The sequence below is a fragment of the Triturus cristatus genome, chromosome 9 (assembly GCF_964204655.1).
Source record: "Triturus cristatus chromosome 9, aTriCri1.1, whole genome shotgun sequence".
Classification (NCBI taxonomy): domain Eukaryota; kingdom Metazoa; phylum Chordata; class Amphibia; order Caudata; family Salamandridae; genus Triturus; species Triturus cristatus.
This window is the reverse complement of record NC_140592.1, coordinates 389,712,173-390,000,530: the sequence shown is the minus strand read 5'-3', so window position 1 is coordinate 390,000,530 and position 288,358 is coordinate 389,712,173. Positions and strand designations below refer to the sequence as shown.

At 45.4% G+C, this 288,358-nt stretch overlaps 1 protein-coding gene and 1 non-coding gene across 4 annotated transcripts; one reads left to right on the top strand and one right to left on the bottom strand.

Annotated features, from left to right (window-relative positions):
• Positions 1–48,840: 48,840 nt before the first annotated feature.
• Positions 48,841–48,965, bottom strand: LOC146798011 (U6atac minor spliceosomal RNA). The gene has a single exon (XR_014969336.1). It is a non-coding gene; the product is annotated as a U6atac minor spliceosomal RNA (small nuclear RNA).
• A 2,069-nt stretch (positions 48,966–51,034) lies between these two features.
• On the top strand, positions 51,035–185,413 carry LOC146798010 (N-acetyllactosaminide beta-1,3-N-acetylglucosaminyltransferase 2-like). Of its 3 annotated transcripts, none has more exons than XM_085625243.1 (4): positions 51,035–51,289; positions 98,168–98,275; positions 107,412–107,573; positions 180,050–185,413. In XM_085625243.1, exon 4 carries the CDS (start codon positions 180,084–180,086, stop codon positions 181,323–181,325), a length of 1,242 nt encoding a protein of 413 aa, XP_085481369.1. In that variant the 5' UTR covers positions 51,035–51,289; positions 98,168–98,275; positions 107,412–107,573; positions 180,050–180,083; the 3' UTR covers positions 181,326–185,413. The 3 variants fall into 3 exon arrangements, with proteins under 3 accessions (XP_085481369.1, XP_085481368.1, XP_085481367.1); XM_085625242.1 differs by lacking the exon at positions 107,412–107,573 and adding an exon at positions 98,855–98,995; XM_085625241.1 differs by lacking the exon at positions 107,412–107,573 and having other exon boundaries at positions 51,037–51,289.
• The last annotated feature ends 102,945 nt before the right edge of the window (positions 185,414–288,358 follow it).

Genomic DNA, 288,358 nt, shown 5'->3' with positions numbered 1-288,358 from the left:
CCAATAGGTAGGTGGGGATTGGTGCTATGGCCCACTGAAGGCACTGAACTTTGTCAAGTAGCAACATGTTTTATATGCCACCTCGACAAACTCTTCTGTGTTTTGAAAAAAAATTGCAAAACCACAATTTTGTATCAGAAAACAATAACATGAGGGCTCTGACTCACAAGGACTTTTTTTATATGTGCATGGGGCCATTCTGCATTTTCTCTACTTGGAACCGCCATGCTTTGCATGACATTCACCGGGAAGGAAAACAAGTGATGGTCACCATTCCATGAATAGGGTTTGGTGATCATCACTGTGACCTCTCGGCCCGGTGTCAGTAGGGCTGTCAGGGCCAAAGATTTCCAACGGTAGACCTAGTGAGGCTCCTCCATCTGAAACTCTGCAGCCCCCCCACCTCTGGAGGAGGTGGGGGAATAGCACATTTGGCAGAAACTACATATGCCAGTGCAAGTGGATGCACTGTTCCATTCAGCTCTAAATGACTCCTTCCGTCTTATTTTGCAAGGTAGACATAGGATTGAAACTTTCTCATTTAATCCTCTTGAGATCTAGCATTCCCAAAGACATGCCCCGGCCACCTGAAGTAATAGCTGTTCAATGAATCAAGTAAGATTAAGCACAGTGCAAAGTGCCTAGAACATCCTTGATGCATTTCAGTGGATGGGCGGACAGGCATGGACCGCCACTGGGGTGGTATCATCACCACTGAAGCATTGACATCCCTGAATTTCCAGCCAACTAACCAATTCAGACATCCTGGTTTGAAAACAAGGGCAAGTGTTCTAGTTTGCAACTATCCAGTGCCTGGCCATGGACAACATCTTGTACTTGGCTCTGATGTCCTTTACTAATGTACTTGAACAGCTTGCCTAAAGTCTGGGTAAAGCAGCACAGTTGCAATTTCTTGGGAAATTGGGTCCCCACCCATGGTTGCTTAAAAAATGGTGCCAGAGTTACAATAATTAAGGAACCTAGGTATGTCGGCCCTTGGTGTGGCGCCTGGAAGGGGAGGCCGAGGAAATGCTGGGAATCAAATGAGCTCTCTCAAAAGAGTAGTAGGTAGAAAAACCTTTGGGTTTTGAAACAGTCATGACACAGTCCTCCATAAAACAGTTCCAAAGTGGGACACTCGGCCCACTACCGAACTCCCATGAAGCAGATATTGTTTCTGCGAGAGTGCCCCTTCGTGTCCTCAGCCCGTTACAGTAAGTATTGAGGGTCGTTTGTTAGAGACTGTACAGCAGCCGTAAATTGTTTCACTTCCCCACAGCCTCGTTCAAGACAGTATCAGTGGCACCCACCTGGTCGTCTTAGGATAGTTGGGTGCAAGAATGATCCACCCCTGGAGATCCCTCTTTAAGTCTTTCGCCATCTACTCTTCCTCTCGGGTGTGCCAAAGGTGTTCTGTCTGCTGGTATTTTATTTCCCTGTCCCTACTGTCATAGCCTGAGGGTGGGAAACTCTGCAAATAGGGGGGTATCTTAGTGAGATTCACGGATGTGAGTCTGAGATTATTCAACAAGCACTAAAGTGTACTTATCTAAAAAAAAAAGGGGGTGCACAACGAAGGGAGGATGAGGGGTGTAAGATGGTTGAAAAGCTGAAGAGATCTTGGGATGCCGGGGGGGATGGGTGAATGATATTCTGAAAAGTAAACACATTTTTAAAATCTATCCAAGAACTTAGGTCTCTGTGTGCCTAATAAAAAGAATTTGAGAAAACCTGTCAGGAAAAAAACAATCCAACCCCAGTGAGATAGCCGTGTATTTAGACTACAGTGTATACGCTGTAGGTTACAGATTCCAATGACAGTGTGGCAGCTAGATGGTTCAATATTCCTGCTGCACACGTGTGAGTATGTCCTCAAGTTTTTTTGTATTTTTTGTTAATTATGTTATATAACATGAACCTAACTCTATTGAACAACAAGGTGCTTTACTGAGAACGTCTTTCTGTCATCAGAAACTTCTACAATTTGATGTTCTGTTCATAGAACAGTAGTGCGTACAATGGAACTGAGCGATGGGTGCCCTCCATTAGGCCAGCTTTAATAACTTTCAGCTGCATTTTATGCCTTTAAAAACCCTTCCTCAGTTCTAATCTTTTGTTAAATTGTGGACCGAGTAATTCTATAATTTCACAGTCATCCCCTACATCCAAATTGCCTTGTCTGAATTTTTCCTATTAATTTCCAATTCATATGTCAGCTTCTATTTCCCCCCATCAAGAGTCTAACTCCTAAATCTGGATCATCCAGTAAAAACCTGTCACCACATGTAAATACACTACCCTCCCCCTATAGTGGAGAGAAAAAGGTAGAACCAGTCAACATGGTTTCCTGGAGCAATTCATGATGAAGTCTGATCAGAAGCACTAAAATCAGGTTGGCTATAAACATAGTTCTCCTATTCTTCAAAAAGAGAAAATAATATGAATAAACAATTTTAGCTGACAAGTGCAACTACATCCATGAACATCTGTGGAATTCCGACATTTCTTTATGGAGAAAATATCCTCCAGAAATGCAATCAAATCTGGTTCTCAAAAAAACAATTCCCTCCACTGAGTACTATAAGGTCTTTTTAAGAACCCAAAACGAAAGCCAAGCCCCAAGTCTTGCAAATCTGTGCAATTCTTTTTGATACTACTTGCAGCTAAGCAAAGTGCCTTGCTAGTTGCAACTAAAAACAAGCATTTGCAATGCAATTGGTCTTGCCTTTGGGACCTTACATGTATTTAGCTATGCAGCACATTATTGATTGATTTAAGCTTTATTCGACAAAAATGTCATAAAAGCTAAAGAGAAAAAAATGAAATTCATTGTTTCTCTCATAAATAGAGGATGCATATATACAAAATTTTCAATCTTCATAAACATGATACAATAAAATGATCGGTTGAGCCCTCAAACCAGTAGAACATGTGTTGTATGTAAAATGTTAAAAAGCAATATACCAACTGCAAATACATAATTTCATTTGTAAAAAACGTGTCTATAATAAAACCAAGTTAAAAAGTCAGTGCTTCATAGTGACGATAGATCATAATGGGAAGCTATTAGATTATCCTGGACATAGCAACGAAGGTTTAAAAAGTAAAGTGCTTGTGCTTAAGGATAAAAACACATTTGATATTATATCATTAAATTATCACTATCCGGATTTCAACAAAGGCTATGCCAATGTAGGGGGAACTTTCCGCCTAATGAACCATGCTTGTCCCAAAAACTTTGCTACACAACATGCAAAGAATGGCCTAGGGTCGGACCTAAGGATACGCAATGCTGTGTGATAATCCCGTGTGCCCAGCTGCTGACAAAGCAATTTCAACATTTAGCCCGTGATGTTTTGTAAGCTGGGCAAGCGAACATTAGATGGGCAATGCTTTCTGTCTGGGCCTTGCAGTATGGGCAGTTTTTCCCATTGCTTGTGGACCACTTTGCTGTCACTCACGAACGGGAAGAGTGCCAAGCTTGAAGTGTATATACAGAATTCTATCTCTCGGTACCTGAACTGTATCAAGAAAGGGCTCGAGGTGCCTAGTTTGTTTATTAGAGTAGAATTCTGTTGTTAATTTGCCCACATTATGCTTGGAATTCTCCAGTTGATCCACCCATTCCCAATATGTGCGTTTCAGCTCTTCTCTCCGAGGGGGTTCCTGCCTAGTAACAATAAAAAACGTTTTTCCCTTGGATTGACTCACCAACTCTGATCAGCATTCAACCATCTGTCATACAAGCTTCTTCTCTAAATTGTATACTATCGATAACCCCACATATAATTTTAAAAATACACAAATTATTTTAAAAAATTACAATTTTTATTCAATGTACATTAATGTCGGCCAATAGTTCAAAAAGTTATGTTAAAAAAAACAGAAAAACACTGTTCACAATTCATAAAAACATTTCATATCATAAATTCATTAAAGACACAAAGAGACAATAACAAGTGACATAGTAGAAATCATCAAAAATCTCGTTAATTTGATAGAATCTATATTGTAGTCATATCACATGGACTATCTTTATACTCAGTAGTTCCTCAAATTTAACACCCCAGAAGCGTCGACGCGTTTCGGTGTGCAAACAGCTTTTGCACCACCTTCATCAGGACTTTATAATGATTGTCTCTTTGTCGGAAGTAGCACTAAAATCATGTGTGCCTGAATCAATGGGTCATAACCATCCTGATACCGTACGTAATGGGATGGGCCAACCTGGACCATACGGGGACCTATATTTTCATAAGGACCTTGCCGTATTTCTCCATAGACACAATATATTTTATTCAATAATAGGTTTCCTGCGATTGCTGATAGTTCGGTATGTATTCTCTTAGGCTTTACTAAAAATCTCTACATAATATTCATGCAGAAGAAGAAGAACGTCTTCTATTCGGAGTCAGGTATACGTCCTTCACCCTTCTATAAGACTTCTATTTGAGCCGAAATCTCTTTATGTCATCTCTGGTCCGACACTGCTCCACGATCGGAAAATCCGATTAAGCTTCCTGACTAGCCCAACATGCTTGGAGTCCTATGGCTATCAGCATTTTTTTGATGTTAGCAATCCAACCTATTTTATAGCCCGTGTCTAGGCGGATGACCTCGGTGAGGGCTTTGGCGTAGGAGGAAAGCTCGGGAGTCTGCCTAATGCGTGCCCAGAAAACCAGAGGGAGCAACCTAGCTATATCACCTATCGATCGCCTGCCCACATCCAGCAATAAGGGAGTGAGGGGAACATATTTAGGTGCTGTGACCAGATCTCTTAGGAATTTATGTTCCGATCTACAGAGCTCATCGAGTTTGTCGAAACCTCAAACTTCTACAGGGCAGAACTAATGACCTTGGCTTCGTATACCTGTAGGGCAGGTGCTACAGGCCTAGTGTGTGAAAGGCGGTGTTCTTTCGCTATTACTCCAGCCACTCTCTTGTGTCCCATCAGCATCTTTGCTAAGTGGGGTCTTCAAGACATATTGTCGGTAAGTCTTACAACTAGGTAGTCAAAGGTGTCCACCTTTTCGAGGGGTACCTCACCCAGCAAAGGGCCATTCTGGTATGACCTCTGGCAGTTAAATGCCATGAATTTGGTTTTCAAGCTATTTATAACCAGTTCCCTTGTGTCACAAAAGAATTGAAATCTATCAATAAGGCATTGTAGTCCCACTGGGGTCTTTGATATCAGCAAGGTGTCGCCAACAAACAACAAGGTTGGTATCTTGCTGCCCCCCAAGGTAGGCGAGTCTGCGGGCTCCTCCAAGAGGAAGTGAAGTACCCCATGCATGTATAGGGAGAACAGGGTTGGGGCCAGAACACAGCCTGTTGAACCCCTCTGGTGACAGGGATGCGCTCTGTTAGTTGTCCCTGCTCGCCCCACCTAACCTGAGCGAAGTTCCCCGCGTGGAGCCGAATTAATAAATTAAGGATGAGAGGGGGAATTCCCATTTCACCGAGCGTCGTCCACAGCCTGGATCTAGGGACCAGGTCAAAGGCAGTCTTCAAGTCGATAAATGAGAGGTAAAGACTGCCCTTGCCTATCACCACCACCTTCCAATAAATGAGGAGGAGCCTGAACACTTGGTCCATTTTCCCAGTCTTTGATCTAAAGCCGGCCTGATACTGGCACAAGATAGCTTCATCCTCAGCCCATGATTAAATCCTATGCAGAAGCATCCGGCCAAAGACCTTCTGCATGGTATCAATCAAACTGATTGCTTTGTAGTTGGCAGGATCGTCTCTCGCTCCCTTTTGTAGATAGGGACTACTACAGCAGCCTTCCATGGTGCTGGGACTGGTGTTCCGTTGGCTATTGCATTAGCTAATATTGAGATATAGCGTGCCCAGTGACATGGATGAGCCAAAAATAGCTCTCTGGGCAAGCCATCTGGGCCCGCGGCATTAGAGGAGACAATTTTATTTATGGCAGCCTCTGCCTCCTGTAAAGTGAAACACTCCTCTTCTGCCATAGGCCCATCAAACCCATCGGATTCCCCTTCTACACTGGCCTCTGCTGTTGAGTAGAGGCCTTTAAAGTGATCATACCAGATCTGGCCGGTGATGTAATTTGGGGGTGAACATGAATCTGTCTTGCTTCCCCAGATAACCAGTTTCCAAAATAGATTGGTGTTTTTGGATGAGCATGCTTCTTTGAGTTGTTCCCAGCGTGATTCATCCCACTTAATCGTTGCCTCCCGCTGGGCTACTTTATAGGAATTTCTGGCCGATTTTATGAGCAGCTGGTTTTTCTCTTTAATAGCTTTGGCCAGAATTGATCTTTTTTCCCTGCAGTCTTTATTGTACCATGAGTGTGGATCCTTAGTGGTGCAACTAGATTTTTTGCTCAAATTTGGGGCTAAAAAATATGTACTAATTCAGGTGACAGTGTGTATGTGGGCCTTAGGAACATCAACTATTCTTGTTGTACTGTTGGCCGCAGCTTGAAGCTTAGCCGTGCCCACGATTAGTTTGTGATTGATGCCAGAAGTCTTTGCCTCACTCAAGGCTACCTTCTACCATTTCAGGTAATTTTTGCAATTGGGTGGGACTATATCCCAAGTGACTGTGAGTGCTTGATTGTTCTGCTCATGGTAATGCGTCTCCCAAAGGGGCTTCAAGGTTAGACACAAGGGGTTGTGGTCACTCTCTGTGGTCGAACCTACTTTCATATCTTTTAGGTTCCCCCAAAGTTTTACATTAAGGAGGATGTAATCAATCCACGATGGACAGCTTGCTCTGTTATAGGTGTTGGCACCTTGCTTGTCAGATAATGACCTACCATTGGTTACCCTTAGCCCAAACTCCATAGTGGTGGTGTTAAGTTGAAGTATCTGTTGTGTCCATCTTTTGACTAAAGGGAGGTCATGTTGGGGGACTGCCCATCTACTATCTTGACACAAACACTGGGGTAACAGTTCCTAAGAGAGACAGTGCCGGTTATGGTCTACTGCCTGAGAGGTAAGGGAAAGAGTAACTGGGAATCAGAGGTAAAGGTTCGTAAGTGTGAATGTGGTGTAGGCCAGATACTCCTGGATGGTGTTCAAAGTGCCCTCACACACCCTTGCGGGTGCAAAGCATCATCATAGGGCGAAGCTCCTCGTGGGGGTGGCACTGCAGTCCCTCACGGGCCCTACAAGAGGGCTCTCTGTCGGAGATCTTTTATTGGAGTAGCCGTAGTTGTGCATGCGGGTGTGTGGGGATGGTTAGTGATGAGGTGAGGCTAAAAAGACTCTTAGGTACCCCAAAATAATTTATTAGTGAGTCCTTCGGGTCTGGGTAAAATCTAACGGGGAATAGTGCCTAAAAGAGTAGGGGAAAATGTAGGCAATCCCACTGCTCTCAACCCGTGTGTGAGGCTTAGAGTGAGAGTGAGGATGTGGAGAGGGTGGTCAACATGTTTCGCGCTGCCCGTGGTCCCTAGAGGATCCAGGGTTGACCGGCGACCCTGGAGGCACCCTAGGTTTACGGACCAGTATTCCCCGGGGCTCATCTGTTGCCCCCGCCCCAGATGGTCTAAGTCCGGTATAGCCTGGACCTACTAATTGCGGGTTCGACATGTGGGACACGAACAATACGTGTTTCCCTCTTTTTGAGATGGGATTATAGGTTTTTTTCCTGTTCCTGAATCCCGATTATTATTTTTCCTTTACTTCACCAAGGTCCTGACGAAGCGCTAAGGATCCTCTAGGGACCACGGGCAGCGCGAAACATGTTGACCACCCTCTCCACATCCTCACTCTCACTCTAAGCCTCACACACGGGTTGAGAGCAGTGGGATTGCCTAAATTTTCCCCTACTCTTTTAAGTGCTCACTAGGCACTATTCCCCGTTAGATTTTACCCAGACCCGAAGGACTCACTAATAAATTATTTTGGGGTACCTAAGAGTCTTTTTAGCCTCACCTCATCACTAACCATCCCCACACACCCGCATGCACAACTACGGCTACTCCAATAAAAGATCTCTGACAGAGAGCCCTCTTGTAGGGCCCGTGAGGGACTGCAGCGCCACCCCCACGAGGAGCTTCGCCCTATGATGATGCTTTGCACCCGCAAGGGTGTGTGAGGGCACTTTGAACACCATCCAGGAGTATCTGGCCTACACCACATTCACACTTACGAACCTTCACCTCTGATTCCCAGTTACTCTTTCCCTTACCTCTCAGGCAGTAGACCATAACCGGCACTGTCTCTCTTAGGAACTGTTACCCCAGTGTTTGTGTAGTTACCTTAGGAGCATCGGTACAGGACCTACTCTTTAATTCTGGCTCCTTGTCCCCCCTCAGTGTGTTTACATCTACTATCTTGACCTTCCATTCCCGTTAATTCTTCTAAGGCCAAGGGTTCATAGTTACAGTTAAAGTCTCCTGCAACAATCACTCTTGCATGGGGTGAGCAATTAGCTAGGCATTCGTCCAGTGCTTTGATGGTAGCTGAGGACCTCCCTCCTTTTGTCCCTCTTGCATAGACACTAAAAAGTTCAATTGTGAGGCCGCTCCAAGGCCCCCTGATTCTTAACCATAGGATGTCTGGACTTGAATTTGTCTGAAGCGTAATTCAACAATCGAGTGCGATACTTGTCCAGACAATCAGGGCCCCAGACGGGTGCCCTCTCCCAATGGAGGTTGCAGGTGAATAAAAGCAGGTATAACTAGCTTTATATAATGGGACCAGGCTCAACGTCTCCTGGAAAAAACATATATCAAAGCCTTCCACAAATTGATTCCAGTGAGGAAGTGGAATTTTGCTATTTAAACCCGCCACATTCCATGACACAATTTTCAGCTGTTTATAGAGTGTGGAGCCGGTAGCAACGATTTGTGTTGGGATATGGGCATTAGCCGGCGGGTAAATTGATGCTTGCAAGGCTGAGTGGGCAGGAGTGCCGAAAGCTTGCTCTTCTCAAGCCAAGATGGAAGGTCTCCTTGTACTGGTCCGGCTCTGAATACTAGCCCGGATATGATTTGTAGAGTCAGGAGGAGTCGGGATGGCAAGGGTACTAGCTAAGCAGTTGGGGATAAATGCTACGCTTGATGGATCAACGTGATAGGGAGCCATGTCCTGTAGTCAGTCATTAGCCTCTAACGAGGATATACCTGTCAAGGATGATAGTGGCTTTAAAACTGGTACACTATCTTGCTCATGTGTAAGAGAGTGCCTAAATTGGATGGGAGTCCTGTCAGGGGCGCAAGTGCGAAATTCAAGGGCAAGGAGGTTTTCTGCCAACTCAGATCCCTTTAAAGTAATTGCAATGCTATCAAGTTGGCGAGTTGAGGAAGAACACCTCCGTGCTCTAAGAATATCGTGTCTAATTACTGATCGGCAATCCCTAACATAGCGAATCCAGTGACTCACCTTGTTAATTAAGGAGTCTTTGCTCTCATAGACATTCTAGGTATTGATTCTCGGAACATTGGTCATGTAAATTTTTGGGTTGGTAGTAAGTTAGTGCTGGCTGGAATAATTGGAGGATACAACTGTTCTCGGTTTCCATGAATAGGAGTGTGAGTTTGCCGTGGCTGTGCGGCTCTGAGGCTATATGAAGGATTCTGTGAGGCTGCTATCCTCTTGAGCTTATATTGAATAGTGGTATCTGAAATGTTAATTTCCCCAGCTAGAGGATCATTCAGTCCTTGTTTACAGATGGAGGTGACAGGAGAGGCCTGATGGTCTGGGTTGGGACCGAAAGAAATACGGCTTTTGCTACAGGGTATTATATTAGTTCTTGGGACGCCATATCATTACAGGTAAGATATGAATAGTGGCTATCTGCAGGAGTGTCGTACTGTGTACAGGGCGGGTCCCCCTTCAGTAATGTTTTAACTGAGATGGTAAGGCCTTCAATCATGGATTTCATTACACCAATCTCAACTCTAAGTGCATTTATAATAGAGTGAGTATCCAAGGACTCTATTCTATTTTCTATGCTAGTCATCGCAGTATTTAGCTCCAGCCCAGGCGGAAGTGGTGCAGGCGTATCTTTATGATGTTCGTCACTAAGACCCTGAAGAGGTAGGAATCTATTTTCACAATGGATTGCAGGTACTAGTTGGGAAGTGCTTGTATCAGTACTGGGAATGGGGGTAATAGGGGGTTGGGATGTGTCCCGGGTAGACGTGGCTAGCTTATCTGATTCTATAAATGCCTTCTTTAGAGGAAGTTTTTGAAACATTGTTGGAATCACAAGGGGGCAGTTTGTTCTTGGGCTTGGGGAAGGTCTATCAACAAGATCTCCTGGGGTTAAAGGCACAGTCTGGTTACCCTCTAGAATCCTCTCGCACTCATTAATCAAGGTGTCTATCCGGTCAAGAACACAATTGCTGCCCGGATGTTTGAGCATCTTTCTAGCCTTTTTCCCTTTTGCTACTCGACTTCCTCCACTTCCTCCAGCACCTTCCATGGTTTTCCTCTTCCCCATTATGTGCCCTCGAAAAACTGCTAAAGTTTGGGAAGGCCAATGTACTGACAGTAAGTAAACATACCCTTCAACAAAAGGTCACAGATGAGCTAAGCAAAAAAAAAAAAAATAAAATAAATAGTCCCCAAATAGCCAGTTATTTGTGGCAAGCGAAGTGAAAACGATACAAGAATCCCAATACTTCGCAGAGCAGTGTTCAATAGCCAACATGAACCTGGATGCAAATGTTAAGGGGGGTCGCCCTGCCCAACCTCTTCCTGGCAATGATTGGCCCGCCCTTGGCACGCGCTTCACCCGGGCTCGTCCCCCGAGCGTCTCTCGCGCCGCTGGGTGTGAGGCAGCGTTCTAAGCGCGATGGTGACGTCTCTCCCTCGTGTGCGGCGGTGGGAAAGGAACTAGTTGCATCCTGGGACTTGTGGTCCCACCAGGGTGAGGGGCGCGCTCAGGGAAAGCGGGCAGTGGAGGAGGGGTGCTTCCTGGGACTACGGTCCCACCAGGGTGATTGCAGGATTCCAAAAATGCCCCCCATGACAGCCTGACGTAGGTCCCAGCAACCAGATGGTCATAGCAGCGTCCATCGCCGCGGGGTGCGAGACAGCGCTTTAAGTGCGATGGTGACATCTCCCCTGATTTACAAAGGTGTCATACAACGCTGCGTAGAAACCAAAGTTGCTGTTCTGTGTGGCGCTGCTTTGTGAGAGAGGGAGAGAGCAGGAAAGTGCCAAACCTACTAATATATGGCACTGCCCTGACCTCTCGCTAGTGCTGGTGCACAATCAGGCTGCATAGCACCATGCACACACATTTGCAGCATAGTGTGTGTCATGTCTAGCATAGTTTTGTAGTCGAAGGGTACCCTTCCAGTACAAAATACTATGCTAAGACTATAGAACTTTTCCCACTCCGGAGTGGGCTGTACAGTGCAACACACATAGAAAACAGGAAAAGTAAGGAGAAATAAAGCATTTCTCCTTTTGAAAGCCATTTTAAAAGTGGCAACATTTTTGGGTGCTAAACCCTGTCTACTATTGTTAGTAGATAGGGTTATGAGATACAGACCATGGGTGGCTTCATGGGATGAGCCCATGTACCAGCCATGGAACGCCACCTTTGTGTTGCTTTATGTTACATTGAAGCACTGCAAAGTAAAACCAAACAAACATTTTGTGCAGGTTTATATCACTTTTGTGAAGCGAACCCAGCACAAAATGTAAATTTGGACCTATGTTTGTTTGAAATTTCTATTTTTCACTAAATATACTTCCATAATTTTCATTACACACAGCCCTAGTAGATATGCTACCGGTTTCACTTCTTTCCTCTATCCAACCAGCGAAAGGGGTCCTTTTCACTATTTAGCAGAATGGATTTTTTAACCCCTTTACCGCGGCGCAAATTCCGCCACGGTGCGGGGCGTTCCATTGAGTGGGTGGGGCCGCGCAGGCCAACAGACGTGTGCAGCACTACCGAGGTAGTGCTCGCGACTGCCGTTGGCTGATGGGCGCATTTAACGGGTTAAAAGAAAAGCTCTGTAAAATTTATAGAGATTTGCCCAGCGCAGGTTTGAAAGACAGGATTGTCTTGAAAAGGAGGAGCACCTTGGAAGGAGAATCGATTAGGATCATCAGGTGACTCATGTCAGCAAGGATGCACAGCTCTCGCCCTGAACTTTTCTTTTACAGGCCATTGTCTTCAGGCATTAGTTCTCATGATCAACTGAAGGGGACAGGGGGTATAATTCCCTGAACACATCTGGTAAACAACGAAAACTCTCAACAGAAGCACTAACCCTAATGACACGGAATGATCCGATCACCTTAATGCTATTTAAATTAAGGGTGTGTCCTGTCCCTTTCTACCATCCTACCTTCTGGCGAATATAATGAAAAACTGCAAAACAGAGGACCATTGACTTATCTCATCCTTCCCTTTCCCATCACAGATTTATTTTTTTGACTTTGTGCATTTCAGTCCCCATTCTCAGCAACTCATCTCTGTACAGAAAAGGTGATGTGAAGTACTTTTAAAATGTGCTGTGTCATGGGCATCAGTTTAATTGCCACCTTTGCTCCCCGGCCCTTGGGTGTGGGAGGGTTGGCTCTAAACACGCTCTTGAAAGGTTCAGATTGGCACATGTTTATGTTGTGCTGATGATGGAAGGCCCATAACTAAAAAACAAAGAGTGTGGTTCACGCCTCCACCTTAAAGACACACCCTTGCCTGCAGGATCCTACCCTTTCCACAAATCCTATTCGCAACTTTTTAGAGGCTCTGGCATTAATTACATACATTTAAAAAAAAAAAAGTAAAAACAAGGACCCCCTGAACAGCAAATAGTTCAATTCCTAGGACAGGGTAATTTTAGTGTGGTGAAATATATTCCTAGGCAATCTTCGTACAATATATGGAATTCTAACGTATTACTTTATAGGGAAACAAGAAAGAATTTGTTCAAGAAAAAATTATAAATATAAAAGATTTATTTTTTCATTATTCATTTTATGAAAAAAGGAATCATATAGCACATTACATTCAATTTTAGTTAAAAGTGATGATTCAACAATTGTAAAAAACAATATAACATAAATATAAAAAGTGGCAGTATTTGAATAATTACATACATGCCAACAATGGGGAACAGAAAAAATAAATATTCAGAAAAAATAGGAAGAAATTATCATTGACTTGAATCGAAGTGAAGATTGTTAAAGAAAGATAAAGCTGAATTAAAACCATTTATAACTTGAAACTCGAGAGTCTCTGTGGCTAAATTGGCAACTATGGCCTACATGTTGTTCACGCCAAGACTCCCAGTGTTTCACTGAACGCTGTCACGTCGCTTTCTGCTGTCCCTGTTTCCATTGCAGGCTTCTCCCGCCCCCACACAATCCACTTTGTCTTCTTGTAGCACGTGCCACAAACCAGATGGGCTAGATTGGGGAACCAATAGCAGCCCTGCAAACATGCTCAAACTAGCCCGACTCCCTGTCCTCGCTCTATTTCTCTTTCCAACCATCCATTTTCCCTCTCTCCTTCTCTTCGCTCTCGTTATAGCTACACCCTTCTTTCTTGTTCTTTCTCTTGAAGCTTCCCTATACCTGCTCCAATTAACCTCAGGGAGCTGGTGAAAGTGACCAGAACCAGCAGGGGCCCTGGACATTCAAAACCGGTCTCCAATGACACTGTTATCCTGCCTTTGAAATTACCTCTATCCAAAAACACGAGAACCGCTGCAGCTACCTTTCCTGATAAGGAAAAGTAAATTTGAATATGTTTACATTTCAAATATCTTCCAGGCTGAATTCCAGACATGGCCTTTGTGTAGTGGTGCCCGTCACAGCAGGGCTGTCTCCGGCCTGGAGTGCCCGCATTGGAGGCATAAAAGAGCTGTGAGGGCTCTGCACTGAAGTCTGATTATGGTAGACAAATGCTTGGCCTCACCTAAAGGGTCCCCTTCAACCTGCAGCTCCACCCCTACTCACTCTTAGCGTCTACAGAAAGGGCAGAGCTTCAGAAAGTCTAATCAGCATTCCTAGAGCACAGCAGAGTCTCATAGAGTAATATGGGAAACAGTCTGAACACCACGGTCTCAACCACGGGTGTTCCGACTACACAAGCTCAACCCCACTTGCCTTTGTTTTGTTTCATATAGTTACCCCAATATAGGCTCAGGCAGCAACCAAACCTTTCACCTATATTTCCCCTGCCATTACACTACATAACGGTTCTTGGGAATGACCTTTTACCTAGTTACGGTACTGGTTACAGGACGTGGGGTTTTCCCTGAAAACTAGCCTCATTCATTATGCATGAGGACTCTTGAAATCTCAGCAGGGCTACCATCTCCTGCATAATAACTATGAATAGGGTCATTCCTTCCGTCATCCTAAGTTGACATGACACAGCAAGGTAGATACTCTGAGGGTACCACTTTGGGTATATAAACACCATATCTTTGCTGAGGCAGAGAGAGGAGAAAAAGGACTTCCATGCTGACACACTGATGCAAGATGCTAAGGTTCCTGGACGCATACACTCCAGCTCGCAGTGGTCTGACATCCCTCACGGGGTGTCCCTCTCGAGACCAAGACGGGGTCCCACAGTCTCTAACTTATGTAATGGGGTCGACTTTATCCTAGAGGGATTATTGGCTCTACATCTACATACATGCTAGGTACACTTAGGTACATCTAGTTAGGGTCGCATCGTAGGAGTACGCATTATTACTATCATCTATTTTTATACTTGCCTGTCTTCAATGTTTTAGCACTATGGTAGAAATCTACCATTCTTTTACTCTGTTGGTGCTTATAATCATTTATGATAAGCAAAAGATCCCACAGCCGACTAATGTTGTGCACATCTATGTCAAAGTCCCATAAGTTTGATGCTCCTGTGCCAAACGTCTCCAAGACCTGCTGCAGAAAGATCTCACTGGGAAACCCAAGAGCAAACTTTTGAAGAAAAATGGAGGCGGCACCAGGAAAGAAGTCACGAATCCACAGACATAAACTTATTCAAACATAATCCTTTTAATTCTTCTTCATATAAAATATGGGAACACACAGGACAACAGCCGACGCGTTTCGTTCCTTTTAATGGAACTTCATCAGGGCATAATGAAGTATCGATTTCAATAAGGTTTTACTAATAATATCTAGAATGAAGGTCATCCAATAGTAACCAAGGAAAGATGAGTATAATGTAATATATAATTTGAAAGGCACGGTAGCCAGGAATAGTTGTCTCTGCAACCATTTCAGAAATGTGGAAACTGAGCACTGCCCCTTTTAATCATTTATATCTGTTTCTGTCTAATGTTTGTTTCAGCACACCTACTTTACACTAGAATGAAGCTGGTTCAATAAATGCTTATTGAAAACGTCCCTACAGTTTATTCTGTGTATCTCTCTGAGACAAAGTGACCATGAGTGACCGAGCAAAAAGTATTGCACTGTTTCCACGATCCCTGATGGGACAGAGTTGTCATGTTCGATAGTTGCCAAGAACTATTCTCTCCTTGGTAAGAGGGGTTTCTAGTGGCACTGTGAACTAGCTGGTATACAGGCAAACGTACCCGCTCGGGGTGTCTGGAATCAGCCTGGACACCAATCCCACAGTCTATGTTGTCTAAACATGCAGATCCTATATAGTTTTATAGGAACTATACAACACCTTAATCATGCATATGCCTTAACCCCTTCCATGCTCAGGACGGCTCCCGGCCGTCATGAGTCACGGTAGTCGTCTGCTCATGACGGCCGGGAGCCGTCCGACCGTTGCCGCTCCGCCCACGCGCGGCAAATTCCCCGCCTGTGCGGGTGAATTAATCAGTGGGCGGAGTTCGGACGGCTCCTGGCCGTCATGAGCACATGCCCACCGTGATTTATGACGGCCGGGAGCCGTCCTGAGCACCTGAGCGCCACGCCCAGCCCCGACCCCCCTCGCACCGCGGCGGAATTTGCCCCGCATGGAAGGGGTTAACCAAGCATATGCGTGGTTAAGGCAGTGCACAGTCTAGCTGCTGGCTGTTGCTGCTGTGGTGAAAGTGGAACCAGGAAGATGCCAGGAAAAGATGCAGTGTGGTAAGTGGGGCAGTGGGGGTAGTTTTCAGGGCTGAGGGTGCTGGAGGGCGGGGTTGTTTTAGGGACAGCGCGGGGTGGGGGTGACTCATGGTAGTGTATGTAAAGGGGCAGGGTTTTAGGCCTTAGGGCAGGGGGAGGGGAATGGGTAGTCAGGTAGTTTTTAGACCTGGGGGTTGGGGTAGGTCTCAGGGCAGTGGAAGGGGCTGGTATATATAAGGGACAGTGCGGGTGGTGGAGTTGGAGTAGTATAAGTAAAGGAGCAGGGTTTTAGGCTTTAGGGCGGGGGAGGGGAATGGTTAGACACTGTAGTTTTAGGGGCAGCGTGGGGAATGAGGGGTTAGGATAGTGCTTGTAGTAAAGAGACAGGGTTTTAGGGACAGCATGAGGGAGGTCAGGTAACTGGCAACCTTAGCCACACATACCACTTTACCATACATGCCTATACCACGAAATTGCGGGGTAAAGGAATGCGTGCTTAAGACGCATTTGTGGTTTGGGCTGCATGATAGCGGCATGTGTAGTTTAACCATGCATGCCTCTATCATACAAGTGAGGAATATACCAGTTTTATGACCTCCCTGGATTTGCTTGTTATTGAGTCCAAATCATATGTTTTAATCACAGGCTCAAACCAAAGAAGTGCCCGGCCTTTTATCTTGCCCAGCGTAGAGTGGGGGTAGTTGACTCTTTTATGTATCAGAGGGTCTTATTTGATAGGAATTTCTCATGGAAGGATATGGTGAACAATAGAGCCCTTCACATGGAGAGAGGTGTTGAAGCTTTTTAAAAAAAATTCAAACAAGGTGGGGAATAAACCTATCCCCGAAATGGTACATATTTATTCTCCAAAAGCACAAGAAGCAGCCACTTACAGGGCGGCAGTGTGGGGCATAGTAAATATAAATTCTTTACAACGTATTTTAAGATGCTTTTGCTAAAAGGCTGCTCTCTTTGCCTTAAAGCTGCTCAAATTACATATGCCATAATGAGTTGGGATTCCCATATATTACTGATGCAGTTAGATTGGCCCCTCTGATAATGTTTTATTTGGAAGAGAGAGACAATGGCCCTAAATCAAGCAGTATTAAGTGATTGCCTGAAACTGGATCATGTTAAACAGATTCCCTGGCTGAAATATGTAGGGTCCACACTGGCAAGACTGTACCTGTGTGAATTATTTGATTCCCATCAGCCTGTTCTCCTTTCCCTAAAGCTAAATTGAAGCAGATATTTTAAGAAAACGCTGCTGATATTAGATGGGAGACAAACAAAAACCAATCTAGTTTTGATCTCTATCACAGGTCATTTGCACTGAGATGTGATGTTCAAACATACCTGACTTTTGTCCTTAACCTGCACTATTGCTTAATCTGACGTGTTTCCGGTTACATTTTATCCCACTTATGCTGGGCTTTCCAACAAACACTTACGCACATAAAAATGTGTCCTGGTGTCCATATGATGGTATTTCTGAACAGACAGCCCATCACATACTGTTCTTTTGTTTATTTTATTTCCAACAGAGAAAAACAATACTGGCACCGTATTTGCGTACTACAAATTTTAGACAATATATGAAAGCACTGACCCACTTTCAACGGTTTGAAAACTTTTTAGTCTGCTGGTTTTGGCCTCTTACCTTTGGGCTATTGCAAAATGTAGGATAACACTTTAGATTTCTGAAAGAAGAATGCACTGATAAGAGAGGACACTGCTATTGGTTAGAGGGTGTGGTGTCCGGCTTAGTGGATATTGATTTTAGTCCCTGAATGTCATATTCATTTGATGGGAGGTGTAATTAATTATTCATGAAATTCGTAGCCATGAGTTAAGAATGTTTAGCTTATATAATTTATTTGATATGGTTTATAGTAATGCTTTTTAGATAATTTAATACTGCATTGTATTTATTGATTGTGCTGTATATTCTCTTATGCAATGAAACATTGTGAATAATGTTCTTTGACTGACTGACTAATCAGCAGCCATTTGCTAACAAAAGTGTTCATTGAATTAGTAAAGGGGGCCCTTTCATCACAAGCTCACAACCATCTGCTCCATTCGTGAAGGTCATTTGGCTGTTCTTGTCACCTTGAACCTGTGCTCAATGCACAGAAGGCAGAAAGTAAGGTGGGGAGAAAAAGAATTAAAAATATAAGGGGTGGGCTGAAACAGGAACAAGGATGGGGGGAAAAGTGAAAGATCAAGCAATTAAAAAGAGCGACAATGGTGGGGCAAACTTAACAAAAACACATGGAATAGAACAGAGTAAAAAAGAGGGGGAGAGAAGAATTAAGAGAAATAACGGAGCAGAAAAACAGACAGGGTGGGATGCGATAAAGAATTAATATCGAACACAGGGGACAATGCTAAATGGGTGGAAAAGAATATATCACAGTTTAAGGGAAAAATGAGAGCAATCAGAAAAAGATACCAACCAAGGGGAAAGGTGAAAGCAGAGCCTGCCGACAGAGGAAAGCTTCTTGAAACAAAGGGCAGAAAAGGAGAAAAAATGTAAAGTAATGAAAATAAAGAGAAAGCAGAGAAAAAATACATAAGCCTTGTGTGCTACAGATATAATATGAGTGAGATACAAGCAGAGGGGATGCACCTAATGCAGAGTAGTAGGTGTAATCTACCGCCGTCCGACTCTAACCCCGGTAAAATAGTTCAGTGGGTAATATACTGACTGCAGCCATAAATGTGTACGCTGCAGGTCATCGGTCCTAAAACCATTCACAAAGCTCAATATATAAAATGCACATACTGTTGAGATGTATGTTTCCCACCTCTATTACAGGCTGCAATCATAGCTCATCATGTTTAATGTCCCTGCTGCAGCAAGGTGTATGTTGCGGGTTTGGGTCCTAGTGACAGGCCTCCCTCATGGGTATGGCACTTTCAGTATGAGCCATGTATTAGAAGAGTCCAAGGGTTAAAAAGAAGTGGATAAAAAAAGAAAGAAAAGGTGCATTATTGCAATGCTCTAGGAACTAAGAAAATGTGTGCCTTATGGTGCCCCCTAAACACTAAATAGTAGCGTGCATAATTTCATCATTGTGTGTTGGACAAATCTGTGGATTGCTGCATGCCAGCGTTTGGGGAGATTTGCAGAATTGTAGCAGGTCAGAGTATGAGGACTATCGTAGACATGAAGAAAAATGTGCATTGCTGTCACTGTGCGAGTCTGGCACAGGTGCATGTGTGTGCAAATTATAAATCTGCTTTGAATATCAGGCCCAAACACCCAATCTGCATTAAAACTAATGCTATTTGAAAGGTGTCTTCGGTTAAATGAGCTTTGAAAGTTCCTCTCTGTTAGTAACTTTAAAAAAATCGAGGTGAGGAGCAATTAGATTTAAATTGTATCAATAATACAAACAATATTGACGTAATGTAAATGTGATTCACTTACAATAGCCATTCTTTAACATGGCTCAGATTAGCAATAATTTTGCACAGGGTTCAATCTTTACTGTACTTAAAAAATGTCCCACTTACTACAAAATTTCATTAAAAAGCATATTACTATGTTAGTTAAAAGAGGCATAGCGCAACATCTGCCGCTGTATATTTTTGTTGAGTGGCCCTTACTCCATGTTGTTATATTTGCTAGTCATTGTATGTTGTGCTGTTTGTCTTTGACTGTGGTGCAGTTGTTGTAGCCTGCGGCATCTTCCTTGCTGTGTGTGCTAATAGATGTGTGTCACGCTGGTGCTGCAGTTGTGTTTTGTTTTTCTGCATGTTGCAGTCCTGCGGTGTGGTTGCGCATGTGTGTCTGATCCAGTAGCGGTCCGTGGAGGGAGTTCCGTGGGGTGGTGAGGCGGGCCGGGGGAGGGGCAGGGTGGGGAAATGTAAACACTGGAATATGGATGAACGGAGGTAAGTACACATTTAAATAAATAAAACGAATTTTGTTGCGCACGCTGCATCGCATTTTGCGATGCAGCGCGCGCAAAGGAATTTGTTTTATTTATTTAAATGTGTACTTACCTCCGTTCATCCATATTCCGGTATTTACATTCCCCCACCCTGCCCCTCCCCGCCCCGCCTCACCGCCCCACGGAACTCCCTCCACGGACCGCTACTGGTCTGATCTATGCCCATCTCTAATTGATGCTGCTGTTACCAGCACTTGTGCCTTGCTGCCCCTTTGCTTATACACGAGGCATGCCCCTATGCAAAGAACATTTTTCAAAACAAATCACTCTCTCCAATGCACTACTCTGTCTCACCCTATACCTCTCTCAATATATCCTCTACTTCCACTCTGACTCATCCTAAACCTCATTCTACGACTATCATCTCCAAAATAACCCTTTCTAGACTTTCCTCTATACCTCCTGGCTCACCCCAAATCTCATTCTAAAACACTTTCTAAATTCTTCCCTCATGTACCCATCCTTTGACTCATCCCAAAGGTCTTTACCTACTATGATCTCCCTAATCCCTTTCTAGAGACTCTCCCGTAATCCATCTTTCATTTTTACTCATCCCAAACCCCATCTTTCTACTATGAGCTCCCAAATAACATTAAATAGACTCTTCCCTCTTCTATCCCTCCATTACCCTATTCAATCCAACTGACAGAGTCACTTGTCCACACCTCAACTTAACTCATATTTGCCTATACTAATCCACCACTGATCCTTTTGGGTTCCGGAGTAGCGTGCAGCTCGCCAAAAAGCACTTCGACGCCTCATCAGGGGTAGCAAGCGCTATATAAATATAATTACATTACAGGAAACTTTTGATGGAATAAAAGGACAGCCTGACCCTGAACCCAGACCGGGCATCTAGTCTTTCCTTTTCTATGAGTCGTAGGGACGCTGTGCGAGGGAGCTCACTTCCCGACCCATGAACCAGTGCTATTATTAAATAAACAAATACAAGGGCAGGTGCCCAAACATTTTCTATGCAGACCACCACGGGCTCTATCGAATGCAAGATGTCACTGGCTAGTCTTGATTCTCCTTCCACTGCCTACACTTACTGTTTTTTTAGTTCAGTATTTGCAGTTTCTTTTTTCATCCCTGCTTTCTCCCTGTACTGTTTTTCTATCTTTCACCCTGCCACATCCCACTTCCTCAATTGTCTGCCTTTCTTCCTTTGAGTCAAAGTAGGAAGATGGAAAATAAATCCCTGCCTCCAAAAATTAGTGCCGGTGCCTACCATCAGAACCACCAGCTGAAACTAAGCTCTGCGCTGAACACATTTGGCCAGCTCTATAAATCTTAACTGTTTTTCTGTAATCCTATGACAGGGGCTGGCAGTATATGAACCCATAATGCTGGTGTTATGTGACATTATTTTTCACCCACCATCCAAGCACAATGTTGCGCTGAGAAAATCATTTCTCCGTAGCCCCTTGCGTAAATGATTAGCAGCACAGTGACGTGCTGCATATCGGTCAATCATAGATTGATGAATTTCGACTGGAAAAATCAATAATAGATGGTAGCACCTTGTGATAACCTCCCAGCTGGAATGCATGGCTGCAGCTTGTGATAATTTCCCAGCTGGAATGCATAACCTGTGTGGGTAAATCTGTAATTGCAGCCTCTTGAACAGCCTTTTATTTACATGCACTTTAGGGAAGCTTATTTAACCACTTAAGAACATGCTGTTTGGATTATTGCCTGTTGTGAAACTGGACAACAAAACTTAAATGTTCCTTATTTTTGCATAATGACTGAAATCTCCCCCAGTTATGCATGAAATGCTGCCTATTGGGAATCTGGTGGAGTAGCCTCTCATTTCATAGTCACTTCTGGGGGTGGAGCGTCTCATAATGCCTTGCGAGGGCTTATGAAACACATTTTTGGTTCCCCGTCGAACCCCAAGAAGAGGAAGGAGCACCGCAAACTATTTTTTTATTAGAAAAGACACACAGCAAGTCTTCTGGGTCATTCAAGGTATGACCCCATGAGACCTTACCATATTTTAAAGCATTCCAAACTAGAGCTGTATGCTCTTCAGCTGGAGGGCTGGGATCTCTTGTGGTTGGTTCTGTGGCTGCATTTTGTGGTTTGTAGAGTGTGAAAAAGACTCTCCACATGTGTATGATTGCATTGAATAAAAATGCTTTATTTAGAATTTTTTTGTGACAGCAATTGTTATTAATCACAGTAAAAGCACGTTGGTTGAAGCCCAGCCTTTATATTGTTACTTTACATTAAATAAAAACTCAGAAATTCACTGAAAAGAACAAAGGTTAAAGTGACCTTATGGTTAGCTCTGGTAATAATATCATACTTTACTTTTTTTTTAAAACTCAGATATTCACTTGAAGAAACACAAAGGTTAAAGTAAAGTTATAGTTAAACTTTAAAAACCGCTGAAATGTAACAGTTATAATTAACTGAAGTATAACTGGTAAATTGGAGAATTTCAGTGGTATTTACGGTTTAAAATGTTATGTTTCACTGAACTATAACATCACTTTAACTGGACTGGGTTATACCTATTCAGGACCATCCCAATCGAGTTCCCTCGGCAGCTTATTTTTAGTGCAGAAAGGGCGTGTCTAAGATTTTTCTGGGTGTATCATAAAGCCAGAAGGGCCTCTAAATGGCTAATACTCCCCAGACCAAGGGGTGGGTGGGGCTTACCCTCCTTAATGTTATATCATTGGTCCGCACTTTTACAGCTAATGGGACCATTAATATCTGGGGGTAAATCAACGGTGCCTGAATTTGCTAGACCTACAATCTTTGAAATGCTACTTGGGGAAGATGCACGTAATTGTCTAGCTAAGAAAATCGAGCCAAGGTACTATAAGAAAATTTAATTCAAAGTTATACAATCAATGTATTCCGTTTGGAAAAAGATTTGACGTCGGTCTGACATATCTAATATTAATGCATATACCCCCCTCCTTTCTCACGGTCTATTGCCCCCAATCTTCTTGGATGCAGTTACTTTTAGCTGGGCTAATTTAGGGATTAATGTATTGGGCGATCTCTTCCCTGATGGTCAACTTGCTTCCTTCTCTGATCTTCAAGACAAATATGGGCTTCCAACTAGGCATTTCTTTAAGTTCTTACAAATTAGGAGCTATCTGTTGAAGATGGTAACCTTAGGAGCTGCAATATTTGAGAAAATCCCTCTTGTAGGGCTTATTGAAAGAAGATCAAGGATTGGGCTGATCTATCAAACACTCATCTCTGACCTGCCCGACGATTTGAGCACCCAAAACGACAAGTGGGACCGGAAATTTGGACTAGTAGACACCGATCTGGCAGCCTCTCTGGAGGTGGCTAGCCAGGTCTTAATAACCGGCAGCCTCAGAGCTCAACAATACATGTCAATATTTGATCTATATTACACTCCTGGGAAAAGCTCCAAATGGTCTAGTAATCGAGGGAATATGTGCAGTAGATGTGGCTCTCCTGCTGCAGATACAATCCACGTTTTATTCCTGCACTAAATTGGCTCAATATATTCTAGATGTTGAATCCTTTCTTGTCCAGATTACCGGTAAACCTTTGACTATAACATCTACATTAGTGATTTTGGGGGTCGATCAGCTGCAAAGCTTGGTACGGCGGAGTAAAGCTGAAGAATGTTTTCTGCTTATCGCCATGTCTGTTTTCAGAGGGGTTATTACATCTCAATGGATTAGTTCTGATCCACCCACTTTTACTAATTGGAGGGCTCGATTACTAGCTACATATAATATGGAAATAGCAGTATACAGATTAAAAGGCAGAAGAAGACTTGAGATGGGTCAGAAAATCTGGGCCCCTATCACGGACTGGATAGGCTGAATCTGTAGTAATATGGTTTTGTTCATGGGGAAAAGCTTTGTCAAACTTTGTCGCTTTCCCTGTTAATCACAGTATGTAATAATTTGTTTTTCTTCTTTTTTCTCTTTCTTAGTTTGTTTCTCTGTTTCTTTTGTTGTCTGTAAGTAAATTATGGGGAAAAATAAAATTAAAAATATTTAAAAAAAATAAAATGTAACTGGACTGGGTTTCCATTGGAAATGGATGTTTTGGTTCACAGATAACTTTGGCGCCATTTGACGAATCTTCACAAAACTTTCCACAGAAAAATATTAAGCAACACAGTTCCTTCCTGGAAAGTTTCCGGGTGACCCATTAAGTGCTGGCGGAGAAAAAGGGGTGGTTCCAAAAGCGTGGAATGGAACAGCGCTTCAGCCAAAACAGCTGAACAGAATTACACCAAATTTGTCAGAAAGCTAGATCTTAACCCAGAAAGTGTGCTTTTTTAGGTCTCGCGAGCCAAAGGCTCGAAGAGACATTTTATATCTGGGCTTTTCAAAGTGCTGCCGTGGCCTAAAGCTACAGTGCACGTGAACGTGCACGCGCGCAGCGCCATGTGTCTTAACTCCGTAGTGATCGTAATCACGATCACTTTCACTTTCGCGGGCTCCTCTGTTTGCTGGCATTCCCCCCTCCCTTCTCGTTTTTTTTTTAATTGCGATTGTTGTCCGACATGCATTTGTCCCTGGCTGCACCCGCCCACTTCCGCCCTGCTCGTACTTACTGATAAACAAGTAACATGTAAAAGCATTCCCCTCCAGGAATACAAAATGCTGTGTGTGCATTTCCCTGCCATAAGCGCTTACGCAGTGCATTTGGATTCCCTTTAGTAGACCTGACATCCATTCATAATAAGCGCCACGATCACTATTCTAATCCTTCCCTGTACTTGTTTCTGTTCACCCATCTTCCTCAGGTACATCCCTGCAGCTTGTTCTCCGCATCCTCACGGTTCTGCTGTTGCCGCAATCTGTGCCTTTATTTTCCCTGAGGACGGCATCACTTTTCTGCTGATCGCTATCACTGCACATCAATCCACTTCCATTGGCACTTCTCTGTCCGTGGCCCACCCCTTCATCCTCTTTCTCGCCGTCTGCCTCACTTACTCTGTATAGGCACGCACCCCCTGTCACTCATTGTTACCCCATCCCTCCTGTGTGCGCCATCTCTTTCGGTGTCCGTGATTTGATCCTTCTCTTCCCTGTCCTCTTGAAGCTGTCTGCATATCCCCCCCTTTGTGCCGAAAGCGATCGTGTCAATTTATGCTGCAGATAGACCCTTCAACCCGGCAGCACATTAACACACTTACGAGATTATCGCGTGGAGTGTGTGTGTTTGTACCCGTTTGTGTGGGGTCCGTTTTCTGTGTTTGTGGTTGTATATATGGGCGTCTCTGATTTTCTACATCAGTGATCTGTGCGCGTCTGTATGCGTGGGAGTGCGTATGTTCCTTTGTGCATGTGTAGGTGATCCGTGTGTCTGTGCGTGCTTGTTCTTTGTGTGTCTGTTGCACATGTGTGATTATGTGTGGTTTGAGGCGTCAGAGCTGCCTCACAGGCCCGGAGCAGCAGCTGGGTGTTGATGTATGTGATTGGGTTATATAGCAGCGGCTTCACAGTGCATTCTGAGGCTGATCTATAGCTGGTCTGAACTGTATCTGTATCGATTTCTACCCAGGCTTCATCTCCTCTCCTCCTAAACCGCCATTCCCTCCCCTCCCCCTGATCTTCAAACCACCACAGCCACACGCTCAACTGTGATCAAAAAGGCTGCAGTCCCTGACCACCTCTTGTAAACTTTATTACACAGCCAGCTAGGGATATGCAATACATCAAACTAAATGCAGGCCGGAAATATTTATCGCCCTGTCCGGCTCCCTCATTACAATGTATGGTATTCATGTGACTTAGGAGGGATTGGGAAAATGAGAAATGAAACAGTGATGTAGCTTGATAGACATACAAAGCTATGCCCTGGGAGATGCACCACCTCAGCCTCTTACTCTGGCCCCGAGCAAGAGAGAGAAAGGCGGAAAAGAAAGCGCATGTTTGAAGCTGTTCTGTTTTCTGAACGAGCATCTCTTGAATTGAACAAAGGCTTTTACGAGTCTCTGCGCATCTTTTCTGCCAGTGACGTGTAAGTGAGGTAGAGTAGATGTGTGCATTACCGCCTCACTTCTGTGAATGCGTACATTACATTTATACATGTGTAAACTAAGCTGAGTATGTATATATTATGACCTATTTACTTTCATATAGGAAGCAATGACATGATGTGTGCATTACACAGTTTATTTTTGTAAGGAAGCTCAGCTGGGAATGATGTGTACATTACAGGTGTACTTGTGGAAAGAGAGCAGGAGATGTCCACATTAAAATTGTACTTTTATAGAGCAAGCAGAAGTCATGGCAAGAAAGCTGGTGTAACATGTATGAACAAAATGTCACTATTGTCGAGTAAGCAGGTAAAAGGTGTGTACATCACAGTTTTACTAGTGGAAGGTAAGGGGAGTGATATGATATGTACATTACAGTTTTACTTTTATAACAACTCAAGAACACAATGTGCACATTGCAGCTTTCTCTTTAGAAAGTAAGCAGAGAATGTGTAATTTATATTTTCACTTGGGTACGTTGTGCAGGAATATGAGCTCTACACTACAGTCTACCTAAGTGAAGTAACAGAGGACGGGGTACCCCTGTACCTGTTGCTTCTTCCCCCCTTCTCCCCAATGGTCTTGATTTCTTCTTCCCCTCCCAACCACCCCACCCCCCACTTTGTCGCTTCTTCCCCTCCCACTCCCCAATTGTCTTGATTTCTTCCTCCCCTCCAGCCCCTGCTTGTCAGTGATGCTTCTTACCCTTCCACCACCCCCCCTTGTCCGTGTTACTCCTTCCCTTCCACCCCCATCCTTCTGTTGACCCTCCTACTTCTTCCACACCACCCATCACCTTCCAATTGTCTGTGCTGTCACCACCCTCCATAAGCGAAACAAGCATTGGCATAGCCTTTGGGACCTGATGCATAGCTAAATACTTATAAGTGTTTAGTTATCCAGCACAATATCCTTGGTGCAACAACATCAAGTGTTGCATGGTTAAACACTTATAAGGTCCCAAATGCGCGACCTATTGGCTATGCCGATGCTTGTTTGTTTACATACCAAGCCTAGTGCCCTAAAAACGTTCATTCAATCCTGTTGTTTAATCTTGAATGGACTACATACAAAATAGTAGGCTAGAGAAGCTTCTCTAAATGTAGATGGCGCCCTTTCTCACTATATCCATTAGCCATTGCCAACCAGGGATTTGAGGCAGAAACATCAACCAAACATCATGAATGCAATACAGTACATTGACTGTAGCGTCTGCCAGAACAAACTTCAACAAGCATTTGCAATTCAATAGGTCTTACACGAGTTTGAGCTATTGGCATTGTAAATGACAATGCCGTTTATTTTTGTTTTCGTTTTAAAACAAATAAAAGGCATTGTCATTTATAATGCCAATAGCTTAAACTTGCGTAAATGCGAGACCTATTGCATTGCAAATGCTTGTCTGATTTGGTGTAAATCTGTTCAACGGTTTTTGAGAAATTAAGGTTCAAAATGTATGCATATATAGAGACGGTGAAGTACCGCAGGACCGGAAGATCAAAAGATAAGTCTCTCACTGGCTGCTATCAGCATCTACAAAGATGTTCCAGCAGTCATTTTAGGACCCAGGGACTCAGTCCCAGTGTGCTAAAAACAAATTATGATATAGGAGTGCAGAACAATGATACACTGGTGGTACGCCTGGTGATGGGATCCAAGAGAGAAGTCCAAAAGAGATCCCCTAGATTTTTCTTTTGTTTTAGCAGTACTGATTTTCATTTTTAACTGAAGTAATTGTAAGTCGAACCCTCACCATGCACTGTTTATGGCCTCACATTATACATCACTCATGATATATTTTATGATATCATGGATAACATCGCAAATGACTCATTCATGACAACACTGTGCATGGCAAGGGCGCAGGTTATAGCTATTTCAGTTAACTATAACTGGTGAATTTCAGTTGGTTTTTTTGTTTAAAATGTTAAAAACACTACTTAATACCTCAAAGAATCCATGCTGCTACTGTTTTACACCCACTTCACCGAAAAAATGGTCCATATTCTCATGGCTTAGTTATTGTATTTCTATTTTACAGCACTGATATCACCCCTTGCACGTTGGGCATGGTGAAATATCATAATCTGAAACTACTTCAAATTAAACGTGCACAGACAAAACCAATCAATTTCACCTCCCCGATGCTTGTTTGTTGCCGGTATTGGTTTTGACATTTCCTGTGAAAGCTAGCAAGTGTTGCCACAGCCAATAGTGGCACCTGGCCATCTTGGAAGCATATTTGGTATGCTTGAAAGATAAAGAAACACATAGCATGGTGGTTGTAAGAAATTGGATAACTGATTGAAGGGGGTGAGTACCCACTCCATATACTAATACAAATCCTTATCAAGATGAGTCACAAAAGTTACTAAGTAAACCTGTGCTTAGCACTCCGATAGCTTGGCACAAAAGCAGTCAGGTTTAACATAGATACAATGGGTAAAATATGTTTGCAGCACTCAAACAGTAATAAAGTGAAAACATAAAACAAGACAAATTTCAAACCAATTATGAAAAAATTGAAGCTATTTTGGTAAGTAAAATGACAAAAATCCAACCAGTAGTACTGCAGTTATGAGTTTCAAACATTTTAGTTAAGAAGAGCACCAAAAGGTGCAAATCGCCAACTGTAGGTGTTTTGTAGCACTGCACTAGGACAAAGTCACAGTTCAGGCCAACCCTGATGGAGTGCAGATGGCTACAAGACCAGGTTCATCCCGCTGTAAGTGTTATCTTCTGACTTTGATGAGAAGACGGGGCAGTGTAACTCTTCCAGTGTCGCACTGTGTTGGCTCAGATGAGGCTTTCAATCAGGACCTGCCCAGCTCTGCGTCACACTTTATCAAATATGGTGAAGCTGCTGGTCAGGAGCTATGCAGTGCTGGGAAGCGAGGATCTGAGATACTCTACATCAGATTCAGTGGAGCCGCTAATCAGGAGCTTCATGGTGGTGAGATGCAAGGTTCTGCGTAACTCTGATCAGATCCAGTGAAACCTTCAGTTATGCAGGAAAAAGTATACTCTGGCTCCAGCCAAGAGTCCAAAACATTGAGGACAACACTTTGAGGTCAGGACTTACTCTCACAGCAGTCAGCATAGGGGACCAGGTCAGGTCCAGTTGAATCTTGTCAGCTAGAAAGTAGGAAAGACCTCTAGAAGCTTGTTGTGTCCCCGTAGCTCAAACAGGAGGGAAGCCTACTAACCCCTGGATTTACTTCTTGGGTCCTGGGTTCAAGGCAAGCAGGTCCAGTATTCCTTCTTCAGACAGCAGGGCAATCCTCCTTCAAAATCTTCTTAGGTCCAGGAGTATTCGGAGTTTAGGTTCTGGGGGTGCCACTTTTATGCTCAGTGCCAGTATGCTGGTGGGGGACACTCCTTTGTCTAACTCTAAAACTGGTTCTGGTCAGTTCTTCCTCTTCCCCTGGGTCTGGTTCCGCTCTGTCTAGCAAACCCCTCCCCCACACTCAAGGCCCTCTGTCAGCTGCCTCTGAGGGACACACATCACACCATAGGAGAGCCATTAACAGTCAGGTTAATGGATACTAGCAGAAAGCCACATTTAGCTCATGAAGGAAAATACCAACTTTATAAAGGGGCATTCTCAAAATAGTTATTTAAAATCTAGCTTTATTTTTTAAAATAATTTAAAAATACAATTAAAATGAGTTGAAGGAGTATTTTCTAGCTGATCCCTTACTGAATGTATCACTAAATGCAATAAGGTAAACCAGTAGCCTATGGGAGGTCATCCGTGCCACTGTGAAAAGCAACTTTGGGTTTTTTCACTGCCAGGACATGTCAAAAAATAAATATACATGTCCTAGTTTGTAAATACCATGCACCCTGCCCTATGAGAATGTGGGGCCTACCGGAGCGGTGACTTATAAGCATTGCCAGCAGTGGCTATCCTGAAAGTATAGAAATAACATTTGGCCTTTTTCGAACATTACATTTTTATGCTTCCAAGATGGCTGCTGTGTTGCATCATACTATGTTGCACCATGTAATATGGCAGCAAACTTGGAGACATAAAGAATATACATTCCAGACAAGCACAATGTTGCAGCACACCAACTTTTGTAACGTTTCATCTTGCATTATGGTGCTCATCATGGAAGCATGTTGCATGTGGTAATATGATGCTCATCATGGAAGTATACAAAATTACACTTGCAAGATGGATGGCACTTTGCGTCGGACCACTTTGGTCAAGATGCCTCAAGTATAAAAAATCCACTTCAAAGATGGATATCCTCAGCTATAGGCTTTGGCAATGCCGACACACTTTTAAAAGCCATTGACAAATCAATAGCGATGAGAAGCAGTAGAACAACTGGGGCAGGTGAAGGGTTGCAGGACAGCTTGTGAAAGTTGAGTAACAGGAAACAGAGGTGAGGAAGAGGAGAGCTTTGTGGTTGAAGTGCATAAAAAGTATGGAAACTACACTTGCTGGTTGCTTGCACTCAGTGCTAACTCACCTGTTGAGCAAAAGAGAAGTGGTTGTGAATATTGAATTCGCTACACATAGGGTCCCACACATTGCAGAACCGTTTATTGAACAACTGCATGTGGCCCACATTGAGCTGCATTTCAGGAAACATACACTCAACTTACCAGATCTTGTACAAAGGCTTCGTGCTTATTGGACATTATGCATTCTGCTGTAAAGTCACACCTTGACCATCAAAGTTCAGCTGTGAGTTAGTCAAAGCAGTTGCTATGGCTGGGTGAGAGTCTGTGGCAGCAGCGATTAGACAGTACCATTCACATTAAAAGATGGCCGCTTGTAGCACTGTTGGCTCTGGGGAGCTGAGAATCGGGTGCCTCAGGATGCTATATATATTTATTTTTTGTTTTCTTTAAGTGATGGTGTTGCGTTGAAGGCAGCACAGGCGTCATAGTAGAAAAAAGAAGTAATTTTAATGTTGATAAGAGTCACAGTTACACCACACCAGCCACCTCAACTGCTAAGGTTCTCCAACTGACTTTTAGAGAACAACGCAGCCATCACGACACACATCATTCAACCATGGACTACAAAGCATGAGGCAGTAAGAAAGCAAACATACGTGAAACATATCCTTTTCCCTGCACAATAACAAACTAAAAATTGCAATTACACTACAATAAATGAAGACAAAAAGTGGTCATACCTTGTCCCCTACTGAACACCATCAAAAATCAGCGCCTAAAGTAGTTAGTTGACACATGTACTAGAACAACGCATAATCTTTGACGCATAAGACCAGGAGCTGCCCGTGCAGGTAACAGCGGTGAATCGGAGTGGGGGGGGATTCAACAGACGCCAATGATGGAAAATTAAATAAATAATTAATTTTAGCTCATCGTCGTCTGTCGAATACCCCCCACCCCGCCCCACTGCTCTTACCTGCATGGGCCGCTCTTGGATAAGACGCATGGTCTGAACACTCTTCCCGACTAGGAAGTCTTATTCTGATAAAGTTACCCATATGAAAGTGACATTCCTTGGTATGATGTTCCACACTATACCTTCTCTCACTGCTTTCCTCTTAACGTCTGCCTTTCCTGTCACTTTCCTCTGGACTTCTGACATATCTACCGGGATGTGAACAGGGTTGACGTGGGGGAAACAGGTGTAAAAAAAAAGAAAAAGAAAGTAACTTACCTTCTCAGCGCTTCCGCGCTAAGTCACTCATGCTAGTCCCACGCTCCGGTCAGAGCATGAAGCACACCCAGGCTCCCAGTCAGCCAATCACAACGCTGCAGCGTTGTGATTGATCTGAGTGCCATGGTTCAGCACTCAGATGCTAACTGGGAGCCATGTTCTCCACGCAGGTTGTAATTCAGCCTGCGTGGAGAACATGCAAAGTGCGCATGAATGTTTGGCTGGGCCGAGACTTGTCCCCTTGCGCCTGTCGTGATAGCAGCGCCGTCCCACAAAGCTGGCAGACATCAGGAGAAAATAAAATGATTCAGTGGGGCGCCACCACTGCCATTGGCTGTACACTTCCAGACAACTGAAGACTGCAAGAAAGGCGACTGTGGGAAATGACAACCAGTGGGGAGTAAACCAATTCCACTTAAGTGTGCTCCCTATTTCAGCCATTTCCTTGTAAATGTAAAAATGTAAATTGATACTTGTATAGCGCACTACTCACCCACAAGGGTCTCAAGGCGCTTGTACGAATACCGCTGTGGAACCCATCCTGGCTTTCCCTGTGAGGCGTCCACTCCTGGGCACCCCCAAGGTGGAGGCCAGGAATCCTTAGCGTTGTGGGGGCCGTTGTGGAGATTAAGCAAGCTATTGCCCAGAGTTGCAGAGTGGGACACCATGATTGGAATGGCACCGAGGCAAGAATTATCAGGTCCGTGGAATTTTTGAGCCCAAGACCCACCGAGGCAGGGAATTGAATCCTAGTCCCGGGCTAGATTTCTGTATCAGGGTCTGCCGCTCTAATCATTGAGCCACACTTCTCCACCTTTCCTTACCATTTATTTTGCACCCTTTTATCTACTGTATTTTTCACTCTAGTACTAATTATCTTTCACTCTACTATATTGTATACACAGTGCCAACGGCTTTCGAACTTTAAGCCTTTCATGGCGCGCGCTGCCTCTTCGCCTCCCTTAAGTGCTTTTGTTGCCTTGCCTTCTTCTCGCGCTCGTGCGGCAAGCTCCCGTCTTTGCGTTATTTATTACCTTCCATTACCTCGCGGTCACTTCGCGTTCTACAACACACATCCATAGATCTTTAACCATGCATATCCTTTGATTAATATTTCCCTCGCGGTCACCTCGGGCGCTCCGTTCCGGTCCAGATGCAGGCATGTTTTGAACACCCAAGTTACAGGCAGTTATTTTGTTGCCCAGCCAAAAAAGCTGCCTCTCTTGAAACATCCCTGGACATTTCGAACTTTTTAAAACAAAGAAACCTTTTTCCTGCAGGTGAGAGCACAGCCACCATTCCACGAGCACCTTCCCTAGACCAACAGCTGTTTAAGGGAAATCTGAGGGGGAGATTTCTATAGTCCCAAAGCATTAAATATTATACAATAGGCAATCTCCAAAGGTTCAAACTGTGTCTAAAGAACGAAACCGTATCCAATAACAAGTCTTAACTGGGGCAATATAGCTAACAATAATGATGCAATAAGAAAACAGTAGCAATTGGTAAAAAGAGAAAACGAGGTGCAATAACACCAGAAAAGGGAAAACAACCCTAGCAGGGTCTTTACTTGATATTGTTGAAGTGGCTAGTTGGCAACCACACTTCCACCGCATTTTCTCTCGTCCTTAGCCCTACAGGGCAGGTGCGCAATGCCTGCCCCTGCGGTGCAGGGGGCCCGAAGCCTTCAGGGGCTCCCCAACCCTTCAGGGGTCCCTGTTCTGCCCAAAGCCAATGAAGGACTGGGAGAAATGAGGGACTTCGCATCCTTTTTTCACATTCTGCTACAGAGTACTCAAGGACCTCCATTCTGGATGTATTAGGCAAACCCATGTTCGATCCCAAAGAGCTGAGATATCCCACCAGCTGTGACTGACACCCATCTCCCCATGTGTATGATTTTGTCTGCCACTAGGTCTGCCCCTGTGAGTAGAATTTGTGAGGTGTACTCTCCACTCCAAATGTTCCCACACCTCAATAACAGGCAAGACATGCTCCACTCCCGAAATTGACCAGTACCTTCTACTTGGTGCAGCAGTACACTCAAGACCCTCATGGAGTCATCGACCAAGCTCTCAGACACTCAGAATCAGTTCATGAACACTTCTGGACCCCTCATCTGTCTGCTGAATGCTCTCGAATGAGCTGCTGCATCCTCTGGTAATATTGATTTAGACACATTTTGAAGATTGACACAAAGTGCCCCGGTGTTCCTGGGGCACCCTCCATACATCTACATCTCGAGAAAGATCTGTGACAATCCTCCTGCACGTAGAATCCAAGACCTTTTCTTCTGCCCCATATATCTGTGAGGAAGCTGTCCATGCCAAAATCTCAATCACTGATTCAAGCAACCAGGCCTTCCTTCCCCTACTCAAGGTTAGCAAAACAACTTATTCTTATTTTACCCCTCTACCTGCCACAGGGGCGGCATTGCTCAATTCCGTCCACAATTTCAATCCATAACATTCCAATCCTGGGTCCTTCAGAACATGTCTTGCTATTGGATAGATTTTGACATTCCTCCCTTCCAATCTGATTGCTGTTTCCAATCTTTTCCCAGAATAACAGTCGGCTATAGTAGACCAAGAATCTGCACCAGAAGTAGAAAGCGCTCAAACCAGTCATCATCCTTTATGCACTCAATCACTAGGTGACGTACCAATACTTCAAGATGGACAGCATCCATCATTTATGACATACTCTTCTTCCTGAAGACTGGCTGGCCAGGCTTGATCTAAAACATGCTTGTTTCTCAATCCCAATTTGGGAGGGTCACCAAGTCTTCCAGAATTTTCAATGGAAGCACCAAATGTTACTGTTTTGCTGCCTTCCATCAGGCATGTTCTCTGGCCTCCCTCTTGTGCTTCACCAAGGTGCTCCATGTGGAAGTAGCCCACAAGTGGAGCAGCGGAGTAAGCCACATCGTGTACCTCAATGACAGAATTTGGATGCATCAGTCTCCTCTAACTCTCTGAAAACAATTGAGCTTCACAATTTGGGTGTTCTCGTCAATTTCAAGTCCATCGTCCCTCCCTGCCACTAGAAAGTCTTCCTAAGATTACTTTAGAACCTCCCTTTTGTAGTATGAAACACCGCTCTAAAAAACTGTCCTTTATCAAACAACTGTTTAAGTCTGCCTTGTCAACCTACACCTCACCTCTAAAAAACTCTATCAAATCTCAGTGGCCTTCCAACTGCCTCCATTCAAGCCATGTTTCTTCTGTCTCTTCACTATTGAGCCCTTTATTGATGGAGGAGCTACTTCTGTTATCAGGATTGTAAATAATCGAGTCTTCTTGCTAGATGCGGTATCTTGTTCAGAGATACATTAGTGGCTGCTGAACATGGAGGCCTGTAAGAGCAAGGCCATCTTTGACTCTTCTATCGATCTAGTCATCAGTTTGGATGCAAGCATGTCCGGTGGGGTGCCAAATCTGAAACACTATCCACAGGGGCCCTATTCTCTCCAGCTGAGAAATGAAACTCTGCCCATTCGTTGCTGTGGCTTAAGCACTTATTGCTGAGGTTTATGTGTGTCCTGCAGGTCACAAAAAGAAATCTTTGCATGTTCATTTCACTCGTTCATCCTTATCATGTTTAATAAATGAGCATCAGGTAGGGTTAGGTCATAACTGCAAACAGAAATATGCTATGTCAAATGTTTGTACACAACGCTATTAAAGAGCAAACATTTATTATAATAAAATCATGGCTTGTGTCCTTGTGTTTATTTAACTCAAGTCAGAGTTAAAAAGTGCCTTCCTGTGCCCTTTAACCATGCATAAACTGCCATAGATGAGAGTGTGAGAGACACGGTTCCATACTATTAAAGCCTTAATACAAAAGCATAATGGTAAATAGTGGGTGGGACCAGGACAAGAATCCACCCACAGCATCTGCCTAACAGACATCCGGTACTTACACTGTGAAGTAGCACCCTAAGGACCACCTATGTGTGTTGTAAAACATCACAAAAAACAGGCCCCAACCAGTACATTTTGTCACTGTATGAGGAAGATTCCTGCAGGCAAAAGCACAATATTGCCCTTAACGTTAGAAATACCCTCAACCTTCCTGGCCTTACAGTACTACTGCAGGAGACCACCAGAGGGCACCATATTGCAACAAATGCATTGCTGCCAAGTTTTCAGATTGCTCATGTGTGATATTTGCACGGCTTCAGTGGGTGTCTGAGTGACATGCCATTACCAAATGTGTGACACTTCAAGTGACACATTAACATGAGTAAACCAAGCTGAAAAGTCTATGTAAACAGATACATATCACAAATTACCCCTTTTTGGGCAATGTGAAGCCCTAGAAAAGGTCTTGATTTGCTGCAATGCTCCTGAAATGGAAGATCATTAACCTAATCCCCCTTTCTAACATGATGTTGTACTGTGAACTATTTTGCCACCATGATATTAAACAATGGACAAGTACGTCATGGACTGAGGATTGTGACTGCACCTTGAGGTCTTCATTGAGAGGGAAGTGAATGGACAGCCACGGACCCTTACAATTAGAACACTCGCGGCACCCAAAAGCCCTTGCAAAGGGGGCAGCTGCAGAAGTGGGACACGTGGCCCAGCTGGTGAGGATACAATCACACCTGACATGATGTGCCACTGCCCGCTGGCCGTTCTTTGGCACATCATGCTGCCCTTCTCACTCTCTCGCCAAAGCCCTCTGCTTTCCACAAACTTAAAAGTAGTCATGGTCATATTAAGACTCTGAGATATTAGTTTAAATGATTATGCTGTGAACCCTTAAGAGTTAGTGATTGACATGGTGCTTAAAGCTACAGTAATTAAAGTTATTTCTGCATAGTGGGGATTTGAGCCATTAAAGGCTTGAGCCATTAAAGGCTTGAGCCAAGCTACAGCCACAACAATGTCCTCCAGGATTCTCAAGCCAGAAACAAGCCGAGTGTTCATGTGGCTTCTGCCAGCCACCCAGATTGTAACCTCATGCGCCAACCTTTAAAGACAAAACATTAACCTTAGATTTAAAACAGGAAAGAGAAAAAGTTACCAATGTAGTTTGTGAATAGCACATTATGAAACCAGAAATCCTGAGATCAATGCCTGCTTCTTTGATTGACCAAATTGTCTGATCCTAAGTGAATATTTTATTACACAGAGCTGACTTTTTCTTCAATATAACATTTGAAATTGCTTTCAAATATACCAGCTAACGATGTGCACTGTACAAAAAATGTCCATGTGTTTGGTTTAATGGAATATAGTGTTTCTCTATGTTTAATAAGAATATAGCCCACAAACAGGGTGCACATGACAGATCTTCTCTGCAAGCATGAGAATGTTGTGAATTCCATGGTCCAGTAAGGATCCTAAAATTGTAAAAGCCAGCCAGGGGGCACAGCACAGACTCCTCCATTGCACCAAAGCCAAAGGGGTCTATAATGTTTAACCTCTTCGGTGCCAGTGACGAGCTGGACTCGTCATGGGCCGCGGTGGCGCTGTGCCCATGACGAGTCCAGCTCGTCACAAACCCCGCCCGCTAATGCAACGGCCGGCACAGGGCGGGGAAAGGGGCGGGCACCGAAGGGGTTAAGATTTCCTCTGGCCCATTGTTAGACCTGTCAGCCCTAGGGTGGTCTTACCCCGGTTTTTTTGCCCTTGTTGCCTCATTTTTGCCACCATCTTTTTATTGGCCCTAGGTCTCTGGGCGCCTTACCACTGCTAAACAGTGCTGAGGTGCAGGTGCTCTCTCCTAACAACATGGCTGCCACAGGCCCCTGCTATTGCGGAGTGGCCATTGCATACACGCACTAGTGGTTAGGAGCAGGCTGGGACATCTTGATAAAGTATCTTTACCATACCGCCTTTTTGTCCCATAGACAGTTATGTGGAAGCACCTGGAACCTTCCAGCCCTGGGAGGGATTATGCTTTGCTGCCTTTGCAGGAGGGTCACCTGACCTGGGGGTATAAGAGGAAAGGAGGGAAACTGAACTAGTCAGTTGGGGCACCACTGGACCTGGGGGAACCTCTGCCGGAGCATAGGCGGTTGGGCCTAGGGGAGAAACCTACACTACTGGGACTGACTGAGTCTAGGCCCTGCTGTACCCAAGTTAGATGAGGGACTCCGTCTGCCTGCTGATCTTGCCTCGTGAGGGGGCAACCCAGGGGACCATCTCCAGTGTGCTGCAGGGACCCACCCTACCTCTGATGGCTGCCAACTCATCCCCCTTCTCCCCCTCATAAGCCTGCCAGGGGGGACCTGCCATCTTCTTTCCCCTCTAAGATAAGTGCTGCCCTGGAAACTTGGACTGTCGTTGTGAACCCTACGGGACCAACAGGTAAAGCGCTGTGCTGCTAGAACTGTGCCCCGTAGAAAGAGGTTGTCTGCTGTTGAGCGCTGTGTCACCTATCAGCGCTACTTCTCTGCCCCATCGCTGAATTGCTGCTGTGCCTTCTAAGCGCTGTGCCTTCCAAGCGCTGTGCCCTCAAGGTGCTGTGCCCCCTAAGTGCTGTAAGCCCTCAAATCACCGCCGCGGCCCGGGTACTTGCCGCCACCGCGATCGCCTATTGTGACATCACCGCCGCGGCCCCCGAAGCCTGTAGAGGGCCGCCGCGGTATTGAGGAAGCCTGCAACCAATCGGCGAAGCCGGCGCGGCCCGTACCACATGATGGGGCGCCGATCACGTCACCAGCCACGCCTCCGCCAGTACTGCGTAGCCATTGGGCAAGGCCGCCGCACCCCCCAGTGAGTCGCGCATGGATTGGCCGCTGCGGGTGCGGCCTTGGAGACCTGCGCCTGGGGTGATCCCGGGACGAAGAAGACACCGCAGGGCCGAGACCAGCTCCGAAACCCCCGGCCTGGCCCCCCCCGCCACGAGCAAGAGACGCAGGGAGCCCGCTTTGCCTGCGCGGGCTCCCGCCTAGACTGAAGCCCCACTGAGAGGTAAAACCCCCTGGGGGGAGGGCGGAGTGACTACGAGAATCGCGGGGGCTGCCCAGGAGGCTCCATCGTCTGGCGAGGCAGCCCCGCGTTCGCCCCTCCCCTCCGGGAACCGCAACTGGGCCCGGAAGGCCTCAGCTAAGCCTCACTGCCAAGCCGTTGGGGGTTAGAGTGAGCGTAGGACTGCCCCGGGTGTACTGAGTGGGGGGGGGGGTCCACGCTCGCAGGAGACTCTGACCTCAGTAGCCCAAAGTGAGAGGACTGGTTGTGTCTCTGCGAGGAGAGTGAATTGGAGTTCTGGGCATGCCCAATTTATGTGTATGCATTAGGTGTTGCCCTGAAAGTTATCGGCACCGGTTACCTGCCTGAATTATTTGTGGGCAGGAGTTTAACCCCTTGATTCACTAGTTTGACCGTGTTACAGCCTTATTCACAGGAATTAATTTAATTGGTGTCCTGAAATGCACTGCCTGATTTACACAAATGAATTAATTGTTGTCTTTAAATGCACTGCCTTATTTACAGGAATGAGTTAATGGTTGTCCTAAAATGCAATGTCTAACTGAAGGAGCTAGTGGCTGTGCTGCGAATATCTGTTTAGTTACTTGAATGAATTGACTGCTACGTTGAATGACCTTCATTATCCCTGAATGAATTGATTATTACCTTGAGAAGCACTGATCCATTGACTTGAATGAACAAACAGCAAATGTGTCAAGATGGAAAAAAATTAAAGGCCTCTGTATTGCTCATTCACTTGATGAATGAACAGACCACATGTTCCTTTCCAGCTTAAGTTCACTTGCCAGTAAGACCGGCAGGTCCGATAAATACCCCGACCTGTAAAAATCTTACTCGCCATAGCAAGATGGCAAGTAGTTTTTTCGAGGCCTGCACTGATGCATGGGCGTAAATGAACTAAAAAATTATCTTGTTGGTAGAGAAGACAAATTTCCCAAAAGCCAAACTGTCATTTTAGTGGGGACTCCTCGGAGGAGGGCAGGGCATTATGTAAACAGCAGAAAGCCTCCAAGGCACCCTTTATGTGCCCTACCAAATTGTAAGTGTTTGTAATATTATTCAGTGACTACGCGTACAAAGAGCAGTGGTGAAAGGACACACAACGTCCTGCTCAGCTCACATTAAAAGGCATAGACTCCTTTTCCTTTCGGCTAAAGAAAAAGGAGTCGTTTTCCTTTTAAAAAAAAAAAAATACTCCTTCCATTCATGCTCTGGGTATGGTAGGTTAGAAAAAAAGACGAGTGATCACTACACAGAGACCCATAATACATGAAAAGGTAAGGTTAAAGCAAGCTTCAGAACAAGCTGGGGGTGCAGAGGGATGATGTAGATGTCCAGGAAAAAGACAGTGGTTCGTTGAACAGCTCTGGAGTAAATAGTAAATATTCACTTATTACTCCTTCACCTCAGTCTAGGGTCGGACCTGCCTACAGGACAATCAAGCAGTGCCTCAAAAGCTGGTCTGAGGTCGGCCATTTTTTTTGTTGCTGTTTAGGACCCTGTTTTATGGTCTGCTGGGCCGGTTTTTCCTGTTGATTTCCCTAATACTTCAACAAACATTGTCTACAGCTAATTCAAATTCATGAGGTTCCCCATTCCTGCAAAACACATACAGCATGACCGTATAAATTCGAAACTGCCCACACTACATTATTGGCTACCTAATTCACTAATGGGGGAACTTTTATTTTAGTGCCCAGAACTATTTTCTGTCCCAGTCCGACCCTGCCACAGCCCTTGAAGAGCTTCAGTTTCAATGGAAGAAAGGGCGAGTCATATAGTGCCAATATCGGCAACTGTTGTCACATAACACATAATACCTAAATAAACCACACGACACCTTTTGTAAGTGGAGAAATATTGCTGCAGGTTTATTAGCATAACCAATATGCAAACATGGTGGGTTATCTTACGGGCGATCCGATCCCAGGGCAGGCCAACCCCTAGCAGCCTGCCCGTCTGCTAAGCCTAAATTACACCATGGCAGTCGCCGGTTGGTGCATACCAAAACTTGGGAGGGTCCACCCCTCCCATTCGTGGACCACCAGTCCATGTGCTTACTCACGCCCCCCCCCCCCGAAAGAGGTGGGCGGAGCATATGCTGGCAGCCCCCGGTTGCTCAGACCCACAACCGCCCGTAGGACTAACGTGGCGCCGTAGTTCTTCCAGGGGACAACTCTAGACATCCCTGGGTATCCTGGCTTAGCACCACGCTGTGCTGCTGCATGAAGTACCCCTTGGTATTTGCAGACTCTGGATCGCCCTGTAACTCCTCCTGCAACACAAAATAACATGTTAGAAAGCCCACCCCCTCTCCTTGTACCTCCGTCTGCTGGGTAAGCGGAGGGGCGGGCAAGGCGAGACGAGAGGGACAAGAGGGCGAGGAAGGGGCGGGGACAGCCTAAATATCCCTGGCCCCTCCCCCTCGACCGGAAGACCTATTCGCCGGACGTCCTCCCTGGCTGAGCCCAGGAACTAGAGCGGCTGCCCCCAGTGCCTTTATGCGGCACTAAGGCGGCCGCCCTGATAGGAGGGCTGCTGCGCAACCCTCCGGGGCAGCCTTGCATAGTGCCAATATCGGCAACTGTTGTCACATAACACATAATACATAAATAAACCACACAACACCTTTTGTAAGTGGAGAAATATTGCTGCAGGTTTATTAGCATAACCAATATGCAAACATGGTGGGTTATCTTACGGGCAATCCGATCCCAGGACAGGCCAACCCCTAGCAACCTGCCCGTCTGATAAGCCTAAATTATACCATGGCAGTCGCCGGTTGGTGCATACCAAAACTTGGGAGGGGCCACCCCTCCCATTCGTGGACCACCAGTCCACGTGCTTACTCACGCCCGTCCCCCCGAAAGAGGTGGGCGGAGCGTATGCTGGCAGCCCCCGGTTGCTCAGACCCACAACCGCCCGTAGGACTAACGGGGTGCCGTAGTTCTTCCAGGGGACAACTCTAGACATCCCTGGGTATCCTGGCTTAGCACCACGCTGTGCTGCTGCATGAAGTACCCCTTGGTATCTGCAGACTTTGGATCGCCCTGTAACTCCTCCACAGCCTTGGGAGTGGCCACCGTCACTACCAAGGCCCCCCACCAAGGTAGTCTATTACTTACAACCTGCTGCAGCCAAAGCTTCCCCTGAGTCCAGTAGGAAAAGATCCATGCTTAAACTAGAGAGGTGTACCCCATCTCCCTCCAGGCACCCTGTTGATTTGGCGTGAATAAGACCTTGCCTGATGAAGCCAAAACCTCTTTGCCTTTTAACTTACAACATGCTGATAACCGGGCTTCCCCAGGTCCAACCAAACCAGTCTTAGCCCATGCAGGACCGGAGCCGGCATGCCCCCTCAGGACAAGTGCCCACATTCTATCAAAACTCCCCGTGGATTTTGACTGATATGACCTGAAACCTATAAATAGGCGTTGGTCCCATGTTACCTTTGCATGGCTGAAGAACAATACCTATGACAAGCCACTCCTGCCAGGAAGTGCACGCGGGTGGAGGTAAGAGTTGACAAACCCGCTCTACTTCCTCTTACCTCAGTTATCTGAGTCTAGCACTAGTCGGAGTATAACCATCACCTTCCGACAGTTACCACCCTATGTGAAGCCTTGCTCTCCCAAAGTTCTGCCCGCATCCAGGGAGCAGACAGGACAGCGTGACCCAGGGGGGAACCAAAGCATAAATACCTCACTAAGTTAATACTGGGAATGCCAATGGTTCTCTTGCTACTTTGCAGCCCAAATATGCTTCCTATGAGTTCCCCCCAATCATATGGACCCAGTCGCCCCCGTGGGAAGGCCACTTCCACAACCTGCATAGCTGCCAGGCAGTGCTAGAGGGCGGGAGAAGTTACCCGTTACCGTTACTCACTATCATTGTACCTGTTTTAGTCGAACTAAAGGACGGGCTACTAAGTGAGCTGACCAGGCTCTGCCCTTGCAACCAGGGGTCAGACCCAAGCCCCTCTACGTTCTGCTGCTTCACCTGCCTGTTAACACGAATCCCAGGGCAGACCCCGGCCTCTAACCCATGCTTGGCCATGCCTGAGCTAAAGCACCTCTGAAAAGCAGGACAACAGGCTAACCACCAACATTGCATTCTGAATGTTCCTGACACTGCCAAGGAACACGCGCATAACTGAAGCAACTGGCACTCTGCCATAAAAGTATCAATTTAGCCTTCTATGAGTGCAAACGCGCTCTTGCGGCTATCCGTATTAGAGCTCCAGCCCAACAGGCAGCCCTAACCAGGCAACCCGCACCCTCCTGGCACTGGCACACTCCCGCCCCAGCTGCCCTAGAGTGCCTGTTCGAGTGTAGCCCCAACCTTACGTTTTATCACTGACAGATACCAGGGTATGATGAGACTCAGCTGACTCTACCGCTGAGTGCCCGTTGCACCATCGCAAGTATGTCTTTGCCTATTCGGTGTCTGGCTGCAAAGTTAGCTGACATTGCCAGCCCCAGTCCCGGGTGAAAATAGAAGCTTTACAGCTGCTGGTGCCATCGACGATACACGTAGCCTGATGGAACATAATGCAATTCCCTTCCTACTGTTGGGCACAAACCCACAACCAATTTATCACCATGGTTCAATCTATGTCCCTAATAGATATCAATAGATAATAGATATATAGATATCATCTATGAGAGATCTAAGTTACCTGATGGCACTACTCTGCAGCCTGCACCATTCTGCCAGTGCTGAAAAGACCTTTGTCATGCTGCCTGGCCTAGTCATTCTGGCCCTGCTCTATACGCGCCCACTTCGGCCTTAAGGCAAACAATTCGCCAGTGACATAGCTTAGCCGAGAGTGCCGCAGTGTTCTTCCTCCTCATCCATCGCAACCAATTATGAATCAACCCTCATCTGGCCCTGCAGCAAGCAGGACTAGGACTCAACGCGTCACACCAGGACTCAGTCACAACCCCTGGAGCGGACGTGCTCCCCCCAACCTACTGATCCACAGACCGCTTGCATACTGCTCACAGTATGGCTGAGAAGAGAGGCTGTTGATTCAAACACCCTTTTAGATGAACATGGGGCAGGTGCATGGTCCCTTTGCATGGCGGCCTGCCAGTGAGACAAACCTCCAATCCCCGATAAGTACCACTACCAGCCTACGCTACAATCTTGCCTGGCATTCCTTCATGCCCAGATAGACCAAGCGATGATTGCTCTCCTCCGTCACTTGACCCGACCACGCTTCGAAGGACAAACACAGCGAGAAGACGCGGCCTGTGACCTGCCCCAAAACTCTACGGAATCATCCCATGATCCGAATGCTGGGCGTGCTCGCCACCAACATCAGTCAAGGCCTGCCAACCCCACAAGTCTTTAGTCCCCTTTTGCTCAACAATTGGGATGGGGGCAGTCCTTTCTGGAGCTGTGTGTATTGGAGGACATGCGTTCTAGCGTACCTATTGTTTGGGTGCAAATGTCAGTACCTCAAGTACCTGTGTGTTAATACTAATAACAAGTCTAACAACTCAATCACAAACTACATGCCATCCATTTGCCTCTCAGCCCAAGGCTAGTTGACCCCCCCCCCGTCTTAAAACCATGTGTGACAAACAGGGAGATTAAAGGCAGCCTAACAGACACAAAGACCCATCACGTGGCTGTGCCCAAAGACCACCATCCCGCATCAAACAGACCCGATGGAAAGATAACAAGAGCCTAACGCGCTACACCCGCGGATGACCCAGGAAATAACCAATCGTTTAACAATCGAGTAAATAACAACAGACATCCTTTCAGCATCTGAATGCCTAGCCATTTCAGAAGTAACCTGGGACCACAATGCCAGGCATCAGTGCAGGCCTCGGCACCTGTGGTGTGTGTGATCTTTGCCCACTTCCGTGTGAGCCAGGGCCCGCAACACATACTTTCTTCATGATCGCTGAAGCACACGTGTACCACCCTAGCTGTTCCTTGCCGCTAGGTCCTCCTACCCTAAGGAGCCCCCATGCATGACCAGGTAACATTAACCCTCACTCAACACTAGGCGTAACTCTATGCTTAGCATAGGTACTGGATGCAAAGTGACACCTGCCCCTGCTCCCGACCATAGTGGTGAAGCGTCCCGGGAGTGCACGGCTAATATAAAAGACCCGACAAACCCGAGGGAGCCCTGCGCAGCTACAAGTGTTCTCAAGAGTCAAAAACTGGTCTGCAGGGCTACCCAGCATGCTCAGGCACTGGCTTTGGCATACAGACCGGCCACCAACCCGCCGCGCATTTACTAGGTGTTCCAAGTCCACTCGGTCTCATTTGCCAATGAAAGAAAGCATTGCAACCAAGCCCCCCAAAAACCAGGCCTAGTCTCCTGCTGCGGCAGGAATACGATCAATCAACCTCCCATCTCTCCTCCTCTGTCCCTGCAACCAAGGCCCCAGCTGTTGGCTACGTCACTGCATCTTCGCTGCCTACTATAGCTGCTCATAGGAAAAACAAAAAGGGGGACCACTCAACCTGAGTGGTGGAGGTGGATACGTCCTCCCAAGATTCAGTCAATAAACATAGTGATCCACCCACAGATGTATAAGTAAGTCAAAATTTCCCCAGATAAAGTGTAGAACCCCACAATGGTGGAAAGTACACACTAGTTGTTTAAATACCCCTCACACACCAAAAGGGCCCTTGGTGTCATGCTTCATCATAGGGGTCTTCCCGCCCCTCTACGGGACGGGGCGTGCTACGACCTACGTGTACGTGGGAGCACTGGTTTTGTGAGACAACTATGTGTTTTGGTAGGGTGTGAGAGGAAGGGTCGGGGGTGAATTGAGAAAGTGAGATAAAAAATACCTGGCTCGTCGGTCAAAAAGATTTTTAATATACCTATGAGCTGGTATTAATAAAAAGTGGGGGGAGGAGGTGTGTATGCCTCAATGAGCTGTGCCTCCTATGTCTGATAGGCTATAACTCCCGGGTTCGCTACGGAGCCACACGGTGAGGTCGTATTTAGGAGGGCAGCGAACCCGGGAGTTATAGCCTATCAGGCACTCCTACGACCCGTGCATCAGGCTCATGACGCTGTTGATATTACAGGAATCAAGTAAATTGGCCGTGAAGACCCATTGAGGCATTATATACATTCTTTATATATAAAAAAAATCTTTTACACTACACTTTATTCACGTTATTACACAGCACTGTGAGTTTAGGGAGGGATCCTTATGGTCCTGAAGAAGAAGCTTGGGGAGCTTCGAAACATGTCGGCAGACATAGGAGGCACAGCTCATTGAGGCATACACACCTCCTCCCCCCACTTTTTATTAATACCAGCTCATAGGTATATTAAAAATCTTTTTGACCGACGAGCCAGGTATTTTTTATCTCACTTTCTCAATTCACCCCCGACCCTTCCTCTCACACCCTACCAAAACACATAGTTGTCTCACAAAACCAGTGCTCCCACGTATACGTAGGTCGTAGCACGCCCCGTCCCGTAGAGGGACGGGAAGACCCCTATGATGAAGCATGACACCAAGGGCCCTTTTGGTGTGTGAGGGGTATTTAAACAACTAGTGTGTACTTTCCACCATTGTGGGGTTCTACACTTTATCTGGGGAAATTTTGACTTACTTATACATCTGTGGGTGGATCACTATGTTTACTATAGCTGCTCCCCTAGCATCTCAGGCTAGAACCTGGCATGCCAGCCGGACACTGGCACCGCCGCACATATACCAGGTGTCCCGCTCCTTGAAAGCCTGCATGGTCACCATTCATGGCGTTACTCTAATGCGCCTAGGGGAATCCATTTTGGTTATACAAATGTCTGTGCAAGTGACCGCAAGGTGTTAAAATAATAAACATGAGCTCCAGTTCCTGACCTACTGAGCACATAACAGCGCATCCCTATATTTACTACGCGAGGAGCAATACCTACACCAAGCCCATCTATTGGCTGATCAGTGCCTAAGTTGCATATAGTGAACTAATTCCCCATCCAGCTCAGATGCAGGGCCCACCAAGAGCTATTCTGCCTTATGTCAGCCTGCCTGCGGATACGAAGGCTGGGCTGTCCCCCACACCAGTAAACCGCCAATTCCACACGAAAGACACAAACAGATCCGCGTGCGCCCTGCGCAAGCTTCAAGAACGATTAAAAGTTAAAACTGGTTTGCAGGGCACCCCAACTAGCTCAGGCAAAGACTATGGCATGCAGCCCGGCCACCAGCACACCGTGCATTTGCTAGGTGTCCCGCTCGCTGAAAGGCTGGAATGCTCGCCATTCATAACGTTGCTCTGACGCGCCTCGAGAGTTCATCTCAGTTACAAGGAAAGGTGTGTGCACCCGAAGGTGTAGAAACCTAAACCTGAGCTCCAGTTGCATGCCATACTGAGCACATGTCGCTGCATCCCTATATTTACTACAAATAGCACCACCTACCACAAGGCCAACTATTGCCTAACCAGCTAAGACCAGCAGAAGCAAATGAAGAACAGGGTCACAGTGCGCGTGCCCGATACTGGAAAGCAGCAGCCAGCTGGCGGTGTGCACCTAGTGCTGGCGATGAAGCCGGCCACCTTTTACCCGGCTCCCGCTAAGAGCCCCTTCCAAGCCAGGGGGGAGCCTGCAGCACCGCCTTCCGTACACCATAAAGATCCAGACGGGCCGTACTGCACACCATATATATATCGTGCTAACTCAGCCCAAAGGTATAGGAGCGCTATACATAGCACCGTAATTGACTTACACACTCAGGCATGGAGGGATAAGTAATTTGCCCCCAGACTCGCGGGATGTGGACGCGAGCTCGAGGCTCGAACCCTGGTGTCGTGCACCAGATGCGTCCGCGCAGCCGACAGGCCACCTCCTCGCCCAACTCCGGCCGCATAAAACCAACCATACAGTGCACCATATGCTCTTGCCACCCATATACTTGACCCAAAGGAATTGGAGCGCTGTCCATGAGCACAGTATAACATACATATTCGAGCACAGGGAGTTAAAGTGATTTGCCCAGGGACACTGCGCGACTCGAACCGAAGGTATTGGGGCGCTGTACATAAGCACCGTCTGTACATAAATATCTGCCGCAGGGCGATAAGTGATTTGCCCTTGAGACACAGCGCGAACACGACCTAAAGATACTGGAGCGCAGTAAATGAGCACCAAATTCCGTACATGTTCGGGCGCAGGGAGAGAGGATACACCGCGCAAACCCGACCCGAAAGGAGTAGAAGCGCTGAACCTGAACGCCGTATTAAGTACAATTCGGGCACGGGGAGAAAGTGAATCACCGCACGAACTCGCCCCGAGAGAAGTCGGAGCGCTGTGCATGAGCACCGTGTAGACCTACATTTTCGGGCACGGGGAGATAAAAGCGCGCCCCGGAGACCGTGCTGCGGGTGTGCTAATGCGGGGCATTAGCACTCAAGGCAATGAGTCAAAGGCACGGCGCGTGGGGGAACGTCCCGTGCCGGAGTAGCCTCCCACCCACTAGGCCCGCCTCCGAGGGAAACAACTAATGAAATATTAGGTGGGCCCACCAGAGAGTACTGACTGCAGGAGTATAAATAAATGCCCGCAAATGGCCGCAGTGGGATCGAACCTACGGCTCCAGAGAGACTTGAGCCAAAACCAGCGCCTTAGACCGCATGGCCGCGATACCCCGAATACTCGGCCCCGGGGACAAGCACCACAGCCACCGGCCGCGTCCCCGAGGCGCGTCCAACTCAAACCTGCCGAGCTGTAGTAGCCCCCCCCCACACCCCCGGAGGTCACGTGCACATGAGGAACTCATGCATGGAGGCCAAAAGGGACACTACTAAGAGTGCACCGGATGTGACTAGGAAGCAGAGCTATGGGCATCACAGCCTGGAATAAAATTATTTCACATCGATCAAATGCATAACATAAATGTACAGACCATAGATGACATCTCCCTTACTGCCTAGGCGCTAAACACGAACTGCGGGACCCCCCCACACAGCGTCGAATGTAGCCAACTCCTGAACGAGTGGGAAATGCGTAAATTGCCCCCTCACCCCGGATGTGGACTCAACCCCGGAACTGTGGGACACACCGCATAATTCGCTTCAGTGCCCCCTAACCCAGCACATACTGTGCTGACCCAGAAAGGAGGGGGCCACTGCCAGGCCCTCCTGATCACTTACCGCCTAATCGAGCAGCTCCGAGGACAGGACACAACCGAGTTTCCGTTGGGAGAGAGAACAAAGAGGAACCAAAGCCACAGCGCCCCTTACCCGGCCTCTCTAGCCCACAGTGGTATTAATAAAAGCGCGCATCATGCCTGCTGTGCGTAAAAACATGTTAGACGCCACGAAGTAAGTGGCAGTGCCTTGACCGTATATGTGTTGTAAAGGCCACTAGGACCTCTTCCATCCTTGTCAAGGGGAGTGCTAACCTTCTCTCCTTTCATACAACACTATGCGTACATACCAGCATGTGAGGCAACTGGTGCTAAGAAAGCGCTTTGATCCCCGATTCGGGTCAAACGCGCGCTATGCAAACTCCCGCCTCCCAAAATTAACCCTTTTGTCAACATTAATCAATGTTCTATTAATGGATGCTTAGCGGTGTGTATGCAGTACTAGGAGGAACGTTTTTAGTTCACGGTTGAATATACAGAGTTAAAGTTATATCTTGCAAGTAACAAGGGGTGCCTCCTTTGAAAACAGTAACCTGCTGACCTATTTACATCAAACGCACTCTGTAATCTACTTGGCACACGTTCTTAGCAGCAGGTACATCGACCCTCTGCACTAACTTCCCCTTAGTCGAAACCTCAACTCTACAAAATGCTGATCTCTCTCCAGTAAGAAAATTAATCACACGAGTTATCTTGAACCACATGTGAGGCCTGGAAATTGCCGCGGAAAGAAACGCAGCATCAGGTGCTTCAAAAGCCTAATAAACTCCCAAACCCGGCGCCCCCAAGAAGCCAGCACCACGGTCGCACCGTGCTAAATCCAGCCCTGCCGGGGCCTGCTCCACGCAATCCCTGAGCTCTACCACTGAGCTACACCCAGGCATAAAGACGACCGTGCTCTCCCCCACGAATGCCTTAATGAAAGCACCGCTCCGGGCCCTCCCGGCCACGCAAAGACACCAAGCGTATCACCCGCCGCTCCACAGAGACTCTCGCTCTCAACAACCACCAACACTTACCGGGATCACGAGAAAAACCCGCCGCGAGACCCAGAGGAGCGAACGGCGCCAAGGCGAGACGAGAGGGACAAGAGGGCGAGGAAGGGGCGGGGACAGCCTAAATTTCCCTGGCCCCTCCCCCTCGACCGGAAGACCTATTCGCCAGACGTCCTACCTGGCTGAGCCCAGGAACTAAAGCGGCTGCCCCAGTGCCTTCATGCGGCACTAAGGCGGCCGCCCTGATAGGAGGGCTGCTGTGCAACATCCCGGGGCAGCCTTGCACATGTCAAATCCTGACAAGCGACTTTCCTGCAGGTTTGATGTTGAGAGAGCATTAGACGGGGAATTTACAAAGTCTGGTATGTGGTATGGGGGTCGGGACACCCAGAGGGTACATGAGAAGAAACAAGCTCCTTTTATCTTCACCTTCCCTTTGTCCTTCTTAGTGCTCCATAACGTGCACCTTCCACCGCCTGTCTGGAGATGAGAGAAAGATGAAGCGAAAGAACAGGTCAGAATAAAAGAGAACAATGAGAAAATGGAAAGGTGATCAAAAGAACAAAAGAGGGTGAGCAAAGGAGACAGAGAGAAAATAAGTTGAGAAAAGAAAAGTAGTAAAAATAAGATGAAAAACAAGGAAAGAGGCAGGGCAGGAAGGAAACAGAAAGAACAAGCAACATAAAAGAGAAAGAAAGTAGGATAAGAAGGGCAAGATTGGAGCCTAAGATAGTGAATAAAAGAAAATAACAGCGATACACTTGAAAGAGGAGAGAGCACAGAAACACCTCAAAGATTAAATTAAAGCGTTAAAATGAAAGACTGAACCCAATGAACGACAAAGAAAGCGAGTAAGAAAGATGCAAACGGTGGAAGGAAGGTATGCAGGCAGGCTGGCTAGGGAGGGGTGAAAGGTGAAGGAAATATGAATAGAGAGATGGGTTGGAGAAATTAGCCTAACGTAGAAAATGCAATGAGAAAGGGTGAGGGGTTATATAGGGAAAATCCCGATAACATTATAAAGTCAAGTGAAGGATGAAAGAAAAGCGGGACAGAAGAGTAAACTGAAGGAAAGAAAAAAATGAGAGCGAGAGAAAGGAGGGTAAATAAAATAAAGATGAGAGGATGAAGCGTGTAGGGAGGGAGATATGGAGAAAGAAACAGAGAATGACACTTGTGAGAAAATATGCAGGGGTAAAAAAACAGAAGACGTGAAGGAGAAAGGAAATAAGCTGGGGCAGGAAAGCAGGGGTTAAAGAGATACAGAGTAATACAAGGACAGAGGGTAACAGAATAGGAAGAGAATCAAGGAGTAACGGAGAGAGTAAGACAAGTGAGGGACGAGTCGAGGAGGCGAACAAGGCTAGATTGGGCGGAGGTGGAAAAAGAGAGGCGGAAACTCTGCGCGCAGCAGCCAGCGGGGACTAAAAGCGTGAGAGAGAGGCTAGTAAGAGAGAGCAAAGGGCGTGCCCAGGAGGAAGGAGCGAGCGACATTACACAGACACCTTCACGAGGAGCAGCACCTGCCTGGGACACTCGCCGGACACCTGGGACCCCAGGGCGCTGCCCCCGCCCCGTCACTAACTTTGTCAGCTTCTGTTCCGAGGTGAGTGGTGCGTCAGCGAATCCCTCCGCGACGATTTCCTGTATGACCGACGGAATATGATTTTTCCATTCCCAACGCATAAAGCAGATGGTTACGGACGGGGTGGAGGAGCGCTGAGGGTTTCTGCATGTTTCCGTTTTATTACCTGTAGTGACAGGAAGAGGACCGCGGTTCACAAAGTCGTGTCGAGTAAAGATAAAACATTAGCACCGATGCAAAGTCGTAACTAAATAAAAAAAAGTCCAGAAAAAAGCACATGTAAAGCCACTACAAATTTCCGGAGCCTCGTGACTGTTTGCTTAAGGTTGCGCCCCTGATGGCAAGGCCAGCGCTGTGCTGTGTGATGAATGCAGATAAATCAATGAAAGAGATTATGGGATTTGAGACGCAAACAAACCATGTAACCTGAGGGCATTGTCTAAAACTTGGGGCTGGTGCAGAAATCGGGCAAACCTACTTTACCGTTTTTGCTGCATGTGTGGGCGGATTTTACTCCAGTGCATACCGCTGAAAGGTTATTGCATCAGGGCTAGAACGTATAACTGCCGAGCAATGTGCAAAATAAAATACATTCCTTGAAAAAATCATTTTTCGTAAGCCTTAGATATTTTAACAAAGAAATCCGGATACACGAGGAACCCTTAGAAATAAAGCTACCTGTTGTGGCAAACTTTATGCTGCTTAAAACAAACAGACTAACTGATTTTGAGTAAAGCACAGCCCTATATTTCATGTTTGCAAAGTGGAGTCAGTTGTTGATCCATATCTTAGTACATAACTGCAAAAATGTTATTTTTTTACCTGTTTTACCTTGTGCAAATCTCATTTTTCTATAAAAGTAGGAGAAATTATGTGAATGGATTAACACATTTTAATTTCTAATTATGCACAACAAACCATTGATGTAGCTCATTTATTGGACAGAGCTAGCATGAATAAGGAATGCCGATCGGTCTGGCTTGTTTTATGTGTTTGTCTGTTGTTGTGTTACATGTATTGATGCAATAACAGAAAACGTAAAGTGAGGCACACCAAATAATCTTCAATTGGCATACTGTGTGAAGCACAGGATTATTATAGTTTACACGTTTAAGGCCCTGCCCATAACTACATAGACCACACCTTTTGGAAAGAATTTCTAGTTATGCCTCTGTGGGCACTCCCATTTTAGGATCCTCCCCACACGCCCCCACTCAACTTTTTTTAAATCACATTTAAAGCATGCAGTGAAGTCAAACTGGGTGGGAATGCACTAACATGGTAAGAATATAAGGAGTAAGAAATGAAAGAAAGATGAGACGGAAAGTGTGTGATGACTGAGGCAAAAGAGGGTAGAACAGGAGATACAGAAACCACAGAGGACTGGAGGGTCAGGATGAGAAGATCCTGAAATAAATGGTTGGGCAAGGTGTGAGGCAGAATTGCGGAAGAGGTCCTATGATGAATAAAGGGTAAGGGCGGGATTGATATTATGAAATGAAGGGAGGGACAGCATGAGAATCACATTTCAGATGGTGAACTTGTGATGAATAAAGGACCAGGGTGATAAATATAGACAGAGATCAAATGGTGAAGGGCAAAAGATGGTGAAATAAAGAGAAGACGAACAAGGTCTAACTCGCTAATCCGCCACAGTGGCATTTTCCCGCGAGCTGCACGTAAGGGGAGACTTTTTACAGACCAAGGAGGTCTGCCATCAACCCACCATGCCCTTTTGGCTTCATCCGAGTCATAGTCTGCGCAGCGTGGGGTTGGTTTGAACATTTTGCCAGGGCTGGTTTTGGTTTCCAGGTTGGCCCTGCAGTCAGGAGGTAACAGTATGCCTTTGATAAATGGGGGGATAGAGTTTGAAAGAAGACATGAGATGAAGTATAGGGTTCAATGAGGGACAATTGAGGAGCTGGACTGAGAGAGGAGAGACAGACAGCACGTGATACATTTAGGGAAAGAGTAAGAATTATATCTAATACAGCCTTCGATAAATGTAGGAATGAGTCTGAAAGGGACACTTGAAACATGCAACTCATGGAGGGACGTTATGGAAGAACAGACATGGAAGAAGCGGTGAATGGAAGGGCAGGGTAAAAAGAGGATGTGGCAAACATCAATAAATGGTCAAGGTGTGAGGAGCAAATGTACTCGAGAGCCTAGAATAGAAGCCTGTGGTGAATGGAGGGGTGGGGTTAAAAGAACATTCGGAGCATGTGATGAATGAGTTTCGTTGTTCTTACCTCACATGCTCTCTTATCTTTGACATTTTATGGTGTGCAGCCAGGGTGATTTCTGATAAAATATTTTTTTTTCTGTTCACTTCTTTTTTTTTTTTAGGTATTACACTTATTTTCATTGCCTCTGTCTCAAAGTCTAATCAGAATGATAGCATGTAATCTTGAAAACACGGCCGGACTGGTAACAGAAACCAGCTCTGGCAATTCTGCTCATCCGCCCCCCAGGGAAGGGGGGTGGAAGGGAATGGTTTCAGGGTGCTAGTGTCAAGCACCGTTACCGCTTTTGTTACAGGGGGCTGATATTTCAGCACTGCTGCAAAATCAGCCTCCAGGGTCCAAAAACTGTCCCCCACTCTTCCGGCCCACTGGGAAAACGCCTGGTGACCGCTATGGCCAATCCAGCCCTGCTTGAGGAGCCTATATATCTCCTACTGGAAGGTGTAAAGAGGATTTATAGACCTGTAGTTGCCTCGGGCATTTCGACTAAGGAGGTCTTCCTGTGCCTCAGTAGGGCAAAACTAGAGGTTGCAATCTCAGAGGACGCCGCTGTTGGTTGAATCACATAAAGCGAGTGCTGCCAGTGTTAGTTTATGACATGTCTCCGCCACATTTTTGGGCTGACTGCGGTCTTAAATAGTTGAAGAGCTGGAGCAGCGTTATTTTACCACCTTAGACAATTGTCAGAAGAACAGTGAAGGCATGTGCTGCATTTGGCTGGAAATGTACTAGCATTAGCTGACATGCCTAAAGTAAACAACAGAAAATAACACAATAACATAGACTAAGTAACATAACAGAATTAAAACATAACAGGGCACAGCAAAACAGCTCAAACACAATGGAGCACAACATCCAAAGTACAACACTGCAATAATGCAGCACAAAAACACAGCAGCACACAAAAACAAGAAAATACCATTACCACAGCAAGATGCACCAAGAACTGTCGTAACTTCCCCTCGAGGACATGAAATAGTGCCAATCAACAATGTTTTGCCATCCAGCCCAACATTTTTGATGTAGTCATCTGTGCTGGTACTTGACTGTGTGCAAAAAAAGGTCTCAATATATGGTTCAAAGCCAAGATGTAAAATGGCCTACAAAAGAATCAGGTGGTTGTAGGACAATCTTCCAGCTATCTGTGTTTAGAAGAGCGCTGTTGCTTCTCATTACTTACCAATGTGTGGAACTAAACAGATCCCTTTTCTTACCAAGGCTGAATGGCTATGCTATAGTTACCTCTGAGCTAACAAGTACACAAATCCTAAAACATCACACAATCCTACCAGACGGTACGGTCTGTACATGAACCTAAAAAGTTAGATGATATCACCCCTGTCCTGGAGTCACGCCATGTCTCCCAGAGCATCAAAGGATGCACCTCCAAGCCCTTTGTGCCAGGTGCAAAGGTTTTTGAGTTAGGGGCCCTCTCTATCACCAAATACTGGTTGCTTGTTGTGTGCCATCGGGAATCTCCGACCTGAATGTATTGCACCAAAATGGCACGCCTCATCAAGCTAGAAGGCCCATGGAGGGAAAACCTCAAGGTCCTTGAAACCCATTTCTGGACGATCTAGCCTCAACTCTGATATCTCAACCAAACTCCCACAAATTTAAGGAAGACAAACAAACTTCTCTTTCCATGAAACCTATACGGTATGCACAACTGGACGGTACTAACCCACATTTCTCAGGAACAGGGCCCCGGCACTCAATGTGGAAAACTCAAATCCTCTGGAAATCGGAAATTATTCCTGTTCAGAAGGAACCTGCTGTGTTGGAATTTACAAGGACCTGGATTGTCTCCACAGGGCTCACCAGAACGAACCTCAAAAAGGCAACACCCATTCACAAAAAAATGGAACAATTTAGTATACAGTTCATACTGTAACTTTTTCCAAATCCCACTAAAGTTGCTGTGAAGTGACATATGCCGTTGTTATAAAAAAACATGTGGGGCTGATGCTCCCTGTGCTACATGACTCAAGGTGCCCTTCACTGAAGAGCCCAAAAGGCTGCAAACAAAATAGTGATTTATAAGTTCCTGTACAGAAGGGACCAGGCTTTTCAGTTTTGGGTGGGACTGTGTCTTTTGGGCGTGGACCAAGTCTGATTTGCATATGACAGGTCTCTTGAGTCGCATGTTGGATAAAAATAGATGGACTGGAATGGGGCCTCAATATTTACCAGTGGTTGTGCTTCATTCAAATATTCCCCCCATTACTTTTTTGTTTTCTTCTGAGTTATATAATGCCACTCAAGTAATAAATGTTAAAGGATTTTTTTTAAAGTGTGCCAACATAACCAAGGCAATAACTCAAACATGTAAAGACTGTCCAAACACTTAGGTCAAATAACACAAAACGTTTTACAATCCCAACAAATGAAAAAACAACAAGGGCAGTGGCGGTCAAGAGGCCTTTGTGTGTAAAAGATATGTATAATTACACACGTAGGATAATACAATGGAAAAAGGCTGTAAACAAACTACTTCCCTTAAATGCAAAGGTACACACTCTGGGTCTCAATCCAGATATTTTTGCACACTGAATTTGTAATTAAGGTGTGCAAAAATGTTCTCTGTGGAAATCTGCTTCATGTCTTAAATACCAGACGCAGCTTAACAACTGCCTTAGACACTCCCTTGTGCCGGATCACAAGTCCAGTCTTGTTCTCATGACACTGCAAACGACATAGCATGTTCTTAACTTTGCACCGCCCTTTAACTGCTCTGTATTTTTACCATGAAAATACAGCACATTGACTCAGTTACCCAACAAAATTCCAACACAGGGACACAGAGTATTTATTAAATATCTAATACAAATAGTATTATTTTGATTTTTTTCATCAAGCTTACTGCCAGAGATTCTTAGGGGTATATTCACAAGAACGTGTGATAACTACCGCAAGAGTAGCTTAACGCAACACTCAACATCGCAGCCTATCGTGGGAAAAATTACGCCTTGCCAACCAAGTATTCACAACGCGGCGGTAGCATGCGATAGTCACCAGATAACGCGTCAAATGGCCGTGCAAAAATCAACCCCACGCCGCAAAAATGCGAAACATGAATGCAAAAAATCATGCGATGAGGCCAATCACGGTACAAAAAGAAGCGAAAACCAGCCACAGGCTTGCAAATCCCACGCGTCTGGAGGGAAAATGCACCATAAAAACCACAGAAATAACACACCAGAAACAAGCCAAAGCACTAGCAACATGGATGCACTCTGACCGAGCTCAGAGGCCAACGTGAACCCTACAACCCCCACAGACCACCAGCAAAGAACAATGGGGATGGGGACGGCCGAGGATAAGAGGGATAAGAAGACTGGGTGCAGTTTGCAGCAAAACCAGATAAGCGTCACATAGGTGACAGAACACTACAAGCAACTGACCCACAAGTAGACCACCTGAAATGCAGTCGGAGTGCCGAGGAGGCCAATCGAGGAGGCCAAGGGGCGCTGGCATGATGTGACCACCTATACCAGGCACAAACCCGCTGCCGACAGGAAGGCTGCAACGGCGACAGGAGGTGGCAGTCCTGCGCCACAGGAGGAGCTGGAGGAAACCAAGGCCGCAGTCATCAGTTTGGAGACGGTGCAAGGAGTAGGGAATATGGACACAGCTTGAGAGGACCTGAAACAACTTCAACAGGGTGAGTAACAACCAGTGACTGGGGGGATGGGGGAGATGGGCACAATGGCACACATGCACAACGAGGTGTAGCATACTGCACACCCACAATTACCCTGGATCATGTCCCTCATCCCCTTGGCACACTGCAGCACACACACATAGCAAGAACAGCACACCCACATTGACAACGTGGTACAATGGACAAAGCTGACACTGCAGAACAGAGGACACAACTGGCTCCGTACATGCACAGAAATATGCCTACTACATCTGACTGAGCAGGAAACCGTGAAATGGAAATGTACACGTACGACCTCACATCCGTCATGTAGTCCAAATGTACTGTCCCGCAGCATTAGTCAGCACCTCCCAAACAGTCACAATGTCCATTGTCATACAGTCTGCATGTAACCCAGAACAATGCGCCAACATACATGTCAACACAATGTCAACATGCATCTCCCCTTCACATTGCAGAGGGGCACACAACACCTCCAGCAGAGCACAGAAGACAACACATCTGTGATGCCGGAGAGGACCACCACACCTTCAACACCAACGCCCTACAACAACCCATGGAAATCCCACGCAACCCACCACCAGGACCCGGGCAGCCAAGCTACTTAGAGGAGAACACAGAGCCTGCAACAGACCACACAGCAGGAAGCACCCTCAAACACAGCTGGCTCATGACACTTCACCTACCCACACATGGCACCCCAATGCCATGTGTCAGCACGCCAAAAGGAGGTGGCCGAACAGGTGTGGGTGGGGTCCCAACCCATGCAAGGCAAACTAGATCACATACGTTGGTGTCTATTACCCTTCAAGGACCACCTACACCCCACAAAGGAGACCCATTCTGCTATGGAGACACATGCTGATGCACATTCACAGTACACAACCACGCCCAGGGGCACACACATATCAGTCACACACCCACATTAGCCCTGCATACGACGGCCAAGGCCACTCCCCTTAAAAATTGAGTGGGTGACGACAAAGCTACATTTCCAAGCTCAAACCCGTTGCCTGCGATGACATGCCTGCATCCGCTGTACACAACACAATGTAATGTCGTAGGACCCTGGACCCTCATGCATACAACAAGATCACAGGGACACACGCAGATATTATGTTGAACTGGCTACGGGCATGTGCGCCCGGCCCATGTACAGTGACGCCTGTGCTGGATGTATGTGGGGTGGGTGCAAGCCAGCCCTCTGAGTTTTTGGTGCTGGCAACAAATACAACAGTTAACACAATGAATAAGTAAACAGACAACACCAGCATCATGGGGACAACTGCGGAGCATCATGAAGGTAGCCTGAGCAAGTCCAGAGGGCACACAATCAGCAAACAAAAGTGTCCGTGAGTTGCAGTGCACTGAGGTTGGGGCAGCTGAGCGCGCCCATGTGAAAAAAAAGTCTTGGATTGTGTCCCTTAGAGACATTCCTGATACAGATGTAGTGTGGTGTGTTATACCTGCATCATCTTCCTCATCAACGTCCCAGGTCTCCCACACTGCTTGAGGTGACATTGATGCGCAAACTCTCAACAACACAAAACTCAATCAGTAACGGACGATGGCTTGTGGTGCAATGAGTCAGTGGACCTGGAGTGCCGAGCAGGATATCAGTCTGATGATTGCATCCACGACAGGTGTGAGCAACTCCGTCAATCTGTCAGGACCACTGTTTCGACTCTGGCAGATGGTGGTTGGAGGTGGTCCTGGCAGTGGTGGCATGTGCCTCCTGCGGTGATGTGACGTCTGGGCCGGTCAGGACTCGATTTGATGTGTGAGACCTGGTGGACTGCAGTTGAGGCCGGAGGCAGAGGACAGCGCAAGGCCACAGACACATGGCGTTGATGACCCCAAAGCCATCACCTCAGAGGCCATCCAATATCTCAGAAGGGGTCCCGGACATGAGCAGCACAGAGTTAGTGGCCCCGGATGCCCTGGGGCTGGCACAGGCACCCAGCCATGGGACGGTGACTTGCGGTGCAGTCAGATGGGCCATGCGACCTGAGCGGGTCCTCATCAATGTCTGAGGTGTATGTTGCGGAGGGTTGTGGGGGACAGTGGAAGGTGTCCTCCAGGGCATGATGCAGAGGGTGGAAGCTGTCCGGAAGCAGCAAATGGAGGGGTTGAATGCCACGGCCTCATTTTCGCCACAAAGTCAGAATAACCGCCATGATGTCGACAACAACCCCAAGTTCATGGACTCAGTCGCCACCAAAGTCCAACCAGAAAGAGTCCATGGGTCTCGGGGAATAGACATAGTGGCACCGGGGCTGAAAGGGGATGCAGTCTTCGATGAGGCCTGTACAATGACATAAAGTCTGCCATAAATAAATCAAGGCTGAATTCAAAGGTGTGTGTGACCTATTCGGCTGCAGTGTAGGCCGAGGGCAGTGGTCAGCAAGGGCCCATAGCCACGTGTTGTTGGGATGCTATGCACATGGTTGCTGCCACCTGACCAAAGGGAGTACAGTAAAGTAGAATCTTCCTTTTTGTGCGTACACAGACAATGTATGATCAAGACTCAGTTCCAAATGTGTGAACTACTTGGCCGTAGTGTCGGCCGAAGGCAGTAGTCAGCAGGGGACCACACCCACCTGTCATTACCTCGCGATGCAGTGACTCCAGGGCAGTTGTCGGTAGTGTTCGATCACCTCCGTAACGATGATCCTATTCCCTACGGACTGCAACGCGTCATCCTCTTACGCCTCTCCTTGTGTGCGATGAAATGTATTCTGCCTTTGAATGATCAATGTTCCGTTCCAATTCTGTGACCTACTCATGCGCAGCGTAGGCCAAGGGCAGTAGTCCGCGTAGGCCCACAGACACGTGTGGTTGTGATGCTATGCACAGACTTGGTGGCACCACATCGAAGGGAGTATATTGACATGAACTCTCCCTTAAATAATGTTCACTGCCATGGTGTAATCAAGACTCAGTTCCAAATTGCTGACCTACTTGACCATAGTGTAGGCCGGAGGCGGCAGTAGAGTACGTCAACGAGAAAGGACTAAAGTGGGCCTGTGTCGGGGAGGCCGTGATGGTCTGAGAGGCTGCCAAGGTCGCAGCCCTCAGGCTTGGAGCTTGCGCAGGCACGTGGTGGGCTCTCTATGACACACGCCATTGTCGGAAGGTGATCAGTGTGACCTGGTTGCGCAGGGGCGGGCCTGACGGGTTCGGGGTCCAGCGGGCCGGGGTACGGCAGGCGCACAGGATCGCAGGCAACTCCGCTCACGAGGACGGCGTCGGCCTTGTGGCGTGGTGAGAGGTGCCACCCTGGCAAAGACGTTGGGCTTTCCGGAAGAGGATCACGCCCAGGGTTACGTGCTTTTTGTTCACACCCCTACGCTGGCCCATCCCACTGCGCTCACGCGTATGGGGGGGACGTAACAGGCAACATTTCCGCGAACTCCCCCACTGGCTGGGGTGACATGGTTGCGTCCACTGTCCACTACATTCTATGCACCAACGGTGTATGTCGCCATGGATATGGGTGTGTTCGGTATACTGCCGTCTGTCCAGCACATCTCCGTCACTCTTGGCATTGTATACTTTCCCAATCATGGTTCTCCTGCATCCTTCACATATGCCTGGTTGCCACCTCTCCCCACATTGGGCCAGTGTGTGGCTTAGGTGCCATGCCGTTGATGGCTCATGTTCACGGCTTGCCCAAGTTACCATTGTGAGTTGTTCTGTCGTGTCTGGTGTGTGGGCATGTTGTTTTGCATGTTTGTTGTGATTTTGTGACGTGTGCATTGCCAGAGTTGTGAGTTGCCTGGTTGTGGAGTTAAGGTGAGTGGGGTGTTCATTTGGAACTTGTCAAGGGCCTGTGCATTTCCCTTGGTGCCATCCTGGGAACGCTGGTTGCTGATTGACTGTCGGAGGAAGAAGGGACCATGCACAGTGGCTGGGTATTTGGAGGCGACATTGGTGGAGGTTCCACAGTGTTCGGTTGTTGACTGCATATTGTTGTGAGACGTGTGCTTTCTGTTGTGGTGATTGTGTGCTGTGTCACCAGGGGGCACAGGTATGACATGTGTGCTGTGGATTGCCCCCAACACGTGCGTGCATCCAGCTATGGCGTATGGTCCTTGCTTGGTCTCCAGCGGATCCTGCGCATTGTGTTGAAAGTATGGGGACTGGGGTACCAGGCTGATGGTGATGTCCAGGACAGGTGTGAGGGACTTGGATGTGGCTGGCTGTGTGACTCCTCCGACTCTGGCGGCTGTTGGTTGGGGGGTACCAGGGGCCAACAGGTGCAGCACAGCCAGCAGCTTTGTGTGTGGTGAGATGTTGGCTGTCCGCTGTGTTGGTGCCGTCGGCCTGTTGGGCCAGAGACGTTTTAAGGCATGGACAAAGTGGGCTCTGGCCCAGGGCCCCAGCCTGTCAGGGGCCCCCTTATACAGCCAACCCTGTTCTACAGAGTCTTTCCCTCATGACCTTGAGTAATTGTTAAACAGATTGTTTTAAATACCGTTTTCCTTTATTTTTAATGTGGGGTGTTGTGTGAGTCTATTACAGACATTTTTCAGAGAAATTTTATGTTTATGTTTTATGCTACATACATCTATAAAAAAAGTTTCTTTTTGATCAAAACAGGACCTCTCATATGAAAAATAAGAGGGTGTCACAGATTATTTGCGATAAAATTAGTGAACTGTTGTTGTGTTACAAAATTGTCACTATCCTTGAATATTAGATGTAAACACATTTAAAATTTGAATGCGTGCCCATGACTATTCAGTGACCTGGCCAAAGAGGGCACGACAGAGCTGCCATTGAATTATAAATTAAAAGTTGTTCGAACAGGGGCCCCCAAAATGCATTTAGCCCAGGGCCCCCAAAATCCTTAAGATGCCCCTGTGTTGGACGTTGTTGGTTCAGGATGCGTAGGATGGTTGTCCTTATGAGCCTGTAGTGGGCAGTGATAATGTCAGGTGTTGGATCTGTGAGGCGGGTGCGTTTCTTGGGGGTCCGCTGTCTTTGTCTGTGCTGCCTCTGTGTTGGTCCCGGGGGGGGGGGGAGGGGTGTCCTGAGTGGGGGTTGGGGTCCTGGGGTGGTGGCGGTGGGTGTTGTGGCCCTCTTGGGTGTCCGGGCCGCATGACCAGTGGCTCCATGGCATCTGTTGCCCTTCCGATGTGGCTGTGGGCTGTGCTCCCTTTTGTGGTGCAGGCTGTGGTCCGACTTTGCACCAGGTCAGAGCAGGTATTATTTTCCTGCTGCTAACGCGCCTTATCGCCTGTTTTGTGTTCTTATCGCAGTTCTGGCTGGTTGTTGTGAATGTTGTGGAGTGGTGTTGTCGCAACTTTTGGCACGGGAACGCCTACTCTGCATCTCATTAGCGATAGTTGCGGGGGTCATCTGTGGCGATGTTTATTGCGGCTGCTATTGCGGGTAAACGTGCTGTGGGCTGTTAACACCAGCTTGTGATTGGGGCGACAAGTTTATTGCAACTTTGGCTGCGATAAAGTACTGTTAACTCGGCAATAGACCATTGTGAATATCCCCCATAGCTTCTTAGACCACAGACTTTAGGTGTTAAGTTGCCAGTAGGAATTATACTTATCACAAATGGAAGGGTGAAAAGGTGAACGTGTGAATGGATGTGACCTTATGACCTGCAAATTTGATCAGAGATTTCCTCAGTAAATACATGACACAAATGAGCGGTGTTGCTAAAATTGAACACATTAAGGTAGGGTGCACACGCATGGAATTGGAAACGTGTCTACTGCTTATAAGATCTCTGCAGCAGGCGCATTAACCAAATATGTGCTTTAGATGTACTCAAACAGTAAGATAGTTTATTGGGACACACATTTTTTAAGTCCACTGAACTAATATATAGTGTCTCAGGCGGCAGTAACTGACAAGAAATGGACGAAAGAGGGCAGGTGCTTGCATTGCAATGCACAAGTGGCTATTTTACATATCAGAAGTACTCTTGAGTCATCACAATAAATTCTTTATCGCGTAGATCCATTGTATTCAGTTAGGAAGCGCATTTTCGTTTGCCCTTTTATTGTAGCATCTTTAAATTGTTTATTCACCACTCAAAATGTAAGTGAGACGTGTTGACTTTAACAATGCTTTTTTGCTTGCTACTAGTGTTCCAGCTATAAAAGCAGCCATATGACGGAACACCGAACCTATGCCTACCCTGACCCCCGCCTCCGTCACGGAGAACCATCTACGGGAATAAACTATGCTGCAAACAAAACTCACAAATGTTAGGCGAAGAATCACAATGGCCGAGCCCCCCACCACCCCACCCCACACGTACACACACCCTTCCACTTCACCAAGAGACAAAAAAGGCAACCGCTGTGCTATACAAAAAAATAAAAACAACAGCCACAACAAAATTCGATATTTTGGAGTTCGACGTCGCTTTAGTCGGCACGCCTGTTTCCTAGCTGCCCGACCAGATGAAAACACAGCGAGTGCACGTTCCCTTTAAAGGCGAAGGACGGTGCAGGAAGCGCCGTGTTTTTCTGGCAGGACAAGGCCGACCACGCGGATTAGAGAGGGCGGGGGCGTTTCAGATTGAAGAAAGCGCTTCAGTGGGGTCACAGTCAAGACCTGCAGCCAGGAATCGGCCGGGTAACAAGTTGTCAAGGAGCTGAATTGACTCGGTAACGTGGTATACACCTGGCTCATCCATTTGTCCTTGTGTGACCCTAGGCAGACCATCATCGTGTACTCACGTTTTCAGATTATTTGAGTTAGACACTGACTGTCTTTCGTTACTTAGTGAAATGTGCTTCACACAACTTCTGTCTTAGTCTACATTATACGTGGATATCCCTGACTCGGACCGGGGAGAGGGGACGGGATGGACGCGTGACCTAGAGGAATAACGACGGATGTATATTTTCATTTTAGGCTTTAAATGTATCACTCGTGATATCATACGCTTTGTAGTGCGAAAGGAAATGACGGTGTATTTACAGGATGGCCGATGCTATAATGATTCAATCTTTTTTAAGGGGGGGGGCGTGTTTTAAAAAAAAAAATTCTATAGTACTTCTTAATATGCACCAAACCAAATATTGTGGGACTATTTGTTGTGCAGTGCTGCAATCATTCATGTCCATTTCTCGAGCACCATATCCCTGTACTAAAGTCTACAAATGATAGGGCCTGTTCGTGATTTAGTTCTCAAGTCTGCAAAGTGCACAGGCACTCACTTTGACATAAAAGGAATGCATGAGCAAAACAGTAAAGTTCAGTGGCCAGATTAGTAGTAATTGGGCTCATTGCTAACCTAGATGTCGACAGGTCACGATTTAAAACTTTGACAGGGCCGACTCAGGCTTTCATCCTTCCACAGTCGATAAAAACGAATAACATTAGTCAGGTAGAGAGTGTCTAGAGACAATTGCCTATTAGCAGTCATTTTCAAATATTCAGTTAACAAAAAATAAAAGTCATCCACGCTCTAAAACTTGTGGGAGTGTTTTCAGTGGACATATTTTGCTGTCAATTATTTTGCTCGAAATAACGCGAGTGACACATTTAAATTTGATTTCCCCAGAAACAGATATACTTAAATGCGTCCCTTTGTTAACTCCTCGTTTCTTTTTTGCTAAAATCTGCAAATTATTCAGCAGATGATGGATTATGTCATGTGGCATAACCATAGTTATGTGGAAAATGCCGTGGGCACCGAATCACATAATTCCAGTGACCCTGATTTTAACTTAAAACTTACTACACAGGAAGAGGTGTCGCACCGCGGCCAGGGTGACTGACTCCGGAATCTGGGGATCACGGTTCGATCCCAGGCGCAGGCGGCAGATTAGCCCAGCACCATGTGACTCTGGGCAATAGCTTGCTTAATCTTCCCCACGGCCCCCAGCGCCTAGAGACCCTTAGGGGTGATTGTTCGCGCTTTAACAAATGTGGATTATTATTATTATTACACTCGCTTTTCCTTTTTATTATTGCCATCTGACTTTTGTTGTTATCTGTTTTTCATTTGCTCATTGATTGATACCTTTTGAATATGTATTATTTTGTCTAGCCTGTATCACTCAGTCAATTTATTATTTGTATTTTCTTGTTTAAACTTCAATAAAATTCTTTAAACACTAAAACTTACTACACTCACCTCCATATAGAACGACATTAAAGCCACCTAATTGGCAAATATGACTCAAATCCTAACAGCTATTCAAAGCCAAGAACTTGAGAACCCAAGTGGAACAAAACAATCTTCAGTGTCCTTAAGCACACAGATTCATACACAATATTCAACATAAATACATAATTTACAATAGACTATTCTGACCTAATAGAACACCCTGCAAGTATGATTTACATCTAACATTTCAAAACACACCCAAGTACAGTTTCATGAAAGCACTTTGGCTTTGGTCAACACTGACCCAGAACCGGGAAGACCTCCTCGATTCCGGATGCATTACATGGCCCTACAAATGTTAGTAAGTAATATTATACCGTCTTGTAAAGCGAGCAGCTACTCGGAAGGCTTTCATACCGCTAAGCGGAGGTACGAATGTCCAGTAAGCGTTGACATAACAAGGATGCTATGGGCCTCAGTGCCTAATTTGTAAAAATTGAAGTGCCAGGGCCCACATCAGGAGGTCACTTTGTTCAGATGGGTAAGTGCCTGGTCGCATGTGACAAGCTCGGGGGTGGGAGATATAGTTGGGGGTGGGTTAAAATGTTGAGCAGTGTCTATACAGACTTAATAGCAGAGGCCTAGATGGACTAACTGGGTTGTACACTGTACTATCTTTATTAAGTGGGTGGTGGGGGAGAGGCCCTGGTCCACTGGCACCGCCCTCTAGACCATCTTGAAAAGTAACTGAAGTTCATGGACAAATACACCTGAATGTACGTAATTTGTAAAATTGATGTGCCTTATTGAATGTCTGTTTAAAACCCAATAAAGTCTGTTTAAAAAAAAAAATCGGGAGCCAACTATAATAACAACACATCTACTGACCGTCCCACTCCAACAGTTGTGACATTTCTGACTATTCCAGACCCCCAAAGCTATGAAAATGACTTTTTCAGTAAGTATTAATCATTTTTAATACATATTGAATTAATAAACAACTGCTGTTGTGCTCGTCTCTGAATTAGACAAACAGTCCATTATGTGTCGAGCTCTCATCAAGTGTGGGTGTTGACAATTAAGTGCCGGTGCCGAGCACCGGAAACCACCAGCTCTAATTAATACAGATGGGCCCTAATGCAAACATGTGAAATGGGCCAACCTGCCCCCTGTTCAGCAGTTAGAGCATTCCTAACTGGGGCGCAAGGGTTAGCATTGCCCTAGACCTTGATGCACTGCACCTACTGCACCACCTTTTAGTTAGTACTGTACAATGCACATAAAATAACTTCTGTATCACCCCAGTGTCCCGTCTCCTTCCACTCATTTCAGTATTGTTGCAAACAATGATCCCTAATAATATTCTCTTAAATGCAAAGTAGGCACTTTAATAGATCAAAAAATAGATTAACAAACAAATTCAGTTTGTAAGAAACGATATAGTGGTGCTGTGAGTGTGGGTGCATAAAACATGCTGAGAGCTCTCTTTTGGAAGTGCTACACTCGGGTTAAAAAGTGTGAACAATATATGTATCAGTAAATCAAGAATAGCACAGTCCAATAAGAAAATTCCATATATACAGTCATATAGGGTCTGTGTATTTTAAGGTCGAAGTTTCGATGCCATTATGGATAGTGGGGTCATCATCAGGACTCAAAGAATTGTAAGCCTGAGAAAGAGAGAGTCAAGAGGAAGACAAGTGTGCTAGTAGAGGTCTTTGGGTTCCCTAATAATGAGTTCCTTCAGGGGAAGAGTGGGAAGAAATTGGGGTGGGCCTGTTGATGATCCCATTATCCACAATGATATCGAAATGCTGGCGACCTTAAAATACACGGACCCCATATGATTGTTATGTCAGTTTTTTGATGGGCCATGCTATTCTTGTTGTACGGGTACATGCGTCGTTCACACTTTATACCTGAGTGTAGTACTTCAAAAAGAGAGCACCAAGCATGTTTTTCTGCACCCACACTCACTGTGCTGCTGTATGTTTTCTTTAAAAAAAATGTTTGCTCATTTATTTTTTGATCTATTAAATTGCCATTGGGTTCTTCGCATTGTACAGATTATTACCAGCAACCATTGTTTGCTTTAATATAGTTATTACCCCAGGTCCACAGTGATCCTGGGTTTCCCTTCTTAAATAGTACTTCTCATTCCCTGAGCAACATCAGTCTGGTTTCCATAACCTCTTCCTCTCATTATTATGACATGTTCCCTTAACTTTCCTTTCAACCTCTTACATTCGTCTTCTAGCTTCTCCACTCAAGGTGCAACTTTAACATCTCTTAGTTTTTGCTTTCCTCTATTTTTCCTAATTTCAATTTCAGCTCACTCAAGTTTCTCTCATCCCTTTTGTATTTCTATGATTGAGCCTTTCCCGCCATTCTGCTATCTCTCTTTCCCATCGCATCTCTTCACTCATCCTAATAAGTCCTTGTCCACAGTGTCTCACTTTCTTACCCACCTTGCACTGGTTAGCTCCATCCCCTTCCCTGTTTCTTGTTTGACTCCTGCCACTCTCTTGTGGTCTCCATCGCATACTCCTTTTCCCAGTCTTTGACTATTCCCATACTCTCTGTCTCAATCCTTTTGGCCCTCACTTCTTTCTCTTTCCAAATCCAAGCTCTGTTTAGTTTTTACTTCTTTTCTGTTGATGTAGTTCCCTGACTTTTCCATTTCTTTCTGTTTATTTCACCCCGTGCATTTCTGTGTTCCTTTGTCCCTCTTTTTCACCCTTGCTGTTATATAGTTTTCAGTCTATGTGCCACTTTCTTTCTGTTACTTTTTCCTACTAGTTCTGTCCATCCCTATCACCCTCCACCAGATTGTTTTCTACCATTATTTTTCCTCCCCGTTCTGTTTCACTCTTATCTCTTACACATACTTTCTTTTTCACACCCCGTAATCATTTCACAACCCTCGATTGCTGCATGTTCTTTCTTCCTTTCCCTCTATGCCCCCTTCTTTTTATTTGTTCCCTGTCCCCATGTAGCATTATTTGCCCCCATTCATCTCCATCATATCAGGTCAAGTTGACAGACTACAGTCGCAGTAGCAAAGGGAGACATGGCAAAGATTTTCCAGGAAACACATACAGCACAGTCAGCAATAGTGTATGCTTAACTTCTAACTCAAATAGGCGCTGCATATACCTTTCAGAAGCAGTGGCGACTGGCATCTACCAAGAGGAGAGGAGCGGGCAAATGAGTGTGTGCACACGTTGGCATTCAAAATAAAAAAGAAAACACTTACTGGATCGTGACAGACAACATCCTCCTCAGTGTGGACTGCTTCTGCTGGGATTGCAGTGCCGGCCCCAGAAAACTCCCTCGACCAATCCTGGCCTGCTCACAAGCTGTTAACCAGTATGTGAGCACCTCCCTGATTGGTGGGAGCGGCCTCTCTCGGCACTCCCCAGTGCACTGGAAACCTGCACTTGCTCCCAACCCAGCTGATAAGACAGCTCGGTTGAGAGGTTTAAAGTGTGCATGTCCTGCTGGCCGTTGCAAGACAGCCGGCCAAAGGGACATGCGCACTTTAAACAGTGCAAAGGCAGCTCTCTGCCCACCTCTCCTCCCTGCTGTCACTCAGCAGGCCCCGTCCCATCCTGACGCTCGGTTCTGGATGGGCTGATGAAAAATAAAATGCTAAGCAATTACCGTTTTATTTTTAATCTCTGGGCTTTCTGGGGGGCACTTAAGTGGGGTGACGCTCCTCTGTTCCAATGCAGGAGCCACTCCTGTTCGTAAAGGCAAGTTCCATGCACACAAGGAACAGGGGAAGAAGAAAATCTAAAAGCCTGTTTGAAGTTTTGAAGTCTAAAACAAGCTTATTCAGCAAAAAAGAAAAACTAGAGATATTGCTGCACGGAGAGACAGAGCTTCCCCCACCCCTCCCCCCAACTGTTGAGCATCTAATGTTGACTCCTCTCCACGTTTTACCAACAGTTTTACGTTTTCTTGACCTAAGCAATTGAAGGAGGATAGACATGACAGAAACCAGACCTTTAGATAGTGGTGTTGGCAGTTGAAGGGCTTTCTTACGAGAAGAGTGCAAATAGACCTTGAAAAAGATACAGCAAACGTGCCCAGCACCAAGGCATGAGATGACCTCGCAAGAACGCGCTCAGGTAGAGAAGAGCTGCGCTAATACCTCCAAGTAGGAGAATAAGCAGGATATGCCCACGGGGGAACTGGAGAGTAGCACGACAAACTCAGGGGGATACATAACGTGGAATAGCAAGCTCAGCCAAAATCAATAATACACTATAGAGCCCAGGGCAGCAGAAGAAGATCCACAACTAACACATGTGCACAGACCAGCTTACATGCATGTATGGCCAACTGGCCATACCTGCCAATCATAGTACAGTCCGGGCCAGACCCCCTTGGTTAGGAACGCACACGACAAGAACACCAAGCGAAACACCGGCCTGCGACTCTAAGCCAGAGATTTTAATCGAGGAATCTAAAGGCAGTCAATAACAAAGAAGACCCATAAGAGAATCAATCATAGAGTGGAATGTCAGAGGAAGGCTCAGCCTACAGCGGGAGAAGAGGGGGCGGACAGAGATGGCTGGCAACGATGGTAAGCTCAAGCAGCAATCCAAAAAGAATAAGAGTGAAAATCTGGAATCCCCTATCAAACAAAGACCAGCCATTAACAGCACGCTGGACATGATTTAAAAAAAATTGGCAGAAGTACATGATCTAGCGAAATCGACCAAGCAAACCACGGATGCTATACAGCTGGAACTGGCTGCAGTTAGAGCGGGCATACACGCAGCAAATAATAGACTAACGGAAGTAGAACAGAGGGTGAGCGATGTGGAAGATAACGAACAAAAATCTAACAAGGCTTTGCAAGAACTCTCCAAAACAACAGCAATACTCCTAAAACAAACAGCAGAGCTAGACGACCGCAACCAAAGAGGGAACATCAGAATTCTAGGGGTCGCCGAAGGAGATGAGGAGATAAATGGTTCATGCATGGCCTTCGTACAGGGTATGATCTCTAAACTCACCAACCTGAAGTTCGATATACCTCTGGAGCTAGACAAAGCCTACATAGTTCCGGCCTATAGATCAGCGAATATGGCTGCGCTGCGCCCCATAATATGCAAGCCACTGAGGCTACAACATACGGAAGCCATATTTGCAGTGGCCAGGAAAGAACAGAATTTTCTGTGGAACGGTCAAAAAATAATTCTCACCCAAGACTACTCTAAACACACAGTGGACGTAAGAAAACTGTTTCTGGCCCAGAGAGACAAGTTGAGGAAGGAAAACATCCTCTTCTCATTCATAGGACCTACGAAATTCAAAATCACAGATAAGGGCAGAATGCACATCTTCGAAGACCCCAAAGATCTATCCAACTACTTATAAGGGCCGACCACACAAGAAATGGAGCTCTTCCACGCAAACGCGAACATGAGAAGAGCCTCACCAGAACTAGGAGGTAACGTGTAAAACTACTTCACCTTATAACCTCTGGCACTACTATGCAAACAACCATCTACCTCATCCTCAATATCTACCTCAATCAGCTCATTACCTCTAATCACTCTACTACCTCAGGAGCCAAACGCCCTGAATCGAGCTCAAGAAAGGCTACGAACGTGGACCACAAAAAAGGAAAAAAGTACTGGTTTCTGGGAACTGTTTGGGCCTCGAAGGAACACACCACTGAACCAATCTTCGCAGACAATAGTGTTAATAAGCCAGAAGCAAGCATCAGAGCGATAATATCCTTTTAAAGACAATGTTATGGTACAGACCTGCAGGCCAAATAGGTTGCAAATAAGGAAAAATATGCTGCATTTAACTGCTGACGCGAAGGTGATAAGCACCATAGATGTACCATCCCTGGGGAAATGGAGCTGGAGCTTTGCTGTCACACGTCCAGAATTCCAGATGTAGGATGCGGGGGGGGGGAGGGAGGGTTTTTGTGGGGGGGGGGTTTAGTTTTTTGTTTGTCATGTTAGTATTAGCATTGTTTGTCAGGCACTCGACTGTAGCATCTACCCTCTGTACCCTCTTGTCTCCCAATCTTTCCACCTACACAGCTACACACACTGTGGAGATTGAGACCAGAGCACGGGTAAAAGCAGACGTATTCACACGAAGAGATCTGAGACAGGGACAACATTCACGAAGCCCCAGTAACCAACATGCTTATTATCATAAGGAAAAGTAACAGAGCCCGGTCTTAAAAACCACAGACTAGCTTCACATAATGACTTCTAAACAAAATGATTCACTATCACTCTCACCCAACCTGAAGATAGTCTCCTTAAATGTTAAAGGCCTGAACCACCCAGTCAAAAGGAAACAAAGTACTTGATTACTTAGCTAAAACTAAAGCGGACGTCTTTCTCCTTCAGGAAACTAGCCTATCCCTGGATGATGCAGAATGGATTAGGGCAAGATGGGTTGGTCAAATGGCGTGCTCTCAGGCTGTAGGGAAAAAACGAGGAGTGATCACCTTGATAAATAGGAACTCCAAGATAAGCATAGAAGACCACCAATGCGACTTAGAGGGGAGAATTCTTTTGACACACCTGAAAAGGGGAGACGAAAAATGTCATGTACTCAACATATACGGTCCTAACACGGATGATACCACCTTCTGGGATAACATCTCAGATAGGATGGAAGCACTCCCACAAAATGAGCTAACAGTGCTGGCAGGTGACTTCAATATGGCACTAGACTACACGATAGAAAGACAATCACATTGCCACACATTACACAAACTTATGTACCAGATACAACCTAAAAGATACCTGGAGACTTCAAACCCACACAATTCATATAGCAGAATTGATTACATACTGATCTCTGGCTCACACACCCACCTAATTGAAAACACGGACATAGCCATGAGAACTATCTAGGACCATTCCGGTATCAGCCTCCTACTAAGTGGCCACCATAACGAAGATCACCCTCGTAGATGGAGATTCAACAGTGATGTTTTAATAGAGCAAAGCAATAGAACCAAAATAGAGCAGGCCATAAAGGACTACATTAACTTTAACAGCAGATTCGGACCCCAAAATCATATGGGACGCCCTGAAAGCCACAATTAGGGGAACAATTATGGACATCAAAGGCAAGATGAACAAGATTGCCACGGCCCAATTAGACCAACTAGAGCTAGATATTCAAAAACTAGAATCATCATACATCTCAGACTCAAAGAACGTAGGGGTCCTTACAGAACTCACAAGGAAGAAATACAAATTCAACAGAATTCTAAGTGAGAGAGCAGGTCTGTGGATAAACAAATACAAGGCAATAAACCTATGCGAGGCCAACAAAACGGGAAAAATCCTGGCATGCTACCTAAAACACAAACTAAGACAACACACTATCTCCGCGATCACAGACACCCATAATATTACACACACACAACATAAAGAAATCCTACGCACATTTAGTGGATTCTACCAGGAGCCCTATAATAAGGACCAAACATTAGACGAAAAGGCCTTCTCCGAATACCTCAACAGCTTAAACCTCCAAAAATAACATTGGAAGATGCACTCAGTTTAGGGAAAGAGATTAGCTCACCCGAAATTGAGATGGCGGTTAAGTCTCTTAAAGCTAAAAAGGCTCCTGGACCGGATGGCTACACAGCCACCTTCTATGAAATATTTATAGCTCTACTACAACCAATGTTGAAAAAAGTTTTCAACCATTACGAAGGGACAGGGATGGTCTCACAAACAATGTCCGAAGCGAATATTATAGTTATACCCAAGGAGGGCAAAAACACCCAGTTCCCACAAAATTACAGGCCTATATCCCTAATTAATGTGGACTGCAAGATATATGCAAAAATCCTGGCAGTGAGGCTTAATAGGATGCTCCCACACCTTATAAGGAACACACAAGTGGGCTTCCTCAAGACACGCATGTCACACGACAACACCAGACTCTTATGCCACATTATCGACAGAGCAGCCAAGCAAACCAACCCAGCAGTGGCTATCGCACTCGACGCTGAGAAGGCCTTAGACAGGGTATCGTGGCATTTTCTAGAACAATGCATGCAGACTTTCAACCTAGGTAGTGCATTCATAAAGAAAGTTATGGTACTATATGACAAACCTACGGCTCGCATAGTGGTCAACGGGGCCATCTCCGAGCCTTTCAGACTCCATAGAGGTACAAGACAAGGTTGCCCACTATCCCCCTCGCTATTCCTACTTGCACTAGAACCGCTAAAGGGGGACATCGAGACCAACAATTTGAGGAAGGGTTTCGCCATCAATGATATAACAACGAAACTAGCAGCATATGCGGATGACATTCTTGTTGTTACTGAAAGCCCTAAAACCTCCATCATGGCCCTTATGGACTCCATAAACAAATATTCGGCCTATTCCGGCTATAAACTCAACAAGGATAAGTCGGAATGTAAACCTCTCAACTTACATACCACTAGAGACATATTGGGAGACTCGGGCCTCACTTGGCAAACCGGTTTCATCAAATACCTAGGTGTCTATTTTGACAAAGATCTTAAAAACACACTAGAATAGAATGAGAAAATGCTTTTGAACAAGATAAAGAAGCTGCTTGAGGGATGGTCACCGAAATTCATCACATGGTGGTGGAGGATTGAAACAATCAAAATGATGGTCACACCTATGATCAACTACCTTACTAATATGCTCCCTCTAACCCTCACTGTCGATTTCCACCGCAAAATAGATAAGATGTTAAATAACTTTATCTGGCGATAAAGCAAGGATTAGCCTTAAAAAACTAAGATTGGCAAAAACTCTGGGGGGCTTAAACCTGGCAGACTTTAAGACTTTTCAAACTGCCTTCCTGGCAAAACAGGGTAGCTACTGGATTCTATGGCAGGACCGGAGGCTCCGATTATGCTATTTCCTTCTTCGCTTTAATAACATATTTTTTCCACAGCAGCCAAAAATAGAAACAATCAACATTTTTATCCTCAAAACAAGGAAAATGATCTGGAGAGAGTAATCACGAGCACAACCAAAGTTCGTAAGACTACAGCTCCCATCAGTCACAGTCTCATCCAAACGTAGTCCTTCCTCCAGTAGAAGGTCTGCCACATCCGTTGTCCCTCCTCTTTCTTCGCTGCTCCGCAGCACCAGATAAGTCGTTTTCTTTTCCTCCCGGTTTTGGGTGTGTTTAACGTGTTTTCATTGTGGTTTCGGGACCGTTATAGCGGTTCTCAGGTATCCTTGTCGGGGTTTCATTATGTGACCTTTCTTTCAGATTCCCCGGTGCCGCGGGAGCGCCTTTGCTCCTTTCGCGGACTCTCCACCTCTGTGGTAGATTATTGCCGCCACCAGGGGGAGGTCGCGCGTCTCGTTGGTCCCGCTACGCGTCTCCTTGATTGACGGAGCGCGAGGCGAGACCAGCGGTCCGACGAGCCTTGTCCCCCACGCCGCCACACCTGAACGCCCCGGTGGGGGTCCGTATTATTCCCGCACTTATAATTTTACGCCCCGGCGGGGGTCTGTATAGCGGCAGTGCCGCGGTACTTGCCTGCGGGTATAAATTCTATCCGCACTTGCTCTTCAGAGCTTTTGGCGCGCTGGGTGGCGGTTGGGCCCCGTCACTGAGTGGGGGCTGTGCGCGTGAGGCGGGTGCGGCCTCTATCGCGGTGTGTCACACTGCCCAATCTTTAAGCAGTCTGCCAGGCTGCACACATACCACCGAGGGGTTCCTGCCCTCCATTGTTGAACTCCTTGATACTCCAAGGGGAGGCTTGCCCTTTCTTCACGTTAGGGGTGATTGCCGCCCGGTTACTTGGGCGGTGGGCTACGAAGGGGTGCTGCCTAGCTGCTATGAGCCACTCGGAGTTTGTAGAGGAGGAGCAAGTTCAGTACTTGCCCCTGGACGACCAGTTTTTTGAGGCGGTGGATGATTCCATTTATAGATGTGTGAATGATGTGATGGGGCCTATGGAAGAGTGCCTCTCTAACCGCATTATTGCGGAGTGCGCAAAATTGGCTTTTTCCCAGGGTTCCATTTCTACCCCTTCCCTGGGGGAGGGGCCGCCTGTACCTAAAAAGGGTCGCACGGAGGGAGGCTCCGGGGAGCCGCAGGGGGTAGACAGGGACGCGTTTGACCGCCTAAAGCGCGCGTTTCTAGCAAAGGCGCCCCTGTCGCCCCCGGCGCCATCCCCGGTCCCAACTCCTGCAGCGTCCGTAGTTCCGGATTCCCCCTCCCCGGACGCAGGTTCGCCGGTGGATTCGGACGAGGAAGAAGGGTCTTCGTGGTCCTAGCGCCCTACTGGCTCTGTCGCGGAGTTGCCGCAGGATGCCTCGGGCATGCTGAACCCGGATGACATCATTCATCCGCGGTCGGCGGCCTGGGCACCCGGTGACAAAGTGGCGAAGTTTGTAGCGAGTCGCCTCCGGAAGCCCTTAGAGAAAGAGGCTAGAGGTTGTCTGAGGGCGGAGTGCCCTAGGCCGTCGTTGGACGGGAAGGTGGCCCTTACACCGGAATTAAATTCCAAGATGGCCACCTTCCTGGCCAAGTGTATGAAGGACCCCCGTAAGGGCATAGACCGTTCCTGGCGCTCCTGTCAGGATAAGCTCCTCGACGTGATAGGGCCTCTGACAAAGATTTTGGATATGGCCGAGGAGGCCAAGGCGACAGGTTCCTCCATCTCTCCTGACGTTCTTTCGACTGGGCGCAGTGGGCGGTGGTCTTTCTGGGCAACGCCAATTGTGCCCTCTCGATGGAGCGTCGACGTTCTTTCCTGATTAAATTGGACCCCAAGCTAGGCGACTTGGCTTCATCCGAGGCAGGAGCGGTCGCAGCAGGGGGGCTTTTTGGCGACCCTTTTGTGAAGGAATTGGGCAAGTTTATGGCCACCTTCACGAGTTTGGACAAGGCCCAGTCCAATATTAAGCGGGTCTTTCAGTCTCGTTTTTTCGGCGGGGCCGGTTGTGGCGGACAGCAGAACCCTGGTAGGGGACAAGGCTCCGGACGAGGTCAATATAACACCTCCGCCAACTTTACCAATTTCTACCCGACCAAAGGACAGAAATTCCGGGGTCGTGGAGGCTACAAGAACACCGCCGGAGGACCCGCAGGTGGCGGTAAATCTGATTTCCCCTTCCCAAGTTTAAATTGGGGGCCGGCTAGCGCACTTCAGGGAGGCCTGGGGAGCCATTACGAGCGATGCTTGGGTTCTGCAGACCATTCGGGGATTCCACATAGAGTTTTACGATTCACCCCGCCAGGCAGGCCTTCCGCATCCGATAAGATTTTCCGCGGCCGATGCCAGTCTGATAGACGAGGAAAGCTCTGCTCTGCTCTGCAAAGGGGCAATCTGTCGGTCAACTTTGCATCCCCAGGGCTTCTTGAGCAATATCTTCCTTGTGGAGAAGACGGATGGGGGCGCAGACCGGTCATCAATCTAAAGGAGTTCAATGGCTGGCTGATATATCGCCATTTCAAGATGGAGGGAATTCACCTCCTTCGGGATGTGCTCCTTCAGGGAGACTGGATGGCATGCTTGGATTTAAAAGACGCGTATCTGGTGGTCCCGATCCACCCTCCTCATCGCCGTTTTCTGCAATTTCAGTGGGGACAGCACGTGTACGAGTTTACTGTCCTTCCATTCTGGCTGTCCTCGGCACCCTGGTGCTTCACGAAGGTGCTCCATCCGGTAGTGGAGTTGCTGCGAAGCCAAGGGGTGCGGATGATCGTATATCTGGACGATATCCTTCTCATGGCACAGTGCCCGCAGCGGTTACTGTCTCATCTGCGTCAAGCGGTGTCACTCTTGCAAAGCTTGGGCTTCATCATCAACGGAGACAAGTCGGTCTTACACCCGACTCAAAATATAGTCTTCTTGGGGTTCGTAGTAGATTCGGTGCACGCGTCTTTGAGCCTTCCCCAGCGGAAGTTGGCCAAGATTCGGCACCTGTTACGACAGACTATCTCCAAGTCCCACACCTCCCTCCATCAGATTGCCCGGGTGGTGGGTCTTCTCTCCTCATCCATCCAGGCAATCTTTCTGGGTCCCCTGCACTATCGTGCGCTGCAGCGCCTGAAAGCACATCATCTTCGGAGGGGCGTGTCGTACGACCAGAAGGTGTCTCCGTCAGAGGAGGTCAAGGACGAAATGTCCTGGTGGCTCGCCCATATGGATGCCTGGAATGGCAGAGCCATTTTCGGAGCCGCCCCCGACATGGTGATAGAGTCCGATGCCAGCAGGTCGGGGTGAGGCGCTCGCTGCGGCGACTTCTCTACTGGCGGCGCTTGGTCATTAGAAGAGCAGAGGCTCCATATCAATTGTCTGGAGCTTCTGGCAGGGTCGTTCGCGATCCAGTGTTGGACCAGAGACAGGGTTCGCTCCTGCGTCCTCTTGAGAATGGACAATATCTCCGCGGTTCGTTACATCAACCGCCTGGGGGGCCCTCGGTCGCAGGGTCTGGCAAACCTAGCGAAAGACTTTTGGGGGTTTTGTCTGGATCATCACAATTCTGTGACGGCGGAGTACCTGCCGGGTCAGGCCAATCAGGTGGCAGACTGGCATTCCCGGCATTTACGGGATTCCAGTCAATGGAAGCTGAACGTTCAGGTTTTTCAGTGGTTAGCCGCCCTTTGGGGCCCGTTCTCGGTGGATCTGTTTGCGTCCCGTCTGGACCATCAGCTTCCGAGGTTTTTCAGTTGGAGGCCGGACCCTCTGGCGCAGGCAACAGATGCTTTTCTGCAGGAGTGGAGTCTGGAACAGAGTTATGCGTTTCCTCCGTTCTCCACGATTGTGAGGTTGTCGGTGCGGGCTCGCCGGCAGAAAGCGGAGATGGTCGTGGTGACGCAGTTTTGGAGGTACCAAGTTTGGTTTCCAGTTCTTCTGGAACTTTCTTGGGATTTTCCAATCCCACTCCCCCTGTTTCCTCATCTTTTTCTGAATCCGAACGGGGAACGACACCACCTGATCGATCAGGGCTCTCTCCTCTTGATGGCATGGCGGCTTTCCGGCGACGCTGGTCGCTCCCAGGCCTTTCGGGATCGGCTGAGAACCTCTTGTCACAGGCCTGTGCCGCAAGCACCTCCAAACGCTATCGGTCCGCCTGGACGAAGTGGTTTCGTTGGTGTCTTCGACGGGGTTTGGATCCCGTGGTCGCGGGCATTGCTCCCATTCTGAATTTCTTGGCCGAAATGGCATCGGACGGCCTGGCATATCGAACCATTAACGCAATGCGCTCGGCTATCTCAATGGCCCATTGTCTTATAGAGGGTGTGCCGGTGGGTGAACACACTTTTGTCTGTCGTCTTTTGAGGGGCATTCGTTTGTCTTTGCCCCCGGAATCTCGTTATTCCGTCTTATGGGATGTCAATGTGGTTCTTAACTTGTTCTTATCTTGGCAGTCAAATCCGTACCTCTCCTTGAAGGAGATCTCGGCGAAGCTAGCTATGCTGCTGTGTCTAGTCTCTTGTCATAGGGTCTCGGATGTGCGCGCGCTGGACATTTCGGCGCAAGTGTTTTCTCCGGATGGCGTGACTTTTACAATTGGCCGCCGAACGAAGTCGGCTTCAAGGTCAATATCGTATCCGGCCTTTCTGGAGGTGCCCAAACTTTGTGTCGTGAACTGTTTGAAAGTCTATGAGGATAAAACCTCTGAGATCCGCCCTCCGGGCGAGAGGCAACTCTTCATTGCATTACGAAAACCGCACAATGCAGTCTCCTCACCCACCATTGCTCGGTGGGTGCGGTGGGTCATGCAAGAGGCGGGGATTGACACAAAGCAGTTTGGTGCTCATTCTGCCAGAGGAGCAATGGCGTCGAAAGCATTCTCCCTGGGGGCTCGCTTGGAGGATTTAATGCGAGCTGCGGACTGGTCTTCGGATTCGACTTTTAAACGGTTTTATTTTAAACCGGTGGTAGATTTCGCACATTTGGTGGTAAGTAAGCTTTGAACTAGCATAATCGGAGCCTCCGGTCCTGCCATAGAATCGAAATTTGCCTAGCATAGTAACGGTAAGTTTCAATTCTATTAAGGACACGGAGGCGAGGATTATCCCTCCCTTGGCACAATCTGTGCGAACCCTCCCGTATGGCAGTAAGTAAGATGTTTTGGTACACTGCACGATGTTGTCATGTCTGCTCGCTGTTTCACATGCTGTGGTGATGCATTATGCAGTTTCAGGGTCTTTACGCCTTGTACTTTGCTTCTAGGGAATGATGGTTCCAAACAAGACCAATAACGTGGAGGCGTTCGCGCGAAGAAAGAGGAGGGACAACGGATGTGGCAGACCTTCTACTGGAGGCTAACACTGAGGAAGGACTACGTTTGGATGAGACAGTGACTGATGGGAGCTGTAGTCTTACGAAATTTGGTTGTGCTCGTGATTACTCTCTCCAGATCGTTTTCCTTGATTTGATGATAAAAATGTTGATTGTTTCTATTTTTGGCTGCTGTGGATAAAATATGTTATTAAAGCGAAGAAGGAAATAGCATAATCCTCGCCTCCGTGTCCTTAATAGAATTGAAACTTACCGTTACTATGCTAGGCAAATTTCGATTCTACCAGATCAGGAGTACACACCGGCTTGGCTGAAAGTAGAAAGAGCCATGCTAAACAACCTTGAGCCACTAGCACTTCTAACAACCAGCAGACACAATACTTTAATGAACCCTATACATGCAAACACCAGAAACGCCCTACTGAAGGTCGACCAGAAGTTAGAACATAGAATAACAAACTCGAGATGGTAATCAATATGGGCAAATAATAAGATAAAATATAAGGGCAAAACACTCTATATGAAGACATGGGTGGAAACAGGGATTTCCCTTCCCGTCCAGCTAGAGAATGAAGGGAGACCTACCACATTCAGCTTGCTTAAAACCAAACACACCCTGCCAGATATTGAATTTGATAACTTCCTAAAAATCAAAGCGGCACTGCCCAAAGGGAGACTGTCTTATACCATGCCTTCAATCTTCCAGTACATGTCCAAACTTAACAAAACAGGTCACCAAGTGTCACACATATATAGACTTCTGCGTCCAAACACTTCGAAACTCAATGTGAAAGCACAAACTTACTGGGAGACACAGCTAGGTAGCACTCTAAGTGAAAAGGAATGCCAAATACGATGGTCCTCCCCCACACATAGTAAGGTAACCCCGGTACTAGCTCAGACAAAATTCTGGATCTTACACAAACTACACTGGACTCCAGCGCACCTGGCGAAATTAGACATGAACAAAAATGACCTATGCTGGAACTGTAATAGCGGGAGAGGGGACCTGGCTCACCTCATCTATCACTGCCCTAAAGTTAAAGTCTACTGGGGAAAGATCTTTACCTTTCTAACAGACATGTTAGGGTGTTTCCTTAAACCAGAGTTTGCAACCCTGGTAACAACCCCTAGTACAACAGAACCACTCACACAACGAAATAGCGACCTACTCGACCTTTTACTAACTGCCAGTGTTAAAATGATTCTAAATAAGTGGAAAGACACATCCAAGGCATTGTTTAAAGGATGGCTCAACTGGGTAACATACCTTAGGGGTGCGGATGCGATGTCCCTACGAGACTCACCGTGGAGACAGCCCAACAGAGGGATGTGGGCAACTATGGACAAGTACCTAGGCCCGTATGAACCTCCATGTAGAAGGCGAGATCACCACCTGCCTCCTACCTTTTCTGAACAAAAGCGAGCACGTTCTCTCTCTCTCTCTCTCTCTCTGCTCCTGATCCTTTGCCGCCGCTCAGGCCCTTTTTCCTCCTTCATACCCGTGACCCCTTACTAGAATAGAGGGGTAGGTCAGCCTATAAAGAAACAGAGGGAAGCGGAAGGTACCTCAGACTGTATACTTTACAGACGTTGTGCATGTTCTATGTTTCCTCATGTCTACTTGTTTAGTTTTGTGTGTTTCTGTTTTGTTTTTATATGACAAAAATCTCAATAAAATCTTATTGAAATAAAAACAAAAAGAAAAAGATACAGCAAACAAGTTCCCACATGCTGAGCCAGCTCAAATGAGAATTCTTGCTTTGCTGTGCCAGGCATGAAAGTGAGGCTGTGTACGCCAGAAGCGAGCAGGCCCACGAGGCTTGGTTTAGCATATGCAAACAAAATGATTGAAAGTTAAATAACAGGACTTTCAATAAATGCAAATATATGTCAAAACAATTTGCATGAATTCACAAACTAGCAAAGAGAGAAGCAGTGTATGCTCCTCGCTACAACATGGGCAGAAGCAGGGATGTCGCAGTGGTTCGCCAGGTACAGTGGCATTGGGGTTCAGATGCCTCAGAGCCAGTGCTTATTTTGAGCTGGTGGTTGCCGGTGGGGGGCACCGGCACGTATTTTGGGGACCAGCACTTATTTCCCAACATCAGGCATTTTCCGAGGTCAACAGAGGGAAAACAAACAAAGTGAAAAGACGAAGGAAAAGAAACACAGAAAATCCTTCACCAAGGGAGAAAGCAGACACTTTTAAGAGTGAGCTAATGTGGCAGGGAGTGACTGGCAGTGAATTAAATTGGCCTGAGGTGGATTCGGGACTGTGCACCCTTGCTAATCCTGCTCTGACATCATTTTGTAGCGTCAGCCACTGGTGTATGAGCAGCGCTTTGAGCACTGGCACCTATTATTTTACAAATAAAGCACTGCTCAGGGGCACACTGGAGCCAGACTGTTACTGTATTTTCCTACTCTACCAGCAGTCAGACCATTTTTGTTGCTTGCACAAAAAACACATGGCACTCTTGCTACACCAGAGAGTAGAAGCAGGACAAATACCCGTGTCCAAACTGGAACACCAAAGCAAGCTGAACTACAAGCCTCCCATACACAAACCAGAAAAAAATGTCCAGCCCCTGCACATGCTTCTTTCATGTACACAGAAGGCCCTCCTTAGCAACAGCGCATAATTTCGTAAAACAGAAAAAGAGCTGCATGGCGCCACCTTACGAAACCGCAGTTGCACAAAGTGCATGTAGATTTGGGACCATCTGTACAGGCCGTATACAGAAAACAGAACCAACAGTTGAAGACTTCCTAACAAAACAGGTACAGACTTGGAAGGAGTGGTGCACACCTGCGTCACACAAAAAAGCTCATGAGTAGCAGCTGTGTAAGTGCCCCTCACTGAATACGTACAGCATTGTAAGCACGCAGCAGAGCGAGCCTCCCGAAGAAAACAAGGATAGGGTGGCAGCTATGGTTTCCTCCCTACAAAAAACAGGTAGGGGAAAGGTATCTGAAATGTAAGCCTCCCTCACAAAAGGTACAACATGTGAGACTGTGAGGGGATAGGCCCACACACCTACCAAGTGACACCCTATTCCATGACTATAAATGTAAAAATGTGCATATTTTTTTCTAAAAGCATGGACTGCTTGAAGGTGTTGTTGTATGTGACATGAAGCCACTTAACAGCAATGTCTATATTTATGCAACTTGGTCAGACATTCTAGGCACCCATCTTTAAATGTGATAATTTGCCTGCAATCATGTGCACGGTTAGGGTCTTATTCATAAAGGTAACTTACACTTTTGAGTAAGTTTGCACTTTGGAGTAAGTTTACTACTTTTAGTGTTCAGAAATTCCTAGTGTAAACATACTGCAAATATGTAAGTGGCATGTCTCCACCCATAGAGCAATCTAATTGGCTTACTCTTGTGTGGAAGGGTGACATCCTCCCTAAACCTTTCTCTGACACTCACTAATCCCTCTTGCTCCTCCATAATCCCATCACCTTTTGTAGTACCCGTGCCCCTTTTTCCACCTCTGCCTCCAGTCTCACCCACATTCACTACTAAAACATATACTGAAGAGTGTGCCGACTCTGCAGTCAAGAGGAGGGCTGCACATATAAGTGTAGGTTATTCAGAAGTGTAGAACTCTGCACAAAGTTTGTGAATTGCAACTTGTCGTATGCTTTGTAGTGGTGCAGATCATACTACAAAGCAGTCACGGCTCGTCCTGCGAATCAGTAGCGGGGCGGGTGGAGTGGTTTAAGGGGCGAAGAAAAAAAATATTACTTGCCGGCCGGCGTCTCTCTTCCGTCCTCTTCCTGGCTTCTGCTGGAACAGGAAGCAGGATATGCTCCCCTAAGCCAATCTCAACGCTGCAATGCAGCGTTGTGATTGGTCTGAGCGCAGTGGTTTGACGCTCAGATGGGGGGATGGAAGCCTGGGCATGTTCTCCACCTAGGCTATAAAGCAGCCAACATGCTAAGTGTGCATGAATGTTTGGCCCGCCCCAGAGGGCCGGCCAAACATTCATGCGCACTTAGAATGGTGTCACCACTCCTCCTCCCTGCACAGCACAGCCCCGCCCCACAAAACTACCCCAGCACAGAAAAATAAAATGATAATAACATTGCGTTATTATCATTTTATTTTTCCTTTTTTGCCGTGATGAAAGGTAGTGAGGCTACGCTCCTCCGCATTAGCGGAGGAGCCGCCCCTGCAGTACAAAGTATAGTTTATAAATCAGGCTCCTAGTGTCAAAATTGAACCAGAGGCAGCTGGGTTACGAGCTTTTTAGAAATGGGAAGAGCGCTTTGAGAGATTTAAAATAAAAAATATGCAGCTATCAACATGATTGAATAAATGTATTTTTAAAAGTCTATATTACAAGGGCGCGTGCTTGAGGGTTTAGGGTCTCCAACAGTCTGTTCCACCGTGGAACAGGACACACCCTGAGGCTTTCTGTCCGCTCTGAATCACCCTTTTCGCCTCCAGTCTTCCGGAAAAAGTAACTAAGGGCCATATGTAGGTAGCCAAATACCGGTCGGTAATGGCCGAAATTCGGTAAAACAGACGTTACCGACCGGTATTTAGATAGTTGAGATGTAGGAGGCCAAAAACACATATTCGGTAAATATGAATCGGTAAATACCGATTCAAATTTTCCGACTTCAAAAATACCGCTTCAAATTTACCGAATACATATTTTCCGATTCGGTAAATATGAAGTGGTAAATATGAAGTGGTAATACTGAAAAATGTTATGTATGTAAAGTCGGTAATTAAGAAATCCTTCAAAATCGGTAAATAAGAGTCGGTAATTAACACTGATAGAAAGCAGGTGGTAATTTTCAACAGTGCATTTAAGCAATCCCAAAATGCAACAGCATGGACAACATGGCTGCTCTGTATGTCATTGCAAGGCGGCTACGTCTACAGGCTGCAGGACTGAGGATATGGAGACGGGAGGAACGCATCTACAGACAGCGCATCACACTCTTCCAACTGACTGACGCAGAGATACATGAAAGGTACAGGCTACACCCCGAAACCATCTTGGACCTGATAAGGGACCTGCACCCACTCCTGGACCAGCCAACAAGAAGGGCCCATGCCATACCACCACATGTGCAGGTGCTCTGCAGCCTACACCTACTTGCATCTGGCAGTTACCAGGGGGTGATAGCTGCGGTGGGCGGAGTTTCCCAGAGTTGCATGTCACGTTTCTTCAGGAAGTTCCTGGATGCCATGATGCAGAGAATGCACCACTACATCAGCTTTCCTAACACACAGGCTGAACTGCAGAAAACTAAAACTGACTTTTATCAAATGGCACAGTTCCCCCATGTCATTGGCTGTATAGATGGCACACACATCCCAATCTGCCCACCAGCTGCCACTGAGCACATCTACAGAAACAGAAAGTCCACCCACTCCATCAATGTGCAAGTAATCTGCGATGCAGGGAACATCATCACTGATATCGTTGCCAAATTCCCTGGGAGCACCCATGACTCCTACATCTTCCAGAACAGTGGGATCTACACACGACTGCTTGCGGGAGAATTCGGGGAAGGATACCTGCTAGGTAAGTAACAGTGACGCTACATAGTACTCAGTGCAAATCATAGTGTATTGAGGCATGTGACTGATGTCTCCCTTTTACTCACCTAGGGGACAGTGCATATGCCGTGCGGTCATTCATCCTCACTCCCTACCTACACCCATCAACCCAGAGTGAGAGACGATATAATGTGGCACACAAATCTACTCGCAATGTGGTGGAGCGCACGTTTGGACTACTGAAGAGCAGGTTTCGCTGCCTCCATAAGAGTGGAGGTGCACGCCAGTACACACCCATCCTCTGCTGCAAGATTATTGCCACTTGTGCAATGCTGCACAACCTTGCCACAAAGAGAGGCACAGAGGTCGAAATGACATATATTGAGGACAATGATGATGAGACTGCGCATGCAGAGGCCAACGCAGCAGGAGTACAAGCAGCAACAGATGGAAGAGTGAGACGGGCAGAGATCACATCCAACTATTTCTGAATGAGTAAGGGGACACAGCCTGTAGTTGGATGCCATGACGTAGTTTAATCAGACAGCACTACGCCACAACACAAAGGAAACTGTATTACAACAACAATGAGAAATTAAATTTTGTGAGTTAAGGGTTACCTCACCCAAATGTGTCATTGTTTCGCATGGGGCTTTACTGTTTGCGCCCACGCGCAGCAGTGCGGGATGGAATTGAGGGGGCGTCCTGACTGGCTGGGGTACCAGTGGCACCACGTTGACGCCTGTTGCTCCGACGAGTGTCTGGGACGGGGGGGGGTTATGCTGCTCCTGCTGGTCGTGTCTTCTGTGTCGCCAGCATCCAAAGCGCCAGCTGCTGCAGACTGGCTGGTGAGCAGCACTTCTAGTGCACTTGTGACCCTAACCATCCCCCTGGACACATCTGTGCTGCACTGTGCAAGGCCCTCCTGCATCGCAACAGAGCGCCTGCAGATCAGCGATGTGGCAGTCGCCAGCCGGTTCACTGCCCTCGAGGTCTGATCCTTCCTCTGATGTCCCCTGCGCCGTGTGGCCCTGTCCTCATCGAACCTTGAGCACAGCTCCATGATGGATTGGGACATGTCCCGCATGCCCGCTGCCATATCCGCAATGCCCCCTGCCATGGTGGTGATGCCCTTTTCAATGTTTCCAAAGGTGTTGTGTAGGCCACGCATCTGTCGCTGTACGGACACCATTGCCCTTGCCTGTACGCGTTGTATTTTCACCATGGTGCCCTCAAGACCTGAGAACACTCCATGGCCCTGCCCAAGGGGAGGTGGACTCTGCGGCCGAGCCCTGCGGCGCCGTCTGCCAACTATGTGTTCTCCCTCAGACTCGGAAGGCACACTGGCATGTGTTACATCCTGGGTTACAGTGGACGTTTCCGGGCCCCTCGACTCATCGGATGATGAGTCGGTCACATCCAACCTAGCTGCAGGACGCCTCCTCAACCTGTGCTGTGCAGGAGGTGAAGATGGTGGTGAAACCTGCAGGACTGTGGATGCTGGCTGGAGCGGCGATGCTGGCTGGGGTGGTGTAAGTGCCTGTGGTGCCGTTCCCTGGCCGGAACTGGTGGTGGCCTTCTCTGTGCTGGGTGTGTGGTGTGCTCTCTCTCCCTTCTCATGGCCAGTTCTGTGCGCAGTAGTGCCTGTGTACAGAAAAGCAACAGCAGCTAAGTGTACCTGAAGCTTTGTCTTCCTGACATGACAATACAATTTCTAGACAGTATCTCATTGTCCTCGTATCATGTTTGGCCTTTCAGGGACTACATCTCCCATGATGCATTGCAGGCATGCACTAATACCTGTACTGGAGTTGGATTCTCATGGCACATTTTGGGAGTTTGGATAGGGGTAGGGGGGGGGCACATTGCTGTGCAAGCGTCTTACCTTGTTTGGAGGTGCCTCTGGCGGAGCTGTCAGCGTCCCCAATCCCCACGATGCTCTCTGGCTCAATCGTTGTCTCCACTAGCTCCTCCAGTTCTGTCAGGGCTGGTGCTCTGTTGCGTCCACCTCCTGTCTGGCTGGCCTCTTTTTTTAAATCTGCCACCTTCCTCTTGGTGATAATGCGGATGTCATACCACCGCTTCTTCAGGACATCGATGTCCCGGGGGGTCACTCCTATGGCATTCACCTGTGCCTGGATTCCAAGCCAGATCTTTCTTTTTTCTGACTCAGGCACTTGCTGAGACAGTTTCCCAAATAGTTTCTGGTGCTGTTTCACGACCTCCTCCACCAGAACTTGCAGCTCCTTTGGGCTGAATTTGAGCTTTCGCTTCCTCTCCCCTCCTTCCCTCTCTGTGTCCTGGCTTGCCATTCTTGCAGTCTCCAGGTCTGAATCTGGCAGTTGCTCTCTTCCTCTCCTCAGCACTCCCAGCCTCTCCAAAGTCTGCTAATTGTGTGCACCTGCCTGGGTGTGGCCACTCCCTGGTTGGGTGGGGTTGAGGTTGCACAGGATTGGCTGCTTGAAGTCATGTGTTGTTAAACTGCCGATTCGGTATTTACCGATTCGGTATTTACCGATTCGGAAAATACCGCTTCGGTATTTACCGATTCGGAAAATTCCGATTCATGTTTACCGAATTTTACCGATTCGGTAAAATTCGGTATTTATGAATCGGTAAAAATAATTTACCTACATATGGCCCTAAATGAGGACATGCAGCAGGTAGGTGGTATTCGACACGCCCCCCTGCATAGTTGCACATACAGGTAACAGGCAGCTGCGACGGAGGCTGTCCACCCCCGTCACCTTGAGCAGCTCAAGTCCTGACCTGCATCCTTTTAAAATGTGCTTTGCACTTGGACGCCAGTGAACTGCGAGTGCCCACCTCCCATCGGGCCTACTGTAGGCTGTTTGTTACACCCATGCCTCTTATCTCTTTCGCTCTCCGTGACAGCGAGAGGCACGAGGCCCCTTGTGTCGGGCCCCTCCTAACTAGCAACTTGAAATCAACAATGTTGTAACTTTCTGCTCAGGGAAAGACTGTAACTGCAATCATCCTGCAGAGACGACTTGAGGAGAAGTGGCCCAATTCTGGAGCTCCGATCCCCACGTCCCCAGTTAACCCTCGGCACAAGATAGCTCGCAGGTTCAAGCCACCAGCACGTTGTGGAGAACACGTCCACCCATCATTCTCCCGCCTTCTTAATATTATGGCTTCTCGATGTAGGTGTCGTGGAGGCTTTGCTAAGGGGTGCAGCATGTAACCCAAGTAACAAAGAAGCAGAGGCAGAGCTGGAGACTGCATGGCCTCAACGGTCTTACAGCATGCAGGGAATAGGTAGAGTCCGTGGGAGCAGGTGGAGTCAAACCCCTCCCAGGGCGAGTCCTCCTCACCACCCTCTGCCCCATGACTCACTGGCGTAATAAAAATTGAGGGGCCCCCCTGCAAAGTATGTGGAGGGGGCCCCATCCGGGCTCAATCAAGAGCTCTCCGGCCAGAGGGCTGTGCTGAGGGGGCCCCCTGGAGCTTGGGAGTCCCCCTGCACCGCGGGGGCTGCGGGGGCCTGTGTTACGCCCCTGCCATGACTGCGTCCTTTTCACCTTTTAATTACTCCACTGACAACGTGATTTGGTGCCTTAAAAGGGACGCAGTTTATTCAAACATACCATGGTTGTACATTTTGCAAATCATATGATCATTCATAAACATCTATGTTATCGCATCCTTTTTATTGATTGTCTTTGTACATTCATTGTTATTGTTCGTTCACAGACAGTATATTTTGCGAGGTGCCCCTTGTGCTGGGCCTTTTTGTCTGCGGTTCCAGGCTTCCCTTGCTACTGAATTTTGTGGGCGTCCGTCAAGACCTGCCCGGGCTGCAAGTGCCGTTCTGCTTGCCCTGGACCCATTGTTGGCCACTCGCCTGCTCCTCAGGGCCCCTGCCGTGTGGCATCTCAAGGACCCTGTTGAGCATTTCATCTACTCTGCCTGTGACATTCTTGCTCACTGTATGGACCCAGCCTCCTCAACTTCCAGGGAAGAGAGGGGCCCCTTGTCTGGGCTTCCGGTTCACGTGTCTAGGCTTCAACTTGCTACCTACTTGGAGGTTGTCTGTCAGGACCTGCCCGGGCTGCAAGTGCCGTCTCGCTCGCCCTGGACACTTTCATGGGCCCTCCCTGCTCCCAGGGGTCCCTGCCTTGTGGCATCCCAAGGACCTTGTTTGAGCATCTACTCTATTCTTCCTGAGGCTGAGTCCTTTCATTTAGCTCCCTCGGTACCCGTGCCGTGGGGCATCCCAAGGGTCCTGCGGGAGCATCACATCTATTCTTTTCTATGGCGGCACGCCGCCCATGGATCCCTTAGTGCCCCTGCCGTGAGGCATCCCAAGGACACTGTGTGAGCCTTGCATCTACCTCTAGTAATTTTTCTCTCTTTTGTGTATCTTTCCTGGGTTTCTTCCTCCCGCTACCTACGGTTTGACGATCGGAGGGAGCTCCCCCATGTTCTCCTCTCCCCCCTCATCTCCCCGAGAAACCCCTGCTCTAAGACCCCTACAGTGTTTAAGTAAGAGCGTGACCGTCCCCTCCCCTGTCAGAGTCCCCCTATCCCAACTACCAAATTCTGCTGACTTGTCATTGTCAGCCCTGACTTGCCCAGACTTCCTTGTATGCTACCCTGTGTATGTTCCTCCTGTCCTGGGGTACTCCCTTTGCACTACCACTCACCTTTGCATCGAGGGGAGTCAGTGGGCTAGCAGTGAGGTAAAATGCGCTAGGGATTAGGCATGTTGAGGGGTCCTCTTTATCTTAAGAACTGACTTCTACCCCACTCAACCCTTTACTCAGCTTTCGGGTAACGCAGGATTGGGGGAATCGTATGCTCTAACCATTGCCTTAACGTTCCCTGCAGCTCTCTGCTGTCGGTAATGGCTCACTGTTCTCACTTAGCCATCTTGTTATGACTGTCAGTCGCGCCCATATCCCTTTGCCAATGCAGTGTCCCCTACAATACCTTTGTGATTTGCCTGGCACTTAGCCTTTGGTGCAGATGTATTAGACTCCCGCGCTGTTCCTTTATCCTTCAAACCCCCTACCAGGCAAACATTGTGTCCTTCCTCTTGGCATGACGATACTCAGCCGTATCTCCCTGATGTCTCTTATTCCTGCCTTACCGCTCTCTGCGGCTTAGTGTAGCCTGAGTTGTCACCTAAAGGCATGAGATGGTTAGTAGTTGTGTTGGTATTGTTATATGCCGCACTGTCAGGGGCGGTGGGTAGCGCAAACCTCAGGGCCCCCCTGCCAAGGACCATGGCACTTATTGCAAATATAAGCATTGGACGCAGGAGGCTGGTCTCCTTTATCCATGGGTGAAGACATGCTTTACTGCCAACTTCTACCTGTCTGTTTGTCTTCCATTGAGACCATGCAGCCAACTTAAGGTGCAGCAGACGCCAAGGTGAATAAAATATTTGCTTGAAAAGTGCCTAATGTCAGCAGGCCTGCTGCCCCTGTTTAATTTCTTGCTTGGGGTGAATCAGTAGCATCCTTGCTCCTATATGTAAATCAAATTGACGTTTTCCAACTGTGTTTATTCGCGACTCTGCCAGCTGACATGGCCTTTATTTAGCCCTGATGAACTACTTAGCTCCTAAATGTCCAGCTTTGTTAAATATTGCCATTTAAGCGACTTAGTTATTGCCGTTTAGCCAATTTCAAACCATAACCTATCAATTCTATGTCTATACTTGGTTCCTGTTATTGATGTAACTATGTATCCTGTAACTCTCTAATACTTATGTAAAGCGCTCTGATACCTCCAGGTCTAGCCAGCGCTATATAAAACTTTGAAAATAAATAAATACATTTGTTAGATCCATTGCCCTTATTGGCTTTTTAACATAACTACAATTCTATCTGGACCGTAAATGGTTGCAGCAGAACTTCGCATGCTGCTGGGGCTGGGTAAGAACTAAAATGGAGTGACCCTTCCCCTTCCGATTCTTGCTGCATAACTTTATCCTGTTTCTCCTTTATTTTGCATAAACATCGCTTCCTCCGTGCCAAAGTATGCATTTGACTGGTGGTTGTCAAATAAATAAAGTGTGGCATTTGCTTTTCCCATTTAGCAAAGCCATCAGTCCTTAACAGAACTGCCCATCCTCTATGCGAAAGGCAGTTTCCTCCAAAACTACACTACAATTGTTGAACTGGTTCTTATGCGTGCTAGCTTCATCACCGACCGCAGACCCACGAGACTTGGGTAGTCAGATCTCTGCGCGCCAATATAAATATCACTGTCACATGTACATAATTTGTATCAGGCTCTGAAAGAGTTTGCTGTGGACTATTGCCTCTGCGGGGTTGCTAACTAGTGTGAGGGTTAAATGCCTCTATTTGCTTGCCATTCTAGGGGCACCAGTGTGCCTGCTTCTGTGCAGGATTCCATGCCGTATCTGTTTCATTCCATCTACTTGTTGTACACACGGCAGTATTCCATGTTACCTAAACCTGCACTGAGCTGTACTTATTCCCGCTCACTTAAAACTCTCTCTGGCCTCTCGGTGAATCTGATGACCATGCTAGAAAAACAGTCAAATAAAATAACCTTCATAGGCCTCTGTGTACCCAAGCCTTTGTGTAACATGCATCTCTCATTCTCTGTCGCCTCCCGTGTGTCAGGGTTTTGCGTGCGTGTTTCTCACCCCTCTTATTACCACGCAGTACAATTGTTAATATCTGATGGGCGCAATCTTAGCAGTATATTGCAAACAGAGATTTTGTCTCTTAACTATAACTAATATTACGTCCCTTGAGAAGAGTGGCGCCCTGAAGTGAACGTGATCTCAACAACCGACCTGGTCCTTTTCACCATGACCTTGGTTTATTTAATTCTTAGCTGCCTCAGCTTTACTATATTTGAGAGGTTCCTCAGCTTCCTTACTCTGTATCAGCAGAAAGCAATAACAAGCATTGGCAAAGCCAATAGGTCTCGCCTTTGGGACCTTATAAGTATTTAGTTAAGCAACACAATATCATTGGTACAACAACATCAACTGTTGCATGGCTAAACACTTATAAGGTCCCAAAGACGAGATCTATTGGCTATGCCAATGCTTGTTTATATCTTTAAATGGTAGTGGTCGAATGTATGGCATTATGGCATGCAAGGTAATTAGATATTATTACCAAACAGACGAGACAGCTTTCTAAAGAACTAAACGCATACTTATGTATTCCCAGCGCCACCATAGCCCCTGGTATATCGGGGTTCCGTTGAACACGCCTGCCGCAATGTTTACCCAGGGTGGCCAGTTGCTCGGGAACTTTCAACGCCATGGCGAGTCACACTTCCTCGCTCTCCTTTGAAATGCGTGCGGGGCCATAACAATTTGTTGCGGAGCAGAACGCATCCAACATTTTATGAGATTGTTTCTTTTTTTACGGGGACGAGGCAGCCACAATATGGTTTGGGGTGCGTCAAAGGAGGAAGTGTGATGCGGAGAGGGGCTGGCGGTGGCAGGCGGAGAGGGCTGGCGTGTCTACTTGCAAACAGTGCTGTGTGGAGACGTGTACAACACGCGTCACCTCCCCACAATGTACAACCGGCACAGCACAAGGCCGTTCACCTCTGACGTTGCACCATCCTCGCCCCCTTACTTGCAACCGTTCCTTTTGTCTGTTATTTTGTTTGTGCACAAGAAATAAAACATCCCCTTGGCTGCAGTTGTGTTCCCAGCTCTAGCGCGTGGCACACACTTTAATGATTTCGAGGAGGCGGAGAAAGGGAATAGACTAAAAACAAATTTAATTAAAGGTTAAGTGCGTGGAAAGGTGTATTTTAGTGGGATATTATTGCCATGGTCTGCGTCCTCTCGGGGGACACTGAGAGCGGCGAAGGGTTGTTTTCAAAGGGTTTTTCAAAAATGTCAAATCCGTTTTGAGGTGCCCCCACGTTACTCCCTAGTGGTGTTTGGGTGTCTAGAAACTAAAAGCGCCTGTGAACGGAAAACACGAGCACTGTATGAAGTGCTCCAAGACAAAGAAAAAAAAAGTTATTAGTATGTTTGAATTTTCGGAAAATGCTCCAATCTGCCATTTTTAGAAAATGCTTCAATCTGTCCACTGTAATTAATCATTAATCAAGCCAGATGGCTCTGTCTGGCTTCGAGCCCAGTGGCGCCTATTGTCTGTTGTCTCGCAGTAAGAGAGGGGGAAGAGCGGGTGAGAGAGTGGGAGGAAAGCCTGCCATGCGAGGGATGCTAGAAAGCAGGATAGCAGCTGTGCGTGTGCACGACATCGCGAACGCAAGCTAGAGGCCTGAAAAGCCACTAGGTTAGCACTTCCAAAACCCGCTTACTAAAACTCTCGCCAGAGCAGCGCTATAAGCGCTGGCTCAGGCGCGACCTAAAAACGTTTCCTCGTCCCGATCTTCTTCTCCTCGAACTGAGAGACCAAAGGCCTACCCAACCAAAGGCAAATTACCCGCAGGATTCGCATTACCCAATTAACCTTCCATGCCACGAGCATATTTTAATGGTTAGACTCACAGGATGTTGAGCCGACGTGATGCTCGGCCATGTTATATCAGCTCAGAAGTCAGCTGCTCTAGCCCCTACGCCTCACCATTTTAGTTGGTGCCCTTAACTTATAACGCCTCCGATGAGGGCCTTCCTATCCGTTCTCCCTTGAACACTCTCTATTTCTGCCTTCCCGCTCGTAATTATTCTGAGCCCTGCCGTGCGGGAATCGGCCCTCTACCCTGGCCCTTTATTCGGCTCTACTGTACACAATATTTTAACAGTAAATCTGCAAAGCACTAGTAAGAAAAGAAATCAACAGCAGTATTCAGAGGTTGTTCACTATTGAAATGGCGTTCATTGTCCTGCCATCTTCATTTATTCCAAGCAAAGACCTGCTCCATGAACCTCAGAAGGCTGGGGATTTCATAAACCTCAAACGGCCGGGGATTTTGTTTGCGGCAAGTGCCTGTATTCTAAAGCTGAGAAGGAAGGGCTCCGGGGTGCTGAGGGGGTGACTGCTGCTAGCAGCCTTGATCTAGCAGTGTGTGGTTCAAATTGTGCCGACTCAAACCCTGCTCTGATATACGGCTTTTGTCACGAGACCAGTTACCATGTCACTGCTTCAAAAATATAATACATTCAGTGTGCATCAATAACTGGAGAATAAATAGAATAAAGCCCTATTTATAATATATTATTCTGATCCCATTAGGTAGTAAGTTGTACAGGGGGCTACAAATAACTGTCTCGTTTAATTATGGGAAAGCTGTTCCTCAAAGGGGAAATGCCCTCTGCTGGGATCACAGAGGAACCAAGTTGCCGAGTGTTTAAAGAGACCGACGCTGTCTGCATGCTTGTGGTAAAGAGCTAATAAGCTTGTTTTGCGCCAGATGAATTATTAGAAATAATTTTACAATTTGTGTGCTTGTTGCCTAAAGCAGCCAAGTCGAATCTTATGAGGCAATCTTGGCCATTGAAAGCTTTGTTGTGCACTTTGGGGTGAAACTGCCGCAATTTTGGCTGAAAATCAGCTCTTGACCTGGTGGTGGAGGTGTTCCTGCTTCCGGTGACAGCTTTGGAAACTGCAGTTACTGAATGTGATGACCCGCTGGTTATGAAAGGTGTATCCTGACATTATTCTAATCAAGTATTCAGTGGCCTGTAAAATGTCGTATTTTTTCAGGTCTGAAATTAACTGGGATAGAATTAGAAACCAACCCAGAAAGCTGCTTGAGGTCATGAAATGCTACGCCTCCTCTCGCATCACACCTCACCAGAGTCCCAAGTCAAATGAATACTGTGACCACTTCTCTCATTTTCTAACAATATGCTAAAAAGGATTCTTGGCGCCTTCACCCCTTTTCTCATAAATTACTCGCCCTCGTTTGCATTCTGTGTACAACACATCGGGACCAAAACGGCTAGTGACATGTCATGATCAGGCCGAGTTTAAGTCAGATTCCTCATTGATCACAAAGCCTTCCCGCCAATACCGACCAAACGTGTCCCGAATGTCGCTTTTCTCTCAGCTATTCACCTGCCACTTTAGAGAGATTATTTTAACCCAAAACGGCGCCGTTTCTGCCCCATAGCAAACGGGGCAGTGGCGCCGAGGTAATCCTGCTCAGCCGCGTTGAGGCCTAGAATGCCAGTCTAGATTCTCCCAGTTTTCAATCTTAGAGCATCCTGTTAAATCTCATGCTCTTAACAACTCTTCCTATGTCCGACCAGCTATGCCCGGTACGCCGCAGCCAGCATTGACCCCATCTCCACACTGTGCCCCCATGTTCTTCATTGCTAAACGTGGCCTTGCTATTGTGCTTACCTCCACTCCGTGAATTCATCCCTCGTTCCGGGCGCACCAGCGCCCGCACCAACACACAATGCCATCTTATGCTAATGCAGGTTAACCTGTCCCCCCATCAATGCCGCTTTGTTGGCTCCATGTGCCCCCGTTAATCCTACCGCCATCTTCTTCTGAGCACTGCCGTTCTGGCTATAGGTTCTGGTAAGTTCAACGCGAATGATCCTGCTTCTTCCATCCATCCTCGCCGGTAGAGGGGACGTGGCCACGCCCGATCGGCTCCCTGATCACTTGAAAGGGCCACCCTCCAGGTTGCCCATTGACATGGCCGAATTTTTCCTGCCTGGGGCGGTGAGGTCACCTCAAGCCGATGCCTGCTCATATTCCTGGCTCTCGCCACGGGCAGCGTGCATTCCGTGTTCCTCTTGCAGGGGGGGGGGGGTTGAGTGTTATCTCTGGGCCATGCGCCCCTATTTAACCCCCCCCAGCTGCTTTCCGCTCACCCCCTGATTGTGGGGGGCCGTCGGCTACCTTGGGGCAACCAATCCTGGTCGCCCCCTTTTTCTCGGGGTTCTGCGACAGGGGAAAGTCTTCCCGCCCCCGGGCGGCATTTGTCCCGGGCCTCCATCGGTTCCGGCTGTGCCATCCCTGGCCCGGGTTTCAACTCCAGACTGTCCAGAAAAAGGCGATCAAAATACTAAGCAGTTGGAATAACCATGGAAGAAAGACTCAAATGGACATCAATTAGGAGTGACAGGCTACCTCTGCCTTTTTTTTTTTTTTTGGGCAGATATATATAGCGTGAACTCGACCCAAAGGTATTGGAGCGCGTTACATGAGCACCAGTTACGTTACACAATGACACATTCATTTCCTATGGTAGGCACGGGGAGATTAAGTGATTTGCCCAGAATCACAGGATGTGGAGTCCACCCCGAGGCTCGAACCTTGGTTTCCCAGCTCCAAGGTCGGCAGTCTAGCCATGAGACCACATCCTCTCCCCAGCCTTGTCCTTTGAGTCTCTGGTAAGTATTGCTTCTACCCCTGCTCTCAGTCGTGAAGGCAGCAACTGGAACAGAAAGTAATAGTGGTACTAAGTGCTCTGTCTACTTTCTTTATCTTCTACTCGGGGCTTAATTTGAGCCTGTGGCTTCCAGTGGTGGCCACCAGCACATATTTTTGGGGACCGGCACTTATTTTTCTGCATCATTTATTTACGGAGCGCAAGAGAGGGAAAAACACAGATCAGAAGACCGAAGAACTTGAAGAGAGAGACAGCAAAACTGTCACAAAACGGGACCACTGGAACCTGCACGAGTGATATAAAGGAGAAGGAGTTTCTGGTAGTGGATTAAAGAGGTATTTGTTGCTTTTAAAACTACCAGCCTTGGTATTCCATACCATGATGTTTAGTTGCACCTATCCCAGACCTCTGAGCAGAGTTTCAGATACCAGCACTCTTTCTTTCACAAATTAAGCACAGCCTCCACTTCTTACGCTTACTCTTGCCGAATAGCTGTAGAGACAAAATGTGCAACAAAGTTGTCATCAGTAGTCAACGAGTGGGTACGTGATATCACTCTGCTTCCCACATCTTTTTGGTGAAGCAACTTCTATGAAGATGAAGACCGTTTTCTGGAACCGGAGTACCCACAAAAGCAGGGGTGGGGAGTGCAGTAGAGACATGAGTAGTATTCCACATGGGAGTAGTAAAGACCATGGACAATACATCAAAAATGAATTCCACAGGTGCAAAAATATAGACCACTCAATGTAAATGTAGTGCTCCAAATAATATCTCACAGTGGTACTTGCCTTGCCAGTGGTAAATGTCCAGGTGACAAGCATAGCTTGAGTCACCAGGACACGCTGGATCTCAATGTGAACACACTGAGGTCATCAGGTAGATAGCATGATCCCTAAAGTTCTCCAAGTCTGATGGGCCTCCTCCTTTCATTGGTCCTGTTTTTTCTTAGTGTTCATTTATTTGAGTTTTTAACAAGCACAATAGATCAGTTTTAAAAGTTGTCAAAATATTACAAATGTGAATCACCCTAATGATCACAGAAATGCAGAATGTCTCTGAAATGCAATATATATATAACATGGAGAAGCAAATCAAATAAAACCATTTATCTTTTTAATGTTACTAAAATCACTTTAGCCCACCCTGTTGCCATACATGAAAACATCATAATACATAGATAGCTATTTGATTATTATTGTTCTTTTTAAACAGCTATGGCTTAAACTTAAAGTTTTTGGTTTTAAGTAGAGCAAAGAATGATATCAAATGATTTTTCAACTTTTTAATGAAGTATATTTGTCTTGGGAACAAACTATTATTAATTCACTTATATATGTGTATACACTTTGGTTTTATTGGATCATTTTGGTGAATGTGGAAAAAGGTTTTACGTTTTATGTGAATGTGCTTTTAAGATCCTGGAGATCGAAATAAAGATTATGACGATGATGAAAATCACTTTGCTGTGTGTCCAATATTCCTTTTATCTCACCATTGGTTATATCACTATCTTCTTCTTTGAATTGGTACTTGTATCTCCATCAATAACACTAGATCCTCGGTTTTTATTCTAATCATACTGCACACTTTTGTGCATGATGTTCTGAATTTTAGGCACTCTTTGTTGGCCAATCAAAAGCGCTCCTCTCCGCTTCCCACCTGCTTGAGCGTGGACAGGTGAAAAGCTGACATTGAAGCATAGACAGCCAGACGACTACCATTAAATATTAATTCTGTCTGTGAAAAAGAACAGATTATATTTCCCTTGGCATTGGCACGTCTTTCTTGTTAAACCTGATACTTTGTCTTTAAGGTTGCTCGGTGGGATGAGTGCCTGCTGCAGAGAAGTCTACCTAACCTGTTGGTCGCAGATTCGAAATCCTGTTGCCTCAGACTTTCTAAGGAAATAGATGCAGCTGAGGTATGTTCTAATTACCCAACTACTTACCAGTAAATCTCATTACATTCATTACACTGAGTCCAACTATTTTTCATCACAGTTCCTAAACCATGAGGTCATTTAACTGAAAACCGCTATGGGGAGTTGGTAGTTAGGGATAGTAATGGGATCCATAGACACTGGCCATCGCCTTGAATGTGCTCTCTTCACCATGATGCCTAACTTCTGCTTCCCTGATGGGTGCAACCTGTTGTATAGGACAAGCGCCCGAAGTGGGTTGTGTTGAGTGCTTAATTTGTTTTAGAAAACATACATGCAGGGGCCCAGAACTTTTGCTAGGAGCCTGCCGCCATGACTCCCGAATGGCAGGTTTCCGAATACCAAGGCTTGATTCCACTTCATGCCTCATTCTTCCATCACCCTACAAATCCTGTGTCTTTATCTCACTCTTGCAGGCTCTTTTTCATCAGCTTTCTCCCTGCCATTCCCTTTCTCAGTTTTCCTTCTCTCGATCCTGCCTTTCCTTCTTTTGCTCTGGGGGAGGTCGAAGTGGGTAAGAATTATTGTGAATGGCGTTCCCAAGCCTCTTTAATTTTGCAGGAACAGTTCCTGATCGCTTAATGCTGACCTGAGTTGCCTGAGGCTGAAAGGGAAGGAGAGGAGGGACAGGCAGCTAAAGAAGAAGAAAAACCGCTTTCTCAGCAGGATGCATGCGCCCTGAAAGAAATGCAAATGGCTGCAGTAGGTTGACCAGCAAACCTAAAGTCAGCTTGGGTGCCAGTATAGGGTTATAATTGCAAAGTCATTTGAGGCTTCCGGGTGACAACGGAGAAATTGCATGACTGGCAAGGGGTTGCCCTTCGAATCAAAGTTCCTTAATCCAGTGTCCCTGCTTTTATTAATGCAGTTGGACCAGTTTGGGTCAAAGCCTGATGATGAAACAAAAGTCCTAGTGCCCTGAAATCAGTGCCACCTGTAACCCCATGCATAAATAAAGCACTGTTATAACTCCTGCCTCACGTGGCCTGCTTCCACAGGACCGACCACCACAGGGTCAGGAGGGCTGTGGTCCAGATAAGCATTGTAATAGGAAAGAAAATGAAATCTCCGAATCACTGTTAGCATGTGTAGCAAACACATGGTCTGCTACAGGAACAAACAACAAAAAGAGAATAACACGAGAGAAAGTGGTTGTGTGTGTACAATTTCCTGTGGGGGAGGAAAAGCGGCCAAAGTGCATAAAAAAAATTAAGGGAACTGTGATGCTGTGCGCAATGGGGGAGGGGTGAGTAAGTGTGAGGGCGGAGACAAAGGCTTGGCTAAAAAAACAAAATACTCGGTAACTTTTTTCCTGTCTTTCACCTTCAGGTAACTGTAAATAAAAAAAGACATGGCTTAAATGTAAAATGATTGCAAGTTAAGTTAATCAGTGGGAAATGCACTATTCTACTTTATGAAACCTCTATTAGTTAATGCACTGCAGAGGTCTGTGTCTGAACCAGAGAGCAGGGTTCGATCCCCGGCGCTGGCAGCAGCTCATCATCATGTGACTATGGTTAATAGCTCACTAAGGGCCTTATGTAGGTGGCCTGGCATTTACCACTTCATAAATACCGAATCATACCGATTCGGTATTTATGAAGTGGTAAATGCTATGTAGGTAATTAGTCGGTAAATATTACCGATTCGGAAAAATTCGGTATTTACCGATTCGGTAATGAGGCATACCTTCCCATTGATGGGAAGGTATGCCTCATTACCGAATCGGTAAATACCGATTCGGTAATGGGGGAGCACATGCAAGGGTGGCAGGGTGTCACATTGACACCCTGTTGCACCCCTGATTCGGCCATGTGTGCACATGTGGCACACATACATGCCCTAAGGGCATGTATGTCTGCCACATTGCACACTTTAACGTGCACAAAAATGCTTTTATTCACCTATTCGTCATTTACCACCAACCTTTAGATGGTGGTAAATAACGAATCCCCACGACACCCACACACTCCCCCTACATCTCATTTCTGTATTCGGAATTTACCGAATCGGTAAAATTACCGATTCGGTAATTTTACCGATTCGGTAAATTCCGAATACAGAAATGATCCCCCTACATCTCAGAAGCCTAAATACCGGTCGGTAACGGTATATTTACCGAAAATCGGCCGTTACCGACCGGTATTAGGCTTCCTACATGAGGCCCTTAAATGACCCCAGCTGCCCCCAACGCCTTGAAACCCTTAAGGGGTGATATTTTCGTGCTTTACAAATAGGAATTACTAATTATTAATATTGTTTCTGGGTAGTGAAGAACAGAAGGTGTCTTCCTCTTGTGGAGAGACTCTGATGGTTTACGTCCTGGGATGATAAAGAACAGGACCAAGGTGACAAGGACAGTCATTTTTTAAGCAGGAGACAATTCGGTTTATTGCATTTAGTATGTAAACAGCCAATAACTCATTGATGGCCAGAAGATAATAAGCGAAATACCATTGGTAGGTGAGAGAATATGTATTCTGTCATCAAAACAGAGAATATCAATCACTAAGAGCAGACCAGAACCCTATTGTCATGTAAATATACAGCCCCAAAGGCACGCAGTTCTGTCATCAAAACAGAACATGCCAGACACTAACAGCAGCCTAGAATCTCACTGTTATTTAAACATGGAGCCCCAGTGACATATTCTGTCATCAAAACAGAGCATGGCAATCACTACCAGCAGACCAGAACCTCACTTTCCTCTAAACATGGAGCCCTAACAGCAGCCTAGAATCCCACTGTCATTTAAACATGGAGCCCCAGTGACGTGTTCTGTCATCAAAACAGAGCATGGCAATCACTAACAGCAGACCAGAACCTCACTGTCATCTAAACAAAGTCCCATTTGTGTTCTGTCATCAAAACCGAGCATGCCAATCACTAACAGAAGCCTAGAACCCCACTGTCCTCTACATATAGAGCCCCAGTGACGTGTTCTATCATCAAAACAGAGTATGCCGATCACTAACAGCAGACCAGAATCTCACTGTCACCTAAACAGAGTCCCAGTGACGTGTCCTGTCATCAAAACAGAGAACACCAGCCACTAAGAGCAGACCAGGACCCCAATGTCATTTAAACACCGATCCCCAGTGTCATGTAGTCTTCATTAAAAACATAGCATGCCAATCACTAACAGCAGAGTAGAACCCCCTTTAACATCTAAATATAGAGCCACAAAGGCACGCAGTTCTGTCTTCAAAACAGAGCATGCCAGTCCCTAACAGCAGACCAGAAACTCGCTGCCATTTAAACATAGAGTCCCAGTGCCATGTGTTCTTCATGAAAACCGAGCATGACAATCACCAACTGCAGACCAGAGCGCCCCTGCCATCTAAATATAGAGCCCTAAAGGCACGCAGTTCTGTCATCAAAACAGAGCATGCCAGTCCCTAACAGCAGACCAGAAACTCACTGCCATTTAAACATAGAGTCCCAGTGCCATGTGTTATTCATGAAAACTGAGCATGCCAATCACTAACTGCAGACCAGAGCGGCCCTGCCATCTAAATATAGAGCCCTAAAGGCATGCAGTTCTGTCATCAAAACAGAGTATGCCGATTACTAACAGGAGACCAGAACCTTACTGTCAACTAAACAGAGTCCCAGTGACATGTTCTGTCGTCAAACCAGAGCATGCCAGTCCCTAACAGCAGACCAGAAACTCACTGCCATTTAAATATAGAGCCCCAAACGCACCCAGGTCAGTCTTCAAAACAGAGCATGCCGATTACTAACAGCAGACCAGAACCTCACTATCAACTAAACAGAGTCCCAGTGACATGTTCTGGCGTCAAAACAGAGCATGCCAGACACTAACAGCAGCCTAGAATCCCACTGTCATTTAAACATGGAGCCCCAGTGACATATTATGTCATCAAAACAGAGCATGCCAATCACCAAGAGCAGACCAGAATCTCACTGTCATCTAAATATAGAGTCCCAGTGACGTGTTCTGTCATCAAACAGAGCATGGCAATCACCAAGAGCAGACCAGAATCTCACTGTCATCTAAATATAGAGTCCCAGTGACGTGTTCTGTCATCAAACAGAGCATGGCAATCACCAAGAGCAGACCAGAATCTCACTGTCATCTAAATATAGAGTCCCAGTGACGTGTTCTGTCATCAAAGAAGAGTATGCCAATCACCAAGAGCAGACCAGGACCCCACTGTCATCTAAACAGAGTCCCAGTGAGATACTTTCTGTCATCAAAACAGAGCATGCCAATCACCAAGAGCAGACCATAACCCCACTGTCATCTAAATATAGAGCCCCAACGGCACGCAGGTCTGTCTTCAAAACAGAGTATGCCAGACAATAACTGCAGACGAGAACCCCACTGTCATGTAAACATGGCGCCCCATTGCCATCTCTGAGAATGCCATGGATGGTAAGCATATGTTGCAGGCGACCCTGTCATTTTGAGTAATGATCGTTGCTGGTGACATACACAAAATGTCAGCTTAAACTGGAGACATTCTGTGCGTTTTTTTCTGACGTGCTTGAACTTGTTTTTCTTTAAGTCTCTCATCTCCACTTTGTCACGAACTTTAAGCCTTCTCTTGATTAGCAGCTCAAAGGGAATTCTTTTGGGGTCACTTAGGCTACATTGTTGGACCACGTCAGGTCTTAGAGAGCAGAACTGGATATACCTGACTGTGAAACACTTTGTATATTCCATTTGTAACCTCTTATTAACTTGTCCACTTACAACAGACTTGTCTCCACCTAGCCCATTAGCAGTCCAAAACGTCGAGTGGGCTATATGTGTGTTTTTTTCAGTTTAGTAGACAATTCTTCAGTCATGTTTGTTTTTAAGTCACGTGCAACAAATTACAAATGATGGAAGGCTTGAAATCCAACGGCGATTGCTAAAGGCTGCATTACAATCCATCTTTTTTCACCTACTATACCACTCAGACAGGAACCAACTATATGTAAAGCATTCTTGTTCCTGCTCCAGTGAACAGTGCACCCTGAACTGCCAGGCCAGGTGCCCTCCAGATGGGAACTCGAGTAACCCCAGAACGTTAGTGTCTTTTCAGTTAAAACCACTGCGAATTATGGGACTTTTAGGTTCATACTTATGACCACTAAAGAGAAGCTACTCATGCAGTAATTCGTTTTTTTGGCAAAGATATCTAGACTATGGAGTCGCAAATAACATGGGGCCGCAAAGCAGCCCACTGCATACATGGTCCCTGGATGCTTGTTTCCGGTCCAGGGAAGACCTGGTTTGGCAGTTTGGGCTGGATTGTTCCCATGAGGAACAGGGTCAAGACTGATTTGCATATGGCTGGGTCTGACCTGGGGCGACGAAGTGAGCTAAAGAATGATGATAGATTCCACCCAGATCTCTGACTGAGGGTGAGTATCTGAAAAGTTTCAGTGCTCCGTCCATCATCTCCTTGTGTTTACCCTGTTCTCAGTTCTCCATTAGTTCATCCATCTTGATTTTGACCTATGAGAGTATTTCCATTGCTAAATCTGATCGATCAAACATAATTTCTTCAGTTTTAGCCAGTCCTTGGTGATTTCAGTGCAGCATTTTTACAGCATATCCAATATGAGTCCTCTGTCCATCTTTAATTGCATCCTTGGAATGTCACCAGGTAATTTCTTTTTGTCAGTTGTGCTTGCTGGAGTAGTTTCCAATGGTGCATGGATGGTCACCGAAGCACCTTGCATCCAGACTCAGCAGTCTATTAGGGAAGCACGGTGCCCGCACGTTGTTTAAGAATTAAAACAATATTAACATGTTCAATTGTTTAAACTTTTGAAAAAGACAGAGAGTTGCTAAAGAAAGCATAGAAATTGGTCCAAGAATCATACAAGAAGAACAATGAAAGACACAGCAGCTTGGTGCTGCAATACATAGTGCATGCTGACTTCAGTAAGGGCAAAGAAAATTACATACTTATTAAGTACAAATTATATGTAACGTAATGCAGCACATGTCTGCAGGTGTTTGTCAGCGGCGCCTCCTCCGCTAAGGCGGAGGAGCGCTGCCCCACTGAATTTCGAGCAGTGAAAAAAGGAAAAATAAAATGATAATAACACTGTTATTATTAATTTATTTTTCCGTAGTGAGGCAGATTTACGGGGCGGGGCTTGGCTGTTGTCAGAGCCAGCAGGGGAGAAATGGTTGGTCACTTAAGTGTGCATGACTGTTTGTCCGGCCGTCTTGGGCCGGCCACACACTCATGCGCACTTTGCATGTTCCCCACAGCCTATTGAGGAACATGCACAGGCTCATAGTCCCTGTCTGAGCGCTGAACGACAGCGCTCAAACCAATCACAACGCTGCATTAGGGGAGCCTGTGTGTGTTCCTGCTTCAAGCAGGAACAGAAGAGGACCGACGTGAGACAATGTGAGGCGGCGGTCCGGCAGCAAGGTAAGTAACTTTTTTATTTTTCTATCCCCCCCGCCCCACCCGTGCAACACGATGGCAGTCGTTATTGGTGTTTGCCTGTAATTATGCACAGTTGAACGCTTGCTGCTGAAACTTGCGGTGATCTGAATGCTACAAGTTCGAGTTTCACCAAGACTGACTCCGCCTTCCATCTCTGTCACTGTGGTCGGTAAATTAACAAATGATTAATTGAATAATAACACCCGTCATGTTCTGCACTTAGAAATGGCCGAAATGTGGTATAAAGTGCTGTATAAAACGAAATGTATCAGTTAATCACACTAACGATCACCATATATTTAATATGCACAGTAAAAACAATTTTTAGCACTTAATGCTAAGTGCACAGTAAATATTATTTTCATAATTTGAACATGTAACCTTCAGGTTTCACGCAGTGTTATGCACAAGACTCATTATCCCAATTAAGATATTGTGTGAATAGTCAAGTGTGTGACTAGTTCATTGCAAACAGATCTGTTGCAAATGTATTAACAACTTAAACTGGCTATCCATTATAATACCTTAGAAGTGATGCACATCGATCAGAGCAGCAGGCACCTAAATTCCATAAACCATTTTACTATCGGATACTTTTGGTCAGCCATTATAGCTTTTAAGATAGCCCAGTGGTTACATTCCTAGGAAATGCAACCCAAAAGTCAAAAGTTAGTGTTATTGCTGTCAATCGGCCCTTCTTTCCTACAGGGTGAATAAAACAATTAGCACTGAGTTGGTTAATAACTAATAACAAGTCCAGTTAACATTGGAAAAAGGAAAACGCATGTACCTATGTATGTTATAATAACAAGCACTGGCAAACTCAGTCGGTTGTGCCTTTGTGATTTATAGACTTTGTCTATTGCTTTTTGCAGTGCTGTACAGCGTCGGGACACTGGGCAGCATCGTCAAAATAAAAGATTAACAAGCATTGGCATAGCCAATAGGTCTCGCCTTTGGGACCTTATAAGTGTTTAGTTAGTGATGATTAGGTGCTTTGGGATGGGTGAAGCATGCAGGTGAAAGGGGGAGAATAGTGTGCAAATTGAGAGCTTAACAGGAAAAGGGTGGGGATGAGATATGGCTTAAGGGCTACAGCTACCGCTTTTGGAACTGGGTTGGAGTCCCGACGTTGTTTTAACACCCTGTGATCCTGGCCAAGTCACTTAATCTCCCTGCGCCCAAAGCAAAGTTAACTTGCCCTGTATAATATAAATGTTGATCTTGTAAAACGCTCCAAATCCTTCTGGTTGAGTTCAGGCTATATAAAAACTGAGAGAAAGTAGTAAACATCACCCGAAAACGGACTGAAAACACAGAATAGTTTGACATACACATGTCACTTGCCTTGAAACGCCGGCTTTCTAATTAGGTACCTGTATGTGACTTAAAATAAATGGGACAAGAAAGAGAGCAAAATAAATTAAAGAGAGAAAAGAGAAGAGAGCGAGGCAGGCATGGAGCAAGGGAGGGAAGAAAACGGGAGAGAACAAAGAATGGTTGAGTGAGGAAGAGAGGAGACAGACTGGGAATGAGAAAAAAGGGGAAGGTGAGAATAAAAGAGAGTGAGACATAGCAACAATTGATTGAAAAATGAGAAGAGGCCGAAAAGGAAGAAAGAGAGAAGAGTGTGCAGAGGAAGACGGGAGCGAGATAAGAAGAGAAAAGTTTAAAGAGAGGTATAGGAGAAAATAAGAGAAAAGAGATTAAGAGAGAGGGAGGAAGAAACGGAGAGAAGAAGGCATGGAGCGAGAGGGGGGATTAGAGAGCGACTACAAAGAGTGAGACAGAGCGAAAGTCCAGAGAGAGAGTGGGGAATGCCCGGGCCGTAAAACTGATGAACCCTGCATATTTTAATCTAAGCAATTTTCTTCAAGCGTATTATTTTTTTGCACATCACGTTGTCAGTCATATTGTCATCACACAAAAGCGTCTCTGTTCCCGTTTTAAAAGCTGTTATTTCACGAATTCCAAGACATCCCTTCCTTGACAATACGGAGAGACCATGATTGGGGCGATAGGGGAAGTGGCAGTTTTTTGGAGGGGCATAATTGCACAGTGTTGTTGGCCCGGCTGCCCATTCCTCTGCGGATTTGGCATAGTGGGAGGTTGACAAGAATTGGAGCAGTTTTGTCTTGCTCTAATGGTTTGTCCAGAGCAGTGATTCATGTTTTCCCCTAAAGGCTGCCCCTCATTAGCATGAACTCTGGGAGAGCGCACACTGACCTCAGACTCCCCGCAGGAGAAGCCTGAATAAGCTCCGGAAAATGACAGCAAAGGCGCTTTGGCTCCTGCTTTGCGCCGTGGAGATGTGTAGCGCGGAGGCGTGAGGGAGAGGTACGTGACGTGAACTGCGCCAGCACGGCCCGTTTCCGAATTCCTGCGGGACACTGTACCTAATGCAGTATTATCGCTGTGAATATTAATTCATTAAGCTGTTTAGGAATAGGTATTTTAAACATGGACAGCTAAAATAATGGTTTTTTATGGGGGTTATGTAAAAAAAAAAAAAAAAAGCTGTACTCCACAAAACAAGAGCGATGTATTCACTTATGTATGTATTTATTTTAAGAATTTTATAAAGCGCGCTAGTTTGTGGTAAAGAACCACTTCATAAACCTGACCTGGAAAATGTGTTTACATTGTGTATTTTCAGGCTTTGTGAAGTTTATCGCTCTGGTCTGTTTCATTTGCAGATTGGAGAAGGCTGAAACTCTTCCGTGCAGTAAGGGAGGAGGAGGAGCGGGTGAGAGAGGGGGAAGAAAGCCGGCCATGCGAGGAATGCTAGAAACCAGGATAGCAGCTGTGCGCGTGCACGACATCGCGAACGCAAGCTGGAGGCCTGAAAAAAGCCATAGGTTAGCACTTCCAAAACCCGCTTACTAAAAAAATCTCGCCAGAGCAACGCTATAAGCGCTGGCTCAGGCGAGACCTAAAAAGCTCTCTGGGGTCATTCCCCTGATGCGCACACGTTTGCAAGTGCCCATGGAATGATGCAAGGCCCATTTGCTTTAGGTTTTTTTATTTAGCAATTCCAAATAGCAGATGCCTCTTGTATCGGTAAACTTAAAAAATTTTGATTCTTTTTTAAATATATATTTTTTTTGCACAAAAGCACCAATTAAAAAAAAAAAGAACCGTAGTTGTTGGAGGGTTAGGTGGTAATGGAGAAGTGGTGGGGGGAAGAAAGCAGCATACAGAGTGTAGGGGGGAGAAGTACAAGAAGTAAAGAACACTACAGAAGCACACGGGTGAGAGAGAGCAACACACAGCACAGGGATGGGGGAGAGAACTATACAGACTGGGCAGAGCAGTATGGGAGGAGAAGCACAGGGACAAGAGAGCAGGAGAGGAGAGAAGCACACAACACAGACAGCTGGAAAACACTTGCACTCGTGGAGCATTTGAGCTAAAAAGAAATGAAAGAGAGCAGCCATGGGTGGGCAGGGAGAAAAGCAGATGCACATGAGGGAGCAACACAGAGGTGGGAGAAAAGGACACAAGAGAAACAGCTGTTAAACACATGCACTCTTGTGGTGTGCTTGAGCAAAAAGGAATAGTTCCCTAAAAGTGAGCAGTGGAAAAACAGAAGTAAAGCAGTTGTTCTCCAGGGGCGGGACAGTACAATATGGTCAAGGCAAGCCATTGAATAAGAAGCAAGCAAATTAGAGTGACAATAAAGCCAGGCAGTGCTAAGCAATGGGCAGCCATTAAGCCTGCTGTAAGATTCTCAGTAAGCTGACAATAGGTATTTTGCTACCAGCCGTCTTGTGTTGTCCAATAGGCTCGACGTAAAAAGTGGGCTTAAGAGGGGCATGATACTTTCACATGATCACCATATAAAACTATGGATTATTACTTCAAGCGAGTTGGCAACTCTTCAGAGGTACCACTTTAATGTACGTTTATGCACTGACGCAGCACTCTTCAACACACTCCTACAAAAAGCACAGCAGCTGCTGCCCCCACCCCCGTACACTGCGTTCCTGGAATTGTGTTCTACAACATTATTACCAATACTCTCTGCTCTGTCTGTTTCCCTCCCATCTGCCTTCATGTCTGACCCCACCCGTTGTTCACTCTGCTGCCCTACCCTGTAATTGTGCTTGCCACTCCCTGTCTTAGAAGAATGATGTTACCAGCAGATGGCGCATTTCCATCAGGGACACCATGTCCAATCCTTTTATTACCAATTTAAAATCATTGTTTTCAGTTCTAAACATCCCACAATGTTATTGGACATGAAGAATGACTACAATTCCCAGACTGCATGCTGTTATTAAAGGAAAGCACAGGTCTGGACAAATATGCGTATGACGACATGGAGACATGTGGTAAACACGCTAGACTCTGGGCCCATCATCTCTAAATCACTTATTAGATCATGTGACTTCCAAACGTTTCAACTTTCAACACTGAACTCTTCCACATACCACCATTCACTCACCACCCCCTTTCATTCGGCACTAACCCTGCATTTCATTTGGCACCATTGCTCGTTTGCTAAGGTGATGGTATAACTCTTTGGCAACAAAGACCTAATGCTCCAATCCTGGGCTTGTCTTTTACAAATCAGTGTTATACATTTGGTAGTTTAAATTGATATTCTGAAGGGAACTACAGTTCCCACAGTGCTTAAGGTGCTTAAAAAGAATCCCGGAATGGGAGAGCACAGTACCCTTAGTGACAAAAAAAATTATTGGTTTCCCTTAATCTTTGCCCCCTCCACTTTTCCACTCTACCCTACCCTGAGCACTGCGTACACCTCCCCAGCTACCATCATTTGCCCTTCCTACTCCAACCAGTTGCGGATCCTACTCTCTACCACATGGTAACCAAAAGAACCCATGTCAAGGGTAACACCTTCAGCGATCCTGGCTTTTTAGCTGTCTGGCTTTGCATCAAAGGATTTGTAGTTTTGGTTTTACTGTTATAAGCCTAGACATAAGTATTTCAGTGTGCAAAGTGCCTTTGTTTAAAAGTGTCACATTTGACTTGCTTCTCTTGGTAGCCAAGTCTAACATTTAACTCCTCTCCACCTATCACCATTCCATTATCAGTCCCAAAACCTATCACCCAGGTGGCTGCTTTAAATCAGTCTTAGATTTTAAGCAGACCGCACTTTGGGTCTGGGTCCTTTATGCGTCCTTCTGCCAGTAAAAGTATTGGTTTACATGCCCCGGCATGTCAAGTGCTGTTGGCTGAGCAGTCCGGGCTGGCAAAAGGTGTCAAACATGAAACGTGAGAATTTTTACTTCACTTTGTTTGTAATTCCCACAATTTCCCAGGGTCAGACTGGACCAGAATATAGGCGCCGGGCACCAAAATAAAGTTGGCCCCCATTAGTGAATTAGATAGCTAAAAAAAGAGTCCCTTGTGTGAAATTGAGGCAGTTTTGAAATTATAAAGACACACTGTATAAATGTTTTGCAAAGTATGGAAGACTGCATGGATTTGAACTAGCTGCAAGCAGTGTTTGTTTTGACACCAGGGACATCAACAGTAAAAACTGGTCCAGCAGACCATAAAACAGGGCCACAAACTGACCTGTGAAGCCACACTGCTAGATTGCCTTACATGCTAGTCTGCCCCTGCCGTTGCCTCTCCCTATACCTGTATTCAGACATCACAAGGTTTTGTAGGGCTAGGACCTCAAACTGCTTCAGGGTCCTTCATAGACGATAAATTGTTTCAGAGATTTTTTTAAAAGGAGGGAAAGAAAGAACATGACAGATGCAGCATCTAGTGGAAATAGCCGTGTTAGCTCTCTCATTATTAATAAATATGGCTGCCTTGCTCTAAAATGTATACATAAATGTTGCAGCACACGGTCCCGAAAAGGCACAAACAGTGTGAATATTTATCCCTCTGCCCCTCCACTTTCCATTGTGCATGCCTGTATTGGCATGCTAGCGCCTGGAAGGCTGTTTTACTATTTTAACTCTTGCCCTGCAATATTTGGGGGCAGGACCGGAATTAAATTAGTAAATTAGAAACATATCCTAGTTTGGTGAATTTTACACTTATGTCCGATATTTGAGAAATTGAGTTATGTAGGGTATTCCACCCTAGCATAAGCACCCCCTTTGGTCCAGGAATTGTGCAACTGAAGGATTAAAATAAAGTTATTCGGCAATCGCTGTCACTTACACCCACTTAATTGTGCCCTACCACCTCCCCTCTGTCAGCTGCTCCGCCCCACTCCAAGAACTACAGAGGACATAATAGGTCAATGACTGCAACACTCAGACGGAAAGTCTCCTCAGGATTTGCTGCACTTTATGTTTTTTTGTAACTTATATGAAGTCCCCAGGAGGTATTTTTTAGTTCCTATTTTAAAAAAATTTAATTTTAACAAATTCAGGCTAGCTCTTATGTACCTTCAATTGTTGAAGGACGATTGTATCATTTTTATAGTAGGGTTTTTAAAAGCATCTTTGAAATCTAGGCACTTTATGGACATGTAGAATTTTCTCTTTAAGACATGTTTTTAGATTATTTACAGTAAGGTAACGGAGTCTGTTTTAAAAAAAAAAATAGTGTTAATATTTTATTGTCTTTATGTATTGTATCTGTGTAACTTTTATGGTTTTACAAACAAAAACCGAATAAAGTTTATTGATTGATTGTGACTGCAACACTCACCAAACCAGTAAATAATTTACTATTTTCTGTCTACCACTACAGTAATTTATTGCAGAGCTAGTCACAGTGTAGCCAAGAGTGCAATTTATATTACATAGTTGTTTTTACAGCGGAGAAGTGCTGCATGAATTCCTGTATTAAATAAGTCACCACTATTGCAAAAATAATTGTACATATATTCCTAAATCCAATTCAAACCACACTTTGGCTGCCAAGTGGCCCATGTCACATGTGGTGCCTTCTTCCAGTGTTGGATTTTTAACTACTAGTGCATGGCATGCTGGGATTTATACCCTCATACTTATGATACTGCATTGAAACTACAAATCCCAGTGCGTGTAGCTAAAAAGCTATGACTAACTAAAGGGTTCACATGAGACATAGTTCCATTTCGCAGTCATGTTACACATTGTTGAACCTTATTATGTTACCAGTCATGGCTGCTGGAAATAAAAATTAGTGGGTGGTGGGGCAGAAGCAGAGGGGGGGAATAAATAATACGAAAAATGTCCCTGATGCTGCTAGTCGCCTTGCACCTTGGTGCTCCTCTACTTCCTGCTCTTAGCAGTCCCTGGGACACCATCATAGGCTCCCCATCCAATCCCTGCACTGTTCTCATGCTGCATAAGAGCAGTGCGGGGATTTGCCTGAGTGAGCTGGTTTAACGCTCGCTTGGACACAGGTTATGCCGTTTCTCCACCCGGCTGTGGAAAACAGCTGGGTTAGAGAAATCTAACTGCGCATGACTGTTTGGCCGGCCTAAGACAGCCGGCCAATCTGACATGCGCATGTATAAGTGCACTCCACTCCACTCGTCCTCCCTCCCATAGCCCGGCCCCCCCTGCACATGCTTGGCTCAGCCAGCTGCTGAAAAATAAAACAATAATAAAATATAATTAAATTTTTCAGATGCTGGCTCTGGGCCAGTGGGGCGACGCTTTGCCTCCATTGTGGAGGGGCCGCTGCTGTGTGTTACACTTTCTGCTTCCCGGATAACAAAGAGCACCATCTCTTTCCCCAGTCTGCTGCAACTGTTGCCCATATTACCCCATAACCACATGCACCCTCCCCTGTCCAACCGCATAGCTCTCAGTGTTACTAGACAAATGCATGAATAGCTTTTATTGCATTTGAGGATGTTTAGTCCTTTTTACCACATTATTATATCAAAACTAATACATGTCCCAGACACAAAGCTAAATCTTGGAGTGTATGCGCTACTCACACATGGACCGGGAACCTTAAAAGTTCTGTTGTGCCTGTCTTCCCTTCTATCTCAAAATGAGTAGCCATAAATGTCTGACCTCCCTTGCTTTGTAGATAAGTTTGCACTATATAAACCCACATACATATAGGTATGTTTTGGGTGGTAGCAGGCTGGATAACTTTATATGAATGTAGCATCCCAAACCTACATATAATCAGCATACACGTTGATGCATGTCAAGTTTTGTGTCCATATAATATTAACACCAAATGGTACACGGGTGGGTAATTTAATATCCCAGAAGGTGATACCACAAAGAAAACAAAAGGCAATTGTTCACCAGATACCGATAGCCTGACCAGATGGCTCCTTGTCAAGGGACACCATGGGCCAAATTTACTTAATTTTGGTGCAACGCAGCACAGCAACCAGCATCACAAGGTATAGAGAAAACACTGGCATAGCTAATAAGATATGGTGCCGTTTTTATCTCTCACTGAGCTGGTGCACTTTTGGTTGCCTTGCGCCAACACATGCACACTTTTACCGTAGTGCAAGGGCGTGTGTGTTCTGTAAGGTGCAGGTTTTGTACTGGAAACATTCTTTCAGTACAAAAACTATGCTATAAAACGTTACCTATTTTCCGATTGTATGTATGCTGTTCAGTGCAGCACACATGCAAAGTTGCACAAGAAAGTTTTAAAACTTGCTGAACCGTTACACCTACCCCGGGGAGGCGTACGTTTTGGCACACATCCCTGTCTATAGTTGTTAATTGATGTGCATTAAAGCCAATGGAACGTCCGTGTACCACCCATGGAATGCCCCCATAACACAAAGTAGCTTTAGACATCTTTACAATGCACATCAGGATTTGTGCAGAAAAGTAAATCCAAACGCAACACTTTGCATTTGGTATTGGGTTACTTTTGTGGCGCAAACCCGCTGCAAATTGCTGATAAGTTTCACCGCTTGTTTCCAGTCCTGGGCGTCCACCCACCCAATCCTTTTGCTGTAGGATTTTTTTTCTAAATTCTCTTGAACTAGCGAGACTAACATACCGATAAAAAAAATATGTGCAAGGAAAATTGAGGACTAGTCTGGAAATGTTTTCCACTGACATGTCCGCCAATCAGTACCATTTCATGTGTGACAACTTTGGAGAGTCCTTGCTTTTTAGTTAATTGCATGTTGCATTCTAGAACTTCCAGTTTTGTTTTTAAATTTGTAAGAATAGGCTCAACATTGTTCTGTGCCACTATGGAATTATTCAGTTCCAATTTCCTGTGCTGGAATGACACTTAATCCTGCCTGATGTAAAAGCAATTTACGTCCATTTCCAGGGTTGGAAACTAACTGTAAGAACTATGTGAGTACCTACAAACTTCAGAGTTTGTAGTGTGCACATTTACACTGAAATCAAAATAGCCAATCTCAAAAACATCGATTGGCTTTCATTTAATCACCTAAAACCACCGATGACCCCCCCCCCCACACACACACACAAGAACACAAAGAAGATATGTCACATGTAATAATTAAGGAAGCTGTAATAGAATGTCATGCAAAAAAAAGACCTATTGCTGAATAGCGTTCAATAAAACAAGCATTGGCAATAGTTGTGGCCTTTAATGTGGTAACTTATGAAGTGCATTAAAGGTAGTAGCAGCCACCCAATAGGGCTATAGTTGTAAGTCAGTCCAATGCATGCACTCAAGTGGAGGTTCAAGGATACACACAGACAGCCAATAGCATAAGGTAAAAAATGAATGGTATGTTGGACTGAGCTAAGAAGTAATTGACAAAGTCTCAAGCTAATTGCTGAGTCTGGTGCAAGAAAGCCAATGGTTGAAATGAAAGGTTGCAAAGCTCACTCTATGTATATTGTAAGCAATAGGGCTTTAAACTACACAAGTTCAAATCAGTGTGGAAAGCATAAAAAGATTATTATTTTTAAAACCTTTTCTTTAAATAAAATAATGTGAAAAAGTATATTTTGTTTTATTATTACATCAGGATACTATCCTATTTAACTACTATTAGAAGTGCAAACTGGGTCATGATTTGTAAAAAGCACAGCACAATTAAGTATACTGTAATGTTCAAATATGAATATTATACAAATATTAATCTAGTGTAGCCTATACAAGCCTGAGTTGCTTATTTATAATAAAAACTGCACAAACAAGGGATTGAAAAGCATTCTGTCCAATTACATGTTGAGTCTTCATGGGTACTGGTGAATCAACCGTTAAGGAAGCGGTGTTGGTTTTTCTTATCAATTCACCTACTGTTTCCAGTCATGACATCTGCCATCATATTGCCTGTAATTTCTACACCCGTTCAAGACACATTGTAGAGGCATGTACTATCCACTATGTGGTATTCAAGTACAATTTGGAAATCTGGGTTTTACAATTCCTGGTCCATTTGTAGTCTTGCCTAACCCAAAGGTAGTGCAAAGTTTGAAACAACTTCATGGAGATTTTTTTAAACTTCTGAATCTTTGAGAACATCACAAAGGGCCTGATTTAGAACTTGGAGAATGGGTACCCCGTCACAACGTAAGGTACAGGATATCCTATTGATTTGGTTTGAAAATATCAAAATACCTCGCCTAATGGCCCACCTATTATAAACAAACCTTGAAGGCTTTAACTTTAAAAATACATTGGCAAACATTTACTGAGTCCTAACTTGGCAAAAACATACCTAAACAAGCATTAGCAAAGCAAATAGTTTTGGTGTTGGCTGCCAACCTTTTGGCTTTATGTGAATTTATTGTGTGATTACTTAAAACCATTACAATATACAAAATTAAAACATGTAGCATAAAAGTCATAAGAAGTGAAAGTTAAAAATTCCTAGTATTTAAAACAAGGCCATCATGGAGATGTGTAGACAACCGGTATTAGCATAGTAATTAAAATCATTAATACAAAATTGATGCTCGATGCCTTCTCTTGATCAAATTGACTGTTCAGGGATGAAAACTGCCCTCCCTAGGTTCATCAGGCTGTTAGTCAGTCTCTGCCTGAGCCAACTTGTCTTTCAAAAGTGTCCGAGTATGATGAACAAATTTACCAAAGTTGGCCATGTTTCTTCACAATGTCCAAAGAGAAGAGCTGACAAACAGCCTCCTTTGCATTGCGGGTGCCCAGTTGGAGTAAAATGGGTGTGAGGTAAATTGAACCGACTTGCCGCAAGGTCGGCGCAGCATAACAAAATATGTACCAGAGGCTCTCTTTTATAGTTACGTAGACGATATGCTGTAATGTTTGACAGAGCTTTCCAAGATGGATATCTTTTAAGGGGAGCGGGTGTAGTCTAGCAGCTAAGATCCGATTTATTGCTTGTCTCCCCACGGCCTGTATGAGGTGGGGCTTGTGAATACGTAAAATTTGAGGGAGGCATAGGGTTTCTTAAAAGTGTCTGTCTACCAAGGATTCCATATCCAAAGTGCGAGAGCAGGAGCATAATTGCCTTTTTATTACTGATTTGAAGGTTGCATAGGTGATTAAGCTTGATTCCCAGTTCTCGGTTGCTAGTTGTAGCAGATCTTTAGCTGCGGAAAAGTTGGCCGGCCAGGGATTGCTCGTTTTAAAAAGATGCATTTAATGAGGACGTTCATGGAATTCTCGGTAGCCACAGTTGCCTGATAGAAATATTTTGTCAAGGCGGCCAGCCCCTCTAATTTTTGCTGAATAAGGTCAAATTCAAGGCGAATCGAGATGTTTCTTGTACAAGCGGGCAAACAAAATATTTTTTTGTTCGCATTACAGTGTATTTTATCCAGGTCCTGGGCGAAAATTCCCGGGAATGCTTGTTGTGCATAATTGAGTGACGGTAATAATTTGGCCCGCTGTGGTTGTAGGGCTATCTAAGGTGGCATATAGTTTACAAAGGGCTTGTGTGACCATCTTCCCTTTCTGCCGCTATTTTTGTAGGTGGAGCAGTGGGCGGCCGGGCTTGCGTAGCCAGGTGCCCAGGTAGTTATAACTTTGTACAGAGCCCAAGGTCAAGGGGCACAGCTGCCATTTAATACGTTTTTTTCTTTGGCTAGCATTCTAAGATCACAATTTTTGACTTGCTCGCATTTGCTACCAGCTCGTTCTTTTTGTTATAAGCCGACAAGGCAGTGAGATGCTTTTGAAGGACTGTTTTAGTGTGATCCAGAAGAACGAGATCATCGGCATACTGCATCAAATGGATCTTTGTGTTCCCAATTTTTGGAGATGCAAGAGAGGCTCCGTGCAGTGCTCAGCCCAAGTCAGCAGAGTACAGATTGAATAAAAGCAGAGAAAGGACACATCCCTGCTTTAGACTCCAAACGGTAGCGATTTGTTCTGTGGCCGATTCCCTAGAAAGTTTGACCCCGAGTACAGGGATCGAATGGCTCTTAGTAATTTCGGGTATAGGTTCCACCGTGCCAGTTTTTGCCAAAGGATGCTGCAAACTCCCCTGTCGAAAGCTGCTGAATAGTCGATAGAGCAGGCAAAGAGTGGGAAAGAGTGGCGGGCTGCTGTTTGTTGGGCTAAGTATGACGAAACTGTAATGTTGTCCACAGTTGAGCCCCCTGGTCTGAACCCCTCCTGGTAAAATGGCAGTAAACCTTTGACCTGGACCCCTTCTGCTAGTTGCTGCAGGAGTGTACTTGCATATGCCTTTATGTGTAAGAAAGGGGCAACCCAGTAACCAGTAACCCTGGGACCTGAGTAATCTAGTAATAAAGCAAAACATGGTCCCTAAAGGGAGAAGTGTGAACCCCACTTCCTTGGAGAGAGTAATTTTGACGATCAAGAGATTGTTTCCATTTCCCACTTGGACAGTTTTATTTTAATTTTTAACAAATAGAAAAAATAATTTGCAATTTTCTATACTTCTTTCACTTTGTAAGTAAGAAGGTGAATCCAAACGGTACCATGACGCAATGCAAGTGAAAATCAGTGAATATAAAGTGTGGTGGTGCTAAAACATCTGTGTGCATAAAGTAGTGACTGATCCAGGATGCATAACTGGTTTGTACACACTCTGACAAAGCGTGAAAATGCTCCAGAATCCATATAAAAACAGTACACAATTATTGTGTCAAGTCACATTTCAATGCCAGGCATACAATTTAGACAGGGTCATCTTCAGGAAGTATGCTTGGGAGACACCTACCCAAGGTATATGATGAAAGCAAAGTTATTTTCTGAGCGTCATTGACGCGCGTGGGATGCTTCAGAGTGAAACTGACACATGGGACAACACTGAAGTGGCTGGGATTGGAGCCCAATCTATGTTTTGCAGTACCCAAAAAAATCATATATGGCACTATATGGGATTCGTGGTTGGAGCGGTGTGGTGTGCGGTGAATGGATCTCCGTGGTTGGTACCCCATACGACTAGAAAAAAGAACTAGGGCAACCTGTGGCAAAGGGTTGCCTCCAGGCGTTGTACTGTGATGTCCTTGACTGTGAAACCTCCACAATGATCACAAGGCTGCAGTGTCGATCGTTTTAAGTGAAATGAAGCAGAACGGTCCACACATCTAATTTCTGTGCAGTGGCCTTTTGGCTTTGTCAAGGCTTTCTTGGTTTGTCAGGTTTTTTTAAAATTTTTATTTTTGGGGAAACTGCTGGGCCCTCACCAATATTAAAAAAAAAAAATGCCACAGTAGTCCCAGGGGCTGGAGGGAACTACTTTGTGTTTGAATATGCTTCTTTTTAAAGAGCAGGCTGCCACCAATCACAGAGATGCTAACCCATATCTGAAGTAGGGTGACCCATTACCTCATGCTATCCACTATAGAGGGCAGAAGAAAATGTGAATTGTATCACAACAGGTCAGTGGATGAAACGGGCTGACTGAAAGCTGCTATCAGTTCGTATATTATATACAAAGATTTTAAGTTAAATTCAAATTTCTTGACTAACACAAGTTGCTAAAAAAAGCCAGGGCGTAGCTGTCATACAAGTCTTGAGGCTACTTGGCAGCTCTGCGTCAGTAGGACATGTCTGCAGAGGTAACACAAGAGCTGAGGGGGGACGTAAGACTTTTTGGGAACTAATAGACTGGTAAGGAGACAAGCCATAAAGAACAGCAAACGGTTACATTTGGTACTTTGTTGACATTAGTGGGTGTATATGCATATTTTGTATCTGTGGGTGCACACATTTTTACAGGTTTTCTTATGACTGAAAAATAATAATGTAGCATTGTGCTGTTTCTCGGTGTGTCATCATGACATATCTTTAACAGCGCCTGCAAGACACGTCGTGCAAATAAAGCTTATTTGAAATTTTAATTCAAAGGACCAAAAACAGTTCGACGATAAGCAAGTAGTTCACCTTTCCTCTTCCTTTCCCACAGTATCCTCTGACAGGTGAGGGCTGGTGTGGTGGTAACAGCCACACCAAACAGTGTGTTCTCTATGAATACTTCATAAAAGATTGAGTGTTGAAAGGTGCCACGCCTCGGTCTGTCTTCCTTCATGTAGTCTGATCTTTTCGGACACACCCTGGTGGCTCAGGTGTTTGGACAGGTGTGATTACCTAATGTCAGGTTATTGAAGGGGCTTTGTTTGTGTTAATGATGTGGCAATTGTGTAAGCGTTGGTCTGTTAAATCAGCAGGGTGATTAGTTTCCCATGAAAACTATGAGAGTGTCTAGGACAGAAGTAAAGATGGGAAGATACTCCTAATATGTTTAGGACTGGGCAGGAAAAGGGGGGAGATAATGATCAGGGGCAAATTAACCCCTTCCCCGCTCATGACGGAACCACTCCGTCATGAGCCACGGTTGCGCTGTGCTCATGACGGAGTGGTTCCGTCATGCTGCGGCCGTTGGCCGCCGCTCCGCCCACGCGGCGCTAATTCCCCGCCTGTGCGGGCGATTAGTGCAGTGGGCGGAGACGTGACGGAACCACTCCGTCATGAGCACAGCTCAACCGTGGCTCGTGACGGAGCGGTTCCGTCACGAGCACAGCGCCACCGCACTGCCCCCAAACCCCCCCCAGCGCCGCGGCGGAATTCCTGCCGTGGCGAAGGGGTTAAGGAAACGTAGTACTAGTGCAAAACACACACAAAGACATTCACATCGTTTTCTGTATGTGTGACAGGGAATTGTGCAGAGGATGGCATGAGGAGATGCAGGAGAGAAGATTGTCTAACTGTATGATGCTGAAAGAGAGACAGTGTGAGTTAAAAAGGCTGTGTGAAGGGGGAAAGAGAAAGGATATTGTGGGGGGAGCTTCCATTGGAACCCGCTACTAGCTCGTGTGCGAGTAATCTTCTGCCTTCAAGGCACACCCCCCCCCCCCCCAAGCTCTACACTGTAATAAAGAATGAATGAATGAATATAAATGTTTTACATGGTTATGTATGCTGATTGCATGTAAAATGTTTAATGAAGTAGGAAAGGAAAGCAACAGTCATGGCAAAGGAAAATATTTGATTGCTATTAGACACAAATCTAGGAAGTGAAAATATCCATATGTATGTATTGTCCTGCTATTGTCATCACTTTCCATCTACCATTATTGTCATCAATTTCCTTCCAGCAAAGCTTCTATCTACTCCAAATTTATGGTACATGCATTTGTATAGCACATTTTGTACTATTTGTGGGCATGATGTCTCAGTGAGTTAAGTACTCACCTCTGTAAAAGCGGCAGTCTGAAAGCTACAGCTTCAATCCCAGTTAGGCCGACTCAGCTTTTGATACCTCGCAGATGGCTACATAGAGTACTATTAAATTGGATAATATTAACAACTGCTAGCTACATCACTGGAAACTACAGACATGTGGTATGAAGCTGTAAGACATTGGGTTATTAGTTGTGGGTGGTTAGTACCCACCTCATGTAATAATCACAGTCCTTGTCAGGGTGAACACACTAAAGTCACTAAATAAACCTGAGCTCCGCCCCCTGGTAGCTATGGCACAGAGCTTACCTTAAAGGCAATGTGTAGAGTATTTATGCAGCACTAAACAGTAATGAATTCAAAATGCAAAGCAATAAAAATGCCGAAATGAATTAGAATAGTAGAGTAAAATGTAATAAAATGACACCAACATAACAAAAAGCCTACAAGGGGGGGAACGGGCGATATGCTTTTTAAAGTTGAAGTAGAGATAGGCCAAGAAGCGCAACATGTGAATGATAGTCAATGTTTGTGATAGAACAGGATCTGGATGCAATTTGATGCTGACCACAATGGGGGGTGGGCCGGATAGGTTTGTTCTGATCAAAGATTTTTTTTGCCTTCTAACTTTAGTCCTTCATGTCCCAATCCACTACAAGTGCAAACTTCGAAGCTCCACAGGAACTCAGGAGAGGCACTTAAAGACTCGCAGGGTGGTAGGCAGAGGCCAACAGGAGGGTCCACTCCAGGTCCAGTTGCCATTGTTCAGCTGGTATTTGCAGGAAAAGATCTCTCTCTTGTAGCTTGCTGTGTCCCTGTAGCTTTAACATGAAGTCAGTTTAATAACTCATGTATGCCATTTCTTTGCACTGGGTACAAGAGGAAGAGCAGGTCCAGCCTTTTATTTATTCATTTATTTTATTTATTTATTTGAAAAGTTTTATATAGCTCTCACTAGACCCGGAGGTATCAGAGCGCTTTACATGAGGACGAGCATTGTTTCAGAGCATAGTTACCAGTTCCATAGTTACAAGTTACACAGTTTCAGAGCATAGTTACAAGTTGCAGGAGCGTAGTTGCATGCGTTAAAAACATATACGTAAGGGAAACAGCAGGCAAGGAGAGAGATTCAGGGGAGAGAGGATAGGAGCAGGTGAGGTAGACAAAGAATGAAAGAGGGAAAGAGGTGGGGGATGGTGAAGGAAACACAACCGGGAGACGAGGAAAAACAGTGTCCAACGTCCGGTGTGCTGTGATCCCAGTGGAAATGGTGTATTCCCACACCTCCGCGGTGTGTGGCTCCCTTTACGCTGTGGACTCTCTCAGAGGGGTCTCTGAGACTCAAGGGCAAAAATACTGGATCCCGCCCCAACAAGGGGAGAGCGAGTGCTTTGGCAAGGGGCGCCATTCCCACACCTCCGCTGTGTGTGACTCCCTTGATGCTGTGAACTCTCTTAGGGGGGTCTCTGAGACTCCAGGGTATAAAGTCTGGATCCCTCCCCAACAAGGGGAGAAGGAGTGCTTTGGTAAAGGGCACACACCATGGTGGTAACTTTAGGGATAATGGTGTATTGCGTGGTTTTAGAATCCGCCCATGGGGCATAGTAAGAGGTCAATCAGAAGATTCCATCCACGTGGGGGAAGGTTATTTGATTGTGTGCTCTAAGTTGACTTCGCCCCCAACACCAGATCACATAGAGGACTTTGTGTCAAGGTTAAAAACATAAGGGTGCTGGCCACCTTGTGGACAGGCAGGGAGTTCGAAGAAAAATCGGAACAGAGGAAAAACAATAAATTGTGGATCGCTCCACTGAAGGACTAGCCTCAACATTAACTTCAGGATTCTGAGAGTCGAGGGGATCTCTTGCCTCAGCATGTGACCAGGGAGATCACGAGTGACATAAACTGCTTGGTGGCAACCATTGTAAGGTCAGGCAACACGGTGATCCAGCCTGGAGCTCCAATAAATTATCCCAAACTTTGTGTCCGCGAGCCAAGGCTCTGGGAGTTGCTCCTTCTTAGTGACTGGTGCATTTATAAAATTCCCTCTCCATCGGATTGCTCGTTGAGGGCCGTTCGGATTCAGTGTGTGATTTCTCAGAGGTCCGATTGCCAAGTGTGTACAGGAAGTCTCTTATGGGGGGGGACACCTGCCTCCCAACAGTCAGAAGGGCCTCTCCACGCATCCATACGGCCCCCAGCAACTGGCTCCCGCACTCACCGTTGATTCTCTGAGAGTCCCGGTTCCCAGTGTGTTTGGCAGATAGGGGCGGAGTCTGCCTTTCCATATGGCATCTGCGGTGTCTTCCAGTCAGATCCTCCACGCCGCGACGCATCTGCGTCACCCCTCCTGCAAAGCGGAGTTCCACACCACGACACAGGACCCAGAGGTTCACATAGGGGTTCAGGCGGGAATAAAGCAGCTCGCCGATCATCCGCGCGGGGGAGCCTTCCAGCAGTCTAGGCAGCTAGGCAGGGCAGCTCCATCCCTGACGCCGAGTCCTGGTCTCTCAGTTCCATAGCCGCCATCTTTCCCTCCGGACATCTAGGAACATCAGATGCTATATCGCGGCTTACAAACTTCATCGGGAGGCGGCATCAAGTTTTTCAGCCTCACCAATTGTTCCGATAGCTGAATCACCGCAGGTATTGGGATTTCCATGAGCAAATTGCCGCTTCTTGTCATAGGGTGCGGGGTCTGCACGGAGCTTCAGCTCCCAGCGGCCATTACGGCTGCTGGCCAGTCCCACCATTTAGGCTCTTTTCATGTCTCAGACAGCAGGTTTATCCTCTTTGGGTCTTCCACAGGTCCAGTGGTGTTCTAAAGTGGGTGCCTGGAGAGGCCCCATTTATGCTTGGCATAAGCTAATGAGTGGAAATGACCCGCCGGGATGCCCTAACCAATGGGGTAACGGTTCCCTTAGCAAACTAACTGGTTTTGATGCTGTATTTTACATGTGATAGTGCCAGAGGTTGTGAGTCAAATGTATACATTTGATGTGGGTCAAATTATGACTATATATTTCTAGGGTGGTATTGTTGAGGTGGCAATTCATAGCCACCTATATGGCTAGGAACTGTACTGTGAGCATCTTGGCACCTGAATCGTGTCTCAGTTGTATTTATTTATAATACATGGAAGCCTGCAATCCTAGTATGAAATTCTGCCTCTAATTTCCTTGTTATAGTTAAGTTGTAACAGCCGTAGACATCTGTAGTAAGAAAATATCAGATCATCATTATAGCAGTGGTTTAAATTCTTTAGTTATTGTGATATCTTTTTCTAATAACAATAGAGATTTGTGGCAACATTGTTATTTTTTTCCACACTATAGTTCAAAAAGCATGTTACTATTTATCCTCAACTAGAGTCTTTAAAAAGAAAAATCTGCCATAAATTAAACTAATTGTAATCTATTTTTGCAACAAATTAGTAACTGCTTTGTGGGATATTTAATTCATACTACAGATCCAGCTTTTACTCTTTGACACAGATTTACATAGAATGCATGAAACACAGTGCAGCAAGTAAAGTTGCTATGCTGCGTTGCGTGAAGGATAGTGTGAAGAACAGCACAATGTCTAATAGAAGTTGGTACTGTTCTGCTCTCCCCCAGAGCTGGTGCGCATTTGACTGTCATTCACCTACACAGACACCCTTATATCATAGTCCAAAGGAAACTGTCTTGTGGAAAGCATAGATTTTGTGCTGGAAGGGGTCACAAAAAGTATGCTATAAAGCATTTCTTACTTTGTATGTGTGCTGTACATGCAAAGTAGAAAAAATTAAGAGAAATTAAATAATTTTTCTAGTCACACCTAACTCAAGGACGGGCAGGATTTTGCTGCAAATCCCTGCCTTGCTTGGGAACTCCCATTCACCACCAATGGAACACCCCCTTGATGTATACTAATAACATAAAGCAGTGCAATGTGTAGCTTTGCATTATTCTGGGTTACTATCCAAGGCAAATGCGATTTACGTTGAATTGTAGATCTCACCACAACACTTTGCATTAAGTTTGCATTAAATAATGGAAAGAAAACCTGCTGCAAAGTGTATATAAGTCTGGACCCAAGGATTTAAGTAGTTTCTGGGAAGTGTGATGGTGTGACCATGGATTAGAATGAATAAAATGCCCTGTAAATTACATTAAAATCATATTGTAAGTCACCTCTAAGCTCCATGATCTTACAAAGGAACTCTGCTTCCAGCCTCATTCTTCTATATTGTCACAGACCTCCTTGGTGACTTACAGTATCCTTATAATGCATGGCAGGATGTACATTAGCATAAACATATGTTGGCTGTGTTTTGCCTTATACTAACCTCTGAACACTACCAGGTGAGGAAACAACATAATTGTTAGAGGAGACGTTGCAGTCTAATCGGCCTAGGAGAGTAATCATGCTCAATATTCTGGTAGTGACCCCTGCTTCATGGTAATCTCAGTTGAAGGTACATCTGAAAAGTTCAGTTTTCATGAGTTTCCTGAATTTCTTTTAGTTGACGTTAGATTTTAGATTGATGTTAATTGCATTCCTGGTACTCTTCTCTTGCTCATCCAGAGACCTGCCTCCATGTTTCATCCTCTGGAAGGGTTACTTGTTGACTCTAGGAGCAGACACTTATCAAAGGTGTTTAGTTTGGATGTAGTGAGGAGTCTTATGGCAGGTATTCAGCACCTTCGCCCCACAATGCGTTGTGAATGGTGCACAGAATATTGAGTTTAATGGTAGCATCCACAGGAACCCAGTGGACAGCAATCTGAGCTTGTTTCATTTGGCCCAGCTTCTAAAATTGAAGGCTCATTTTAGGTGCTTGGTTGAGAAGTATTGCAGTCTATCGATAAGATTCCTGTGGAGACCACATAATCTGATTGCTTCAGTTGTCGAGGCATGCCAGGATGAAGGCTCTTATCAGCTCAATTTTATGGTTGATGTGAAGAATTTTGATAATTTATTGATGACTGGCGATGTGTGTGCTCACAATCTTTGTACACTTGGGGGACAAAGGTGAGAGAAATGTCTAAAGGAAGGGAAAATGTTCCATTTGTGTTGAAGTCGGTTGAGGTGTTACAAGGCGTGTAGTTCCAGAAAGCTGTAATGCAAAGGTTCAGTAACTCCGATCATTCCATTCTTATTCTTGGTGCTGTTCATTTGTAAGCAGTTGTCTGCCATTCAGTGTAAGAGTGCAGTGGGAAATGTTGGCTGGATTGTCCTTACCGTTTTCTAAAGGAAGTGTACTGGTGACCTAGGATGACGTATAAACATAACTGGATAGGGATGTGCTCTTGAGGTGGCTTTAATTCGCCAACTACATGCTTGGAGCCGTATGATGTGTACAATGGTGCCAGCATTCCAGACCTGGAAAAAGGGCAGAGCTGGCAATGGCAGAGGTAAAAGAGAGGCTTCTGAAGGTGTCAATGATGGGTCAGGCATCACTGGTGGCAAGTTGTGACCCATGAGCTGCTGTGATAGATCATGTAATATTGATGGATCAGTTAAAGAACATGGCCGGGGTCTTAGACACCTCTTTGCTAGGGTTTAGATCTTTCTTGGCTCAGCAGTGCAGTCTGGTGATGGGTAAGTGTCTGCCAGAATCACCTGTGAAGGTTACATGTGCAGTCAATCCCCCAAGGATCCAAACTGTTGCTTGTGGCTTTCATTAATTGTGTGAAACCCCTGCCCAATTTGCTAACGGTGTGAGAAGGGGAATTTCACATGTATGCCTCTTTAATTTAGCTAAACCAAAGGAAATGATGGACGCAGTGTTGAACATTGCAAGCACTCACCCCCAGTCAACTGATCTGGGTTTAATCCATCACCGTTCTTTAGCCCACTCTGCCACCCCAGTTCAGACATGGCCATATGCAAATCAGTCTGACCCTGTGCCTCATGGTAACAGTCCAGCCCGAACTGCCAAGCCATGTCTTCCCTGGACCGGAAACAAGCTTCCTAGGACCGGTTTCTGGCATTTCAGCCGTCTTCAGCCAGGCTTGCTTGAATCCAGTGGCAAAGTGAGCAAGGGACTCACGTCTGAGCATACCCTGCCAACTTATGGCGAACAAAGCAAAACCAAAGGAAATGATGGACGGAGTGTTGAACATTGCAAGCACTCACCCCCAGTCAACTGATCTGGGTTTAATCCATCACCGTTCTTTAGCCCACTTTGCCACCCCAGTTCAGACATGGCCATATTCAAATCAGTCTGACCCTGTGCCTCATGGGAACAAGGGACTCACGCAAGCATATGGCCATGTCTGAACTGGGGTGGCAGAGTGGGCTAAAGAACAGTGATGGATTAAACCCAGATCAGTTGACTGGGGGTGAGTGCTTGCAATGTTCAACACTCCGTCCATCATTTCCTTTGGTTTTGCTTTGTCTGCCATAAGTTGGCAGGGTATGCTCAGACGTGAGTCCCTTGCTCACTTTGCCACTGGATTCAAGCAAGCCTGGCTGAAGACGGCTGAAATGCCAGAAACCGGTCCTAGGAAGCTTGTTTCCGGTCCAGGGAAGACATGGCTTGGCAGTTCGGGCTGGACTGATACCATGAGGCACAGGGTCAGACTGATTTGCATATGGCCATGTCTGAACTGGGGTGGGAGAGTGGGCTAAAGAACGGTGATGGATTAAACCCAGATCAGTTGACTGGGGGTGAGTGCTTGCAATGTTCAACACTCCGTCCATCATTTCCTTTGGTTTTGCTTTGTTCGCCATAAGTTGGCAGGGTATGCTCAGTCGTGAGTCCCTTGCTCACTTTGCCACTGGATTCAAGCAAGCCTGGCTGAAGACGGCTGAAATGCCAGAAACCGGGCCTAGGAAGCTTGTTTCCGGTCCAGGGAAGACATGGCTTGGCAGTTCGGGCTGGACTGTTCTCATGAGGCACAGGGTCAGACTGATTTGCATATGGCCATGTCTGAACTGGGGTGGCAGAGTGGGCTAAAGAACGGTGATGGATTAAACCCAGATCAGTTGACTGGGGGTGAGTGCTTGCAATGTTCAACACTCCGTCCATTATTTTCTTTGGTTTTTTCTTTAATGTAGCTGGCACTTCCTCTGAACGTGACTATTGAGATGGATAACGACTTGAATAGGATTCTGTAGCACCATGTACTTGGGACCACCAAAGATCCTGCGAAGAATGCTACTTCTCCAAAACCATGGAGCAAAGTTGCCAGCTGACATCAGTTACCCCCAGCATATTCACACTAAACTGGCAGGTTTGTATTTGCTTCGCATAGAGGAGGCAATGAAGTTCAGGGTCCAAATTTCAGTTTTTATGAGAGTGGGTATGATTGTGGTCTGGGACCCTTAAAGGGACCAAATAGGATAATGGTTTCGCCAGCTTTAAAAGTAGTCTATTAAAGTTTTGCTGTTGTACAAGCACTCTTTGACTGGACTGAATTCCTATATATGTTTACGGTTGGTGTGGGGCGATATTTAAATTCTTTGGATTTTCAGGGTTCTGAATACAGATGTCATCAAATAAACTTTATTCAGTTTGATTGTAACCATAAAAGCACAAGCAAAATAAATACAGTTAATAAATACAATATGCAAAAAACATTAAAGTACTGTATTCCATAAAAGCAAGTAAAGTAAATGAATCGTGCACAAATGGTCCAGCAAAACGAAAGGAACATAGTCACACAGCAGCTCACTTGAAATAAAGAGTCAACAATAATTGCGCTATAAATGAGATATAGAGTCTCTTGCGGCAGCTCTAAGGAAACAGCACACATTAAAAATTACATGGGTATACAATAAAAGTTGCAGAAACAGCAGGGCCGGGCAAAATGTATGAATTGTTTAAAATTCAAAAATTGCAAGGAAGGTTTGAGATACATATTCCTCGGGTCTGTAAAATATTGGCAGAACAGAGTAAAATATAGGGTATCCTGCAGAGACTTTAAGTCGCAGCCACAGGGACCCAAAGTACCTGTGGGGCTCCAACCCCCTGGGACGGCAAGAAGATGGTGTATCACATTAAGTGTACATCTGGCCAATAAGAATCTGCCCCAGTCATTCTCCGAGTTGCATAGGTATGTATGGTTCTATATTATCACACAGAGCAACTGCTGATATCTGTTTCACAGGAAGTTCTACAGATTTCCAGAATCAGTTTTTTTATATCAAGAGATTCTATATGACAGGTTCGTCCTAATAGATAACCGTTATAAGTGTTGGGATATTTAAAAATACCTCCAGGTATACCCAAAAGAATGAGGCCACACGGCGGCGGGCGGTGAATCGTAGGTAACATTGCGGTGACCGATCTTTGACGAATGTGTGACTACAAGACGGCACCCTAATTCACAAGACCCGGATGGTGCTTAGTGGCACCGCCCAGTAGAAATACTACTGGATCATTAAGGAAAATAGGTGAGTGCAATAGGCCTCATTCTTTTGTTTGCATTAAATAAAGTGCCAAACAATAGACAGGGACACCAAAGAGTAGATAATCTAGCCCTGAAGAAGGCCCCAGACCCGAAAGGGCTCACGTTGAGGGCCGAAACATGTTGGCACTTTAAGGGGGTACATTTGAATCAATTGAAATCAAAAGAACCCCATTGAATACACGGATTTTATCTTATACCCCAGGTACCCTAGGAATACAGCAAAGCATTTGGGCATACCTGGAGGTATTTTTAAATATATCACGTATCTGGTTCCCTGCATAACCAGTATAAAATTTATATAAGAACTCCCATAACATCTTTTGTTGAGTCCGCCCAGGTAGTACCATCTTACCTGGGTGTGGAAAGACGCCAATGATGAAGCATGTCACTATTAGTGAGTGAGGCGTCTTCTCCAATATCTTTGGATATCCCAACACTTATAACGGTTATGTATTAGGACGGACCCGTCATATAGGATCTCTTGATATAAAAAAACTGATTCTGGAAATCTGTAGAACTTCCTGTGAAACAGATATCAGCAGTTGCTCTGTGTGATAATATATTAACTGGGAGACAGCAACTGAATTGCTTCTCTCACTCTCCCTTGTGAAAAAATGTATGGTTCTATGCCAGGTACAATATCAAGCAGCAGGCAGCCCCTGTCCATAGGTTTCAAGATCTCCACGTTTTCCCTACTGAGTGCTTTTTGTTTGACCCCTTTTATCTAGGGGAGACTCATAGATTCTGGTCTCGAAAATATGTTTCTCCTCTGTGCCCAGGTTGCTCAGGACTCCTTTCATGTACCCAACCCATGGGCTCTTTGTGCCATGTGCCATAGACAGGCATCTCTCTAGATCACCTCATTTAACTGCGATTCGCTGCCTGACCATATTTTGATACAACAAATTAATGGCCTCAAAGTAATCTTGTCTACTAGATACTGCAGCCCCAGTTCCTCGTGTACAGTAAATTCCGGAGAGCTTTGGGGACCTGCAATACCCGCCTGAGAAACAATTTGTCAATCAACTGAATGCTATGGGCTTTTGTGTACCCCCCCCCCCCCACACCAGTGGCGTAACAAAGGTCCTCACAGCTCCCATGATACGAGGGGACCCTGATCTATAGGGTGCCCCCTAAAGCACTGGCAGGTCCCTGGTCTGAGAGCTTCGGACTGGGTCCGGAGAGGGGGGAGGGGGGAGGGCCTGCATGTACTTTGCTGGGGGGCCTCCTCTACTTTCGCTTCGCCACTGCCCCACACTTCACTCCCATAAAGCACATGAGATACAGATGTCATTGTATTTGGTTAGGCAGATCTGTGGACCACTGGTTTTAATGGCCAGTGACTTTCTGTCTGTTGGATGTTGTTGTGTCCTGTTGGAAAAAACATTCAGAGAAAGAAATGTAAGTTTTACACATCAACGTCACAATAGTCATTTGGCTTGGATAAAAACATGAATTTAGTATTGAATAAAAATAGCATCTCACCCACCCTTTCAGACGACGAAAGGACAGCCGAGGATAAGCCTGGGTGTCTCATCCATGAGATTGGCATCACTGGTTGCCAGCGGTCCCTGGACAGCTCTCCTCCTGATGTGCGAGTCTGTTAAGGTGATGATTTTATCATGAAGGCCAGGGCTGCAGCTGAGGGGGTGATGGGTCCTCGTGAATCACCCACCCTCCTCCACTGGAGAGGGGGCAGCTGGAGGGCACTTCGTGGGTGAGGAATGAGTAGGAGGTTTGTAATCCTTAAAACATGGGAGGTGAGAGCATCTTGTGGGAAGAGGAGAGAGTATGTCGCTGTGGAACCCAAAGACAACGGGGATGCCTCGAAGGTTTAACAAAGTTGTAAAATAGAAGGCTGGAAAATCACCTTAAAATATCAATATGTCTCTCTAAATCTCATGACTAATTGCCTGAGCACGTGCGTCCACGTGCTCACTTGGGAGAGGCATGTAACCAAGTAGGGAACACCTGCCTAACTACGACCAGGGTGATCTACGTCAGAAAGCTTCCTCCACAGACTTGGCCAAACCTACTCCATTGCATGTAGCAGACAACACGTGACAATACTCCTGCCAGGCTCACCAGGGACTTGGGGCAAGGGGAAGACAAGATTCTAAATTTGACAGCTCCTGCAAATTGTGTGATCCTCGACAATACCTTAACCCATATTGGTTAGGGTGCTTATAAATTATTCATACTTCATTCCTTGAAGGTTCCGAAAAACAAAATGTTAGTAAAGCAGCCGGCACATAAGCATGACAAAAAGGAAGCATAAAGACAGCCTGGAGAGTAATCTGTGAGCGAATCGCTGCATTAATGGCCCTGTGTTGAAAGCCTCAGCATACATAAATGGCTGAATAATTTCCATTTTCCTGGAGTCTAACAAGAATGAGATATATTTACAATCCTGTACAATTATACAATCCAATACAATTATGTCCTGCATAAGTCAAAATGTAGATGAATAGTTTAATTATAAATACTTTAAGCTAGTTTATACTTATTGGTAGATGTATTTTTTAAGAGGAACATTTGCCATGAAACATTATCAGCTCATGGTCGGTAGTAGGCCTCATTCCTGCAAATTCGTTTGACATAATCTGAAATTAGTCCATTGAGTTTAAATATTTAGCATGGTTTCAGGCCGCAGTGTGCTTTTATACGTAATATTGGTATAAGTGAGGCATTCTATAGGCAGCGGGGACTTGTTAAAGCACTTGATTGGCCCCTACACCCTTACATGCCATGTCTGCTTACAAGATACATGGTTCCTTCTAAAAAGTTTGGGATTGGGCCTGACACAAACATCTACATACAGGGACAGAGGGAAGTAGGGGAGTGAACCACGGAAATCTGTGAGGGGTTCCAAGACTCTGGTGGAGTCGAAACCCTAGTGCAAGGCGACTGCCTTGTATACAGTCTGCGCAAGGAGCCAGGGTTGGACTGTGCACCAAAGCAGCCCGGGCACAACAAAGTGTAGGGAGAAAATGCCATTGTTTCTATTACAGTAGCTTGGCTTTCAATTCTTTTCGACTCCTTCCATCCCCACTTTCTGTCTTTCCATCCATCCTTCTTCCCTCCTTTTTCTCGCTCCATCTGCTCCCTCCCCCCTCCCCGGAAGCTGAATGTCCCTTTTCTCCCATCTCTGCTTTTGAAACTCCATAGTGCCTTCTGAAATAAAACCTTGGGAGCTGCAGGGACCAGCAGCAGCCACAAGCCTTTAAAAAAACAGCCCACCCCCCCTCAGGGAAATACCCGTTGAGATTAATGGCCATTACGGCCGTGCCTGTAGCAAAGTGTATGCTGTTATTATACTTGCCTTGTCCATTTGCTAGTATGGGTGCATGTGTTAACGTGTAGTGAACATTAGAATCGTCATGAGCCACAATGATCAACAAAATCCACACTCTAGAAGGTGCGCATGTGAGGCAGGACTATCACACTGAACAGTGACGTCATGACCCACTGCTTTAGTAGCTGATGTGGGAGTTGCTACGGTACTCAATGGGTAGGTGACCTGGGTCACAGAAAAATGCATTTTATTTTGTTTTATATTGGCCTCTTTTGTCTGTTGGGCTGTAAATAAATGTTAATAGATAAATGTTCACAAAACAATCTAATGAAATGCAAAGGAATGATTGAGAGTCAGGGTCTTAAGTTAAGCGAACCAAGTTCCCTGACAGACAAAGAGAAACAAGCACTTGCAATACAGTAGGTCTGCATTAGTTAAATTTAGAGCTATTGCCGTTGCAAATGAGATTATTTGTTAGAATGTTTTTTAATCAAAAATATCCTAGCAGTAGCATAATTAATAAAAAGAAATCCATAAAGCAAGTAGAGGGTGCAGTACCTTTCGTCTGTTACTAGGTGTCCCTGTGGACCTCTATTAACCATATAAGGTACTGCACCCTGCAGTAATGAAGATTACAACTCATCCCCAGGACCTTGACCAGGCCCACCTTATTTATTCCCAAGTGACAGGGTTCTCTGACACACACAGGGACCAGGGTAGAGCTTAGCCTGCAGCTGCGACTGTTGTCCTGCTCAAACTCCCTCTAATCCATGATGCCCACACTGAAATTCCGGCGCAGGACGAAGGAAGATGTAACACTCCGTAGGCGCAAGAACAAACTGCAGAAAGCCATTTGCCTACTTCTGTGCTTCAGCTTCAGATTTTAAAAGCTAGAGCGTGGTGCGCCGCGATTGCTACAAAAGTAAATACATTGAAAATAAAGGCGTGCGGTCAGTGCAATTTTTTCCATTTATTTCCATTTGTGTCAATCGCGACACTCCGCACTTTAGCTTAAGATGTTTAAAACTATAGCGCGGCTTGCTGGCATTGCTACAAAAGTAAATAAATGGAAAACAGATGCAGCGTCCGCCTGCCTTTTTTTCTATTTATTGACTTTTGTAGCAATGGCGGAACGCTGCGCTTTAGCTTCAGATGTTTAAAGCTAAAGCGCAGCGTGCCACAATTGCTACAAAAGTAAATACATGGAAAATAAATGCAGTGGCCACCGGTGAGGCATGTCGTGCCTGCTTCATCAAGGCATTAATTAACTAATTAGTGCTCACTAACTGCTAATGAAACCTAAAGAGTAAGGACACATTTAAGAGGGGCTGCCCTCATGGAGATAACGGAAAAGAGAGAGGTACTAAGGAGGGACTATTAAGTCTATTCACAAATCAAAAGCCATCATTTACAAAGGACAGTTAGAGGAGCCATTTAAAAGACTGGTGGAAAATGAGCGGGGCTTAAAGTCCATACCTGAATATAGCATGTCTCAAAGAGACAGTGCAAGCGCTGCCTAGGCGAGACCTAAAAATGATGCAAACACAGAAATAGGATAGACCGAATAGCAAACAGTATGAGTAGAAGAGAGCAGGGTAAGAAAAGATGAAATAAGACGAGGAAAAAAGGATATGGGGAAGAAAGGAAACATGAAAGGAAGGACAGGCAAAAGGAAGCGTGGGAAGCACAAAGGATGGAATGGGGTGCATGGATGGATGGAGGTGTTAATGGACAGATTTTGACGGATAAAAGAGTGAAATGATCAGTTGACAAAAGGATAGATGAAAGGTTGGATTGACAGGGATAGAAAGGTGATTACAAGGATAAACACAGGGGTGAAGAGATGAATGAGAAAAAACTGAAAGGGTGAATGGATTGCTCAATATGTGAAAGGAATGTTCAATGGATGGTTGGGTAATAAAAAAGGACATGGTAAGATGGAAATGTAAAATTGTAGCTGGATGGATGAATGAATGGACAGTTAGATAAAAAGATGGCTCTATGGAAGCGTGTAAGGATACTCAGTTGATAGAGAAAACATTAACACTACTTACCTGCAATGTGGAATTGAGGTGTGAGAAGTATAAATATGTTCTTACTATAAGTAAAAGTATATGGGCAAATTACTGTAAAAACATGAAGGAGCCCATATGACTAGAGACACAGGGGAATAATACCTGTTGTTGTTTTATACACAGCAGATTATGCTACGGCAGCATTTATCGTATATTAGTCTTGCATAATTTGCTGTTGTGTAATTATTTAAAATTACATGTGATTACGCGGAATTATGCATGAAGCATAACCCTGCATTTAGCACTATTTTCTTATCACAAAATGCACCCTCACATCCAAAATGGACCCAAGGGTGCATAAAGCTCTAAGAAAATAGTGCCAAATGCAATAGTACAGGAACATCAGCAGCAAGCTCTTGGGAAGGCATGTTTGCCTGAAATTATCTAAAAGAGGCATAATTGCCTGAATTGTCATTTGAATTGTCATTAATTTCACCTCACAAAAGTATAGTGAAATCACCAAAATTACTCCGGCATAATTTAGGTTTCGGCCAGGCCCAAATTATTAACCCTTTAAATAGCAGGATTTATGCATATTTAAATTAAGGTTCATCAATTTATGAACCTTTTGAAGGGTAAGAGGATGAGTGAGCCCAGCATAAGCATTGTTCCTTCCTGTTACTTACACATTTCAGCAGTGCGTGCTTTACACACTGATCTACCTGATCAGCTACTGACAAAAACCTTATGAGGGTGTTCAAAAAGAAACAAAGGCTAAGGAAAAGCCGTCTTATTTCGCAGGTAAAGAAAATAGACAAAACTAGACAATACAGAGCGAGGCAGCTTGCCTAGATTACACCATGTTGCTCAGAGAATTCCAAGCTCTGGTGGTCCCAACAGCCTGCATCACTCTATCGCGTGTGTGAACTGGTCTAACAGTTCCTCTGGAGAGCAAGGGCAACCCTCCTTGTGAGTCCAGCAGCATGTTTCCTAGTATCAAACACTTAATTAAAGAACACGTTAAATTGGCACCGCAAGCATTACTTCTGGCTTGGATGATGCGGGTGACGCCATGCGGAGTCGAACAACTTCATCTACTGGCGTCCAGTCATTATTCTTTGACATATGCAGGATTTAGCCATGAAACTCCAATTTTTTAATATTAACAATTATGCTATGGTAACTTTCCCCTACTGAAAACTTCACCCAAACCAAGTTAATAGGAACAATTATTTCTTTAAATAAATTCGGCAAATCCCTCTCTTACTTGTTCCCAAATGTTGGTATGAATGGACAATGCAGATAAGGGACAGGGTACCATTGCTGGACACAGAGTGTGTGTCTGGGTCTCTATGGTTGTTTTAATTTCTGACAGGAAAGTGCCTCCCTGAGATTTTCCCTATCTGCCTAAGGACCATGCAGAAGCCAAGGGTGATATGAAGTAGCATCAACTGGTTCCAGGAATTGTCCTAAAGCATAAATGTCAGTTCATTAAAGTTCCAGAGGTAAAGGAAATTATGGAAAACGCCTGTATCCATCCCCTGAACAGAACATAGTTTTAGACTTAACTTCCAACAATTTGCCACTGAGTAGGTAGAGGAAACTAAGAAGTGAAGGCTACATAAAGTATCACTTTATTGTCCTGTTTATGTCTTGTTCCTGTCTCTGCCTTCATGACCTGAGACCAGTGGTAGCAAGTGTATCAGGGGCTATTACTTTTGTGTCAACTTCAGATAATGCCTCCATTCTCAGGTCGTTTGTTGGTATGGGCCAGTGGCGTAGCGTGGCCGGGGCCACAGGAGCGGTTTCCCCGGGTGCAAATTTCCTTAGGGGCGCAAATTTTAAAAGAAATAAATATCGTACTAGTAGCTTTCTCTGATTTTGACATATCGTTGAGGAAGCGCTAGCCGTCCATGGGTTAGGAGGCGCAATTCTTGCCTCTCCCTGGGCGCTGGCAACCCACCTACATCATTGGTATGGACAATTACTGTGTGAGATATATTCCTGAGTGTGTGTCCATCAGTGTCTCACTGAAGAATCTCGCGAAATAAGGAGAGTCCTATCAATTGTTTCAGATTTGTTAAACTGTGTGTGAAGTGATAAGATATTACATTATGGAGCTCACTGATCTGGTATACTTGGTCTTTGATCTTCGCAAAAAAATAATTGTCATTGCCTGACGTTTGGGTAATATTAACAAACAAAGCACACCCTAGGGTCTCATTTTAAAAGAAAAAGAGACAAAAACTTATTGCTACTCCAACTTGTGTAGTCAACTCAGAAAATAGAAAATAATTATTCAAAGAGGGGGCTATCTATAGATTGAGTACAGTAATTTAAAAAATATATACAAGCGGTAAAAGGCAGTCTGCACTTAAAAAGTGTACAATAAACATACACACACATCATATAAATATACCACATAGAACTATTAAAATGTTGGGCCACATAACACATCTAAAAAAATGGGAATATTGGAAAAAGCTCCTATTGATCTAGTCAATGATATAGTGTCCATGTTTTGGTCCAGTCAACCAATTGCAAGGACCATCATCAGGATAGTCGTGGTAGTCAAACAATCAGTTCGGGCTTACTGCCAAGATAGTCAGACAGTGATTGCAGAGATCTCAATCTAAACTAACATGTAGACAGTCAGTCCTTAGTCTTTTAAAACAACTAGATTTGTACGTCAGTTCAAATGAGTGAACTGGGTGAATTCTGTCAAAGTTCTGTCCTAAAAATTGTAGTACCATTCTGCCTAAATACAATTTGAAAAAATGGATCAAAATTGTTTAACTAAGAGTAAAGGATAAATTGCTCTCATATCCCTCTAAACATGCCGTAAAACGAGTTATTCAGGCAAAATTCAGAAGAGTTCAAGAAAACGCTCCCATACACTAGGCATAGAGACAGTGGCCACCATGTCAGCAACCTGGAAAACCATTCACAGTTGCCACTGATAATTAAGCACTAATAGCGATTTGTGACAATCCATATGCCAAAATGCCTTAGACACAGCAATAACTGGTTTATGCTTATTCTTTGGCATGGCAAGGATCAGAACTTCGATGGCTGCTGTTCCTATTTATCACTGGTATTGACAGGAATCCATCTGAAGATCTTTCAGATCAGGCAGAGAGTATGGAAGCAGGCAGGGGAGACTGCATTGGCCTGGCATTTCATGGTCAATTTTCTGTCAAGGTTGATGCTGAGGTTGCGAGTGTAGTCAGTTAGAGGGGCAGTGGGTCCTAGTTTGGGGGGCCATCAGTTGTCGTCCCAGGGAGAGTTGTTGTTCCCCAAAATCAGCACTTTCTTTTTGTCTGTGTTGACCTTTAGGCAGTTTGTCCTCATCCAGTTGGTGACGCTCGTCATGGCGTTGCAGATGGTTGTTCTGGTGGTGATGGGGTCTTCCATGAGGGATAAGATAAGTTGGGTGTCATCTGCGTAGGAGATGATATTGAGTCTGTGGGTTAGGATGATGTCGGCCAGGGATGTCAGGTAGATGTTGAACAGGGTGAAACTGAGAGAGGAGTCTTGGTGAATGCCACAGTTTATGTACTTGAACTCGGAGGTGAAGGGCGGTACGTTAATTGTCTGAGTGCGTCCTGTGAAGAAGGATGCAATCCATTTGAGAGCGTCTTCCTGGACACCAACGTGGTTGAGTTTTCTGACAAGGGTGTGGTGGGATATGTTGTTGAATGCCACTGAGAGGTCGAGGAGGGTCAAGGTTGCTGTTTCACTGCTGTTGAGGAGGGTTCTGATGTCATCGGTTGCAGCAATCAGGGTGGTTTGGATGCTGTGATTGCTGTGGAAGCCGCTTTGGGAGGCGTCGAGTAGGTTGTTTTTTCTAGGTGTTCAGTGAGCTGGTGATTGATGGCCTTCTCGAGGACTTTGGCGGGAAATGGGAGCAGCGTGATTGGGTGGCAACTTTTTAGTTCGTTGGGTCAGAGGAGGGTTTCTTCAGAAGAGATTGGATCTCAGCGTGTTTCCATGCATGGGAAAAATGGCCGTGGTGATCGATGTGTCGAGAATGAAGTTGAGTGCACTGATAAATTCTTTGTGTCCAAGGTTGAAGACGTGGTGGGGATAAGGGGTCCGTGGGTGCTACAGTGTGGATGGACATCATGATGGCTGTAGTGTTCTGTGTGGGAAGATTCCATGCGGTGATCGTGTGGCTGTGGGTGGTGTCCGTTGGTGTCAGGAGGTTCTCAATGTAGATGGGTTGGGGATCGGAGTTGCTGTAGATGGCAGATATCTTGTTGTGTAAGTAGTTAGCTAGTGTGTTGCAGAGTTCTTGGGAAGGTCAGATCGTGTTCTTGCTGGCTGAAGGGCAGAAGAAATCTCTGAAAATGCTGAAAAGTTCCTTTGTGTGATCAGAGCTTGCCTCAATGCGGTTTGTCAGGGCATCTATCTGTGTGTCCTTGAAGCGTTGGTGGTATCTGTTGAGGGCTGACTTGAAGGCAGGGTAATCTGTGGGATTTCGATTGGAGCCCATTGTCTTTCTAGGTGTTTGCATTCACATTTGATGGTCTGGAGTTCAGGTGTTTACCAGCTGGTGTATTTTGTGGATCTGTTGGTATTGACTGGCTTTATAGGGGCGACTTTGTCGGCACACTAGGCGAAGAAGTTCCGGACAGCCTCTTCCAGGTTGGTGGTGGTGTCGGGCCGGCTGGTGTTGAGGGCGTCTACCATGGATGTGTTATGTGTATGTATGAAAGGTCAAGATGCTGAAAAAGTCAAAGTTTGAATTGGGAACATTGACGAGGCTGCATGGTGAAGGGGATGCCACTGGGAAATCTGCTGTTGAGGAAACTGGTGCAAAAGTGTAACGGGCTGATGGCTACGAGCCCCCAGTGCAGGAATCAGTCTAAAGATTTCAAATATCTGTGAAATAAATACATTTATTTAAAAAATGATGGGCGAAGGTTATATGTTATTTAAGTTCGACTGGGAGAAGTAGTGCAAAAGACTTATCACACAGATCCTGACCTTGTGGTGCATACGCCCTTTAGAGGTGTGGGCCTGAGACAATGGGCCAGGGCTAACAATGTAAAGCCCATTCCAGAGCCGAGCTGATGTTCACCACTCTCCTGCTAAGAGACTGCTATGCTTTCCACCTATGTTACCTTTAGGTTAAGCAAGTTTGTTTATTGGCTTGTAGCTGTTAACAAATGTCTCGACAAATATAGAGAAAAGGGTTATTCAAGGGCAAACCTGAGTGGAACATGCCCTAAAATCACTAAAGCAATTTATCAATATATTGTGTAGATTTTTTATTTTCTGCGCAATCTTAACTTGCAACTATTGGTCTTCAAGCTATACATTTTTATTATAGTTTCAGATGTTTATTGAAAACAAATGAACAGTGGTCCTGCGATACATGGATTTGTCTTCGTCTTTGTGGGGGCCATTGTGAGTTTTCCCAACCCGTCCCCGGCATGCATTGCAATCACATGTTGGGTAACTCAATGCTTGTCGCCATAGAGGAGAGATACCATCACTATGGCCTGAAAGTCCTCTGGCAAATGGGCCATCAGGTCAAAGGTTTATGCCACTAGAGCCATCTGAGTCTTCGCCAATGTAACGCCTGCTTTTCTTCTAAGTGTAAATAGAGTGGGGTAACTGTACGTTTGGTGGGGGAGCACTGCCAATTTACTGTAGCACTCTCCTCTCCCAAATTCCAAATGACCTCGTTTGTGCCTTCATAATTCTACCTTTTAAGCTCAGTTATGATGAAATCAGGATGCCACATACTCAGTTGTAGCTAGCCGAGCATATCTGAAATATTGTGGAAAGTACAAAACGAAGCCAACTAGATCCCTTCTGGAAGTCATCAAGACAGCATTGCCAAAGGAGCTAACGTCCACGAGTAGCCAGCATCAGTTTTGGTCTTGAACATCTACTGGCTGAGTAATGACTCCTCTAAGGCTGGTTGATTGGCCTTGGTTGGTCTTGAATGAGTGGTTTTGGAAAAATGGTGACCACTAGGAATAGATCATGCACAGCCATAACAAGAGGAAGTGGATACACGGCAGATGAATCACTGTGTAACTTATTCCTACTATTACTTTGGCCTCCACAAATGTATTTACCTCAGATTGGTAATCAGCAAATTCGATTAACAGTGTGGAAATGTTGCTTGTATCAGCAACCATTCTTCAGATGCACAAGTTCAGATTAGGGTTGTTTCTGTGCTCAAATGGTGGAATTGATGTTCTATGTAATTTTGTTTAATTTCCACATTTCAAAAGGAATGAAGATTATTTGCGCGCCCAAATGGTCACTTTTTGGTCGTTATCACTGTCCTGTTGCTGGTAAGGCAGTGGTAATGCAATGCCTAAAACAACGTGTAAAGTAAATCTAGTTCTGTTAAGTGCTCCAGTGACCTTGGGCCAAGTTTGTGCTATAGAAAACAGCTAACAAGGAAACAGCATGAGGCCGTGTTGTAAGATTGACTGCTTGACCTCGGCCGTGCCAGGAAAGGATTATCCAGACTGGAAGAAAGTAGTTCAGCCTTGAGGAAAGTTAATCATCAAGAAAGAAGGTTCTGGGACAAATCTTTGTGATTAATGACTCCATTGAGATTCAGAAGATACGAGTTTGGCCACGTTTATCTCATTTATTACCACTAGATGGCTAACATTTATGACCCACTCACTCATCTATACTTCTTTGCATTGGATTAAAGGCTCTTTGTGCTTTCTTTATGCATTGCTCGTTTATCCGCATTGTGATTTCTGATGTAGACTAATATGAGGATGAAAATGCCTGTGCATTCTTACATGATACACTATACTAAACTTAGATTATCACCTATGAACAGAAGGGATGTGATCTCTTGCAGCAGTGTTTTAGGTCTCGCCTGACCCAGCGCATGTGCTGGTCTGGCGAGACTTATTGAGAGGGCTCCAAAAAGTGCTACCAGGCCAGCCTAGAGCCACAGAGCATGTGCGCGGGTGCGCGCGCCGCGCTTTACCCACATCACTTTCGGTTTCGTGGCCGCACAGCCGCTTTGATGTTTGATCGTGATCGCGTAGCCAATAGGTCTCACTTTTGGGACCTTATAAGTATTTAGTTATGTAACTGTTGCATGGCTAAACACTTATAAGGTCCCAAAGGCGAGACCTATTGGCTATGCCAATGCTTGTTGTTTCTTTTTATTGTGTTGTTAATTGTTGTAAACGGGTAATTTAGTTAACCGAAGAAAACAGGGCAAGTAGAACTGAAGCTACAAAGACACATATTTTTTAGGCTTTCCAAAAGGACTCATTAAATAAAACTTTGGAAATTAAAGTTTCTGACAGTATGGTGCCGTAGGATTAAGGGAACGCTTTTGCATAAAATAACCTAATTAGCAATCAGTAAAATATTTTTTGTGCAGGAAACATGTCAAAGTAAATGATCAAAGAGTTCAAGGTTTTCTTGGGAAAGGTCTGAATGTCCTAAATACAAACAATAATTAAGAAAGAAAACTATCAGGCAAGTGACTGATGGAACCACATTTACAGGAAAAGAAAAATTGTTAGTTTCCAATTGAACATAACACCCAACAATCTACAGCAGAAATTCAGGGTAACCCCAGATTTATTGGCAGCTCTGTCTGCAGGGTTAGAGAGGGTTAGGGATATGCAGTCTTTTCACTGAGTATTGGTTTTAGCACAGAAGATTCTAGTTTGTATTTATTTGACAGTTTTGTGAATAAGATGTTGTTTTAGCATGATGTGCCAAACTGATGTGTCGTCTTAATTCAACAGAAGCATGCAAAGTGAAACCCAGAATCAATTTTCCCTGTTAACTCTTTTTTGGCAAGGGAAGGCAACAGAAATTAGGGGGAACCACAAATACTGATCTTATCCTTTGGTATACCTTTAGCCATGTGCAGGGCTAGGAGTAGCCAGGGTTAGCAACTACGTTTTGGTTCCCCAGGCTCTGCCCTTGCAACACCTGATCTCAGGGGTTTGTATTCTTGCCAGGAAGAGAAAATCAAAGTAATTTACTTTATCTAGTTTTCACCAGTAGCGGCCGGCAGGGAACGAGAGTGGAGGGGCGGGGCAGGGGTTCGTAGGGGGAGAGGAAGGTGGGGGTTGTGGGGGAGGTTTAAAAATGTTTAAAAACACACCTTCTCACCGCTTCTTGAGTGGTCTCTCCTCCATGTCCCTTATCGTGACATCTCTCTGCCGGAAGCACACAGGCTTCCTCCCCTAAGCTGATCACAATGCTGCGTTGTGATTGGTCTGAGCGCAGTGGCTCGGTGCTCAGATGGGGAATAGGAGGCTGGGCATGTTCCCCACCAGCCTGTGTAATGCAGTCTGGTGGGGAACATGCAAAGTGTGCAGGACTGCTTGGCCGGCCGAATGTGGCCAGCCAAGCAGTCCTTCGCACTTTATAGTGCAGCAACAACTCCTCCTCCAGGATGTCACAAGAGTCCCAGCCCCGCCCAACCTGGCCGGAAAAAAAATGCTAATAAAAATAATTCCTGTTATTATCATTTTTTTTTTTACACTGCTCCGTGAACAGTGGGATGACACTTCTCTGCCTTAGGGGTGAAGCCACCCATCCCTTCCGTAGCCACTCAGCAGAAATTAGGAGGCTGTTGAGAAATTAAGGGATTATCCCATGTTATCACTGAGGGGTCAAAGGGTGCAATTCTGATGACTGTGTCACTCATCATTGCACTCATGCTTACCTTCATCCATCCACTGACTCATTCTTGCATTCACCTTCTGACACAACTGCAATAAAATACACACATTCAACAACAAATGCAAGATAATTTAAAGAAATACAAGTACAACAAACAAAATGTGCATCTGTCTAAACACAGCAGGCATATGCTTGCAAGACTAAACTAAATATAGCAGTGGGTGTCGGTCTTGTAGCGGTATTGTACATAGTCTATAGTAGTTTTAAAATTCCAACATTGTTGCTGTGCTTATAACCAATGTGTTGGCTATCTTGGAATGGTAAAACAATGATAAACTATGGACAACAGCATTCCATTACCGTCGCCTGTTAGAGAAAGTGGCCACCTGAAATGCGGCACACTAAAAATGAAAGGACTGGCAAGCAAGTGACCCGTTAGCATTGCCTATAAAGCTGTAGTATCTTCTTTAAAAAAAAAAGAAAATTGAAGGAAGAGCACAACAAAATGGAAGGAGAATTATAAAAAGATATAACTGAACACTAAAGGACTGGTCAAGTAGCAACTAAACTGAAGTACATTCCTTTTCAGGTGGATGTTCACATGTGTTCAAAACTGCTGTCATCCACATGGCACGAAGGCCAATGGCTAATGTGGATTGAACTATTACCCCAGGCAGTACACTGTCATGAAAGGAAGCGGAGTGTACTTGTCACTCAGACAGATCAATGGCAGAAGAATACAGACCCAGAGGCCTATATGTATCTGTATGGATATATATTTACATATATGGATTTTTTTGTTATTACGAGATCCTAGCAGACAGCTGAGTCTGTCAGGCCTTCCAAAGAGATCTTAGCAAGAAATAATACAATGGAAATCTGCTGCCCTTAACGCTTCTCAGAGGGGGTAAACAAAACCAAAATCATTGGGTACTAAGGGAAAGAGTGAGATTGTGTGTAACCAAATACACGTTTATAGCCTGTAATATAGTGTGATAACAATCCACTGTTAAGAGGCCTTTTGGCTGTGCACCTATCAGGTGTTATCTTTGGCTTGTCACCATAACCAACTCAGGGTTACTGTACTGAGCACAAGCTTTTCTACAAGGCAATCATCAGACATACAGTCATAAAATTGCAAATGTATACAAAATGTCTGTGTAGCTTCTCTCCAAAGTGAATTTAACAAAGATTCTGATGGCACAATTTCTCTATACCCATGGTTTGTCAGAGAGGGAATCAAAACCAAAACCTTTGACAACTATAATAGTCTGTGAGACACCATGTCCCAAAATGCATATCTGTAGGCTTTAATACAGAGTGATAACAAACCACCCTTAAATGCGTTTAGGACTTTAACATATGCTTTTCACAATAAATACATCAGGCCTACTGCCTTTTTTGTAACCTTTCATAATTAACAGATCAGGCCCACAGCGATAATTTGCTTGCCACAATAACCTGCTCAGTCCTGCTGCTTTGAGTATAAACTTTGCCACAAGCTAAAAAGTGCAACACAAGTGCTTCTTTTTAGTGGAAGCTCACAACCTCTGCTCAGTGATGTGGGTAGACTTGAAGGCCATCTCTCAGTGGAACTTGGAAATCTCTTTTTTGTTGATCACATAAAGTCCCCCGGCAGCTGCATGGCCATGGCACACCTAAAAATCAGGTTGGATTACTGGAGCCTTGTGCATCCCTTATTGCTTTCAAACACACAAGGACACGCTAAAGTCTAAAGTTAATGACGGAAAGCGATGGGGAGCTGTGCTTCTGCCAGAGAAGAACAAACACTGTAAATTATCTACATGTCTTAATCTGGTTAACAGTGCCATGTTTTTGCTGCTGAAAGTTCAAACTCCATCCCATTGTAAGCTTGATTATTTATGTGTGTTAGTGAGCCATTCTCCAGGCAATCATACACTGCTGACTCATGCAGCTGGATAAAAAGCACACAATGATTACAGCTGCTAGGAGTGAAAGCACTTTTCCATTTAAGCACACTCGTAGGGTCGGAAGATTCTGTTGCTACTTGCCAATCATTAGACCCCTGGCATGTATCCGTATATAGTTCTATTCTATCTACAGAAGATTGTAGGCTGTTGTTTACTACTAGATATGCAGGACCACATAGTGACATAATCAAGAGAACTATAGGTGCCCCATCCATCTATGTCAGCCTATTTCTTTGATGTATTGAGACATGATTATACCTCAAAAACCTTGTTCGAGAACCATATCAATATGTGATTTATCAGGGCATTCCTGCATCCACTTCAGGTTTATAGTGTATTGCTCTTATAATGCTCCTAAAAATCCAGTGCAAACCATAGTTAAATGAGCATTTTTCTGCACAAGATTTAAGGTGTTCTTATTCTATTTCCATTTGTTCGCTCTTCTCTTTTCAATCAGGTGTTCTTAGATAGGAGTTCTGATTGTTCTTATAGCTCTCTGTCCCTGAATTGTTTTCCATGATTCGGCTGTCTTCAGAACCAGGGTTTTTCAGTTGCTTATACTTTGAGGAGCATTCAAAAGGTCCATTGAGTTGCTTTATTCTGGAGACATTTCTAAACATAGGAAGGCATTTAAAAAAGTCTAGAACACAAACACATTTACCTTGTCAATACTGCGGCATGAAGAAGTCGCATGTGCATTGGAAGATCCCCTCATTCAACAGCTGCAAGACTGTGGGACTCTTGGCAGGAAATAAGTCCAACTTATCCCAAAATCTGGCAGGAATATTTACGCAATTACGCCCTCAAAGACAATTAAGGATGTTGTTGTCGATATTTTGGCCCTGATATTAAAATCATATTACTTCACAAATAGGAGCAGTAGCCATGGCTTGTCTTCACATCCTGAGTAACTTGAAGAGGACTCTGACATTTCTACCGTAGTCCAAATATAGCTCAGTACGGGGATCCTTGATTTCTCCAGTGGTGGCTGGTAGGGAACGTTGGCAGGGGGCGGAGTTGGGGTGGTTAGAAAAAATAAAAAATAAGACTTACCTGCTGGTCGCCAGTTGCCAGCCGCCGCCTCTCCTCCATCCTTGCTGTTCTCCTGGTCCCGGCAGCCCTCAGGCTCCTAGACTCCCCTAGCCATTCACAACGCTGCTGTCACCAGCATGACAGCAGCGTCATGATTGGTCTGAGGGCCATGGTTCTGCGCTCAGACAGGGAGTGGGAGGCTGAGCATGTTCTCCACCCAGGCTATGCAATACAGCCGGTCGAGAACATGCTAAGTGCACATCACATGGCGGTTTGGCCGGCTCTAGACAGCCCGCCAAACCGTCATGCGCACTTATGGTGCAGCAACCCTCTGATGTCACGCGAGCCCAGATCCACCCCGCCCTAACCTGGCTGCAAGCTCCATACTAAAAATAAAATGATAATAACGTTCAATTATTATGATTTTATTTTTCCTTTGCACTGCTCTTAGAGCAGTGGGGCGACAATCCTCCACCTTAGCGGAGGAGCCACAGCTGGATTTCTGTTATATTTATTCTAAGATTTCATGCATTCAGAGGAAGACGGAGCACTCCATGTGCTACCTGATAGTACATAGTTGGATTTCACGCAGCTCATAGCTGGGTGTCCCACCCACCAGGATTGTTTCAGCATCTCCGTACTCTGTAACCCTAAGAGGCCATTCCTTCAGATATTTTGATAGTGGCACACAGAGGGAAGTGGGGGGGGGGGGATTACAGAATTAATCACAAAACGAAGGATGTCAAACTTGGGCTTCCACTTGGTTTGGCAAATGAACGCCATGAATTACAGTAAAGGGGTCTGGACAAACCTTATGAACAGTCCTTTTCAATATGGTAGTTTGGCAATATGATTGGTATTTGAGATTCCCAATTCAAGATGCACAATCTTTCCCTGTGCTGTGTTTACCGCACATGTAAATGAGGCAATGACAAGAGGAAAATGTATGGCCACGTATTTGTTTCCTGATTTTCATTGCTTTCTTTATATCTTTTTTGGTACAACATGTGTTCTCGATTTTTTTTCTTCTAGCAGTTGGAGCTTCTACTGGATTCTACTTCTGGATATGTTGTCTGACTGTTTTCTCTTGTCAGGGGAAGTTTGGTACATCGTAGGTCATATCTGTGTTTATCTTCATCTCCAATCAAGAGTTACAGGATTGCTGTATTTAGAATGTGCAGATCTGATGCTTAGTGTAGCCCCAATTCAGGGCCTGCTCTTAACAAATGCAAATAATAAAAATTAAAATATATATATTTTTTTAAAAGCGACAGGATTGCCAAGAATGTGTTTTTTAACTCTGTTTTTCCTCTTAACTGAAACCTTCTTAACAATACACTTAGCACTTTTTTGTGCAGTTTGGTACCTCTAATCCCCAAGCAGGTGTTAGACCCCCCTTTTTGATCAAATACAATTCAGCCATGCATTCCAGGTCACAATCTTCAATTATCTAACACATAGCATGGCACTCAAAGTTCATTCAGCAAGCCACAAGTTGTTGTACAAGATACCTATCTCTGAAACTCCCTTCCCTCAAAGGTGTAACATCAAAACAGCCACCTGATGCACCAACACCAACTCTAAAATGGGGGGTCTGGGTTGAGTAGTGCAGTTTTGTCTGTGCATTTTCATGAATATTCTCTGCCTTCCATTAGCAAGATCATGAAGAGTCTGGGTATATCTTGATATTTGAGGGACAATCCCTACTTTCTAGGGATTTATTTTTAGGGTCTTGTTTACAGCACCCCAAAGGCTTCTGTGAATTACTGGTTGCATAGCCACATCCAGGGAGCCGAAGCCAAAGCAAAGCAGGGTTAGTTTGAAGATGAGGTTCAGTGCTGGGGAAAAACTGCAATCTGATTGCACTAAAATATACAAGACTTGAGAAACAGGGATAACAAACAGTGAGAGTGTGGGGTATGCAACACAAATATTGACCAGGAATACTGATGGGACACAATATCGAGAACAAAATTGTGAAGATAAATATTGGCAGGTTTGTCTAGATTTCTTATAGCTAAATCCACATATATACACCTATGGGGGACATACATCTTCAGCGTACGTGAATGTGGAGTTAGAAATAGTAAATATATACTTCCGTATATGCTCTTTCCTGGTGATATTTTGTTCCTCAATATTTTGTACTCAATATTTTTGTCCCACGATATTCTAAGAGTCACTGTTGAGTAGTGCAATCAGGGTAAGGGTCAAATGTTTAAGATTAATTGCAAAAGAGATAAAGGAAAGGACCAACATAAGAAAGGAAGGAGTGGAGGTTAGTATGTTACAATTGAATGGGGTAGGGAAGTATATTCCATCTTCTGAAAAACTAACCACAAATGTCACCACCCTCTCCTTTCCCTCTCCCTGCATCTACCCCAACTCCCAAGGTGGAAATGCAGTTCAGTGCAAGCATTCAAGTGTAGACGGAAGGGTACATCTCAAAGCATTAGATAAGAATTGTATACTCAAGTTGGGTGAACCGAGACAAGATTGACAAAATCTCAAGCCAACGGCTGACAGAGGCTGGTTGAAGAAAGCCAGTGGTTGTAACTGGAGGATCCAAAGTCATCGTACACTAAGGGGCTTATTTACAAGCACATTGCGCTGCCAGTGCGTCACTTTTTTTGACAGACCGGCGGTGCAGAATGCAGACCTCTATCTATCACGCTACACAAAGCCACTATGCATGGCTTTTCATGGCCTCGTTGATATGGAGTAAGACAAAGAGTCATTCCAAGGGTGTTGCGGTGGGTGTACCCACGTAACACCCATGGATTTTGACGCATTCCCAAATTCACAAGGACTTGTAAACCTGGGAATGTGTCAAAATCCTACTCTTCTTCAGGGGGGCCATAACGAGGAAAAATAACTTTATTTTTTCTTGTTTTTTCTCTTGCTCTGTGTGGTGCATTCTGCAGCACACATAGGAGGAAAATACCTCCATTGATTGTTTGGATTGTTTTTGTGCCGGAAGGTGTCCCTTCCTGCACACAAAAAAATTATTCCTACAAGGCTGACACCAAGGGTGGCTGCGATGGTGCAAGGCATTCAATGGTGCACCAGTGCAGTGGAAGAGGACAGGAATGTGCAGGATCTCATAGATACAGTGCATTCCTGCCCTTTTCTTTTGATGCAGGGCAGTGCAGCAAAGTGACTTACTGTGCTGCCTAGTGTAAAAAACTCGTAAATAAGCCCCTATGTGTATTGCTAGCAACAGATCTGTGACGGGTGCGCTGTCAAAACCCAGACCTAACAATGGCAGTCAGCACGACAAATATCTACTGGAAGTGAGACAAACTGGACTTGAAGGAGAGGAAAAAGTGATTTCCATAAGGTGGCAGTGAAAAGCAAAATAAATTGTGATTGAGGTTAAAAAAACTAGTGAACTACCAAGTGACGAAGAACAGACAGCTATTCAGCGAAGAAGTGAGGCAGGAGGAAGAGGGCGGGTGTGGTGTTGTGAGGATCGCGTGTGAAGCGACCTCACGGGGGTATTTGCATCGGGCTTTCGGGAATGCTGTGGCGCACTAATAATCACAGGAGGCACTTGTAGTGATCAGGAGTCGTACTCTCCGTTCGCCTTACTGACGTACGTACGGGCCGACTCACTTTATTAAACCCGGGTCACATGACCCGACGTGGCGTGCCTGTTGCATCACAGGCACGACATTACATTCCTCCCCAACAAACAGAAAAACTAGGGCAACAGTATCAACTTCAACGCCACCAGTTCAAAGTGCGTCCTTCCTTATTAACTCACCAGAATCAACATTTTACCACATAAATAAGAACCGTCTTACGTGAAGTAGTCCCTCAGCCGACGACTGGGCTCCTGATTTTCTCGCAGACGATACCGGACCTGGCTGCGTCCCTCAGCCTCTGGGACAGTTCCCTCAGCTGGCAGGACACCTGGTCCATTGACCGTGGCACCTGTCTCATCTTCAGAGATGTCATTTCTGGATTCACTTTCCATAGCAGGATTACCCTCCTGTTCTCTATTTTGACCACTGGGAGAGTCTGACCCCGCACGTAGCTCTCTACGGGGAGTTGCAGGTGCCATTCCTTGCCATTCTGGATGCCCCTGTCTGGCCTCCGCTGGTGAGGGCAAAGGCTGGTACTTCTTGAAGAAAGGCATGTTTCTGGTCACAGTCTCTCCTCCTCGCCTCGCAGTGATCTGGGTACCTTTGACGCCCACGATAGTCCAGGGACTCTTTTCATAGGGCAGGCGGAATTTTCCACTCATCACCCGGTTTCGGAGCAGCACGAGATCCCCACAGGCCAACCATCGAGCCTTCGCGTGTCGTTTCTCACTAGCCCGAGCATGAGCTCGGAGTCGTCTAGCATCCACTTGATGATTATCAAGGACGTCAGGGCGCCATTGAGGGTGATGAGGGATGGAATCATGAACGACTCTGCCCATGATCAAATGCGCCGGAGCCACTCCTGTAGTGGTATGGGGGGTCTGACGATAGCTCAGTAGGAATGAAAATATAGCAAGCTCGAGGGACTGTCCTTTGTCCGACGCAATCCTTATCACCTTGTTCAAGGTTCGCATGAACCTTTCGACTTCCCCATTCTCCTGGGGCCATCTTGGGGTGATCATCCGGTGTCGAATGCTCAATGATTTGAGGTATCCCATCAGCTCTTGCCCTTGAAAAGGTGGTCCATTATCTGTTCTCAGCTCAGCCATTACTTTTTCGAGCTTGGGAATTACTTCCGCAGCACTGAGGGATGACACAATTTCGACCTCAGGATACTTGAAATGGTCATCAATAAGTACAAATAGGTGCCGGCCATCAGGTAGGCTGCCGAAGTCCAAACTGACACATGTCCAGCGTGTTAACGGCCGGGGTTCCGTGATAATGGGAGCCGGGCGGGGAGCATCCCCTGTCACTTGGCATGATAGACAAGACCGAACGGTGGCCTCTATCATCTCATCCATGAGCGGAAACCATACCTTGGTTCTGAGTCTAGACTTGGTTTTGACCATCCCCTGATGGCCGATGTGAGCTAGCTAAACGACCCTATTAGTAAGGGCTGTCGGAATCACCAACCGGTGTCCCCTCAGCAGACACCCTGAGGAGTCCGCTGTGAGCTCGTCTCGAACATGATATAGGCTGTCCATAATCCGCTGGGCCTCCACAGTCAGAATTTTCCACTCCACTTTGGCTCGGTGCCAGTGCCCATGCCTCTGTGCCGCCTTGGCACGCTGCAAGCAGTCGTCCTTCTCCGTCTCAATTCTCAAGTCGTTCATAGAGAGGGGAATGGGGCAGGACCGAGCCATGACAAACCTCACGTACTCCTCCGTGTCCGCGACCTCTTCCTGCTCTTGAGCCGTGGCAGCTCAAGTATGTCGCGACAAGTAATCCGCAGGGTTCCGGGACCCTGGCTGATACTCCACCCTGCAGTTGTAATTTTGGAGCTGCAACATCCATGTCTCAATGCGAGGCGGCGGTTTGGAGGATGTCCCTGAGAAGAGAGCGACTAAAGGTTTATGGTCGGTTGCGACTACAAATGGCTTGCCATACACGTATAAGTGAAAGTACCGACAGCCCCAGTGTATTGATATGGCTTCTTTTTCGATTTGTGAGTATCTTTGCTCCGTGTCGGTGAGGGACCGGCTGGCAAAAACCACGGGGGCCCAGTCTTCTTCTGGGGCTCGTCGTTGTAGGAGCACCGCCCCCAACCTGGTGGGACCCGCATCCACCGTGATCTGAGTCATTTTCTTGGGATCAAAGAATGCTAGGGTTGTGGCTTCTGACATCGCTTCTTTGATGTCCTCAAAGGCTTTTGCTTGTTCTTTGTCCCACTTCCACAGGGTAGAATCTTTTGTGAGTTCCCTCAGCGGCTGGGTGAGTGTGGTGAGATCACAAATGAAACGCCCACAGTAGTTTACCATTCCGAGAAAGCTTCGGACTTCTGTTACATTTGTGGGGGCCACAGCTTCCTTGATGTCATGAACCTTCTCGGGATCCGAATTTACACTCTCTGCCGAGCAGGTATATCCGAAGAATTGTAGTTTGGTTTTTAAAAATTTGCACTTCTCTCGGTGCAGTGTCAGCCCAGCATCCTGAATGCGACGAAGCAACTGAGTCAGTCTGGCATTGTGCTCTGGTATTGTTTTGGCATGCACCATGATGTCATCACTGACATTTATAACTCCCGGTATATCCATGATCAGTTCATGTATTGTGTTTTGGAAAACCTCTGCTGCGCTTGATACGCCAAAACTTAGGCGTTTAAATCGTCGTAGGCCCACATGAGTTGAGAACGTGGTTATGTTTCGAGAGGAGTCGTCCAGTACAAGTTGGTGGTACCCTGACCTTAGCTCTAATTTGGAGAACCAGCAGGCTCCCGCCATTTCCCCAATGAGGTCATCTATAGTTGGTGTAATGTGCCATTCCCTCTTTATGGCGGCATTTGGTAGCCTCATGTCCACGCAGATCCTCACTGCACCCGGTTGTTTTGGCTTGCGGGTGACGACGATTGAAGAGACCCACTGCGTGGGTCCCGAGAGCTTCTCGATTATGCCTGCTGCCTCTAACTTTTTTAGTTCCTCCTCCACCAGAGGACGTAAGTGGAATGCTATCCACCTGTGGCGCAAGGCCACCGGTTGTACTATGGGGTCAATGTGTAGATAGACCTCTTTGCCTTTGAATTTTCCAATTCCTTCAAACACATTTGCGAACGCGTTTAGTATGTGTTGCACAGACTGCTGGTGCACTCCAAATGCAAACTTGACAACCCCCAAGTCCTCAGCAGCCCGGCACCCTAAGAGCATGCCCTGTCCATCCTCCGTAACATATACATTGGTAGTGATTGAGCAAGTCCCATGGGCTATCGAGGTCTTGAATTTGCCTCGCATCTTCAGGGGTGAGTCTTGGCCGTGTGGCTCAGTGGGGGTGTCAGCTGCAGGGTTTCATACAACGCCGAGGCCATGATGTTGATGGTGGCCCCAGTGTCCACCACCGCTATTACCTCCTGAGTGCCCACCTGGATGTTGCACTGAGGTAGCCGTCGAGATTTCCGGGTAGCAGTTCCGATCATGTGTATTTTGTGAGCGACACGTTCTTCCTCCTCCTCGTCGTCCATATCGCTGAGCCCTTTCTCTTCTTACGGGACCATATTTACCACTTGACGAGGTTTCCGATATCTCTTTGATCTACACACTTTTTCGAAGTGGTTAAATCGCCCACATCCTGAGCATCTTTTCCCTTTTGCTGGACAGTCCCCTGCCCTGTGTGGTGGTCCTCCGCAGTAGCCACATGTCTTCGCCTGGCCTTGGGGCGCCGCACCCATGTCTTTTCTCGTCCAGCGACTTGTCGGTTTCGTTGCTACGACATTCACTGGCTGCCCGAGCCTTAGATAACTCCTTTGTACGCCCTAGTGTTAGTATGTCCTGTAGAGGCTTTCCTGATTCATCCAGGATTCTTTCACGGAGCTTGGCAGTTACACAACCCTGGATGATTTGTCCTCGAATTAACGACGTCTCATCGCGGAATCCACACGTCAATGCTAAGTTCTTGAGGCGGGCGTGAAACGTGTCGAGGGACTCTTCAGGGAGTTGACGCGCCTGTCGGAAGATAAACTGCTCATAGTCCTGATTGGCCATTGGCTCGAAATGGCCATTGAGAGCATTTATCAGGGTATTGTGGGTCTTTGGCATGGCTTCGTTGAGCGTCTTGGAGATGTTGTGTATATCTTTAGCTCCAAGATGTAGCAGCTTTGCTCTTTTCTGATCTCGATGTACCTTGGTGGCTTAAAAAAAAATCAGCAGCCGTTCCACCCAGTCTTTCCATTTTGGGGCCAGCGAAGACGGGGAGCCTTCTACTATGAAAGGTTCTATTCGGGGAATTGTGGACATGGTGGCTTGCAGTGACTATTGATGAGGGCTTACGTTGTCTGTGTGACGTGGTGGAAGCACTCGCCAGACTGCTGTCGTTACTGTCCTCCCCCACTTGACAGTCCGCTTGAGTCCTTTGCTGCTTCACCGCAAGTGAGTGTTTGTAGTGCTTTTCCCCTTCTCAACTGTGTGCTTGGGGGTCACTTTCCTCACCCCCCTGCTATGCTGTGGTGTACTTTCCTTCCAGGCTGATTTGGTTTAAGCCTGAGCCCAGACTTGCAGTTGGTGAGCAGGCCTTTGCTGCAGCAGTCACAGCTGTGCAGTTTCCCCCTTGTGCCTCTGTGGGATTATGTCCCCTTTATTTCCTCCCTTGTGTTTTAAAAAAAAAAATTATTTGATGCTTATTTAGATTGCATCCCCCGCTGGGCCATCCGTGTATTGCAGCGCTCCCTGTGCTGCACGACGCGCTCTGCCTCATGCGCGAGTCTCCCAGCGCCGGGGAAATCAGCTGTTTCACTGTCGGGCACAGCACACGTGGTCGAGTGCACCGACGCGCGATGGGACGCGCCGGGGAGCAGAGCGACACACTCACTAGAGTCGATGTTGCTGGCAGTCGACCTCACCTCGGGGCACATCATGCGACGGGGTCCTCACTGCAAGCACTGGCGCACCGTGGCACGAGCACCACAGGGCAGGTAAGACACCCTCGCGGCCGCCACTCGGTGTGAGCGCGGGGCACGCCCACCCCTCGTCGCCAATGTGGTGTTGTGAGGATCGCGTGTGAAGCGACCTCATGGGGGGTATTTGCATCGGGCTTACGGGAATACCGTGGCGCACTAATAATCACAGGAGGCACTTGTAGTGATCAGGAGTCGTACTCGCCGTTTGCCTTACTGACGTACGTACGGGCCGACTCACTTTATTAAACCCGGGTCACATGACCCGACGTGGCATGCCTGTTGCGTCACAGGCACGACATTACAGGCGGGCTCCTGGTCTTCTTTGCAACATTTTATAATTGAAAATGGACTACATTTTGCATCTTTAGCTCACACTCCGCGCTTGCCCAGCCTTCATCCATTCCACTGATTAGGCAGCAGGGCCAGAAATCTCAGTTAAATGCTACATTTTGTTTTCTGTTTCGTTAAATGTACATTTTTTTCTGTTTCGTGAATTTAGAGCTCCTCTTTTTATGAGGAGAATTGCTTTCCGTTCCTATACCTGGTGGCATGCCTTCTGAGCAGGCCCGGCTCCAGGAATGTTTATTTGGGTGGGCCAAGGGTGCATTTAGGTGGGCCACTGCAGGCTCGATTTGTCGCATATATGTCTAGGCAGGACTGCTTCAGGGCCCTCCTTTATCTCTTCTTAGTCTTACAAGGCCCAGTAAAACGCACTCTTTTCCAAATCTCTTTCTAAATATTGTCACTCTCAAAAAGTGTTTTTTCCATGTAATGTTCCTTTGATGGGAAGAGGAGGTTTCTAAGGTGGGAGTTATCAGGCAAGTGACACTACTCAGGCTTGCTCTGTGCGAGTCTTCAGGGAGAATCCCTCTTCATTACTACCTCCACCTGACCCAGGACTCTGCAACGCTCTCCCTTACAGGCTTGATTATCCACTACTCCTCGCCAGTGCACGTTATCGCACAGCTGACCTTGGACCCCAGCCCCATATCAGGCACCATCGGGCTCCACTTTCATTTTTCCCGGTAAAAACATTAGTAAAATCACCTTCAAAATTAAAACATTGAATATTGCGGTAAATATAATTAGCATGCACTTTAAAGTATGTTCCACAGTAGCCCTTATGACCCGACTGCTAATTAAATAAACAAAAATAGAAAGGCCATGATAGGGCCAGCTTCAGCGCTGATGTGAAAGTCTTTTTTGGTGCCGCACCAGTAACCTCTTTCTCCGTAAATAACCTTTACTACCACCTTCCAACAGTGCCCCTCATCCCTCCATGGCCCCCCCATATTGACCTCCTCCTCGGATTCCCTCACTGCCTCCCCCCACAAGTGCCCCTCATCTCTCTGTAGCCAATCCCCCTCATGACCTCCTCCTCGGATTCCCTCACTGCCACCCTCCAACAGTGCCCCTCATTGCTCCATAGCCCCTCCCACTACCTCCTCCTCGGATTCCCTCACTGCCAGCCTCCAGCAGTGCCTCTCATCTCTCCATAGCCCCTCCCCCATTGACCTCCTCCTCGGATTCCCTCACTGCCACCCTCCAACAGTGCCCCTCATCTTTACGTAGCCCCTCTCTCATATGCATTTCATTTGTTGTACAGCGCTACTCATATCAGTGTAGTGTGTGTCAGTACTTTACAACATGCACACATTATACAGAGACAATGAATCATACAAGTATGTAAATCAGTCTACAGGGAATGTCACATAAACCAATGAGGATTACCAGGTGTATGAATCACATGTCATCCATACTGGTTGGCAGGATATTTTAAGAGGGTTTGGTCTGGGGAAACACAACCTTAGGATTTAAAGAGTATTCCATGGGGGTCAGCTGTACTGATAAAAATGTATATCTGCCCAAAAATACTCATTTTAACAACATTAGAATAATGAAAGACTGGGGAAGTTCTAACTATATCACAAAAAAAGAAAGCGAAGTTCTAACTATACCACTCAGGTTTGCATGCAGCTCTTTGATGAGAGTTCATTGGTCACTGTCCTATGTTAGGATTGTAACTTCTGAACTGCAAGTAGCACAAGGGTCTCTGTGACAAAGGCTGAAACCCACTGAGCTTCCACATAAAATACAGTTCATCTGCATTTAAAAACTACTAACAGACAAATGATTGCTCTCCAGCAGGATCATAAATCACCAGCGTTATCTGGGCATTTTGTATTGTCTTATTGTTGTCCTGCATCAGCCATGATAATGATAAACACTGTTTAAATGAAGCACACACGAAGTATGTGTCCTGCTGGGCCTGTGCATATTTTAAAAAGAAAAACAAATAGTAACACATTCTCTTACCTACTCCATTAGTCAAACTCTGTGTCACAGCCTGATGCTGCATAGAAAAAGAAATATCCAGGCAACAGGACAGTAGGCAAAGGTTACCGTGGCCGAAGAAAGGATTTGTCGCCTTTGCCATGTGGAGATGAAGGGGTGAAAAAATCAACAAAGCCTCGTTAACATGTAAATGGTCTTTTAAAGGCCAGTGAAGTACTCGGGTGCGGCTGCGATAATCTCTAAAAGAGAGAGAGAGAGAGAGAGAGAGAGAGAGAGAGAGAGAGTCTGTCTGTCTGTCTGTCTGTCTGTCCCCGCCATCAAGCCCTCACTACGATGGCCAAGGCTCCTGTTTGGGTGGGCCAGGCTACTGTTTGGGTGGGCCAGGCCCACCCGCTAGAACCGGACCTGCTTCTGAGGCGCGCTTGTTTTGCTTTGTGGTGTTTAAGGAGGGTGAGACTGAATTGCTAGAGTAAAACACTCGTTTGGACACGCCCAATAGTTGGAATTCTTATGACAATCCTCTCATCGTCCATTTTGTACGTGGGGAAAAATTCTTACTGGCATGACGAACGCTTCTAGTGTGAGTTAAATGGCTCGAGTGCCTCAGATCTACCTGTGAGACCGGATGCTCAGTACCGTAGAATCACAGCGGAAGGACTTTATTAGCTGTGCACAACTCCAAAGCGCTTCCCGCATAGCCTCGATGCTCTGCAGCACTCTTGCCAGCACTCCGTGCGGTGTAGTGTGCTATCCCTTCACTAGTGCACTTCAGCGCCTCGTCAGAGGTAAGAAGCGCTATATAAATTCAGCAACTACAAAAACAATATGGAAACTGCGCTTAGAAAACAAACAAAGTTTGAACTCCGATCCCAACCTCGACCTCTGCCTTTGACCCATATTTACCCCGTGAACATGGTCCAGTTTGCTGTTGAGGGGATAGAAATCGGTTTCCATTCTATTCCTGGCGCTGCCTTCGTGATTTCTAAGACCAGGGGTAGCAAGAGTCCTGCTAGGGGTACAAAAGAGCATGCAATGGGTAGCAGCTGCTTCTCCTGGCTGCATTAATTGGCGTTAATTAGGCGTTCCAGCTACAGACAAAACTCCTGCCAGTCCCTGGCCTCTCAGAGTCTGGCAGCTCTTAAAACAACATTAGACTTTTAACTCCGTCCCCTAATGCATTTGCGCCTTGTCAGCCGGCAGAGGAAGTTCAAGGGCTGCAACGAGGTGGAAGCATGCGATTTCCTTGATTATTACCCGTCCTGAAAGCTGAAACCCATTCCATGCCACTTAGTGTCACACTGCAAGACCCAACAAGCCTCCCCGCTGAACTTACCGGTTCTACAAAAGCCATCTGTGGGGCCAGGGTGATAAAAGAGGGCAGTATCTCTTTAACAAAAAATATGAACAGGGATTAAAGCACAGTGCAAAGCAGGCTTTGCCACTCAAAACAAGGTTTAGGGCATGATTTTTAGTCCATTGTTGTGCAATATACAGTACTCGTACAACTCTTACCACCTCTGGGGAAAAGAAGTTTGCACAAGCACATATAAAAAATACCACCTGAAAATGTCCTCATACTTAGTGAGTAGAACTGAGTGTATCATTAAACTGTTATAGTGCTTAGAAATGGAAAAATTGTGTTGTGAAGTGCTGTATAAAAACATGGTGCTGTGATCAGAGAATTTGAGCTTTTTGGTGAGTTTAGCCTGAGTCGTTGGACGTTCCCTAGGGACGCCTACTTTCCACAATCCAGAGCCATGCGGAAATGCTGTCCTCAGATGTTGAAGATGAGGCAACGAAATTTAAAACGTGGAAGAATTGTGTTATTAAAAATTTACCGCTGACGCCAGTATATGTGCGTCAGCAGATACTAAATATTTCAAGATGCGCATGTTAAAAATACACAGGACCACATAAAGCAATATGAAATGTTGCGAAACACGTCAACTCTCCATGTAAATAGTATAAACATATTCTGTGGAATTCTATAAAGGGGAGCCCAAGATTTCGAAAAGTTTTAATCACTCTTCAGATATTATGTAAAAGTTTTGAAGATTCATTGGTGCGAAAAGTGCTCCCTAAAAACAAATAGATTGAATGTAAATTTTCCATTATAATGAGAGTCAATGTAAATTTAGTACCCGAGTGCTGCTAACGGCATCTAGAAAAAAAATCATACCTAGAACTATAAATCCCCAGTAGACTCACATTGGTCAGGCTTGTTGCATACTTGCAGGGGGCAGTCTCCAGTTCCCCTGTTTTCTGTTCATGTCCTCAAAGTGCTGCTTTGGGGAGTGTATCTGTTCACCACAGGAGGCATGGCAAGCTAATGGTATATGTGGCAAGAGACCTAATGAAATATACAGTAGCCAAAAACCTATACATTTCCAGGGGGTTGGTAAGTAAGAGAGTAGAAAGGTGGATTTGGTTTTGATGGAACTAGTGTGCCAGTATGAGGTGGGATTATTTAGAGTACAGCCAGGGATATGCCCTCCTCTTCTCTTGCGCTCTGTTCCAGGTCAGAACAGGCACTATTGGGGTGGCGGACGAAGGAATAGAGCAAAAGGTGGAAGGCCTGGAGTGCTGAGAGGTAGGAGGAAGCAGGAGCAACAAGGGAGCAAATAAAAGAAACTGCTTGAATGAGGTAACGTAAGCCGCCTATGGAGTATGGTAACTGGGGGACTAAAGGAAAAATCTATGAATGCCTTAGTGAAGATGGATGATAGACTGGGAATTTTAAACAACATTAAAAGGGGCAACCATGTACGAGTGTTGGGTGTTTGGAGCCGTACAGCAGAGTTGTCTTATAGGTTCTATGGAGGAGGTCTTTGCTGAACCTTTGGAGATTAGCCAAGATGAACAGTGAGATTCAGTGATGAAGGATTTCCAATTGCCACTTAATATGTCAGAATTTGGAGATAGCACCAGCAGCACAGTGACAATAGTGGTTTGTTGACGAAGCTTGACGGATCATCTGTGCAGAAGACAAATGTGATGATGGGGAGAACCAATTAATGTTATTCTTGGATCTTAATCCTAGCACTTTGGTGGGAATGAGGGCGCTGACGGACATTAAGAAAGACCTTGTTAAAGAATGTCACGCGTTAGTGAACTATGTGGCCCGACTGAAGATGGAGCATGGATGAAAGAGGTACCTGCTTTTGCTGGTTAAAGCAGTAAGGGCATTGTTGGAGAAACTGGCTATTGGCTACATTTGGCGATGTCATTTATACCAACTCAACTATTATGAAATCTACTGTATATCTCTGATAAAGATAAAAAAGAAGACAAGAAAATAAAAAGAAGAAAATTTCACTTGAGTACACCTTGGATATGGACATTTTACTGTATTGACCTGATATGGTTTACCTGTGAATATCTATTGGTGATTTGCTCGGGAACGATATCCTGTTTATTGTTTACCCGCTGTGTCCTTTGGCCACAGAGGATCTTTTGGGACGTGGGTGGCCGTTCCTTTTTGTTCCCTAGAGTGTGTTTTGAAAGAATCTGTACCTTATTACGAAATATTGGTTCTGCGCAAGGGGTAACCTAGCCACGTTTCTGAGTCTATTATAAAGCAGTAAGGGCATTGTTGGAGAAACTGGTCGGAGATCCAGGCTAACTTCAACATGATTATATATTGGACTTCTCTGGGTTCGCCCAGAGGAGAGATCAATTGATCGTATCTCAGTGATGTGGGAACAAGAATACCTCCCCGTGGATAGGTTTTGGGTGAGATGCTGCAATATAGATGCCACTTTTTTTACTTTCTATTTTCTGGTCGAGCTTGGGCAGCGCATGAGATGCTGCGAAGCATGCAGTATAGGAGTATGGCTTTGAAGCCCCGCCCACTCCACCCATATTTTTAATTGGCTTGTGTCATTGTTAATCCTAAACACTGACTTCCAAGTCGTTATATGGCTTGTTAGTCCCTCCTTGGTACTGTCTTATCTGCATTTGTTAACTCCCATAACGACTGGACCTTTTACATGTCTTGTAACACAGTCTGCTTTATCTTGGCTGTGAGCACCATTTTATTTACTGATTTGCCCCTATTTCACCAACTACCTCCCAGCACGCTGCCCGCTTTTATTTTATTTTCTAATGGCGGTCCGCTTTAACTATAGCGGCCGTGTTTCTTTCTTTCTTTCTTTCTTTATTTTAACAGTGCAGTCCACTTTAAGCATAGCAGCCACACTTACTTATTATTATTTTTTGTTTACTAGCGCTCATGCGGCGCTTTCACATTCATGGAGGCCGCAACCCATTCTTTAGACAAGCTGCATCTAAAGAAAGGTGTGGGGTCCCTATTAAAGTGAAAGCGTGGCATGGGTGCATTGACAAAAAAAACATTTGTTTCTCACCTTGACAGAGATGCTTTTTTTTGTCAAAGCACCCCATGCCCGGTTTCACTTTAATGTCGGCCCGCACCTTTCTGCAGACGCAGTTTGTGTAAAGAAAGTGGTGCGGCCTCCATGACTGTGAAAGGCCGCATGGGCACTAGTAAACAAACAAATATTTGCAATGCAATAGGTCTCGCATTTGCGAGACTTTAAGGTATTGCATCGCCAATAGCTCAAACTCGTAAATGCAAGACCTGTTGCATTGCAAATGCTTGTTTATATTGTCGCTCTGCTATCCTATGTCCTCGGAGCTGAGGTTGAGTGTTTGCCTCAAGTTCCATAGCTAGGAAATCGTTTATTTGAAACCTGTTGCAGCAGCATTTTTTTTTTTTTTTTTTTTTTTTTTTGAAACCGTTTATTACAGTTTATAAAAGTTACAGGTATGGGCCTACAACCACACGGCCGGCCGCTAGAGCATCAGAAGCATATTACATACATACAGCAAAAAGTCTCTCAGCGGTGCACAGTGGGAAAACAGGGGTAATCAATGGTGCAGGCCACATAGCTCCATGCCCACAATACGGTTCCATTTTCTTAAAACAACACAACATCAACAAACCACAACCGCAAGGCAACCCGCGATCCAAAGTGACAACACGTGCTCCATAAGTGGGGGATCCAAACAGCAGCAAAACTCTGAAGAGGGGGACGGGAGTAGATCAGGGACCGGGGGACCGCGCGCCCGCGGCCGAGGGAGGGGGGCCATCTAGGGAGACGGAGCAGGCGAGGCAGCCGGTAGCAGTGGCGGCTCACAAATACCCCCGCGGTAGGCGTTCCAGGGGCCCCAGAGTTTCATCCACGCCCCAGGCTTACCCCTCGCCACATACACCACCTTTTCACGAAACATACACCAATCCATATGCTCTTTCCAGGCCGACACCGCAGGGGGCCTCTGGGATCCCCACAATTGAGCAATATCACGCTTAGCTATCATGTATCCCAGAGTCACCCACCGCGTCTGGGGGACCGAATAGTCATTAGGTTCCCAGACATTCAGCAAGCATCTCCTCGCTTCAGGCAGCAGCGCGACACGCGTAACCACTCGTAGAACCTCATGCACACCTCGCCAGAATCGCTCCACCTTCGGGCACTCCCACAGTATATGCATGAAAGTCGCCAACGCACCACAGCCACGCTTACACATTCCATCACCGGCAAAACCCATACGTAGAAGCCTTGGCCCCGTCACGTAGACCCGGTGAAGGATCTTGAGCTGGACGAAACGAAGGCGAGCCGGGATGGCCACCTCTTTCGGAGAGGCCACCGCAGAAATCCAGTCCTCGTCGTCCAGCTCCAGCCCGTCGGCAACCCAAGCCGCGCGGAGACTAGTCAGCAGGCACGATCGCAGCAGCATTTTTAACTATTTGATCTCTTGGCTTGTAGGAGTTGGTGATTGCATGATGGGTTTCAACAACAATTTTTTACCTTAATTGTTGAATGCTGCTAATAGACAGATTGGAACCCAAAACCGGCATGTTGGCAAAAGCCACGTGGCTCGTCGCCACATGCATATCTTTCACACAACATCTATCAAACGTGACAACAAGGATTGTCAGTCCAGCTCTCCCATTGGTAATGCAGGCCATTCAGAGCTGAATCCTAATGAGCTTTGTGTTGTCAGCTAAGCTTTAACCTAACCTTTGTTTTTAGTTAACCGATTTGCCCTAATAATTTGTTAATTCCCACTTACAAAACTGTCACCTTTTGATACATTTATTGTATTAAAATTAAATTATTATGCTATGATAAACAAAAACAAGCATTGGCATAGCCAATAGGTCTCGCCTTTGGGACCTTATAAGTGTTTAGTCACGCAACAGTTGCATAACTAAATACTTGTAAGGTCCCAAAAGCGAGACCTTTTGGCTATGCCAAGCGGCCGTGCGGCTGCGAAAGTGAAAGTGATCGCGATCAAACATCAAAGCGGCTGTGCGGCAGCCAAAGTGAAAGTAATAGCGGTCAAGCGCGGCAAGCGTGCCCGCGCACATGCACTGTAGCTCTAGGCTGGCCTGGTAGCACTTTTTGGAGCCCGCTCAATAAGTCTCGCCAGACCAGCGCATGAGCTGGGTCAGGCGAGACCTAAAAAGGAGGAGCCTATGACCACTTTGTCAATACTGTGTAAAAAAACAGCATGCTTGCCCCTACCTTGTATCTGATGGAAATAAAAATAAAGTTACTTTGGCCTTCCTTTGATGGCCTGCACCAACCTGAAGGCCGGATTCATCATTTGTAAAACCGCCATGACCAGCAGCCCTGTCTACTAGGATCATAAGTTCATCATCTCCAGTGCCTCTCGGGACACTCACAGTCTAGGTCACCATCTGACTGGAGATGAGGAGGTAACAAAAATATGAAAACAAGGCTACAGACCTTCTCCATCCATGCATCATGATTTGGAACGACAGCCCTGTATCTATCAGGACCCAGTGTCATCTTAAGGATTTTGGGGACCCTGGTCAAGACATTTTGGGGGCCCTTTTACGGGGAACAAATTTAAATTGTATTACTTGGTTACTGGTAATTCAAGCCTGCACGATGCCAAAAAATACAAAATTATATATTAAACTTTAACAGGGTCACAATATAACAGTGTAAATATGTATTGCCAGGACCCCAAAAATCCTTAACCACTTCCATGCTCTTGACGGCTCCCGGCCGTCATGAGTCACGGTAGTCGTGTGCTCATGACGGCCGGGAGCCGTCCGACCGTTGCCGCCTGTGCGGGTGAATTAATTAGTGGGCGGAGTTCGGACGGCTCACGGCCGTCATGAGCACACCCCCACCGTGATTTATGACGGCCGGGAGCTGTCCTGAGTACCTGGGTGCCACGCCCAGTCCCCCCCCCCTTCGCACCGCGGCGGAATTTGCCGCGCGTGCAAGGGGTTAAGATGTCACTGGGTTGAGAAATGGGCAGAGAGAAATGCAGGCAGAGAGGTAGAGAGGTTTACAGAGAGAATTAGACTAAACAGATGTCTAATAGAAAGAAGGTTCACTTTCCAAGGGGGCCCTTGGAAGATGGGGGCCCACTTTGCCCAAGCCTTAAAACGTCTCTGTCAGGGCCACAAATGCCCAGCTCCACTATTGGAAAGAGTTAAAGACACACTTCATTAAAGAACACTACATCACAATGACACAACAGTGAACTTCTGCTCTCAGAATCCAATTGCCCCTCCAATCCCTCGTTGACTGTATCCTTGCATTCGACCCTGTATATCTCTTCTCTGCTTTCCCGAGCTATTCCAATATAGCATGCATGCATATGAAAAAACTCAGCGCTATGCTAGAAATGCGTTTCCAGGAGCAACTGTTATCTCAAGTACAAACAATCTTGAAGCAGACCTAGTAGTTTAATAAGTTGGATGAAGAAGGGTTTTCGGAGAGAACAAGTTCAGGCGGAATGCAGTGCTGGGATGAGGGAACATTCCAGTGGCTTCTACTCACTTTCATGTGCAATAGTGAATGGGACACAGATCTGTAGGCTTTATGTCGAGTGCAAACAACTGGTATGAAACAAACTCTGGGGAAAGTTGAGAGTTCTGGATATCAGGGACAGGTAATGGCGTATATGGAACTTGTAGGCATGGAAAAGCTTCCGGTGTCCTCAGAGTGGAAATTGGAGGCCCTTGAATCGGAGTGGCAACTTTTCTCGGGATATCTGCTTTCCATATTTAGGGACTTCCATTGGCCAAAATATCTTAAAGTCTTTAGGTCTATTTCACCTACACGATCTCAAATGTCCCAACCACTGGAAGACATGGGACTAGATTAAGCAGAGACCCAATGTGCATACTAGCTTTTATGGTGGATGAAACCATGGGTGTAGCTTTTATTAGTGCAGCAGGTACAGTGGCACGAGCACCCAGAGGCCCTAAGGTCCCACTGAGCCTGTTTATTGTTGTATGCTACTAACCGTTCAGTAGCAATGGGGCTCATTTGCTCTGTCTTGCACCCAGATCCATTCCACACTTGCTACACCACTGGACGGAACAAGTAAGATTCCCCGAGTTGGTTTGATAGTCGATGGGGGTGGGAGAACTTGTGTGTGGGGGGTGTATGGTGTTGAAATGGTTATCCTACGTGTTACACATTCAGGTTTGGTATTCGTTATCTATTTCAGATGACAGATATGAGGTTCTCACAAGCTTGTAGCTGTAGGCGAGTTGTGTAGCAGCTGATATAATGGCAATATGCAGACATGTAGGCAATGCTTAATTAAAAAATAAAGTGCAGTGCCCAAAGTTTGTCTTAGAAGCCCTCTGCTGGTGCTGGAAAATGCCTGGGTTGCCAAATATCATGGCTGTCCAGTCCTGATTTCACCACTCATCTCTTTATTCTACCACCTACACTTCCTCTATCTCTAGCTCACTCTTGAAGGTTCTTTGTAATCTCTGATCTCGCCATTGTCAATTTTGTCTATATTTCTCTTATTCTTCCTTTCTTTCTGACTTTCTCTCGCTTTGTGTCAAAGTCTGGAGTTGAAAAAAGTCCTGGGGGCAAAATTGTGTGCTGCTACCCACCCCCAGCAACCACCGGCACAAATTATTCACTGCTTGTATGTGGTTGATGTATGCAGGGCACACCAGCCCAAGTACCCATTATATTCAGAAATTTTAATGCATAGTTACATCAAGTGTGTGTGTCCTTTGGCTGTCCCATATACAATAGTCTGTCAATTCTTTGGTTAGCATGAGTGCACTGGAACTCCCCAGTGCGCTCTTTAAAAGTATTTTATCATAGACCACCCACCCTTCACTACCTAACCCACATGTATGCAACCAGTGTAAGAAATTTACCACCCACTGGGATATTCCTGGCCAGTACACGACTTGCCTCCTGATAATATACTACCCTCAATTATCTAGGTTACAATATCTACATTAGGGGCACGCAAAACTATAAATATTTTTCTGCACAATTCTTTTTACAAATTTCGTGTTTGTTGTGATTCACAAAGATGTAAGAAAAAAGTAGGTGAGGAAAAAAATCCAGCATGTTTTTAATTTTTCAGCTCATACAGTTAAAGTGGTGGAGGTGTCAGGACTGTACCTTTCCTTCTTTCCCCTTCTTAACTTTTGGGGCATCCTTGCAGAGGTCAGCTGTCCTCGTTTTTATGCCAGCTAGGTCCAACGTCTAGCTTTGGTTCTCCTGTTAATTATTTGTTGGATTTACCATGTATTTCTTTGTTAACATGTTTTTCATGATGGGTGCGTTCATTAGTGTTCAACTTGTCACCTGTCCACAGTTAAAGATTTTACCAAACTGGCTTCATTGTACTGTTTTAGCTCTCTGCTAGACAGCGCATGTGCTGTCTCTTTGAGTCATTTTCTTTACAGTTAGTGGGCTACAGCTCTCCCATAGGCTAACCATTTGTTGCTTCAGCGTCACTCTCATACCCTTCATTTCTATTTTTTATGCCATGCATGTGTCATGTCTCTTTTGTGTTTGGCCCTCTCCTGGAGCATGGACCAAGTACTTGTGTTCATCCACTGATCCTGTTTTTGGAGCTACTTTTTTAGTCATGTTTAAGCATTCAATGTGAGTGCTTGTGTTTCCAGTTCCTTCCCCTACCCCCTACCCCCCTTCCTGTTGCTTCTTTTCCTTTCTACACCTGCCCCTCCCGTTTCTTCCTTAACAACTCCCTCTCCCCCACTCATGTTTGGCTTTTCCTCTGTCCTGTCCAATTTTACTTGAGCCCATTCTGCTGCAGATAGGCCCAGCAGTCACAGTGTAACAGGGTCAGATACTCCCCCTCCCTTTCCCTACCTATGACAGATCCAGCCACATGAGCACAGAAGCAGCAACTCTGCTGGGTGGCTCTTGGTTTGAGGGGTGGGAGGACGAGGGGAAGAGGTCACTTTTCCATTGTAAGTGAGAGTCCAGATGGCTGTTTGCAGCTTGATCCTATCTCAGAGTTTGGTTACAGAAGCAAAGAATCAGTCTATCTCCTGCCTACACGACCGGACTATGAACCAAAACCGGCACTGGCAAACAGCTCGGCAGGCCCCCAGAGGGGCGGGGGCACCACTCCCATCTCACCGCTGCCGCTTTTGTTACAGGGGGCGGATATTGCAGCTATGCTACGAAACAGGACCCTATAAAAAAACAGCCCCCCAGGGGTCCAAAACCAGCCCCCACCCTGGCGGTGCCCGCCATGGTCAGTCCGGCCATGTACACCAAATAGATCAGCACTCACTATGTATTGTTTTACTTTTCTAGTCAGAACACAATTAATCAATTGCAACTTTGAATTGTGTACTAATTTGCATCCATATTTCATAAATTCATTCAAACTTGTTAAACCTTTTTGTGTGTTGAAAAATTCTTTATTGAAACTATGCAAGATATTCACACCAACGTAGCCAACACGTTTTGTTCCTTCTCCTGAGACTTCTACAGGGCTTTGTCCTCTCCCATAAATGTTTCACAGTCATCTGTTCACATTAAATAGTCCAAAGGGTCCTTAATTTTAAAAATGGAAGTCTTCGTATTTTGAAACAGGAATTTTCAAATTCAGCAAATTGATAGTTTTAGCCCATGTCGGCAAATGCACCTAATTGGTAATTTTCACTGTGTGTATTCACTGTCTCCGGGTTGTGAGTCCAGCCTAGTCTGGCAGTCCTCAAGCTCAAGTACCGCAAACCCTTTCATCCTGCCTCAGTGACATATGAAGTGAACCTTCTTTGGAGGTGTTGTCACACATATAAGGAATTCACCAGGAATTGCAGCTGAGATGAAAAGTTGTGGATTATTAATTGGGCGTTTAGCTATAAAGTTTTATTAACGGGGACCTTGCCCTGCCAGCCTACTTTATTTATGTGACACTTTCTTTTATACAGCACGAACCAGAATTGAATGGCCTCATGACATTTATTGACAGTTTAATATATTACTTACCACAAGGGCCTTCGTCTTATCATCAAGTCAACCTGCCAAGACAGGTACACGTAATATGCAAATTACCAACAGATGTCTGTACTGTGGACTTTCAAACCTGCTGACCTATGTTCTTTCTCGACTGCCAAATGCAGCAATTAACAATCATGTGCCACTTTGCAAAACTCTTTGACTTTTTAGCCAACAGCACTTTGCATTTTGGGATTTGTAGTTTCTCCTCTCCGTTTATTGCCTATGCACCCTGTAGGTAAGTGGGTTTCTGTTGCAGTAACCTCCCCCACTTTTTGTTGGTGTGCCCTTGGTCCCTGCCATTCAGGGTCCCAGGGCCTGTGTTCTTTCCCCAAAATAAACCCAATTAGCATCTCTGGCCACATGTCAGCCCCTGGTAAATGGTACCACAGATACCCAGGGCACTGTGACCAAGGTACCCAGGGCACTGTGACCAGAGAAGGATTCTAAGGGCTGCAGCACTTGTTGTGCCACCCTTAGAGGTCCTGTACCCTGACACTCACACCCTGCCTTTTCAGGCTGCGTGTCTTGGTGCAGAACAAAGTGAAGAGCCGACATGGCACACATCCCTGTGTGCCATGCCCACAAACCACTGCCCTGGCATACATCAGTCACCCCTCTAGCTGGGTGCCCTATGCCAGTGGTGAGGGTACAGGTGCATGAGCCCTGTACCCCTACAGTGCCCAAGTCCATTCCTGGGCGCTTTAAGTGCAGTGCTGCCATTAAGCGTATCTGGTGCTGGGAGTTTGTCATTACGAACTCCACAGCACCATAATGGCTACACTGAAGACTGGGAAATTTGGTATCAAACTCAGCACATTAAACCCACACTGATGCCAGTGTAGGATTTAATGTAAAATGCACAACAGAGGGCATCTTAGAGATGCCCCCTGAAATTCGACCAACTACTAGTGACCTGGCTGAGTGGCTGCTTAGACTGCCACCACCAGACATGTTTCTGGACCCCTGGGTCGAGAGCTTACTGCTCTCGGGGGCCTGAAACCATGCACATCCTGGGACGAAGTGCCAAGCCTCCTCCCCCAGGATGGGCAGGGTTCATGAAGGGGAAGCTTCAAAGGCATGCCGCCTTTGTGAGCCTCTCCAGACCATTTGCTGCTTTCAGCAACTGGTCCCCTCTGGTCCTACCCCCCACTTTGGGTGGGAGAACCGGCGGGAAAAACAAGTGAGGAAAAGAGGTGTGCCCACCTCTGCCAACTCCACCCCTCAGGTGGGGAAGGCGAGGTGAAGCACAACCTCGAGTCCCCGCCATCTTGAGGATGGGGGGACTCAGCCAACCATGGACAGGCTCCTGTCCCCCTCCCACTGGAGAGTGACAGAATAGGGGGTGTACCCACCCCAGGAGGGTCCCTGCCCTTTACCTACCTGTAAATTTAGTATTTAGGGGGCACCCTTAAACTTCCTTCCTCAGATCCAGTAACCACAAGAAAAAGAAGAGAAGAATAAGGAGGAGAAGCTGTGCAGAGCTAACAAGAGGACGACGCCCACTGACTTGGCCCCAGCCCTACAGGCCTGTCTCCCCTCGAACCTGCTCCTGAAAAACCCCAGCGTGTCCAGCGGACAGCAACCTCAAAAACCCCAGAGGACCTGCCTGCCTTCACTTTCCAAGCTGTTTCTCCCGTGAACACCAGACGTGTTTGAACTGCAGCTTCTGGTGCCAGCCAGGAACTGCGAATCCCGCACACTCTGCACCCGCCGAATCCGGCCGGAGCTCGAGTGGACAAATACTATTAGGAGGCCCCCCCCGGCGATCCTGACCCGAGATCCGGCGACCCCTGACCTGCCTCAAGTCTCCTGACAACGCCTGCAGCCTCAATCCAGAAGACCCCCCCCTACATCGACCAGAGCGGGTAGGAAAATCCGATGTCCCAAGGCACTCCTGCACCCGACGCACCACGGCCTTGTGTGCCCAACCCAGCGGTGCCTAACCAACCCTCTAGATTCCAACTTACCCTTCAAAGTGGTGGTCACTCCTGGAAGATCCTCGTCCCCGAGCCTGCAGTGTTTCTTTGTCCCGGAGAATCTCCATTGAAATCAACAGGGCACCCGACCTCAAAACTGCACCCTGCACCCGGCCGCCCTAGTGCCGCTGAGGGTGCCCCTTTGGTGCTACCTTGGTCCCCAGCTTGCCCTGAGCTTAACCCTAGGAGCTTTGCTTCCTCAACCCCGTGGCCTGCTTGCCAGCAGCCACCAACCGGAGTCCCCCTATCCTCCATAGGATAACATCGGGCCTCAACACTCTGCAGCCGGCCGCCCTAGTGCCACTGGGGGTGCAACATCAGTGCATCACTGACCCTGGGAGACCCCCGAGTCTAACCCCAGAACCCTAACTCAAGAGACCGATTACCTACCTGGAAACCAATAACCTCTTTTTCCTCATAGAATAACATTGACACTTTTTCTCCCAAAAAGTTTCAAAGTGTCGACTTTTGAAAATTACAAATATTCCTTAAAAATCAGCCGAATATTCAAAACGCATTTTTTCAACTGTTTTCTGGAAATGTCCCAGTGCTGAATCTAAGTATTCAGCACTGAGTAAGAAAAAGTATTATTAACATAACTTACCTGCTAAGTGAATTTCCTCCCATAGGATAACATTGGTGATTCTATGTGAAAAAGTTTCTAAGTGTCAACTTTTGAAATGCAATAATATTTTTTAAAAATCGTACTTCTAACTAAAACGCATTTACTCACCTGTTTTCAGGAAATGTCCCAGAGCTGAATCTAGGATCCAGTCCTGTGTTATTAAAAGTAATCTGAAAAGTAATTAACTGCATTTTACTTAAAAAGCCCATTCATTCGAATGTACCATACCTGCAATGTGTTGCAAACTGCTTACTTAAACTGTAACCAAAATCAGTACAAGTTATACTGCAATTTTGAGCTGTGTTCATACAAGTAATTTATTACTGCAAAGTATTTATATGCTTACCTGTACCAGGCTTGATTGGTTCTAGAAATAAAACAACTGTATATTTTTTATACAACAACTATTGGCCTAGAGTTCAGTTCTTGAGTGTGTGAATTCATTTGCTGATTGAGTGTGTAAATCAAATGCTTAACACTGTCCTCTGATACTGCCTTACTGCTCGACCAAGCTACCACTTTAGAGAGTAAGGTTCTATCTAACTTTAACCTCTGCCAAACCTCTGGAGACCCTTGGACTCTATACACACTGTACCTCACTTTGGTGCAGTATATATAGAGCCAGTTTCTTACAAACTCCATCATCCAAAGTTCCATTGGCTGAAAAGTCAGAATTGGCAAGGGTGTCAGGCATAGCTGGGGGCACCTAGTACCGATCAATTCTAGCTTGGTCCATGTCAGAATCTACATAGGTGACCTTCTGCGTCATCTTGCGTGGGAAGTATTGTCCGCATTTAGGCTTTTAAGTGGTTGTGATAGAAGTAACTATTTAAAAAAAAATCTCTGAGATGAGTGATATGCTACTCAACCTTTGCCATGGGAGACGTTTAAGTAAATGAATTGATCCAAGATGTAAAACTCAATGCGATTGGCTTTCACATCCTTGAGCAACCAAATATTCAATTCACAATGAAACTTGCCACCAAAGTTCAAAATTGAGGTGCACAAATAAATGAATTTGCTGTGACAAAATTCCATTCTGGGTTTGCTCAGGAGATGGAATTTTGGGTTCTCCAATGGGATTTGCTTGCATGGAAATTCCGCCAATACCGTGGAATTTCCAGGAGAGCAAATCATCTAGTATGAGTTTGATTTGTGGGCTGTCCTTCATGGGTCCACCTGAAAAAAATGAGTCGACACCATGACACTTCTATATTTGTGCATGATCACCAGCAAATGTGACTGTTTCCCACCCTGAAAATGCTAGTAGCTTTACTCCTTTAAAATGCAGATGTAAAAGCATGTACATTGGAGTGTGGGAGCTCACCACCACCCTAAATTGTTATGGGTGTAAATGAATGGGCTCCGCTATGGTTAAACATATTTTCCATGTTGAGAAAAAGTTTGGGAAGTTTTCAAGTGCAAATGCTCTTCTGCATCACTTTTTTAACATAAAGAAATGTTCACCTGTTATTATTTTACACGCAAAAAAGGTTCCACGTGTGAGTCTGTCCCAGATTCCCAGAAGTACTCAAAGTTTTTTTAAATTTCTAAAATGTCAGAAACTTGTGGCAACTTTAGGGCTAATTTAACAGAAGGAAATGTACTACTTCCCCCCAAGGAACATTCGTGAAGCGGGACCCTGCCTGGTTTTTCATGCAAAACCATAAAAACCCCACACCTTTAATGCCCCAAGCTTTTAAGCTTCCTGTTACGGTCTGATTCCTGAAAGAGTTGGACCGGTTTTTACTGGTGATTATCCAGATATTACCAGACCTGCAGCGCGCGCAAATACATGCATGCAGTCTCTCATATCGTGCAAAACTCCTATACTGCGTTGTTTACAAGTTCAAAAGTGCCACGATTTTCAAACGTGTGGCACTTTCGTAGCTATCGGTTTCGCCTGGACCTACTTTGTCTCAGTCCGACCCTAGTGCCAGCAGCATTGTGTTCCTGGCACCTTCTGATTACACACTACTGTATATTTATACGTCGTAAACAGCACGGTCTGTCAAAAGTTACTGGAACTAAGTGGTCACGTTGAGTTTGAACGTGACCATAGCTCTCAAACTACTCGGCTATATGCGTGAGTAGCTAAGCCAAGCGAGACATTTTACGTTGCATGCTGGGATTTGTAGTTCTGTTTATAAGCTATTGTACAACCAGGACTACAGTTACTAAAATCTAAATATATTTTCTTCACTGAACAAGCGATTCCCGCGAAACCTGAAAGCTCTGGTGACTCAAACTATAGGTCATTGTCAGCCCTTGGTTCCAGTAACATCTGAAAGCCACATAATAGCTTCCCGGTGACGATTTTATCGATGGCCTGTAAAACCAGTATCTATGTAAACTGAAGTTCCACTTTTATGTCAAATATAGTGCTGTCAGTTGAATCCCTCCCTTCTTTGAGGACGTGGGAGCTGCTATTCGCGTGACCTCTGTGTGCTGCCGTAGTTTACTTACCCGCATAGAAAGACTCCAGTAAACCCTTAAAGGTTCTGTCTCTCTCGCTCTGCCACTGAAGCTGGGTGGTCTCATCAGTTTGATAATATCGAATTCTAGAACCAAAGAACGTATTATCTCTCGCTTTACAACCATACACTTTACACATCTTTGTGTGTCTAATTATTGCTTTCATGTTTCAGGGTGGACCCCACCCACCCGCGCTCCCCACCCCAAGCACTTCGCTCCAGTTCCTTCTCCCTTTACACATTCCTAGACAGGCCACACTACATTCTCACGCAGAGGGAGTCCACATTCAAAAATCTACACCTCCCCCCCTTTATTATTGACACACACCTCATCCTTCCACAGAACTTACGTTTTGTGTTTGTAAATGAATACTATTCAAGTAATGTCATCGAGACATCTATATCCTTATACTATCTAGGTTGACAATATTTGTACCTTTCATTCCCTCTGAGCGGGTTTATTTGTACAGGTGCATTCTATTGCCAGTTTGCATGTGTCCATGCATGTGTCCATCTTTCTCCTCAGCGGCCTCATTCAGAAAAGAATTTCAGGAATCTACACCGAAGGTGTATAGCCTTGCAGTTATGCATGTTTCTGGATTATTCTCATAGTATATCAGGTTTTCAGGTGTAATCCTGGATAACAATGATCAATTCAGAAATGGGACCGTGTAAAAGCAATTCCTTGTGCGGGAATGTGCATAGTGTGCATCAGGAGACTTCACACTTCACTGAGGCAACACTTCTTCACCTCACACTTCAACATGAGGGGTTTTTGACTCATAAAATTTGAGTTTGGCCTCTTTTGCATACTCCTCATCATAGGAAGTGCACATTCTGCTGTGTCCTGATACAGTTGCTCTGGGACTGCTTAATCATGCCTTACCAAGATTGATCAGTAGGGTATTTAGCAGAACCCTCGTTTACCCGCTACTGATGATCAGTCTTGTCATCCTCCATAAGGTGCTCCCTTCCGTTGGACCTTCAAAACCCCCATTGCCGAATGTGACTCTTTACAACAAATGCGTTGTTAACACATTCCAATACAACGCGGTCGTTACAACGACCGCGTTGTTTCAGTGCAAACCATTACGTCGCAACTCGTTTCAAACGACTTGCTGTAGAGGGCGCGCTGGATTTAGTAATAGTATTATTCACTATTCCTTCTCCAGTTTGTGTAACAGCAGGGAAGGTGTTGGATTTTACCAAATTTTCACCAATAAGAGACTAAGGATAAAACGAGCACCGGCCCACCACTAGTTTTTCCATTGCAAATGTTGTTTCCTCTGCAAAAGGGCTAAGTATTAAGTGAATATGACGCTTGAGCCTCCCTAACACCAAACATGTATTCATCCATCTGTGTATCAAGCCATCCATTGTTCTATTTTCTAGTCAAGTTTTTATTTCTCAAAGAGTAAAGAATATCTATGCCAATCACTTGAAGGAGTCAAGGGTCACCCTTAGAAATACAGACTGTAACATTCGATAAGGATTTGTTCATTATCCGATAAAGACTTGTTTAATTATCCCACTGTTCTTGACATATTTGCTCTACATGAGCTTTAGCTTTACTAGTTCACTACTGTTCCTTAGTGTGTCTTCTAGTTGTTGGAGTAGTTGTATTAAAAATACAGATTCTTGCCAACTACTTAGGATTAAATCCCCAATGACCACAGATGTTTACCACCAATCCCTTAGTAATCCTCTGGATATGCCAACATTTGCCACCCATCACATAGTAATCCTCATGGTATGCCCAGATTTGACACTGATTACTTAATAGTTCGGGGGGGGGGGGGGGGGGGGTAATGTTTAGAACACAGCAATTAGTAATCTTCAGAGCACACTTACATTTGCCCCAGAACTTTGTATTGCTCAGTACATGCACAGGTTTGTGTAAAGACTGCTCTTACACTGCAAGATACTAAAAACTTCGATCACAGCCACATTACTCTTTCTTTTGATGTCACTGTGCTCCATGCTCTTCCAGTGACATCACCACAGTTTGCAATTTATCCCGTGTTAATCACTCTGTGGGTAAGAAAGTGGATTACGGGGGATTCTGATGTTAAAAGCTTGTGTGTCATTGTGAGACATACAGAAAGAGTGTTTGTGTGTGTGTCTATATTTAGCATTTTATATGCATACTCGTAAGAACAAGGATTGTTCCTTAAATTGAATCTTCTTGTTAGAACTTGAAAATGTGCATGAGGTTGTGTTGCTGTCACTAGGACAAGTATTTAAATAATGCCTTCTGTGCATATTTTACTACAAAGCAGCCCCATTCATTAAGAGGTGGCTTAGCCGCATGCCACGCCTCCTGTGATTTTTTCTATAATTTCTACTATGTAGTTATTCTTACACTTGGACCACCGGATGAGCATGGAGACACAGAGTCATTACTCATCATCCAAGGAGGAGCCATGGTACGAATGGGTGTTGGCATTCCACCCCTTTGTCTGCTCTTCATCTTTAGTCCTCTTGCAGAAGAGATGAGATTAAGGGTTCATTTAGACTCTAGCTTGTGGTCTGCCAGACCTCCGGATGGTGGAAAGTCTGTCCTCTGCCCTCCTTGAAAGTCTGTCCTCTGCCCACCTACTGGAGGACAACCCACAGTATTTAGAGATTCCTACCCGTCAGGCTGAAATTGCTTTTCCTACACTGCATCTGAAAGTATAGTGGACACTTTATAGGCACAGCTGGAAGCCCAATTGGGCACCATGTTTTTTTTCCATTCTGCTTTTCAGAAACAAGCTTGCAAAGTAATTGTAAATAACCATGGCCTATTATGAATGGAGTTACTTTTCTTTGTGCCAGGTCATTTTTTCAGTTTTCCATGCCAGGGGCCACCATGCCTTAAATGCCTTTTGTGAGTACCCTTGACAGGAAAAATTAGTAATGGTCGCCCGCCATACATAGAGGTGGGTGGTGTCATTCGCTGTGACTGGAAGGATATAGGTCCGGTCAAGAATGGAACCACCAGGTGATGAGTTTCTGATATAGAAGTCAGCTGATGCTCAGCCATTGGAAACTCAGCTGTTCTCACTTCTAAATGAGACAGGGGTAGGGGTGCTTGAGTTTGGTGGGCAAGGAGAACTTCCAATTTGGGGAAAAACTCCCCGTTCTTGCCAAATTCTTCATGGCCAACTAACTGTACTCAAAGCCCGCTCCCATCTGTCTGTATATTCCTTGCTATGCCTTCAATCTGTGAATCAGGCCATCTGTGTAAACCTGCTTGTGAACTGTCGATACTCTTTGTTTAACGAGTAGGCCACATTTGTCCTTATATGTGCATTTTGTTAGTTTGAGATAGGGCCTCTTGTGATTTGGTGTGTGGTCATGGGTAGCTGTATATCTGTTAGTCTAAGTGCAAGGGTGACTTGATGTGTTATTGTCTGTATGGGTGCCTGAATGTTATGTCTGGCAGCCTGTGCGTGTTTGGTATCTCTCATTGTGTTGTTTGTGTGTGCACGGATGCCTTTAGGCATGTTGCTCTTTGTGTAATGAATGTGTATGCCTTTGCATATCTGCTTGTTTGTTTGATGTTTGTGAATTTGTGCATGGGTGTATTGTTTTTCTGTATACGCACTATCCAAAAGCTAGATCTATTGCCATTATAAATGGTTGGTTAAAAAATAATGTACACAATTTAGCTTTTTATGCAGCTATAGGAAGAGAGCTAGTGGGTTTCATGGTATTGAGGGCAAGCAGTAAGATTAAAGATTAGGGGTTGGCTGAAGTTTGAGACTTGTACTCCGTTTTACGCAAAGTTGTCAGGCTTTCCTCTTTGTGCATTTTATGAAGTTTATCAAGTTTCCCAAATTCAATTGAGGAAGAAGGTTTCTTTCCCCCCAAAAAGGTTTTTTAGTTATTTTTGCAGAACTGTATAGCGATAGAATTCATTAAAAAAAAAAACACTTTTTTAGACTGATAAGTTTTGTGACCTGCTTGATAGGTGCAAAGTTTAAAAAACGTCACAAAGTTATGTACGAAAATCTTCTGCTGCTTCATACAAGCCGAGCAAACACAAGGTTTGCCCATCTCAATATCAACAGGATCTCATGTTTCCAATGCTGGGCTTTCGTTTGACAACCTGCTATGGTTTGATAGTTGTAGTTTTGGTTTGCGTCGTTTGACCCTGTTAGGCTACAACACATGATATCACTTAGAGCAGGTCGATAACGGTGCTTTAGCAGCAACCATAACACAATAGGTTTAATGGGACTCAAGAGGCTCACTTAACATCTCAATATTTTGATCATAGATATTTTGGTCATGAAGTTTTGGCAGCACAATGTTTCTGTAGTTGATAATTTTGACTTAAAACCCCCAGGAAGGGAGGAGAATATAGAAGTTGACGACATTGTAATCGGTGGTATAAAGACGTGGGCTACCCCAATATTTGGACTGTATATCCGAGTCAGGGATACCTGGTGATAGGGATTAAAGAAACTGTCTGACTTTCCCTATCAACTATTAATTTAATAATTGTTGTATTTTCTTCTGCACTTGGACCACACACACACATTTTGCATGCAAAGTATTTTTTAATACTCTGTCCACTATCAAGTACCCTCTCGCAACATCATTCCCTTGTAGCCCACCACATGTACCGAGTCAATTACTACCCCTCCCTTTATGCACACACCCACAACATCCTTGACTCCTCCCAATCCGGCTTCAGAAAAAACCACAGTACCGAAACCGTCCTCCTCGCCGCAACAGACGACATCCGTACCATACTGGACAAAGGAGAAACAGCAGCCCTCATCCTCCTCTACCTCTCAGCGGCGTTTGACACAGTCTCTCACCGCACCCTAAAACGCAGACTCCACTACGCAGGGGCCCTCGACTGGATCCGCTCCTTCCTCTCCGGCAGAACACAGCGGGTCAGACTCCCCCCTCTCCTCTCGGACCCTACACCTACCACCTGCGGAGTCCCCCAGGGGTCCTCCCTCAACCCTACGCTCTTCAACGTCTACATGGCTCCGCTCACCCCCTTCGTCAGAACCTACGGACTCAACATTGTGTCATACGCAGACGACACCCAACTCATCCTCTCCCTATCCAACGAACCCAACACCGCCAGACACAACTTTCGAGAAGGCTTGGAAGCCGTAGCCAAATGGATGAAAAACAGCTGCCTACAACTAAACACCAACAAAACGGTCATGGGCCCAAACCCAGATGCCTGGAACGACACCTGGTGGCCGTCCGCCCTTCGAAGCCCGCCCACCCCGATGGACCACGCACGCAACCTGAGAATCATCCTCGACTCGGAGCTCAAAATGGACCGCCAGATCAACTCCGTCTCATCCTCCTGCTTCCACACCCTCCGCCTCCTATGTAAGACCTTCAAATGGATCCCCCTCGAACATAGAAAGACCGTCACTCACGCCCTGGTCACCAGCAGGCTCAACTACGGCAATGCACTCTATGCCGGAATAAACAAAAACCTCACCTGCAAGCTACAGAACATCCAAAACGCCACCGCAAGACTGGTCCTCAACCTGCCAAGACACTGCCACATCTCCCAGCACCTGCGCACACTCCACTGGCTCCCCATCGAAGCTAGAGTCACCTTCAAGATGCTAACTCACGCTCACAAGGCCCTCCATGACACCGGACCAGAATAACTGAATAGCCGACTCAAATTCCACGCACCCCAAAGGACCCTACGATCAGCCCAGCTCTCTTACGCCGTGGTACCCCGCACCACAAAGACCAGCTCGGGAGACCGCTCCTTCTCCTTCTGCGCGGCCAGAGCCTGGAACGACCTTCCACTCCACCTCAGACAGATAACATCGCTCACAATCTTCACAAGAAACCTCAAAACCTGGCTCTTCGACAGACCCCTCCTTGATGGACTGGAACCTGCGAACACCCCCACACCTCCCAGTGCCTTGAGACCCTTAGGGTGAGTAGTCGCGCTAAATAAACACCTGATAAACACCACAGATGTTTAACTTTGCTCATTTCTACGTATGCCCCCTTACATAATGCTAATTTCTCCTGTATTCTTATAATTGCTCCAAGGTTATCCCTGAAATATAAATTCTCTAATTTCCTTCCATCATATCAGTCCAAGTTTAGGCTCCCTTGAGCTACTGTGCTGACGAGCTACGCCCAGTGTGTGGTACAGAGACCAGAGAAGACTTTGAGCAGCATTTACAGCATCCCCAAAATGACTTGTTGCTCTCTACTAATGAAGGAATGAATCCAGAAACACATGTCTAGAGGTACACAGCACAGGCTGCACCAACAGGGGTGAAAAATTAAAGGCTACCACTGAAGTAAGTGTCATCATGCACTGCATTTACCATGATGCATTGGGGGAACTTCAGTGCTGGAATGTGAGAAAGTGTGCTCCCTCCCTCCTACTCAAGGTTAAACTCCAACCTTTGTTACCTCTAAGAACAGTCTAATGATGAAAAATGGACTGGAATGTGATTAAGGGTAATTACCCGTGGTAGACATTAATTCAGACATTAGGTCCTTCACGTTTCGATGTTCTTAGTTTGTGGTAGAGACAAGCAACTTGCCCTCTGGAGGTGCATAAAGAGGGAAGGACGACATGAGAAAATCGGCAGTGCACTACCGATAGTGGCAGATTTTCATCCACAGTGAGAGTGCTAACAAGCAACTAGTAAATAAAACATCACAAATAGGCTTCTCTCTGCTGGAGCACTTATAGTCACCTCATATGTCGTACAACTGGGACACTGATACAAATTTTACATCTCGTTTTTGGATATTATCATAGACAGTTTCACTTTATAACTAGGTATTTTCCTGTCCCATTTGCATGAAGCTGCCCATTCCCTCTTCCAGACCTCCTACACTCACCAATCTCCCACAATGCTCTTCCCATCTTAGACACATACGATAAAGATCTCTTATGATATAATGATTTCAAAATATTTAAAGTGGTGGAATAAAGGTCAACCGCATGTGAGAGTGTTATAGTCTCAATAGTCCTTTTTGTAAACTAGAAAGATCAACCACATATCAAGAGATTTTGGAGCCAAAGTTCTTTGCAGCAGCTCTTATTATTGCAATCTTGACTGGTGGAAACATACATCATATTACATTTATAAGGAACTCAATTAGGATGTAGTTATTGTATAATCTGGTAAAGGGAAAGGAGGAGGGATGCAGGGTGTAGATATTTGTAATGGTTGCTCAGTTCAAATTCATGTGTAGTCACACCAGAACCTGCAGACTCAATGTCATTTCTGTACATGCACATGAACCTTTACTCTTTCTGTGTTCCAAATGTGACCAGTTCTTTTGCTTACCATTTTCAGGTTTTCCTAAGAAGAGGAGGAAGCTGTGTCGAAAATGCGGATTCCAAAGTGCATAACAGTGCTTATGTCCCTCATCATGCTTCTAATCATAGGAACCTATATAAACTGGACAAGTCCTACCCCTCTACCAAAGGAGGCCTCCTCGTTTTCCTACCAAAAGCCTTGGTGGACGGCAACTCCTATTTCCACCATGTCATCAGTTGGTATTATGAAAGGGAACCTTGTAGGAAATAACATTTCCTGGACTTTGCTCCCAAACCTGGCGTTGCTGCTGAAGGAAAAAATCCCTGTTAAGGACAGTTACTGGAACAAGAAACAGCATGAGATCTTTCAAGATCTCGAGAGACAGGCCAATGTTTCCACATCTTGCGGTGTCAATCAGGAAGCAGTTTCGCAAATTAGAGATTTCCATACTTATCCAGAGATTTACAAGCAGTTTGTATCATACAGTGACTGCAGAGAGTTTCCAATGCTGATCAACCAGGCCAATAAATGCAGTGAGAACCAGACCTTTCTTCTGCTTGCAATCAAATCAGTTCCTAAAAGCTTTGACAAGAGACAGGCTTTGAGAGAAACTTGGGGCCGCGAAATGCAGTACAGAGGTTTGCAAGTTCGGACCGTCTTCCTCCTGGGGACAGAGAAAGATGGATCCGGACCTGACCTACAGCATCTTGTCAGATTCGAGAGTGAGCTTTTCCAAGACATCCTTCAGTGGGACTTCCAGGATTCCTTTCTCAATCTGACTCTGAAAGATAACCTGTTCTTGAAATGGGTCACCGTTCACTGCCCAAACATCAGTTTCATCTTTAAAGGAGATGATGACGTCTTTACCAACACCCTCGGCATCCTGGAGTACCTGGAATCAATTGAGCAGGACAGGGCAAAGGTCCTTTACATGGGACACCTTGTCACTGAAGCGTCACCCTTCCGAGACCACAGAAGTAAATATTATATTCCAAAGTCATTCTACGAAGGTTCTTATCCTCCCTACGTGGGAGGAGGGGGCTTTGTATTCTCTGGGTCTTTGGCCAAGTGGTTGTACCTGATTTCGCAGTACATTAAGTTCTATCCCATTGATGATGTCTACACTGGGCTGTGCTTTCAAGCTTTGCGGGTGGAGCCGCAGATGCATCCTGAATTTCAGACCTTTGACATTGCAGAGAAAGAAAGGGATAACCCTTGCACCCACAAAAAGCTTCTGCTGGTCCATCGGAGGAGCCCCCAGGAACTCCTCCGACTCTGGCGCAGGATACAAGACCCTAGTCTCAAATGTTGAGGAACCCTGCGGGGGCAAGAGAGCATAATGTAGGTAAAACGCTTCTTGAAGGACACTCAGAAGTACGTTGCTTGTTAGGGGTAACTAAGACTGGGAAACAAATGGAGTCCAAGTGTCAATAATGCGAGGGTTTCAGTCGTGCTCCAACTGAGCACGTCCTACATTTCCACCACTAGGGCTCTGGTTGGCCCCAATGCAAGTCACAGGGTTTGAAAACGTAGTACCGTCTCGTTGTGGTACTTTGGCTTTTGTGGTTTAACATCATGGTTCTGACATCGATGAACCTCCCCTCCAGTTGACACCAGTGTTTGACTTATGAAGAGACACATCAAGGACAGAGTTGACATTAAAAGAAGACCCTCCTTGTTTACTCACTTAGAGATGGTGCAGTCAGAGAAAGGCTGAGTGAAAACTTGGGGAAAGTTGTGTTTGAAGGGGACATTGCTGCTTCTATTGACACGGTTGACTCCAGAGGTGCAGAATGCTTAAACTCCCAGCGTTATCTTCCAAGTGTGTGAAGCATAAACACCAAACACCTTTTAAAAAAACAAATTGAGGGGCTGCTCTGGGTTTGAAGAGCAGAACTCAGAAAAACTCATCATCTGTTTGCACATTTCCGACAGAAGGTAGAAAATATGTATTGTGACTCTAATCTTAGTGCAATGTAGCACCCCAGTGGAAGCTGCAAAGCACATAGCTATGGTGCATATCAGTTGAGCTGGTTAAAAACTACTGAGGTCTTCTTCATGGCTAGGATACATCAGCAGCCTTATATATAATCATGTTAAAGAGCATACGGGTTTGTACACGACTGAGTTTAATCTCTTTCAGTACTCAGTTCTATGTAATTCACTAATTTAAGCACTCCAAAACAGTTGTGTGGGGGTTATTTTGAAAAAAGAGATGCCAGTATGTTGAAGTCTGAACTCCATTTGTTGTTTGCACTAGGATGGGCCAAAGATGGAATAGATATTTTCCTTGGACCCACTTCTTATTTGTCAGTTTATTGATCAGAGATTTTTATTCCTTAAAACTGACATTTGTTAGGAGAGAGAGTATTGTGGATTATCTATATTTTTTGTGTTCTGTTTCTATTTTTTTTAGTTACAATATTTGTGTTTCCAGGACAAACCATGTCCAAAGCTGCAGTCTACCTCCATTAAACATGTTTGTAGCATACTTGATTCCCTCACCACAGGGCTATTCTGAGAGGGCGCTGATTTTTCAGAAAGGTAGCTGGGAATCAGCACAGGGCTCAGTCTCAACTGACTTTTCTCTCGCACAGCAAATTCCCTCACTGTCTCCCAAAGCAGAGATGAACTTACAGTGATTCCAGGAGCACAGACCTGATTCTTCATGCATCTAAAACTGTGAATGGCCTCAGGATCTCAGAGGTTCATCAGTATCTGCCTGTTCCTCCCCGCTAAGGAAAGCAAAGGTTCCTGCACGCAACAGCCTCACTCCCTCATGCTACAGCAGATAGGATCCCTCATGATAGTTTTTCCAAGAGTAAGTGTGATTTTGTTCCAGAAATGTACGAGTAAGTAGTGGTAAATCACAGCTACTCAGAGAAACATGTTTGTGAGTGAGGCACTCTGTGTCAATTGGAAATGTTCCAAGGTGTAAGATAAGCGGTCATGGCAGTATGACTATGAGCTCTGGATCTCTTTGCCTATAGGTGAAATTCTTTGCCTCTTGAACACTCTTTCTAGGGAGCTGAGCGTAATGGTCCTATCTTATTGTTTTGAGGCTGACGAAATGAGATGCACGAAATAAAGGAGAAGCCACAACCAGCGGAAATAGACTACAGTGTTACCTCTGTAGGCATCATCGTTGAAACCTCACCTTACAGATCATATTCGTCGACCACCTCATCAAATAAATGTTGGAAAAGTGGATGGGTTCATGTGGGTGGGAAATGGAACTGTTTGTTGTGGGATATGTGCTACACAATGAGTTGGGTATTAAAATATGCTTGCGCCATCGATAGGCTGGTGGCATGTACGACATGAACCTATCGCAAAAGTACTCATGGGCAAAGGAGCAAATACGGCTACAGAAGAAAGATTGCGTTGGACAAGTGTCATTGATTTGACGTGGAATGGGTTAGCATTGGGGAAACACAGAGAAGTAGTTATTTTCTGACAAGGTGGTAGGTATGTGGATGATATCGAGGGGGGGGCAAAAGAAGTACCAGAATTTTTAAAAGCTTTCAGAAAGCCATTAGAACCATTCAGAGTAACTGGAGCCTTTAAGTAGGCTGAGTGGTGTTCCGGTACAAAGAGCCATGGGAAGCAGTGATGGGTCTAACAGGCCTTATATGAGGGAAATGTTTGTGGTTTTTGTATGGTGATATTTTATTTAGAGGTGAAAATTGCTTTTACATAAAGGATACATGGTTAGAAATTGCATCTGATATATGTTCTATATTTGTGCGGTTGTATTGGTAATTTTTTTTTATTGTACTATAGATGCTAAAGTAAAGCACTTTACTTTTCTCTCTACATAGTTCAGGATTTCTAATTCACCGCAGTGAATGTACTCTATTGCATGATTTGATTCTCTCTTTTATCTTGAGTCACAAATCCCTGGTAAATATTTTAAACACTCATTGTTGCCACCCTATATTCAGTAATTTTAAACTAGTAAGAGCTATTAGTCATCGACTGCGACACATTCTATTCCCACTTCTAGGCCCCAAGAGCCCTTTCCAGTGGCTTCCACCCTTTTGCCAGCCAGAAAACATTCCCAGGGTAGCTTGTCTGGCATTCCACAGTACCTAAACGTTGTCTATATGTCATTTTCCTCAGTTGAACACAATTTCATTAATTTGAAGAGACAGTAAGTAGGCCAAACTTTCTTGGAGTTTGTATGTCCTGCGTTTTCATTGTTCAAAACAGAAAAAAGGTACACATATTTTCTGTCTCTATCAATCAATCAATCAAAGACATTTATAGAGCGCACTACTCACCCGTAGGGTCTCAAGGCGCTAAGGGGGGGGTGCCGTTACTGCTCGAACAGCCAGGTCTTGAGCTTCTTCCTGAAGGAGAGGTGGTCTTGGGTCAGGCGCAGGTCGGCCGGGAGGGAGTTCCAGGTCTTGGCGGCCAGGTAGGAGAAGGACCTTCCTCCTGTTGTCGCTCTACGGATGCGTGGGACGGCGGCGAGGGCGTGGCTGGCTGATCGGAGGTGGCGTTTGGGAGCGTAGAAGTTGATTCGGTTGTTGAGGTAGCTCGGGCCTTGATCGTGTAGGGCTTTGTGTGCGTGGGTGAGGAGACGGAAGGTGATTCTTTTGTTGACGGGGAGCCAATGCAGGTCTCTCAGGTGTCCGGAGATGTGGCTGTTTCGTGGGATGTCGAGGATGAGTCTGGCTGAGGTGTTCTGGATCCGCTGGAGTCTCTTCTGGAGCTTGGCGGTGGTTCCGGCGTAGAGGGCGTTGCCGTAGTCCAGTCGGCTGGTGACGAGGGCCTGGGTGACGGTCTTCCTGGTCTCCGTGGGGATCCACCAGAAGATCTTCCGTAGCATGCGCAGGATGTTGAAGCATGACGAGGAGACGGCGTTGACTTGTCTGGTCATGGAGAGGGAGGAGTCCAGGATGAAGCCCAGGTTGCGTGCGTGGTTCGTCGGTTTGGGTGCGGTGCCCAGGGCGGGGGGCCACCAGGAGTCGTCCCAGGCGGTGGGCGAGGAGCCCAGGATGAGGACCTCCGTCTTGTCTGAGTTCAGTTTCAGGCGGCTGGTCGTCATCCACTCGGCTACATCCTTCATCCCTTCGTGCAGGTTGGCTCTGGCGGTGGCGGGGTCGTTGGTCAGGGAGAGGATCAGCTGGGTGTCGTCGGCGTAGGAGATTATGTTGAGGTTGTGTTGGCGTGCGATGGCCGCGAGGGGGCTCATGTAGACGTTGTAGACGTCTCTACTGATTTCATGAAGTATACATAACCTTTTATGTTCCATGTGCACATTTTTGTGTTACATTGTGCAAGCATGTACTTTTTTTTCCACAAACTCAAAGTGACTTTTTCCTCTTAAATGAATTTTGTGGGGTCAGGTTTCTTTTGACAAATGCTGTAAAATAAAATAATTTATGAAATCAATACAGTTTGAAAATGTTATGCCTCTGTGTTCTTCTATTTAAAAATCTACATGTATTATAGCAAAACTGACAATAGGACGGAGCCAAGATGGTGGCCAGAGAACATTTGCCTTTTTGAGCTGTGATGAGTATGACTAACTGAAGTTGTTTCCTGCAGCTCTTGGATGACATGGCAGCCAGATAATCTGAGGTGAATCAACAATGAGAGCCCTTGTGGGTATTAGTGGAGGCAAAAACCACAGCAGTGGACTGCGCAACAGGCCATGGACTGGTGGAATTAAAACTGGAGGGTAGTGGTACCAAATCCGTGTGCTCCGGTCAGAGATACTATTAGGCTTCAGAGCGGGACCTGAATTGTTGGAGAGTACGACTATGCCCTGCTTCTTTGGCTCGCCAGAGTCTCCAGAGATGAGAGGTAGGGATTATTTGTGCACTGCCATAGCTGCTTGTCTGGCAAGAGAGTCTGAGATTCCTCAGGAGGAACTGGCAACGGGAGTAATATGCTGTTTTACCCTTAAGAATTCATTCATACAGTTCCTATCCTCTTAATCTCGATTACGAGTCTAGTGGTCCATGGACCGCCAGACTCATGGGGTGCGGGCGGTGGTGGTCTCCCGAGTGCCCTATTATGACTGGGGCGGTGGGATTGCAGCAGCCACTAGGGGAGGGCTGTTCCCTGGTGGTCTTGCAGCGGTCAGGAGGCCGCAAAATGCTTGGCGGGACTGCTGCAGTCCCGCCAAGTATATTACGAGTTTCCACTGTGCCAGCTTACCAAGGACCCTGGCCATCAATCATCAATCTTTGTATATCTTCCTCCAATGTTTGCTCCACCCACTCTCTCTGTTACCCCTCCTTATTCACCTGCCTAGTTTTCCCTTCTTTCCAATGTCCATTCTCTTTAATCTCCACAAGCCCTCCTCCAGTTTCTATTTCTTTTCGTCAGGCTTTCTAGACTCCTGTGGGACAACTAGAGAAAGTGTAAATTACGGCCTCTGACTTGGAGGGGTTGGTAGTTGGGAGGCGGGTGTAAGTGAGTGGAGTGGGAGGAAACGCCACTGGGTCCGGGATTTATTATTAGAAGGAGGACTATTGGAATTTGCCTTTAGAAGAAGCAACCAGTAGAGTGTGAAATATATTTGTGATTTTTTTCGCAGAATAAGAGTAGATGTACTTTTTTGTCAATTAGAAGAATTTCTCTTTATTATAAAAATCGCTTGTAGTTGTAGATAGCCACTTGTGGGGATCACTCAGATTTTTATGTATTAATAAAGTTTATTTAAATAAAGAATAGACATTCTGAGGAGCAATGTCTTGACGACGTTCCCACTTCAAACTCACGAAAATCTGCTCTTCTCAGTGAAATTACTTTTTAAATGTGTTAATACCCCTTCCCTGAAGATTAAAGGTGTGCACTGTGGAGACTGTTTCTGTGCTATATTGTTATCCACTGAGTCCTCATGTTCTACTGCATTTCAGCCTTATCGCTGATTGAATCCTCTTGTTTCTCATGGCTGAGTTTAATTGGGCCACATATGATTAGATTTCTACCCACTGTGAATTCGTACAAAACCTAAAGTGCTGAGGATGCTTTCAACATGTCTCTTTTACAGGGGTTGATCCCCAAGTCTTGAAGAAGGTGAGGGCGCAACCAATTCCGAAGCGAGTACGTCTAAACATTAATGCCTTTACTAAAAACCAATTAGCCATCTTTGGTTGGATGTTGTGCTTAATGCTTTAAGTTTGAAAACTTTCTGAGCGGTCTGATTTATTCTTTGCTTCTGAAATATCCACCTGAAATTTCCATTATTTTGGGACAGAATCTGTCTTGGTGTGCGGAGCACAGAATTTGCTTATAAGCAAGGGCAGGCGTTGTATTTAAGCTCAACTAATGTTTGACTTATCTTTAGTCTGCCATGCTGTTGATCATGGGTTGTGGTCTTGGATCTTTGGTGCCTGGCAGGTATTGTGGGGACTGCTTTGATTGTGGATCAACTTTTTCTTGCATAACTGGACACAACTAGTAGTCATGGCTTTTCTTGCTAGCCATTTGGAGTTGTGATCGCTACTCTTCTTCATTCAATGAGTGGTGCTAAATGGCGACATCTTTCAAAGGCATGCCCTATGGAACTATCAATAACGATATTCAAGTGTTTATGGTCCGATAGATGAAGAATGATGAACTTAAGTTGTATCCATAGAAGATGGAACTGATGATTACATTTTGTGAAAATAGTTTTAGAATGTGCCAGGGAAAGCACATCCCAAAATGACTTAATGGTGCACACCCGCCCCCTCAGGTGTAGGGGAGCAACATCACTTCATTGGTATTTTATTTTACCACAAATTGAACATGTGCATCCAAGTGGTTGTGACAACGTGGGCGTGCTTTCTCTGCGTATACAGATGCATTTGTACCCTTTTTTGTCTGTCCGGGACGAAGAGTCACAGATTCATACCTTCATGTTGTGTCCGTGCAACTTGAACTTGATCACAAGCATAACATCTAGGTAAAGTTTCTCTTTTGCCTCAGTGAAGATGGCAATTACTTCAGACAGCACTCACAAAGATGCTGAGATAAATCTCTTGCTATGATTTTCTAAGGAACTATGTCCATGCTGCATGGTATATGGCCTGGTACTCCCTAAGTCCCCTATTTACCTTTTGGACCCACAGCAGTCCTTGTACGGATGAGGTCCCCCTCCCTCCTTTAAGGCAAGTAATAAGACCACACCATTTTTTGGATAAGGGGGTGTAACCCCCCCGGCCGTATTTATTACAAAATTAAAAAACACATTACTTATTCACATTATATACAATTACGCAGAAAGTCCGGATACATTGTTAGACGGATGATGTAACATGGCTAACCTTAAACTCTAATGCACACGACAATCCTACCGTAAATCTAACCATGCATATATTCACTTTCTGTGTGTCCCCTGTAGAGCCTATGGCAAGGTCAATGACTGGCAGCCTCTAGATCCCAGCAAACTACAAATTACTCTGCCGGAGTAGGCTTGCGCAGGGGGTACAGCTTATCGGACGGATATTCTCTCCCGGGCCCCCCACGCCCTGTGCCTTAAACTGCATAAACGGGGGCTGCAAAATTCTGCATACTTGCGCCCTGATGCGCGTGCATGGGTGGCCACAGGCCCACTGGAAAGAGTGTCTCCCCCGGCCCCCGCATCCCGACAGCCTACCTACCGGCTGTCACTGCCCCTGCAGTTACATGGTTCTGACCGCTAAGGACCAAAGACTATGCTTACCAATCATGACCTTACCGCCACAGGACAGCATAGTTGCCCGACTATCTGTCTTCCCCCTCAGCCCACTAGGAAGGTCATGCCCTGTAACTCGCCTCCCCCTGGACTCAATTAAAACCCTTCGTCCCAGGTGAGCTGGGTCGTTGCCCCCTAGATGCATGCCTATGAAACTCTACTCTCGTTCCCAAATTATGCACCCTGGCCTCGGGAAACTGCAAGCAAACATGACAATAGCACATCCGTCAGTGTGTTACCCAACTGACAGGCTTAAACCTACACTACTGCACATGATACTATGTAACAGTGTACTGATGCAAAATTCTCCCTGAGTCACAGGGTAAAGAAACTTGCAATTCCCATGAAACAGAACCAATGGGCTACAGCATGCGCAGCCGCACATAGCGCTTATAGCAGTTAAAGGACCACCTACCGATCATCTTGACCTGCTCCTCCCTTAGACCATTTGCCACTGCCTCGGTGGGTGCCCCAGTTCTAAAGGAGTGGGTCCCAAAGTTAGCCGAATCTAACCCGGCGTCTTGGATGGCGAAACCCATGGCTTTTGCATTGAAAGATAGTGATGCGTGACCCATTGCCACGTAGCAGGAATGGCCCTGACGTCTCGTCGTCATTGCGGTGTGAATCACCTCACAGGTATCACCTTCATGGGTCCACCATACATAAAGGAACAAAGCACAGATGATTAGTGCTTCTAGCCTTTGGATAAGGGATGCGGTTTGTATGCCAGGCCTATTGACTACTTCATGATACAGTACCCCCCTTGTTCCACCCACACCCTCCACCCAGGCTGCATAGGTACAGTGTGACCATGCGGACATTAAATGCCACCACATATGTGTCTAGTGCAAGAAGTGTACAAAAACACACAAACCCAGGGTGCATATGTATTGTATGCTACGACCTCTGCATCTACTGGCGGAATGCGCCCAAGCATAGGTACCGTGAAACAAACACGGACATCGAATGCAAAAATATTCGGGCACAAGGGCGCAGAGATACTGTGTGACACCATGTACTAATGGTATAAGTGTACAAGCACCTGGGGGTGACGAACCCAAGACATATAAAGCTTGATTGCACAAGCCCAAACAGGGTGCATAGGTACCGTGTGCTACAACACCAGCATCCCAATGTCCAAGCTTTCTGGCACAAGGGGGCCGCGGTACTGTGTGAAATAATACATAACTCATCATAAGTGTATGAGCCTAAGGGTGCATAGGTACTGTGTGACATAACCAGCCTCCAATGTATACGTGTACCTGCTATGGGTGCATCAATGCTACTTGCAACAGACCCCTAATTCATATTCATAACAGGACCCGCATGCCTATGGCTATTTTGACGACAGACTCCTAATTCTTATTTGTAACAGCACCCGCGCGCCTTTTGCATTCTTGAAGGTGTGACCACGAGGCCCACGCTTTAACAAGCAGGGATATGCTCGCACTGGCAAGACTTTGCTTGTGGAACTACAAGAATAACAGGTAACAATACCGTATATATACACCTCGCTGGCTGACCCGAAGCAGGGCTTTTAAAACTTTACATTGACATCATACTTTCAATTCTGACCGCTTAGCATAGCCTTAGTTTCCTTACATAAGGAACATTGCATGTGACTTTCAATGAGAGCGCCTCGCATAGCGCCATTTGCACTGGGTGAGGAACATTGAAAATCATATTACCAATTGAGAGCGCCTAGCATAGCACCAGTTGCATTTACCCGAGGAACATTGAAATCAGGCTTACGGTTCTGGCCACTTAGTATAGCCTCAGTTCCATTACGTAAGGAGCATTGCATGTGACTTTAAATGAGAGCGCCTAGAATAGCGCCATTTGCACTGGGTGAGGCACATTGAAAATCATATTACCAATTAAGAGCGCCTAGCATAGCACCTGTTGCATTTACCTGAGGAACATTGAAGTCAGGCTTACGGTTCTGGCTGCTTAGCATAGCCTCAGTTCCATTACGTAAGGAACATTGCATGTGACTTTAAATGAGAACGCCTAGCATAGCACCAGTTGCATTCACCTGAGGGACATTGAAATCAGCCTTTCAATTTTGACCGCTTAGCATAGCCTCATTTTCCATTACATAAGGAACATTGCATGTGACTTTCAATGAGAGCATAGCACCATTTGCATTAAGTGTGGAACATTGCAAATCATATTACCAAAATAAGCGCGCCTAGCATAGCACCAGTTGCATTTACCTGGGGAACATTGAAATCAGACTATCAATTCTGATCGCTTAGCATAGCCTCAGTTCTATTTCATCAGGAACATTGCGTGTGACTATCAATGAGAACGCCTACCAGAGCCCCCAGTTGCCTTTTCCTGAGGAACATTGAAAACATACTTTCAAATCTGACCGCTTAGCATAGCCTCAGTTCCATTATATCAGGAACATTGCATGTGACTTTCAGTGAGGGTGCCTAGCCTAGCACAAGTTTTTTTTCTCTTTTTTTCTGAGGAACATTGAAATCAGACTATCAATGAGAACGCCTAGCATAGCACCGGTTCCATCAAGTGAGGAACATTGAAATCAACCAATTAAGAGCATCTAGCATATCCAGTTGTATTACATGAAGAACATTGAAATCAGATTTTTAGAGAGAATTAGAGAGCACTAAACATATTACCCGTTTCATTACATGAGGAACGCTGTCAACGCACTCTCAAATGAGAGCGCTTAGCGTACTACTAATTGCCTTATCTGCTGAACATTGAAAACTGGCCATGACAGGTTGGGTTCCACTCGCGCCCAATGCAACCTGGGGCCAGATCACAAGATCTGCGCCGAATAGCACAGTGTGCCTTCCGACTGCTACCATGTACCTTATTTGCCCAGCAAACACATCCTCATTTACATCACCGTCAGACCACTTGGTCACGAAAAGGCATCCCATATATCGGAAACTCAGCTTGCTATGCATTATCCTCAGTGATTTATTACAGCCATCTCGCCGGGTCAAATTCTAATTCCCATATTTTCGTTATTAGTTAATCTCGGCGTTACTAAATAGTATACGAGTGTATCCGCTCATTTCCAGGGCTGGCTGACCCGAAGCCGAGGACTCGGAGCGTTTTTGACAAATTATCATAGGTGAAAATAAGACATTATGTTGGGAGAACTTAACATAGCCCTATCGCATTATATGATGACAATTCATATTTGTTAGGCACAGGGAGATTAAGTGAACTCCTGCCTTACTCCTGCGTATCATGCGATGCGATCGTGCTACGATAGACATAATATGTAGTGACCACCCCATGGAAACACACACGCTGTAACATGTGTTAAAACCCATGAGGTAACACTGATAGACATGATAATATGTATTAACTGCTCTACGGCCACCCATGCGGTAACACCTCCGTGGTACTACCCAATAACGCCCATTTGGTAACATCAGTACAACCACCTCCATTCATATGTGTTAGGCACGGGGAGATTAAGTGATCTCCTGCCTTACTCCTGCGTATCATGTGATGCAGTCATGCTATGATGGAACTGATAATACGTGTTAACCACCCCACGCTAACACACGCTGTAACACCCATGTGGTAACAGCCACTTTGATAACACATGGTAAAACTCACGCAGTAACAACCCCTTGTTAACACCTCAGAGGTAACCCTTACGAGGTGTAACAGACAGTAACAGTCACGCGGTAACACCCCCACAGTAAAACACCAATGCGGCAAAACTCAAAAAAGCGGTAACCATCCACGCGGTAACCACCCACAAAGCGGTAACCACCCACAAAGCGGTAACCACCCACAAAGCGGTAACCACCCACAAAACGGTAAACCACCCACAAAGCGGTAAACCACCCACAAAGCGGTAAACCACCCACAAAGCGGTAAACCACCCACGTGATTTGACATAATCCCCCTGGGAACCATACATTAAGTAATAACGGTTCTTCACCGTGCTCGGAAACTGCCAATACTGTGTTGTGAAGAGCTACAAACAACAACCTCTCTTCCCTCTCAGTGTGGTCCCAGAGAGTGCACCAATGCTCTTGAGCTCGAAATGGCACCCTCAAATGTCATACATGACCCCACTGTACTCTCTCAACCCGTCCCCAACTTTAATGCTAGACGGGCAAACACTTAACTGTTTAACCCCAAGAAATAAAGGATGTAACCTTTGCCCTGTGGAATAAAGGTCCTCTCATAGTGCCATGTCTGATGGCATCGCTAACTCAGCTCAGTTAAGCAGCAAGGAAAAATGTCGGAGCAAGCTTCCCCCCGCAGTGGGCAAGGAATCGTCATAATAAGTGGCTGAGCGCCAGTGGTCCACTTTTTTATACACCTTAAAAAACCCGCTGCGCACAAACAAGCACAAGCGCACTTTTTGACGCCACTTTAAGCCCATGCCCAACCTTGTGATACTTTGACACCAACCTGCACGGCTACCTTGCTGCCATTGTACCTAGGATTGACTAACAGTACAGCTGGACAGAGATTGACCCTAAAATAATTTTGCCTTTGGCGCTCACTCATCTCGGGAACCATACCATCATGCAGCAGTAAAATACAGCCAGCGCGTGTGTGGGAATACTTGGAAGCATGACCTTTTAGAAAAAAAACCTAGGCCTAGATAAATTATTAAACACTCTCCTTACTGCATGTGTCCTGTACAGTTCGGTGTATAGTGGAGCGGACTAAGAGCGTCTGAGCTAATTTGATAAAATGTTAATGTTTGCTAGTAGGGCATCATAATCGTCCCTCTCCGCAATATGGCTGTTAGACAACATGGACAAAGTCTATAGTCCTGACTTGTTGTAAGTATGATGTTACTTGTTGTATCAATCATATATCTGGATGCAATGACAAGAACAGCAAAATATAAGTCGGGCGGCACACTATGCTATCCAAGAGGACCTCGAGGTGCGCCAGCGGCAACCATCAGACTAGCCAACTCACCTCTGCACCTAGGCAGGCCCTGCTGTGTGAGCTGCCACCCCCTGGCGTGTCTCATCGGTGGGCACCGCTGCACGAGAACCATGGCAACGGCAGACGGGGCCCGTCGCACCCGAAGCCTCACTCTGCTAACCAGGCCTGAGAGGGCGGTGCCAGCTGAGGCCGAGCCCGCGTTTCCTCCTTCGCTTGGGCCTCCCCGCATTTGAACCGGAGCGTGCTTTGAAAGAGTTGGCTTGTACCAGCCGCGTGTGATCAAAAGGTCTGCCAGGCGCGGCACCCCGTCAGCTCACCTGGCTTTAGCACTTAACTATTTTATCAAGGCCGGCGACTGACTGCGAGGAGATGGGGAGCAGGCTTTGTCCCCAGGCGACATCCTCTTAGAATAAAGGCAAATTATACAGAAATCTAATTAAAGTTGAACACAGGTTACAGTCAAACCGTATCACCTGGACACTTGTTATTGTTGCTTGTCTCACTAGAATGTAGCTCTGCATAGCCAGAATTACACAGTCATGCGGCCACAAATACCGCCAGCGTGCGTGTACACAACGTTTTTGTGGGAAGCACCCCTCCTTCCACACCGCCGCCGATCGCACTCCAGTGCTGCAGATTCAGCTGCCGCTGGTTCTCCCGCTCTACCTGAAATTCCGCAGACGCCGCCACACCTCTCCAACAGATCAAGGTGCGATCTTGCACGCCGCCACAGACCTGCAGGAAAACAAAAGGGAAAACAAATTACGGGCCGCTGGTGGACCGGGTGCCGTGCCTGTGGGGAGCACGGCACAAGAGACTGTTCTCCTCCCCGCACCCCCGTTTAAGGGGGGGGAGGAGGCACGGGCCCGGACGGTCTAAACTGGTCGGACCCCAAAGTTGGACACCCCCGTCAACCGGAAGCACTAAAGTGCTTCCGGTTCACGCCCCTCCTCACACTGCTTATTGGCCGCTCAGGGGAGGTGGGAGTGTTCCCTCCTTCTCCTTGACCCCCGGTGACTGGTGCGACTGCCATAATGGCGGTGTGCGCTAATTTAGCGCTCGGCCTTGCCCAGTCAATGGGTTTATAATTGGTTGCTGACTACTGGGCTTTCTCATGTGTAGCACTGGGGCTTTCTCTCACTGATTCATTACTGAGAACCAGGTCTCCAGGTTTCACAAGGTACTTACTGCAAGGTGACTAAATGATCAATTTGTTTTTATAGTAATTTCTGTTATTCTGTATGGTAATAACCCAGTATTTGTAGAGTGCAAACTAATCACCTCTAAGGGTCTCAAGGCGCTGGGGGCCATCAGGAAGATTAAGCACGCTATTGCCCAGAGTCACATGGGGCTGGGCGAACTGGGCGTCGGCACAGGTGATCGAACTGTGAGCCCCGTGCTCCAAAGTTAGCCGCCCTGGCTGCTGCACCACACCTCTTTATTGGTAAGCTCATTGGTCTTATTGTTGGGACCTTGCTTTGAAATGCAGATTGAAATAAAGCCATTCTAAGTTGGATCACGTTTCCATGCTGCCACGTTTTGATTACAGCCAGATGTTAGTGAATTAAAGCTAGCAAGCTTATTTGTTTCAATAATTAATGGGTATGTACCATTAAAAGATTTTACTTGAAATAAATTTTACCTGACTTTGATGACACTTGGCTACCTTAAAATGAGATGCAGGGTCAGCTGTGTCTATGATAAGAAAGTGTCACCCTCAGAGTTTCGTTGCCCACCCTTGATTTGCCTAAATACAGCTCCCGAGCAAAAACCTCCATAATGTGTCCTTATCGGAAAATGTAGTTTTTCTATGCTTGATCAGAGCTATAGAATAAAAGACTAGCTCTGCATTGTAGAGCTGTAAACTCATTTACAAGAGCCGCATAGTGATCTTCGCCATCTCCGCCACTGCCTCCCCAGGATAGTGATACTGGAGGCCTCTGTAACTCTAGTGATGTGGGGCATAATTAGCAAGGATTACAAATGGGACCCTGATAGTTCCATTACAATGAAGAGCAACCAGGGAATTGGTAATACAATTCCTGATTTCTGCAGTAAGTTCTACATTGTTCTCAGTTTTTCACCTGTACATAATACCCTCTTTTAGCAAGTCAAATCTCTTGCTGAAAATGTCAAGATCTGCAGACCTAACATATACCTTGCAATTCCAATGGGACCAGCAACTCCTGAATCAAAGGAAACCTTATGATGAGGCACGTAGACTAGTTTGGGGTGGCTGATTCAAGTTGGACTCAACTCGCTTTGCACAGGCATAATTACAACTAAGATTTGCCATGATGTTCCAACTTTACCGATCTAAGTACCTGCAAATCACCGACATGATAAAGCTGTCTTTTATCTGAAAATGCATATCTTAGTCTTAATTTGATGGAAAATACAGTACCTTAGAAACTTAGTGACTCCGAAAGACACAATAACAGGTATAATAGGTATAACTTCTCCATACACACTAGCAGGACCACCTTTCAATATTGTAAGAACAATATAGTATGCCCTATTAAAGAGGACTGGTAAGGGAGATCTGCAAAACCCTTAATTTAATGATGTTTATAAAACATATAGAGAACAGAGTAACAAACCAAGATAATGGATAAACATCAGCAAAATATATGGTTTTCAAATTGTGCTCATCTGTGGTTGTTATTATCTAATCTCAATGCTAATTTAATGATGGAGTTCCGTAAGCGGCGAAGATATCTATTAATTTAAATATTATCAGCTAACCAATGAGGAAATAGTTTGTTATACATTTGCTTCTTATGTTCACTAATGTGAGGCTCCCCACTTACCTGGTGAAAGCGTGAGTGAAGAGTTGCTCTCCAATGTTCGTTTGTCACCATCTGGACAGTAACTAAAAACCATCTGGGCAAAAGATCACCTTTTGAGTTAGAAAATGTTTATTTGGTTATAAAAGGAAAATCAACAATCACATCATGTCGAATTGGTACAGTAGTAAAATAATAGAATGATAGTAGATATAATTGCAATTTTCAAGAAAAATTATTAAAGTTGTGAATTTAAAACACACATATGCTATATTTTGAATAATTTTACTGTAAGAAATTCTGTTAGATTTATGGATGCATTTGTTATGGAAATAAGTATTTCTTAATATAAGTTGTACACATCTGATAAGAAGCTTAGAAGGCATGAGCAATCATAACTAATTGCATCTACAATACAAATAAAACAGGAAAGGAGAGAAGAAAAAGACGATAGGGAGCTATGTATAAGTGAGTAGAGTACTGTCACTATTGTTTAGATACAAAATATTAAAAATTAGGGAAATATAAATATTATGTTAAGTTAAATAAACAATATAATACACAGGCAAATAAACATTCATGGAGGCTTGGGAATCTCACATGTAATACATAAGAAACATTTTTCCTATGGTGTTTGAAGAGACAATTTGTCATAAGCAGTACATTTTTATATTTTCATTAATATAAAAAGCACAGGCTGAAGTTACCCTAATTTTGAAACATGCACCATTCCATAGTGCTGTGCTGAAAAAGTTAGTTTTGTGGTATCTTTCCAAGGAATTGAAATTAATAAAACAATACATTTACGCAATCCAAATCAGGAGAGACACTTATTGTGCCTAAAAAGATATTTGTAACAGAAACAATACCATTGTATAAAGAATTTCATTAATCTCCCCCAATAATGATTCCCAAAACTGATGAACATTTTCTGAATAAAAGAGAATTTGTATTTAGGTACCCGTTTCAGAGTGACAAGACCAGCATTTTACTTCAGATGTAGTTTCCTTTTTTGCAACTTAGAGGGAGTCAAGAGAACTACATTAAATGCAAATAAGAAAATGTGGGTGAAATAAGCAGTTTTAAAGATTTTATATATTCCAAGCCCCATAACAATGCAGACTAACATATTTCTAAATCTTATTTCCACTGTAATTCAGCATAGTGTGGTGGCTTACGGGTCATTGCATAAAGTATTGCTGCCTTGGGAGCATGCTCTTCCAACTGTTTGTCCTTATGACAATGAGGAATTACCAAATTCTGATCATTAGAATTAAAGAGAACATTAAGCTGTGCAGAATTGTGAACCTTAGAATCACATATTTTATATAAAGTTGACTAAGTATTTGGTAAGTAGGTTTGCAGGACATGGTATGAAGTTATACGCTTCCAATAATTTGAGCTAACCAGACAATATTCTTATCATACCAGATTTTTCAATAATTGGATCTTTTTTAATCAAAATAGGATCACATTTTTGGAACAGAAATTCTAGCTCAACTGGATTTTTCAGACCCCTCCCACAAACAGAACTAATTGTGTGAAATCATGAAAGCAGCTGATTCAAGGAGTGCGTTAAATATTCGTTTCATGTCATCACTGTAAACCTCTCTCTTATGTAATACATTAGATAAGAATATCTCTTTGTAAATATGAATTTCTCTGTGGGTCCAATCTGTGGTCAAATCCCAAAATGCCTCTTACCTCTCAACTAGTGCTTATTGGGGATCCTTTAAAGACAGGTGTGGGGAAAACAGCTTACACACACTGCACCTATAGAAGAGACCCACCTACTCCATAGGGTTTTGGTTCATATCACTAGAAATATAAAATACATTTGTCAAATATTAATTTGCATTGAGCAAAATATGAACATTTTACACGAGTTTCTGAAAGGAAACCATGGAAATATTGTGATACTTCAAGGACTGGTGGAAACCACATGAGCATTATTTCACTATAACGGAAAGTAATTATGGCCCCACCAGGAAACACTGTAAGGTAAAAATATAGGATACATAGAAGGCAAATATATATGAACCATTACTGAAGCAGTGCCTGTTACCTTGTGGCTGTTCCCCAAAAGAAACATGTCATTTCAGATTCATATGCCAGCAGAAATTATGCCAGTACTTAATGCTGTGCCAGTATCTGTAATGTACATTATTGTTCCTACACCATACACTGTTAAAATGTGTGACTGAAAATGAAATGCTATTTTATGTCAACATATGTCAGATTCACTGCGTACCATGGTCCACACAGTTTTTATCAACTGATGCCTAAACATTGTGTGGATGTGACCAGGGGTGATGCTCAGATATTCCAGATGGCTGGTATTAGATTGGTGCTGAAAGTGGTACCCTGCCCAGCGTTCCTTATCAAATATGTCTGCACCCTGCTTTATGTTGCAGATTGCCGGATTTCACATTCTGGTGCTAATATCGCATCACTCTTGTTAGGAATACATCTTCATGCCATTTTGACAACGCCAATAAGAAGTAGAGTTTGCCCTGCATATAACAGTGTCCAACAATACCTGGTTTAGATACTCATTGCCATATCAGTATCACAGAGCCCTCAGAATATAACACGGTTGTCAGAGTCCTCGACTCTCACGTACTCTTAGTCCAAATTTCCCTCATCATTCTGGATAGTGGTCAACTTGCACCTCAACAATCCTTAATTCTCGCTGTCATCCAGCCATGCCACCACGCAACAGGGACATGTTGCTTGGTGAGATCTATCAAAAGGGAAGGAATGCAGGGTATAAGGCAGAGAACAGGCAATAGGCCCAGTGTCTTGGTGCTGCTAGGCAAGTTGAAACTTCCTCCACCTGGCCCTACAAACCTCCATCTGTTACCACGAGACTTACAGATTGGAAACTAACAGCATCCTTTCTTGAGTCCCTTACCTCGTTCTTCAGCATACATCATGCACAGGGCCAGGTGAGACACCCTGTTCCTGATGGTTCGTTCCATCTGTACAGTTCTGCAGCCGGCCGTCAAGATGTTTTAGATTAAATGAGCTGATTGGGCAGCTGGGGAGTACGTGCCCACCATATCTCCACTTGGCAAACAATCGTAGGCTGCTGAAGTGAGACAAAGGGGGATGTCCTTCACAGTTGACAAATCACAATTCAGTTTCATGTAAGACACCTCTTGACATAGATTATGGACAAATGATATCTGTAATGGACTAAATGTTATATGAGCAGAACACCTTCATAATGGGAAACGGCCTTTATAATGAAGCCAGAACTCCACATGCCTTTACCAAGCAGGCTTTATGACGCAAGCGACACTACCATGCAAGTCTTTCCCATGCAAAACTTTATGAGTATGCCTTTACCTCGAATGACATTACAACGAATTTCGTTGTAAAGGCATGAATGGTAAAGGTATATTAGTTGCTAAAGTTTTAAAGATAAGTATATGTAAGTATTAGTTGTTTTAAGTATTTAGTGCCCGATTACGATGTCAGGCGGATCCCCAGCAACAGGCTGTCGGTGGAAATCCGCCCGCCATCGGACTTAGCAGAGTGACCTCTGCATCATGATGCGGTAGGTCAGACCGCAATGTTAGGAGGAAAGACCGATGCCTTTGGGCCGTCGGTCAGACAGATAATCCCCAAATGGCGGCGGTGCCTGAGAAGGCATCGCCGTCGGGATTATGATGTCTGTTTCCCACAGCCTTTCCATGTCGGCCTTTCCAACATGGAAAGGCTGTCAGAAAGTGACATTGGGGGTCCCTAGCAGAGCCCCCCTTCCCGCCGCGCTATATTTGAAAACATCCATTATTCAATTGCAGCTCGTGCTGAGGCCCTTTTCCGGCTGCAGCACATGTTGCTATTGAAAAATGAATGTTTCTGACTGCCCATAGAGCTGTTGCATCCAAATTCAGTGGATGGAACCGCCGACTTACGGTCGGGTTCAGGTGCCCACAGTGCAATCATGTCCCCACAGTGTGAGTGTGTTATACAACTCTAGTCCCCACAGGGATAGTAACACAAACCCAAACACACACACAAACACACACATATAATATTAGGGAACATTTTTCTTTAAGGGTTTATGGTGGGTAAGAGTATGAGGGTTTTTGGGTTGCATTATTTAGTATTTTGGGTTTTGGATGGTAAGTTAATTTTTAGGGTTTAGGGTGGGTCGGGATTTTTTGGCTGATAAGGGAAATTTAGGGTTTAGGGTGGATTTGGGGTTTTGGATTGCAAGGGAATTTTTAGGGGTCAGGGTGGGTTTTAGGTGGTAAGGGTATTTTTAGGGTTTAGTGTGGGTATGGGTTTTGGGTGGTAAGGGAATCTTTAGTGTTTAAGGTGGGTTTGGGTTTTTGGGTGGTAAATGATTTTTTTAGGGTTTTGGGTGGGTATCGTTTTTTGAGTGGCAAAGGTAATTTTAGGGTTTAGGTTAGGTATGGGCTTTCAAGTGGCAAAGGTATTTTTAGGGTTTAGGACAGGTGTGTGTTTTTGTGTGCTAAGGGGTTTTTAGGGTTCAGGGTGGGTTTGAGTTTTGGGGGTGGCAAGGGTATTTCTTAGGATTTAGGGGTTGGAGTGGGTTTGGGTTTTAGGGTGGGAAGGGTTTTTTTACGGTTCATGATGAGCATGGGTTTGTGGGTGCTGAGGGGTTTTTAGGGTGGGTGTGGGTTTTTGGGTGGCAAGGGTATTTTTACAACTTAGGGTTTAGGTTGGGTATGGGTTTTTGGGTGGTAAGGGGTGTTTAGGGTGAATATGGGTTTTGGGGTGGCAGGAGGTATGCTTGTGTGTACATATAGATATTTTTATATCTATACATATATTTAATTCTATATATATATATATGCCGAGGTAGTGTTTCCTTATCGTTACAGTCTCAGCGAGGTCCAGACTGTAAAAGAAGTCATCGTCAGCACGGCGCAGGCATGTCCAGCAACGCCCAACGAGAGCGCGAGGCGGAGGCTGAAGAATTGTTCAGGAATTTGGGTACAACAACCACAAAGAGAGCGGATGATGGTAAGAATATAGCTATGGATCCTAACCCTGACTTAAGAACTTTACTGAAAACACTTGAAAAACATCAAAAAAGTGAAATGATGAAGTGGTGGGAAGAGATATCACTAACTAAATACGAGGAAGCTGTCCGAGTCCCACGTGGTCTAAGAATTATGTTAGCGCCCAATTTCGACAATATTCACCCTGAAATGCTTGTTGAGTGGGCGGACAACAACCTTAGCGCTTCCATGAATGCGGTCAGGATCCTAATTGAATATGCTAGAATTGATCGGAATATACTCCTTAAACAAATCGAAGAAATTAATGATCAACTTAACCAACGACCCGAAACAGAAGAAATCCTGAAACAAAGAAAGGAAATTGATGACAGAATTAAAAAACAACAAGAAAGAATTAAACTAAGAAAAGTACGCAAATTCACCAGAGACAAGGAGGACTACGAATTGGGGCAGATTTTTACATTTGCCCGTCGCTATGACAACGTAAGAAAAAAACGTTCCGACATATTGACTACTACCACACAGAATGTACCAACTACAGGTGGACATCCCACGACGGCCGGATCAGACACAACAGATTCGGTTTCTCTGACCAGCGGGAGTGAGGGGGAAGAAAAGGACCGTGTGAATCCAAACATGATGCCAAGTATTTTACAACCAGGAGAGGAGCTGAATTTTTTGGCCGAGGACCGCCGTCAGACCCCGAGACAGCGGAATCTGCAAACATCCGCAGGGTCAGGCGCAACAAGAAACGGAGCGCCAGAAGAAAAGCGTGTAGTGCAAAAAGGCAAAAAAGCTCAATGGCGGCGACGCTAAAGAATCTAAGTGACAGCAACACCATAGTCAATCTGGCCAACATCGCTCTAACTACTGCTGAAGAAAACATCTTATCCCTGGGCCTCTCCTACTGTGCAAGCAATAATTTTAATGATTGCAAAACCAGAGTAGATATGTTCAGCTTTGCGAGGAAATTGAAACTGAAAATGTTTTTCACCATTAAAGGCGGAAATAAACCACATGCTTCTACAGGCAGTACAGCCATCACTGCTGATTACAATCTAGAAGCAGCGGATGCTCACCTGCTCCTCACCATGGCTGAACTTAACAATTCTGAGGCCAATTCCTCAAACGACACACGGTCTACACAGGAAAGGCTTTCAACCCTTATCAATACAGACTCTTGTGCTGGCCTTAGCCCATTTAAAGGGAAATCGAGCTTTATCCCTATGATGCCCAAAGACGCTGTGGATATCTTCCAGGAGATGGTTACCAACGATTTGAAAAACCTCTACAGGACGACCAGTCACAAAAAGGTAAAGATTAATCAACAAGAGTTACAATATAAAAATCTAATGACCAAACTCAATAACTCAGGTTTGATAATCTGCACGTCCGACAAAGGAGGAAATGTAGTCATATGGCCCAAAAATGAGTATGAGTCTGAAGCAAGAAGGCAGCTTTCTGACAGTAACTGCTACGAGAAAATAAATACCAAGTGTTACAACACTGCCAAGGAGTCTCTGAAGAAAATGCTGCACTCCTACAAGAGACAGGGTTTGATTTCAAGCAACGAATTTAATTTCTTGCACAATGAATTCCCCATAATCCCCACGCTTCGTCTCATACCGAAAATTTATAAAGGAACAAGGCCGGTACCTGGCAGACCCATTATTTCTGCCATTGACAGCATCAGCGAGAACACCAGTAGGTATGTGGATTATTTTTTACAGCCATTAGTCCAGAACTTATCCACCTACATAAAAGACACAAGTGATTTCATTAGAAAATTGAGCAATATCGAATGGCAAACAGGGTTTCTACTAGTGACTCTTGACATAGAGTCACTATATACAAGCATTGAACATGTTACCGGTATGGCTGCTACCAAACACTATCTGGACCGCCGACCAATTGAATTTCATAACCATAATGTTATGCTTTTGGAACTAATTGAGTGGGCTCTATGCAACAATCATTTTATGTTTGGTAACGATCTATATTCCCAAAAGAGAGGAGTCGCCATGGGAGCTTGCTTCTCCCCCAGTTATGCCTGTCTTCATGTGGGCAGGTGGGAGGAGCAGGTGCTCATGGGGACAAATGCGGAAGTTTTAATTCTCAGATTGTGACATGGTTCAGATTTATTGATGATGTTTTTATGGTTTGGAACGGGGATTTTACTAGTGTGATGAATTTTATTGAGATTTTAAACAACAATACTTTTAATCTCAAATTCACTTCACACATTGACTACAATTCAGTTGAGTTTCTTGACACCAGAGTCATGATCATTGACAATAAAATTGAGACAACCCTCTATAGGAAACCCACTGCTGGCAATTCCATCTTGCACGCCAGCAGTGCTCATCCCCAGCACCTTATAAAAAGTATCCCCTATGGGGAACTCCTCCGCATAAAGCGTATCTGTAGTACACCAGAGGAAAGAACAAGATGCTCGGAGGAGGCTATAACTAGGATGAAGGAGAGAGGATACACTGAGAGGACTCTGAGGGATGCCTATAAAAAAGTGCAGATCATGCCCAGAGACACATTATTAATTGATAAGTCAAGTGTCCCCATTCCCAATGAATCTGATCTTGGGAAGGATGATCTATTTCCGGACGCACCACGTCTGATTACGACTTACAACAAGCAACACCATAGGATTAGGGCCATCATAACCAAAAATTGGCCCATCTTACTTACTGACGGTGTTCTGGCCCCCATGTTACCTTCCAAACCTGTGATTACATTTAGAAGGGCTAAAACAATGAAGGGAGAACTCACGAGATCCAACAAGGACAAACCCTCCAATAGTACTTGGCTTAAACCAAAAAATTGATTTTTTAAATGTACAAGTTGTAGGGCTTGTAAATTCGGTCAGAACACCACTGAATACCTTGTTCCCTTTAGCCCCAACACAAGGCAAATCAAGGGCCACTATACCTGTAGGTCAGAATTCGTGGTGTATGTCCTCAACTGCACGTGTGGACTAAATTATATAGGCAGCACCAAACTCCAAGCCCATGTCAGACTTCTCCAGCACTTAAGAGCTATTGTCAATAACGATTCCAACTACCCCGTAGCGCGACATTTTAAGAGATGTCACATTAATGACCTGAGTTGCCTCAAATACTTTGTCGACAACATCCCTGCACAACGCAGAGGGGGCAATAGAGAAAAGTCTTTAAGACAGCTCGAAACAAGGTACATCCTTGAATTCGATAGCAAGGCCCCTACAGGACTCAACAACACTGAAGACCTGTATAATTGTATTTGAAAACAGGCCCACCATCATCATCATTTTTTAGCGCACAAACTGAGCGAATAAAACAAGATGTCCACTGATATTTCACCTGTGTGGTTAGTTGCTCCCTGTTTTTAGTCCCTTTTGTCCACTTTCAACTTTAGAGTACATATATCTAGAAGGACTGTGTACAACAATACTTATTCTATTTTGCATGATTGTTCAAGTATTGCAATATTGACTTATGTTTGATGAACCATATGCTTACATATTTTTCTTTGTTTTTTTCTTCTTCCTTTTTTCTCCTTTTCTTTCTGTCATTTTCTTCCCCCATTCTTCCATTTTTCTGGTTATCATACACATTTTTTCTTGGTGCTGGTGTCTACGGCATTTCCAATTGATGCTCCTCATAATTCGGCTTTCCCAGCATCTACAAGCTGCTATGTATCTGGGATCATTGCCACTGAAGACACACATATAAACATCTGCTCCTGTGTATACGTTTATTGAACCAGCCTCTGAATTTGGACTTTTGTGATGCTTATTTCAAAGTATTCCAAGATTTTCCATTTCCAAATTTATGATTGTTCCTTCGCCTCCCTATGTTTCTCCATCCTTTTATTTTGCCACATTTGCACCCATTCCACATCTCCCTGGAAAATTAATATTCACATGATCGACATATTTGTTATCTGTTTTGTATCTCTCTTGTCAATCATTAAATGGGCGTTTGGTATTTTTATTCATGAGCATTCATGAACCAGGTTGACATTTTTGCATTGCAGATTAGCTTTGGTATTATTATTGCGTATTTTGCACAAGAATATGTTGGTATTTTACATCGTTAATTGCCTTTTAGGCTACCATGCCAAGGTTTTATCAAAATGTATTTTGCACATCTACATAGCCACTTTATTTACACATACCCCGTGCGAATATTTGTATTTTGCACTTTGCTGCGGATTTTGCACAATAATACTATTGCAATTTGCATTTCAATTTGCGTATTTTGCACAATAAGCATCTGCACTTTACCAACATTAATGTTCATATATTTGTACGCCTTTATAATAATGTATAATGACAAGTTAACCAGAAACATTGTAATTCAAAGCAGACATTATGGTTATAGATTAATCGTGACCATCTACATGTTTTCTATGTCGTTCATCACCAATTATCACGTGATCACAAAATGCTGTGTATATAAGGATGTTCAGTTTGGTTGTTACCTCATGTGATCAAGGCCACCTGGTGGCCGAAACGCGTAATGACATGTCATGCCGTTGCTGACTTCTGAATAAATCTTCGTGAAGCACGCTTGGTGTCCGTGTGCTTTCCTCCTCACCTGCTGGGAAGTGGAAGAATGCGCCAGGTATTTGCATATATATATATATATATATATTCACTGAAAAAACCATAGGTTTCACACATGTTATAGTTAGCAGGACATTTCACTCGTGAAAAACCAATGAAATTCCCCCGTTATAGTTAGTGCAGGCAACTATAACTCACGCGACCGCAATGATCTGCTGATGACGTCAGATATTACATCACTGATGACATATGTGTCTTTCTGAAAAAAAAATATTTGTAATATATGTATAGCTAAAAATTAATGGAAGAAGACATGGGTAAATAAGTGTCTAAATACAGTGATGTAATATCTGACGTCATCAGCAGAGCATTGCGGTCGCGTGAGTTATAGTTGCCTGCACTAACTATAACGGGGGAATTTCATTGGTTTTTCACGAGTGAAATGTCCTGCTAACTATAACATGTGTGAAACCTATGGTTTTTTCAGTGAATTTGCAAGGTTTTTTAAATGCTAATTCCTAACTATAACGTGTGTGAATCCTATGGTTTTTTCAGTGAATTTCAAAGGTTTTTTAAATGCAATTTTTTTTTGAGATTTTTGGTAAAAAATAATATCCAACCTATGTGTAAAATAATATATGTACTATATCCTGCATTATGAAATGGTTAATTTTTTAAAAATTAATGTTTACATACAGTTGTACATCACAGTTATTATCTTCTACAACCATTGAAACTTGTATTTTTTTTTTTATGGATTTGTTGCTGTGCGCGTACGGTAAGCTGACGCTACGCGCTCCGTACGTCATAAGTACGGTGCGCTTACATGATACGTACGTGACGTACGAGTACACGCATGCGCGTTGCGCGGAACCAATGTCGCGGTTACGCGGGTGCATGTAATGCGCATGCGCGAGTGCGTCCTACGTACGTGCTCCGTAAGCGCATATTTACGTCACGTTTGCGCATGCGTACTTGTTTACGAGCGCGTACCGTAAGCTTACCGAGCGAGCACGGTAGGTCATGTGATCCACAAAGAACACTTTTCATTGGTTGAAACTACTTTCAGTTCCAGAAACTTCCCACACCACACCCATTCCCCTCATTACTGCTTGAGATCCCCTAGGAGAAGGAGCTGAATTGACATTGAGATACAATGACAGAGCAGCAGTCCTCTTCTGAGAGTGAGCCTAGCAGCACCATCATCAGACAGAGAAGGAGGAAACAAAAGGATTCTTTTGTGTGGGAGTATTTTACTTTTCCAGAGGGGCAGAAAAAGGTCAATGCTCCATTGGTCACTTGCAGACTTTGTGACCGTGTTTTATCTAGAGGAGATCCAAGGAAGAAGTATTCCTTTGGAAATCACTCTATGATGAGACACCTTAGGGATAAACATCCCAGGACCTTTGCTCGACATACTGAAGAAAACTCTTCAGTAAGTCACCGGAGCCCAACCTCAGAAGCTCAGCCGACTACATCATCGGCAGCTCAGCTGAGCCCTTTCTCTGAGGTGGGAGCATCACCTTCTTCAGCTCCTCTGGACATTAACCCTCGATTTCGGAGGGTTTCAATGAGGTGTACAACGTGTTGTGGTCTTATTGTTTTTGGGGAGACCAGTGTTTCCCTTATTAACAATAAGATAGACCAGCACGTTTGTAGACGTTCATAATATTCCCATTCTTTCTTTCCTCTATCCCTGTATTAACACAACGGCTCTTATAAGAGCCAACCTTACCTCACAATTTTTTTTATTTTTTTTTAAGCTTTCCTTTTTGAAAAATGTTTTTGCCGTGCGCGTACGGTACGCGTAGTCGCGGAATCGTTACGCGAAGTTCACGGAATTTTTCCGTTTACGCCGTGCGCGTACGCTACGCGTATTCCGCGATTTTTCGGACAAAAATTACAATTAATTTTTGCCCTTGGGGGTCCTTCTGGGACCCCCTGACAAAGGCTAGGGGGTCAGGAACTGTCCACCCTGCCCCCTTTTCACGTTCTCCACCTTTGTTTTTCACCCCCTCAGACTGCGAGAGACAAAATGGCGGCCGACACTTCCTGGTTTCGACCAATTCGAATGTTTACTAAGATCTAACAACCAATCAGAATCACGCTCGTGCACGGCGGCGTGCGCGTACGGTAAGCTTACCGTACGCGCTCGGAGCGCGCCTATAGATATATATATTGATTTAAATGCTATTTTCTCAGGAAATACTGAACAGATTTACACGAGACCTTCAAAAGGCACATCCCTGACCTGAGGGCTACCTCTCTGCCAAATTTCAAGTCATTCTGTTCAGCCGTTCGGGCTGTAGCTCGGACTAAAGGTCCTATGGAAAAATGCATGGGGAAAACGCGTTTTGGGACCCCCCTTTTTCTCAGCCCCCGCTTGACGAATCCCCCCGAGACTTTCAGGGAAGGAGCGGAGCGGAGCGCCCCACCTATTTTGAGAATTTCGCGAGGATTCGTCAATCGGCGCCAAAGTTATTCCAAATAGAATGTTGCGGATTTCCTATGGAAACACGGTCCTACCTATAACTATCTACTGGCGACCGCCAGTAGATAATATATACATATACGTGTGTGTGTATAATATATAAATATATACACACATTGGGGAAAAACTTGCCTGAAAATGTGATCACGTATATGCCTTTATCACATATGCATTTTCAATGAATTTTCATTGTAAAGGCATGCTTGGTTAAGGCACATAAATAGTAAAATTTTGCGTGGTAAAGTCTTGTGTGGTAATGTCGCGGTCATTGTAATGACTGTGTTGTAAAGCCATACGTGATAATGGATTGTGTGGCTCCATCGTACATTCCTTCATAATAGACTGTCCATGAAAATACAGACCGGTGATTGATCTTCTTAGGTCGCTCTGACCAGTTGACCTGCAAGGGTATGTGTATGAAGTGTAATTGTGTCTTGTATACATAACCATTCTTGGCCTCTTAGGAGGCAGTGCATTAACTGATGGGGTATAATAACTCTCAGGAACGCCAAGGCAGTACGAGAGAGGAGGTAAGACTACCTGGGAATGTTGATTGTCAGAGAGCAGTAAGTGTGGATGTGACTTCAGCCCTGTCAAGTGTCACACATACAGAGCTAGATTAATGCATTTTGCTTAGTTCCCTTCATCACTACAAAGATGAGAGATGGTCACTCAGTCATCTGAGCAGTCTGAACTAAGCATGTCTCTTTGTACCTCGTAGCTCATGGCTAAGCTGCTGGGTGCTTACCATGATACAACAGACTGGCCCACGACACCCAATCAGTTATTATTTATTGGTACTCAAATTTCATTGGACAGTGCTGTTTCCAGGAGACTGGGGTTGGCACCACATTTTTAAATAATGCATCAGAAATGATGTTCTGCTCTGTGCGGCACGCTCACCTCACACCACAGCACCTCCAATGGCTGTGAATTTCCATCTCACGAGGGTCATGGAAGATGCAACTGCCAGTCCAGAGCACCCGAGCCACAGACTGTGGCAGGAGTGTGTACTGCTGACCTACTGCGATAACTGAAGGACTAGGTACACCCAAAAGTAAGAAAAGGAGCCTGAATGTTAGAGTTGATTACCAGGGCTTGGACGACTTTGGGATTGGGCCCAGTGAGTGCTTGAGACTCAACGGGTGACGTGGCTTTGGTCGACCAGTAGGTATCCCCAAGTCTAACCGCAGCACCTGACCAAGTCTTGCATTGCCCCAATCAAACTGAGTAACAGTGCCATGCAGCACTGGCCCATGCAGGTAAGAGCGGTTGGGCTGTCGGGCCAGGCTGGGGGGATTTCGATAGACGACAGGGGTAAATTAATTATTTAATTACTTATTTATTTAATTTCTCTTGTGGTTGTCTGTCGAATCCTCCCCAGCCTGGCCCCACCGCTCTGACCTGCATGAGCCGCTGCTGGTGCCACGGCGCCCTCATCCAAACACGTGCTTGAACATGGGCACTGCAAGGCCTGATGACGTGAGCTTGTCTGCCACAATAAAGACCAGGACAAGGGCGCCATCTCCAGGCATTGTTAACCGGTAACCTGATAGGGCCAACTAATTTATAGATGCAATCACAGTACCTTGCAAATATATATCACTGCAGAAAATAAAATGAAATGCCAACATATTATTACATGATCTACCACCAAATAGCATCTCATATTTAGACAACAGACTGAGCAAATTATTTAGTTGCTGCAAAAATCACAAACCTGCATGTTGGAATTAAGGCAATTTTAGAGTCAGGCAGCTTTTCACAGTTGTGCTGTGCTGGGAATTGAAAATGAAATGTGAGGTCAAACCCCAGGAGAGCCCAGCTCAGAATACACTTGAAGTGAAAACTTCTCAAACAAAGACAATAAACATTTTGGTCTTGATTCTCCTGCCTCTAGCTTAACTTCATTTCGAAATTGAGGTTTTTGACGGAATGTATCATTTTAAGTGTAGCATAACTAGTTGCACCATTGCAGGTACGCTATGTAACAATATGCCTCGGGTTGTATCCATGGCTTAGCAACATTCCTATTGAAATGAGTGGTCAAGATGTTCCGAACGTGTGATGCTCATGGAAATGCCTTTGATACGATATAAGCAGTTCTTATTGCTATACAATACTAATTCCTTTTTTAGAATGCCTGTCCTATTCCTACGATTTACTTAGTTCTTCACTCTCAGATGGATGGGGGTGCAGTCTGGCCAAAGGGGGTGCAAATAAAAGCCACTGAAGCAGGAGCAGAGGGCTGTCTTTAGGGCTTGAAGTCTGAGGTGCCCTAGGCGATGGGCACATAGGCTCTCACTAGGAGAGGCCCCGTTTTAGATGAAGCAATGGTCAATAAAATCCGACATGGAGGTGCTTATAATATATCAGATGCAAAAGTTATCGCCTATTAAAGGTTTTGTCCTTTAATTGGGGCACAAAATGCTACTTTTGATATTTGCTATATTAAAATCAGCATGCTCCTGACATTGTTTTCTCTTTGTAGTCTGGAAGGTTAAGACCTTGCAAAACTTTACAGGAGATGCTTTTTCATCAGACCCTGTATCTACCAGGTGCGATAAACTCATAATTCTCATATGTACAGTAACAGGAGTTACCGCATAGTTTGAAAGTTATTTGGCCACTCTTGATGAGGGTCACAGACAATTTATAGCAGCAGAGAAATACATGGTATTGTGGCAGACCAGCCACTTTTCTTCAAAAGTTTCTCTTCAGAACTCCTTGTAAAAGTATTGGTTTTCAGCCAAAAGATTAGAAAAATTGTGCTGTGAAATTAATTGCTTTGCTGACTCAAAAAAAAAAACTGGTCTTAGAGGGAGGAACCTTGCCCCAGACAACAAGTACCCCAGAAGGTGCCAGTCTTGTTTGCCGGGTTCATTAGTGCATTGAGGGTCTGGTATTAAATATTTTCCAGGGCGGCTTTTATTTCCAAATCCAATAAGCCATGAACAGATGCTTTTAGCATGATGGTTTGAAAAAACATTTAGATTTCTACATTTGAGGAGCAATGGTGAAATGCCTGTTACCACTGGCAATAAAATAGAATAATATTTAATGTTGAATAGACGGTCTTTCTATGAAGTCAGAAGAAAACTGGAAACCAACAGAAATAGTGTTGGCTACAAGCCTTTTGCCTTTGCCGTTGCTTGTTTGTCATTGCTTTTGTAAAACTGTATTGTGAGGGATCTTTTTCGCTTTCGTCAAAACAAAAAACGTGCCTAAAAGCAATAACATATCTTTGGTCTCAAAAAGCATACTTTGCCAATGTACCCTCCGGCATAAACAAAAATAGTTGGTGCGATATGTACCAGGGCTGGCAAAACGTTAGTTAGCGGCAGTTTTCTTACCACCGTGTACCGCTGAAAACTGTCGCCATGTTAGCGACGTATTTACAAGCCGTCGCTACATGGCGATAGCTTCAGGTATTGGCGGCGAAAACTGCTGCTAACATTAGCGTCATGGCGATAGGAATTCCAGCGTTAGTTGGCGAAAACCAACGAAGGGCCCATTAGCAGCAAGAAAAAGCACATTAGTCAGCCCAACATGAGTTTTTTTTGCCTTTATTGAAAAAAATAGCCTATCAGTCTACCTCCAATAGAAAATAGCCAAAAAAAACAATTAAATGCAGAATGGAGCAGCCAGAGCCAAGTGCAGCACACATCAACAACCCCCTCAAGCCACCCAGCATCCAGGATGAGAGCCTGGATGCCTCGCAGGACCTGCACCTGGAGTCTGGATGCCTCGCTGGACCTGCGTCTGGAGCCTGGACGCCTCGCTGGACCTGGGTCTGGCACCTGGATGCCTCGCCGGACCTGCGTCCCGAGCCTGGAGTGGGATGCGGAGGAGCTGTAAAGTCGATGAGCCGTGGCAGTAGACATTAAGGCGCAGCGATTGCCTATACCTGGTGGTGAAGTCTGGAAGGTCACATGGAGACACGTTGCTGACCTGTCTGAGAAAAGCGCCTTGAGCCCCTTGGAGCTGTGAATGGTAGAGGCATTCCTGCACACCAATGTAGGGAGGTCTGCATCGCATACTATGATCCACCACTACACCGGGGTGCACGAAGGGGATTGCAAAAGTGGGTGGCGCCTCTCTGTATCACAGGCCGGATGATCTTGCGCTGGCTGGACTCTGTGGAGGGTGAGGCCCCTGAGCTGCGCCGAACTTGTGTGGCGAAAGCGCTGCAACTTCACGCCTAAGGGGGCCCTGCTACATCAACTGCATCAGGTGGTTCACCAGCGGACTTGTCGGCAACTGCTGTACCCATGCTTGTGAAATCCCGCCTGGCTGAGGCTCCTGCTGGCTGAGTCACAGATTTGGACAGAGTGAAGCGGATTGCGCCACAGTGTCAATGTTCAGTTAAGGAGAAGGTGAGACACGTAGCGTAGGAGGCCCAGGGGTCGAGTCACCGAGGCCTAGCACCTGTGGATGACGCACCCCCAGTGGCGGCTCATCCACTATCGTGGAAGAGTGTCACCCCTCTGCTTTCAAGCAGTGCAAGAAGAAGAAAAATCATCACATGATGATAACTTCCTGATGTAATCTGGCTATGTTTCCTTTGCGGGCGGGAGGGTGGGTAGGGCTGCTCCACTCACAGAGCAGGGCAGGGGCGGAGTGGCATGCCCACTCAAGTGCGCGATGACTGTTTGGTCGGCCCACTCAGGCCACCCACAGCAGTCATGCACCTTGTCCTGTTTGCAATGTAGGCTGCATTACAGCCTGCATGGAGAATATGCCCACCCCTCCAGCTCCTGGCTAAACGCCTTGTCCCGGCACCAATGACCAATCCCGTCGCATTGCAGAGTTGTGATTGGCTCAGGGGAGGGAGCCTGGCTGCCCACTTCCTGTTCCTGGAAGCAGACTCAGGAGAGCAGGAGCAACGAAGACACGGGACCCGGCATCGAGGTAAGATTTTTCTCATTTAAATATTTAGAACACCCACTCACACACACCCCCGCGTCCATGCCCCATCCAGTGTCCTTTCCAGCGTTTCCCACCTCCCAGCTGTTCAGTCCCCCACCCCGCAGCACTCCTCAATGGCAGCCGCTGTGCGGCCATGCGCAGCGGGTGTACCACTGGTGTGCCAAAGGTATATATGAAGTTACAATGCATACCATTACATCGCACTCCATTGCAATGCATACTAATACTAGGCATATTGCAACAGTAGAGAAGGTGTTGGATAGCGGAGATGTAAATATTACTATTTCCACTTCAGTGAGTGCAACCCTAAAACTAACCCGTGCACCCCAACTCAAACCCTGAACCCTAAAATTCATATTTGCGCCCCCCAAACACACCCTAATAATCATATTTGACCCAAATGCACAGCCCAATTTTCATATTTGACTCAAATGCACACCCCAATTTTCATATTTGACCCACGTGCACATCCCAAATTTCCTAACTGACCCAAAAACACACCCCAAATTTCAAATTTTACCCATAATACACCCCAAATTTAATCTCTGACACCCAAAACCCATACCCACCCAAAACATTAAAATACCCTGTTAGAAATGGGATCTCTGGTTGGCTAAGGCTTGCGCCAAAGCCAGGCAGAGACCACCACTCTAGTCAAGGCAAGGGAGTTACACGCCAAAGATAACCCCTGCTCACCCCCTTGGTAGCTTGGCACGAGCAGTCAGGCTTATCCCGGAGGCAATGTGTAAAGCGTTTGCGCAGGCACACAGCAACAACATCCCAGGCACACCACAAAATGAACTCCACACAAGGTTATATCAAAAATAGCCTTTGTATTCTTATAACACATTAGAATAGTAATCACATCATATACATTGTGCCACCTGGCACTAGGTAATATCTACAAGGGATTATGTACACCTGACAGGGCCAACTGGACCTCTGTCAGAACCGTCACAAAGTGAACTTAGTAAAAGTAGGACATCACATAAACATACAATCAGTAATCACTGGTAACTACTGTACTCCGCATCATCCTGTAACATAAACCACATTATGCACAGTATCACATTTAGGCGTGAATTACATTCTGCGCCAACCTCACCAGCATAAACATCTTATGCAATCATCTTGTAAGTCTAAACGCATTAGACCCTAACCTCCTAAGCATAACTAACATTAGGGGCATAACTCACAGAGGAGAATAATCTCATTAGCATAAACCACAGTATGCAAATAACCTCATACATAAACCACAGTCAGAGGCATAAAACAGGGTGCATAAATCATACTACATAAATCACATTAGGGCCTGGCGCCCTATAAACCTAACAGTCCCCCTGGCCAACTGGCCTTCTGAAAGGGGCACAAATACCCTGTGTCCAAAATGTCAGGGCACACTGCCAACGCAGCAGAATCCATGTGCGCAATTGCGCAGACCTAAACATTGCAGCTGGCACCAAGTGCTGCGCAGCTGTGAAAGTACTGGGGCAGAGGAGTGCATCTCACTCCTATCTCCTAGCAAAAATGCCCCCAAAGGAAAGATGGCCTAAACGTTGCAGCGGCCCACTACTTGCTGGGCAGCTGTGAGGTAATAAGGCCTGGCACCACTGTGCCCTACTGTGCAGATGTGTGCAAAACGTTGCAGCTGCCCGCGCTGGTGCGGTGCAGCTGAGGATAAACAGAGTACAGGGGCCTGGCATCACGGTGCCTTCTGGGCCCCCACTGGGGCTCTCTCTCTAAATACAATTGCCCCCAAAGCGTTGCAGCTGCCCTCTAGCCAGCGGGGCAGCTGGAGACCAAAACGGGAGGGCATGGGCCCCTCCGGGCCCTTAAACAACAATGTGCACTAATGAAAATCCTCTCTGGGGCCCTTAAACCAAAACTGCCCCCAAAGAGAGATGAGCACTGGTACACTCTGTGCTGTGGAATCCCCGCTCACCGGGACTCTAAAACAAATGGGGCCACGTTGGAGCAACCCGTAACGGCGGGCCCGCTCAGCAGATCGGTTCCTGTGCCTCAATCTCGCCTCCCCCCTCGAGCCCACACTCACCGGCTCTGGGGGGGCAGGACTCCTCTGACCTTCACTTCGCCCGGTCCCCCTTCTGAGACCGGGCCTTCATGATGGAGCCAGCAAGGCTCCTGGTGGCCTGCGAAACTAAGCACACCATGCGGGGCTCTCCCTCGGGACTTGGAAGCCCTGCCGGCCAGCTGCAGCACTTCTCCTCCGGTTGGCCACTGTGGGGTGGGCTCCCGCCTGGCTTCTCCTACATGCGGGGCTCTCCCTTCCACACGGGAGCCCCGCGTCACTGGACTTCCTCCTCTCCTGCACGCAACAGGCCCGGCCACATCCCAGGCAAGGTTGTCAGACTTCCGGGTCGCGCTGAGAGCGGCCCGGAGAGAAATTCTTTAGCAGCTCGGGCCGTAGCCGTGAAATGCAGGGTGGGCTCCCACCTCCATTAAGACAATGGCGGGGTGGGCACCTGCCTAAAATACACGCATAAGCAGGGGGGCACCTGCAAAAAGCATAAAACAGCGGGGTGGGCTCCCACTGCCAAAAATAAGCAGAAGTGCGGAGGCGGCCAAACGCGGCCAAAATACACATAAAGCGGGGCGGGCACCCGCTCCCAAGACATCACGTGGGAATCCTACGGTGGGGATTCCCTCTCCAAAGGGCTGCAGCTCAGCGCTGCGCAGCCCACGCTTTTTCTCTTCAGTGGAAATAAAAATAAAAGCGCTCATAAGGTGCTAGATGCAGCCAAAAGTCCTGGAGGCTAAAAATAAGCAAAATGGTCCCTGGGGCATAGCTGGGCCCAGGGAGGCCAGCACACAGGGCCCTCCAGCAGGGAGGTAAGCCCCCATGGCGGCCCCAGCAGCAGCAAACCCCTCATCAAGTCAGGAACAGCACAGGAACTGAGCAACATCATGGGGTCACAGCCCCTATATTTATATCACACAATCCTTTGTCTTTAGTGCAGGGCATGGGGGAACCAGATGCAACTGGTTCAGGGGGGATTTGGAGCACTTTGTTTTGCAAGCTCCTCTTCGTCAGGTGGGGGCTAGGTGATCAGACACACCACAGGGGGGCAGAGCCAGCATTCACTAAGGCACTACTCTCAGCCCAGATGTCCTATTCAGCCCAGCGCTGACTCACCCTCACCCTGACCCTCCTGGAGCCACCCACACCTCTCAGCTCCTGTCACTCACAAGTCAGACATGCAATTCACATCAGGCAGACACATAGCACACACAGAAATGGCAACTTCTAAAAGTGGCATTTCTAAATAACCACAATAAATCTGCGCACACTATGGAGCAGCATTTATTCACACAATGTTATACATACCAGACTTGACCACACTGCTCCTCTCATAACAGGAATACCATGGACACACTTATCCCCCATGCATTCCTATAGGAGGGCAGGCCCATCTCACCGCACGTACACAGACAGCACACGCACTTTACACTGGACCACAGTGCTAAAGTGCCTAGAGGCCTAAAACCACTACCACCATGTCAGAGCTTAAGGCAAAAAAGTGCAGGGGTGAACCTGCCAAAAAGGGCCAAGTCCAACATACCCTATTACTGACCTCACAATGCGTTGTAAAGGAATGCGATGTAAAGGCACCTGCGTTGTTGGAGTTGCATTGTAAAGGCATTATGATGTAATGCCTGCATTGTAATGGACATCTCCCGTGCCAAAGGCAAGCCATAGGCAAGCCGTCTGCGTCCGTCTGCCCCTGGACCACACTCAGCACCAAGGACCCTTCCTCTCGGACACTCCACGGCTACGAAGCCAACACCCTCCTCGCCATCAACCCTGGACTCCACATCGCCTGCCAGGACCAACCTCTGTTCTGGACTGGACATCGCCATCACTGACAGCTACTAAATCACCCACAAGGACCACCCCGACCGTCCAGGAGGATTCATTGCCATCACCTACAGATGCACACTCCGACTGACCACGCACTCTAATGACCCAACGGTGACCATGGAACACCTCAACTTCTAGATTCAGACCAACCCCAACCCCATCCTCTGTTGCAACCTCACCTGCAAGTCCCCCGGGCCATGGACCCCCAGTCTCCGATACCATTGTCGACCTCATTGCACCCCAGACTCTCCCATCCTATGATGACATCCCACTTGGTGAACTCAGGTTCCACCTGGACAACCTCAGTGACATGAACACCACCCCCTCCTGGAGAAGCTCCCCAACATCAGACTCAAGCAGCTAATCACCACAGCAAGCCACATAGCAGGACACACGGTCAAGCAGGTCTCCTCCGCCAGCGGGAACTTCAACTACAGCCACATCACCGGACTCTCCTGGACCGACCATCATTGTATACATCACGTCTTCACCATGCCTACCGTACACCACTGCCATCATTGCCCCCCACTCGCAGCTGGATCAAGGCCACAGAAGAACGTCTCGTCAACTCCCTCAGCACCACCACTCTGCCAATGCTAACAGACGATGACACCCCAGCACGCAACCGCCCCCGATGGATCTCCAATTGTGCCGACACCCATCAAGGACAGCACTGCGTCAGTACCTTACGACTGCCTGGTGGTAGGCATAAGGGTGACCAAGTGCCACAGTGATAGGCTGGCCCCATGCATTGCTGGAGTTGCGTCATGGTTGTGACATGACTGCAGCAATGCAGAAGTATCTGTCATAACTTACGTCATGGAGCGCTGTCCACTGAATACAGCAATACCAAAGGGAATGATGGACGGAGTGTTGAACATTGCAAGCACTCACCCCCAGTCAACTGATCTGGGTTTAATCCATCATCATTCTTTAGCTCACTCCACCACCCCAGTTCAGACATGGCCATATGCAAATCAGTCTGACCATGTGCCTCATTGGAACAGTCTAGCCCGAACTGCCAAGCCATGTCTTCCCTGGACCAGAAAGAAGCATCCTGGGACCGGTTTTGGGTTCATAACCCTCATCAGCCAGGCTATCTTGAATCCAGTGGCAAAGTGAGCAAGGGACCCACGTCTGGGCATACCCTGCCAACTTAGGGCGAACAAAGCAATACCAAAGGGAATGATGGACGGAGTGTTGAACATTGCAAGCACTCACCCCCAGTCACTGAATACAGCGCATCCATGGTGTCACAAGAAGGGGGTAGTGAAGTGTTGCAACGTTGTCTTGTCGCAACGCTGCAACACTTTTCATGACTGAGGCCCAGGAATGCGCACTATCTTGTTGATGGTGCGCATTCCTGCTCTGTAGTTTTGTTGAAGGGCAGTGCAGTAACATTGCTTGCAGCTCTGTCCAGTACCAAAACATGCTGAAAAGAGGCCTCAAGTGTTATCTCCATTTTTGAGACCAGCTATTTTCTGGTCTTAAAAAACTGCCTCTTACTGCAGTTAGCAGCAGTGTTTTTGGTCCTCCAAAGTTCAGGAACCCCTTTGTAAATATCGCGAAGTGGGGTTAGCGGCCGTTTTTGCATGGGAAAGCCTCCCTTGCTTGTCATTATTGCTAACAGAAGTGGTGATCCTTAGAATGGACCTTTTCGCTGGAAAACTGCCACTAACAGAGGCTAGCGGCAGCTTGTACATAGGGCGATAAAAATCTCGCCGCAAAACCGTCGGAAAAGTGCAGCTAAGGCGGCGTTAACTCCTTGTACATATGTCCCTTGGGGTGCAGATGTGCTCCTTATGACAAACCAGAACTGCATCACTCACAGTGAAATTAACCAATAGCTGAAGTGGCCTGACCAATTGCCCCATTCTGTATGCAGCAGTGACTAGAAGAAAAATGTGAATGACATGACAATAGGGACATCAAAACTGTTTTTACAAGAAGACAGTGGACGGAAGAGGTGACCATGTTGGACATCAGGTATGAAGTTGGATCCCCCTTTCTGCTCCACCATGTTCCCCTGCACTCACTCATCATGTTACTTTTCCATGGAACCGAGGAATACTATGCTAATGGAACTTTCAGCTGCACTTCCCTCATTCTGAACCTGGTATGAACTGTTGTGCTTTTTGAGGCTATTATTTCAGATTTTGTGGCCTGTACTGGCTCAAGTTGTCCTGAGGATGCTTTCTGTAGAGTTAATATTTGTATCCAGCTTTAAAATTGATCTTTACAGTGGTATTTGCACACCATAGAAGACCTTAATTGGGATTCACTCTGTCAATGGTAAGGTTTTGAATTCATCTCCTTTTTTTATTTTTAATTGCATTTTTATTAAGCTTTTTGTGCATATTAACCCCACCCACAATGAAAACAAATCTTCATCAGCAATATTACACAAATACCATACATAATAATATAATCAATCTTCGAATTTGAATAGGAATTAATCACATAGTAAAGTAGGAAGACATTATCAGAAAGGATACTAGCCATAAAGTACTGCCTATTACATTAGGATCTTAGGTCGACCGGGCACCTGACCCAACGTGTTTTCCCTTCAACGTCAGGGATAAGACTTCGAATGATGTGTTGACCCCCTAGTCCAGCTCCCAAGCCTTTTAGCAAAACTTCAGAGGCGAGAATACATTAATCCCATAAATAGTAATAAAGTCATCCAAAAAGTTTAAGCAAAAATTCCTCACTAAATCAAAGGGAGCTTCCATAGCTATAGGGTAAAAAAAAAGAAAGAATAGCATTGGGCTCTCACGTCATTTATTTAACAGATACCCAGAATAGGTACCATAGTCCTCCGTTATTTTTTCGCAAGAGCACTATCTAGTTCACTTGTGACTATAGCGACATCGTCAGCATAGGCCAAGGTTTTCGTCTCCCACCCGTGTGAATGGATTGGTATAATATCAGTGAAAGCTTCGAGTCTCCTGAGGAGGGGGTCTATATACAGAGTGAATAGCAAGGGCGAGGCGGGACAACCCTGCCTCGTTCCCCTTTCTATACAGACAGGCTCGGAGTCATGCCCCATAATGTGAAGCTGGGCTACTGGGTTAGCATTCATCACCTGGATTGCTTGGATATAAGGCTCCCCCAAACCAAAAGCTTCTAAAACTTTCCACAGAAACTCCCAGGATGCCCTATTAAATGCCTTCTTGGCATCCAACATAACCCCCATAGATTCTTTACACGTCTCATTAGTGTCAACAAATGTAAATACCCGGTACACATGATCTGAGGTCTCCCTCCCCGGGATAAACCCATGTTGTCTGACCAATACCAATTTATGAATAATATTGCCTAGTCTACTAACCAAAATCTTAGAATAGAGTTTAACATCGCTATTTAATAACGTGATTGGCCTATAAGATCCCAGATCAGCCGGGTCCTTGCCTTTCTTTAAAAAAAAATATAATGTTGGCAGTAGCCCAAGAGTCAGGGGGATGCCCCCGTTTTCTAGCGTGCCCAAGTAACCCCACCAGTTCCCTCAAAACTTCAAATGCAAAAACTTTATAGAATTCCAGGGGTATCAAATCCATCCCAACTGCCTTTCCCGAAGGAAGATCCTGGAGGGCAGATTGGACTTCCTCCAGAGACAATTCTGCACCTAAAAGTGGCCGCTCTTCCAGGGATGCTTTATTAAAAATCATATGGGCTATGTATCGCTCTAGGCCCTCCTGCCCAGCTGGTACTGGAGCCTTGTAAAGATCCTTGTTAAAAACTCGGAAGGTTTTTCTAATCTCATCTGTATCAGTTACTGTTCTACTGTTCCTATTCCTGATCTCCTTAATAAGCCCTGCGGCTTGCTTTTGCCTCGACCGTACATCTAATAGCCGCCCCACCCATTCATTCTATTCGTAGCACTCCTGAGTTCTGGCCACATACTTCCCGGCAATCTTCTTAGCCGTGACTACATTCAAGCGAGACTTACCTATGGCTAGATGACTCAGCAGGGGAGAAATAGGGTTGTGATCCAACATTAATCTCAGAAAAAGCTCTACTTGAGTCCATTTGACCAATGATGGTGTCACCAAAAAGTAATCTAGTCTTGCAAAAGTGCCATGGGTGTACCCAGCGTCGGAAGCTTTCAAAGTTGCCCAAATATCGACTAGCCCTATTTCTTTTACAAGATGTTTAAAAGATCTAAAAGACTGTGGCTTGTGTCCCTTATAGACCCTTCACTGTCTGCTTGCCCCCCTCTGGAGCCATTTAGGTTTAAATCCCCACATAACATAAACGGGCCGGCCAAGACGAAAGCTCTATTACTAAGAAATTAAACAAAGCTGGCTCATCTGCCACGGGAGCATATATCAAGCAGAGCGTAAAAGACCCAGTACTATATTTACACTCAACCATAACTCATCTCCCAAACTAATCCATGGCCTTCCGGCCCTGGGCAATAGTCTTATCATTAAATAATATGGCAACCCCAATAGTTCTAGTATCCTGTTTCGTATAGTAAAGAACATTTAACCCCAAGGAATCTAATACAGCTCGATCGGCCGAGGCAATATGGGTCTCTTGCAGACAGTTAATATCAGTTCTTAAAAACTGTAGATCCTCTTTTATCCCTTTCCTTTTAGTTTTATCATTCATCCCACAGATATTGACTGATGTCATTCGAAGCCTAGCCATTCCCCTTGTACAATGCCCAGCTAAAATGCTTAACACTACATGTATATTTGCCACCTGTATTGGGGCATTTAGAAAATACTCCAGCATGTGCCTCTATTTGTGTAACTCTGCCAACTAGGCCCCCCCCCATTGCTTTTGACCACCTGTTTCTACATTTCTCCCCGCTACCATTTTCACCCCTCAATTGTTGGCAATTCATTCCATGTACACACTTGCTGCTTTTTAACCACAGTGAAACCTCACCCCACCCTTCTCCCCCGCAACCCATCCCTAGCCCATCCTCCTACAGTGCCCAACCCCCCCACTCCTCCACTTTTAATCAAGGCAGCCAGACCACCCGGTGTCTGTGTGATGACTAATGTGAAGCTGCCACCGACCCCCTTTCGCCTCCCCATCACCCACAATTAGGATATTAAATCGTGGCCACTATCTAGTCCAAATACTGGAAAGGAAAAAAAAACTAAAAGAGAAAACCCAGGCCCAGAGAGCCCCAGGGCCAGTGTTCAGAACAGAGGATCTACCAGTTAAACAGATTACTTACCAGCCGTCAAGCCACACAAGTACTCCTTAGCTTGAAACTCGGAAGTAAAAAACTTGATAGTCCCTTTTTCAATAGTTTTTAATCGCGCCGGGGCAAACAAATAAGCTTCAAACCCTGCATCCTGAAATGGTTTCATTCGCTGGCGAAGACGCCATCTGCGCTCCACCGTTGAGTGGCAAAAGTCGGGACGCACAAAAACGATTCTTCCTTATATCTTCTTCTGGAATTGGGACGGGCTTTCTCAAAAATAGCTTCCCTGAGCAAAAAAATGCCAAAAAATACCAATATTGCCATTGGTTGCCTCTGATCTCTATTGCCCTGGCCAAACGTCTGCTGTATTAAAGGGAATCTTTGCACCCTCTGTAATTCCAGCTCCCAATTCCAACCTGTAAGCTCGGGAAATGCACTTTTGAGAAGGTCCAGCATAAATGTTCTTATGCCGTCCCCTTCAAGCCCTTCTTCAATCCCAAGGAAGCCAAGGTTGTTCCATCTCTGCCGATTCTCAAAGTACTCGATCTTCCATATCACATCCCATAATTGTGCTCCTTGTGAGTTTGCTTGCTCTTTGAAGGCTGTAATGTCAGATTCCACAGCCGTGGTCCTCTCCTCTATGCAACTAAGCTTCTCTCTAAACTCAGTTCAGGATTTGCCAATCTTTCTGATGGCCCCATCAAGTTTTTTTGTTGCCTGCCTCAGCATGGTGCTCTTTAATTGTTTCCGGAATCAGTCCAAGAGAGGGGTTCGGAGTCTCTCCCACTTCCCCCTGCTGGGCTGATCGCTTCGAATTAGGAGCGTTCGATTCTCCCAAAATCATTGTGTGTGATTAATCCCATTTCAAATATGCCCGACAAAGATTTGCCTCGACTCTTGAAGAGGTCAGTATTGCTCTTAGACCTCTTAAGGGACTTTCTGCGCTTGAGTGCAGTGTCGGGCGCTTCTGGGGTGCTTGATTCCGCTGAGGAGGTCCTTTGCTCATTGACACTAAAGCAAGAGACAGAAGCTTATGAGTCATACGTTAGGGAGAAAAATGTGTCTACCCCTTCTATTGTGACATCCAATGCTTCACAGGCCCCAGGCTCTGGGTTGCTCTTTGAGCCACCCCTAGTGCATCCTAAAGCGTTCAACTGGGGAAGAGTGTTATATCTCATGTCATAACTTTCTATAGTACTCCCATTTAGACCCTCCACAGTGTTGATTGCGCCAGCACATAATCCCTCTTGCCCCATAGGAGCGATGTTCTCTTGTGCCCCTTTTATGTCTGGAGGGTTTGCCGCTGGGACACTCTCCCGCTGCTCCAAGTTGCCCCCAAGCAACACACATCCAGACTCCGCAGCCACAGGCTCATAGCATAAACCACTTTCCCCTTTGCCCCGAACGTCTTGGAGGATCTGGGGGGTCAGATTGATGGACACGCCCTTTAACTGAAAAAAATCAGTAATTGCAGGTTGTGGGGTTGCCTGAAGGGAGCATGCCTCTTCTGCCTCAGGGACTGGCACAGCTGGGACTTTCCTTGTGCAGCTAGCCAAACGCTCTGGGCAAAATCCTCCTTCGCCCTGCCCCCCTACTATCAGGCCGTTTTTTGACAGGTCGCAGGTCTGTGGGCTTACCTGCACTGAGGCCTGTCATCTCCTGGAGCGCCTCTTGTCTTGCCCCCACACTGGTAGCCATGGTCCCTGCTGAATCAGCATCTCCCTTCTCCTGTAATGGCTTTGTGGCTTTGGGGGGATAGTGAACGAAATACAGATCCAAACAATGCTAGGGCACATTCTGACGAGCACGCCAAGGAGAACCGCCCACTTTTGGAGTGCAGCGATGTTTCAGCTGCACACGCTGGTCGTAGGGAGGTTCGTCACTGTGGTCCTCCATTTCAAGGTTCCGCCCGCATAGGGGGTCCGACCACCACTTTCTCCACATGCCGTGGCCTCCCCTCCTTTAATCTTCTCCAACGTCCGGATTACAACACTCAACCATCAGGTGAGGAGAGCCGTAGAGGGAGGGCGATCCACCATGCAGCTACGCGGTCGTCATCTTGCCTTTCCCCCCTGCATTCATCCCTCAATGCCTTCATCCTTACGATTCACCAGGCTATACCCACTACCCGGGATACATCATTCACAACAGGGCAAAATTATTATCCATTCCGAGTTTCAGAGGTATTGGAGTTTAAGAATCTGATTACCACAAACTGTAATCTTTCTGATCTTTTTCCTGTCCAATTTTAGCATATATTACCTGGTGAAATTGGCATAAGGAGAAATCTCAGGAGTTCAGTATCACCACAAAACTTAGAAAACTGGGATCGGGTGCAAATACAGTTTGCGCCTGAAGCCATCTCGTTATGAGAGCCACCAGGTTCTATTACATAAATTTAGCACTCAGATACTCATCTATTTTAAGTCACAGTCTCTGCAACAGTTCTAGGGAGACTGGTGACTAAAGTAGTTGAAGAGCTGGAGCAGCACTACCTTACCACATTAGACTGTGGTAAATAGTTGTATTTCACTGAACATTTAAAGGGATGTGATGCTTTTGGCTGGAAATTTAGCAGTATTGACATTCCAAAGATAAACATCAGAATACAACACCATGAAACAATAAAGAAACTTAACAACATAATTAAAAATCTAACAAGCATCAACGCAACAAAACGGAACTCAACACAACCACCACAGTACAACACATCAAATTGCAATAATGCAGCACAAAAAACAAAAGCAGGAAAAAAGAACAAAACAGCTCACAAACACAAGAAAATGCCACACACCAGATATCCACAAACATTTTTGTCACACATTACCAAGCAGAAACTTTCCTTCATAATAAAGAGGTAAAAGGTGTTTGCATTAAGCACACCCATAATTTAACATCAAGAACATGAAACAGTGTCAGTCGATTTTTTTTCTCCTGATTTGGTCCTTAGTGTTTTGTATGCCAGAATTTGAAGAAAGTAATCCTGTCCATTGGACATAGTCGTCTTCTCTTTTAGAACATATTTACCATGTGATATCAAATAGATTGGAGAAATATACATAACTTTGGGACTGACTGCATATTGATAGGAAGCGTTAATGTAGGTTCCTCCTAACAGCTGGTTTGACTTGTGGGAACTATTTTAATGCGGTTACACATAACTTTACGGTAGTATTTTAGGGGCCTTCAACGCTGCTCATAAAACAGAGACACTGAAGAGTAGAATCGTTTTGACCATGCAAGATTGCCTGTGTGGGTTGTATGCAATCTTAACAAAAAAATAATTCATATATGTTCTGATTATAGGGACAGTATTTATTATTTTATATGTGTTTCAATGGATATTGATTTCATATATGAATTGTTCTTGTGTGCAGTTTGATGGGGATTTACACTGAATAAACGGAATAAATTCAATTGAATTGAACGGTAAGTAGCATCAAGCAAGAGAATATCATGAATATTTGTTAATTTAGAATGAAAAAATCTCTGCTATACTAGTTGCTGGCTAGGTCAGGCATGCAGACAGGCATAGCAAACCTGTACATTTCTGGTATTGCTGCCTATAGCTGAAGATATGAATCCAACCATTGTATCTCTGATAGCAGTTTCAAAATAAATTGTGTCTGCCGGGTTTGAGGAGAGCCAGAAACGTCCATTGAATCAGGAAAAAGCCATGAAAATAAAAAGAAAGTCACCTGAAAGTGCTTGGTTGAAACTGCTGTCTCGCCTGCACTGCCATGAATAACACCGACATAGTTAGAATTCCAGGAATTCAATGCGCGCTGGACGCATTGCTGAAGAGATCCCGGTCATTGGAAAAAAACAAAATGGCGGTCGCGGCCATTTCAGATCCGCGACCGGGACAGAAAGGACAGCAACGCTTAAAGAAATGCCGTCACGACGGCAAAAGTAACTTCAGGGCATGCTAGCCGTCCTTATGCAGCAGAGGCTCTCCTTCGGTGTGCGCGAGTAACGCACGGAACCGCCAGCTGATCCCCGGTCCGACGGAGCGCTACTCCGGCGCCGCTATTCCCCTCGGGCGCTTAGCCACGCCCCCCGGTTGTAATTAGTATGATGCTGAATGTGGCAGCCTGACAGCTTTCCTTATCAAATATGTCTTGGCTCTGCTTTATGTTGCAGATAGTCAGTTTCCACATTCCGGCGCTAATATCACATCACTCTTCATAGGAACATCATCACCATGCTATTTTGACAACGCCATTATGAAGTACAGTTTGCCCTGAATGTAGCACAGTGTCCGTCAATACCTAGTTAAGATACATATTGCATCAGTATCAAAGAGACCTCAGGATATCACATGGTTGCCAGAGTCCTCAACTCTCAGGTACTTATGGTCCAACTTACCTTCATCACTCTTGATAGTGGTCGACTTGCACCTCAGCAATATTTCATTCTTGATGTCATCCAGCCATGCTACCACTCAACAGGGACATGTTCCTTGCGGAGACCTATCCAAAGGGAAGGAATGCAGGGCATGGGTTAGAGAACAGGCGGTAAGGCCAGTGTCCTTCCTCCACCTGGTCCTGCAACCCTCCATCTGTTACTAGGAGGCTGATCTAGGGAGATGGACATAGAGACTGGAAACTAACTGCATCCTTCCTCAAGCTTCTTATCTCTTTCTTCAGAATACATCATACACTGGGCCCGGATGAGACGCCCTGTTCCTGACAGTTCACTCCATCTGTACAGTTCTGCAGCTGGCCGTCAAGATGTTTTATAATAGATTAAATTAGCTGATTGGGCAGCTGGAGAGCATGTGCCCATCATATCTCCACATGCAATTCAAGCTGGCAACCAATCGGAGGTTGCCTAAGCGAGAAATGTTGGGATATCCTTCACAGTTGTCAAATCAGACTTCAGTTTCATGTAAGGCATCTCTTGACATAAATTACGGACAAATGATATCAGTAACAGATTAAAGGTTGTATGGGCTGTCCATGAAAATACAGACCAGTGATCGATCTCCTTAGCTTGCTCTGACTCGTTAACCCGCATTGGTACATGTAAGAAGTGTAATTGTGTCCTGAATACCTAATAATTCTTGGTCTCTTAGGCAGCAGTGCATTGACTGAGGGGGTATACGGTCAGGACCACAAAGGCAGTATGAGAGACAAGGTGAGACTACCTGGGAATGTTGATTGCCACAGAGAGCAGTGCTTGTGAACGTGACTTCCAGCCCTGTCAAGTGTCACACATACAGAGCTAGATTAATGCATTTTGCTTAATTCCCCTCATCACAAGATGAGAAATGATCATGCAGCCACCCAAGCAATCTAACTAAGCATGTTTATTTTTGTCTTGTTGCCCATGGCTAAACTGGTGGGTTCTGATCATGACACAACAGACTGGCCCCTGGCAATCAATCAATTATTATTTATTGGTACACAACTTTCATTGGACATTGCCGTATCGAAGGAGACTGGGGTTGTCACTTAATTTTTAAATAGTAGATCAGAACGATGTCATGCTCTGTGCGGCTCACTCCACACCACAGCACCTCCAATGACTTTGCATTTCCATCTCTTGAGGGTCAAGGAAGAAGCAACTGTCGGTATAGAGCACCCAAGCCACAGACTGTGGCAGGAGTGAGGACTGCTAACCTACTGCCATAAACAAAGGCCTAGGTAGACCTAAAAGTAAGAAAAGGAGCCTGAATATTAGGGTTGATTATCAGGGCTTGAACGACTGAGAGATTGGGCCCAGTGAGTGCTTGAGACTCACCGTGTGACATCGTTTTGGTCGACCAGTAGGCATCTCCAAGGCTAACCACAGCACCTGACCCAGTCTTCCATTGCCCCAATCAAACCGAAGATCAGTGCCACAGCATCCTCATCCACACACATGTGCTTGAACATGGGCACTACAAGGCCTGATGACGTGAGTGATGACTGCACAATGAGGACCAGGACAATGCCACCATCTCCAGGCTCTGTTGGTCGGTAACCTGACAGGCACAACTTATTTATGGATGTGATCACAGTACCTCACAAATATGTATCACTGCAGGAAATAAAATTAGATACCAACATATTATTACAAGATCTATCACCAAATAGCATCTCATATTTAGACAACCAAACTGAACAATTTATTTAGGTGCTGCAAAAATCACAAACCTGAATGTTAGAACTAAGGCGGTATTAGAGTCTGGCAGGTTTGCACAGTTGCGCTTGGCTGGGAATTGAAAATGAAATGGGAGGCCAGACCCCAGTAGATCCCAGCTCAAAATACACTTGAAGTTACAAAGTTCAAAGTTTATTTTTTTCATATTCGATTAATTAAAATCATTACATGTACGGATCCATACGGTGCAGTTACATATCGATTATTAAAAAGAGATTATCAAAAAGGTATCCAATACAGCCAATAATATTTCTAAAAGTAGCGCAGTGCCCTATGTGTAGTATTTAAAATTATTTAGGAGTAAAAGGAAATACATTAGTCCAAGGGGTTTTGGCAGGTTTGTGCTGTAGAGGTAGGATCCGAGGTACAGTGAGTGAGGATGAGGTGCAGTTAAATTAATTTTCTATTGCACTATTGCTTAAAATCATTGCGATCATTAAAAAGGAGAACTTTAGAAATAGTAATTTGTAATAAAAGAAATACACCATTACTCATAAATACCTCATCAATAAAAGCTCAGTATAAAAATGCCTGCAAGGAATTAAAATCTAATGATGGCACATGTTTTTGGGTCTGTGTCTCTTAATGATGCTCTGTCTCCAAAAAGGCTGCTACAGTTTTCCATAAATTTCATTAAGCTAGCTGCCAATTGTACAGAATCTCCTCTCAAGGGAGCCTCTGGTGCTCCTTGGCAGGTCCAGACATTTAAAATGAGCCAAATTGGGCAAAGCCGAGACTTTCTTAACAGGTTTAATGCCTTCCAGATACAGAGCACGTGGGTCAGCATTTCCTCACCACTGAAGCAGAGGCGACATTGCTTGTCCTTCTCTAGATTCCTCTGTCCGAACCTAAATGCCCCCAATGGGACAAATCCAAAGCGCAGGCCAATTAATTGAAACTTCATTATCAAGTTAAGGGGTGAAGAAAGATAGGGTGGCAGAGACCGGGAATCATAGAGTTTTGAAGCCCAACTCCAGTGCCCCAGGTTTTTCACTGATTGTGCATCACATTCTGCCAATATAACCTTCACTTGTTTTGTCAGTAGCTTGGCCATCACAGGGGTAGGCAACCAGCTTGTATATATTGACTGTGCATCCAGGGCCTCTATGGAGTGCATTAAGAAGTTGTTCAAGTTTGTTACAGGATTGCTTATTAATGCCTAGATATGGATTTTTAAGGTACAATCCCGGGCCTGCTTAGCTTTCAGACTGTAAGCTACAGGCCTAGCTTTCATTAACCATTGCTTTGATGTCGACCTGAATTCTAAACGAATTTGAGAGTGGGAGGTACAATTCCGCAGAAGGAACACTCTACGACTGTCGCGGCTACTCAGAGAAATGTGTTCAATGCCCAGGAAACCAATATCCGCGGGAGCGAAGAGAGCGTCTCAATACTCCTGTAGGGTATAGGCTCCTCGAGATGTTACATACTCAGAAGGCCACCTGACACCCACCAGGGGAGGAGAGACCCAAAAAGAACCACCAGGAAGGCCGGCAGCGCAGTAATTCAAGGACGTGATATCCTGCAAGGAGGGAACATAAGAAACATAAGGGCATAAAGAACATAAAGAGCAGAAGAACACTCTGTGTATGTACTACGTGTTGTAAACTATATGCTTTCCCAAACTTACCGAACACAAAGCCAGTGTTAATTATAATGTAGGTCTCTCTTGGATTATTAAGGACCAACAGTAAAGAATTGCTTCAAGGAAGGGACTTCTGTAATGATCCCAGAATGCGAATGTCGTGTTAGCGATAAATTCTTGCTACTAAGTAGTTCTCAAAAGTAGCAGAATGTTAATCCCTTAAGAAAGAGGCAAGAATGTACATCCTTGGTTATATCACTGTTTGAATGTCTTTGTTTCACTTGCTTAGAGTCTCTTGATTTCTCCGTTGTAAATGAAAAGCGCGTGTCTTAAAGTTAACTGAAAACGTGGAATCCCCAAAAGAGCAGGACAGAACTTTCCGCTTGTTTACAGCTTCACTTTAACATCCGTCGTGCTAACTCGAGTCATGTAGATTAAAACATCCACATTTGTGAGCCACGAGAAGCGTGTAGTTCCTACACGCATTCCGGCGCGTAGTCAGCAATCAACAAAATAAAAATAAAAATAGTTCGATGCTATCGATCTAAGCTTTGCTCGTAAATGTTAAGCGCGGCTTCGCGCGTCTTGAAAACAGGGGCGCGTTAATACGCGTTATCTCTCAAGGCCAACCACAAATTAAAAGGAAGAAAAACAGTCTTTGCTCTAATTGGCAGCAGGGCGCTTTTGCGTCTTACTTGGAGGACGAAAATTAATACAGCTCTGTTCAGCACAGCATAGATCGAGGAACTCTCCAGTTGGGGGAAAGCAGGAAAACCGGCAACAGCTGGGAAAGACTTCGTGATAGGATGAGAATCCGCTGAGGTTTAGAATTCCGGGGTCAAAGAACAAGGGGCGTGGTTCTAACAAGGATGAAAGCCAAGCACCTGGGAACGGGTGAGGGCTGACTTTATACTATGGGGATATCAGCTGACCAGTATTCATTGCAGTATGGGAAAGCATACAGGGTGGTAGCCATTACAATGCATTGTGGGAGTGGTAGTTTCTTGATTGCTATGAGACAGGAAAAGGGCACAGGAAGCCTGGATGACAACGACAGCCACATGATTGCACTCTATCTAGCCAAGTCTGGCTCTGAATATCATCGCCCCGTATGCCACTGTAGGAAGGAAATTGCTGCTTTTTTTTAACAAACTTAATTGGGTTTTTCAAGGTTTGGGTCTTATACCAGGAAGGAATTTGCTGCTTATTACCTTGAGAAGGGGAAGTAAATCTGGTATGCTCATTGCTTTTTATACCTTGCTAAAAGACCCTACTAAAAAATTTGCTACCTCTTGTTGAGAAGTGATGTGTGCGGCTAAGCATCCCCTATGGTCAAGCCGAACCCTGAGGTATTTATATGTGGTCACCACTTCTATGGCTTTTCCCTCAATGAACCAGGACCCCTTCTTGCATGTTGCAGAGTGAATATATTCACCTTTGTTTTTCTTATGTTTACATTCAAGAGATTTGCACTGCAATAACTGGTCAGTGCCGTGAAAAGTCTCTTCAGTCCCACTGGTGTTTGGTCTAACAGTACCGTGTCATACGCATACTGTAATGATTAGATTTTGACACCTGCAAATGTGGGTGGAAATGCCCTCTCACACATTAGATACTCTGGGAGATCTGCCAACTAATGCACCCTTGTTTTAGTCCTTTGTTAGTTTCAATTTTACTTGTGGTGGCTCATTCGGAGGTGACTCTTATTTTCACCCAAGTGTCTGAGTAGAGGGCAATGATCACTTTTAGAAGAGTTTGGGGGATGCCCCAATTATTTAGTTTTTCCCACAGCCTTGGGTAAGATACATTGTCAAAGGCGGTATGAAAGTCAAGGTATCCTCAGTACAGAGCCCTTCTCTTTCCTGATAGTGTATCTTCTATCAAATGGGCAATACAAATAAGGTTTGAGTTGTGGGGATCAGCTTTCCTTCTTCTACCCACCCTAGCAGCTATTGGTGTATTGTGCTGGCATAACACTTACCTTCCACATCTAGCAGAGCGATCAGTCAGTAGTTCTCGGAGCGTGCCTGAGAGCCTTTTTTGTGGATTTGGACCAAGAGTGAGCCTCTCCATGTCTCCCGAATGCTTCCTCCTCGTCGGCACACTTGGAACAAAGGTGCCATCACTGCCACCCATCTCGGTGTTGCCCATTTATATTCTGCTGCTGGAATGCCGTTTGGGCCGGGTTCGCCGCCGACTCGCATCCGCTTAATAATTTGTTCTTCTTGAGCTTCTTGTGTCGTCTAGCGCCACTGACCTAGTGTCACCATTGTGTTCCATGTGTTTCATTGGCTCATCATTTCTTGTCCCTTTGCTTCTACGAAGACAGTCAATGATCGTGGGATACACATAGAGTGCCTGGATGTGAGTTTCCCAGTCATTAGGTGCGATGTTTGTGGTGGTTGTCTGATGGTTTGGTTCAAAGCATTTATTCATGCAGATCCAAAATTTTCCCTGATACTATGATTTTAGGAGTCGATATGCGTTTTTCCACCTCCAGTCTTCCTCCTTCCTCTTGTGAGCATGTCGAGCTTTGCTATATTCTTGCCGGATTGCACTGGCCTGTATGCATAATTGTGCATTTTAGCCTTTGTCCTAGCTAATCCTGCACATTGCATTGTTCAAGCAATGCTTGAGGGTTACGATTTGATGTTACTTTCGGCTAGTGAGTGGGATTTTGATGGTGCCTTGTCTGTTCCTGACTTTGCCACAATGTTTGAAGTGAAATCTTCTCAAACAAAGACTACAAACAGTTTTGTCGAGATTCTACGGCCTCTAGCTTAACTTCATTTCTAAATTGAGGGCATTGACGGCCCCTGATCATTTGAGTGTAGAATCACTAGTTGCACCATTGTAGGTACGCCATGCAACTATATGCCCTCAGGTTGTATCCATGGCTTATCAAGATTCCTATTGGTGGTCTAAAAGTTCTGAACCTGAGATGCTGATGGCAATTTCTTTGAATCGATTGAAGCAGTTCTTATTGCTATACAATATTAATTCCGTTCCTAGAATGTCTGTCCTATTCCAACGATTTACTTAATTCTTCACTCTCAGATGGATGGGGTGCAGTCTAGCCAAAGGGGGTGCAAATAAAAGCCACTATAGCAGGAGCAGAGGGCTGCCTTTAGGGCTTAAAGTCTGAGGTTCTGTCAGACATCAAAACAGCACTAGGCGATGGACACAAAGGCTCTCATTAGGAGTGGCCCAGTTTTAGATGAATCAATGATCAATAAAATCTGACACAGAGGCGCTTGTAATATATTGGATGCAAACGTTATTGCCTATTACAGGTTCTGTCCTTGAATAAGGGCTCAAATGCAACATTTGATATTTACCATATCAAAATCAGCATGCTCCAGACCTTGTTCTCTCTTTCGATTCTGGCAGGTTAGACCTTTCAAAATGTACCAGGGGGTGCGTTTTTATCAGACCCTGTATCTAACAGGCGCGATAAACTCATAATACTGATATGTGCAGCAATAGGAGTTACTGCACAGTTTGAAAATGATTAGGACACTCTTAATGAGGGTCACAAACAATTTATTGCAGCAGAGAAATACATGGTATTGTGACAGACACTCCACATTACTTCATGAGTTTCTTTTCAGAACTGCCTTCAAAGATATATTGGTTTTCAGCCAAAAGATAAGAAGAATTGAGCTGTAAAAGGAATTGCTTTCAGGTTTAAAAAAATCCTGTTTTTAGGGTGATGAACCATGCTCCAGACAACAAGTACCCCGGAAGGTGCCAGTCCTGTTTGCTGGCTTCGCTTAGTGCATTGAGGGTCTGGTATTCAGCATTTTCCAGAGCTGCTTTTATCTCCATATCCAATAAGCCATGAACAGATGCTCTCAGTATAATGGTTTGAAGAAACATTTAGATTTCTACATTTGAGCCACAATGGCCAAAAGCCTGATAGCACTTGCAGTAAAATAGAGTCATACTTAACGTTGAATGGACATTGAAAAATTATGCACAAACAGCACAAAGCACAAATAGAATGTGTGTTCATTTGAACTCTTTCAAAAACGTGGTGAAGCTAGCACCATTTTGACAGTTTACACCAGGGGAATATCTCCCTATGCCCAAGGAGTGAATGAAAGAATGAGAGTAAACTGTCTTTCTATGAAGTGAGAAGAAAACTAGAAACAAACACAAATAGTTTTGGATTCCAACCAGCCTTTTGCTTTTGCCATTGCTTGTTTGTCATTGCTTTTGTAAAACTTTATTTATGAATGAGACTTTTGGCCTTCACCAGAACAAAAAAACATGGCTAGAAGCAAAAACATACTTTTGGTCTCAAAAAGCATACATTGCCATTGTAGCCTCTGGCATAAACAAAACTACTTTGTGTGTGGATGTGCTCCTTGTGGAAGACCAAGTCACTCACAGTGAAATTAATCAATAGCTGAAGTGGCCTGACTAATTGCATCATGCTGTATGTAGTAGTGACTGGAAGAAAAATGTGAATGACATGACCACAGGCACACCAAAACTGTTTTTTCAAGAAGATGGTGGACAGGAGAGGCGACCATGTTAGACTTCAGGTATGAAGATGGATCCATCTCTCTGCTCCACCACATTCCCCTGCCCTCACTCATCAATTTACTTTTCCAGGAAGGAAATGGTATGGAATCGAGGAATACTCTGCTAATAGAACTTTCAGGTGCACTTCCCTCAGTCTGACCCATGTATGAACTGATGTGCTTTTTAGGCTATTATTTCTGATTTTGTGGCCTGCACCTGCTCAAGATTCTGTAGAGACAATATTTGTCTCCAGCTTTACCTTGATCCTTACAGTGGTATTTGGACACCATAGAAGGCCATAGTTGGGATTCGCTCTAATGTTGCCAATGTTAAGGTTTTGCATTCATCTCCCAAAGCCGTCCTCCTTAGGATTTATCTGGCTATAACCTCTACTCGGGATAATTCATTCACAATACGGCAACATTTCTATCCATTCTGGGTATCAGAGGTACTGGAGTTTATGAATCTGATTACCACAAATTTTCATCTTTCTGACTTCTTTTCCTGCCAACTTTTAGCATATATTAGCTGGTGAAATTGGCATGAAGAGAAATCTCAGGAGTTCAGTTTCACCACATAAGTTGAAAAACTGGGATCGGGTTTAAACACAATTTGCGCTGATCCAGCTAGTTAGCCATCTCGTTATGAAAGCCACCAGGTCCTATCACATAAATTTAGCACTGCAGGTGCTAATGTAATTCAAGACACAGTCTCTGCAACGGTTATAGGGAGACTGGTGATCAAAATAGTTGAAGAGCAGGAGCAACACTATTTTACCCCGTTAGACTGTGGTAAATAGCTGCTTGTCACTGAACATTTATAGGGAAATTACGCTTTTATCTGGAAATGTAGCAGTATTAACATACCAAAAGGTAAATAACAGAATACACCATGATAAAACAATGAAACTTAACAACACAAATGCATGCAGTATCAAACAAGAGAAAATCATGAATATTGGTTAATTTAGAAAACCTATGTTATACTAGTTGCCGGCTAAATCAGGCATGCTAACAGGTATAGTGAAACCGCATCTTTCTGGTACTGCTGCTTATAGCAGAATATATCAATCCAACCATTGTATCTCTGATCGCTGTTTCAAAATAAATTGTGTCTAAATGGATGCACATGATGCCTCGTTGCCTTTATTCCCTTTGGCGTAAGTCCAATACATTCTTTTCCTGTGGCTATCACCTCTATAAGAATGAAGTTCAGATTATCAAGTGATTCATGGAGATAAAACTGCTTCTAAAATTTGATAGGACCGGATTCTTGCCTACCTGGTTATCTCCAAGAATCCTCTCAGGTCGCCAGGATCTTTTTATCTGCTAAATAGTGTAGAGGGGAGGAAATCCAATTCTTAGTACATAAACACCAGAATCAAATCTCATTTAGGAAGGACCACTGACTCCGAATTTAAAATTTGTAGGATTTTATTACAACCAAAAATAACTGCACATAGAAACACCTTAGCACAAGGTGAAAAAGATAAATGGGCACTAAAACAAACGCAAGTCTACGTAAGAGCCTCATACGACTCAGAACAAAAAGAATAACAAGCTCTAAAACCATAAGAAATGCAATGGTCAATCCAATATCTATATTAGGAATCATTAGCCTAAAAGAAAATCAGTTAGTCTTTCCCTGCTCTATCTCTAAGGTGACATCCCTACTTAGCATTTCCCTTCCCAGGCAAGAGAATAAAAGATGTCAGAAGTGAAGACTTCCTAAGAAGTACATTCACTTAGTCAGAGCTCGTTCTAAGATGCTCCTTCTAGCTCCCTATCGAAACCTCAACTACTCAACCCTCAGGGCACTGTCCCTAACACAAAACCCAAAAAACGTAGGACACGTTCTTCAGCACACCTCTTCAACCAGGTCTTCTTCCAGAACTTTTCCAGCGAAACTTGTCTCTCATCCAACGACGGTTAGCTTGACCTAGGGTCCCAGGCACCTTCTCCGCTGAAAGTATCATCCTCACATTCCAATGTACTCCCCTGTTGGCTTCTCGTACCATCCTAACTCCTAAAACAAAGACCTAGTCTCACTAACGAGCTAAATGTCCTTGCACCTGCAACAGAAACATGGGAACGAGAAACTGTTCTCTTCTCTAAGATTTCCATCGTCTGCAACCCAAAGCCTTTACCAAGGGAAATCATTTTCAGCCTATAACGTTCAGCTAACATAAGAAAATGAACAGGCCTTTCTCTTCAAACGTATATGCGATCAGGCCTTTACACTGTTAAACACATTACTAAATCACACATTAAGCATTAAATAAACAAACTTGCACGTGTAACTTTAACATGGCACACGTTTGACCTAATACATTGCATTACGCGAAAATCAAACATTATGCGTTTACTAAAATACATTCACAATAATCTGCAGCATTACTCTTTACGAAAAGCATTATTAAATTTCTAATCACCTCTATGTTAAACGATTCTAGTAATACATTTCTATGGCACTCTTAACCTACATCGATTAATATGTGGGTGAATATGATGCACCTCTACAAATTTCAGAATAACATGACGCTCTATCAGTTCCCCCCTTTGATGACAAATGTCATCACACCATCACACAATTAATTCCCTTGGAGAAAGTCCCGACCTAAACAGTACTTGTTGCCATCCTCCCCCATCTGAACCTCTCCATATTCTTAATATTCTGATATTGACTGTCCTGCAGTCTAGCCATTCACATTTCACTCGCTCCGAGAGCTCTTTCAATTCTGTTTCCTCTGTACCACTTGTAAGCCCTGATGAAACCCCACAAGCAGATCACACAAACCACAACAATAATAAGAGGTTTTAACAAAAGCCAAGGAACCCTTTTCCCAAATTCGCAAACCAACTTCCCACATGACCAAATCCTTTACCAATCTTTTCCCACACCCCTTCTTCAGTCAAATCCTCAATCTCTTGATGAATCGTGGTAATGTTATCTATATATCTCTCCAGATCTTTGCTGTTGTCTGGAATATACGTACAACATTCCTGAACCTTCAATAATTTACAGACTCCGCCCTCTTTTGCCAATAATACGTCTAAAGCAAGGCGATTCTGCAAAACCATCGTCCTTATCGACAACATCTCTCCATCCAACAATATCAAAGACCTTGCTGTATTCATTGACAATTCATCAACCACAGTCGCCAATCTTCTTATCTTATCTTCACATCATTCAGAACCACACCCAAACTCGGTATCATTGCTCCAAAGACATCTTCAATCACTGCTCCCGCACTCCATACTTTAGAATGATGTCAGTCTCCAAAAGCTCCAAATCTTCCGCATGATAGATTTTCTGAAAAATAATAGCCAAATAACATGTACCATACCAATTCGCAGGCAACCTCACATAAGCATTCCTTCCGCACACATAATAAACAGTTGGAATCACTTGCACGAGCCTTGCAAAAAGTTCTTAGCAGAATCTTCCATTGTAAAGATATGATCACACGCACTTTGCCCCACCGAAACCTTTTCATAGTAGGTCTGAGGACGTCTCACACACAACTTCCCCTTTTGCACCTGGTCCAATGCTATGGGACCATAACTCCCCTTAGATCTGTGTAATCTCTCCTCACCAGTCCAGTCTACTGGACTATCTCCTGTATTCCGTGTCTGTGTCAGTTTTCTATATCTATCTTCTACTTGACCTACAAACTTCTTCTCTGTATCTGACAATGAACATGTCAAATTATGTCGTGAGCATAAGCCGTATCCAGTTCCAAAGACGGTATGAAATACTTCCGGAGTCTATCCTCTGACTTGTAATAATCGTATTTATTCAAATGCTTGTAAGCTGGAACTTCAGGAAGTACTGCATTGTAATTGGAAAAGAAATACTCAAACTGTCCTCTCTCACAAAAGATACTAAGCAACAAACTACAAGAAATTCCATATGTTAGTGGAAGTATCTAATACCCTCATCTACAGAAGAAGGTAACTGCATGCACACATAGCAATCTTTCGCATCCATCGCATCCCCATATTCGTACAACAGTTTTGCATACGCATTAAGCTTAAAGTCACTTCTAGATATATCTATGTAAAATCTACGACTCTCTTCGAGTAGCAAAGCTCTTTTAGCTCCTATAGTAACCTCCTTCTGGCTAGAGATGGTAGGCTTAGGTGTCCCCTGTACCGCCCCCTCCTGTTCATGTGAAACGATATATGAGGCTACAACTATTATAACTATAGAAACTATCACCATCCCTATAAGTATACCTATCAGCTCTACGGTGAGTATTTCCAGCATCTGCCATCTTTGCAAAGTTCTCAAAGTTCTTGGCTCGACAGCAACAATTAAGAGTCTCTTTCTCCTCCAGGTATTGCTTGTCGACCGTTCAGACGACACCTCAAAAGCTGGAAATCCCCTTGCAATTTTCAGTTCCTTATTTACACAGTCCATAAAAAGACTTCCCTAGCCCTCTTTCGTCGACTTGACGGAAAGTCCCTAAATTTATTCTTCTTCCACTCGGGCCTAGGTTATCTTCTTTTTAGACTTTTATATACAACAAAGTTCACCTTCAGTCCAAAATAAGATCAGCTCCCAAGATATTTAAAACACGTTGCAAAAGTTCAAGACGAAGCACCACTAATTCTTGATGCGGAGTTACAAAACCAAAAGTTGGAAAAACCAGCGTCTCCAGAATCAATTCACGAATCTTGCTCAGAAGTGGTGGATTTGGAATATTGAGGGTCAGTATTCCTTTGTTTTCCACCCCTGGGACCAATAACAACACATCTATTTTCAGATTTGGAGACTCGCTGACCAGCGTCAAGGACCTCAGCCTCCCCGAGCTCAACACTCCTGGCATCAGTCACAGCGTATGTCCACTCTGGTGAGGCGTACCTTTGACAGGGCACTCTTGTTCTCCTGGATCTTCTCAGATTAGCTCGCGCTTGCTCTTCGTCACTTAGTTCAGATTCAGACGTTTCAGAAACTGGGGCCAGATCTCTTTCAGGTGCCAATCTCAAGTTCAGCCGCCTCTGACTCACGGGCCAAACTCTCTCTGCTTCTGTGGCACTTCTGCTCTCCCTTGGGGTACCCTGTGCACTACTTCCTTCTTCGGCAGAATTTGACTCTACTCCTCCCACAGCAGAACTTTCTCCATCTGAGTCAAATTCGGGGCTTCGATTTGCACAACCCCTTTCAGCTTGATCTAGTGCACAACCAACTGCATCAGCAACCCTCACAGCTTGGCTTGCCCTCTCAGATGGCCCTGCCACCTCAGCTGGATTTTCATTCACGAGAGGGGCTGTATCTTCCAAGGGTGCTGGAACTCTGCGGGTATGGGAGGCATGCACCCAGTTCGGCAGTCCCCCACACTTCACTGCCGTGTTCTTGACCAGTATTACCTGGTACGGACCACGCCAACCAACATCCAGACAACTCTTCCTCACGTGTTTACGCACAAGCACCCAGTCTCCCGGGCACAAATCGTGGCACAGGTCACTTGCGGCTGGAACAGTTGCTGCCTGCACCTGCTGGGACACAGAACGGACTAAGTCAGCCAGTCCCTTACAGTAGTCGAGAATCAAGTCATCAGTGATGTTAATCAAAGCAGTAGCAGGTATCGCTGGTAATCGCATTGCCCCCCCCCCCCCATCAAGATCTCGTGTGGAGACAACCCCGTTCTCCTATCTGGAACACTACGAAGGCTCATGAGGATCAAGAGCAGTGCGTCAGGCCATTTCAGGGATCTCGAAACATTAACTTGTTCCACAATCCCAGAAGCCTCTGGTCGATAACTGCAATGCAATCTCTGATCCACATTCAAGGCAGCACAGAGCAATTTCATGATCTCACTATGGAAATGTGTCCCTCTGTCTGACTCCAAAGAGGTCGGAAAACCGAACCTCGGGATAAGCTCCCTCAACAGCAGTTTAGCTACAGTGAGTGGGTCACACCTACGTGTTGGGTAAGCCTCCACCCATCTTGAAAAGACACATACCACAACTAAGATGTACCTCAACCCATTACACTTCGGCATCTCAATAAAGTCCAACTGCATCCTATTGAAAGGCCCTCCTGACCTCCCAGTGTGACTTAAAGTCACAGCAGTTCTCTTTCCTGCATTCATTTGCTGACATGTAACACACCTCTGACACAGCTTCAGCAACCGCACAAAACTTCGGATACCATGTCTGTCTGAACACTCGCACCATCGCATCTCTATCAAGCTGTACTGCACCATGTATCAATCTTGCCATCGGACTCAACAGACATTCCGGTAGCACAGCTCGTCCATCACTCGGAACCCACACATCCACATCTCCCTTCTCACATCCTGATCATGTCCAGCTATCTCATTCTTGATCAGTAACTTCATCCTGCAATCGTTTTAGATCTTCCCATGTATCGGCCATGGCTAACATTATGCTGAGATCGATTCTTTCTTGGCTTTCTCCAGTGTACCCTCCCATAAATATGCATCCTTGTTCTGCACAGAACCGGGCAACCTCTTCAGCGTAGTTGTTTCCTAAAGACACAAAGTCATTTCCTTTGGAACGGGCAGAACATTTGACAACTGCAATCTCTTTCGGACATTGTAGTGCTTCCAACAACTGTCTCACATATTCCCCATTTCTGATGGGCGAACCTGAAGATGTCATGAACCCTCTCTGTGACCATAACTGTCCGAAGTCATGAATGACACCAAACCCGTATTGACTGTTGGTATATATCGTTATCCGAATCTGATCAGCAGCCAAACAGGCACGGGTCAAAGCAATGATTTCAGCTACCTGTGCGGAGTGTACTCCCTCTAAACAAGCAGCTTCAACCACCCCTGTGATGGTACATACAGCAAACGCCGCTCTCAATCGACCAGCATCGTCTCTTAAACATGAACCGTCCACAATGAAAATGTAATCGGGGTCAGGAAGCGGTTCATCAACAATGTCTGGTCTCGTTTGGTGCGTAGTTCAGTCACATCGAGACAATCGTGATCCTCACAATCTTCATCATCTACATTTGAAATAGGCATCAATGTTGCCGGATTTAAAACAGAACACCTCTTCAATGTTACATTTTCTGCAGCAAGTATAACTTGCTCGTAACGTGTCAACCTGTTGTTTGTGAGGTGCTGTGTTTTAGTCCTTGTGATCAACAGTTCAACAGAGTGTGGCACATAAACTGTAAGTGGGTGTCCCATTACAAAAGTAGCTGAAAAGTAGGCAACTGGTCTACGGACACCTCCATGATTCTGAGTCAGAACTAACAATGCGCAACCTTCTCTCTCACAACAGAACAATGTGATTGCCTTGTTGTAATCAGGCATTGCCAAAGCTGGAGCGCGACACAGGGCTTCTCTCAGCCTCAAAAATAACATCAAACAGTCATTGACTCATAGTACCAGATCGCTCACATCCTTGTGAGTCAGCCGTTGCAAAGGCTTCGCTTCAAAGGAGAAGTTGGGAATCCATTGGCGACAGTAGCCAACAATCCCAAGAACATTCTGACTTCTCTCTGAGTGGTGGGCACTGGCATGTTCATAATGGCCTCAACACGATCTGGTGACACCTTCCTCTTGCCCTTCTCAATTCTGTGACCCAAATACTGTACTTCACTCAAACAGTACTGCAATTTGTTCGGAGACACCTTGTGTCCATTTTCTGCCAAATGATTCAGTAGAGCAATGGTATCGATCCTGCAAGCATCTTCAGTTTCTGAAGCAACGAGCAGGTCGTCAATGTATTGCACCAGAACGGAGTTCTGCGGCAACACAAGACTTTCAAGATTCTTCTTCAGGCTCTGATTAAAGATCGATGGACTCTCTGTGTACCCCTGTGGGATACGACACCACGTTAACACACGATTCTCCAGCTGGAAAGCAAAAAGAAATTGGCTCTCCTCATGGAGTGGGATCGAGAAGAATGCTTGACACAGATCAATCACTGTAAACCACTCAGCTTCACATGGAATTTGAAACAGAATCACCAATGGATTCGGTACTACCGGACAACATGGAACAACTATCTCATAGATTTTTCGCAGGTCTTGCACAATCCTGAATTTCCCACTCGGTTTCTGTAATCCCATGATAGGTGAATTACATGGGCTACCCATGATCTCTTTCAGAATTCCCTGCTTGATCATAGACTAAATTACAGGTTTGATCCCTGCAATTGTCTCAGGTGACAAATTATACTGGGGCGTCCTAGGAAATTCTACATTCGGCTTGACCTGTATCTTCACTGGCTCTACACCTTTGACCAATCCGATCTCTTCTCCACTCAGGTCCCACACATCAATTGACACAGAATCCCTCAAATCAAGTGGAAGCTTCCCCACTGTCAGCGCCGGGTACATTTCTATACACACGCGCTGATTCGCAACCTTAAAGGTCGCATCATCATCCTTTGTCTGCACTTCAACTCCCTTCGGTGTGCAATAGATGGTGCAATTCAGCTTGCACAACAGATATCTTCCTAACAGGCAAACTGGACTTGAATCACACACCACAAACTGGTGTCGATCTTTGAATGTTCCTATTCTCACAGGAATTGGCTCTGTCAATGGGCTAGTCAATTTCTTATTTACTACACCAACGACTTGGATCAATTGTCCCGAGAGGGGTAGGTTAGGGCTACTGCTGATCTGACAGTAGACCGGGTAGTACCAGTGTCAACCAAAAAGGTGGTAGGGTGACTATCAATATCTGCTTCTACAAATGGTCCCCTCTAGTCTACCTCCAAGACTGCTCCAAGCGTGCAGTCTTCCTCCCCTCTCAGTCACCATCATGCCAACGGGTCTGGACCAAACTCCTCACACCCTTCGAACAAGGGCATCTGTTGGTAAGTTCAAACTACTTGCTGAACACTTTGAACCCTAGGTGGCTGAGGAACTTGTACCTGCGGACTACCAGTCCCCCCTTTCACCATCCTAGGTCTAGTCACAGTAGGAATTACTTCAGGTATAGGTACCTGAACTATCTCTACTTCTTGATTCACCTGATTCATCGGGTTCAAGGGACACTCGCGTTTCCAGTGTCCAACCTGGTGACAAAGATGACACACAGTGGCCTTCTTCAATGTCGCCACATCCATCCCTGTCTTGGGATCGACTCACTTGGGTCTTCCCTGACCTTGGACATTCTGATTTCCTCCTTGATTGTTTCCCTGCTTCCTTCCTAACGTTCCTCCATTAGGCTGTCCCTGAGCTGTTTGCATCTGAACAAGCATCAATTTGTCTTTCAACTTCCTGTGCTTCGATTCTATCTCATCACTACAGTACCTGGCATACCGCAAAATCTCATCCACCGGCTTATTCTGCCAACAAATCAAATGCTGCTGTATCATGAGACTAACCTCTGGCCTTAATCCCAACACAAACTTCGAAACAAACTGTCCCATGTCCTTTGTATCCAAGACATCTAATCCACTGTACTGCTTAAATGCCTGCAAGAGTCCTTTATAAAACTCATGCACTGTCTCTTTTGGCTCTTGCACTGTCCGATCTATTTTGACCCAATCAATATCCTGAGGAGAGATTTTCGACTTCAGCCACATAATCACTTGTTCGAACTTCTTCATGACTATGGGTGACGGACCATTTGAAACAGGATCCCTTTCGGGCTCTGAAGTTGGCCACTCAACCGCGATCTTACATGCCGACCATAAATCACTCGGAACCACAATGTCAAACAATGTATTCAAACCAATCCACAACACCTTCAAGACCTTGACAAACTGATCAACCTGCTTGTACCACTCAACAGGCTTTTCCCTCAAGCGGGGAAAATCGTTCGTAAATGCTGCCAAATCACCCCTACTCCAAGGCACATGCACATATCCTCCATTCTGTACCTCTCGTAAAGGGAGATTTCCTACATCCATCATCCCCCCCACCTGGAGGTGGCGTCTCTCCTATCGTCCTTCTAGAACTCTTCTTCGTGGACCACCTTTCTTCCCATTTGTCAAGCATGATCCATGCACGCATTGCTATAATCAAATCCTTGATATGGGACCTCAATCCCATGGCCCTCTTCTCTTCTTGGTCGCTATACTGCAATCTATGGCTTCCCTGTAATGATTTCATTTTAGACAGGTCTACGTTGTAATTTTTAGCCAATTCTGACAACTTCTCATGTGCAGTTCTTGCCTTGCGAGTCACATCCTTCGCTACAAAAAGCAACTCATCTTGCTCGCACATGTACGTTCTTTCAAGAGGCAAATTTCCACTTATTATCTCATCTACGTCTACTTTCAACCTTACAACATCCAACATCCTCCCTTTCAAGGCTCCCTTCAGTATTTCTCGACAAGCTGCCCCATTTCGTTCATCATACTCGCATTCCTGTTCTCGAGGTCCATTCTCTTCTGTCATATTCCTAGAGACTGGTCGGTTTCCTGAATTGCCTCGCTCCTCACTCTCTCCATTCTTTCATCCTGATTCCTTGCAGGAGGTACCCACATCCTCAGATCCGACCTTGACTCGGCCAAAGACCTTGGTCTTGCTGATCTCGCATCCACCTGTCCCCTAGAGGAGTCTGCCGTAGCTGGCAATGGCGTACTCCATTCAATAGGTTTTGGAGTCCGCTCCATTCCGCTCACTGTTCCATTTCCCTCTACCACACTCCTCGATCCTACAGCTGACTGTACTGAACTTCCAACCTTCTCTTGATCTGGGTCGTAAACTGAAACAATAGTTCCAATGGTAACCAGTACCTTTAGACCATCCGGTAACCTCACACCTCTCCCAACCTCTGTGTTTGCTACGGGCTGATGTTTCATGCCCTCAGTTCCTGTCGAGATTCTCCATTCTACTCTAACCTCTGACTGAGTCTGTAATCCAAAAATCCCTTCTGCTTGAGCCGATTTTCCTTCATAGGAATCTGGATTGTATGAAGGTGGTCTCTCAGACAACAACCTCTCTACTAGACTGTCATCTGTATCACTGTCGTCATCATCTACACTCTTTGATTTAGCACTGTCTGTCTTCTCCAGTAGTGGGTACAACCTGTCCCCCTCTATAGTTTGTACTCTCCACCTCTTTTCTTGTGCATCCCACCTCGCCTCCTGGAATCTGATGTCACTTTTCCTCTGCTCGCAGCAGTTCCCCTCATTTGCAATCCACGTCTCACTCTTATATTCGTCCCATTCACATGCTGAAATAACCGTTTGTCCCAAACCAGTTACTTCTCTGACTGCCCGTCCACAGTCTCTCGAAGTTGTCGACCTCAACTGGCAACGGTCTGTCCGCAAAACGACCAGACAATCACCTCTCTGATAGGTTTCAAGCGCCCAATGTTCCACATACAACAACCCACGACCAGCGTAGATTACTCACGCATTCACACATTCGCTCCCCCTATCTCGGTCTGGGTAATCAATGACATCTCCCAATCCCATTTCGGTGGTCTACCTTGGGTGTCTTCTACACCACAATCACTTAAGCTACTCGTCGAGCCTAAGATTTTCCCGGGCTGCGCGCGCTCACAGCCTCATCTCACAATCACTCAACACTCACTCCAACTCCGCAAGACATCACACAATCAAATCAACACCGCAATATACAAACATCTCACCCTATTCATACTCACTCCTCCACAAACTGCTGCTTTCCGCCGCACCGCTACTCTCCATCAATCTACATCAACCGCCGTCGTCTGCTGCTCGCCATCCGATGAGTCACCATCACTTGACTTCTATGGGCCTCTAGAAACTCTTATCCTGATCTAGACCTCCCCTCACTATCAGAGATAACCATCCTACTCTGCTACCAACTGATAGGACCGGATTCTTGCCTACCTGGTTACCTCCAAGAATCCTCTCAGGTCGCCAGGATCTTTTTATCTGCTAAAAAGTGTAGAGGGGAGGAATCCAATTCTTAGTACATAATCACCAGAATCAAATCTCATTTAGGAAGGACCACTGACTCCGAATCTAAAATTTGTAGGATTTTATTACAACCAAAAATAACTGCACATACAAACACCTTAGCACAAGGTGAAGAAGATAAATGGGCACTAAAACAAATGCAAGTCTACGTAAGAGTCTCATACGACTCAGAAAAAAAAGAATAACAAGCTCTAAAAGCATAAGAAATGCAATGGTCAATCCAATATCTACATTAGGAATCATTAGCCTAAAAGAAAATCAGTTAGTCTTTCCCTGCTCTATCTCTAAGGTGACATCCCTACTTAGCATTTCCCTTCCCAGGCAAGAGAATAAAATGTGTCAGAAGTGAAGACTTCCTAAGAAGTACATTCACTTAGTCAGAGCTCGTTCTAAGATGCTCCTTCTAGCTCCCCATCTAAACCTCAACTACTCAACCCTCGGGGCACTGTCCCTAATACAAAACCCCAAAAACGTAGAACACGCTCTTCGGCACACCTCTTCAACCAGGTCTTCTTCCGGTACTTTTCCAACGAAACTGGTCTCTCGTCCAACGACAGTTAGCTTGACCTTGGGTCCCAGGCACCTTCTCCGCTGAAAGTATCATCCTCACATTCCAATGCACTCCCCTGTTGGCTTCTCGTACCATCCTAACTCCTAAAACAAAGACCTAGTCTCACTAACGAGCTAAATGTCCTTGCAACTGCAACAGAAACATGGGAACAAGAAAGTTTTCTCTTCTCTAAGATTTCCATCACCTGCAACCTAAAGCCTTTACCAAGGGAAATCATTTTCGGCCTCCAACGTTCAGCTAACATAAGAAAATGAACAGGCCTTTCTCTTCAAACATATATGCGATCAGGCCTTTACACTGTTAAACACATTACTAAAACACACATTAAGCATTAAATAAACAAACTTGCATGTGTAACTTTAACATGGCACACCTTTGACCTAATACATTGCATTACGCGAAAATCAAACATTATGCGTTTACTAAAATACATTCACAATAATCTGCTGGATTACTCTTTACGAAAAGCATTATTACATTTCTAATCACCTCTATCTTAAACGATTCCAGTAATACATTTCTATGGCACTCTTAACCTACATCGATTAATATGTGGGTGCTGACTAACAGTGAATATGATGCACCCCTACAAATTTCAGAATAACATGACGCTCTATCAAATTCAATGCTATGTTGAAGGAACATAATTTACAGGTCTTTTCAAATACATGCTACTAATGAAATTCCTCCCACTCAGGTCCAGCGTTTGGAAAGTAAAACATAGTCATAATTTGGGTGCGTTAAATTCTTAATCCCCTGGGGCAAGTGCTACCGCATCTGCTGCATTATTGATAGCTTTTCTGTCATGTGGTAACATTTGACTCAGGTAGAAACACTACCATTTTACATGCTTAGGTTTTTAAGTTGCCTTCCTTTCTTAAACACAATGACATTTGACACACGTTTGCTTGGATGCCTCCCCAGGATAATAGTCTCTGGAATAGCTTTTGCCTAAATTTCCACCTCATAGGCATGTTGTCAAATACCTTGAACATTCTGTACAAGTGCTAAGTTCACTGCACAAAATGTTGTTGTTTGCTATTGTCTGCTCAGTGACAGAGCTATCACAATAGAATCAACAATAGCCGCCTGCCAACAACAGTGATATTTGCTATATAAACAACATCACTCCCTTGTTTAGGAACAGGACCATTTCGCTGGCACTCAAAGGTCGCCACATGTTGGAATTCCAGCCCAGGTGATTCCGGTTTACTTCATGCGAGGGATGAAGACCAGCGCTCCACCTAGACAACCACCCTGGTGACACTTACCCACCCGCAACGGGTGAGTTAGATCACCCTACAGGGATTTGGCAGATTCGCCCATCCTAGGTACACTAGGATAGGTAGCGCTAGTTAGGAGTACTATATATTACAGTACTTATATGCAAGGATATATTAGCTGAAACAGCAAAATGCCTGAATTGTTTAACTTCTTCACCATTCTTGTATTGCTGATCACATTATTCTGTTTCCTTCTATTGATTATTGCCCGCATGTATTTTACTCAAGAATCACAATGCTAAAATGAATATTGAAACATCATGTTGTGTATTTCTAGTGTATCTCTTAGGTTCAGAAACAAGTTTATTGTAGACATTTGTCCATGAAACATTATAAAGGAAAAGAAACACACTAGACAATTAAAACATTAAAACAATTAAAAACATGTAAAAGGATCCCACTCCTAGCTACCCTACCACCCCTACACTACATTTCATGATTAAGATTTTGTTTTACAGATCGTAGAAACCAGGCAATTCCAACTGTCACATCGAAATGACGCATTTCAGACAATAACTCCACAGCTTTATCCCTATGGAGAGCATCATATTTAAAAAACAAAGGTCTTAAAAACTTTATTCTAATTGCAAGATAAAAGGCACAGTCCATAAGAATATGCATAAGGGTACTTTTAACTTTCAGAGGGCAGGAACAAAGACCACTATTACTCTGTACCCTGGTCCTGTGTAGGCAGGAAGAGTAGATTGGGTTACATCCCACCCGGGCCCTTAAAATTTCATTCCTCAATCCTGGGTCTGGAAGCCATGATAGATTGGGAAAAATAGTATCCTGGCCCAATGTAGCAACCGAGAAGCTTATGTATAATCTCTTCTTTAGATACAGCAGGCCGATAGATTCTGACGCAGTGCTCGTTTGTCTGGAAATGGGAGCCAAGATGTGTCTGTACAACTATTTACATGAAGGTTCTTTAGTGCAATTATTCTAGTTCTTACGGCCTTTGCCCACATCCTCTCACTGCTTTGGATATCTTCCCAACACAATTTGGAGACTTTGACCACCTCATCATCCTCCGACAATGCGGGTAGAGGCCGCCATACTCCAAGAGACCAAATTGCACTCTCTTCTTATGGCCTGAACCATTGTGCCTTGTGGGAGTGATAAAAGTCTCTTGAGCACCGCCCCTTCCAGTCTCTCCCATTCATAGGTTGGGTCGAGGGAAAAAACCTCTGCCCCATACATGCCTAACAGGGGTATCTTCCCTTCATAAGCTTTCAGTAATGGGATATGAGATAGCCCCCCAAAACCTACTATTGAATCTTGACAAACTACTGGCCTGCAGTAGGGCCTTCTGCTTAGTGGCATCCCATTGTGCTCTCCAATTTAAATTCCTCCTAAAAATTAAACCCAAGTATTTATATTGGCTCCACCACCTGCGTACCTAAATTCCAAGAAAAACTCAATACTTTTTTTCCAAAGATCATAATCTTGGTCTTTTCCAGATTAATACAGAGCTGGTTCTACCTGCTATAATTTGCCTGGGCATTTAGTTTCCTCTGCAAACCTATTGGGGTGTAATCCAATAGCACCAAATCGTCTGCATGTGTATCTCTTAGGGTATGCATGAGTACCAAAAACGAAAAGGTTCTAGTTCTGTTAGCACGATTTCCCTGGGGAGTCAGGGTTGTCATGTTCTGAGGTTGAATATTCCATTTGTTACCTTGTCAGGTTTGGGTTACAGATGGTGCACTGTGAACTAGCAGGACTGAGGCTAAAATATCCCGATGGTGTGCATAGAATCAGTCTTGCACAGTTTTGACGTTTATGTTGTCCTACAAATGCACAATTTTTACTGAGAAAGTATAAGCTGTACGACATGGCGTTGCCAAAGTTCTAGCTTGGGTTCTTATTTAATGGCTCACCCAAGTAGTTTTCTTTTGTATGGCCTAATACCCCTACTCACCTCTTAACAGTAGATGTTGGTGGTGTTAGGGAACAGTCCTCCTCAGCTGAGTAGGTAAACCCTATGTATTTGCTGTAGGTTGTTCAAGCGTGAACGTTCCAAAGGATCACCCTAAGGAGGTACCTGCCACAAAATGCAGGGAAGACTTCCAGGATGCCACAAAATGCCAAGAGACACTTTCTGCTGCTGAACTCCCCCCTCGGACAGCCCTTTCTTTGAATATGTCCATCACTGTAAATATACCATGATCCCTTGCTGTATAAGGGAGCGTACCTGCACTCAATAAGAACCAAATAAGGGCGCATCAATGATTATCACAGAGGTACCTCTGTGCTGGTATGTAGGGAAACACCCTTTGGCAGTGAGACTTAAGGCCTATCTTTTCTGCGTTTTCATGCTCTTAACCTGTTGTAGTGGATGGATGTGTGATGTGGCTGCGGCAGCCTTTTATGAGAACAGTTGGTACTAGTTACACTCCCTCCTGTCTATAGTTAGCTGCTCCTGCAGAGCTCAAGGATGAACATTTTCACAATAAAAGAGCGTTTGTATTGAGGTACGTGTTTCAGAATGACATGACCAGCATTTTTCATCAGATGTAGAATTCATTTTTTGCAACTTAGAGGGAGTCAAGAGGAGTTGGCTAATTGTAAAGTATAAAGGTAGAGTAATAGAAGCAGTTTTAGAGTTTTTATATACTCTAAGCCCTATACCAATGCAGACTAACATGTTTCCAAATGTTATTTCCACTTTAATTCAGCAAAAAATATTTTCTTCAGACCTTGATGGTTCAAGTGGCATGGCATTAAGTACTGCAGACTTGGGAGCATGCCCTTCCAACTGTTGGTCTGAAGTCAATGTAGAATTACCAATTTCTTATCATCAGCAGCAAAGAGAAAATTTGGATGTGCAAAAGTGTGTGTCTTAGAAACACATATTTTGTGTAAAGCTGTCTAAGTATGTGGCAAGCAGATTGCAGGTCTCGTAATAGTTATTTGCCTCCAATAATTTGAGTTAACCAGACAATATTCTTATCATACCAGGATTTTCAATAAATAGATCTGTTTTAATCATATAAGATTACATTTTATGGACAGAAATTCTAGGTAACCTGTGGTTTTTACAGACACCATGAAAGCACCTGATTCAAGGACTTTGTTAAATATGAACTTCATGGCATAGTTTTAACCCTCTCTCTTATGTAAATCATTAGATAAGAATACTTCTTTGTAAATAAGAATTCCTCTGTGAGTCTATTCTGTGGCCAAATCCCAAAATGCCTCTTACCTCTCAACTAGTGGTAATAGATGATCATTGAAAGACAGGGTGGTGTAAACAGCTGACCTGCACTGAACCTAGGGAATTAGAAGAATATGTGAGTCCTACCTACTCTGTAGGAGTTTGGTTCTTACTATTACAAATATAAGAAAAATGGTGCCAAAATGAACCCCGGGCGTAGTGGCCGTAGCAGGCACGGAGTTGAGAACAAACTCTGTGGAACACAGTGGTGCTCCGCTACGCCATCCGCCTCCCACCCCCCTATTAACAATTGCTTAAAACTTAATTAAAAAAGACTTTTAAGTAAATAAAATCCACTTACCTTGGCTGCGGCGTCCCCGAGCTGCCCTCCTCCTCTTCATCGCCGTCTCTGGTAAAACTGTGCATGCACGCACGTCCATGCATTTCCAAGAAATGCGCAAGCGCAGGTTTCCCAGAGACGGCGATGAAGAGGAGGAGTGCAGCCCAGGGACGCCGCAGCCTAGGTAAGTGGTTTTTATTTACTTTAAAGTCATTTTATTTAAGTTTTAAGCAATTGTTAATGGGGGGTGGGAGGCTGGTGCTGGCCAACTCTGCTCCGCCGCGGAGTGTGCAGAGATTCGCCTTCTCCGCGTTCTCTGCGGAATGTGGAGAAGGCAAATCTCTGCACACTCTGCGGGCAGAGCGGAGGTCTCCGTCCGGGGTTAGCCAAAATGTTAATTTTTATTGAATTTATCCAATTATAGCAATCATAATATGCAGGTTTTACATGAGTTTCTGAAAGGAAACAATTGAAATATTGTGATACTTCTAGGGCTGTCGGAATACACAGGAGCATTATTTCACTATAATGGGAAGCAATTATGGCCCCTCAGGAAACTGTGTGTTAGGCACAGATATAAGATACATAGTAGGCAAATATATTTGAACTTTTACTGAAGCAGTGCCTGTTACATTGTGGCTCTTCCCCACAAGAAAAATGTCAGGTCTAATTCACCTGCCAGTAGAAATTACACCGGTACTAAACGTTTTGCCAGGATCTTTAATGTACATTATTGTTCCTACACCATTTAATATCAATCATACATTTATAGAACGCAGGCAATCGCCCGTGAGGGTCTCGAGGCACTGATTATTAATAGACTGTTAAAATGTGTGACTGAAAATTAAATACAATCTGAATGCTATTTTATATCAGCATATGTCAATTTCACTGCGTACCATGGTTCATACAATTCTTATTCATTGATCCCTAAACACTGTGGAGTGGTGACCGGGTTATTAGTGTGGTGCTCAATGGTTCCAGATGGCTGCAATTAATATTATGCTGAATGTGGCAGACTGCCTGCTTACCTTATTAAATATGTCCGGGCTCTGCTTTATGTTACAGATTGGCATTTTCCACATTCTGGTGCTAATATCACACCACCAGGCCAATTTGACAGTGCCATCGTGGAGTACAGTTTGCTTGCGCCCAGTGTAAAATACCTGGTTTAGCTACACATTGCCATATAAGTATCACAGAGCCCTCAGAGTATCACTCGGTTGCCAGAGTCCTCCACCCTCACATACCCCTGGTCTAACTTAACTTCATCACTCTTGATAGTGGTCGACTTGCTAAAAGGGCAAAGAGGAGCACCCACTTGACCTGTATTTCTTCGGCTAAGCTACTATGTGCTATTGGTTCTGTTCCATTTATAATGAGATTTTTACAAACAGCATACTTATTTAAACAGTCTACAAGTACATTTCAACAATTCCTTCTTTGTATTGTGACATAGCTGTTGTATACCACAGGCCAAATATCTCAATGTAAATGGAACAGAAACAATAGCATATAGTAGCTTAGCTGAAGAAATACAGGTCAAGTGGGTGCTCCTCATTTACATTTTAGTGTTTCTTTCCCCCTGTACCCAGCCTTACAAGTACTTTGTTAGGGGGTTACCTTCTTATATTTGATTTTAGTGGTCAACTTGCACCTCAACACTCCCTTTTTAAGTTCAATAAGATTTTTATTAGTCAATGAGAAACAGTGAATTAATACATAGCATCAATTAGGAAAAGGAAGGGAGAGGGAAGGGGAAGGAGGAAGGGGATAACAAAAATGTAATATGTAAGAGAATATACGGCAAAATAATAACAATAATCATGGGTATTTGAAGAGAATAAAGAGATAATAAAACAAAACATTATACTAGAAAATCTTGGATGTGGAAAGGGCATTATGGAGGTTTAGAAACCTCCTGTTGGGCAGGCGTTGGACAAAAAGAACGGGCAGCACAATTATCTAAATATAACGTGATGGGAAGCCATAAGTCTGCTCTTTTAGTTGCTAACTGAACAGGAAAAACAAAAGCATTATCGAGTCTATGATTATAACAGACATTGTACCACCATGCTTTGAGAGAAATATTAGACGTGTTTTTCCAATTCACAGTAATTTGCTGAAAGGCTACAGCTAATAACAGATCTATAATGCGAACACACATATCTACATTATCCCAACTAGGGAATAAACTGCCTAAGAAAAGGTGAGTGAGAGAAAAAGGAATACAGGCATGAAAAATAACATTAATTTGAGCCCATACCTGTAGCCAAACATCATGCACACATTTACAGAGAAATATCATATGAAATAAGGTAGCATTGGGGGAACCACAGGACCAGCAAATGTCTGGGGTAGTAGGAAAGCGTTGGTGTAGTGTAAAAGGAGTATGAAGCAATCTGTTGTAAATGAAAAATAAGGATTGCGTCTGGGAAGCCGCTCTGGAAGTTTTACAGAGTTTTGCCCATATCTTATCCCAAAGGGAAATCGACCAGTCCACTTCAAAATCAATTTCCCATTGAAGCTCAACCCTGGATTTAGGTCGGGGTGAATGGTATGAATGAAGATGCTTATAGATAGAGGATGCTTTAGGGACATTACGCAGGAGAGAGTGGAGTTGAAGGGTAGGGGTATGTTGAACAGGGGGAGGAGAAGAGCTCGAGAGCCGCTCATAAACCTCCAGGACGGTATTCCTAAGTAGGGAGTATTTAGGGACAAAGGATAGAGGTAAACCAAAAGAAGAACTAAGATCAGGAAAAGAAACACCTCACACTCCCTAATTCTCCTTGTCATCTAGCCATGCCACCACATAAGAGGGACCTTTTACATTCTGAGACCTATCCAAAGGGAAGGAAGGCAGGGCACGGGTTAGAGAACATACAGTAAGCCCAGTGTCCTGGTGTTGCTATGCAGGCCCCAACTTCCTTTACCTGGCCCTGCAACCCTCCATCTGTTACTACGAGGCTGATCTAGGGAGTCGGACATAGGGACTGGGAACTAACTGCACGCTTCCTTTCTTCAGCATACAACATACACAGGGCCCGGGTGAGACACCCCGTTCCTGACAGTTTGTTCTTCATTCCATCTGTACAGTTCTGCAGACGGCTGTCAAGATGTTTTAGATGAAATGAGCTGACTGGGCAGCTGGAGAGCACATGCCCACCATATCTCCACCTGCACGTCAAGCTGGCAACCAATCAAAGACTGCCTAAGTGAGACATGTTGGGATGTCCTACACAGGTGTCGAATCAGACTTCAGTTTCATGTAATACATCTCGACATAAATAATGGACAAATTATATCTGTGATAGATTAAATGTTATATGTACAGAACATCTTCATAATGAACTGCCCATGAGGAATACAGACCAGTGATCGATCTCCTTAGCTTGCTCTGACCAGTTCATCAGCATTGTTGTTTTTTTTTTTGTTTGATCTGTTTATTAAAGATTTAGTTTTTAAGGAACATGAATACAGAGCGATACAGCATCATAGAAAACACCATTCAGAGCCAATAGGTAGATATCAAGTCCAGATAATAAATCAACAGTACGACGGCGTGGTTACATCAGTGAGCGTAAACATGACTGGTAATAACTTTTTGTATATCCTGTCAACCATGGTATCTCCTCCCTCCGCCAAGAGTGCTGTACAATCATGTTATGATGCATCATAACTTCTACTGTGCAAAATGTAACAAATTACACAATCACGGTTCTTATGGCTTCACTCCGCCATATCACATGAATCTGTTTAGGGAGTCAAACATTTTTATGAAGACACCAAACGTGGGAAAACTTTTGGGAAAGGGGGTGGGAAGGGAAGCAAGAGCCGCAAAGAGGGAGGGAGGGAAACACGGATCCCTGATGTCACAAAACAGTGTCCTGTCAACTACCCTATGGGTCGGACTACTAGGAGAAATGTCCACCTAGCAAAGGGGACAGGGGTCTGAGTCCACACATCAATTCGCAACTCGGGACATGGGTCTACCCAGGCCGAACACATTAGTCATCGTTAATGGAAACATCCAATGGATCAGCCGGCACCAGCAACCCCTGTAATGCACACAGCATAGTATTCCATTCAGTGGAGAGGGGGAATTTATGCAAACCCAATGTATCCTCCCGTACCAGGGAGACCACTACAGCCTTCAACCAATTCGGCAAGGAGCGGAGCCAAGCTTTCATCAGTGGGGGCTCCTCCGACTTCCACCTATGGGTAATCAATCGCTTGGCCACAATAAAGCCCAGATCCAAAAACCGGGTGGATGCTTTGTGGTTTTTGTTCCTAGGAAACACGTCAATGATGCTCATCTCCCAAGTCTGTGGTACCTCCCTATCCGTGCAGGTGGCTAACGCCTCCAGCACCTTCTCCGAATAAATCTACAGAGCAGGGCAGGACCAGAGCATATGTAAGATATCTGCATTTGACAGCTTGCAGCACGGGCAGCACGCATCCAGTCAATAAAAGTATTGATTGATTTTGTCTGGGGAAAGATAGGCCCTGTGGACAATATAAAATTGGATTACCCTTAAACGGGCGTTTCTGGGGACCTGCTTGGGGCTTTCCAGTACCATAGACCATTCCTTCTCCGAGTAGGGCTTCCCCCGATCCGCCTCGCACTTAACTCGCAACGGCGTTAAGTCTACAAGGGTATGTTCCTTGATCGATTCCGTGAACCACTGGCTGACCGACTAGCGCCTGTGGTCCTGACTCTGATTCCCGTGGATCAAAATGGGTTTGTGCGCTCACAAAGAACCTTTCTCAACCTGTGGTGCTTTTTTAGAGTCGCAACATACTCCGTGCTCCATTGGCCGCATTCTAGACCTCGAGAAAGCCTTTGACTCCCTGGAATGGAAGTTCTTATTTTCTGCACTAGCACGTTATGGTCTATGTAGCATATTCATATGCATGGTACGACTACTGTACACTGAGCCAACGGTGCGGGTGAGAGTAGGCCCATATATATCCGACACAATCTTGGTACGAAGAGGAACTAAGCAGGGGTGCCCACTATCCCATCTCCTCTTCTCGCTAGCCATAGAACCACTAGCAGAAGCTGTCTGCACCGGGACAGGCGGGGGTATCCCACTTGGCAGTGGCACACACATGATATCACTGTACGCAGATGATCTCCTGGCATACATCAGAAACATACGCTCGATTCCTCCGAAATTGGCACATGTTTTAGGAGACTACTCCTCCTCATCGGGGCCGAAATTCAACGCTGCCGAGTTTATATCCCTTTAATGAGAGGTACCAAGACCCGGCATATGTACTTAATGGGGTGCATGTGAAGTGGCAAGTAGATGCCTTCCGTTGCCTGGGTAATAGAATATACAGGCAACCGAAGGACCTGCTAGATGGTAACCTGGGAAGAGCACTGACCGCCGTCCGCTCCCAAATGACATTCTGGGGAACACTTCCACTGTCAGTGACAGGCCGGGTGGCCCTCACTAAAATGGTGATCCTTCCATGGTTTCTATATTATTTCGCAAACTTACCACTATACATCCCTTCCTCCTTTTTTCTCCCTCTAAGGAGATTGGTTAGAGACTTTATATGGGGCAGCTCTCAACACTGAGTGACAATAAGGAAGCTCTACTTGCCCATGGAGCTGGGAGGCCTTGCGGCCCCAAACCTGGAACAGTATTACTTAGCGGCACCGCTGCAATGGGAGGCAAGATTGATGGCTGATAGCCAGCTTTGTGACACATCGACAATACAACCACCCTGCTCTTTAACTGCCCATATCAGACTATTTCACCCCTGCGTGAAAGTAAAGCCACCAGAATCATTACTGCTCGGTGTGGCATATAGGTGATATCGCAGGAGCCTATATATTACCTGACATGTGACGCCATATGCGCCCGCTTTACCACTAGAAGGGAACACCTAGAGGATACATGATGACCACGACTGCTGAACTGCAGGGCTGGCGGGAGGCGGGGATTCAGGATATGGGAGACCTATACCAGAAGGGTGTCCTGCTCCCATATGACACACTAGTGGAAGAAGACAGGTTACACCCAGGCCAGTTCTTACTATATGGCTCGTTATTGGCTGCCCTTGCTTCCAAATGGGGGGATTTAACCAATGAGTCCCCAACCCATCTCACCATACAGCATTTGCACATAATGGGATGAAGACGACACCCCATACGATGGTTCACTGCCTCGCTGAGACAACACACTGCAGTCATATTGGCACCACTTCGGCTCCACTGGGAGGGAGAATTACACCATTCGCTCACGGATCCCGAATGTGCTCCAGTGCTGGAGAGCCCAGTGCATATCCCCAGAAATGTATGCCTACGCCAAATACAGTATTACATCACACATAGAGCATATGTCAAACCTACAGAAATTAACTGATACTTTGGCTGAGTAGATGTCGCTTGTCCCCGTTGCTGCCTCATTGACGCATATCTACAGCATGTGGTATGGGGATGCCCCAACCTGCATAGCTACTGGATCGAGGTAGCAGATACTCTTACCCAAAGCACTGACCGTTCCCTTCCATTTGAATGGAGAATCTACTGTATCCATTTTAGAAGCCGGGTGCACACAAAGTGACTTCTAGGTTTCTTGATCTGGGATTTGCAGTAGCTAAGATTGAAGGAGATGGAAGGCTCCTGAACCCTCTCATATCTTAGCGTGGAGTGGCTCCATGCTGGCGTGGGCTAAGACTGAGCGTATTGCACTACATCGAAAGGACACCCTGGATATCCACAGGACCGACTTGCCGCAAGTTGGGACATGGTGTTAGCCGAGCTACAAAACATACACAATACCAACACAGAGGCTTCACCTTCAACTAATGCCACTGCGTAGGGGCACACATCAGAGGAGGGTGGCAGTGGCTGCAAAAGCGCGGATTTGAGTAAATAGGAGGCGGACATAAATGTGCGTTACCCAATACTTCCCCTCAGACACATATCAGACTCCACTTTATGTATGACAGTGCAGAGGACACACCAGGCGGGGGACCAGGGAACGTTCCGGTTTATTATCACACAATCACCTGTTATGTTTTACGTTGTCCCTGTTATATTATTACCAGCCTCCCCAATTCGCAAAACACTACACAGAGAGAGGTAACAGAGCCAACATGTATCATGCCCTCATGCATCGCGGAGCCTCAATGAGCACCAGCAATTAATATTCAAGACACAAATACACACAGCAGCCATATATGTATGCTGCAGTTGGAAATGTGGATCTTTTCTGATTAAATCTGCTTCAATGTATATTCAATATCAATGTACCCACCAAATGGCCACTATCAAAAAGAATATATAATGTGTATGTATGCCCTGTATATGAAAATCTAATAAAACAGATAAAAAAAAGATAAGGGTCATGGAAGATGCAACTGCTAGACCGGTCAGGAGCTCCCAAGCCACAGACTGTGGCAGGAATGAGGACTGCTGACCTACTACCATGACAGAAGGACTAGGTACACCCAAATGTAAGAAAACAAGCCTGAATCTTAGGGTTGATCACCAGAGCTTGGACAACAATGGGACTGGGCCCAGTGAGTGCTTAAAACTCATTGGGGCATATTCTCAAGAACGTGTGATAATCATCGCAAAAGTAACTTAATGCAACCTACAACATCGCAGTCTATCGCAGGAAATTTACGTCGTGTTAACCAAGAATTCAAAACATTGCGGTACCATGCGATTGTCACCAGATAACGCGTCAAATGGCCGCGTTAAAATCAATGCAAAAACCAAAGGAAATGATGGACGGAGTGTTGAACATTGCACGCACTCACCCCCAGTAAACTGATCTGGGTTTAATCCATCACCGTTCTTTAGCCCACTCTGCCACCCCAGTTCAGACATGGCCATATGCAAATCAGTCTGACCCTGTGCCTCATGGGAACAGTCCAGCCCGAACTGCCAAGCCATGTCTTCCCTGGACCGGAAACAAGCTCCCTAGGACCGGTTTCTGGCATTTCAGCCGTCTTCAGCCAGGCTTGCTTGAATCCAGTGGCAAAGTGAGCAAGGGACTCACGTCTGAGCATACCCTGCCAACTTATGGCGAACAAGGCAAAAATCAATGCCACACCGCAAAACACGAACGCCAAAAAAGCTGCGATGAGGCCAAGTGCAATACAAAAAGCTGCAAAAACCAGCCACAGGCCTGCAAATCCCACGCATCTGGCGGGAAAATGCACTATAAAGGCAGAACAAGAAAAATACACCAGAAACAATCCAAAGTGCGCAGCGCCATGGATGCACCCTGACCCAGCGCAGAGGCCAACACGAACCCCACAAGCCCCATGGACCACCTAGGTACAAAGGGGTCGGGGAAGGCCAGGGAGAAGAGGGAGAGGAAGACGGGGTGCAGTCCGCAGGAAAACAAGATGAGCGTCACGGAGGTGACAGGACACTCCCAGTAACTGACACACGATCAGAGTACTTGGAATGCAGCCGGAGTGTCAAGGAGGCCAATGCATGAGGCCAGAGGCGCTGGCATGAACTGAAAACCTAAACCAGGCACAAAGACGCTGCCAACAGGAAGGCAGCAACAGCGACAGGAGGTGGGAGTCCAGCGCCACAGGAGGAGCAGGAGCAAATGGAGGACAGTCACCATTGTGGAAACGGTGCAAGGAGGTGGGAGTATGGACACATCTCCAGAGGACCTGACAAAACAACACAAGGGTGAGTAACGACCAGGGACTGGGGGATGGAAGGAGATGGGCAGAATGGCACACATGCACAATCAAGTATAGCACACTGCACACCCACAACGACCCAGAATGATGTCCCTCATCCCCATGGCACACTGCAGCACACACACATAGCAATCACAGCACAACCCATGACAATGTGGCACCAAGTGCAACACCCACACTGCAGAACAGGGGACACAACTGGGTCCGCCCATGAGCAGAAACAGGCCAATCACATTTGACAGAGCAGGGAACTGTGAGATGCATATGCACTGTTACAACCTCACATCCGTCATGTAGTCCAAATGTCCACTCTCCCCCCTCAAATTGCCAGCACCGCCCAAGCAGTCACAATGCACAGTGTCACACAGTCTGCATATCAACAAGAACAATGCGCCAACATACATGTCAACACAATGTCAACATGCATCTCCCCTTCACAGTGCAGAGGGACACACAACACCTCCAGCAGGTCAGACCAGACAACCCATCAGTGATGCCGGAGATGACCACCACACCTTCCACACCGACGCCCTACAACAGCTCATGGACATCTCAGGCAACCCACCCCCAGGAGCAGGGCAGCCAAGCTACATAGAGAAGACCCCAGACCCTAAACAGACCACACAGCAGGAAGCACCCACCACCACGGCTGGTTCCCAACACCTCACCGAGGCACACATCGCATTCCAATGCCAGGTGTCATAATGCCAAAAGGAGGTAGCCGAACAGGTGCGGGTGGGCTCAGAGCACATGGAAGAACAACTACATCACATACGGGGTGTCGAAGTTCCATCAGGGACCCCCTACACCCCACAAAGGAGACCCACACTGCGACAGAGTCACATGCATTTGCACATGTCCTGAACTGAACCACGCCCAGAGCCACGGAATCATCATTCACACCCCGACGCTAGTCCTCCGTACGACGGCCCAGTCCACTCATCATACGCTGACGACAAAGCTACATGTCCAATGTCTAACCCGCTGCCTGCGGTGACATTTCTGCGCCCGCTGTACACAGCACAATGTAATGTTGTAGGGTCCAGGGCCCCCATGCATACAACAAGACCACAGGGACACACCCAGATAGTTTTTACAACTGGCTACGGGCACATGCGCCCGGCCCCTTTATTTGCAGGGTCACATGTACTGTGACGCCTGTGCTGGATGTGTGTAGGGGAGTGCAAGCCAGCCCTCAGGGAGTTGTTGGTGCTGGCAAATACAACAGTGAACACTATGAATACGGAAACAGACAACACCAGCATTACAGGGACAACTGCGGAGCATCATGGAGGTAGCCAGAGCAAGTCCCGAGGTCACACAATGAGCAAACAGAAGTGTTCGTGAGTTGCAGTGCACTGAGGTTGGGGCACTAGAGATGAGTGTGCTCATGTGAAGAAAATGTCTAGGATTGTGTCCCTTCGGGTTATTCCTGATGCAGCTGTAGTGGGGGGGGGGGGGGGGGGGGGTCACACCTGCATCCTCTTCCTCATCATCGTCCCTGGCCTCCCACACTGCCTGAGGTGACATTGCTGCGTGAGCTCTCCACCGCACATGACCAAAACAGTAATGGAAGATGATTCGTGGTGCACTCAGTTGGTGGCACCTGGAGTGCTGAGCAGGGGGATCAGGCAGAAGAAGGCATCCATGACAGGTGCCAGTATGACCGTTTCGGCACTGGCAGTTGGCGGTTAGAGTTGGTCCTGGAGGTGATGGTGTGTGCCTTCTGCGGTGATGCGACGTCCAGGCCGGTCAGGACTCGATTTGATGTGTGAGCCCTGGTGGGCCGCAGTTGAGACAGGAGGCAGCGGACAGCGCAGGGCCACAGACACATGGCGTTGATGACCCCAAGGCCATCGCCTCAGAGGCCATCCAATATCTCAGAAGAAGGGGTCCCTGACCTGACCAGAACAGAGTTAGTGGCCCCGAATGCACAGCGGCTGGCACAGGCACCCCGCCACGGGACGGTGACTTGTGGTGCACTGAGGTAGGGCCACGCGAACTGAGCGGTCCTTGTCGATGTCGAAGGTGAATGTGGCAGAGGGTTGCGGGGGACAGTTGAAGGTGTCCTCCAGGGCATGATTCAGAGGTCTGATGTTATCCGGAAGCAGCAAATTGAGGAGTGGAATGCTGCAGCCTGGTTTTCACCACCATTTAGGTATCAACTACATGAGGATGATGACAACCACCAGTCCATAGACTAAGCTGCAACCAAAGTCCAACCAGAAAGTGTCCATGGCTGTCGGGGAACAGACTTAGTTGCACCGGGGCTGAGAGGGGATGCAGTCTGTGATGATGCCGGTACAATGATATGCACTCCGCCATTGCTAAATCAAGACTCAGTTCCAAATGTGTGACGTACTAGTCCACTGTGTATGCCGGTAGAGTATGTAAACAAGAAAGGAGTACTGCGGGCCTTGCTCGTGGAGGCCGTGATGGTTGTAGCAGGTTGCCAGGTTGGTGTGCCTCGGGCTTGCAGCTTGCACGGGCACGTGGTGGGCCTTCTTAGACACACACCGGTGTCAGCGGGTGAGCAGTGAGGCCTGGGTGCGCGGGGGCAGGCAATTTGTGTTTGGGAACCAGCGGCCTGGGGTGAAGCAGGCGTACAGGTTCGCAGGCAACACCGCTCACGGTGACGGCGTCGGCCTCGTGGCGGGCTTAGGGGCGCTCCTCTGGCAGAGACGTTGGGCATTCCTGAAGAGGACCACGCCCAGAGCTACGTGCTTTTTATTCACACCCCTACGCTGGCCTGGCGTACGCCGGGCCATCCCACTCCGCTCACGCTTACGGGGGGATGTAACAAGCTGCATTTCCGAGATCTTCCCCACTGGCTGGGGTAACATGGTTGCATCCACTGTCCACTACACTCCATACACCAGCAGTGCATGTCCACATGGTTATGTGTGTTGTTTGCATACTACAGTTTGGCCATCACATCCACGCCACACTTGGCAATGGGTACCTTCTCATTCATGGGTCACTTGCCTCCTTCGCACATGCCTGGTTCCCACCTCTCCCCACATTCAGCTATTGTGTGGCTGAGGTGCCATGACGTTGATGGCTCATGTACATGGCTGGCCCAGGTTCCCACAGTGAGTTGTGCTGTCGTGTCTGTTTGGTGGGCATGTTGTTTGGCATGTTGTATGTGAGTTTGTGGCGTGTGCATTCCCAGTGGTGTGTGTTGCATGATTGTGGAGCTGAGGTGCGTTTGTTGTGTTCCATTGGTACTTGCCAACGTGCAGTACATTTCCTTAGGTGCCATCCTGGTAGCGCTGGTTGCTGATGGACTGTTGGAGATGTCAGAGTCATGCACACTGCCTGGGTGGTTGTCATCGACGTTTGTGGAGATGTCCCGGGGGACCGCTATTGCATGCACATTGATGGGATGCGTGTGCTTTCTGTTGCGGTTATTGTGTGCAGTGTTGCCAGGGGGCACAGGTAGGACACGTGTGCAGTCAGTTGCACCCACAACGTGCGGGAAGTCAGCTATGGCATGGACGCCTTGCTTGGTCTCCAGCTGTTCCTGCGCAGTGTGTGGGAAGTATGGGTACTGGGGTGCCAAGCTGATGATGGCATCCAGGACAGGTTTATGGGACTTTGATGGGGCTCCTCTGACTCAGGCAGTTGTTGGATGGTAGCTACCAGGGGCCAACAGGTGCAGCACGGCCAGCAGCTTTGTCTGAGGTGGGATGTTGGTTGTCCCTTTGTGCCTGTGGTGTGTAATGTCATTCCCTGGTGTTGGGTGTGTGAGGTTGGTGCGTTTTCAGGGGGTCGCTGTCTTTGCCTGCGTTGCCTCGGTGTTGGTCCGGGGGCGGGCGGTGGGTGTCCGGGGGGTGGGGTGTGGTCCTGGGGGTGGTGGCGGTGGGTGTTGTGGCCCTCTTGGGTGTCCGGCCCGCATGATCAGTGGCTCCATGGCATCTGTTGGTTCAGTTGTGGCTGTAGGCTGGGCTCCTTTTTGTGGTGCAGGCAGCCATCCGACTTTGCACCAGGTCAGAGCAGGTGTTAATTTCCTGCAGCTAACACGCCATATCGCATGTTTTGTGGACTTATCGCTGATGTGGCTGGTCGTTGAGAATGTTCTGGAGTGGTGTTATCGCGCTTCTTGCACGGAAACTCCTACTCTGCATCTCATTAGCGATAGTTGCCGGGGTCATCTGTGGCGATGTTTTTTTCAGCTGCTATCGTGGATAAACTGGGGTTATGGGCTGTTGGCACCAGCTTGTGAATGGGGTGATACATTTATCGCAACTTTGGCTGCGATAAAGTGCCATTAACTCGGCAATAGCTCCTTGAGAATATGGCCCATTGTGTGACCTGTCTTTGGTCAACCAGTAGGCAGCTCCAAGTCTGACCTTGGTAACTGACCCTGTCTTGCATTGCCCCAATCAAACTGAGGATCATTGCCATTGCACCCTCGTCCACATACATGCGGGTAACATGGGTATTCCGAGGCCTGATGACGTGAACTATGACTACCACAATGAGGACCAGGACAATGCTCCCAGGCACTGGTCAGTAACCTGGTGGGGACAACTAATTTTCAGATGCTACCGCGGCGTCCGCTGGTCCTTCTGACTCCGTGACCATCTCTCCTGCTCCCTCGGTCTCTTCCATGCTGAATGCTGCATTGCCGTGCCCCGCCTCTTTTCTGTCCACGAGCTCTTCCGGGTTGCCGCTCTGCCTCCTGACAGCCGGCAATGCATCCTCTATGGTGCCCCCGGGGCCTCCAGGGACCGCCCCCGCTCCATCACAGTACCAATACACTCTTATTCCCCATGCCATAGAAATGCCACCTTTAGTGTATCCTAAAGAAGTGCCTGCAAATATAACCAACTGTTTATTGTATCTTTTCTTGTGTAGGAAAAAAGAACAGTTACAGCCAACTTATGTTAGTCTTGTGACTACCCAAGTTAATACAACTAAATTTGATAAAACCCCATAAATTTTACAAATTCTGACAGATAAAACAGAGATAATGAAAGAGATATCCAGAATGAAGGGAGCGGGGCAGAAATATAGTTATGCAAGTTGGTAGGAAGCGATATTGCAACGAGGTGTTCTAGGAAGATCTAGTCCATCATCCACCTATAGTAATTATTCTGCCAAACCACTGCCCCCAGGTTGTGCAGCCAGGCCAGTATTACGTATTAAAGCATCAGTATTTGCCTATAATAAATGGTTTACTGGAGCTAGGTTCATATGTAGGGCTATATCTTTATGGAATGGCACAGAAACAAATACTCCTTTGAGATTTGATGATATAAAATGATTATGTCAGCAAGTATGGGATGAAAACATACAAAGATATACATGGACTAGAACTAAATGTCATACTAAGCTGGCTGTGAAACAAATGAGATTTACTCTTTGCTTTCTGGGGAATAGGATTGTTAAAGTGGGACTGAACCTCAATTGTAGCTGAACTATTTACAATGCTGATATGCAGAGTGATAGCTCCAGCCTTTTGGATTTTTTCTGGCAGTATGGCACTCAAATATACACTCAACTACCCCCCCGACTGTAGTCGAATCTGTGCTTTGGTCACTCTGCATACTCTATCTATGGTAATACCAGCAATAGAAATAAAAGATTTGCGTTTGTATTCTATGAGTAAAGCATCAACTTTGTTGCATCATCACAGAAGATAAAGGATGTCTGAGTACTTTGGAACTTCAGTGTGGCAAGATGTGCCCAAAGAGTATAGGCTGTTCAATGACGCCCAAACATTTTTGGGGAGTTTGTTACCCATGTTTCAAGCAACACCAACTGCTCGCTGGTTCCAAATTACCCGGTGGGTGTTGATGAAAACTATAAATGCGATTGAAGATGGCTTTAATGCCATTAAAGAGGAACTGTGTTCAATCAGATTTATGGTAATGGAGCATAATTATATTTTGGACTTAATGACAGCAATCGAAGGAGGAGTATGTAAACAGATTAATTCCATATGCTGCACTTTTACACCTTCCTGCCCTTAAAAATGAAAGGAAAACATTTCATTTTAATTTCTTTTTAAATGCATCCCGTTTTCCTTTAAGAAAAACGGGCTGCATTTTTAAAAAACTGCTTTATTTAAAAGTAGTCCCAGACATAGCGGTTTGCTGAGCCCAGCAGGCCACCATCCCTGGGAGGACTGGCATTCCCAATGAGCTCGCAAATTGCGAGAGGCTCATTAATATTAATGAGCCTCGCAATTTGCGACCCCATTAGTAATCACAAGCAGTGTTAAACACACTGTTGTACATTTCATATAGCGCCTCGCAATTTGCGACTCGCAATGTGTCGCAAATTGCGAGGCGCTAAATGAAATAGTTGTACATCTGGCCCGAAGAGATGCAAAATACATAACTGGGAGAAATGTACAGGGGTAGTGAAGAAGCAGTCAAAGAATCGACCAGAGGGGAATGAAAGGAATCAAAACCCAAATTTAGCTTTAAGCCCTAATCATTCTGTTCATTATCCTGTCTTACCTGTCTCTCACCCAGAAACTGTGAAGCATTATTATCGTGTAAAGAAGGAAATTTTATATGAGGCTGTTTAAATGTGTGGTTAAAATGCATGTATAAGCTGCACATTTATCTGGTAATAATCTACAGCTTGCTTTGATAAAAAGGCTTAAATACAGTCTGACTTTTAAGTGTTTCTTTCCTCCTATTGTGTATTTCTGGGAACCTTTGTGACTTGAATATGTTGCAGGAAACCAGGAAATCTGCACTTTGAGGAAATGTGTGTAGACTGGGTGGGAGAGAACGGAAAAACAGGAAGCTTTTTCTATTGTTAAGATTGTATTGAAGTTATGGCTATTTGCCAAAAATAGTATTATAAAAATTGATTTGCAGTGTGTGTAATTTGAGACTGACTTGTGCTTCTCAAATGGTGCGGTCACTCTCCCAGCTGTCTTATTCTGTGCATATGCAATAAACCTGCTTGTCCTCCCTTTGTTGCAGATGTGGTGGTTAAATTAATGTAGCTACTTAAATGATTTGTTCCTGACAGAACTAATTGACAGGGCTCCTTCTGTACGTGCTACAATGTTTGGAGCCAACACTTTCTGTTAAAGCGGACAACTCTGTAATTTCTTTTCTTTCTGCACAGGCTGATAGACACGGCCTTGTTTACCATAATCGTGATTACTCAGAGTCTTGGTGCTCCTCGTCAGAGTCCTAACAAACCTGAGTTTGCCTGATTTATTAAAAATGATTTGCCTATCCTATCCTAAACTAAAAACTACTCATTTAACCTAGACACTGGCTTAGACTCAGCCTCCAAGCTAATGCCTAAAAGGAGGGACTAGCCTTGCTAACTTCCTGAAATACCAAGCTCCCCACAATTCCTTTAATCACCTCTATTGGGAAGGGAACAGTAGGACTGGGTTGAGGCAGACTAGAAGTAAAGATTTCCAGAAAGTAATCAGGCCATTACCTTCTCATTCATCTTCCTCTTCCAGGTCCTACCATATTGAAGATGTACCCAAGCTGAAATCACTGCCCATTAGGCATGGAATAAAATATCAAAGTGATAGTTGTGTCCAGCTCCCTCTGTCATTGTGATCTGAAGCTGCAGCAGCATTTTTCTTGGCAATCCGTGAGACTTCATTTGGTAAACAAGTGAGCACAGTAGGCCATTTCTTGCTTTCAAAAGGGGAAGGAATGTGAAAGACTTTGTTGTCAGTTCCCTCCTAAAAGCTCCACGTGCTCCAGATATAAGAGCACATCTGAACCTACTCCCATTTGTGGGACACTATATGTGGGGTCATTGTAAAGCTTGTGAGCTAACAGTTGAAGTAAAAGAATTCCCACACTTCAACTGGAAAAATGTACATAAACATAAACATCATAAACATCACACTAACTGCAACAGCTCCGAGGTTATTTATGCGATAAAGTGTCCTTGTGATAAAATATATGAGAGACAAACAAGAAAAAAAGTAGAGGCAGAATCCTCCAGCACTGCAGCAGAATCACATGCTGGGCTCAGGGACCACCCCTAGTTGAACATTTTCTGACCATGGGACACCAGGTGGAGAGTCTTAAGTGGTGGGTACTGAAGAAGGTAACCCATAACCTCAGAGTGGGAGATATGTCATCATTTTGACATTAAGGGAATGTAAATGAATTCATACTCTGGACACAGTAAATCAAGGTCTCAACGAATTTGAGGACATTGTAGTGTGGGTTAACCACGCCCTATGTACAACGCTAAGTTAGCATAACCTCGATGGCTGTTAGAAAGCCAGCTTGCTGCTTCTGCTGCTTTTGCACGCGACACTGTTGTTACATGTTATTCATTCGAGAACTGCTGACTCGACTTTGCTTCACATGAGAACCGTCTGTTGTTTAACATCCTTAACAGCAAGCAGTGACCTTGGTCTGTACACCGTGTAAGGAACGAGTCTGGGTCACTAGACGGGGCAGGTTGTTGTGTTCAGGTTGATCGTACCACTTTTTAGACATAACATACATACAGCTGCCAATACCTGAAAGACGAGCCCTTTAATATTACAGAGCAGCATGTTTTCTTTTACATTCAAAACGAAGAGCTGAAGCAGGAAGAGCCTAGCTGATTCTGTGATGTGATTCCACTAAGCTGATCTATAAGGTATGGGGTCCCCCATGCAAGCCTAAGAGACCTTCTATTAGTCTAATAATACCTTATTAGTTGCTAGAGAAAGGAGGGTGGTTGTGTTCCACAGTCATTATTATTATGATTGCTCCTTTCATTTTCTATGGTATTGTAACAATGCTGATGGTGCTGATCCTAACCATTTGTCTGCTGGTGTTAGCCAAAGTACTGCATCTTAGGACGCGAGGTTTATAAAATAAACTCTTTAAACTTTTACCGTGTCTTTGTTATTCTGTTGTGGATTGATATATAGCTACCAACGGGTATTTTGGGTTCCCACCACTCCTGAGAGTATCTAAGTCGCTTGTTCTGGGTTGTCTATACATTGAGACCGCCGAGCCAAATCTCGGATAACGAATGTGACACTAAGCTAGTCGGATAGGGGTTCTTAGTTCTGAGGGGAGGTTCTGGTACACCACAATTCTCTGAGGTCCTGGTTTCCTGCGCATAGTTCTGTGCATAATCAGAATCCCTGCAACATGGCGTACCTAACGTTTGGTCTTTTGATCTGAAACGCCTTAGTAGTGCTTTTATTAGTCCACGACGCCCTCACTCTAGTTTCCGGATAACTTGAGTGACGGCTTAACCTACCTAGGTTTCGACTAAAGGTTCTTTCAAGCTTGATAATTAAAAAGGTTTTCTTTTTCTGAACCCAGTGCTACAGTATAGCTTTTCGTTGTACTTTCAAGTGTACCGATGGCGGTCAATGTTGCCGCGCATAGTAGGGTTCCCCTGACCGCACATTTGAGGGTCTATGGGGTCCCGGATGATGGCTTGGCTGTTATTTTAGTTGTAGGCGCTGATGCGGCGTTCCCGTATGAGTTGTTTTACTCTTGGGTGACGTTTGACAAAGTGGATGCAAACGACAATTTGTTCCACGATTATACTCACACCGCGATGCCTGCTGCCTATGTCCCTTATCGGACACTTGAAATTCCCCTTAGTGCCTGGCAGCATACTATTTGGTTTAATGGCGCCCTCCCCCATGTGGTAGCGCCGGCGAGAATGGGCCCGTTGTCAATAGCAGGGGCCACATGGCCGGTGCTAGCCGGTTATGCTCCCCATCCCCGATACATGACTGTGGCGGTGGCGGAGTTACGGGTGCTGCACACTGCCCTGATTACGGTCCATAGGGCGTTAGTGCAGTACGTGTCTCGCAATGTGCAGGGGGGCACCTGCGATTGCGGGACAAACGACTGACCATCATGCGACGGTCATTAGTCCAGTTATGGTTAATTCGGTTGTCGGCAAGCGCCCCCAGCAGAGGGATGAATTCCCTTACTGGCTTGCTGAAAAATTTGATCAATTTGAAGCCGTGTTTCCCAATACTTCTCCTGTGGATAAACACAGGATCCTCACTATAACATTACCTAAAGACCTGGTCCCGGATATTGTCGACTGTGACAATTGGGGCAAGGTCTTTGCTGCGACCTATGCGAAGTGTTACGGCACTCCGTCTATGTCTGTACTGCCCTCGGTCATCAAGAAGGTCCAAGACAATCATGGTGCCGAGGCAGCGATTGAGTTGGGATTGAGGCTTGTCGATAGCTTCAATGTGGTTAGTTCCATGGTTATGGGCAACCTCAAAGGAGATGCCATGCAATTCCAGGTGTGCAATATGATGGCACTTGTGGATCCTGGCGACAGGCCAAAGGAGTTAGCTAAAGTAATAGCGAAAGCCTACAGAATGGTGGGTCGTAGCGACTTGGGTGTGAAACCCGCCGCAGTCATTCCGACTGCAGTACAGCAGCCTAAAGTGAGTTCGTCAACAAAAGACGAAAAGCCCAACTTTCCAAAACAAAGTTGGCGAGCTAAGAAACAGGGGAAGCAGCAAGAGAAACGGAGGTCTCGTTCTGCATCACCGGTGCAGACACAGAGTGAACGCACTTATGATTTGCGCGATCGTTCTAACATTAAGTCACCTGATAGATTTCAGGTTCCTGAACAACGCTCTCCTCGTTCTTCACAGGAAACATCGGCTTATCAATCCGGTGGCGGAGATCGTGGAAAGGGAAAGGGTGCTCAAGGTCGTGAGCAGCCCCGTCAGACTGACGGTAAAGGCAAACAGGACGAGTCTGCACGTCAAAGACCACCGTTTCAAAAGAAGAAAGTTGCTGCACTGACTGCGAGATATGCCTCAGATGGTACGGACACAGCTTCTGAACCAAACATGGGCACTAATGCTGCTAGACAGCGCGGCGGAAGTTACAATAGTGCGACAAGCGCTGCGTCCGTTTCTGGCGGCGACAGCAACTGATACATTTGTAAGTGTTGAAACTGCTGATACTCGCGTAGCTCCCCCTGAAAGAATGTTTAAAATTACCCTTTTAATTGAAGGTGACATACAGCGTAAAATTAAGGTGGGATTTTGGGATCATTTAACCTCCACCTATGATATACTTTTGGCGGAGGCAGATTGGCCCCCGGCTTTCGTGTTGGAGGCTCCTAGAGGGGAGGTGGTAATCCTCCCTTCCTTTGGGCACACAGTGCCATTGGAACATTCTAACAGGTTAGCCGGGGAGTGGGCGCAGGTGCTTGCGCCTGCGTTGTACCGTACTCAGGTTGGTTGGGACAAATTTTCTCCCAATCATAAAATTCCGTTGCGGTCGGAGCCCCAGCCACAACCCCAATACCCCATGCGTCGCGAGGCTAGGTCTCACGTCGCGTCTATCCTTGAACAACTGGAATATCAGGGAGTGATTGAAACATGTGTGTCACCCATGAATAATCCTTTATTTACTGTGACGAAGCCTGACGGTTCGTACCGCCTAGTTTTGGATTACCGGCACTTAAATTCGCACTGCCGCACATGTGCGGTGCAGAATACACACAGTTCGGCTCTCGTCGATAGTCTTGTGAGAAAACGTTTTAAAACTACACTTGACGTCTCCAATGGCTTTTATAGCCACAACCTGTCTCCTCATAGCTATGAGTGGACGGCATTTACCTCGGGTGGCAAACAAAAATGGTTCAAGAGGCTCCCAATGGGCTATAAAAACAGCCCTGGGGTCTTTGCTTTTTTTTTTTTTAATTAAATTTTTTATTGAAATTCTTGTGTCAGAGTTACGACTTGACAATAGCATGAGTTGGCAGACAGCAAATAAAAATATAGAATGACATGGAGAAAATAATTTAGATAAATTGGCGAGCAGAAGCAAACAAGAAAGACACAGTAACATGAAGAAAATAATATATGGAATGCAAAAATCGACCATTACTCAAAATAAAGACTCCAAATTCTGTTAAACTTCGTAATCCCACCTATTCTCTGTGCATATCGCATTTCAGTCTTTCTAACATTCCTAATTTTTTGGAGCCAGGCATTAAAGAGAGGAACTTGGGTTGACTTCCAGTTCTGCAACAGCAATGACCTTGCAATTGCCATTGCAATGAATAATAATTTGACCATCTGTTCTGTCAATCCAAGTTCAGAATCGTATCCATATAATATTAATTTAACATTGTAAGTAATCAGGATCCCACAATACTTTTGCAGATATTCGAATATCTCTTTCCAAAAAGGCATTATTTTAACACAATAAGCTATAGTGTGCGACCAGTTTGCAGGGGTATATTGCTGGCATCTAAAACAATTGGCAGTAGTATTAATGAACATTTTAGCGATGGCAGCAGGAGTACGATAGAGAAGCCATTTACTGAAGAATAGCATTCTTCTCCAATTAGATCCTCGAAGAACACTAAAATTAATTTATTTATAATTTTCCAAGTGTTAATAGTAAGTACGTGATTCTCCTGTTCTTTCCATTTTTTAACTACTTTTTGACTAAGATCCTCCTCAATATATTGTGCCAAAAAGCGTTTCCATACCCCTGGCTTCCTCGTCCTAGAAGTAATTAACAAGTCGTCCCATTGCTGATTGGAGGATCCAATGCTTATTGGCTCCACTTGTACCAACGTTTTATAAATCGAAACATACGAGCCAAATAGCATAAAATTCCCTGGAATAATAAGCTGCACCTCTCCAGGTAACAACCATGTCCCCTCCCTTAAGAAATCTGACAGCGAATGAAATCCCAGACGTGCCCATTGTAGTGCAATGTCGACTCCGATTTTCATTCCAAGAAAAAGGAGAGCATCTCTTAAGGGGGTTCTAATATTGAATTGCGGGAGAGAATATCTTTTAAGAAAAACATCACAGCGCTTAAAGAACCAAAACATCGTCTTGTACCGAGTAAGTTTCGGTAATTTAGGAATATGTAGCGGAGATGGGATCTGAACCTCATGACATATTCTGTCAAAAAAGAAACTAATAAACACAGTAGGGGTCGGCATTCCAAATTTGAACCTCTCTAAATATTGAGCAAAATATGCGCTATAATAGTCTTTAACATTAGGGACAGCTAAACCTCCCAATTCCGTATCGGCATAAAGAATCCGCATTGCGATCCTGGGACTTTTTTTTGCCCATAGAAAGCCTGAGACTAATGATTGCACTTTTGAAAAAAAAACGCTGGGCAAAAAACAAGGAATGGCGGAAAATAAAAAATTAAATAATGGAAGAATAGACATTTTTATAAGTGCCACCCGCCCCAGGATGGAGAATGGCAACGAGTCCCATCTACTAAATAAGGATTGAACCTTGCGTAAAAGAGGATCAAAATTCAACCTAACTAAATCGGAAACCGAAACAGAATACATAACTCCTAAATATCTCTTCGGTCTTGAATTGATACAGCCAATTAAATCAGTATGTAACTAAATCTCACCCCCCCCCCCCCCCGCAAACTAAAATTTCAGTTTTTTTTTTGTTGATACGATAGCCACGCAGATATTCGAATTCTTCAAAGAGCTGAAGAGCAGCAGTTTGAGATTGAATATCCGACTTAATCAGTAACAAGATATCGTCAGCATAGGTCGATCGATGCCTGCTACGGTGGAGTTCCACGCCTCCACGTAGCACCAGCACCTGGTTCCCTAGCCCCTCCCTCTCCTCCCATGTGGTTGATGGCGGCAGCTGCAGCGGTGGCGGCGGCAGCGGCGGTGGAGCAGTCAGAGGATTTTCTTCATTAACGCCGATGCCTGTGTTCTTCTGGGATCGCTTTTCGGTAGCCTTTGAGGCCTGCGAAGTCTTCGAAGTTTGTTTCTGTGCTGAAGCATGATTATTTCTATGGAAAAACGCTGAGGCTGATACGGAAGTTGATACTTTGGGAGCGCTGTGGATGCTGTAATTCTCTCGGATTCCGGTAAGGGAACTCCGCTGTGACCAGCCCTTCAGTATCGTATTTATTTCATTATGAAGACTGGTGTTAATCCGTTGGTTGCTGGTCATAGGTGACAAGACTACAAGTCCCAGCATTCACTATGGGATGGATTATGGAATCGATAATGGAAATGTGCAGTTTTTTCAACAGCAGGGATTCAATTGCTGTTTACTAACTTTCTCTACGTCTCCAACTCTTCGGACAGAGTGAAGTGTCAGTCCAGTCAGTTTGGGCTGTTTACCCCGCTGCCGCAGCCTAATATTTTGTGCTGTAGCCGCTGTGTGGGCTGAACTTTCAGTTTTAGTACTCCTGGTTAGACTGGATTCTGCTTCTATTGTGATTCTCAGCACTGGTGTTATCCATATTTGACGTTGAGGAGGTATCACGTCATCGCCGGTCTTAATAATGGGCAAGCAATTGACGGCCAGGGCTAAAGCCAAAATACGACGCCAGCAACTAAAAGAAAACTCTGAAAGGGCCAGACGGGCTGGGTCAGTCGCGGAGAGAGAAACCTCCTCTGTTGAAAATTCAGAGAGTTCCGGTGAAGGTGAGGATGGACTTCTGGGCGCTACCCTAACCCAGGTCCATCTTCAGAATCCTGGCAATTCCGTTACCAGTGTTACCAGTGTGGCGAAGGAGGTAATGACGTTACCCGTTGAGGGAATTGACATGGCTCTACAGGGCTCAGAAGTCAGATTATCGGAGATATCCCCGAATTCCAATCCAGTGGCCTTATTTGATTTACAGGTGTGCAAAGAGGCTATGCCAGTCTCTGCCTTCAAGGCTGCTAAACAATTCCCGCTTTTTGAACGGAAAGGAGCATTATGCGCCCCTACTAATACAGCTGGTACTCGTGCAGTGCTATCTAGGGATTCAACCCCTTTAACCGTCCTTACTTCTCCAACAGTTATTCCTGCTATCAAAAATCCCGTCCTAACTCACGATCCAAGCTTAACAGACCTTTCTCCCTTAATTCCAAGATCCACATCTCTCAGTGATAAAGATTTCTCCACTTCTCCCAGGTGTGCTTCTACGACTGCTTCCATGTCTCAGAATCCGATCATGGGGCTCGATACTGAGACCACCGGGGATTTTCAGATCTCAGTTAAGGATATGCTGAATCTGATTCTGCAAGAAATCAGAGAGATGAAGCAGTCTCAAAAGAGGGAATCGGAGGCAATATGTAAGTGTCTGGACAAAATTGAAGATTCAATGACTTCATTCGCAAATCGACTGCAAGAGTCTGAGACCAGAATCTCTGTGGTGGAGGATAACTTGACGATTATGCAGAAAGACATTACCATCGCCTCTAAATGTTCTAAGGCTTTCGAAATTAAGTTGGATGAGTTAGAAAATTATAACAGAAGGTCAAATCTTCGAATAGTCGGTGTACCAGAGAATATTGAGAATAGTGGGGGTTCGGACATGATGAAATGGATTTCTTCTTTTTTTTCTCAAGAGGTCATCCCTGAGTTTAAGGGTGACTTAACAATTACTAGGGCGCACCGAGTTCCAGCTCGTCCATTTCCCAATTCTCCGTTCCCTCGAACTATCATTGTCAATTTTGCAGATGTTCGGGTTAAAGAAATGATCCTATCGCAGGCTTTCAAGCAAAGACAATTTCACGTCAATCCCACTACCAAGTGCCGGATTTTCTCTGATATGTCAGCTGCTGCTGCTAGACGGAGAAAAGAATTTGTTAAGATTCTTCAGCTATTTAAGGATAAAGGTGCCCAAGCATCGATTGCACAGCAATCAAAGTTAAAAGTCCTGATTAAGGGCACATTTTACCTGTTTACGGAGGTTGATGAGGCACGTAAGATGCTGGATAAATTAGTCCAGGGCTAGGCTAATGCTGGAGTGTGATTTGATTTGCTTTGATGATTACTGAAGAATTTCCTTTCTTCTCTTTTCCTTTTATTTCTCTTTCTTTTTTCTCTCCTTTTTTTCCTTTGTATTATTACTCAGGAGGAGGGGGGGTGCGGGTGGGAACTAGGGGGTCATGGGGAATAGGGCGCACCACCAAGGCGCTCTCATGAGAGGGGTTAGTGCCATGTGGCCAGCGTGGGAGGGAGATATGGGTGTAGTACAGGGCCACGGGACTAGGGTTAGGGGGGGTGCACTTGGGTGGAGGGGAGAGCACTTGGGTGGGAAGGGGGGGGGTGGGGGGAAAAAATGGAAAACGGAAATTCTTGTGGGATGTGATGTAAAATATGTTGGCAAAAAGTTACTCTCAATAATTAATGTCTATTGGAGGGGTTAGAATTATTTCTTTTAATGTCAATGGATTGAATAATAGAAAAAAATGCGCACTATTGAGCTATGGATCAAAACAGAACGTCCAGCAGTTGTGATGTTGCAAGAAACCCATATTTCTGTGGATAAAATTAACTCTTTTTCTATGTTTAAAAACTGGTCTTCATATCGTGGGTTTTCTTGCGCCCAAGAATCTCAAAGGGGAGTCGCGCTCTTTATTAATCGTAATTTAGAAGCAGAAATTATTCCGTTTGAAGAAGGAGGCGCAGGGCGGTGGTGTTGGGCTACTTGTGTAATAAAAGACAGGAATAGGCCAATTACCTTCGTTAGTTATTATGCCCCAGTGGAAGATAGTGCCTTCATTTATGAGGAATTATTTCAATCACTACTATTGGTTAGGGGAGATATAGTTATAGGTGGGGATTTTAATATTCTTATTGATACAAAATTAGATTCTACTAGTCTATTAAAGAAACAATCTAAACCAAAATCATTAAGGTCAATTATGAAGAACGCCGCCTTACTCGATATTTGTGATCCATGGCGATCAACATTCCCTCATAAACAAGAATTTACTTATTGGTCGGGAAGACACAGATCCTCCTCTCGTATTGATTTCTTTTTGGCCTCTAGTTTATTAAAATTTTCATATCAGAAATTTTTGCATAATGGTTTTTCAGACCACGCAATGTTGGTAATCGAGTTTAAAGTAGGGGAAGAAATAAGGCCCCCCAAGAGATGGATATTTAATAAAATGTATCTACAAGATAGCAATTGGGTTTCTTGTTTGAAATTGGAAATTGTTGATTTTATTGCCCGTAACTCAGATACGGCTCCATTACATATCATCTGGGACTCACTAAAAGCCTTTATTCGTGGCATCATTATTGGTAAAGACGCTGAAGAATGGCGTTCTATTAAACAAACTAGGACTTTACTCTACCAAAGAATTTGCTTACTAACTCAGCTAAGACAATCCAACTTTTCTAGTATTGCGCAAAAAAAATTAAATGAGGCCAAGCGTGAACTTAGTACGCTTTTTGCTACACAGAGTGAACAGCAATTTCTTATACAATCTCAAAAGAGCTATGAGGAGAGTAATTTTTCTGGTAAACTCCTTGCGTGGCAGGCTAAGGAACAAGCTGCTGCAAACCTAATTCGTACTTTGCGGTCTCCCACCACCTTTATAGACACATCACAGCCTGATGTCATTGGCAATATAATGCTCTCTCACTATAAACAGATATATAGCCAACATCAGGAAATAGACCATTCTAGGCTCTTTAATTTTCTAGCAAGATATGATATGCCTTCTCTATCCTCGGCAGACAGTGGAACAATGATGTGTTTATTTTCGAAATCAGAACTCGAATCAGTGGTAAAGAACCTTCCAACTGGCAAGGCCTGCGGCCCGGACGGTTTTCCTGCTGAATTTTTTAAGGTTTTTTTTTGCGCCTTTTCTGATTTATTATTACAATTAGTTAATCAGTTGTTAATGGGTGGGCAAGTTCCAGATTCTTTTGGGGAGGGCACAGTTGTTAGTTTTCTCAAAAAAGGCAAAGATCCCAAAGATCCTAACTCATATAGGCCTATCACATTACTTAATACTGATTATAAGATCCTTACTAAATTATTATCAATACGTTTCAATCACATTGCCAAGGACCTCATTCATGCGGATCAGAATGGTTTTGTGGCAGGCCGACAATTAGCTACCAATACACACTTTCTTACTCAGGCTTTAGATTATTTTCAGGTAAATAAAATTTCCGCCTTAATTTTATTATTAGACGCGGAAAAAGCTTTTGATTTGGTGGTTTGGACAACTTTATTTGTTATTTTAAAGCACTTTGGAATTCCTCCACAGATTATTAATTTAATTCAGAATTTGTACACGGGTGCTAAAGCCAATATAATTATTAATTCAGTTATTGTTGGTAAAGTATCGGTTCAACGGGGCACCAGGCAAGGTTGCCCCCTATCCCCTATCCTTTTTGCATTTTTTATTGAACCATTAGCCACGGCCATTCGTAAATCTGTAAATATCTCTCCTCCCATTTCTTCTATGCCAAAAATAAAGCCCTGGGGTCTTTGCTGCTCGTGTGGTCTCACTCTTGGAGATGATTGACCCGGAAGCATATTCGTATGTGGATGATATCTACCTAACGGACGACGAGTTGCTTCCACACCTTGCTCGTGTGGATAACATAATAACTATGTTTGCTTACTATGGTTACAAGTTCAACTTTGCCAAGTCCCACATTGCCGAGTTCACAGTGTTGTTTTTGGGGTACGAACTCAATAATGAGGGTCGAGGCTTGGCTCCGCAGTTCCTTGAGAAATGCGCACGCCTCAGTACTCCTTCGACACTGAAGAAATTACAATCTTTGCTGGGTTTTCTGAATTTCGGTCGTACCTACATTCCTGATTATGCCCAGCGTATCAAGCCGCTTTATGCCTTGGTACAACCTACTTATACCAAATCTTGCTGGCTGCCTGAGCATTCAGCTGCTTTGCAAGCATTGCAGTCTGATCTTCTAGCTTCAAAGTTTTTGCAAACTCGTGATAACCACACTAACCTGGTCATTAGAATCGTACCAGGTGCAGTGGGTTTCACCTACTTGACGTTCAATGAGGGCGACACAGTCCCCATTGCTTACAAATCTCATCTGTACACTTCGGCTGAGCTGCGCTTTTCCGCTGTCGAGAAAGTACTGACAGCAGTTCAGATGGCGATCTTGAAAGAGCGAGCGCTATCACAGGGAAAGCACATGCTGGTGGTAACACCGTACCCTGCCCTTGAGGCGGTTACTAAAGCCAGTGTACCCAATTCAAAGGCTTTGCATCCAAGGTGGATACAATGGGCAACCTCCTTGACTTCGCCGGACGTCACATATATATTTGACGCGGCATTACAGACACAGGAGTTCTTGGAGTATGAATTTGTTCATCCGGCTCCTCTGACTTTGCGCCCGCTCGAGGAGTACCATTGTGTCATTTACACTGATGGGTCTGCGCAACCCGCAACTGGATCAAAGCACGCCTATTCAGCGGCCTGCGCAATTGCAGTAGGTACTTTCGTGAACGGTGAGTTCCAGTCTGATGTCGTGCATACGCAGTCATTGGGTGATTGTACCGCGCAATGGGCAGAGCTGAGAGCTCTGGTGCTTGCACTGGAGTTTGCTGATGCTCGGGTCACCACTCTTATAGTGAGTGACTCATTTTATTGTGTTCAATCATACAACGAGAATTTACACTTTTGGAGTCAGAATGACTTTCATGATTCGAAAGGTAGCACAGTTAAGCACAAGATGCTTTGGGTTCGAGTGGCAGAACTTAAAGAAGGCCTGCCCCTCGTGAATGCAGTTCACACTCTTGATCACCAGCGTGTTGGTGTCCATGCTGTCGGTAACAGTTTGGCTGACGAGGCAGCAAAAACCGCAGTGGCGACATATTTAGTAGCAGCAGTTACAAGATCCAAAACTAGGATTGATGATGACATCTTGGCAGCTATTGCTGCGTCCGAGACAGGGACGGGCTTTCCGAAAGGATTCCCTTCCCGCTACCATTATCGTTTAAGTCCTGATAACGTCCCTTTAGTGAGGATTAACGACGTTGGTGACAGATTGATTCCCAACGCGGACTGCAGACCATCTCTGTTTACAGCTGCCCACGAAGGTGTTGCGTCAGCGCACGCCGGCGTTTCGGCGACTGTGTCTCTTTTACAGCAGTGTTATTGGTGGTACGGTTTGTACAAACAAGCGCGTGCTTATGTCCTTTTATGTGACATTTGCCAGCAGATTAAACCTTCTACTGTCGCGCGTCCACCACAAACACAGCTGTTTATATCTAATCAACCACTTGCGTGTGTTTATTTAGATCACTGCGGTCCTTTTTCCTCTGATACTGCGTACAAGTTTATCTTGGTTGCAGTGGATTCGTGCACACGTTTTCTGTGGGTATGGCCGCAAAGGAGTACTGATGCCCAGACGGTCATCAAGGATTTGCGTGTCTTTATTGGGAGTTTTGCATGTGGTACCCTTCATTCTGATCAGGGCCCTGCGTTTGCCTCTAGGGCTTACAAAGAAGCCATGAGAAGTTTGGGGGTCCAAGTCAAATTTTCGTCTCCATACCGGCCTGAGGGCAATAGTGTTGTGGAGCGAATGAACCGTGACCTAAAGCAGTCTTTGACAGCAAGGGTATTAGGTACGGGCCGAAGCTGGCTGACCCACTTGTATGACGTGCAACGTGCACTTTATAATCTCCCTAGAAGGTCTCTGGGTGGGCGGACCCCATACATGATGCTCTTTGGAGTACGAATGTTTGTCCCGGACCTTGAGGGTCTAGACATGGCGGCGGCTGACGCGCCTTTTGACCTAGATGATCACTGTGCTGTATTACAGAATCTACAAGAAGCAAGAGACATTCTGGCGAAGGAACACGTACCCTCTACATGCGAAGCTGAGCTCCAGATTCCGGTAGTCGGCTGGCTACCTCGAGTTGGTGATCTGGTCTGTGAGAAGGTGGAGAACAAGAAAGAGTTTGGCCCCTCTTATCGTGCACCAGTCCCGGTGCTTGGAGTCCAGGGTACCCGTACAGTCATTTTACCACCACTTCCTGGTCGCAAGGAAAACAGGTACATCTCGATTGACAATGTCAAGTTACAGCGAGTGGCCGATACTTCATAGTATGACACCTTCAGTTTCTTGCCCTTCCATTCTGCGAAATTCTGTTGTGCTGCCGCCCTCGACCATAATGCCTGTAGTTGCAGTTGAGATGCAGGCTGTTGCTTCCCCTCTTACACCGCCCGTTGATGGTGGTTTGCCTGATGATCCTGAGTATGCTTATCCTGCGGGTGTTCCATAGCCTCTTTTACATTCAACAGCGATTGACCAGTCCCGTTCTTCCTTTGACACTGAATCAATGACTTCCACTGCCCCATCCAAAATTGCTATATTTTTTGCCTGGTTCAAGAGACATTTTTTAGTGGCACCATGGACTTACATCTGGCTGGTGCTAATCTGTGTTTTTTTGTTCATGACAATTGGCTTTGTGGTAGTGTTTTTTAAAATTATAAATGGACACTACCTGAAGGAGCAATCTTCGATTGAATCCATTGCTGGAACTTTGGCCCCCCATTCCTCATCATACATTATGAAAAGGGACCAGACTTTTGTGATCATTACTGCCTGGCCTGTGCGTGATGGGATTGCTTGGGATGCTGTTAAATTTCAAATTCATGGACCTATAGAAGTGAGTAATGTGCCTAATGTATTTCGTGTTTCTATGGGTGATGTCGTTAAACAGAATATTAGATCTGATGATTGGGATGTACACGCAATAGAAGCACTGTTTTCTGATTTAAAATATTATGCTGCATTTGATGCTGAGGATTTATATTTAAATTCTGCTAATTATGGTGAACATTTCGGAATTTTGTTAATTACACACAATGGGAACATTGTCCGACCCCTCATCAGGGCAGTTCTGCAACGTTAGTGAACAAGTTCACATACTTTTCGGATTTCTGTGTGTCTAAGCCGGCCTCCTTTTATTTTAAGATGGCACCTGAAACTGCCTCGAAGGTACGGTTGACACATACCAAATTATTATATTCCAAGTCCTTTATGGACGAATTGGCAATCGGAGGCTACGAGCTATGGAAAACTACTGTCGATCTTAAATCGGTTTGCGGTACTAAACCGTGGCAGGTTCAGGGGACAGAAGCTTTGCATCGTGCCTGTCTTATCCCAAACCATATGTTATTTTTAAATTCATCTATTTTTCAGACGACTTGCTTTGGCTTGTCTACGTCTAAAAGGATGAATTCCCCCGCAATCCCGGATCTGGGTGCTTATCCCGGCTGGGGTAATTACACAGATCTTTCCCTAATTAAGTTGCAGTCCCTTATTTCAAACTCCACCTTTAATGTTTCGGCATTTAATCCTGAGGGTTGGTTGGTTCGGCAAACTGGTTCAGATTCTTGTCAACGTCGATTTTTAACACTGACACCTGGGTACACTCAAGTCAGGGTAGATCCTCGTTTTGAATCGTCACACACTGTAACTACCTACTCTGTGGGTAAGTTATGCCAGTCTTGGCTGCAACATTCCACTTTAGCGTCTGTTAAGCTACATTTGTCACGTTTAGACGACAAAATTGATCTGAATGATTTTATTAAAGGTCCTGCAGTAGGCAGGTCCAAAAGATGGGTATATGCTATTTACAATGAAGTTTGGAAATTGTCGCAAATTGAGGCTGCCTCCAGATTACGTGCTATTGATCAGGCCAATATGGAAAAAGTGTTGGCTGTGATTGATAATAGTATAAATACCTTGTATTCTAGGATTTACACTTTAGATAATATTGTTTCATCTGTCGTAGATATTGTGCAGGATGATTTGTCTGTATTATACCTAGGCCAGAATCAGTTGCGTTCTGTTATGCAATTTGCATGAACATTGCAGACGTTAAAGGCAGGGAAAGTTCCATGGGATTACATGAATGTTTCCTCTTTGTTCCTCCCTTTTAATTTGACTGCAAAGCAACAGTTTAGTCTATGAAAGATGCCACTTATTCATTACTGCACATTGAGAAATTAGAACCTTTGCCTTTCTCTATTGCCGAGTTAAATTCGGCCACGTGGCTTATTCACGGCGTAATCACTTTACCTTTTGCGCTTTTTAAATTTAGTTCATGCATGAAACATTATGCTCTGGGCAGATATGAACAACTTGGTAGTGCGTTCCTGCACGAAGTTTGGTCGCTCCCATTTACATATAGATGTATGCGGGAGGGCACAGAGGTTTATCTGAAAGGTGAGGAATGCACTTCTGCTCCTGATCATTCTGTAGTGTGTAGACATATACAATTACATGGTGCTTGCAATGTACACGCTCCTAATTTGGCTTGCGTTTTGAAAGGTGTTCCTGTACCAGTTATAACCCCTTCATTTACACTGCTTGCTAACGGTAGTTATTTGCTTTTAAATAATGAGAATTGCTGTGGGATGCTGAAGGGCATTCCGTACATAGTCACTGTTTTCCAGCGTGTAGTTTGCTGCAATAATGTCCTTTTCCCGCCCCCGCATGGCCGGCTCGATGTTTCTATCTGGCCTTCGATTCCAACCTTGAGCGCAGAGTTCAACCAGATGAGCAGAATAAGGGCTCTTTTGTCTCAAAGGGAGGTCGCTTTAACTTCGTCCCGTGAAACCTTTCTTCTTCACGTGGCTAACACCCGCACGGAGGTGCAGGCGCTTTTGAATACTGACCTCCCCTTCCATTTTGGAACATTGATACAGACTATCTTTAATGCCTCGTCTACGACCGGCATTGTCCATTTTTTTAAACTGGTGGGCTCCGGCCTCGTGACCTCCTTTCAGACCGTGGCTAACACCCGCACGGAGGTGCAGGCGCTTTTGAATACTGACCTCCCCTTCCATTTTGGAACATTGATACAGACTATCTTTAATGCCTCGTCTACGACCGGCATTGTCCATTTTTTTAAACTGGTGGGCTCCGGCCTCGTGACCTCCTTTCAGACTATTTTCAGTGTGATCCCCGCGTTTTCTCATTCTATTTTTTCCAGCGTCTTCGGAGGTCTTCCTTTGCTTCTTGCCCTTATTGCTGGAATACTTTTGCTGGTTTACGTCCTACGCAATGGCTGCGCCACTTGCGTACAGAGACAACATGCCCCAGCTGTTTCATCTGCGCAACCGGATGCTTGAATACTATGGCACGTTGCCCCTGGCGACCTTAAGTGTCGCATATGGATTGTCCTTCCGGTTCCCGTTCTTTACTTGTGTACAACCCGTCTTTCACTGCCTGGATTGTCCATTCCAGTGGGCTCTGGATTTGTGCCTTTCAACCTCGGTGTCACCTGTGCCGGATTTTGGTCAACTGATGGGCCCCTTAACGGCTCATGTGTCTGAATGTTCTGGTGTTGGGTTTATGGCCTTGGGTGCGGCACATGGAGTCCTTGGTAATTGGGCCATCGAAGAGGCTGCGATTGACTTTCTGGAACGAAGTTATATCGAGGAACCTTCCTGTTGTCCCCGTGTGGTGCTGGAAGCTCCGATTGTGAGTGAACACGTGTGTTCCTTTCCCCTGTTAAACTGGATGGCAGATACTTTTGCGGAACACTCCAATGATTTCCTCTTGGAGGCTGTTGCAACTTATTGTGCCTATACTTTTATGGATTGACTGTTTGTCATGTGTCGAGAGGTGTCGTTTTTTCCCATTTTTTCATGTTTTTTTTTACACCTGACGACATCTTTTTTCTGTTTTTGTTTTTTCTTTTCGAACTTACACTTACCTTATATGGACTTATAGTTCATGCCCTTGGTTCCGTTCTTTCTAACTTGAACTCTGCGTTCTTGATAAGTGCGCCCCTAGTGGTTAGTAGTCCGATCAAAGGGGGATGTAGTGTGGGTTAACCACGCCCTATGTACAACGCTAAGTTAGCATAACCTCGATGGCTGTTAGAAAGCCAGCTTGCTGCTTCTGCTGCTTTTGCACGCGACACTGTTGTTACATGTTATTCATTCGAGAACTGCTGACTCGACTTTGCATCACATGAGAACCGTCTGTTGTTTAACATCCTTAACAGCGAGCAGTGACCTTGGTCTGTACACCGTGTAAGGAACGAGTCTGAGTCACTAGACGGGGCAGGTTGTTGTGTTCAGGTTGATCGTACCACTTTTTAGACATAACATACATACAGCTGCCAATACCTGAAAGACGAGCCCTTTAATATTACAGAGCAGCATGTTTTCTTTTACATTCGAAACGAAGAGCTGAAGCAGGAAGAGCCTAGCTGATTCTGTGATGTGATTCCACTAAGCTGATCTATAAGGTATGGGGTCCCCCATGCAAGCCTAAGAGACCTTCTATTAGTCTAATAATACCTTATTAGTTGCTAGAGAAAGGAGGGTGGTTGTGTTCCACAGTCATTATTATAATGATTGCTCCTTTCATTTTCTATGGTATTGTAACACTGCTGATGGTGCTGATCCTAACCATTTGTCTGCTTGTGTTAGCCAAAGTACTGCATCTTAGGACGCGAGGTTTATAAAATAAACTCTTTAAACTTTTACCGTGTCTTTGTTATTCTGTTGTGGATTGATATATAGCTACCAACGGGTATTTTGGGTTCCCACCACTCCTGAGAGTATCTAAGTCGCTTGTTCTGGGTTGTCTATACATTGGGACCTCCGAGCCAAATCTCGGATAACGTATGTGACACTAAGCTAGTCGGATAGGGGTTCTGAGGGGAGTTTCTGGTACACCACAATTCTCTGAGGTTCTGGTTTCCTGCGCATAGTTCTGTGCATAAGCAGAATCCCTGCAACAACATTAACAGACAGACTTACTTAAGAACGGCTAATCAGCTATCTGCTTTCATTAGATATGTATTGCAACTCTGCTAAATAATGGTAACCGTGATACAGTGGGTCCATCGCCTCATGCATGCCTTGTGTACACATCAGTGTCTAAATGTACAAATCTCGTACTTGTACTTTGATGCTTTAGACGCCTGATTGTTATTCTATGTACACATGTGTCTAGTCAAAAAACGACACTGCCATAACCTTGATGCATTATTCCTACTGTGATTCTACATGTATATGTGCCCACTGAAAATACAAGAATGTGAAATATATACATTGTAAACATCTGATTTCAAATGTGCAAATGGGCCAATCACATATGATGTTTATAGGTCTCGCAGACCTAGCGCTGGAGCGTGCATGCGCTCTTCGCTCTGCGAGACATATTGGGGTAGAAGAGATTTTAGTAAAGGACTTGAAGCCCCGCCCATCGTTATGATTGGCTAACGTCATCATTTATGTTAAACGCAAGTATCTGATTCAAGATCAGGGTTTGTTGTTACCACCCTGTCTCCATTCAGCTCCGCCCATCCGGATTTGATCTTTTACTGGCGGAAAAATACAAGGTGGCTTTATCTGTGGAGTATGCACTATTTTATTTCATTCCTCTTTTTCAAAAGCAGCCGCGTGATCATTTTTTGCATCGCGCTTTCATTATATTGAAAGCACGATGCAAATATAAACAAGCAGCTGCTTTTGTTTCATTAAAGTGAAAGCGCAAAGGAGCCCGGCGGTTGTTACGCTCAGTCTGGTCGCCGTGTACTTTTAAGACCACTCATTGAAAGCCCTTTGGTAAATGCGTGCACACACAGCGCTCTTACCTATAGATTACAGGGCTGAATACCCGGTCAGCTCTTCCACCAGCCTTTAAATTACATGCCTGCCGGGCAGCGCTGCAGGTCCAGACTGCTTCTACGGGGCAGAGTGAGCTTCCAGAGGTGACTGCCTTTGGCGCAGAGCTCCCCACAAAGCAAAACCAATATCGGGGCTCGTCCCTCACACAAAATGAACCTAGCGTGCTGGTGATCAAAGAAACTATGATGTGCTGATTAATAAAAGAGCCACTTAAATCTAAGAACAAGCTGTTCATGTGTTTTCTTTTCATTTAAGGCCAGCATGTCAGTAACCATGTCGTTTTAGACACTAGGTCAACATCCTCCCCATGTGTTATTTTTTTTACTAAGATCTTACAGCATTTCAGAAACACGCATCACGCTAGCTGGTTGTGTCCGCCCCAGCTGTTCTTCGGGACCCAGCCGCCACTGAGTTTCATTCCTTCCCAGAGGCCGTAGCCGACCTTCCTCCCATCTCTGCTGCCAGGTATAAGCTTCCTCCCACTCCGAGCCGTAGAACCCGCAACTCTGCTCCCTTCCAGAGCTGGGATCCACGGCTCTGCTGCCTGCTGGCCCTAGCCCACTGTACCTCCCACCAAACCCAGGTACCGCTGCCGAGCAGCTCTTAGGCCCATCAGACTCCCGAGCTCGCCTCTCTCTGGCAGCGGTGCAAAAGCCACGCATGCCGTCTTGGCAAAAATGTTTCCTGCTGCTGGCCAGAGATATAGAAAATGGCCGCTTAGAAGAGTGCAGTTTCCTGCCTATTCCGCCGCCCGGCCTGCCTGCGCTTGTGTGACGGGAAGCAAGGGGATTCAGGAGGGGTCAGTAACCCCCAGATACCACTTCCAAAGGAAGATGTACCCCATCGAAGCTCTCTCTAAAAATGACTCCTTGGGTCCCCACCAAGAAACAGGAAAAATACGGTGTGGGTGAGTAAGAACACCAGTTCATTAGTTTCCTTTTCCGGGTTTTCTTTGCTTTTTTACATTTATTTTTGGGGGTGGTTGCTTGCTCCAGGTTATTGGGAGACCAGGCAGTGTGTCACTACGCTCTGGAGCGGCTGCTGGTGCCGTCAGGCTTCATTCGCATAAAACATATGTCCGGGAGGTTTTGCGCGTGTTTATCATTGAATCCCAACACTAAAATAAAAGCAGCGCGGGGTTGTAGTTACTCGCCAGCCACTATAATCAAACATTTGCCCTGATTTCCAGATTCAGGAAGTGTCTCTATTTTTGTATTATGTTAAAAAAACAAATCTGCATTACTTTGTTTTAAAACACAGATCTTCGCAATCACAAAATGTAAACCAAAAAGTCAATATTGGTGGTGGCTGTTGGGGCGAACATGCCTTAGTGCCTTTTCAGAGCATGATCCCTGGTATGGGTGCACCATGCTCTCTTAAACGCTAGTGATCGGGGTGTGTTTACATTCTCATGCTACAAACATGCACGTTCAAACACCTAACAATC

Excerpts from the sequence above, each read along its gene's own strand:
- LOC146798010 (XM_085625243.1), top strand. The coding sequence starts at position 180,084 with ATGCGGATTCCAAAGTGCATAACAGTGCTTATGTCCCTCATCATGCTT.